We start from the raw sequence: 273,703 nt of genomic DNA, 5'->3' as shown, positions 1-273,703 counted from the left end.
TCTATCGAGTATAGGCTTTGCTTCTTACTTTTGAAACTTCTTTTAAAGCAAGAAATAAGAAAAGGAAATACAGTAAATGAAGGAAGTTCACGTTTAAAAGGATAACGGACACGGACATATTAAACTCTCAACTCTTAATTTCCACGTACCTCGCGTGCGTATTCAATAAATTAATAAATAAATAAATAAATAAATTGTTGATTTGAGGCGTGACGTTGTTAACTAACGTCCTGATATAAATGCTAGCTAAACGCATACGTATTATTTGGTACTTAGAATCAGGTAGAATGAGCAGGTGATATTATTTCTCAAGAAATTTTTCAAGGCTCTCTTTCAATCAACTACCATGGAGGACACTACTACGTTTGACCCCTCCAGCGCCAGGGCGTGGGTAACTGTACTATGTTATCTATTTTTCGAATTTTCCATTATTTTAACAATTATACTTTTAATAGTTGTCTTCCCGTTGTTTCTTTTAGTTTTCAAAATCAATAAGAAACGAGATGAATCGGTTAGTTTGGTGGCATAGTAAAAACGAATGTTAATTTTCAGACATCTGTCTTTCCTATAATTAGCCACTTTCACAAAACTATAATTTTATTTTACTTGTTTCTGCTTCCAACAATGCCCTGTTCCGTCTATTACATTGTTTCAGAAAGCAAAACTAATTTCAAGTATGTATGATCAGAAAAACGCTCTTAAGAAAATTTTGACAGAAAACATCCTCTTGGCCCTGCTGAAACTACACTACAAGTCTATATACTGAGTTTTGCTGTATTTGGCCTAGTGCTTTATACAAATGCCCATCACATCATGCTTTCGTTGTTGGCTATTCAACGATTCATACTATATTTTTATCCGGCGTCTGAGAAGATTCTCAACTGGAAACAATCTACAACAAGCACAGTCTGGGATTGCATTTTTCTATTTTGCTGTTTTATACCCATCGGATTCTGGATTATCTGTACCTTAATAATTCCTGCGAGTTCATTAGACTCAATAGGAGTAGTAGACCATTTAAAAATAAGAGAAACAAGTTATTCGTTTTATAATGTACTGAGAACAGAGCATACATATTTAGAAATTGTTATTTTTTCAGATCTTTTACATTGCGATCAACATAATACTCTTCGCCTCCGCTGCTTTGTATATTCCAATTTTTATAAGCATTCGAAAGTTGGGAGCCCTACCTTCAATAATAGAGTTTAAGCCACATAAATATGTGCTCTATCAGACAATGGCAGTTGTCTCGAGTAAAATTGTAAGGTTCCATGGTTATTCTCTTTGACGGTCACAGATTTTAGCTTCACGTTACCTGCTATATTGTATATTGTTATTGTTTCCAAAAGTATACGGAGATCGTAAGTTGTCTGATTACAACAATTATTGGCATATTCGATTTTCAAAATATTAAGATGCTCACCTTCTTCTGTGGATTTGATATTATATCAATACCATTGATAATTCAACTGTCTTATCTGTTTTGCAACAAACGGAATGTTTCCACTTTGAGAAGACAATTGACCCTCAAAAACTTGTGGTCCAGAATTATTAAATCGTCCATCAATCAGATTCATCCCGACGCATCTCAGACGACATGAAAATAATTGTTTCAATAATTTGATTCAAAATATATTCTGATAAATAAATGAAAAATCGACACGCTTTGAAGCAAGGCTGTCGCACGGCCGGCCGAGGTAGGGCCGCGGCCTCGGTCGGCCGCGAGAGGAAAAAAATGAAAAAGCCGCGGCCAGATTGGTAGGAAAAAATCAAAAACAAAAAACAAAAAAATTTTGCCACAAGTGGGGGTCGAACCCTGGTTGTCAGATTTGTACCAAAAAATCAAAAACAAAAAACAAAAAAATTTTGCCACAAGTGGGGGTCGAACCCTGGTTGTCAGATTTGTACCAAAAAATCAAAAACAAAAAACAAAAAAATTTTGCCACAAATGGGGGTCGAACCCTGGTTGTCAGATTTGTACCAAAAAATCAAAAACAAAAAACAAAAAAATTTTGCCACAAATGGGGGTCGAACCCTGGTTGTCAGATTTGTACCAAAAAATCAAAAACAAAAAACAAAAAAATTTTGCCACAAGTGGGGGTCGAACCCTGGTTGTCAGATTTGTACCAAAAAATCAAAAACAAAAAACAAAAAAATTTTGCCACGAGTGGGGGTCGAACCCTGGCTGTCAGATTGGTACCAAAAAGTCAAAAACAAAAAACAAAAAAATTTTGCCACGAGTGGGGGTCGAACCCTGGCTGTCAGATTTGTACCAAAAAGTCAAAAGCATATCAAGTCATGTTTTCAGTTGATATGCTAGAAAGCCGCGGCCGGCCGCGGCTTATTTTATTTTATTTTTTTCAACAGCCTTGCTTTGAAGGTGAACTCATTAATGCATTGATGAATAACAGTGACTTCAAATTAAAAAATATGAAATTTGGTTTTGAAATTGGGCTCTGAATTATTCCTTAATATTAAACCAACAAAAAAATTGCGTTCATAAATCTTTCAGAGTAAATGGTCCACCGGAACTGAGAAAAATTGTGGGAAAAAAGAGAAACGCTTTATCATTACGGGAGTAGAGTGATTGACTGATCATATTATCTGTTGAAACAATCAGTCCAAATCCTAAAACTTAATACTCACAAAGTTACAATCAGCCATTGAATAAAATTAGTGTTCTAGAACCACTAACTGAACGGGATCTTTGAAATGCCTTTTCTAGGTTTACAAGGATTTAAGATTTTTTCTAAGTAAACTGAAACTTTTTGAAGCACTAAGTCATTTTATTAGGCCAACTAAAAATAACTTTTCTTTCAAAACTTTTTAGCGCAGCAATGTTTCTACAATTATGTTTCGCCGTAATTCCCTTGGAGAATCATCGATTTTTTTTTCGTTTCTCAATTGTTGATTCGAGGCGTGACGTTGTTAACTAACGTCCTGATATAAATGTTAGCTAAACGCATACTTATTATTTGGTACTTCAAATCAGGTAGAGTGAGCAGGTGATATTACTTCTCAAGAAATTTTTCAAGGCTCTCTTTCATTCTACTAGGCATGGTGAACCCTATTACTATTGACCCCCATACCGTCAGGGGCGTTGTAACTGTAATATTTCTTCTTCTTTTCGTATTAGCAATTACTTTTACAATTATACTTTTAATAGTTGTATTTCCATTGTTTCTTTTAGTTTTCAAAATCAATAAGAAACGAGATGAATCGGTTAGTTTGGTGTACTACAGCAATTTTTGTGAGAACGAATATTCATTTTCAGACATCTGTCTTTCCTATAATTAGTCACTTTCACAAAACTATAATTATATTTTACTTGTTTCTGCTTCTATCAATCTGTTGTCTCGTCTATTACATTGTTTCGCCAATCAAATCAAGTTTCCTGTATGTATGATCAGAAAAAAACGCTCCTAAGAAAATGTTGACAGAAAACATTCGGTCGGCGCTAAAGCAACACTACAAGCTGATATACTGTTGATTGCTCTAATAGGTCTTGTGATTTATACAAATGTCCATTACATCATGCTCTCGTTGTTGGCTATTCAACGATTCATATTATATTTTTATCCGGTGTCTGCGAAGATTCTCAACTGGAAACAATCTACAACGAGCACAGTTTGGGATTGCATTTTTCTATTTTGCTGTTTTATACCCATCGGATTCTGCTTAATCTATACGATCTTAATAGGTCCAACAAGCGTTTCAAAAATAGCGGACACAAGTTATTCGTTTTATATTGTACTGAGAACGGAACATATGAACATATCCAGAAATATATTATTTTTTTCAGATCTTTTACATTGCGATCAACATAATACTCTTTGCCTCCGCCGTTTTGTATATTCCAATTTTTATAAGCATTCGAAAGTTGGGAGCCCTACCTTCAATAATAGCGTTTAAGCTACATAAATATGTGCTCTATCAGACAGTGGCAGTTGTTTCGAGTAAAATTGTAAGGTTCCCAAAATATTCCATATGACAGTCACAAATTTTAGCTGCACGTTATCTGCAGTATTGTATATGTATATTGTTTCCGATTACTTAATGAGAGCGTAAGTTGTCTGATTACAACAATCATTGGCATTGTCAACCTTCAAAAATTAAGAGAAGACTGAAGTCGTATTTTTTAATTTCTGACTCCGATTTCTCAGATGATTCTGAAACTTTTTTCTCATTGACACTTGTGCTAAAATTGATTAGAAATTTTGTCCGAGAGGACTACACGGCCGCGCTGAAAAACTCTTCCACTAAGACTCCTTTTGAGCCAGGAGAACGGGAATTGTCGCGTTTAGACCAATTTTTAGAGTGTTCTTCGATTATATAAGTTTCTTAAAATTGACTGAAGTCTCATAATCTGAAGTAATTAAAAATAAGTCTTCAGACCTCCTATATGCTGTTCCCATTCTTCTGTGGATTTGATATTATATCAATACCATTGATAGTTCAACTGTCTTATCTGTTTTGCAACAAACGGAATGTTTCAACTTTGAGAAGACAATTGACCCTCGAAAACTTGTGGTCCAGAATTTTCAAATCGTCCATCAATCAGATTCACCCGGAAGCATCAATGGGGAACATGAAAATAATTGTTTCAATAATTTTATTCAAAATATGATCTGATAAATAAATCGAAAATCGACCTGCTTTGAAGGTGTAATCAGTTTGATTTACTATTGTTTGAGCTTTAAAATTAAAACAAAAATTCATAAAATGTCCAATTCCAAAACATTCATTTTAAAAAGTTATTTGTGCTGGATTTGCAGACATATATGTGCCGTTACATTATACAAAACTGGATATTGTTGCATAACTAGTCTACAGAACACTCGGGAAAAGTGGGCGTTTATAGAACTCTTCTATGAGTAACACTTTTCAAATAAGTAACTTATGAGGAGGTTTTCTCTCACAAAAAGAAGTAGCAACTTCAGAGTTCCTCACTCGCTATAGTTGTTTTTACATAACACCTGTGACAGACTCGAAATAGCTTTGACTACCACTCAATGAATATTATTCAGAACAGCGTTCAAAAAACCAACTCTGAAGAGGTAAATCATATTTCCAAGTTTTACTTCTGACTAGTTAACAACGTCACGCCTCAAATCAACAAAAAAAATTGCGTATAAATCTTTCAAAGTAAACTGTCCACCGGAATTGATTAAGAGAAAATTGTATTGAAAAATAAGAAACGTTGTATCATTACGGGAGTAGAGTGGTTGACTGATCATATTATCTGTTGAAACAATTAATCCAAATCCTAAAACTTAATACTCACAATCAGTCACTGAATAAAATAAGGGTTTCTAGAACCACAAGGCTCTTCGAAATGACTTTTCTAGGTTTACAAGGATTTAAGATTTCTTCAATGTAAACTGAAACTTTTCGAAGCACTAAATCATGTTATAAGGCCAACCAAAAATACCTTTTCTTTCAAAAGTTTTTAGCGCAGCAATGTTTCTACAATTATGTTCCGTCGGAATTCCCTGGAAAATGATCGATTTTCTCTGCGTTTCTCTGCGTTTTTAATTTTTTTTTTTCATCAATGATTGGTTGGCAAGAGGGAATCAAGTTAAAAAGAGAATAGGAATCGACAAAATGGATTCGGAGGATTTCATTCAAGATTTAAAAGAAAGTGGGTTAAACCGTAAGTTGGCAGCTATCTTAGCAGAGGAAATAACAGAAAAATGGGAATCCGACAGAAGAACTGCTGGAAGAGCTGTTAGGAAAGAAAGGCAGGAGATCAAACGTCGTATTAGGTCACAGAAGAAAAAATGGGAGATGGTGCAAGAGGAATTTCAAATTGCTAGGAAACGTAAGATGATGAGTCAAAGAAAAGCCAGGAAGTTATGTAGAAGAAAGATGAAGAAAGCGAAAGATCGACATTGGCTAAAGTTCCGAGAATTGAAGTACAAGTTCGTGTTTCGCAGTCAGTTAATAACGCGGCAGCCAATCTTGTGGGTTTCACCTGGTATCTATCGAGTATGGTCTTTGCTTCTTATTTTTGAAACTTCTTTTAAAGCAAGAAATAAGAAAAGGAAATACAGTAAATGAAGGAAATTCACGTTTAAAAGGATAACGGACACGGACATATTAAACTCTCAACTCTTAATTTCCACGTACCTTGCGTGCGTATTCAAAATAAATAAATAAATAAATAAATAATTCTCATATTCTAACAAGTTATAAGCTATTTCCTCCAGTTTTTAAACCGCCAAAAACCTGATAAATAGATTTTGCACAAGCTTCAGCAACTTAAGGTGATCTGTACAACAGATATAAGTTTTGAACAGTAGAATTCTTGAATTTTCTATTTTGAACTAAAGTTATTGATTTGATGGAAATCTTTACTATTAACAAACGCAAACGGCTGTATGTTTGTGTGTCTGTCGCCGATCCTACCGCCCTTCCTACTGAACCGATTTTTTTCAAATTTGGACCAAAAGATCAGAAATTTTCTCTTAATGATGCCCGTCTATTTTTTTTAGTTAGAATAGGTCTCGACTAGGTCACTAGGAGAAAAAACTTGGTTTTCAAGCCTTTCAGTGGCTTTCGTTTCCGAAATAGGGAAATAGGTGTTCACGGGGGAGATAATTATAGAACTTTCTCATTCTTTAAATGAATTCATTTCTTCAAATTTTCAACACGGGTAGTGTAGAAAAGGAGGTTGAGCAGCCGTTAGGTTGCGTTAACCGACTGGTATATCTTATTGATGCTTTACTCCACTTAACTGAAGTAAAATGAACATCCGGACGATAAATGAGATATCCAAACTCCAATCAAATCATCAAATGCTCTCTTTTTTTATCGCTTTAAATAGTCAAAAAACATGTTTCACTTTTTTTTGAAATGCCTGAAATTAAAAGAACAGTTGATTCGCTGCCTTTTAAATTTATACTCGTTTGCAGCGTTTGAATTAAATGCTTTCTAAGGCCTCCAGAGGCATTATTTTGTGATTAAATTTTATGTACATGACATGAAAATAGAATCGTATATGATTTGAGGAGTTTCAGTGACAAGGCGATGTTTCTACTCACTGAAAGAAAGTTTTAGTTTTAATTTTAATTTTAACAATTTTGAATGATTAAGAAGAAGAAGACAAATCCCGTTTCCTAGAGGTTACAAAAGTTATGCTTGATATAAAAACCTTAATAACTATAAAACCAGTTTTACTAAAACCATTCAAAACCAATATATATAAGAAACTTGATCTCATGTTTAACTGCTATCATTTATGTTTACATGAACAGTCTGAAATAGTGAACGTTAATTTCCCATTTTTCAGTGCTTCCTGTTTTAATTTTTTTTGGAAGATGGGGGCACGAAATTTCAGATCAGTTGGTAAACTTTCAAGTCTTGAAACTATTGAAATTCACTTCAAAATGTAAGAAAAAAGAGTAAGTTCATCTTCGAAATGAAATCTTTCAATGAGAAAACCATATCTCCATTTCACAAAGTATACATTTCTATAACCACCCCAGTTGTGTCAGTTTCGAAACTGTCAAAAATTATCATGTTTCATAAATCTTTTGAATAGATAAATACAATTCATGTTTTGATGCATCGATCTTAATGCTGGGAAACTGAATTAGTACTTCTTTTTCACTATGAAAACGTGTGCTTTCTAGAAACCTGGAGAGATGTATGTGTTTTTTAAACAGTGAGTCAAATTAATAATTGCAGTATATAGGTAAATGACACTTACCTAATTATAAATGTAAAGCCGTCACAGAGTGATGCTTTCATTTATAGAGATCTAGAAACAAATAAGTTGATATCAATTTTTCATCACAATTCAATTCTCATGTTACAAGTTTTCACAAAATACATTATACGTGAAACGAAGAAGAAATTCATCAAACAAAAGAATTGAGTGATCACTTGTTTTGGAAACAGTGAAAAATGAAATGCTTATTAGTAGTGAATCTCGTTCTGCTCACAATAATGAACATATCAATAATACATTCGGAGGTAGCTTTAAGTATAATACACTACAGTTTCAAAAATACACTACTCCACAAAAGTATCGTTCCACCCCTCTTTTTTTCAAAAAACGGTGCTCACCTTAATTTTTATAAAAAGGTGTCCACATGAAAAATACTTCATATCAAAATAGAATTCGGATCCGGGTGTTTTTATTTCTACCCCTTGACCCAGATTTGAGAAAATCGAAAAATTCGATTTTGACGATTCCACAAAAGTATCGTTCCACTTGGAAGAACTCCTTTTTTGGGTCAACGTCTTACAAATTAATTTCGAAATGGTTGCAAAAACCGTTTTTTGTCAGTCTGACCTCGTTTCCCTGACATTTCCAAAAAAAATGTGGGTTGACTGTAAGTTGAGTGGCTCTTGGCACCCAATCAACCTTAACGGGTTCTGGTGCCAATTCCTGCCTAAAAAAGTCTTGTGGGTGAAATATTTTTCCGAGTAAATGTGTTCATCTGTTCCCAAGCACGTGATTCGGTCGAACAAGAGCAGGAGCGTTCTCATTGGCGCAGTTTTAGAATTCTTCACACCACAAACTGTCGTTTGGATCAGTGAAATTACCCATCTTCTAGCTCATATCTGGATGAAGAGAACGGAGCTGGAAAAGACCGTCAATTTATTGTTAAAAAAGGTTTTGACCGTGAAATTTCAAAAAAAAAAAATGACGCGCGTCAGCCACATAAACAATTGTGGATTCAGATTGTGGATTCTTTCAAAAGTGTTGAAACTTCAAAATCGTTTTCATATCGTTTTACATATTTTTTGTTTTTTTTGAGTGATTTTAAAGCTTTGTTTCCTATAAATTGAGATTTATATTCCAGAGATGACTCCTCGGAAGTCTTTGATGGAATTTGAAAAAGGCCAAATTAAACTTTTGATGAACCAAGGCGTTTCAATTCGTCAAATTGCTAAGGCTATCGGTAGAAGTCAAACAATCGTCACCTCCTTTGTGAAGGAAAACTTTTGAAGAACCAAGGTACTTCAATCATTATTGCTGCACGGAAAGAAGTCAACCAACAGTTATTGAATACCTCCACCTCTCAATGGGCTCCAGAATGTTCCAACTGATTCACCGCTCTGGTGGACCAACAGCACACGGACGGTTTCTCATTTTCTTTATCTCTGTTGTCTGATATTAATTTGTTTGAAAATGCTTATTTGGTGTCATAAACTTGTATTCTATGAAATAATCTCACCCAGAAGACTTTTTTAGGCAGGAATTGGCACCAGAAGCCGTTAAAGTTGATTGGGTGCCAAGAGCCACTCAACTTACAGTCAACCCACATTTTTTCTGGAAATGTCAGGGAAACGAGGTCAGACTGACAAAAAACGGTTTTTGCAACCATTTCGAAATTAATTTGTAAGACGTTGACCCAAAAAAGGAGTTCTTCCAAGTGGAACGATACTTTTGTGGAATCGTCAAAATCGAATTTTTCGATTTTCTCAAATCTGGGTCAAGGGGTAGAAATAAAAACACCCGGATCCGAATTCTATTTTGATATGAAGTATTTTTCATGTGGACACCTTTTTATAAAAATTAAGGTGAGCACCGTTTTTTGAAAAAAAGAGGGGTGGAACGATACTTTTGTGGAGTAGTGTATTTTTGAAACTGTTCTGATCTTCTAATTTTCAAATAACTATTTTGATATCAGTTCGTCAAGTCAATAAAATCATACTTGCAAAATTCCGGGCCGGGCCGGGCCGAGAAAGTGTCGGCCCGGCCCGGCCCGGTCGGCCCGGATTTGAATTTTTGAATTTTTTTCTCTAGAATTTTTTTTTCAATAATTTTTTTGTCTGAAAATTTTCCAAATTTTTTCTCAAGAATATCAAAAAATCAGTTTTAAGCGAGTTATGAGACCTCAAAATTCCGAAAATCGCTCCCCGTCGTCATTTTTTCAGTACATTTCAATAGAAATTCTCCTCGTCTGAACGTGAAATGCATTCATAAATGTTCATTTTTCGAATTTTTTCTTGAGAATTTTTGAAAATATTGCTTTCACGTGTACGACAAGGAGAATTTCTATTGAAGTGTAATGAAAAAGTGCACGACTAGCATAGATTTTTGGCATTTTGAGGTCTCATAAATCGCATTAGACGCATTTTCAGACATGACACCAAAAGAAATGTATCTTTTCCCTGGCTTTCTGAATCGATTCATATCAAAAATCCTAAGTTTAGGAGTAGTTGTGTCCCCCTTTAAAATTTTTTCCAAAAAAATCGGGAAAATTTCGAAAAAAAAATTGAATTTTTTTTAGTACTGAAAACCCGGGCCGAACCGGGCCGGGCCGGGCCGGAGAAATTCTGATTTCGGCCCGGCCCGGCCCGGCCCGTTGCAACTCTGAATAAAATTACACGAAAAAATGATACACTCGGTATTAGTCCGACTTCCAAACCGTGCAATTTTAAACAACGTGAAACAGGAAATTTATGTCGCTGTAGTACATTACACCATGCCAGATGCTAATTTCAGTTTCTTTTCATAAAAACATTGGGGTATAATCAGCATCGCCGGAATCGAGTAGTTTTCGAAAGCCTGTATTTGTAAACTCTTTGAAACATGAAATTGTTTGAGCTCTGAAAAAAATAAGTTATTTTTCCATAAAGCTCCAAATTCACTTGCAAAAAGGAAACACCATTAGACATACGGTGGGGAGTACAAAACCATTGCTCCGTTGTTTCGTACACTTGTAATTTTTCTCAAAACAATTACCAGTTTCCAAAAACCGTCCAGTAGTTCAAGGTTCAAAGTGCAAACAAATCAATAAATCATTCGCTGTTTCCGAACAGGGCCATCAAACCACCCGCTTCTATACAACATTACGGCCAATATAAATTGAAACCTATAAAATATTTGCACAGTTTCTTTCCGGTTTCATCTTTGTTTCTTCCGTTGGAACATTTTCCTGTTTTTCATTCGATATTCATTTACAAAACTCATTCAGTAGCTCATTTCAGAACCAAGTTTCATTTCAAACTACTGGGAGCCGCTTTCCTCTTGTCATCCTTATTCTGTCTAACTATGGCGGGAAACTTTGACGATTCCTCGTGTAAGTCTTCTGAAGAATATGGTGGCGGTAAGCACAAACATCGTCATCACAAGCACCGTCCAAAGCCTCCAAGGCCACCACCACGTCCACCGGCAAGACCAAAGTGTGAGCAAGGATGGTACACATCGTATCGGCCGCAGGGGATATGGTGTTTGAGGGTTAGTGAATGTAGCTGATGGAAATTCTGAATTTTATTTTCGTAGCGCAGGTTGAACAATCGCGTTTTCATGATACGAAATATGTACTAAGATGTCGTGAAAAAGTAAATATTTCAAATCAAGGATTCATTCCTTATTACTCAGTCATTACTTTTTCAAATGTATGTACTCTTGGAAACGGGAACAATGCACTGACAAGGGAAGTCTTTGGAGACGCAACTTTCTATAATTTTGGTTAAAGGAACTTTCGACTACGTGGAGTCCATTTCTGCTATCAAAACCGGCTGAATATCTTTGCGAACCGAGTTATGAGCCCGGTGGGAAAAGCTATTTGCCGATTCGGAATTACGTGTGAAAAAGTTCAACTCTATAAAACGTTTGAGATCTCATAACTCGGATCGCAGATGGACTCCTCGTGGTCGACAGTACCTATAACCAAATTTATAGATAGTTTCAAAGCCGCGTCTTTAAATACGTCCCTTGTGAGCATACTTGCAAAATATCGGCCCGGGCCGGGCCGACGGGCCGGGCCGGTAGAGAAAGTTGCCGGCCCGGCCCGGCCCGGTCGGCTCGGAGTCAAAAAATGAGCACAATTTTTTCACAAAATTTTTCGAAATTTTGTGAAATTTTTATCAAAAATAGTCAAAAATCCTATGTAAACTTGAAAACGTCTTTTTATTAAAAGATAACAAATAATAATAGTTAAAATAAACGATTTTCGAATAGATCCCTTGTTTGAATTTCTATTTTAACAATTCAGCGAAACAGTACAAGTTCATTTATATTATTTTCTGCACCTCGGTAACAGCGGAAAAGAGTTACGAAGAATAGAGACGGATTTTTGAAGTATCATAATTTTTCTTGTGTTGAAACAAGTATTATTACTCGAGTAATAATGCGGCCGCCAATCTTGTGTGTTTCACCTGGTATCTATCGTGTAAGGTCTTTGCTTCTTACTTTCGAAACTTCTTTTAAAGCAAGAAACAAGAAAAGGAAATACAGTAAATGAAGGAAATTCACGTTTAAAAGGATAACGGACACGGACATATTAAACTCTCAACTCTTAATTTCCACGTACCTTGCGTGCGTATTCAATAAATAAATAAATAAATAAATAAATTGTTGATTTGAGGTGTGACGTTGTTAACTAACGTCCTGATATAGATGCTAGCTAAACGCATGCGTATTATTTGGTACTTAGAATCAGCAGGTGATATTATTTCTCAAGAAATTTTTCAAGCTCTCATTCAATCAACTACCATGGAGGACACTGCTACGTTTGACCCCTCCAGCGCCAGAGCGTGGGTAACTGTACTATGTTATCTATTTTTCGAATTTTCCATTATTTTAACAATTATACTTTTAATAGTTGTCTTCCCGTTGTTTCTTTTAGTTTTCAAAATCAATAAGAAACGAGATGAATCGGTTAGTTTGGTGGCATAGTAAAAACGAATGTTAATTTTCAGACATCTGTCTTTCCTATAATTAGCCACTTTCACAAAACTATAATTTTATTTTACTTGTTTCTGCTTCCAACAATGCCCTGTTCCGTCTATTACATTGTTTCAGAAAGCAAAACTAATTTCAAGTATGTATGATCAGAAAAACGCTCTTAAGAAAATTTTGACAGAAAACATCCTCTTGGCCCTGCTGAAACTACACTACAAGTCTATATACTGAGTTTTGCTGTATTTGGCCTAGTGCTTTATACAAATGCCCATCACATCATGCTTTCGTTGTTGGCTATTCAACGATTCATACTATATTTTTATCCGGCGTCTGAGAAGATTCTCAACTGGAAACAATCTACAACAAGCACAGTCTGGGATTGCATTTTTCTATTTTGCTGTTTTATACCCATCGGATTCTGGATTATCTGTACCTTAATAATTCCTGCGAGTTCATTAGACTCAATAGGAGTAGTAGACCATTTAAAAATAAGAGAAACAAGTTATTCGTTTTATAATGTACTGAGAACAGAGCATACATATTTAGAAATTGTTATTTTTTCAGATCTTTTACATTGCGATCAACATAATACTCTTCGCCTCCGCTGCTTTGTATATTCCAATTTTTATAAGCATTCGAAAGTTGGGAGCCCTACCTTCAATAATAGAGTTTAAGCCACATAAATATGTGCTCTATCAGACAATGGCAGTTGTCTCGAGTAAAATTGTAAGGTTCCATGGTTATTCTCTTTGACGGTCACAGATTTTAGCTTCACGTTACCTGCTATATTGTATATTGTTATTGTTTCCAAAAGTATACGGAGATCGTAAGTTGTCTGATTACAACAATTATTGGCATATTCGATTTTCAAAATATTAAGATGCTCACCTTCTTCTGTGGATTTGATATTATATCAATACCATTGATAATTCAACTGTCTTATCTGTTTTGCAACAAACGGAATGTTTCCACTTTGAGAAGACAATTGACCCTCAAAAACTTGTGGTCCAGAATTATTAAATCGTCCATCAATCAGATTCATCCCGACGCATCTCAGACGACATGAAAATAATTGTTTCAATAATTTGATTCAAAATATATTCTGATAAATAAATGAAAAATCGACACGCTTTGAAGCAAGGCTGTCGCACGGCCGGCCGAGGTAGGGCCGCGGCCTCGGTCGGCCGCGAGAGGAAAAAAATGAAAAAGCCGCGGCCAGATTGGTAGGAAAAAATCAAAAACAAAAAACAAAAAAATTTTGCCACAAGTGGGGGGTCGAACCCTGGTTGTCAGATTTGTACCAAAAAATCAAAAACAAAAAACAAAAAAATTTTGCCACAAGTGGGGGTCGAACCCTGGTTGTCAGATTTGTACCAAAAAATCAAAAACAAAAAACAAAAAAATTTTGCCACAAGTGGGGGTCGAACCCTGGTTGTCAGATTTGTACCAAAAAATCAAAAACAAAAAACAAAAAAATTTTGCCACGAGTGGGGGTCGAACCCTGGCTGTCAGATTGGTACCAAAAAGTCAAAAACAAAAAACAAAAAAATTTTGCCACGAGTGGGGGTCGAACCCTGGCTGTCAGATTTGTACCAAAAAGTCAAAAGCATATCAAGTCATGTTTTCAGTTGATATGCTAGAAAGCCGCGGCCGGCCGCGGCTTATTTTATTTTATTTTTTTCAACAGCCTTGCTTTGAAGGTGAACTCATTAATGCATTGATGAATAACAGTGACTTCAAATTAAAAAATATGAAATTTGGTTTTGAAATTGGGCTCTGAATTATTCCTTAATATTAAACCAACAAAAAAATTGCGTTCATAAATCTTTCAGAGTAAATGGTCCACCGGAACTGAGAAAAATTGTGGGAAAAAAGAGAAACGCTTTATCATTACGGGAGTAGAGTGATTGACTGATCATATTATCTGTTGAAACAATCAGTCCAAATCCTAAAACTTAATACTCACAAAGTTACAATCAGCCATTGAATAAAATTAGTGTTCTAGAACCACTAACTGAACGGGATCTTTGAAATGCCTTTTCTAGGTTTACAAGGATTTAAGATTTTTTCTAAGTAAACTGAAACTTTTTGAAGCACTAAGTCATTTTATTAGGCCAACTAAAAATAACTTTTCTTTCAAAACTTTTTAGCGCAGCAATGTTTCTACAATTATGTTTCGCCGTAATTCCCTTGGAGAATCATCGATTTTTTTTTCGTTTCTCAATTGTTGATTCGAGGCGTGACGTTGTTAACTAACGTCCTGATATAAATGTTAGCTAAACGCATACTTATTATTTGGTACTTCAAATCAGGTAGAGTGAGCAGGTGATATTACTTCTCAAGAAATTTTTCAAGGCTCTCTTTCATTCTACTAGGCATGGTGAACCCTATTACTATTGACCCCCATACCGTCAGGGGCGTTGTAACTGTAATATTTCTTCTTCTTTTCGTATTAGCAATTACTTTTACAATTATACTTTTAATAGTTGTATTTCCATTGTTTCTTTTAGTTTTCAAAATCAATAAGAAACGAGATGAATCGGTTAGTTTGGTGTACTACAGCAATTTTTGTGAGAACGAATATTCATTTTCAGACATCTGTCTTTCCTATAATTAGTCACTTTCACAAAACTATAATTATATTTTACTTGTTTCTGCTTCTATCAATCTGTTGTCTCGTCTATTACATTGTTTCGCCAATCAAATCAAGTTTCCTGTATGTATGATCAGAAAAAAACGCTCCTAAGAAAATGTTGACAGAAAACATTCGGTCGGCGCTAAAGCAACACTACAAGCTGATATACTGTTGATTGCTCTAATAGGTCTTGTGATTTATACAAATGTCCATTACATCATGCTCTCGTTGTTGGCTATTCAACGATTCATATTATATTTTTATCCGGTGTCTGCGAAGATTCTCAACTGGAAACAATCTACAACGAGCACAGTTTGGGATTGCATTTTTCTATTTTGCTGTTTTATACCCATCGGATTCTGCTTAATCTATACGATCTTAATAGGTCCAACAAGCGTTTCAAAAATAGCGGACACAAGTTATTCGTTTTATATTGTACTGAGAACGGAACATATGAACATATCCAGAAATATATTATTTTTTTCAGATCTTTTACATTGCGATCAACATAATACTCTTTGCCTCCGCCGTTTTGTATATTCCAATTTTTATAAGCATTCGAAAGTTGGGAGCCCTACCTTCAATAATAGCGTTTAAGCTACATAAATATGTGCTCTATCAGACAGTGGCAGTTGTTTCGAGTAAAATTGTAAGGTTCCCAAAATATTCCATATGACAGTCACAAATTTTAGCTGCACGTTATCTGCAGTATTGTATATGTATATTGTTTCCGATTACTTAATGAGAGCGTAAGTTGTCTGATTACAACAATCATTGGCATTGTCAACCTTCAAAAATTAAGAGAAGACTGAAGTCGTATTTTTTAATTTCTGACTCCGATTTCTCAGATGATTCTGAAACTTTTTTCTCATTGACACTTGTGCTAAAATTGATTAGAAATTTTGTCCGAGAGGACTACACGGCCGCGCTGAAAAACTCTTCCACTAAGACTCCTTTTGAGCCAGGAGAACGGGAATTGTCGCGTTTAGACCAATTTTTAGAGTGTTCTTCGATTATATAAGTTTCTTAAAATTGACTGAAGTCTCATAATCTGAAGTAATTAAAAATAAGTCTTCAGACCTCCTATATGCTGTTCCCATTCTTCTGTGGATTTGATATTATATCAATACCATTGATAGTTCAACTGTCTTATCTGTTTTGCAACAAACGGAATGTTTCAACTTTGAGAAGACAATTGACCCTCGAAAACTTGTGGTCCAGAATTTTCAAATCGTCCATCAATCAGATTCACCCGGAAGCATCAATGGGGAACATGAAAATAATTGTTTCAATAATTTTATTCAAAATATGATCTGATAAATAAATCGAAAATCGACCTGCTTTGAAGGTGTAATCAGTTTGATTTACTATTGTTTGAGCTTTAAAATTAAAACAAAAATTCATAAAATGTCCAATTCCAAAACATTCATTTTAAAAAGTTATTTGTGCTGGATTTGCAGACATATATGTGCCGTTACATTATACAAAACTGGATATTGTTGCATAACTAGTCTACAGAACACTCGGGAAAAGTGGGCGTTTATAGAACTCTTCTATGAGTAACACTTTTCAAATAAGTAACTTATGAGGAGGTTTTCTCTCACAAAAAGAAGTAGCAACTTCAGAGTTCCTCACTCGCTATAGTTGTTTTTACATAACACCTGTGACAGACTCGAAATAGCTTTGACTACCACTCAATGAATATTATTCAGAACAGCGTTCAAAAAACCAACTCTGAAGAGGTAAATCATATTTCCAAGTTTTACTTCTGACTAGTTAACAACGTCACGCCTCAAATCAACAAAAAAAATTGCGTATAAATCTTTCAAAGTAAACTGTCCACCGGAATTGATTAAGAGAAAATTGTATTGAAAAATAAGAAACGTTGTATCATTACGGGAGTAGAGTGGTTGACTGATCATATTATCTGTTGAAACAATTAATCCAAATCCTAAAACTTAATACTCACAATCAGTCACTGAATAAAATAAGGGTTTCTAGAACCACAAGGCTCTTCGAAATGACTTTTCTAGGTTTACAAGGATTTAAGATTTCTTCAATGTAAACTGAAACTTTTCGAAGCACTAAATCATGTTATAAGGCCAACCAAAAATACCTTTTCTTTCAAAAGTTTTTAGCGCAGCAATGTTTCTACAATTATGTTCCGTCGGAATTCCCTGGAAAATGATCGATTTTCTCTGCGTTTCTCTGCGTTTTTAATTTTTTTTTTTCATCAATGATTGGTTGGCAAGAGGGAATCAAGTTAAAAAGAGAATAGGAATCGACAAAATGGATTCGGAGGATTTCATTCAAGATTTAAAAGAAAGTGGGTTAAACCGTAAGTTGGCAGCTATCTTAGCAGAGGAAATAACAGAAAAATGGGAATCCGACAGAAGAACTGCTGGAAGAGCTGTTAGGAAAGAAAGGCAGAAGATCAAACGTCGTATTAGGTCACAGAAGAAAAAATGGGAGATGGTGCAAGAGGAATTTCAAATTGCTAGGAAACGTAAGATGATGAGTCAAAGAAAAGCCAGGAAGTTATGTAGAAGAAAGATGAAGAAAGCGAAAGATCGACATTGGCTAAAGTTCCGAGAATTGAAGTACAAGTTCGTGTTTCGCAGTCAGTTAATAACGCGGCAGCCAATCTTGTGGGTTTCACCTGGTATCTATCGAGTATGGTCTTTGCTTCTTATTTTTGAAACTTCTTTTAAAGCAAGAAATAAGAAAAGGAAATACAGCAAATGAAGGAAATTCACGTTTAAAAGGATAACGGACACGGACATATTAAACTCTCAACTCTTAATTTCCACGTACCTTGCGTGCGTATTCAAAATAAATAAATAAATAAATAAATAATTCTCATATTCTAACAAGTTATAAGCTATTTCCTCCAGTTTTTAAACCGCCAAAAACCTGATAAATAGATTTTGCACAAGCTTCAGCAACTTAAGGTGATCTGTACAACAGATATAAGTTTTGAACAGTAGAATTCTTGAATTTTCTATTTTGAACTAAAGTTATTGATTTGATGGAAATCTTTACTATTAACAAACGCAAACGGCTGTATGTTTGTGTGTCTGTCGCCGATCCTACCGCCCTTCCTACTGAACCGATTTTTTTCAAATTTGGACCAAAAGATCAGAAATTTTCTCTTAATGATGCCCGTCTATTTTTTTTAGTTAGAATAGGTCTCGACTAGGTCACTAGGAGAAAAAACTTGGTTTTCAAGCCTTTCAGTGGCTTTCGTTTCCGAAATAGGGAAATAGGTGTTCACGGGGGAGATAATTATAGAACTTTCTCATTCTTTAAATGAATTCATTTCTTCAAATTTTCAACACGGGTAGTGTAGAAAAGGAGGTTGAGCAGCCGTTAGGTTGCGTTAACCGACTGGTATATCTTATTGATGCTTTACTCCACTTAACTGAAGTAAAATGAACATCCGGACGATAAATGAGATATCCAAACTCCAATCAAATCATCAAATGCTCTCTTTTTTTATCGCTTTAAATAGTCAAAAAACATGTTTCACTTTTTTTTGAAATGCCTGAAATTAAAAGAACAGTTGATTCGCTGCCTTTTAAATTTATACTCGTTTGCAGCGTTTGAATTAAATGCTTTCTAAGGCCTCCAGAGGCATTATTTTGTGATTAAATTTTATGTACATGACATGAAAATAGAATCGTATATGATTTGAGGAGTTTCAGTGACAAGGCGATGTTTCTACTCACTGAAAGAAAGTTTTAGTTTTAATTTTAATTTTAACAATTTTGAATGATTAAGAAGAAGAAGACAAATCCCGTTTCCTAGAGGTTACAAAAGTTATGCTTGATATAAAAACCTTAATAACTATAAAACCAGTTTTACTAAAACCATTCAAAACCAATATATATAAGAAACTTGATCTCATGTTTAACTGCTATCATTTATGTTTACATGAACAGTCTGAAATAGTGAACGTTAATTTCCCATTTTTCAGTGCTTCCTGTTTTAATTTTTTTTGGAAGATGGGGGCACGAAATTTCAGATCAGTTGGTAAACTTTCAAGTCTTGAAACTATTGAAATTCACTTCAAAATGTAAGAAAAAAGAGTAAGTTCATCTTCGAAATGAAATCTTTCAATCACAAAATAATGCCTCTGGAGGCCTTAGAAAGCATTTAATTCAAACGCTGCAAACGAGTATAAATTTAAAAGGCAGCGAATCAACTGTTCTTTTAATTTCAGGCATTTCAAAAAAAAGTGAAACATGTTTTTTGACTATTTAAAGCGATAAAAAAAGAGAGCATTTGATGATTTGATTGGAGTTTGGATATCTCATTTATCGTCCGGATGTTCATTTTACTTCAGTTAAGTGGAGTAAAGCATCAATAAGATATACCAGTCGGTTAACGCAACCTAACGGCTGCTCAACCTCCTTTTCTACACTACCCGTGTTGAAAATTTGAAGAAATGAATTCATTTAAAGAATGAGAAAGTTCTATAATTATCTCCCCCGTGAACACCTATTTCCCTATTTCGGAAACGAAAGCCACTGAAAGGCTTGAAAACCAAGTTTTTTCTCCTAGTGACCTAGTCGAGACCTATTCTAACTAAAAAAAATAGACGGGCATCATTAAGAGAAAATTTCTGATCTTTTGGTCCAAATTTGAAAAAAATCGGTTCAGTAGGAAGGGCGGTAGGATCGGCGACAGACACACAAACATACAGCCGTTTGCGTTTGTTAATAGTAAAGATTTCCATCAAATCAATAACTTTAGTTCAAAATAGAAAATTCAAGAATTCTACTGTTCAAAACTTATATCTGTTGTACAGATCACCTTAAGTTGCTGAAGCTTGTGCAAAATCTATTTATCAGGTTTTTGGCGGTTTAAAAACTGGAGGAAATAGCTTATAACTTGTTAGAATATGAGAATTATTTATTTATTTATTTATTTATTTTGAATACGCACGCAAGGTACGTGGAAATTAAGAGTTGAGAGTTTAATATGTCCGTGTCCGTTATCCTTTTAAACGTGAATTTCCTTCATTTGCTGTATTTCCTTTTCTTATTTCTTGCTTTAAAAGAAGTTTCAAAAATAAGAAGCAAAGACCATACTCGATAGATACCAGGTGAAACCCACAAGATTGGCTGCCGCGTTATTAACTGACTGCGAAACACGAACTTGTACTTCAATTCTCGGAACTTTAGCCAATGTCGATCTTTCGCTTTCTTCATCTTTCTTCTACATAACTTCCTGGCTTTTCTTTGACTCATCATCTTACGTTTCCTAGCAATTTGAAATTCCTCTTGCACCATCTCCCATTTTTTCTTCTGTGACCTAATACGACGTTTGATCTCCTGCCTTTCTTTCCTAACAGCTCTTCCAGCAGTTCTTCTGTCGGATTCCCATTTTTCTGTTATTTCCTCTGCTAAGATAGCTGCCAACTTACGGTTTAACCCACTTTCTTTTAAATCTTGAATGAAATCCTCCGAATCCATTTTGTCGATTCCTATTCTCTTTTTAACTTGATTCCCTCTTGCCAACCAATCATTGATGAAAAAAAAAAATTAAAAACGCAGAGAAACGCAGAGAAAATCGATCATTTTCCAGGGAATTCCGACGGAACATAATTGTAGAAACATTGCTGCGCTAAAAACTTTTGAAAGAAAAGGTATTTTTGGTTGGCCTTATAACATGATTTAGTGCTTCGAAAAGTTTCAGTTTACATTGAAGAAATCTTAAATCCTTGTAAACCTAGAAAAGTCATTTCGAAGAGCCTTGTGGTTCTAGAAACCCTTATTTTATTCAGTGACTGATTGTGAGTATTAAGTTTTAGGATTTGGATTAATTGTTTCAACAGATAATATGATCAGTCAACCACTCTACTCCCGTAATGATACAACGTTTCTTATTTTTCAATACAATTTTCTCTTAATCAATTCCGGTGGACAGTTTACTTTGAAAGATTTATACGCAATTTTTTTTGTTGATTTGAGGCGTGACGTTGTTAACTAGTCAGAAGTAAAACTTGGAAATATGATTTACCTCTTCAGAGTTGGTTTTTTGAACGCTGTTCTGAATAATATTCATTGAGTGGTAGTCAAAGCTATTTCGAGTCTGTCACAGGTGTTATGTAAAAACAACTATAGCGAGTGAGGAACTCTGAAGTTGCTACTTCTTTTTGTGAGAGAAAACCTCCTCATAAGTTACTTATTTGAAAAGTGTTACTCATAGAAGAGTTCTATAAACGCCCACTTTTCCCGAGTGTTCTGTAGACTAGTTATGCAACAATATCCAGTTTTGTATAATGTAACGGCACATATATGTCTGCAAATCCAGCACAAATAACTTTTTAAAATGAATGTTTTGGAATTGGACATTTTATGAATTTTTGTTTTAATTTTAAAGCTCAAACAATAGTAAATCAAACTGATTACACCTTCAAAGCAGGTCGATTTTCGATTTATTTATCAGATCATATTTTGAATAAAATTATTGAAACAATTATTTTCATGTTCCCCATTGATGCTTCCGGGTGAATCTGATTGATGGACGATTTGAAAATTCTGGACCACAAGTTTTCGAGGGTCAATTGTCTTCTCAAAGTTGAAACATTCCGTTTGTTGCAAAACAGATAAGACAGTTGAACTATCAATGGTATTGATATAATATCAAATCCACAGAAGAATGGGAACAGCATATAGGAGGTCTGAAGACTTATTTTTAATTACTTCAGATTATGAGACTTCAGTCAATTTTAAGAAACTTATATAATCGAAGAACACTCTAAAAATTGGTCTAAACGCGACAATTCCCGTTCTCCTGGCTCAAAAGGAGTCTTAGTGGAAGAGTTTTTCAGCGCGGCCGTGTAGTCCTCTCGGACAAAATTTCTAATCAATTTTAGCACAAGTGTCAATGAGAAAAAAGTTTCAGAATCATCTGAGAAATCGGAGTCAGAAATTAAAAAATACGACTTCAGTCTTCTCTTAATTTTTGAAGGTTGACAATGCCAATGATTGTTGTAATCAGACAACTTACGCTCTCATTAAGTAATCGGAAACAATATACATATACAATACTGCAGATAACGTGCAGCTAAAATTTGTGACTGTCATATGGAATATTTTGGGAACCTTACAATTTTACTCGAAACAACTGCCACTGTCTGATAGAGCACATATTTATGTAGCTTAAACGCTATTATTGAAGGTAGGGCTCCCAACTTTCGAATGCTTATAAAAATTGGAATATACAAAACGGCGGAGGCAAAGAGTATTATGTTGATCGCAATGTAAAAGATCTGAAAAAAATAATATATTTCTGGATATGTTCATATGTTCCGTTCTCAGTACAATATAAAACGAATAACTTGTGTCCGCTATTTTTGAAACGCTTGTTGGACCTATTAAGATCGTATAGATTAAGCAGAATCCGATGGGTATAAAACAGCAAAATAGAAAAATGCAATCCCAAACTGTGCTCGTTGTAGATTGTTTCCAGTTGAGAATCTTCGCAGACACCGGATAAAAATATAATATGAATCGTTGAATAGCCAACAACGAGAGCATGATGTAATGGACATTTGTATAAATCACAAGACCTATTAGAGCAATCAACAGTATATCAGCTTGTAGTGTTGCTTTAGCGCCGACCGAATGTTTTCTGTCAACATTTTCTTAGGAGCGTTTTTTTCTGATCATACATACAGGAAACTTGATTTGATTGGCGAAACAATGTAATAGACGAGACAACAGATTGATAGAAGCAGAAACAAGTAAAATATAATTATAGTTTTGTGAAAGTGACTAATTATAGGAAAGACAGATGTCTGAAAATGAATATTCGTTCTCACAAAAATTGCTGTAGTACACCAAACTAACCGATTCATCTCGTTTCTTATTGATTTTGAAAACTAAAAGAAACAATGGAAATACAACTATTAAAAGTATAATTGTAAAAGTAATTGCTAATACGAAAAGAAGAAGAAATATTACAGTTACAACGCCCCTGACGGTATGGGGGTCAATAGTAATAGGGTTCACCATGCCTAGTAGAATGAAAGAGAGCCTTGAAAAATTTCTTGAGAAGTAATATCACCTGCTCACTCTACCTGATTTGAAGTACCAAATAATAAGTATGCGTTTAGCTAACATTTATATCAGGACGTTAGTTAACAACGTCACGCCTCGAATCAACAATTGAGAAACGAAAAAAAAATCGATGATTCTCCAAGGGAATTACGGCGAAACATAATTGTAGAAACATTGCTGCGCTAAAAAGTTTTGAAAGAAAAGTTATTTTTAGTTGGCCTAATAAAATGACTTAGTGCTTCAAAAAGTTTCAGTTTACTTAGAAAAAATCTTAAATCCTTGTAAACCTAGAAAAGGCATTTCAAAGATCCCGTTCAGTTAGTGGTTCTAGAACACTAATTTTATTCAATGGCTGATTGTAACTTTGTGAGTATTAAGTTTTAGGATTTGGACTGATTGTTTCAACAGATAATATGATCAGTCAATCACTCTACTCCCGTAATGATAAAGCGTTTCTCTTTTTTCCCACAATTTTTCTCAGTTCCGGTGGACCATTTACTCTGAAAGATTTATGAACGCAATTTTTTTGTTGGTTTAATATTAAGGAATAATTCAGAGCCCAATTTCAAAACCAAATTTCATATTTTTTAATTTGAAGTCACTGTTATTCATCAATGCATTAATGAGTTCACCTTCAAAGCAAGGCTGTTGAAAAAAATAAAATAAAATAAGCCGCGGCCGGCCGCGGCTTTCTAGCATATCAACTGAAAACATGACTTGATATGCTTTTGACTTTTTGGTACAAATCTGACAGCCAGGGTTCGACCCCCACTCGTGGCAAAATTTTTTTGTTTTTTGTTTTTGACTTTTTGGTACCAATCTGACAGCCAGGGTTCGACCCCCACTCGTGGCAAAATTTTTTTGTTTTTTGTTTTTGATTTTTTGGTACAAATCTGACAACCAGGGTTCGACCCCCACTTGTGGCAAAATTTTTTTGTTTTTTGTTTTTGATTTTTTGGTACAAATCTGACAACCAGGGTTCGACCCCCATTTGTGGCAAAATTTTTTTGTTTTTTGTTTTTGATTTTTTGGTACAAATCTGACAACCAGGGTTCGACCCCCATTTGTGGCAAAATTTTTTTGTTTTTTGTTTTTGATTTTTTGGTACAAATCTGACAACCAGGGTTCGACCCCCACTTGTGGCAAAATTTTTTTGTTTTTTGTTTTTGATTTTTTGGTACAAATCTGACAACCAGGGTTCGACCCCCCACTTGTGGCAAAATTTTTTTGTTTTTTGTTTTTGATTTTTTCCTACCAATCTGGCCGCGGCTTTTTCATTTTTTTCCTCTCGCGGCCGACCGAGGCCGCGGCCCTACCTCGGCCGGCCGTGCGACAGCCTTGCTTCAAAGCGTGTCGATTTTTCATTTATTTATCAGAATATATTTTGAATCAAATTATTGAAACAATTATTTTCATGTCGTCTGAGATGCGTCGGGATGAATCTGATTGATGGACGATTTAATAATTCTGGACCACAAGTTTTTGAGGGTCAATTGTCTTCTCAAAGTGGAAACATTCCGTTTGTTGCAAAACAGATAAGACAGTTGAATTATCAATGGTATTGATATAATATCAAATCCACAGAAGAAGGTGAGCATCTTAATATTTTGAAAATCGAATATGCCAATAATTGTTGTAATCAGACAACTTACGATCTCCGTATACTTTTGGAAACAATAACAATATACAATATAGCAGGTAACGTGAAGCTAAAATCTGTGACCGTCAAAGAGAATAACCATGGAACCTTACAATTTTACTCGAGACAACTGCCATTGTCTGATAGAGCACATATTTATGTGGCTTAAACTCTATTATTGAAGGTAGGGCTCCCAACTTTCGAATGCTTATAAAAATTGGAATATACAAAGCAGCGGAGGCGAAGAGTATTATGTTGATCGCAATGTAAAAGATCTGAAAAAATAACAATTTCTAAATATGTATGCTCTGTTCTCAGTACATTATAAAACGAATAACTTGTTTCTCTTATTTTTAAATGGTCTACTACTCCTATTGAGTCTAATGAACTCGCAGGAATTATTAAGGTACAGATAATCCAGAATCCGATGGGTATAAAACAGCAAAATAGAAAAATGCAATCCCAGACTGTGCTTGTTGTAGATTGTTTCCAGTTGAGAATCTTCTCAGACGCCGGATAAAAATATAGTATGAATCGTTGAATAGCCAACAACGAAAGCATGATGTGATGGGCATTTGTATAAAGCACTAGGCCAAATACAGCAAAACTCAGTATATAGACTTGTAGTGTAGTTTCAGCAGGGCCAAGAGGATGTTTTCTGTCAAAATTTTCTTAAGAGCGTTTTTCTGATCATACATACTTGAAATTAGTTTTGCTTTCTGAAACAATGTAATAGACGGAACAGGGCATTGTTGGAAGCAGAAACAAGTAAAATAAAATTATAGTTTTGTGAAAGTGGCTAATTATAGGAAAGACAGATGTCTGAAAATTAACATTCGTTTTTACTATGCCACCAAACTAACCGATTCATCTCGTTTCTTATTGATTTTGAAAACTAAAAGAAACAACGGGAAGACAACTATTAAAAGTATAATTGTTAAAATAATGGAAAATTCGAAAAATAGATAACATAGTACAGTTACCCACGCCCTGGCGCTGGAGGGGTCAAACGTAGTAGTGTCCTCCATGGTAGTTGATTGAAAGAGAGCCTTGAAAAATTTCTTGAGAAATAATATCACCTGCTCATTCTACCTGATTCTAAGTACCAAATAATACGTATGCGTTTAGCTAGCATTTATATCAGGACGTTAGTTAACAACGTCACGCCTCAAATCAACAATTTATTTATTTATTTATTTATTAATTTATTAAATACGCACGCGAGGTACGTGGAAATTAAGAGTTGAGAGTTTAATATGTCCGTGTCCGTTATCCTTTTAAACGTGAACTTCCTTCATTTACTGTATTTCCTTTTCTTATTTCTTGCTTTAAAAGAAGTTTCAAAAGTAAGAAGCAAAGCCTATACTCGATAGATACCAGGTGAAACACATAAGATTGGCTGCCGCGTTATTATCTGACTGCGAAACACGAACTTGTACTTCAATTCTCGGAACTTTAGCCAATGTCGATCTTTCGCTTTCTTCATCTTTCTTCTACATAACTTCCTGGCTTTTCTTTGACTCATCATCTTACGTTTCCTAGCAATTTGAAATTCCTCTTGCACCATCTCCCATTTTTTCTTCTGTGACCTAATACGACGTTTGATCTTCTGCCTTTCTTTCCTAACAGCTCTTCCAGCAGTTCTTCTGTCGGATTCCCATTTTTCTGTTATTTCCTCTGCTAAGATAGCTGCCAACTTACGGTTTAACCCACTTTCTTTTAAATCTTGAATGAAATCCTCCGAATCCATTTTGTCGATTCCTATTCTTTTTTTAACTTGATTCCCTCTTGCCAACCAATCATTGATGAAAAAAAAAATTAAAAACGCAGAGAAACGCAGAGAAAATCGATCATTTTCCAGGGCAAGTGAATTTGGAGCTTTATGGAAAAATAACTTATTTTTTTCAGAGCTCAAACAATTTCATGTTTCAAAGAGTTTACAAATACAGGCTTTCGAAAACTACTCGATTCCGGCGATGCTGATTATACCCCAATGTTTTTATGAAAAGAAACTGAAATTAGCATCTGGCATGGTGTAATGTACTACAGCGACATAAATTTCCTGTTTCACGTTGTTTAAAATTGCACGGTTTGGAAGTCGGACTAATACCGAGTGTATCATTTTTTCGTGTAATTTTATTCAGAGTTGCAACGGGCCGGGCCGGGCCGGGCCGAAATCAGAATTTCTCCGGCCCGGCCCGGCCCGGTTCGGCCCGGGTTTTCAGTACTAAAAAAAATTCAATTTTTTTTTTCGAAATTTTCCCGATTTTTTTGGAAAAAATTTTAAAGGGGGACACAACTACTCCTAAACTTAGGATTTTTGATATGAATCGATTCAGAAAGCCAGGGAAAAGATACATTTCTTTTGGTGTCATGTCTGAAAATGCGTCTAATGCGATTTATGAGACCTCAAAATGCCAAAAATCTATGCTAGTCGTGCACTTTTTCATTACACTTCAATAGAAATTCTCCTTGTCGTACACGTGAAAGCAATATTTTCAAAAATTCTCAAGAAAAAATTCGAAAAATGAACATTTATGAATGCATTTCACGTTCAGACGAGGAGAATTTCTATTGAAATGTACTGAAAAAATGACGACGGGGAGCGATTTTCGGAATTTTGAGGTCTCATAACTCGCTTAAAACTGATTTTTTGATATTCTTGAGAAAAAATTTGGAAAATTTTCAGACAAAAAAATTATTGAAAAAAAAATTCTAGAGAAAAAAATTCAAAAATTCAAATCCGGGCCGACCGGGCCGGGCCGGGCCGACACTTTCTCGGCCCGGCCCGGCCCGGAATTTTGCAAGTATGATTTTATTGACTTGACGAACTGATATCAAAATAGTTATTTGAAAATTAGAAGATCAGAACAGTTTCAAAAATACACTACTCCACAAAAGTATCGTTCCACCCCTCTTTTTTTCAAAAAACGGTGCTCACCTTAATTTTTATAAAAAGGTGTCCACATGAAAAATACTTCATATCAAAATAGAATTCGGATCCGGGTGTTTTTATTTCTACCCCTTGACCCAGATTTGAGAAAATCGAAAAATTCGATTTTGACGATTCCACAAAAGTATCGTTCCACTTGGAAGAACTCCTTTTTTGGGTCAACGTCTTACAAATTAATTTCGAAATGGTTGCAAAAACCGTTTTTTGTCAGTCTGACCTCGTTTCCCTGACATTTCCAGAAAAAATGTGGGTTGACTGTAAGTTGAGTGGCTCTTGGCACCCAATCAACTTTAACGGCTTCTGGTGCCAATTCCTGCCTAAAAAAGTCTTCTGGGTGAGATTATTTCATAGAATACAAGTTTATGACACCAAATAAGCATTTTCAAACAAATTAATATCAGACAACAGAGATAAAGAAAATGAGAAACCGTCCGTGTGCTGTTGGTCCACCAGAGCGGTGAATCAGTTGGAACATTCTGGAGCCCATTGAGAGGTGGAGGTATTCAATAACTGTTGGTTGACTTCTTTCCGTGCAGCAATAATGATTGAAGTACCTTGGTTCTTCAAAAGTTTTCCTTCACAAAGGAGGTGACGATTGTTTGACTTCTACCGATAGCCTTAGCAATTTGACGAATTGAAACGCCTTGGTTCATCAAAAGTTTAATTTGGCCTTTTTCAAATTCCATCAAAGACTTCCGAGGAGTCATCTCTGGAATATAAATCTCAATTTATAGGAAACAAAGCTTTAAAATCACTCAAAAAAAACAAAAAATATGTAAAACGATATGAAAACGATTTTGAAGTTTCAACACTTTTGAAAGAATCCACAATCTGAATCCACAATTGTTTATGTGGCTGACGCGCGTCATTTTTTTTTTTTGAAATTTCACGGTCAAAACCTTTTTTAACAATAAATTGACGGTCTTTTCCAGCTCCGTTCTCTTCATCCAGATATGAGCTAGAAGATGGGTAATTTCACTGATCCAAACGACAGTTTGTGGTGTGAAGAATTCTAAAACTGCGCCAATGAGAACGCTCCTGCTCTTGTTCGACCGAATCACGTGCTTGGGAACAGATGAACACATTTACTCGGAAAAATATTTCACCCACAAGACTTTTTTAGGCAGGAATTGGCACCAGAACCCGTTAAGGTTGATTGGGTGCCAAGAGCCACTCAACTTACAGTCAACCCACATTTTTTTTGGAAATGTCAGGGAAACGAGGTCAGACTGACAAAAAACGGTTTTTGCAACCATTTCGAAATTAATTTGTAAGACGTTGACCCAAAAAAGGAGTTCTTCCAAGTGGAACGATACTTTTGTGGAATCGTCAAAATCGAATTTTTCGATTTTCTCAAATCTGGGTCAAGGGGTAGAAATAAAAACACCCGGATCCGAATTCTATTTTGATATGAAGTATTTTTCATGTGGACACCTTTTTATAAAAATTAAGGTGAGCACCGTTTTTTGAAAAAAAGAGGGGTGGAACGATACTTTTGTGGAGTAGTGTATTTTTGAAACTGTAGTGTATTATACTTAAAGCTACCTCCGAATGTATTATTGATATGTTCATTATTGTGAGCAGAACGAGATTCACTACTAATAAGCATTTCATTTTTCACTGTTTCCAAAACAAGTGATCACTCAATTCTTTTGTTTGATGAATTTCTTCTTCGTTTCACGTATAATGTATTTTGTGAAAACTTGTAACATGAGAATTGAATTGTGATGAAAAATTGATATCAACTTATTTGTTTCTAGATCTCTATAAATGAAAGCATCACTCTGTGACGGCTTTACATTTATAATTAGGTAAGTGTCATTTACCTATATACTGCAATTAAAACCATATCTCCATTTCACAAAGTATACATTTCTATAACCACCCCAGTTGTGTCAGTTTCGAAACTGTCAAAAATTATCATGTTTCATAAATCTTTTGAATAGATAAATACAATTCATGTTTTGATGCATCGATCTTAATGCTGGGAAACTGAATTAGTACTTCTTTTTCACTATGAAAACGTGTGCTTTCTAGAAACCTGGAGAGATGTATGTGTTTTTTAAACAGTGAGTCAAATTAATAATTGCAGTATATAGGTAAATGACACTTACCTAATTATAAATGTAAAGCCGTCACAGAGTGATGCTTTCATTTATAGAGATCTAGAAACAAATAAGTTGATATCAATTTTTCATCACAATTCAATTCTCATGTTACAAGTTTTCACAAAATACATTATACGTGAAACGAAGAAGAAATTCATCAAACAAAAGAATTGAGTGATCACTTGTTTTGGAAACAGTGAAAAATGAAATGCTTATTAGTAGTGAATCTCGTTCTGCTCACAATAATGAACATATCAATAATACATTCGGAGGTAGCTTTAAGTATAATACACTACAGTTTCAAAAATACACTACTCCACAAAAGTATCGTTCCACCCCTCTTTTTTTCAAAAAACGGTGCTCACCTTAATTTTTATAAAAAGGTGTCCACATGAAAAATACTTCATATCAAAATAGAATTCGGATCCGGGTGTTTTTATTTCTACCCCTTGACCCAGATTTGAGAAAATCGAAAAATTCGATTTTGACGATTCCACAAAAGTATCGTTCCACTTGGAAGAACTCCTTTTTTGGGTCAACGTCTTACAAATTAATTTCGAAATGGTTGCAAAAACCGTTTTTTGTCAGTCTGACCTCGTTTCCCTGACATTTCCAAAAAAAATGTGGGTTGACTGTAAGTTGAGTGGCTCTTGGCACCCAATCAACCTTAACGGGTTCTGGTGCCAATTCCTGCCTAAAAAAGTCTTGTGGGTGAAATATTTTTCCGAGTAAATGTGTTCATCTGTTCCCAAGCACGTGATTCGGTCGAACAAGAGCAGGAGCGTTCTCATTGGCGCAGTTTTAGAATTCTTCACACCACAAACTGTCGTTTGGATCAGTGAAATTACCCATCTTCTAGCTCATATCTGGATGAAGAGAACGGAGCTGGAAAAGACCGTCAATTTATTGTTAAAAAAGGTTTTGACCGTGAAATTTCAAAAAAAAAAAATGACGCGCGTCAGCCACATAAACAATTGTGGATTCAGATTGTGGATTCTTTCAAAAGTGTTGAAACTTCAAAATCGTTTTCATATCGTTTTACATATTTTTTGTTTTTTTTGAGTGATTTTAAAGCTTTGTTTCCTATAAATTGAGATTTATATTCCAGAGATGACTCCTCGGAAGTCTTTGATGGAATTTGAAAAAGGCCAAATTAAACTTTTGATGAACCAAGGCGTTTCAATTCGTCAAATTGCTAAGGCTATCGGTAGAAGTCAAACAATCGTCACCTCCTTTGTGAAGGAAAACTTTTGAAGAACCAAGGTACTTCAATCATTATTGCTGCACGGAAAGAAGTCAACCAACAGTTATTGAATACCTCCACCTCTCAATGGGCTCCAGAATGTTCCAACTGATTCACCGCTCTGGTGGACCAACAGCACACGGACGGTTTCTCATTTTCTTTATCTCTGTTGTCTGATATTAATTTGTTTGAAAATGCTTATTTGGTGTCATAAACTTGTATTCTATGAAATAATCTCACCCAGAAGACTTTTTTAGGCAGGAATTGGCACCAGAAGCCGTTAAAGTTGATTGGGTGCCAAGAGCCACTCAACTTACAGTCAACCCACATTTTTTCTGGAAATGTCAGGGAAACGAGGTCAGACTGACAAAAAACGGTTTTTGCAACCATTTCGAAATTAATTTGTAAGACGTTGACCCAAAAAAGGAGTTCTTCCAAGTGGAACGATACTTTTGTGGAATCGTCAAAATCGAATTTTTCGATTTTCTCAAATCTGGGTCAAGGGGTAGAAATAAAAACACCCGGATCCGAATTCTATTTTGATATGAAGTATTTTTCATGTGGACACCTTTTTATAAAAATTAAGGTGAGCACCGTTTTTTGAAAAAAAGAGGGGTGGAACGATACTTTTGTGGAGTAGTGTATTTTTGAAACTGTTCTGATCTTCTAATTTTCAAATAACTATTTTGATATCAGTTCGTCAAGTCAATAAAATCATACTTGCAAAATTCCGGGCCGGGCCGGGCCGAGAAAGTGTCGGCCCGGCCCGGCCCGGTCGGCCCGGATTTGAATTTTTGAATTTTTTTCTCTAGAATTTTTTTTTCAATAATTTTTTTGTCTGAAAATTTTCCAAATTTTTTCTCAAGAATATCAAAAAATCAGTTTTAAGCGAGTTATGAGACCTCAAAATTCCGAAAATCGCTCCCCGTCGTCATTTTTTCAGTACATTTCAATAGAAATTCTCCTCGTCTGAACGTGAAATGCATTCATAAATGTTCATTTTTCGAATTTTTTCTTGAGAATTTTTGAAAATATTGCTTTCACGTGTACGACAAGGAGAATTTCTATTGAAGTGTAATGAAAAAGTGCACGACTAGCATAGATTTTTGGCATTTTGAGGTCTCATAAATCGCATTAGACGCATTTTCAGACATGACACCAAAAGAAATGTATCTTTTCCCTGGCTTTCTGAATCGATTCATATCAAAAATCCTAAGTTTAGGAGTAGTTGTGTCCCCCTTTAAAATTTTTTCCAAAAAAATCGGGAAAATTTCGAAAAAAAAATTGAATTTTTTTTAGTACTGAAAACCCGGGCCGAACCGGGCCGGGCCGGGCCGGAGAAATTCTGATTTCGGCCCGGCCCGGCCCGGCCCGTTGCAACTCTGAATAAAATTACACGAAAAAATGATACACTCGGTATTAGTCCGACTTCCAAACCGTGCAATTTTAAACAACGTGAAACAGGAAATTTATGTCGCTGTAGTACATTACACCATGCCAGATGCTAATTTCAGTTTCTTTTCATAAAAACATTGGGGTATAATCAGCATCGCCGGAATCGAGTAGTTTTCGAAAGCCTGTATTTGTAAACTCTTTGAAACATGAAATTGTTTGAGCTCTGAAAAAAATAAGTTATTTTTCCATAAAGCTCCAAATTCACTTGCAAAAAGGAAACACCATTAGACATACGGTGGGGAGTACAAAACCATTGCTCCGTTGTTTCGTACACTTGTAATTTTTCTCAAAACAATTACCAGTTTCCAAAAACCGTCCAGTAGTTCAAGGTTCAAAGTGCAAACAAATCAATAAATCATTCGCTGTTTCCGAACAGGGCCATCAAACCACCCGCTTCTATACAACATTACGGCCAATATAAATTGAAACCTATAAAATATTTGCACAGTTTCTTTCCGGTTTCATCTTTGTTTCTTCCGTTGGAACATTTTCCTGTTTTTCATTCGATATTCATTTACAAAACTCATTCAGTAGCTCATTTCAGAACCAAGTTTCATTTCAAACTACTGGGAGCCGCTTTCCTCTTGTCATCCTTATTCTGTCTAACTATGGCGGGAAACTTTGACGATTCCTCGTGTAAGTCTTCTGAAGAATATGGTGGCGGTAAGCACAAACATCGTCATCACAAGCACCGTCCAAAGCCTCCAAGGCCACCACCACGTCCACCGGCAAGACCAAAGTGTGAGCAAGGATGGTACACATCGTATCGGCCGCAGGGGATATGGTGTTTGAGGGTTAGTGAATGTAGCTGATGGAAATTCTGAATTTTATTTTCGTAGCGCAGGTTGAACAATCGCGTTTTCATGATACGAAATATGTACTATCATGATACGAAATATGTACTAAGATGTCGTGAAAAAGTAAATATTTCAAATCAAGGATTCATTCCTTATTACTCAGTCATTACTTTTTCAAATGTATGTACTCTTGGAAACGGGAACAATGCACTGACAAGGGAAGTCTTTGGAGACGCAACTTTCTATAATTTTGGTTAAAGGAACTTTCGACTACGTGGAGTCCATTTCTGCTATCAAAACCGGCTGAATATCTTTGCGAACCGAGTTATGAGCCCGGTGGGAAAAGCTATTTGCCGATTCGGAATTACGTGTGAAAAAGTTCAACTCTATAAAACGTTTGAGATCTCATAACTCGGATCGCAGATGGACTCCTCGTGGTCGACAGTACCTATAACCAAATTTATAGATAGTTTCAAAGCCGCGTCTTTAAATACGTCCCTTGTGAGCATACTTGCAAAATATCGGCCCGGGCCGGGCCGACGGGCCGGGCCGGTAGAGAAAGTTGCCGGCCCGGCCCGGCCCGGTCGGCTCGGAGTCAAAAAATGAGCACAATTTTTTCACAAAATTTTTCGAAATTTTGTGAAATTTTTATCAAAAATAGTCAAAAATCCTATGTAAACTTGAAAACGTCTTTTTATTAAAAGATAACAAATAATAATAGTTAAAATAAACGATTTTCGAATAGATCCCTTGTTTGAATTTCTATTTTAACAATTCAGCGAAACAGTACAAGTTCATTTGTATTATTTTCTGCACCTCGGTAACCGCGGAAAAGAGTTACGAAGAATAGAGACGGATTTTTGAAGTATCATAATTTTTCTTGTGTTGAAACAAGTATTATTACTCGAGTAATAATGCGGCCGCCAATCTTGTGTGTTTCACCTGGTATCTATCGTGTAAGGTCTTTGCTTCTTACTTTCGAAACTTCTTTTAAAGCAAGAAACAAGAAAAGGAAATACAGTAAATGAAGGAAATTCACGTTTAAAAGGATAACGGACACGGACATATTAAACTCTCAACTCTTAATTTCCACGTACCTCGCGTGCGTATTCAATAAATAAATAAATAAATAAATAAATTGTTGATTTGAGGCGTGACGTTGTTAACTAACGTCCTGATATAGATGCTAGCTAAACGCATACGTATTATTTGGTACTTAGAATCAGCAGGTGATATTATTTCTCAAGAAATTTTTCAAGGCTCTCATTCAATCAACTACCATGGAGGACACTGCTACGTTTGACCCCTCCAGCGCCAGGGCGTGGGTAACTGTACTATGTTATCTATTTTTCGAATTTTCCATTATTTTAACAATTATACTTTTAATAGTTGTCTTCCCGTTGTTTCTTTTAGTTTTCAAAATCAATAAGAAACGAGATGAATCGGTTAGTTTGGTGGCATAGAAAAAACGAATGTTAATTTTCAGACATCTGTCTTTCCTATAATTAGCCACTTTCACAAAACTATAATTTTATTTTACTTGTTTCTGCTTCCAACAATGCCATGTGCCGTCTGTTACATTGTTTCAGAAAGCAAAACTAATCTCAAGTATGTATGATCAGAAAAAAAACGCTCCTAAGAAAATTTTGACAGAAAACATCCGGTCGGCTCTAAAGCAACACTACAAGCCGATGTACTGATGATTGCTCTAATAGGTCTTGTGATTTATACAAATGTCCATTACATCATGCTCTCGTTGTTGGCTATTCAACGATTCTTATTATATTTTTATCCGGCGTCTGCGGAGATTCTCAACTGGAAACAATCTACAACAAGCACCGTTTGGGATTGCATTTTTCTATTTTGCTGTTTTTTACCCATCGGATTCTGGTTAATTTGTGTGATCGTAATTTTTCCTGCGAGTTCATTTGAAATAAGAGAAAGAAGTTATTCGTTTTATATTGTACTGAGAACGGAACATATGAACATATCCAGAAATTTTCCATTTTTTCAGATCTTTTACATTGCGATCAACATAATACTCTTCGCCTCCGCTGCTTTGTATATTCCAATTTTCATAAGCATTCGAAAGTTGGGAGCCCTACCTTCAATAATAGAGTTTAAGCCACATAAATATGTGCTCTATCAGACAATGGCAGTTGTTTCGAGTAAAATTGTAAGGTTCCATGGTTATTCTCTTTGACGGTCACAGATTTTAGCTGCACGTTACCTGCTATATTGTATATTGTTATTGTTTCCAAAAGTATACGGAGATCGTAAGTTGTCTGATTACAACAATCATTGGCATATTCGAATTTCAAAATATTAATGCTCACCTTCTTCTGTTTATTTGATATTATATCAATACCATTGATAGTTCAACTGTCTTATCTGTTTTGCAACAAACGGAATGTTTCAACTTTGAGAAGACAATTGACGCTCAAAAACTTGTGGTCCAGAATTATTAAATCCTCCATCAATCAGATTCATCCCGATGCATCTCAGACGATATGAAAATAATTGTTTCAATAATTTGATTCAAAATATAATCTGATGAATAAATGAAAAATCGACACGCTTTGAAGCAAGGCTGTCCCACGGCCGGCCGAGGTAGGGCCTCGGCCTCGGTCGGTCGCGAGAGGAAAAAAATGAAAAAGCCGCAGCCGGCCGTTTTTTTTTCAATGTTGCAAAACTTTGTCGTTTTTGAAAAAAATTGTGTTGGTTTTTTGTTTTCTGGTACCAATCTGACAACCAGGGTTCGATCCCCACTCGTGCCAAAACTATTTTTGTTTTTTGTTTTTGACTTTTTGGTACCAATCTAACAATCAGGGTTCGACCCCACTGGTGTCAAAGCAGTTTTTCATTTTTTTTTGTTTTTGGTACCAATCTGAAGACCAAAGTTGCCTTTTCGGAGAAGGACTGTTCTGAAAAAAGACACTTGTAACCTAGAACAGGTTTAAAAATGTTTTCTTGGTTCTGAAATGGCTTCAGATTGGTACCAAAAAGCAAAAAATAAAATGAAAAAAGGTTTGACACCGGAGGGGTCGAACCCTGGTGATCAGATTGGTAGGAAAAAATCAAAAACAAAAAACAAAAAAATTTTGGCACGAGTGGGGGTCGAACCCTGATTGTCAGATTGGTACCAAAAAGTCAAAAACAAAAAACAAAAAAGTTTTGCCGCGAGTGGGGGTCGAACCCCGGTTGTTAGATTGGTACCAAAAAGTCAAAAGCATATCAAGTCATGTTTTCAGTTGATATGCTAGAAAGCCGCAGCCGGCCGCGGCTTTTTTTATTTTATTTTTTATTTTTTTCAACAGCCTTGCTTTGAAGGTGAACTCATTAATGCATTGATGAATAACAGTGACTTCAAATTAAAAAATATGAAATTTGGTTTTGAAATTGGGCTCTGAATTATTCCTTAATATTAAACCAACAAAAAAATTGCGTTCATAAATCTTTCAGAGTAAATGGTCCACCGGAACTGAGAAAAATTGTGGGAAAAAAGAGAAACGCTTTATCATTACGGGAGTAGAGTGATTGACTGATCATATTATCTGTTAAAACAATTAATCCAAATCCTAAAACTTATTACTTACAAAGTTACAATCAGCCATTGAATAAAATTAGTGTTCTAGAACCACTAACTGAACGGGATCTTTGAAATGCCTTTTCTAGGTTTTCAAGGATTTAAGATTTTTTCTAAGTAAACTGAAACTTTTTGAAGTACTAAGTCATTTTATTAGGCCAACTAAAAATAACTTTTCTTTCAAAACTTTTTAGCGCAGCAATGTTTCTACAATTATGTTTCGCCGTAATTCCGGCTCTGTTCCAAAATCGGAGGCCCATAAAATAATCGGAGGCCCGTAGCAGAATCGGAGGCCCATGGCAGAATCGGAGGCCCATGGTAGATAGAGAATGTCATCGTTTATAAATGATGAAAAACTCCCTTATAAGCAGCTGAAGTAGTGCAGAAGTCTGAAAACCATGTTGTAATTACATGATGCGCAAAGCTGATTTTTTTTTCCATTCATTGCTAATTAAAACAGATCTTTTTTAACACATTTATTTAATCAATAACGTATATACAATTATTTACATGAAAAGAAATAATACATATTATACAAGTAAAAATACAATTATATACATGAAGTTATTCAGGTGTTTTAAAAAAAGAGTACTCGGTTACATCTACAAACCCTATTACACGAAATTGAGTACCTAATTTGAAGTCCATGCGATGAGAATAAAATTTGTTCCAGTAATCGTTTAAAACTATCTGAAATTATAAGGATAATATCAGATTATAAAATAAAACCAACCTCATAACCGTTCTCCCGAATGTGAATATTAAATCTAAACAAAGATAATTTACTAATAACCAACTTTCTTCTTTCTTCTATATCGAACAACCCGTTTTGGACTACTTTTGCTACTACTTGGATCTCGGAGCCTATCTCTAATTCTACCTCCTTAATAAATGTGCTGCTAGTTTTTTCGTTATCCTGGGGCAAAACCACTACCTAAAAAAACAAACTACGAGAGTTAAACCTACTAAAACTCCTAGTTATACAACTAAAAAACCACAAAGTAAACTCACTACTACTACTTAGAATTCCATAATTCATAGCCCCACTAACCCGCCCACAAGATCAAGACATGTTACAACAGGTCGCCCCACAACGACAAAGAAAACGAAAACATCCTCTTCGGGTTTCAAATCCCTTACAACTCCGAAGCCTCCAAAACTTCCAAAGATGCCCAAGGCACCCAAAGTCCAAACTGGCAAAGGCGGATAGTTGCTTCCCATTTTTTCCTTTAACAATTATTCACATAAATATTCGGGTAAATAAATGTGTTAAAAAAGATCTGTTATAATTAGCAATGAATGGAAAAAATCAACTTTGCGCATCATGTAGTTGGTAGCATGGTTTTCAGACTTCTGCACTACTTCAGCTGCTTATAAGGGAGTTTTTCATCATTTATAAACGATGACATTCTCTATCTACCATGGGCCTCCGATTCTGCCATGGGCCTCCGATTTTTTTATGGGCCTCCGATTTTGGAACAGAGCCGTAATTCCCTTGGAGAATTATCGATTTTTTTTCGTTTCTCAATTGTTGATTCGAGGCGTGACGTTGTTAACTAACGTCCTGATATAAATGTTTGCTAAACGCATACGTATTATTTGGTACTTAGAATCAGGTAGAGTGAGCAGGTGATATTATTTCTCAAGAAATTTTTCAAGGCTCTCTTTCATTCTACTAGGCATGGTGAACCCTATTACTATTGACCCCCATACCGTCAGGGGCGTTGTAACTGTAATATTTCTTCTTCTTTTCGTATTAGCAATTACTTTTACAATTATACTTTTAATAGTTGTATTTCCATTGTTTCTTTTAGTTTTCAAAATCAATAAGAAACGAGATGAATCGGTTAGTTTGGTGTACTACAGCAATTTTTGTGAGAACGAATATTCATTTTCAGACATCTGTCTTTCCTATAATTAGTCACTTTCACAAAACTATAATTATATTTTACTTGTTTCTGCTTCTAACAATCTGTTGTCTCGTCTATTACATTGTTTCGCCAATCAAATCAAGTTTCCTGTATGTATGATCAGAAAAAAAACGCTCCTAAGAAAATGTTGACAGAAAACATTCGGTCGGCGCTAAAGCAACACTACAAGCCGATGTACTGTTGATTGCTCTAATAGGTCTTGTGATTTATACAAATGTCCATTACATCATGCTCTCGTTGTTGGCTATTCAACGATTCTTATTATATTTTTATCCGGCGTCTGCGAAGATTCTCAACTGGAAACAATCTACAACAAGCACAGTTTGGGATTGCATTTTTCTATTTTGCTGTTTTATACCAGTCGGATTTTTCTTAATCTATATGATCTTAATGCGAATGAACCCTGCGAGTTCATTTGAAACATTAGCAATTGCCGAAATAAGAGAAACAAGTTATTCGTTTTATATTGTACTGAAAACGGGACATATGAACATATCCAGAAATATATTATTTTTTTCAGATCTTTTACATTGCGATCAACGAAACTCTTCGCCTCCGCTGCTTTGTATATTCCAATTTTTATAAGCATTCGACAGTTGGGAGCCCTACCTTCAATAATAGAGTTTAAGCCACATAAATATGTGCTCTATCAGACAATGGCAGTTGTTTCGAGTAAAATTGTAAGGTTCCATGGTTATTCTCTTTGACGGTAACAGATTTTAGCTACATGTTACCTGCTATATTATATTTTTTTGTATGCGCATTGATGATGTGGAGGTAAGTTGTCTGATTACAACAATCATTGGCATCTTCGAATTTCAAAATATTAAGCTGTTCATATTCTTCTGTGGATTTGATATTATATCAATACCATTGATAGTTCAACTGTCTTATCTATTTTGCAACAAACGGAATGTTTCAACTTTGAGAAGACAATTGACCCTCAAAAACTTGTGGTCCCGAATTTTCAAATCGTCCATCAATCAGATTCACCCAGAAGCATCCAGGACAATTTGAAAATAATTGTTTCAATAATTTTATTAAAAATATGTTCTGATAAATAAATCGAAAATCGTCACGCTTTGAAGGAGTAAGTATCACATTTTCGAGTTTACATCTGACGCTGTTTTTTTCTAATTCGGAAAATCATGAAAAATATTCCGTATTGAAATCATGTTGAAAGTTTTTGTAATTTTATCAGTAATAGTTTTTTAGTAGTTCGGCAAGAAATTTAAAATTTGAGAATTATAAGTTTCTTCGGGAAAACATTTACATCCGATCTTTAATAAAATAGTTAACTGAAACTGTAGATGTAAGTTTCAAAAAGACTGTTTCAACACTATAAACTTTGGAGTTGATGTCAGATTCAACCAATCCATTCAGTAAATTACTTCGCTACTATCAGTTTCACATTTTTTGTGAAACAAATCCAAATATACTTTGAGTGTTTGTCTGAGCGATGCTTGTGGAAAAGAAACATTTGTCCTAACACATCTGGGTTAAAAAAGATTTTCTTTTCAATAATAACCTAATTCTTTAATGTTATTTAACAAAAACTAACATTTACAGAAATGCTCTGAAACTGTAGATCACAGAACTTACTTCGCAGTTGTAATAACACTGTAGTGCTAATAGGAACTACGCAAAACATCGAAATCAACCTCTGTTTCAGAAAAGTGAGCTCAGATTTGTTTATACGGTTTCGTGGAAGATTTTAATAAATGTTTTTTGACTGAAGAATTTATTTAAGGAGATAAAATAGGTGGGAAACGTTGTGACACTGAAGTAGTTGTGTTGGTCACCGATGAAACTATATTTCTGAATTTTTCAATGTTTCACTGTTAACAGTTAAATATTTGTATATTGGAATAAAACGTTTCGGCCGTTCTTTTTGTACTGTTAACAATTTCTTCCACTTTTGGTACTCTTCCAATACTGGTAATATCCGAAAAGAGACTGTTTCAATAATTCGACTTCACTTTACATTTTTTTCGTTCTTATCAATGCGAAATCGGAATTGAGCGAATTTGAGGACGATGTCAGACCTAATCATTTTAAATGAGTCCGAGCTGGAAAATGAGAATATACATTTGTGAGTGAGAAGCCTCCGACATTGACTAACCGAGTAACTTTCCATGTGTTTCAAGGCCTGAAAAGAACTGAAAATGATTGTTTCAGAATTCACAGTTCCAGTGATTCTTAAAAGTTTTATTAATTAAAGCCTTGTGTTCTTGTCATGGCAGTCGCCTCCAATAATAGTCTCATTAATAACAGAATCCTTACTCAATTCTTTAGATTTCAGCAGATCAATTAACCCTGTACAACATTTTGGTTGTAATCGAAAGATGTACGATTTCCTTATATTATTACTCACTGTTTCATTATATTTATTTTTGGAGTGTATCACATTGCAAATTGTTCGTCCCTTCATTTTTTATTTTAGGAAAAATTTCCTGTTTTTTTTGTTTGAAAATTATGAAACTCAACTTTGAGATCACTGAGCAAAACCACGGTCCGTTTAGCACTTTTAGAAGTCTGAAACGAAGGTGGTACAATACAAATTTGAATTTGTCGCGATCATTTCATCGGTATCAGAATGCGGCTCTATCACTGATTTTGAATGAAAATAGTATAAATACCCCCGATTTCTAACATAAGTTTCACATTTTTTGTCATGAATTGTTTCACTGACTCCATGGTGTATTAGTGCTGAGTTCCTATTGGCAATAAGTAATGGATTCGGTTTCAACACCAACAGAATTCCGTGACTTTAGAAAATAGTTTGATCATTACCTCGTATTTGCTTCAATACACCAGATGAGAATACGTACAGTTTTATTTTGGATGAGCAGATGTGCACCGTCATACATTGAATCCCGTCCCTCTCTAATTGTTAGACCAACAAAAATGATTTACAACTTTTGCACAGCTGTCTATTATTTCTCAATTTGCCCCACTCCGACCCCTTAATATTGGTAACAGACTTTCCTAATATCCATGAGAACGCCAACACAGACTGCACAAGCCTCGCCCACTTTTCCTAGAGCAAGATGGGCGTGGTTTAGTATTGGGAGACATCTTTCCTCCCATTTCTCATTCATTCCAAGATTTGCCTCCCGGACATGGCAGTCGACAATCGGCTATTTGATTTTTATTGAATCACTTTGTTACTTTTATTCCTTTTGCTGGTATTTACCGTTTTGGAGCTCATGAAAATTCTCCACCACCAAAAAAAGATCATGTCGAGAACAATGGCCCCACAAAAGTGAGTTCATATTATTTATCCGGATTCAGGGGTATAAATGGAGGCCAAAACCGAAATAAGACATCGTTTCCTAGATTCAGCCACTCTTCCTTTTTTTTTTTGGTTTAGCTCTTTTAGTTTAGTTATTTTTAGCTCTTTTAGTTTAGTTCTTTTTTTAGTTTTTGGATTTTTTAATTTAGATTCTTATAGACCCATTCATTTAGTTCTTTTATAGTAACTTTTTTTCCAGCAATGGATCTTAACAATGTTCTAAATTTTGTTGTGGAGGATTGGAGGCGTGGGGAACTAGGCGCCATAAATGACACCCTCCGGGGACTAGGGCCTCGGACCTTTGAGGTCCCGGCGCGGGGTGGTGAGACCACCATCCGAGGGGTCCTGCAAGTGGCAAGCCACAAGTGAGTTTACTTATGTTTTATCCATATCTATAGTTTTATCGTTCAGCGCATTCATGACCATGGGCCCAATGTGTCACCGCATAACTGTGGCGACGCATTTCCTCCGGGTGCATGGCATCTGGATCCTCCGCGGCGACGGAGGATCCGGGGTCCATGTACCCGGTGGAAGTGGCTATGGTAGCCCCATAAGCCACCACACCACACTCCACCACACCAACACGACTCCACTTGATCTACCACCCTCCACTTGATCTACCACCCGCCAGCCACAAAGTAAGTTGTTAGATAGATAGAGAAAATAATATTTTACAAATATACATATTTTCAGCAGCCTTACCTCCTCCAATGATTCAACAATACCCTCCGTGGTTCCTTCAGGCGCATACATCTTTCTTTTGTTGTAATTGTTTCTTAATAGTTATTTAATTGTTATTTTCATAATTGTTTTTATAATAAAATTATTGTGGTGGCAAGAAAATTGTGTTTCTTTCTTTCAGGTGTAAAGAAATTTGGTGGGAAATTTGAAAAAGAAATTTGAAAAAGCTCAGCGGGAAAGTTTGGAAGGACGCCGGAAAGTTTATAGATGGAAGGGGATATCGGAGTGTCGTTGCCTCATTTTCAAAAATTCAAATCGCTTTTACAACTTTCTTCATCATATTGTAGGACGCAGAGCAGAGTTGTACGGAATGCGATTTTTCAGTTTCTGGAATCCGGAATCCGGAACCGGAATGAGATTTTAGATTTTCCTGAATACGGAATCCGAAACCGGAATGACGAAAAAACCCGGAATTCCGGAATTTCGGAATCCGAAATGATTCGATAAATTTGCAAGGCCAAGTAATTTTTTCGAGTGGTTTTAATGATATATAAAGTTTATTTTTAAAATTTAATTTTTAAAATTTAAACTTCAGGATTCCGGAAAAAAATTCAAAAAACCGGAATCCGGAATCGGAATGAAAATTTTCAATATCCGGAATCCGGAATCGGAATGAAAATTTTCAATTTCCGGAATCCGGAATTGGAATGAAAATTTTCAATTTCCGGAATCCGGAATTTCCGGACAACAATGATGCAGTGCAAAAAATAAACACAAGAAAACATGAAATCTTTATTTTCTGACATACTGAATATGTTTATCAGTCATTAAAATAATATGTCTTTTGTATGGCTCTTTTTTTAGTTGATTCTCGAAGGGCAAAGTTGTAAAAGCAATTTGAATTTTTGAAAACGAGGCAACGACACTCCGATATCCCCTTCCATCCATAAACCTTCCGGCGTCCTTCCAAACTTTCCCGCTGAGAGGAATTTTGAAAAAAATAGAAAAGAATTTGAATTTGAAATTTGCCGGGAAATTTGAAAAAATAGAAAAGAATTTGAATTTTAAATTTTTGTACAAAAATAAGACTTTTTGACTGCGGCGTAAAAAGACTTCTTTTTCTGGAAAGTGGTCCCGTTTTTTCCGCTGGGGGATTCCCGTTTTTTTTCTGCGGTGGGTGGCGAGATAGTGTGTAAAAAGAGGAGGGTGTGCCCGTTTTTTGTTGTTAGGGCCCCCCCCCCCCCTCCCGTATTCTTATCCCCAAACTACTACTTTTTCCTTCTGCAAAATTACAGTCGTGAAGCATGCTTACCTGAAAAACCACTTGTTTCATCCAAAAGAGATTTTAAGAGAAAACTGTTTGTTGAAGTGCTGCAAATCCAGTCATCAATTTGTCCCTCTTGTTTTATAGAAACTTGTAGTCCGTCAACAAAAAAATTGAATAATTGAATAATTGCATTGTATGTATTACCGTGAAATAGATGTTATGAAGCAGTAAATATAGAATTTCCAATTAAAAATTGTAGTAGTTTCAAAAAATGATTCAATTGGTTAAGCAGTCTGTGAATCAAATTCTATTGGAACACTGGATTTCACCACATGTTTCAATAGTTTTCAACTTGATAATCACCAGTTCTGCCTTAATATCATTATTATCAGAAGGGTTTGATTTCAAACAATGACTGTAACGTAGAAACGGATCAGCGCAAAAGACACGATTGATATGTTTAATGTTACATTGATGTTTCTCCCGGGAAATTGAAACGAATATCAATCAGGGAATGGATCAACACAAGATACTTATTACCAAACTTGTCACGGTCCGAAATAGGAATTTTTCGCGGCTGTTCCCTGAACATCCGCATTTGCCGAGTAGACCAGATACGGGACGTGGAGAGAAATTAAGTCGTAGATATCCTAAACGAGAAGAGTCAACGGGAAAAAAATGGCCAAGTAAACTTACGCCAGTGGACCTGTAATCATAGTCAAAGATACAAATTCCATGGGTTACTGTAGCCAATTCATACACTTAAAATTAATACACAAGTCATAAAATTCTTTTCTTATGGTGATTTGTATTTTGAGATAGAAGCATTTTAAAAGGAAATTCATAGGTAAGAAAACGCGCTAAAACTGAAATTTTACAAAGTTTTACGGTTTCAAATATGGGTTTGTTTATTCGTTTTAGTTTTTGCAAAGACTCTAAAATAACTATTATCGGAATAAAAAAGTTCCGACATTTTTTACCGACGCGCAAGGTTCGCGCCACTGATCTCCGGGAACGCCCAATCATCATAAACATTTCTTCTGCAAGATCAGGGCACAGTTTAATTGATTTCGCGGGTTAAGTTTTGTTTAAAAATACCACTTTCTAAATAAAATTTGACCTATTTCCTTTAAAATTTCATTTCCACCATGAAGTTTGAAGAAAAAATATCAGATTTTAAAGGAAATAGGTCAAATTTTATTTAGAAAGTGGTATTTTTAAACAAAACTTAACCCGCGAAATCAATTAAACTGTGCCCTGATCTTGCAGAAGAAATGTTTATGATGATTGGGCGTTCCCGGAGATCAGTGGCGCGAACCTTGCGCGTCGGTAAAAAATGTCGGAACTTTTTTATTCCGATAATAAATGTTGTTCAACAAAAACTAACTTTTACAGGAATGCACTGAAACTATAAATAACAGTTTCGGTTTCAACACTATGACTTGCGTGTGAACGAGAACCAATCCTTTCGGTGAATGTTTACTGTTTCAGTGGTTTGAAATAATGTTTTTCTAGAATTGAACTTATTCCGCAGAGGGTTAACTTGTGAAAAGCCGAAAAAATTGTGTTTTATTAGCAGATTTCTTACAATTGCGCTCTTCCGAAATCCTCTTGAGAAAGACGTATTTTTCTCTGCGTCTCTAAAGTTTTCCACCTTATTTCCCTGAGTTTCAGTAGAGCGCTGTTGTAATAAAACTGTGGTGCTAATAAAAGCCTTGTAAAAACATCGAAACTCATGCGACCATTTCCACAAAAATAGTTAAAAAGTATACTTTCTGTTTCGGTGTTTGTGTATAGAAGTGTGAAACGAATGACTACAGTCTCGAACCCATACTTACCTCAAAAATAAACCTCCGTTTCAGAAAGCAGAGATTTGAATTTGACTTTCTTATTTATAGTTTAGTATAGCCAAACTTGGATGTTGTCATGTTTTTTCCAGTTTGTTAATCTGCTCCAGGCACATACATACCGTAAAAACTGTAATATAGGCGCATGCGGCTCTATTTTTCAACCTCCTTCTGAAAGTGCGCCTCTATTACAGGGGCGCCTCTATTTTTCAACCTGCTCGTCTGGCTATTTTTTAAACTTTTAAGTCATCAAATTTTCAACAAAACTAACATTTTCTCTGACAAAACTACACGAAACCCCCAAAATTTGCAGTATTTTGAACGAAAATGTGGTTTTATTCTGTTTTTTCAGGAACTTTGAAAAAGAATGGTTGAAAACCAGTAGAAATATTTCAAACGTATTGGGCTCCGCGACATTTCGTTACCAGTCATTTCGGCACCAGCCATTTCGGCACCAGTCATTTCGGCACCAGCCATTTCGGCACCAGTCATTTCGGCACCAGCCATTTCGGCACCAGTCATTTCGGCATCGTTGAAAAACGAGTAAAATTTTTCTCAAAAAGGAGGTGGTTTTAGGGTTTCAAAGGTCCGGGGTTCGACACCGGGTGTTTGGAAAAGTGTTTTATTTTTATTTTTGGCTTTTTGATACCAATCTAACAACCAGGGTTCGACCCCCACGGGTGGCAATTATTTTTTGAAAAACAGAAGAGGAAACAAACCCAACTGATGTTTCCAGCTGGTTTGCGAAGGGGAAACAGAATCCCTTTTTTGAATCACAGAAATTATTATACCTCTATTATATATTATTATTGTAACAGCATTTTTTTCCGATAAGGAACCAGGGCCGATCTGAAAGAAAGCATACTTGCAAATTCACGGCCCGGCCCGGCAAGGCCCGAAGGCCCGGGACGGTAGAGAATTTTCAAGGCCCGGGCCTTACCTATTTTTTACCAAATTTTTTGAAATTTTTTGAAATTTTTTGAAATTTTACATTAAAAATTTCAATTTTTTGATACATAACTAGCTTTTGATTGAATTCTGAAGTATAGAAAAACAAAAAACAAATTTTTTCAGCCGCTCCTTCGGGCCGGGACGGGCCGTGGAAATTCTCGTCACGGCCCGGCCCGTTGCAAGTATGAAAGAAAGGAATTTCATCAAATAAACTTTTACTAAAATGGAATCTTTTTCTTTCTTAAGGTTACATCGATGATTTTCAACCGGATGAAATTTTTTCAAAATGACACAATTTCACAATTTCGATAAGGTCTGAAAAAAACAGAAAACATTTGTTTCAGAACTCACCGTTTCAGTGATTTTTCAAATTTGTTTTATTTGAACACAGTTTTATTTTGTACACGACTAAAACGGCTCCATTCAATTCTTCCATCATTAATGACCGAAACCCTGCTCAATTCTTTCGGTTTCAACTTAGAAATTAATACCTGTCCAACATTTTGGTTCTGATCGCGAAAATACAATTTCTTTATTTCTAAACTATCTCACTGGTTTATTATATCCATTTCCATACCATTTTCTGATATATATTAGTTCACTACCCAATAGTTATGTTTTCTTTGCTCTGTTCTGTTTCTATGTTACTCTCATTGTGTGTAATCAAATATACTTCGATGAAAGTTCTGGAAAAATATCATGAAAATTTCATGAAAACCTCATGAAACTCATGTTTTTCCAGTTTAAAAATTACTGTTTAAAGTATGTATTCTTTTATAAATTCAATGTAAAAATTCCAATTATATATTATCTCGGCACAGTTCTTACAACTACGCTCCACCGAGTCTTTCAATTTCGCACACAATTTTCTTCGGTTTCGATAGAGCGCGGTTGTAAGAAGCGTGCCGTGCTAATAGAAATTTTTAATTAACTCAACACTAATTACTTTGCACTAATCATTTTGTCATCATATACTTACTGCATCAAAGCATCAATTTCAATGTAGTACATACAAGGCGATTATTTAATTTATTGTGTGTTACTATGACTTCATATACATAAAACATGAAAATAATTGATATCATGATTTGTAACAAGAATTAGGGCACATGAGAGAATTGAAGGCATTCAAACAAAATTACAACTGACTTCTCGTTAAATCTCTTTTCGGTGAAACAGGTGGATTTTTATGAAAGAATGTTTCTGGACTGCACTTTTGCAAACCCAGGTACAGAAATGGGAACGGTTCTTAAAGGAGGACTGAAGTCATATTTTTTTATTTCAGATTCTGATACTTCAGAAAATTCTGAGCAACTTTTATCATTGGAGCATGTGCTAAAAATCGCTCTTCCCGGCTCAAATTGAGCTTTCGTGGAAGAGTTTTCACACGCGAATTTTTGCCCCCGTGTAGTCCTCCTCTCGGACAAAGTTATTTCTTTTATTTCTCGATTTCTCGTTTTCTTGCTTTTTTCAACACATTTTCGTGTTTTTTCTTCTTTTTTTACGATATAAATTGAAAAAAACACAAAAATTTGTTGAAAAAAGCAAGAAAACGAAAAATCGAGAAATTAAAAGAAATAATTTTGTCCGAGAGGAGGACTACACGGGGGCAAAAATTCGCGTGTGAAAACTCTTCCACGAAAGCTCATTTTGAGCCGGGAAAACGCGAATTTAGGGCGTTTAGAGCGATTTTTAGCACATGCTCCAATGATGAAAGTTGCTCAGAATTTTCTGAAGTATCAGAATCTGAAATAAAAAAATATGACTTCAGTCCTCCTTTAATAGTAAACGGATACTCAATCATATTCAGTCTGAAATATATAGCTTCAAAAAGGCATGAACCAAATTAACATAAGATCAAAGCAAATCTAGTTTTTTGACTCACGGACAAAAGAATAAACTGCGACAGCAATTTTTTTCAGATTCACAATAGTCATTTTATGAATGGAAGATAAATTGAAAGGATTCGATCGAGAACTTCTGACTGAAACTCTAATGAAAATCAAAATTATTGACACTGTTAGATTAATTCTATTGGCTTGCAGAAATTAACCATAAAAGTGTTTGAAAAGCTTTCAACATTGTGATAAACAAATAATTTTTCAAACACCTTTGCAGTTTTTGAATATTAGTGAATTTTTATTAGTGAAATGAATACCTAGTGTTCAGCGCTTTTGACGACGTAGTTATCTAATTTTAATTACAACAACGATTCAACAGCGCTACTTTAAGTTATAATAAGTCATTCAACGACAATGATTGCCTTTAAAGAGTCGCACTCATCATTAAACATTCTAGGCCTAGCTAGTCAGATTTGAAATGAAAAGAGCAGAGGGATAGTTGGAAACCATTGTGTATTGCAGTTGATTGTTTTAGACAGTGAATAACTAGAAAGAAACAGAAAATTGTTATTTTGCTTTAAAACTACTGGAACATGATATCTAGTTGTAAAGATAGTTATTAGCTCGGCACAGTTTTTTCTCTCTCTCAAATTCCGCACACAATTTTCTTCGGTTTCGGTAGAGCGTGGTTGTAAGACGCGTGTCGTGCTAATATGCAACTGACTATGAGAACGATTTTCACTAACAGTAAGCCAACTCAAATTTTGATCGAGTTACTGTTTCGAAATTGTTGTTAAAGCTGATGAGTCAAACACTGTGGTGAAATTGTTCTGGTACAAAATTATTGTTCAATAAAACTAGTCTGAAACTGGTTTTTTTCGTAGAGCGGTTTTTATAGAGATTTCAAGTTTCAGACAATTTAAAAAATAAACTAGCTACAGTAAATTCAAACACTCCACAAAAGTGTTCAATAAATTTTAGTCAGTCTATAGTCTATGTTACAGATTTACCAATTTCCGATCAATTTGTAAGAAATTATTAGTTGGATCAGGCAATGGCTTAGTTCTTACAACTGTGCTCCACCGAAATGCCCTTGAAAATGTCTCTTTTTCTCTGAGTCTCTCAATTTCGCACACAATTTTCTTGGATTTCGGTAGAGCGCGGTTGTAAGAAACGTGCCGCACTATGATAATTGGTTATCCAATAAAACTACAAAATTCTTCAGTTAATTTCAAGCACATTTACTAAAATTATTTAAAAAAAAAACTAAATTTTCACGCCTGAAATTTCTCACAACGACACTCCGAAATTCCGCCGGCGCGCGTTTTTTTTTCGGCGCCAAATTCCAAATTTCAAAAAATGTTTTTCATCGTTTTCCATTCATTTTTCGTCATTTTTTCGCCCAAATTTCTCAACTTCTCCCAATTTTTCCCAATTTTCAGTTAATCAAACATGGCGTGGTCCAACCAGGGAATGCAATCACTAATCCCTGTCATCAATCGTGTTCAGGACGCATTCTCACAGCTCGGCACCGACTTCTCCTTCGACCTCCCACAAATTGCTGTTGTCGGAGGACAATCCGCCGGAAAATCATCGGTTTTGGAGAATTTCGTGGGGAAGTGAGTGAGAAATTACAGATTTCTTTGGAAAAATTCGAAAAAAAACAAAAATTTCGTCATTTTTATCAATTTTTGTAGCGTTTTTGCAGGTTTTCAATAGAATTTATTGTCGGAAATTCTTGAAAATCTGAAAAAAAGACGGCTAAAATCTCTAATTTCGAACTAAATTTCAGAAAAAATCGATTTTTCAATTTTTCGGCCGAATTTCAGTTTTCACATTTTTAGCTAATTTTCCTTCGATTTTTCGGATTTTTGATACGATTTTTATTGATTTTTTGATTTTTTGTTGAAAATCTTGATTTTCCATCAGTTTCCCTCCAAAAAACACGATTTTTGAGCGGTTTTATCCAAATTTTTTGATTTTCACTGAATTTTTGACGAGTTTCAACAATTTTCGGCAGTTTCTCCATCAATTTCACATATTTTTCAACTTCTCAGCATCAAAATCGCTGAATTTTCACGTTTTTCGCATTATTGTCGACTAGTTTTCCTCTTATTTCGACATTTTTCGCCAATTTTCACTCAATTCTTCAAAAAATTGCCGATTTTCAGCATTTCAGACAGAAAATGTTAGTATTTCGGCTCTAGCGACTTCATATCCACGTCATTTTATCAAATTCCAGACATTTCCATATTTCAAATATTAAAAATAATTTTTCCGCATATTTTGACAATTTTCTGCATCAATTTTTCCGTAAAAGCGAAGATTTTTCGAATTTTTAGCACTTTTCTAATAGTTTTCATCAATTTTTCTGATTTTTCGAGTGAATTAGATTAATTTCCGTGGAAAAACTACCCTTAAAACGCAAATGAATGCTCGAAAAACTTTATTCTTCAGTATTTTCCTTCTTAAAATACGATTTTGCGCAGTTTCTTCATCAATTCGACATAATTTTCAGCTTTTCGACATCTAAATCGCTGAAAACCTCCTTATTTTAACAGTTTTCGCAAAATTTCTTTCAAATTCTCCAAAAATTTCAGATTTTCAGCATTTCAGACAGATAATTCAAGCTTTTAGCTCTGCCGACTTCAAATTCTCGTCATTCTTTAAAAAATTCCGGACATTTCAATATTTTCTGCATATTTTGACAATTTTCAGCATCATTTTTCCATAAAAGCGAAGAATTTTGCAGTTTTAGCATTTTTTTTTTGAAATTTTCGCACGGTTTTTTCAGTAGTTCTCTGGTTTTTTGCGTCTTTTAGGCGAAAAAATCGAATTTTTGATAATTTTTAGTCATTTTTCTTAGTTTACCGTGAGTGTAATAGTTTTTTGTCACGATTCAATGGTTTTCAGACAATTCTAACCGAAATTCACTTTTTGAATTTCATTTTAAAGAATTTTCACTGGAAAACGCAGATTTTTTGCGATTTCATACACGAATTCACTGGAAATTACAGTTTTCGCTTCCACTCGTTTAAATTCATTTTTCATGATTACGATCGACCTTTTGCTGAATTTTTCTAGTGATTTCAGTTTTTCAGTGATTTTCGACTGAAAATTATAAAAATTTGGCAAAATCGCTTAAAAATAGTGTTTTTAAAGGAAAACAAATGAAAAATCAAAGTTTTCAACAAAAAAATCGATGAAATTCACATGAAAATCTGAAAAATTGATAGAAAATTACTAGGTAAAATCGATTGGCAAAGCTCGGTTAGAAAAAAAACGAAAAATCAATTTTTTAAATGAAAATTTTGTTCAAAATTAGAGATTGGGTCTGGTGCAACCAGACTATTTGGGGTCAGTAGGAAATCTGGGTCGAAACTTCTTTTTAGTTGGTTTTATGAGATTTTCAAGGATTCCGACAACAAATTCAATTCTTCTAGTAATTCCAGTTTTTCAGTGATTTTTTTCCCCCAACTTTGTGCATTTTATTCTGAGAAATAAAACAAAATTCCTCAAAAATCAGCGAAATCACCCATTTTTGAACACAATTAATTCTTTCAGAGACTTCCTTCCACGTGGCTGTGGCATCGTGACACGTCGTCCACTGATTCTTCAATTGATTCAAGATCCCAATGAATACGCCGAGTTTCTCCATAAAAAGGCTCATCGATACGTGGATTTCGACGAGGTTCGCAAAGAAATCGAAGAGGAAACCGATAGAGTCACCGGCCAGAATAAGGGAATCAGCGCCATTCCTATCAATTTGAGAGTTTACTCTCCGAATGGTACGGGCTGCTGGAAAAGGGGCGGAGTCTGAAATATCGATTTTTCAGTGCTCAATCTCACGTTGATTGATCTGCCCGGTCTGACAAAAGTGGCGGTGGGCGATCAGCCGGCGGATATCGAACATCAGATCCGTGAGATGATTCTGTCGTTCATCGGACAAGAAACGTGTCTTATTCTAGCCGTCACGCCGGCAAACAGTGATTTAGCCACGTCTGACGCGTTGAAAATGGCGAAAGAAGTGGATCCACAGGGTCTCCGAACGATTGGAGTGCTCACAAAACTAGATTTAATGGATGAGGGAACTGACGCCCGAGAGATTCTTGACAATAAGCTCCTCCCACTTCGACGGGGTTATGTTGGAGTGGTGAATCGAGGGCAGAAGGATATAGTGGGGAGGAAGGATATTCGAGCGGCGTTGGAAGCGGAACGCAAATTCTTTATCTCCCATCCGTCGTATCGCGCGATGGCTGATAGAATGGGAACGGCGTATCTACAGTATACGTTGAATCAGCAACTGACGAATCATATTAGGGATACACTGCCAACGTTGAGGGATAGTTTACAGAAGAGATTGTTGATGTTGGAGAGGGATGTGGCTGAGTATAAGGATTATCAGCCGAATGATCCGGGAAGGAAGACCAAAGCGTTGATGCAGTGAGTTGTGGCGGCCCTCCACTGGAGAGACATGTGGACAGACAGACAGGGTTACAGACAATAGATATAGTGCTGTGCAAAAAAATGTTTCTGCTTTTTCGGTCCAAACTTTTCGAAACATTTTTCGGATCGTTTTCGAAAAAATTGATCAAAAAATTTTAGAAATTTCTCCTGTTCTTACAACTGCGCCCCACCGAAATACCCTTGAAAAATGTCTCTTTTTCTCTGAGTCTCTCAATTTCGCACACAATTTTCTTCGGTTTCGATAGAGCGCGGTTGTAAGAAGCGTGTTGTACAAAAATAGGGATTTTCTTATTTTTTCCGGATTTTTTTCTATTTTTGTACTCAAAAACAGGTTTCTGGGGGTCTGTCCTTGAAATACTTACAGTTTTCATAAAAATTCAAGATTTTTGCTTCCGAGAAACGCTTTTTTTTCAGACAGTTTTCTTAGCATTTTTTTTTCAGGTTTTTTTCGGTCAAAAATTTTCTAAAAAATAAAAAATTTCCATACTCGTCAAGGTCCGGATAATTGCAGCCAAGATTCAAAGTTGAATTGTTTTTCGGATTTTTGGATTTTTTTGCGAAATTGTCAAATTCTCGATTATGATTGAGAATTAGAAAAAAATCATCAAAAACGATCACATTTTAGATGAGAGATTGAAAAGTGGTTCTGAATTTTTGACCGAGAAAACCGAAAAAATCTGAAAAAAAAAGCTTTTCAGAAGCAAAAATCTTGAATTTTTATGAAAACTGTAAGTATTTTAATGAAAGATTCCGGAAACCTGTTTTTGAATACAGCTAGTATATAAAATCAGAAAAAATCAAGAAAAACCGGAAAATCACTATTTTTGTTATTTAATTTTGAAGATTTCAGCAGAAATTACCTAAATTTACGAACGGTTTTTTCGAAAACTATCCGAAAATTTTTCTGAAGCCCACCGAAAAACCGAAATAAATTTTGCACAGCCCTGATCCGAACTGACAGACAGACTGACTGACGAACCGGGACATCCTCCAATATCATTTCCCTATAATCTCCTCTTTTTCCAGAATGGTGACCCAATTCAGTGCGGATGTCGAGCGATCGATCCAAGGATCGTCAGCTAAGCTTGTGTCAACGAACGAGTTATCCGGCGGTGCGCGTATCAATCGCCTCTTCCACGAACGTTTTCCATTCGAAATCGTCAAAATGGAGATTGACGAGACAGAGATGCGAAAAGAGATTCAATTCGCAATCCGCAATATTCACGGTATCCGTGTCGGCCTATTCACTCCCGACATGGCATTCGAGGCGATCGCCAAAAAACAAATCCGCCGTCTGATAGAGCCATCGATGAAATGTGTGGATTTAGTGGTGAATGAGTTGGCGAGAGTGATCAGACAATGTGCTGATACGGTGGCACGATATCCCCGATTGAGGGAAGAGTTGGAACGGCACGTCGTCACTTTTATGAGGGAGAAAGAGCAGAAGGCGAAACAGGAGATTTCACTTCTTGTAGATTATCAGTTGGCTTATATGAATACGAATCATGAGGATTTTATTGGTTTCAGCAAGTTAGTTATAGCCCTTGAGTCCAGGACAACCTATGCAGACGCGCTCTATTGACAAGCGTGGTCATTTTTTTGCGTCACGGTGAACTTTCGAACTTCTGTGCGTACCGTTGTGAACATTAGAATTTATTTAACGTTGAAAAATGAATTCTAATGTTCACCACGGTATGCACAGAAGTTCGAAAGTTCACCGTGACGCAAAAATGTGCCATGCTTGTCAATAGAGCGCGTCTGCATAGGTTGTCCTGGACTCTGCGTGATAGCCAGACTTCTCAATCAGACCGAAACGGGCCGTAACTCGCTTAAAACAAAAAATTATGACCTGAACAATATACCAAAATGAAGATATCAGTGAGTTCTATATATGTGACTCACTACGGGCCGGATTGTTGTTAATGTGCCGCGGGCCGGGAAAAATTGTAAGTCAAAAACGCAAAAAATGGCCAAAAACCGGAAAAATTGCCAAAAAACGAAAATGGCCAAAAATGCGAAAATGGCCAAAAATATAGAAATGGCAAAAAAAACGTGAAAATTGTCAAAAGAGTAAAAATGGCCAAAAATGCGAAAATGGTCAAAAACGCGAAATTATCAAAAAAGCGGAAATGGCCAAAAATCCAAAAATGGCCAAAAAAGGAAAAAGTGCCAAAAACACGAAAATGACCAAAAACGCGAAAATGACCAAAAACGTGAAAAGTGCCAAAATTCCAAAAATGGCCAAAAACGCAAAAATCACTAAAAACAAAATGGCTAGAAACACGAAAATAGCATAGATCTTGCTGAGATCTACATTTTGGTATATTTTTCAGCTCATAATATTGAGTTTTAGGCGAGTTACGGTCCGGTCCGATCCGATTATGCACGATTTCGCTATAAAACCCCTCTAATTTTCAGCGCTGAAGCCAAGGCGACTCAAGGCCAATCCCTCGCGAAAGCATCCATCGGAAACCACGTCATCCGAAAAGGATGGCTCATGTTCAATAACTCGTCGCTTGTTCGTGGTCCCAAGGATCTTTGGTTCGTCCTCTCGTCCGACAGCTTGTGTTGGTATAAGGATGAATCGGTAGGAGGAATCTGAAAATGGGCGGAGCCTCCTATTCCTTAAATTTTTATAGGAAAAGGAGAAGAAATTCATGCTAACATTGGATGGAATTAGGCTGCGAGATTTGGAGAGTACATTTATGACGCGAGCATTCAGATTCGGGTTGTACCATCAGGATGGAAGGTAAGAGTCATAGGATCTGTTAGGCCACGCCCACCTATTCTCATTTTCTAGAAACATGTACAAAGACTACAAACAACTGGATCTCGGGTGCTCGTGTCTTGAAGAAGTTGACGCGTGGAAATCGTCATTCCTACGCGCTGGAGTCCACCCGGAGAAGCAGATGAGGTCGACGTCACCGGAGGAAGATCCACAGGAATCTGCATCGATGGATCCACAATTGGAGAGACAAGTGGAGACGATTCGGAATCTCGTTGACTCGTACATGCGAATTGTGACGAAGACGATTAAGGATATGGTGCCGAAGGTGGTGATGCATTTGGTTGTGAATCAAGTCGGTGAATTCATGAAGAACGAACTGATATCAGAGATCTATCGAGGCGGTGATACGGACGCTCTCATGGAGGAAGCCAAACTGGAAGCACTGAAACGAGAGGAGATGCTTAGACTGTATGCCGCGTGTAAAGAAGCTCTCCGTATCATTTCTGAAGTGAATATGGGAACGATTGGCGTCGAAAGAGCGCCAGCCATTCAAGCAGCTCCGCAAGCTCCAAGACCTGCACCGGCACCACCAGGAGGTCGAGGAGGAATCCTTCCGCCCCAGATTCCGAAGAGAGCCGTCACCCCTTCCAGCACGCCACCTGATATCCCCGCCCGACCACAAATCCCCAAACGACCGCCACACTAATTTGAGATCCTTTCATGTACCATATGTGTCATTATTATTTATGTATTGTGTGGTTTTGATCCATTTTTTGATTTCTATTATTTATGTATTTATTTGTTGATCTATTTATGAGTGAATGTTTTAATTTGCAGTTTCACATTATCCATTTCAGGTGTACATAGGCTTGTAGTATGATATTGAGAATCGAGGGAAACAAAATTTTTCTGAAAGTTGAAGCAATAATTATCAAGCCGCCCGAAAGTAAAAAAAAAGAGCAAATCTTCACTGACTTCACTATGGTGTTGGCCCCAAATGAGATCGTTGGCGCAATATACGTGGCGTCGATTTACGGGCGGGTGGGATTTTAATTTTAATGGAAGCCTATCAACTTAGTTCAAAGAGACAGAATCAGCAATCTTTCTAAAAAAAATTTAAAACCAAAATGTAAAATACCGTAAATACTGTATTATTACGGCACCTGTAATAGAACGGCACCTGTATTATAACGGCACCCTATCTATACTCAGAACTCAATAATATGACTATACCAGTGTTTTTTTACTGGTTCTGATTAGAAGCAGCGTGATAAGTAACTTCTGGGTCAGCAAATAAAGCGTCCAAAAAGTTTTTTCGTTCAATTATTAATGAGTTTCTGAAACCACAACATTTCTCTAGGATGCAGTTGAAAAATATAACGGCATGCCGTTATAATACAGTATTTACGGTAGGTTTATTTTTATTTCAAGATTAAATTTTAAATCTACTGTTTTCGGGATGTTTGAAATGGGAAGGATTTGAAATTTGGCATTCTCATACGGGAAGGATTTGAAATTTGGCATTCTCATACGCTGTGAAAAACGGAAAAGTTAAAAATTTTCTAGATTTCGTTGCACCGCGGAATTAATTGAAGAGGTCACAACATAACATAAAAACATACAGAAACAGTAAATACTTGATAATATACATTCAGGAAAGGGACAGTTACGGTACTACTGAAAAATGCAAAGTGTACTTTGGCTATTTCCTTCTCATTACAAAAAACGAAATGTAAGATCACAGAGAAACATCGAAAACATGTTTTTTTGAGTCGTCATTACCCATTTCTGAATAACTACAGTAAGAAGATTCACATCCAATAAAATCACCATTGAATTGAATATTTTTAGCAAAATTTTATGAATGAGGAGAAACATAATTTTATTTTTGTGTCACGAAAAAAAGTCTGAACGAATGGAAATGAAACTAAAATTTTTGGAAACTGTACGCAACATGCTGTAGTTGTTTGATGAGAGAAAAGCAGAAACGGCAAAGATAATTTTTTACTGCTTCAATGTTTGCTTAAGGTTATTGACTGAAACTGTGTGTATTGGAATTGGTCTTATTAAACTGAAAGAAACCTTCATCAAAAACCAATGACATTTTTCACTCCTACTTACACCAATAAGATTCATGTTAATAATCTCATGAGAACTTTTCATTAAAATGTCTGTCTGTTTTGTTTTATGATTACCCTATACATTTTCTTAAAATTTGCACTCACTTCGTTTAACAAGTTAAAAAAACGCATGTTGATATAATATTCTTTAGTCACAGTTTTTTTCATTTAGTTTTTCTGATATAATAAACGTTTAGGTGTGAGGTCCATAAAAGTTGAACTGGAAACAGAAAAAATAGTTTGGTCTATGTTTTTGGTCCAACTATAATTGCTTTAGAATATGGGAGGGCAGAAGATTTCTCATGTCTCGAAACATTCCTGCAAGAAAACCCAGAAGCTTTCATAAATTGGAAGTAAGGGAGGGTGCTGAAATTTCAAATCCAAATTTAAGTAGCTATTGGTTTTGATAATGATGGAGAACGAATTGATAATGAAAAAAATCTCTCGAAGAAATGGTTTCGAATGCGTATACTTGTCGTGACATCGTTTAGTTCGTTTATCAACAACTAAAAAACGGAACATTTTTCATTGACTCACAGCGATTTCAATTAGTCTTGTTGAACCTCAACTCTGCTGTTATTTGCTTTAATTAACGTTTTTCATTTTAAAAAAAGTGTGAAAACTATAATTTAATTTCTGTTTCAGCATGTCCACAAAAAACGTTTGCTGTTAATCCATACTGTTCTATAAGATTGTTAGATTTCTCTCCTCACACACAAGTTTCTAGTTGGAAGAACGCAATTATAACTTCCAAGCTTTTGGTTTTTAGGTGAATTAAGTTTGTTGAACACATTGAATGATGCACTGCATTGCCTATTTTTGCTATGTTATCGAAACAGAGGGTATTTTTGAGCGAGGAGATTGTTTTGAAAGGAAATCGAAAGTTAAGATTTTTAGAATGATTCAGAATTAGAATGATTTCAAAGTTCCAAAATATGTACATCAATCCAAAAACTCGATTCGAGTGTCAGCACAAATTGATTTGGAAAAAAAATGAACAACGGAATTAATTGATAAGAAAAACAGTGAAAACTAATATCCGTTTCAATGTTGCTTCAATGCCGCTGACTGTTTTTAACTTTTTTTGATACTAAGACTCTGGATAGTTTCCACTGTTTTCACCAATAAGAAAGACTGTAAAAATTTGAATCAATTTTCAAGACGTTATTTTATCCAATAACAGAGGGACCAAAGCAAAACAAGAGCTTGTCAAATGATTAACCTTTTGAAAGTTCCGTTACCCAAAGCAAGAAAATAAAAACAGAAAAACTTTACTGATTCATGTTTCTTTTAACAAGGTTTATAGAAATTACATTTTAGTTTGAGTCGAATTTTATGACCTCTTATTTTTATCATAAGAACAATTTCATGAGAATCTAAGATTTCATTTCTGCTTCAATAGGCGCAACAATAGAAAATATGCATTTGATATACAGCTCATCGGTTGACAAGTATGATAAATAGTAATGGTAAAAATTTTGAACATGAAAAAAAGAAATTAAAAAGATTTTACTGTTCCTGAAAATTGATTTATAGTCATTTTTGTAGTTTTTTCATTACAACACCGTTTGCTTCGCCAGGGGTGCGCGAAAAACATGATTTGTAGTTCTTTTCAGACCCCATTGTTACTCACGTTATTCCTTTGTCCATTCCATTTGTTGAACCATTGTTGTGTTGCAGCCGTCTACTGTTCTGGGGACGTTGTGGTTCTCGACTGAAAAAGAAAATATTCGGTTTGTGAACTTTATAAGCTCGCATGAAGAGGTGACATGACAGAGAAATCAAAAGGTACATAGGGAACACATGTAGATCGAATGGAATAAAAACTGAGAGCCCAAAAAGCGAGGACTGCTCAGTGCGGGAGTAAAAGGGATAACTGACTGTATTCCGTCAGACTGACCTCATAAGGACTAGGGGGCGTGTCTTATTGTCAACTTCTATTAGATTTCTCAGGATGATAAGCGACAGATGGGTCTGTCTGCAGTAGAGAATAACAATAAGAACACTGGCTGGCATTCTCACATTTGTAATTATTGATCTCGGCGTTCGCACCTTGTCGGCATAATGAGAATTCTTTATGGTCGATCGGTATATAGATGTTATTGACTTTCAATAAGATAAGCTGGAGAAAATCAAAAACCGCAGCTCACAAGGGGTGTGAACTTGCATCATGATGGCATATTAATTTTGAATGTGAAGAAATTGGCCTGTTTTCATATTGTTACTCTCTGCCGCAAACACTCACACCTGTCACTTACCTTCCTGGGAAATCAAATAGATGAAAAGTCGATTGAGAAAACAACAAAACTCATACAGACAGGTGTGAACGAGGGATTAATTATTAACAAGACGACCCCTATTTTTATTGTTCTTCACTTATTTCCATGTGAAATCTAATAGATGATGGCAAACAAGCCCCGCCCCCCAATATTAATGAGGTCTAGCTGAAGGAATATAGTCAGTTATCTCTTTCACTCCGGCACAGAGCAGTCCTCTCTTTTTGGGCACCCCTGTTTCTTATTGCATTCGATCGATTTCTGTTTACTGTATCCCTTCTACTTTCTCTCTCAAATTACCTCTTCATGCGAGTTTATAAAGTTAACAAACCGAATATTTTCTTTTTTAGTCGAGAAGCACCACAACGTCCCCAGAACAGTAGACGGCTGCAACACAACAATGGTTCAACAAATGGAATGGACAAAGGAATAACGTGAGTAACGATGGGTCCTTTTCCTCCCGATCTAGAATTTATAAGAAATTTCAAAAAAAGGTTAAAAAACATAACTATTTCTTTTCAATTGACTTCCCCCACCATTCTTTCTTGTGTCGGGTCCCGTAAGACTCGGTCAGTTACGCTGCGAGCAGTCTTACCTATGGGCTGTGGGTTTACTCACAGAGACGCGAGATTGAATCCTCCCGATCTAGAATTTATAAGAAATTTCGAAAAAAGGTTTAAAAAAACATAATTACTTCTTTTCAATTGACTTCCCCCACCATTCTTTCTTGTGTCGGGTCCCGTAAGACTCGGTCAGTTACGCTGCGAGCAGTCTTACATATGGGCTGTGGGTTTACTCACAGAGACGCGGGATTGAATCCTCCCGATCTAGAATTTATAAGAAATTTCAAAAAAAGGTTAAAAAACATAACTATTTCTTTTCAATTGACTTCCCCCACCATTCTTTCTTGTGTCGGGTCCCGTAAGACTCGGTCAGTTACGCTGCGAGCAGTCTTACCTATGGGCTGTGGGTTTACTCACAGAGACGCGAGATTGAATCCTCCCGATCTAGAATATTTTAGAAATTTCAAAAAAGGTTTGAAAAAAACATAATTATTTATTTTCAATTGACTTCCCCCACCATTCTTTCTTGTGTCGGGTCCCGTAAGACTCGGTCAGTTACGCTGCGAGCAGTCTTACATATGGGCTGTGGGTTTACTCACAGAGACGCGAGATTGAATCCTCCCGATCTAGAATTTATAAGAAATTTCGAAAAAAGGTTTAAAAAAACATAATTACTTCTTTTCAATTGACTTCCCCCACCATTCTTTCTTGTGTCGGGTCCCGTAAGACTCGGTCAGTTACGCTGCGAGCAGTCTTACATATGGGCTGTGGGTTTACTCACAGAGACGCGGGATTGAATCCTCCCGATCTAGAATTTATAAGAAATTTCAAAAAAAGGTTAAAAAACATAACTATTTCTTTTCAATTGACTTCCCCCACCATTCTTTCTTGTGTCGGGTCCCGTAAGACTCGGTCAGTTACGCTGCGAGCAGTCTTACCTATGGGCTGTGGGTTTACTCACAGAGACGCGGGATTGAATCCTCCCGATCTAGAATATATCAAAAATTTCAAAAAAAGGTTAAAAAACATAACTATTTCTTTTTTATTGTCTTTCCCTCATGCACGACATTTCGGACTGGCAATATTTAGTTTTAGTTTTTGTGTTTGAGAGGAAACTAAACAACGAGTACTTCTACGCAAAGATGCATGGAAAACTAGTTTCAAAATACACGGCAACTGTTTCCAAGTTGTAAATTTAACATTTACAAACGGTACAAAGTCGATAATTTCATTATTCTGAAGACCAATACGGCTCAAAATGGGAACACTTTTTTGTCTACATCTGTGAGATGTCGGCTTCAGCATCCTTACCGCACTCTAGGCATGTACAAATTGCAGACATTGGCCACAAGTTATATATGCATAAACCCTCTAATTTTTGTATAACTTTTAATCAGAAAAAAATTTATCAATGAAACCAACTATTTGGACATTTTAAACAACATTTTTTGCATTTTTTCAAAATTTCAGGATGAAACTCGATTGAATTCTGAACTTTTAGTCGAAAATTAGACTTTTTTTCAAAAAAAAGTAGAACTTTGGTTGAAATCGAGTCGATCTGGATCGATAATATTTCTGAGTTCGGTCCGGCCGGTGACAAGTCTGAAAAAAACCGTCATATTGTTTTTTATAAGAAACACAGGAAGGACTTATTGTGACTAAATATTTCATCTACTTCAAGTTGACATTTCGAAACAGTTATTCATCAGACAAACTTCAATTTCTGTATAATCTTGTCATTTGACGGGCCGAGCCGAGGGAAATTGAAATTTTCTTTAATGATCACAAGCATAATTGTCAAGCAAATCATTGAAAACTTTAACCAGCGCGGAACTTATAGTAAAAACAATGGGGGGTAATTTTTATTATCAATTATTCGGTAAAACATTCAAATAAATTTATAAAATACCGGAAGGAGAATACAACAAAATAGAAGATCAATTATTATACTGAGCCTGGGTGGAATATAAAGCATTATCATATCTCAAGCCCAAGATCTCTTTTGAACCACCATTTTTCGTCGACAGAATGCACACGTCGGGTTAGCCATGACCCATTTGATACCACACTGAAAAAATTAAGTCACTGTTTCTTTATTATTACAAACCGATTTGAAATGTTGATTGGATCGATTTATTAAGTGCTTATCCACCCTTCACTAACCTCCTCATGAACCTCCTTCTTGCATCCCTTGCATCTTAGAATCCGATGTCCTTCTCTCTTTCTCTCAAAACAAATGAAACAGTGAGTGTCTTCTGATATCTCCAACGGTTTTTTCTTTATTTCAAGTCGATATTTCTCCAGAAATCCCTGGGATAAGGTGGGGAGTTCCCAGAGTAGAATGAGATCCGAGCAGTCATGGGTTCTCTGGAAATGGGGAATATTTTTGATATAGGTTTGTAGGTTGAAAAGCGTTTATTACCTCAATTTTCTGAATATTCAACTGCAGAGCTTCCATCAGAATCCGAGTAGACACTTCCAGTTGGTTGAGCTCATACATTGCAAGATCCTCTGTTTCAGCACAATCAGAATTGGAGATCAGTCTGAAATAAATTTAGTGGGTTATCTTTCCATTTCAGCTCTACCTCTCAACCATACTCCTCGCTTCTTCCAACCGTCTCTCCTTGCTAACGTCATCCTTGATTTGCTTAAATTCCAGAAGCTTCTGTCTCCAGTCAGTGTCTACTGTAACCGGGGGAGCACCAAGTCGGTGTTGCTCATTTTCCTGCTTCAGAATGGAGACTTGTTGTTCGAGGCGGTGATTTATCGATTTGAGACTGGAAATAGATTCTTAGGTCAGTCAAAAATGTGCTTGTCAAGGCCCGGATACTTGGCGCCAAAATTCAAAATTTGAATTATTTCACGATAAAATCAAAATTTCGACTATCATTCAGAATTAGAAGAAATTTTGAAAAATCATCAGAAATGTTCCAATTTTCGATGAAACATTGAAAAGTTGTCAATTTTTTCAGATTTTCAGTTAGTGAGTTCCGCCCCTTTTAGGAATCTCGCGCAGCATAAAAAATGGGCGGAACTTTGTTTTGCTTCAGGTGTTTCAATTTTTCGGTTGAAAATATTCAAAATTTAGCCATTTATTCGAAAATTTCAATTTTTGACTCAATTTTTGGCCTTCGGGTCTTTCTGGGCCTTGTTGGGCCGGGCCGGCTTTGACAAGTACAGTCAAAATCCCTAATGACTCACTCATTTTTCTCAGCCCTCAACACTTTTTCGATCTCAGTCTTCTTGAAGATTCTGGCACGGAGCTTCTCGATTTCTTCGTCTTTTTTGGAGTAGGCGGAGAGTTTTCTGGAAAAAGTATAACGTTGAAACAGATCACCCTGAATACTTACTGTCTCATTTGTTCCATTTCCTTCAATTTCTTCTCCAACTCATCAGTCCTCTTCGCCTTTTTTTCATACTTCTCCGCTTTATTCTGCGCCAGTTTCGCCTCTAGTTTAGCTTCATTGCATCTCTCACTTGAACGGAAACACTTTTTGCATGCATTGGATTCCTTGGAAGGTGTTGACGAGGTAGATGTGATCTTCTCTGTGTCAGAAGTTTTGTCGCTATTCACCATATCCTCCAGTCTTCCCATAGTGATAACTCCGTCCTTCCCGTTTGCAAAAACAAGTGCTTGACACTCTTGTAGCAGTTGTCTTCTGATGACATCAAATTCCTCATTGAGTATCTTATCGAGTCTCGGTTGTCCAGAATTTCTCCACATCTCATCGAAAGAAATCTCACAAATTCTCTCGAAAACACTCACTCTGACAGCACGAATTCCTCCTTCCCTTCCCTTTGAAAGTCGGGAAACCATTCCGATGCAAGTTTTGATGTAAACACCTAACATTTCCTCCGCCAGCTGTGATTTCCGGTTCTGGAACTCTTCAACGGTAGGGAATGGGCGGTCGGTGACTCTTTTGATATAAACCATAGTGTCTTCACCAGTCCCCAATGGCATTATACCGTGTCCACCACGAATATTCCATTGGGAAACAATGAAATGCTTTGTCTCCTCATCGCCTTCAATAGTAGAAACACCTATAGCAATGTTGTCACGTTGCTCCTGATTCAACTCAAACGGAGCCCAGTCTTTCAGATTCATGAGATTTGGTGTCGGGCTGTCCATTGGCTTCTTTTCAGCACGGGGGCCAGGAAGGTTCTCCTTCTTCTCATCAGATTCCAAGCACCTAGCTATCGCCGCTTTGACCTTCATGGCGTTCTCGTTGGTTTTCACTGAAACGGCGCATCCTTTTCCCTTCTTTGATTTCTTCTGCTGAACAGCGAGTTTCCGAAGTTCCGTAGCTTCACGCATTTTTCCGTATCCTGAACGTTTCGTAATCTACTTGTTTCCTGTTTAATATCACTCACGATAATCAGTCTCAGAAGGAGTTGAGTACCCCATCTGGTCGATGGGAGCAGTTGTCATTGTTGAACGAAGTTGTATCTAGAAATGAAAACTATACATGAAACAATCTAGAGATCAACAAAACCAACTATTAAAATAAAAAATATAAATACAGGAACAGTATAAAAATTTTAATAAATTGAAGAGTGACCGTGCACTATTGATCTGAGCCACTGGCTGGGGGGGGGGGTCTAACTGTAGAAATGAGGAGGAAAGGAAGGGTAGGTCAAACCAGAAGAAAGTAGATCTACTCTTTTTTTTCATTGCAAAAATTTGTTATCACAGATTGCATCCATCGAAACGTTAAAAAACAGAAAATTGTTATCGAGACCATGAAATCTTATTTTCTGTTACAAGCAGTTAACAAACATTTTCAATTGTTCACATAGTTTCAGTAAGCCATAGAAAATTAGTCTTCAGACATCTTCTTTGTTTCTATTTCCCCTAAATTAACTTACCGAATCTGTTTCAGAACACACATTTGTGCAGTACGTGGTGATGTGAAACGATTACTAAGTTGTTCCAAGTTTTGAAAAATACAATACACTTGCTCTTTGTATAATAACAGTCAAAACAAATTCATCAAAACTATTTATTCTACTCGATTGAGTGATTACATCAAGGGTCTGAAACAATAAAACTTATGTTTCAGATGATGTGGCCACCCCTTCTGTCTCCAGAAGGCCGCCGGTAATGTGCCGAGTAGGGTGGGAACATGAGCCCAATTTATACTTCCGATAGGTGGTTCAGTGGTTTTAAGGAAGCGCCCGATGTGCTGACAACTCAAGTATTTACAAGAACCATTTATTATAGGGAAAAAGCATGTCCCGCGAGGAACTGCGTTAAAAACCTATTCGGTTCTGCCTTTTACAATACAATAGGAATTAAGGGGAAAAGGGGTTATCGAGGGATCATAGTAGTGGCTCTGCAAGCGCCCGATACACGTATCGGGGGCTCTCGAGGGACTACAGGTCGCTCTCTAACAACTTCTCTTACAAAACACAATAACAACAACTCTTAAAGAGAGAACAAAGGAACACTGAATTAATTAATGGCTTTAGGCCAAGTGAGGGGAGTCGGTCGAGTACGGTCACAGTCGTTGAGTAGGTGTGCGCGTGGCGAGACCTGTGGACGTCGAAACAGCGTGCGCCTTTGACTGGAGAGACGCAGACACGACAGAAAGGCGGCAACTTGAATTGTATGGATTTACTTCCGCCTGAAATGGGGTTGAAGGGACAGGGAAGAAGGGAGTTAATTAACAGAAAGTAAAATACGTAATAAGTATAAACTAAATTAGAATAATTTAGTGATACAAATTACATTTTAGTTTGGAGTGGGACAGGAACCTGATTCGGGGACCAGGAGACTGTCAACAGATGAGCGATTTTGGGTACCAACTGAACCTAGTGATATTTCCAGGATGAGCAGATGTGGCTTAAATTTAAAAAAGACTCACACAAATTTCCAAGAAATGTTAACTTGATAATACATATTCCATGTTTCAGATTTACCAATCTCCGATCAATTTTTAAAGAATTATTTGATGGATCAAAGCAATATTCAATCGGTTAACCAGGTCGGTCGCGGAAACGCGCTCTGACGCAGAACGATTGGCACGGTGCCAAAAAGACTTGGCTGAGTACCATTCAATTTTTACGTTTTTTTGTCGCATCTTTCAATATATACAGCGACGCGCACGCAACGCGACTCGGAAAAAAATCAAAATATTTTCGTTACGGACCTTACGCCTCGCATTTGTTGATATCTATTTATGAGTGAATGTTTTAATTTGCAGTTTCAGGTTATTCCTTTCAGGTGTACATAGGCTTGTAGTATGATTGAGAATCGAGGGAAACAAAATTTTTCTGAAAGTTGAAGCAATAATTATCAAGCCGCTCAAAAATAAAAAAATGAGCAAATCTTCACTGACACCCTATGGTGTTGGTCCCTAATTCTCGGGATGTTTGAAATTTGGCATTCTCATACGCATCATGGGCTGTGAAAAACGGAAAAGTTAAAATTTTTCTAGATTTCATTGCACCGCGGAATTAATTGAAGAGACCACAACATAACATAAAAACATACAGAAACAGTAAATACTTGATAGCACAAATTCAGGAAAAGGACGAATACGGTACTACTGAAAAATGCAAAGTGTACTTCTGCTATTTCATTCTCATTATAATACAAAAAACTGTAAAAACTAAATGTAAGATCACAGAGAAACAGCGAAAACATATTTTTTGAGTCGTCATTATTCATTTCTGAATAACTACAGTAAGAAGATTTCCTTGCGACCACCGGAGTGTCGTTGTCATACTTGCGACAGGCTGGGCCGATTTGAAAATTATGAGTTTCGCATCCAATAAAGTAGTAGATATGTACGAAGACCATAATAGCACTGAATTGAAAATTTTAAGAGAAATTTTATGAACGAGAAGAAACAGATTTGTTGTTGTTTTTTGTGTCTTGGAAAAAAGTCAAACGAATGGGAACTTGTGGAAACTGTAAGCAACATAATATAATAGAGTAGAAACCACTTCGACAATTATTTAATGTTCCCATGTTCGGTGAAGGTGATTGTCTGAAACTGTGTGCATTGCAATCGGCCTTAACGGGGTATTGTGGTTATTACCCCATACCATTAGAATCAGCGCCTAAAAAATCTATGCAGACAAGCTTCAGAACAAAATGCCATGAGAGTCACCAAAAAATCAATCGGAAAAGCAAAAAGCTCAATCAAACGAGTCGTGACAAAATTTAGTTCATTTAGCAACAACTCGAAACAGAAAATTTATTCGGATTTAATTTTAAAGTTGCTATTTAACTTTGCTTGATTCATGAAAAGAAAAGTTTGAAAACTATGTTCTTATTTCTGTTTCAGCATGTCTACAATATTTGCACCTCTTGTAACAAATAATTCTTCGTTGAAATTGATCTCAAATCTCGCCTCTCTCAAAATACTGCACCAACAAAACCTCGTGGCGATTGTTTGGTTTTTGATTCTCTTCACATTAACCTGAACACAATTTGTATTTTGTGAAACGTCGAAAAGTAAAAAAGCCAAATATTTAATCTACAAAAAATCAGTTTTATCTATAAATAAAATGTATTCGCAGATCTCCATTATCAGTAGATGAATGATCATAAATCAATATTTGAAACCTGATAGTATTCATTGGAAATTTTGAGAATGTACATAATGTTTCAAACTCATTTCAATAAGAGAACATACACTCTTGTAATTAGTGTGAATAGAGGAGATTCATTTTTTGGATATCTATTCCACTGGAACATTTTTTTTCTTGTTTCAGAGACTAGTCAATAGATGTGATTTTTTACAAGTCGTGCACTAATGAACTGTTTGCTATTCGTCCCTATTGCTTTATAAAATTGTTTGATTAATATTGATCTCTTCACACACAAGTTTCTAGCTCGAACAGCGCAATTATAACTTCCAAGCTTTTGGTTTTTAGGTGAATTAAGTTAGATTACCACATTGAATGATGCACTGCATTGCCTATTTTTGCTATGTTATCGAAACAGAGGGTATTTTTTGAACGGGGGTTGATTTGGAAAAAATGAACACCAGAAAAAAGCAGAATGAAAAGAAATAATAGTGAAAACTAGTATATGTTTCAATGTTGCTTCAATGTCGCTGACTGTTTTTAACTTTTTTTGATACTAAGACTCTGCATAGTTTCCACTGTTTTCAACAATAAGAAAGACTGTAAAAATTTGAATCAATTTTCAAGACGTCATTTTATCCAATAACAGAGGGACCAAAGCAAAACAAGAGTTTGTCAAATTAAAAACATAAAAATTTTACTGATCCATGTTTCTTTTAACAAGGTTTATAGAAATTACATTTTAGTTTGAGTCGAATTTTATGACCTCTTATTTTTATCATAAGAACGATTTCATGAGAAGCTAAGGTTTCATTTGTGCTTCAATCAGCGCAACAATAGAAAATATTCATTTGATATCCAGCTCATGAAACTCAATTTGAAGCGAGTTACGGCCCGGTTGACAAGTATGATAAATAGTAATGGAAAAATGAAACTAGCATGTACATTACGAGAACAAAAATCTCTAAATTTTAAGTTAGCGTCTTGCGAATAGTCACGAAAATGTTTCCCAAACTAATGTTCACTTTTCGATGCAGAAAATATTCTCCAGTGAACTTTCAGATTGATATTTATTATTCACGATGTCGAGCCGGCCGGTGTTAAAAATGCATCTAATTTACTGGGAATTTCGCGAAACGGACTCGTAGTTAAAAAAGATCAAATGCCATGTTTTTTGAGCTTTACAGGAGGTCAGGTACAGATCTTAAGCGAGACTAATGTGGGGAATGATGAGGTGAATCGATATCAGATTATTTTTTCAATTACATCCCTACAATTTGAAGATGAAAAAAAAAGAAATTGAAAAGTTTTTACGGTTCTTGAAAATTGATTTATGGTCATTTTTGTAGTTTTTCAATACTCCGTTCGCTTTGCCAGGGACCCCAGGTGTGCTTTCGAAACTTTTTTTTCGAAATATTTAAATTTCGAAATATAAGAAAGCCGGAATTTGGAAATTTTTAATTTGTCACTCACAAATCATAGTTTTCAAAATTTTCTTGGGGGCACCCAGAAAAATCAAGAAATCGCTTTTTCTAAATAATTCTGGGAAATTTGGGGAGTTTCATCAAAGATAACACATTTTTTCCGAATATCTGTTTATTCTGTGCTCCACTCAATTCCTATTCATAATGAGGCAAACATTATAATCACTCAACTCCATTGGTACGTGAACTTTATTAGAAAATCAGAAACACAGAATCGGCAACATCGCCAACTCAGTGAAAATCAAATTAACTGAAGGAAAAAATAAATAAAATTACGTGAACTACACAGGGAGAAAAGGATTCCCAGAATCGGCAAGCTTGCCGATACTGTTATTTAAAAGAGATATTCCAAAACATTTAGAAACGTGAACTCGGTGTCAGTAGAGAGAGTACTTCGTGGATAGAATAATCGGTCTTCGAAATCGTGAAAACTGTCAATAGGATAACGTAGATGCCGAATATACATATGAAATTGGTGTCCTTCAAGTCTAAGTTGTCTGAAATAATGAGGATTTATAGAAAACTCTGGTTTCTATTACTAACCTTTGTAAAGTGTTATTCCAATTGTATCAAAATGATTCCAGTGATAAACCAACACTTATATTTATTGATTAAAAACAGATAAGAAAACTGATAGATTGGGTCCTGCAATATGAACTTTTATTATGTATATATCTTACCTGTCCGCGAGAAGAACGCTTTTTGAAAAGTTTTCCATTGAGATAAACCAAAAATAAAGAACATTGCTCTAGAACTGTGTTTTTAAAAATCTAGGGCACGCTGATATTTTTCCTGCGATCTTCATTCCCTGATGCTCACTTGAATGCGAAGAAAATTCATTTCTCATTCAGCGGTAGCAATGTTTTCATTTTTGGTTTATCTCAATGGAAAACTATTCAAAAAGCGTTCTTCTCGCGGACAGGTAAGATATATACATAATACAAGTTCATATTGCAGGACCCAATCTATCATTTGTTTGTCTGTTTTTAAATGAATAAATAGAAGTGTTGTTTTATCGCTGACATCATTTTGATACAATTGGAATAACACTTTACAAAGGTTAGTAATAGAAACCAAAGTTTTCTATAAATCCTCATTATTTCAGACAGCTTAGACTTGAATGGCACCCATTTCATATGTATATTCGGCATCTACTATAACTTATCGACAGTTTTCACGATTTCGAAGACCGATTCTATCCACGAAGTCCTCACTCTACTGACACCGAGTTCACGTTTTTAAATGTTTTGGAATATCTTTTTTTTAAATAACAGTATCGGCAAGCTTGCCGATTCTGGGAATCCTTTTCCTCCCTGTGTAGTTCACGTGTTTTTATTTATTTTTTCCTTCAGTTAATTTGTTTTTCACAGAGTTGGCGATATTGCCTATTCTGTGTTTCTGATATTTGAATAAAGTTCACGTATTTATTTTATCAATGGTGTCAAGTTTCAGAAAACGTAAGCTTTATATTAGGTAAAACTGGAAACAACGCACAGTTGTTATTTTACTGGAACTCCCCTACAGAATTATCTACATTTGGTCTGATTGCAACTTTTTCTGTCTAAAAACGTTGAATTTTCAGGTATAATGCAATTTTTTGCAAAAAAGAAGTTTTCCTGTGAGCAGTCACAGGAATTTTTAAGTTTTTCGTATTTTGTTAATCAAAATCAAAAATTTCCAAATTCTGGCTTTCTTATATCTTTCGAAATTAATTTCGAAATGACTTTGAAGGCACACACTGGCCAGGAGTGAGCGGAAAACACGATTTGCAGTTCTTTTCAGACCTGCAAAGCTGAAAAACACGACATTTGAGCTTCCAGCTACAAGACCAATCCGCGAAAATCCCAACAAATTAGATGCGTCTTGAACACCCCCTGGCAAGTGTTCGTGAACAGATAATAGGTCTCTCATGACTGAGATTGATTTCTTGTATGAAAGCTCAACTTTCGGTCGAGTCCCACTTTTTTTCATTTTAAAATGAATAAGAAACTAAAATTCAACATTGTTTTATGTATGCAATTTCAGTAAATAAAATAATAAATTATTATCAAATAAGTCTCTGTCTTAAAGATGTTTATGAAAAAGCTTCGTGACCACATATCGCTCCCCAAATTGGAAAAGGAAAGTCGGATTCGCATCTGAAAAAAAATCGGTTTCACTGTAAAAGTTTATACATATATGAAATCGAAATACTATTGCATTGTTGGTATCTCATTGTAAGTACACACTCACTCCACAAAATCCACTTTCCCATCGTTCCGAACATTTCCTAGCATCACCATACACTGTTTTCCAATTGTCGCTCCAGCAGATGCATCTGTCATAAAATGATAGGCATCCAGGTTCTGAACACTTTTATCCACAGTTTTGAATCCCTGTGAAAGTTTTGGGATAAAGGATATCCTTCAACAAATTTAGCCTTACATCTATACTCATACATTTCTCAGTTGTAGGCGTTTCCTGGCATTCCGTGGTTCTTTGAGCATCTGCAAACACGTTGAAGCTGGTCACATTTAGCCGTTCTCTAAGAGCATTAAGTTGATCTGAATCGACATTTTTAAAAGAAATGAAAGCTATTCACTCTTACAAACTAGCCCTTCCACCTCATCAGCACTGGCCACACCACTCAATTCAGTACCGTACTGCTGACAAACATTTGAGGTTCGAGAGTACGAAGTATTGGCGTAGCTTGTGTAGCCCACCGCAATACACCAATCGATGTTTGGTCTTCTATAGAAGGCATATCCACTTGTACATCTTTTCATAGCTGTAGAAACACCACTTTTCCGTACAAACCGACTTTTTAAGCTTACAGAAAACTGAAAACTCCCATCCAGTTCCAGTGTAGGATATGGTGTAGTTTTGAATCTTGCCATCATCAGTTGTTGTGGAAGCGTCGCCCTGTAAAAAGTTTCTGGCTGTGAATGTCTACTAACTAGGGAAGGCCTTCAGGTGACCGTGGAGTTATTGGACGTGACCTATATCATTGGACATCTCAGAATTCCAAATATATATTCAGTTTTTGTTCTCAAGGTCTGATACTCGAGAAAGATCAGGTCCACACCACCCTCACCACGATTTGGAATCAGCATTTTTTCAGCTTTCCACTGATATAGGTCACGCTCTACACGGTGGCCTTCCCTAGTAAGTCTGAAAATTATGATGTTTCATCATATTCGGATATATAGGAACTTCTAGTCTTTATGTTCAGCTTGGCTTTAAATGGATCTCTACTTACAATGCCAAACCTTATAGAAATATGTAGTCAGTTAGATAAACAACACATGGGGAGTTTGTCCATTTCTCCCAATATCCGCAAATTTTGAGAAAAAAGAAAGAGGAACGAATTTGCACTCATTGCGCAGCGACCGCCGTCTTCACAGTTAGTTGAATTTATTCTTATTTTCCGTTTGTATAGAGTCCGTGGCGGAAGCTACGGACGAAATACAGACACAGGATGTACTTAAGGGGGAGCCTCGGCGGAGTAGAAACGGAAACTATTTGCAGTTTTATAAAATTCAGAAAAATATTATTGAATTCAATCAAGCATTCAGAAAGGTTTTCGACTTCCCTTTACCATTCAACTCACCTCCGCCATAACGCCATCAAACGTTGGTGGGTTCTCTCCTGCTGGGCACTTGTCTACCAAGTTTTCACCCACCTGTAACAATAATGTTTCTGGATATTATTTCCGTAATATTCTTCAACTTCACTTTAAACGCCACCTTCATCTTATCCTCTTTCCTGGTTTGTTGGACACTCGACATACTTTCATTGAATGCACAAGTGTAACATGTCTCAGTATTATCGAGGAAAGTCATCTAAAATGAGGACAGAAAATCAATTCAGCAGCCTGTACCGAAAAAATACCACACAACTCTCTGTTTTGAAACAGATTTCCATACACAAGTTCCAAATCAAGTCAGCATGTGGCACACATCTGGAGAGACTTTCTGGCTGCCCCCAAACCACTACCATCTTTTGAGTAATTGCATCACTATTCGATGTCATACCAATAAGAAGGAGGAAAAATAGAAACGGCGACATTGGAAACGAAAAGTTCGAAAAATAAAAACTTGTGGCTCCGAAGTGGGTGGCGGAAGTGTTGGAATACATTTCAAAACTCTGATTGACAGACGGTTACTAGGGAAGAATGTCTGAGAGAAAAGAATCAGAAAACAAGTGGGAACAAAACTCAAAGTGACAACGAATTTTGGCGTTGTTTTATTCAAAGTTTTCGGTTTTTTAGGTGAATTTTACACGGAAGACGAAAGCCGGAAGTCGAAAGTGAGAAAAAAAAACCCGGAAGTTGGAAGACGGAAGTTGAAGGAAGAAAGCCCGCACAGCTCTGGAGTAGAATAATACATAAACAAAAAGTCAAAAAGAAACTGTTTCAGAGAATACATTTTATTTGATGTAGCCTCAATGAACTATTTAACCAAGTTAAGTTGGAAAAAATAATCATATTGATGACCTAATACTTGAACAGTCCTGATTTCCTCCATTAAACACCATTTGAAGGTTGAAAACCATTTCGTTCCATATTAAAATTCAATATTATTTGACAGTTATTAAAATTAACAGTTTCAATAAGTACATATATTTACGTACATTTCAATTTTTTGATTCGTAAGGATATCTCCAAAATCGAATTGCGTTCAGAACATCGATAGTTGCAGACACGTTCTGATTTAATTTATTTGGAAATTTGGAAGCAATTTTGAAATCAGGAAGAAAAATCAGGAAGGACGTTGCCTATCCCCCGAAGAACAACAATTTTTCATTGATTTAAAAAATGTGTCAACATATTAGCAGCTCACCTCTCTTACAATTACGCCCCACCACAAATGAGAGAGTATTGGCGAGGGACAAGTTTTTTTTTCTGGCGCGAAACAGATTTTTACTGTTCTTGATCTATTCTCGCGTTTTTTCTTAGAATTTTTCGTGAATTGTTGAAATAAGACTATTTTCAGACGTCCTCCGAGCACTTTACATACATGTCGGATACGCAAATCTAGCAGAACCATGAAAAAATGGGAATCCTAGATTTGGTTGTGTGTATTGTATAGTGATCGCGGTGTATAGCAAAAAAGAAACCAAACGCAATTTTTCTTGACTTCATGAAACAGCGTTGTTGTTGTAAAAAAAATCTCGAAATTCGAAATTTTTACCAAAAAAAACAAAACCAATCGTTTCTTCCATTATTATTCAGTTTCAGATTGCTATTATTATTAGGTTGGCAAGAAAGTTTTTGTGCATGACTCAAATTATTTTTACTCAAACAGGAAGCATACCAAATACCAAACATAGTAACCATCTTAGTCCACAACTGTTTCCAATTTACTGGGTATGTTCCCGATACCGTCCTGGCAGAGCTCCGGTTGTTTCGAGGCAAAATACACTTCCACCCATTTTTCGACTTGACTTCAAGTATCGAAGTCCTGTTCAGCGGCCGAGCGCTGAATTACCCCGAGCTTATAGTAATTCGTTAGAAGAAGGTCCGAGCTCTAATTTGCATGATTAAAAACTATCTTCCAATATAAGGTGAGAAAATATTTTGTCGGGTATGCAACTAGCGGATATGCAACATTATGGAGGTGGCAGACTTTTTGACCGTGTGGAGCTGAAGACTCACGTATAGTTTTGATTTTTTGCACACAAAAAGAACAGAAGTAGAAGATTATTGTTTCACATTTTCCAATCATATACGGTGTGTTGGGTCCTCCACATTAGGGTCATTATTTTTTTTGGGTATGATTCCCTTTTGATGATGTCTACCAGCGCTTGATCAACGCCTAGTCGGTGGGTTTCCCTGGGGTAGTTTGTGTGCAATACCCACTCTCTATCAGTGATACCCAAATGGTTAGATCGATTGAAGTTTGAAACAGGAGAGAGAATTCGAAGCCGCAGGTCTACCCTTCACTGAACGCGGATCTTGGCCAAAATATGACTATTCAATGTCTCTTTTTTTATTCTTGCCGACACATTTAAAAAATTTTCCAATTGTGTTATAAGTAGTAGTGATTATCATTGATAATTCACAGGAAGATTGAGATATAAACTCTCCTTCTACAGCTCACAGCATGTGCAAATCTTATTCATATGCACTTTTAGTACGTGGTACTTCGACCACAGAAAAATCGCATTTCTCAAAGTTGGAAACTTAATTACTAATAGTGTGCCAAAAGAAAAATTCATCCTTGTAAACTTTTCCTGTTGGTTGCACAAATTTAGAAATTTAGGTATTATGTGGAAAGCGGAAATAAAAATATTGCTTTAAGAGTTGTCGGTCAAGAATAAAGATAGGCATGGCTCTTGCAGATGAGAAGCGTCAGGAGGAATTCCTGACTGCTATCAGAATCACAGAGAGTTTATCTAACAAATGGTATGCGTAGTTGGTTTTGATTCTTGTAATTTTTCTGACAGCATTCAAAACAAAACATGCACAAAAACTTTCTTGCCAACCTAATAGTTTTTGAATGCCTATCGACTTTGATCACTCTATAAAACACAACACAACATAAAACTCACGTGTCCTATCATCTGAGTTCCCCCGATCGATCGACGACCACTTTGTGTAATGTTGTTGTTATTTCTATATCTTTTTAACACTTTTCATTTCTTGCCTCTCTTGCTATTGGGATATTTTTATTTGACACTTACATATTTTTCTGTTTCATTCTGATAATATTTAACGAGAGTTTTGAAAGTTGTGTTGACTTTCTGATATCGATTCAAATATGAAATTCTGCTGCTTCATCACTTCTATAATATTCTTAGCGATTGCAGGTAAGATTCATTCGGCATTGTTATCGAAATAAAAAAGTTCCGACATTTTTTATTTCGATAATAGATAGGAAAGATTTATAAAATCGTCATAAAGCAAATGCGCTCCACCGATAAAAAACCTTGTATCTCAAAATGCAGTTTTTCTTACTGTTCCGCTATCAACATTTAATGAATTTTTAATTTCTTATCACATTCAATCCACATTTTAGCATTCGAGTCGCTACGCAAAAAAAAGATTTGAAAATTTTGAACCCTTTCTTGTAAAATTTTGGGTCGACCTGTTCAATTTTTTTTTTCAAAATTTATTCTCTGAAAATGTTCCATATTTTCTTTTTAGCATCTTCCTCAAAAACCTTGGAAACCTACAAAAATCGTTCTTAGGGTTTTTTCTAAAAAAAAATTTGAAAAAAATTTCTGAAAAAATTCATTACTGAAGTCCAGGGACGGGCGCGAGAAATTCTAAATCAGGCGCAGCCCGTCGCAAGTCTGTTTTTAAGGTCAATGTTTATTTTTCAGGATTTTCCTTCTCCTTGTCGACCGAAGATCAACAAAACCTTATCAACCATCTAAATGATTTCCGTTCCAAGTTTGCTGCATCTGCTCAGATCTCTAACATGTACCAATTAGTATGTCTCTCTTTATTCCTCACATTCAGTTAATTTCTTTTCAGGAATACAACAAAATCCGTGAGAACGAAGCCAAGAACTACTCGAAATCCTGCCCCTTCCCTGACGACCTGAAAGACCAACCCCACTATGCAGTACTCGATAAAAAATATGTGAAGAACTTCCTGAAATATTCTCAAAATCATGGAAAGGAAATCAATGGAACCGACAAGTTTTTCGGTGCGGAGGACTATTTTTCATACGTTCTCCGACCACTTTACATGGAAGTCGGATGTGCAGAACTACCCAAGCCATGCAAACTAGAAGCGAAGGCAGGTGGAATTCAGAATATCACAGTGAAGACACTTTGTATATTTGGGCCATAGTGAGTTAGAGAAGAAGTTATCCAAAAAACAAAAAAAATTAGTGATTTTCAGTATGGAGCCTGCAGATTTGGATAGACTCTACGGGAAGCCTGGATCTGGTTGTGTGTATGGAAAGGCGGAGAATGGGTTGTGTAAGAAGGCGATTGTTTTGGAGGCTACGGAAGAATAAATTATCTTGAAAGCAATGGACTTAATAAAGAATGTGATTACGGTCACACATTTCATAAAAGTGGGGAACAGAAAAAAGTTCTGTATCAATCAGTTAATAAATTCATTCGGTTAAGTTTAGTACTAGTTCTCGATGTTTGAACTGATCTCAATAGACTACTATTTTATATTCTCGAGCACCTGAAGCATATTCAAAATTTTAATAACACTTTTCGAATTAATATCTACTAGAACAGCGACAAGGAACTCAATTGATCGAACCTTGGAGCACAATCGCCAAAGATCGAAAAAAATGGATAGCTGTGATCCGCGCCCACACCAACTGAGCGAAGAACGGATCGACTAAGTAACTAAGTAAGTAAGAAAGCAATGTACTTAATAAAGGATGTCATTAAGGTCGCACATTTCATAGAAGTGGGGAAACAGAGAAAAGTTATGTATCAATCAGTTAATAAATTCATTCGGTTAAGTTTAGTACTAGTCCTTGATGTGTTTGCTATTTTATATTTTCGAACACCTCAAGCGTACTCAAAATTCTAATAACACGTTTCGAATTAATATCTAATAGAACATAAACAGTCGAAGCAATTATTGGAAGTAGCTCTCAATGTTTAATTAGCTGGAAACAATTAGAATTATGGTAAGGTAAATTACTGATAAGTGTAAATCATGTTTCATTTCGAGGACTTTAAGAACATTTAATCGTCCGACTAATCGTGCTACTAGTGACGCTTGTTTTCAATGCCAAAAAAAACAGCTATACACTAAAATCTAGATCTCTCAATTATCATGATTACTCCCATGAGTTCTATTTTTAGGAAGTCTGACTGAATCAGTCCAACGGATTCTTCTGAAACCGTTTTCAAAATTTGAAACTTCAAATATGTAGATTTGATTTTATCAGTGCGAAAAATTAATGCAACTTTCAACGGTTTCAAGAAACAGTGATAATGAATGAAATAAATTTGGCAGGATTAAATGTTTGATACACTTAAAAACATCCAAAAATACAGTTATACAGCCACAAATGCAATAGCTATCACGAAACATGACAGAATGTAATTACTGTATCACAATCTTTACAACGCATTTCTTTTTTTGTTATTGGATAATTGGCCGACTCCACGTGTAGTCATAAAAAACAAAAAATATGCGAAGCGCTAACTTTTATGTACATTACAAAAATGTTCACAGTCTGCACATGTAGCGCAGATGAAAAAACAGCATATTCGGATAGACTCCACTGGAAGCCTGGATCTGGTTCTGTGTATGGAAAGGCTGAAAATGGGTTGTGTGAGAAAGCTTGGCGGCTACGGAGAAATAATCATAATAAGAGCTTCGGTGAACAAATTTAAAAAAAAACGAATAATGCACGTCAGCTGTACGAAATAAAGAACATACTGAACAAATAGGGAAAAAAGACGGAACAAGAAATACTACCCATTTACCATATTCAATCCAAACAGATTCCCTTTCAAGATACAATGAAACAGTATTGATCAATACAACAAAATTACGTTTAGATAGTTTCCGTTAAGGAAGAACAAGAGAAACATCGAATCCAGTACTCAAGAATTTATAACTGCATTTTTGATGTTTTTTAAGTTTTTTCAAAACCCAAGAGACAAAATGAATTCTGAAAAAAATGAAGTAGGAATTTTTGAGCGCCATGCCAATGTCAGTTCAATCAAAATAGGTATTTTTGCTTTTACATATGTCATTAATGGGTTATATTAATGTGCAACATATCACAAATTGGGAACAGAACACTTTTTCATGTCCCACCACCAGTAAAACATGATTTTCTGTTTCAAGAGAGGGCATCAAGTGGTGAAAATTGCTGATGTCTTGGTCCCAGTTCGAAAAAATCGGTTCAGTAGAAAGGGCGGTAGGATCGGCGACCGGCAGGCAAACATACAGCCGTTTGCATTTGTTAATAGTAAAGATTTCTGATATATTCTATAATAGATCGGGAGAATTCAATCCCGCGTCTCTGTGAGTAAACCCACAGCCCATAGGAAAGACTGCTCGCAGCGTAACTGACCGAGTCTTACGGGACCCGACACAAGAAAGAATGGTGGGGGAAGTCAATTGAAAAGAAATAGTTATGTTTTTTAACCCTTTTTTTGAAATTTCTCATAAATTCTAGATCGGGAGGATTCAATCCCGCGTCTCTGTGAGTAAACCCACAGCCCATAGGTAAGACTGCTCGCAGCGTAACTGACCGAGTCTTACGGGACCCGACACAAAAAAGAATGGTGGGGGAAGTCAATTGAAAAGAAATAGTTATGTTTTTTAACCCTTTTTTTGAAATTTCTTATGAATTCTAGATCGGGAGGATTCAATCCCGCGTCTCTGTGAGTAAACCCACAGCCCATAGGTAAGACTGCTCGCAGCGTAACTGACCGAGTCTTACGGGACCCGACACAAGAAAGAATGGTGGGGGAAGTCAATTGAAAAGAAATAATTATGTTTTTTAACCTTTTTTTGAAATTTTTGATTTAATCTAGATCGGGAGGATTCAATCCCGCGTCTCTGTGAGTAAACCCACAGCCCATAGGTAAGACTGCTCGCAGCGTAACTGACCGAGTCTTACGGGACCCGACACAAAAAAGAATGGTGGGGGAAGTCAATTGAAAAGAAATAATTATGTTTTTTAATCATTTTTTTGAAATTTCTCATAAATTCTAGATCGGGAGGATTCAATCCCGCGTCTCTGTGAGTAAACCCACAGCCCATAGGTAAGACTGCTCGCAGCGTAACTGACCGAGTCTTACGGGACCCGACACAAGAAAGAATGGTGGGGGAAGTCAATTGAAAAGAAATAATTATGTTTTTTAACCTTTTTTTGAAATTTTTGATTTAATCTAGATCGGGAGGATTCAATCCCGCGTCTCTGTGAGTAAACCCACAGCCCATAGGTAAGACTGCTCGCAGCGTAACTGACCGAGTCTTACGGGACCCGACACAAAAAAGAATGGTGGGGGAAGTCAATTGAAAAGAAATAATTATGTTTTTTAATCATTTTTTTGAAATTTCTCATAAATTCTAGATCGGGAGGATTCAATCCCGCGTCTCTGTGAGTAAACCCACAGCCCATAGGTAAGACTGCTCGCAGCGTAACTGACCGAGTCTTACGGGACCCGACACAAGAAAGAATGGTGGGGGAAGTCAATTGAAAAGAAATAGTTATGTTTTTTAACCCTTTTTTTGAAATTTCTCATAAATTCTAGATCGGGAGGATTCAATCCCGCGTCTCTGTGAGTAAACCCACAGCCCATAGGTAAGACTGCTCGCAGCGTAACTGACCGAGTCTTACGGGACCCGACACAAGAAAGAATGGTGGGGGAAGTCAATTGAAAAGAGATAATTATGTTTTTTAATCATTTTTTTGAAATTTCTCATAAATTCTAGATCGGGAGGATTCAATCCCGCGTCTCTGTGAGTAAACCCACAGCCCATAGGTAAGACTGCTCGCAGCGTAACTGACCGAGTCTTACGGGACCCGACACAAGAAAGAATGGTGGGGGAAGTCAATTGAAAAGAAATAGTTATGTTTTTTAATCATTTTTTTGAAATTTCTCATAAATTCTAGATCGGGAGGATTCAATCCCGCGTCTCTGTGAGTAAACCCACAGCCCATAGGTAAGACTGCTCGCAGCGTAACTGACCGAGTCTTACGGGACCCGACACAAGAAAGAATGGTGGGGGAAGTCAATTGAAAAGAGATAATTATGTTTTTTAATCATTTTTTTGAAATTTCTCATAAATTCTAGATCGGGAGGATTCAATCCCGCGTCTCTGTGAGTAAACCCACAGCCCATAGGTAAGACTGCTCGCAGCGTAACTGACCGAGTCTTACGGGACCCGACACAAGAAAGAATGGTGGGGGAAGTCAATTGAAAAGAAATAGTTATGTTTTTTAACCCTTTTTTTGAAATTTCTCATAAATTCTAGATCGGGAGGATTCAATCCCGCGTCTCTGTGAGTAAACCCACAGCCCATAGGTAAGACTGCTCGCAGCGTAACTGACCGAGTCTTACGGGACCCGACACAAGAAGGAATGGTGGGGAAGTCAATTGAAAAGAAATAATTATGTTTTTTAATCATTTTTTTGAAATTTCTCATAAATTCTAGATCGGGAGGATTCAATCCCGCGTCTCTGTGAGTAAACCCACAGCCCATAGGTAAGACTGCTCGCAGCGTAACTGACCGAGTCTTACGGGACCCGACACAAGAAAGAATGGTGGGGGAAGTCAATTGAAAAGAAATAATTATGTTTTTTAATCATTTTTTTGAAATTTCTCATAAATTCTAGATCGGGAGGATTCAATCCCGCGTCTCTGTGAGTAAACCCACAGCCCATAGGTAAGACTGCTCGCAGCGTAACTGACCGAGTCTTACGGGACCCGACACAAGAAGGAATGGTGGGGAAGTCAATTGAAAAGAAATAATTATGTTTTTTAACCTTTTTTTGAAATTTCTAATAAATTCTAGATCGGGAGGAAGGACCCATCGTTACTCACGTTATTCCTTTGCCTATTCCTTTTGTTGAACCATTGTTGTTCTGCAGTCGTGTACTGTTGTGGATCGTTGTGGGCTCCGGGACACTGTTCTGGGGGCGTCGCTGTGCTTTTCGACTGGAAAGAAAAATATAAGTTTGTGAATTGAATAAGCTCGCATGAAGGGGTAACTTGAGTGAAAAAGTAAAAAGGGATATAGGGAACACAGGTAGATCAAATGCAATGAGAAAAAGAGAACCCAAAAAGAGAGGACTGCTCAGTGCGGGAGTGAAAGGGACAACTGACTGTATTCCATCAGTCTGACCTCATAAGGACTAGGGGGCGTGTCTCATTCGCCATCACCTATTAGATTTCCCATGGAGATAAGTTAAGAACAAGGAGGCCTCGTTCACACCTGTCTGCATGAGTTTTTTTTTTGCTCGATCGATATGTCATCTATTAGATTTTCCAGGGAGATAAGTGACAGGTGTGAGTGTTTATGACTGTGAATAACAAAATGAACACGGCGGGACTACTTCTTCAAATTCATAGTTATGATCCAAGTTCACACCCTCCATTCAAACATCTACCAACTATTCTTATTTCGTTTCTATTTATCGAGTAATTTGTTTGGCTTTTCACCCATATCTAGATTTTTCAAACACTCGCACCTGTCACTTATCGTTCTGTTAAATCTAATAGGTGATGGCGAATAAGACACGCCCCTAGTCCTTATGAGGTCCGACTGATGGAATACTGTCAGTTGTCCCTTTCACTTCCATACCGAGCAGTTCTCTCTTTTTGGGCTCTCTATTTTACATTGCATTTGATCTACCTGTGTTCCCTATATCCCTTTTTACTATTTTCTCTCCAGTTACCTCTTCATGCAAGCTTTTTTCTATGGTTTTCCAGTTTAGAAAGTTAGAATTTCGATGTTAAAAATTCAAATACCTTTCGTTAAACGATATTGTCTTTAAATTCGCTTAACTTTTTAGACTTTCCTCCGCATGTCACTGTGTTGCCGCGTTGATCTACGAATACGCGCGCATTTCTCTATTTTTGTCAATTTCACTTTTGAAATGGAGAAATTCGGTACTTTTTGGCGCTGGCGGATACACGTTAAGTGCTCCGTTATTCTCGTTAGTAGGTTTTTACCTCTCGCTTTGGTTTTAGACCATTTTTTAGCTTTGTTGTATTTTTAGGGAACTGATTAAAATTGTCCACCAAATTTTTTGATCTACTCTCCAAAGTGAGATTCAGTTTTGATCCTCGCCTACCGGGCGAATTTTCACTTTCTTTATTGGTAGTTTCTCGGCATTCGGTTTGAAGTGAGCTGCGGTTTTTTGTTTTCTCAAGCTTATCTCACTAGAAATCAATGAGGTGCGAACGCGGAGATCAATAATTACAAATGTGAGAATTACCGGCCAGTGTTCTTATTGTTATTCTCTACTGCAGACAGACCCATCTGTCACTTATCTTTCTGGGAAATCTAACAAACGATGGCAAATAGGGCACGCCCCCTAGTCCTTTTGAGGTCAGACTGGTGGAATACAGTCAGTTGTCCCTTTCACTCCTGCACTGAGCAGTCCTCTCTTTTTGGGCTCTCAGTTTTTCATGTACCATTTGATTTCTCTGTCATGTCACTTCTTCATGCGAGCTTATCAAATTCACAAACCGAATATTTTCTTTTTCAGTCGAGAAGCACCACAACGTCCCAAGAACAGTAGACGGCTGCAACACAGCAATGGTTCAACAAATGGAATGGACAAAGGAATAACGTGAGTAGCAATGGGTCCTTCCTCCCGATCTAGAATTCATAAGAAATTTCAAAAAAAGGGTTAAAAAACATACCTATTTCTTTTCAATTGACTTCCCCACCATTCCTTCTTGTGTCGGGTCCCGTAAGACTCGGTCAGTTACGCTGCGAGCAGTCTTACCTATGGGCTGTGGGTTTACTCACAGAGACGCGGGATTGAATCCTCCCGATCTAGAATTTATAAAAAATTTCAAAAAAAAAAGTTAAAAAACATAATTATTTCTTTTCAATTGACTTCCCCCACCATTCTTTCTTGTGTCGGGTCCCGTAAGACTCGGTCAGTTACGCTGCGAGCAGTCTTACCTATGGGCTGTGGGTTTACTCACAGAGACGCGGGATTGAATCCTCCCGATCTAGAATTTATGAGAAATTTCAAAAAAAGGGTTAAAAAACATAACTATTTCTTTTCAATTGACTTCCCCACCATTCCTTCTTGTGTCGGGTCCCGTAAGACTCGGTCAGTTACGCTGCGAGCAGTCTTACCTATGGGCTGTGGGTTTACTCACAGAGACGCGGGATTGAATCCTCCCGATCTAGAATTCATAAGAAATTTCAAAAAAAGGGTTAAAAAACATAACTATTTCTTTTCAATTGACTTCCCCACCATTCCTTCTTGTGTCGGGTCCCGTAAGACTCGGTCAGTTACGCTGCGAGCAGTCTTACCTATGGGCTGTGGGTTTACTCACAGAGACGCGGGATTGAATCCTCCCGATCTAGAATTCATAAGAAATTTCAAAAAAAGGGTTAAAAAACATACCTATTTCTTTTCAATTGACTTCCCCACCATTCCTTCTTGTGTCGGGTCCCGTAAGACTCGGTCAGTTACGCTGCGAGCAGTCTTACCTATGGGCTGTGGGTTTACTCACAGAGACGCGGGATTGAATCCTCCCGATCTAGAATTCATAAGAAATTTCAAAAAAAGGGTTAAAAAACATAACTATTTCTTTTCAATTGACTTCCCCCACCATTCTTTTTTGTGTCGGGTCCCGTAAGACTCGGTCAGTTACGCTGCGAGCAGTCTTACCTATGGGCTGTGGGTTTACTCACAGAGACGCGGGATTGAATCCTCCCGATCTAGAATTCATAAGAAATTTCAAAAAAAGGGTTAAAAAACATAACTATTTCTTTTCAATTGACTTCCCCACCATTCCTTCTTGTGTCGGGTCCCGTAAGACTCGGTCAGTTACGCTGCGAGCAGTCTTACCTATGGGCTGTGGGTTTACTCACAGAGACGCGGGATTGAATCCTCCCGATCTAGAATTCATAAGAAATTTCAAAAAAAGGGTTAAAAAACATACCTATTTCTTTTCAATTGACTTCCCCACCATTCCTTCTTGTGTCGGGTCCCGTAAGACTCGGTCAGTTACGCTGCGAGCAGTCTTACCTATGGGCTGTGGGTTTACTCACAGAGACGCGGGATTGAATCCTCCCGATCTAGAATTCATAAGAAATTTCAAAAAAAGGGTTAAAAAACATAACTATTTCTTTTCAATTGACTTCCCCCACCATTCTTTTTTGTGTCGGGTCCCGTAAGACTCGGTCAGTTACGCTGCGAGCAGTCTTACCTATGGGCTGTGGGTTTACTCACAGAGACGCGGGATTGAATCCTCCCGATCTAGAATTCATAAGAAATTTCAAAAAAAGGGTTAAAAAACATAACTATTTCTTTTCAATTGACTTCCCCCACCATTCTTTTTTGTGTCGGGTCCCGTAAGACTCGGTCAGTTACGCTGCGAGCAGTCTTACCTATGGGCTGTGGGTTTACTCACAGAGACGCGGGATTGAATCCTCCCGATCTAGAATTCATAAGAAATTTCAAAAAAAGGGTTAAAAAACATAACTATTTCTTTTCAATTGACTTCCCCCACCATTCTTTTTTGTGTCGGGTCCCGTAAGACTCGGTCAGTTACGCTGCGAGCAGTCTTACCTATGGGCTGTGGGTTTACTCACAGAGACGCGGGATTGAATCCTCCCGATCTAGAATTCATAAGAAATTTCAAAAAAAGGGTTAAAAAACATACCTATTTCTTTTCAATTGACTTCCCCACCATTCCTTCTTGTGTCGGGTCCCGTAAGACTCGGTCAGTTACGCTGCGAGCAGTCTTACCTATGGGCTGTGGGTTTACTCACAGAGACGCGGGATTGAATCCTCCCGATCTAGAATTCATAAGAAATTTCAAAAAAAGGGTTAAAAAACATAACTATTTCTTTTCAATTGACTTCCCCCACCATTCTTTTTTGTGTCGGGTCCCGTAAGACTCGGTCAGTTACGCTGCGAGCAGTCTTACCTATGGGCTGTGGGTTTACTCACAGAGACGCGGGATTGAATCCTCCCGATCTAGAATTCATAAGAAATTTCAAAAAAAGGGTTAAAAAACATAACTATTTCTTTTCAATTGACTTCCCCCACCATACTTTCTTGTGTCGGGTCCCGTAAGACTCGGTCAGTTACGCTGCGAGCAGTCTTACCTATGGGCTGTGGGTTTACTCACAGAGACGCGGGATTGAATCCTCCCGATCTAGAATTCATAAGAAATTTCAAAAAAAGGGTTAAAAAACATAACTATTTCTTTTCAATTGACTTCCCCCACCATACTTTCTTGTGTCGGGTCCCGTAAGACTCGGTCAGTTACGCTGCGAGCAGTCTTACCTATGGGCTGTGGGTTTACTCACAGAGACGCGGGATTGAATCCTCCCGATCTAGAATTCATAAGAAATTTCAAAAAAAGGGTTAAAAAACATAACTATTTCTTTTCAATTGACTTCCCCCACCATTCTTTTTTGTGTCGGGTCCCGTAAGACTCGGTCAGTTACGCTGCGAGCAGTCTTACCTATGGGCTGTGGGTTTACTCACAGAGACGCGGGATTGAATCCTCCCGATCTAGAATTCATAAGAAATTTCAAAAAAAGGGTTAAAAAACATAACTATTTCTTTTCAATTGACTTCCCCCACCATTCTTTTTTGTGTCGGGTCCCGTAAGACTCGGTCAGTTACGCTGCGAGCAGTCTTACCTATGGGCTGTGGGTTTACTCACAGAGACGCGGGATTGAATCCTCCCGATCTAGAATTCATAAGAAATTTCAAAAAAAGGGTTAAAAAACATAACTATTTCTTTTCAATTGACTTCCCCCACCATTCTTTCTTGTGTCGGGTCCCGTAAGACTCGGTCAGTTACGCTGCGAGCAGTCTTACCTATGGGCTGTGGGTTTACTCACAGAGACGCGGGATTGAATCCTCCCGATCTAGAATTCATAAGAAATTTCAAAAAAAGGGTTAAAAAACATAATTATTTCTTTTCAATTGACTTCCCCCACCATTCTTTCTTGTGTCGGGTCCCGTAAGACTCGGTCAGTTACGCTGCGAGCAGTCTTACCTATGGGCTGTGGGTTTACTCACAGAGACGCGGGATTGAATCCTCCCGATCTAGAATTTATGAGAAATTTCAAAAAAAGGGTTAAAAAACATAACTATTTCTTTTCAATTGACTTCCCCCACCATTCTTTCTTGTGTCGGGTCCCGTAAGACTCGGTCAGTTACGCTGCGAGCAGTCTTACCTATGGGCTGTGGGTTTACTCACAGAGACGCGGGATTGAATCCTCCCGATCTAGAATTTATGAGAAATTTCAAAAAAATGATTAAAAAACATAATTATTTCTTTTCAATTGACTTCCCCCACCATTCTTTCTTGTGTCGGGTCCCGTAAGACTCGGTCAGTTACGCTGCGAGCAGTCTTACCTATGGGCTGTGGGTTTACTCACAGAGACGCGGGATTGAATCCTCCCGATCTAGAATTCATAAGAAATTTCAAAAAAAGGGTTAAAAAACATAACTATTTCTTTTCAATTGACTTCCCCCACCATTCTTTTTTGTGTCGGGTCCCGTAAGACTCGGTCAGTTACGCTGCGAGCAGTCTTACCTATGGGCTGTGGGTTTACTCACAGAGACGCGGGATTGAATCCTCCCGATCTAGAATTCATAAGAAATTTCAAAAAAAGGGTTAAAAAACATAACTATTTCTTTTCAATTGACTTCCCCACCATTCCTTCTTGTGTCGGGTCCCGTAAGACTCGGTCAGTTACGCTGCGAGCAGTCTTACCTATGGGCTGTGGGTTTACTCACAGAGACGCGGGATTGAATCCTCCCGATCTAGAATTCATAAGAAATTTCAAAAAAAAAGGGTTAAAAAACATAACTATTTCTTTTCAATTGACTTCCCCTCATGCACGACATTTCGGACTGGCAATATTTTGTTTTCAGTTTTTGTGTTTTGAGAGGAAACTAATTCAAAATACAGTTCTACTGTTTCCAAATTGTAAATTTAACATTTACAAACGATAAAAAGTCGATAATTTCATTATTCTGAAGACCAAAACCGCTCAAAACGGGAACACTTTTTTGTCAACCGCCGATCTTACAGTGCTCACCTCTGAACCAATTTTCTTCAAAGTGAGACCAAAAAATCAGACATTTTCCCCTCATGATGCCAGTTTAATTTTTTCCAAATTTTCAACATTTCTGGATCAACAGAACTGATTGCCAAACCAAAATAGAACTTTTGGGAAAATTCTGTTATACCCCCCCCCCCCCCACCCTGTTATGCCACCCCCCATGTTGGAAAACCCCCCCCCCCACTTCGTGCAAAAATGGGGGGGGGGTCCAAACGGTGAGGGGCTTAAACAGAACCGTTCGGTGGGGGGTCTAATTTTTGTATAATAGCCAGTTTTAATCAGAAAAAGTTTATCAATGAAACCAACTATTTGGAGATTTTAAACAACTTGAATTTTTTCAAAATTTCTGAATGAAACTCGATTGAATTCTGAACTTTTACTCAAAAATTATACTTGTCGAACTTTGGTTGAAAACGGGTAGATATGGATCAAGAATATTTCTGAGTTCGGCGCGGCCCGTGACAAGACTGAATAAAACTGGCATATTGTTTTTTATAAGAAACACAGGAAGGACTTATTGTGACTAAATATTTTATCTACTTCTAGTTGGCTTTTTGAAACAGTTGTTCATCAGACAAACTTCAATTTCTGTATAATCCTGTCATACTTTTCATTTGACGGGCCGAGTGGAAAACTTGTTTGATTTAAAGACCCCAAAACTAATTTTCAATTTCTTTTTATCACTAAATTTACTGTAGAGATACTTCAATTCGTCAATTTACTGGAATTATAGCTCAAAATGGACCAAAAACTCCTTTTTCAAAAATTTTCAAAAAAAACCCGTGATTAATAAATCGTTCACCAGTGTTGTAACTAATTAGGCAAATGCTTTCATTAATTTTTTGAAACAGTGAGAAAATATCAGTTTCAATGGTGTCATACAGTTTTAAGCGATCTTTTGTAAATTGATGTTTGCAAATCATTGCGCGGAACTTATAGTAAAAACAAATGGGGGTAGTTTTTATTATTAATTATTCGGTAAAACATTTAATAAATTTATAAAAGTCTAGAAGAAACACGACATGATCAAAGATAAATTATTATACTGAGTCTGGGTGGAATATAAAGCATTATTCTATTTCAAGCCCAATTTCTCTTCAGAACAACCATTTTTCGTCGACAGAATGCACACGTCGGGTTAGCCATGAGCCATTTGATACCACACTGAAAACAATTAGTCACTGTTTCTTTTTTATTATAAAGCGGTTAGAAATATTGGCTGCCCAGTAATAGCTTCTTAACTAACCTCCTCATGAACCTCCTTCTTGCATCCCTTGCATCTCAGAATCCGATGTCCTTCTCTCTTTCTCTCAAAACAAATGAAACAGTGGGTATCTTCTGATAACTCCAACGGTTTTTTCTCCATCTCAAGTCGATATTTCTCCTGAAATCCCTGGGATAAGGTGGGGAGTTCCCAGAGTGGGAGGAGATCCGAGCAGTCATGGGTTCTCTGAAAATGGGGGGACATTTTTGGTATAGTTTTGTTGGTTGAAGAACACAGGTTACCTCAATTTTTTGAATATTCAATTCCAGAGCTTCCATCAGAATTCGAGTAGATCCCTCCAGTTGGTTGAGCTCATACATTGCGAGACTCTCGGTTTCAGCACAATCAGAAGTGGAGATCAGTCTGAAATAATTTTAGTTCGCCATCTGTATTCATTTTATTTCTACCTCTCAACCATACTCCTTGCTTCTTCCAACCGTCTATCCTTGCTGAAGTCATCCTTGATTTGCTGAAATTCCAGAAGCTTCTGTCTCCAGTCAGTGCCTACTGGTGGAGCACTAAGACAGTATTGCTCATTTTCCTGTTTCAGAGTGGAGATTTGTTGTTCGAGACATTGCCTTATTGATGAGAACCTGGAAATGGTAACTCTTCAAAAATGTTCACATTTTGTATGAAAAATTGAGAAAATGTCTAAAAAAAACCTTTAAAAAAATAATATGTTCTTTTTTAATCTTTTTTAATGAGCAAATGCTCGCCCCGCCCCCTTGCGGCGGCCACGCCCATTTCTTGCACAGAATTGCAGAAAAACCATAATGACTCACTCATTTTTCTCAACTCTCAACACTTTTTCGGTCTCAGTCTTCTAGAAGATTCTGGCACGGAGCTTCTCGATTTCTTCGTCTTTTTTAGAGTAGGCGGAAAGTTTTCTGAAAAAAGTTACACATTGAAACAGATCACCCTGAATACTTGCTGTCTCATTTGTTTCATCTCCTTCTCCATCTCCTTCACTTTTCTTTCCAATTCATCAGTCCTCTTCGCCTTTTTCTCATACTTCTCCGCTTTATTCTTCGCCAGTTTCACCTCTAGTTTAGCTTCATTGCATCTCTCACTTGAACGGAAACACTTTTTGCATGCATTGGATTCCTTGGAAAGTGTTGAAGAGGTAGATGTGATCTTCTCTGTCTCAGAAGTTTTGTGGCTATTCACCATTTCCTCCAGTCTCCCCATAGTGATAACTCCATCCTTCCCGCTTGCTAAAACAAGTGCTTGACACTCTTGAAGCAGTTGTCTTCTGATGACATCGAATTCCTCATTGAGTATCTTATCGAGTCTCGGCTCTCCAGAATTCCTCCACAACTCATCGAAAGAATTCTCACAAATTCTCTCGAAGACACTCACTCTGATAGCACGAATTCCTTTTTCCTCTCCTCTTGAAAGACGGGAAACCATTCCGATGCAAGTTCTGATGTAGACATCCAACATTTCCTCCGCCAGCTGTGATTTCCGGTTCTGGATCTCTTCAACGGTAGGGAATGGGCGGTCGCTATTTTACTCTCTTTTGCTACTCTTTTGATATAAACCATAGTGTCTTCTCCAGTCCCCGATGGCATTATACCGTGTCCACCACGAATATTCCATTGGGAAACAATGAAATGCTTTGTCTCCTCATCTTCTTCAATAGTAGAGACACCTATAGCAATGTTGTCACGTTGCTCCTGATTCAACTTAAACGGACTCCAGTCTTTCAGATTCATGAGATTTGGTGTCGGGCTGTTTATTGGCTTCTTTTCAGCACGGGGGCCAGGAAGGTTCTCCTTCTTCTCATCAGATTCCAGGCACCTAGCTATCGCCGCTTTGACCTTCATGGCGTTCTCGTTGGTTTTCCCTGAAACGGCGCATCCTTTTCCCTTCTTTTCCAATTTCTTCTGCTTAACAGCGAGTTTCCGAAGTTCCGTAGCTTCACGCATTTCTGCGTATCCTGAAAGTTTCGTAATCTACTTGTTTTCTGTTTAAGATCACTCACGATAATCAGTCTCAGAAGGAGTCGAGTACCCCATCTGGTCGATGGGAGCAGTTGTCATTGTTGAACGAAGTTCTATCTATAATAGAAATGAAAAATATACCGAAAACTTCAGTCTACAGATCAACAAAACCAACAAATAAAATAAGAAATGAATATACAGGAACAGTATCTTTACTAATAATATTCAACAGAGTATGTCTGTCGATTTATTTGTTGCAAGCCATAACTCCGTCCGTAGTGGACCGATTTCTATGAAACCTTGATAGGTTGGTTGGAAATTTCCCTTAGATGATGCCCGAACTTTTCTTTTTTCTAAAACATAAAATTTGACGTCATCTGGAGACGATGTCGATTTCAACAGTAGAAAGCGTTGAGAAAGGTTTGTCCCGACAGGGTGGTTGAAAGCTCAAAACTACTGACTCGGTTGTTTCTTGACTGCATTCTCGAGAGCGCCCCGGCCGCGCGTGTTTGGTGTAGCGGTCTACGCAGATGACTCTCACGCGTGGGGCGGTGAGTTCGTTACCGCCAGGTCGGAATTGTTTTTTTTGGCTTTTTGTTTTGATAGGAAAATAGACAGCCAATATATTAAAGTTGTAAATAGCTTCGTTATAGCCAAGATTTTGTAGAACAAAAGGGTGGAGTAGCTATCTTTCTGTTGACACTGTACACACCGCTCAAACTCTGTCACAATGGATGATTGAGTTCCAACTTTGACGGTGTTTAAAAAATTACAATCCTACAAACACCGAGTCAGAAACTTGATAGTAGTTAACAATAAGACTTTCGTCATCATGCAGCATTGCCACCGATCGATTAAAAATTCGAAAAGTGTTTTTTTAAAAGAACTTTAAGAATTTTTTGTGAACTACTGTCAGGTACGAATGAGAAGGATTGAAATCTAGACTGAAAAAGGGGCTTCTTTAACTTTTCAACTTAGAAATATGTAAAATAGTTTTAGTTTCGAAGTATTTCAGAGAAGAGAGGCGGCATCGCCGCCGAACAGTGAAAAATTTAGAAAGCAGAACTTTTTGGATCAAACCAAACTAAAAAGAAGATTTCCGTGTATATGAAAAAAATCTTGAACGAATTTGGGGGAAGGAGGCGGCAACGCCGCCGATAAGTCAAAAACTTCAAAAGAATACTTTAAACGCTGTTTTTGAAGATGTGAATAGGAAATTCTCTTTTGGTGAAGGGTTTCTCAGACAGGCAAAAACACATTTTCTGTATTTAGTACAATTAATTCAAAGACCCAGATGTCTCAACCATTAAATAAGCGACTAGGAGTATAGAAAATGAACTAACACTTTTCAAGAATTGATGGTGAATTCTAGAATAAGGATTTGTCTGAATATGGCCTTAGTTTGCCTTCAGAGGAGGGAGGCGGCATCGCCGCCGATCAGTCAAAAGTAAAAAACTTAACATTTAGAGGATCACCTGCCTTTTGATGAGAGGGAAAATAGAGTTACCAAGTTCCTGCTTTTCTGAAGTAATTTGTCGAAATCTTATCAGAAAAGTAAGGGTGTTTTAATTGTTCTCTCTAGAACGGGTTGCTCAGCTAATAAAGACTACTAACAACTGAAGCTAAGTTATAGGACCAGAAGAAAAAGAGAATTCTGAGAACCCGACTGTTTGAACCATGTGAGAAGCGCCGCAGGCGCGTTAACACTTAGAAGGGTGGTGTTGAGAAGGAGGTTCAGTCGCCGTTAGGCGACGTGAACCGACTGGTAAAACTATAATAAATAAAGAGTGAACGTACAGTATTGATCTGGGCCACTGACTGGGTCTAACTGTAGAAATGAGGAGGAAAGGAAGGGTAGATCAAACCAGAAAAAATAGGTCTACTCTTTTTTTCATAGCAAAAACTTGTACACATATTTCTCAAATATTAAAGCGTGAGAAAAAACAGAAAAATGATATTGGGACCATGAAACATTATTTTCTGTTACAAGCAGTTAACAAACATTTCCAATTGTTCACATAGTTTCAGTACACACCACCATGGAAAATTAGTCGTCAGGCAACATTCGGTAATCTTTTTTTTCTATTTCTCCAAAAGTAACTTACCCAATCTGTTTCAGAGGATACACATTTGTGCAGTAGGTGGTGATGTGAAACGATAACTATGTAATTTGTTCCTGGTTCTGAAAAAAATGGAATACACTAGCTTTTTGTATAATAACAGTAAAGAAATTTATAACAAACTAATTATTCTACTCGATTGAATAATTACATCAAAGTTCTGAAACAGTAAAACTTATATGTTTCAGATGAGCGGTTTTGGGTACCAACTGAACCTAGTGAAATTTACAGTTTCAACTCTGATTGTATCATTCGTCCATCATTAGTCCTTGTCGTATTGTTAGCAGGTAATTTTTTAGTTGTTGAATCTAATCTATCCCTTTACCATTTCTTTCCTATGCCAACAAGTATTTCTCACCTAAAAATATCGTACCACGGAAGATTGAAAAAAGATCACAATTCATAATTCACAAAGTTGAGAATTTTACAGTTTCACTCTAACAATTTTTTACAGTCACTTGTAATTGGAGTCGCTTCCTGAATATATAGTTGAGAAATCGTTATCATGAAGCTTTATGATTAAAAATCTTCCAAACAAATGCAGTTTTATAAATGTTTGATACAGAGATTATTTGCATTATCGATGCTAACGTTATCGTATTAAACACCCTAAACATACATCTCTATTTTGTAAGAAACTTGATCACGTTTTCAGGTAAAAGCATATTAGGAAAATATTCCACGATTTTCTATTACATATTGCTACTGGTACCGTTTAAAGCGTTTTTATCTCTTAATAAATTGAAACAGCGGCATTTATAATTTTTCAACAACAATCTCTCACAATCAGTTTTCAATGTTCTGTTTCACAATTATCAAAAAAAAAATCCCGAATTTCTCACTTTAGTTGGTCTTTTGTTCCCCCGCTATCCAGTTCCACTGCACCTGAAACGCACCGGTATCCTAATCTCGATCTCCATCTTGTCGCCGAAAAAGTCCATTCAGGAGGGAACATGAAGAATTTCAATGCATTGGATTTCTGATTCAGCTGACACATGTTATTTTGTTTTTAGGTTGTGAATACTTTCATTGAAAATAAAAAGTTATATTGATACCAGAGCTGTGCGAAAGTAAAATTTTCGAAAAAGGAAGACGGAAGGAGGAAGGTTCCGAACTCGGAAGTAGGAAGTTAAATTTGAAAATAACAAATTGGAAGCAATTTTTTCTAGTCATCTCTGAAAACGAATTTTGGCGTTGTTTTGCATACAAAATTTCATTAAAAACCGCCAAAATTCCGCAAATCCCGTCGAAAATTTCGAAAATTTCGTAAATTTTTTACACAGAAGTCGGAAGCAGAAGTCGGAAGTAAATTTTCTAAAAAGGAAGTCGGAAGAAGGAAGAAGGAAGTCGAAGGAAGGAATTCCGCACAGCTCTGATTGATACGTTATGTTTATGAGAGAAGCTTGGACCGGTAGTTTTACCTTTCAGGCCATTTCAAACTTTTTGAAATTAACTTTTATACAACCGTGTTTGTCAAATTCCAGTGTGAAATAACAACAGTTGGTGAGTGTTAAATAGGGTGCGCGTGGTCTAGATCTTTGCCCCGTGACATATACGAAACCTCTATAAAAACATTGAGAGAGAGGTTGAGAGTTAGATGAAAGATTTTAAACATTTTTCGACTGTGTCCTAATAAACTGAATCGAAACTGGATAAGATACTTCAATTTTGTGTTCCCATAATCTAAATTAGACAGAACTTTATGAAAAGTTCAAATTTTTAATAGTTTTTTTAAAATCGAAAGTGACAGCTCTAATATTTTTTATGAACTTGAACTACATACTTTTCAAATCTTCAAAATTCAATCTACAAACTTGCAATCAATGTTTCCTTGAGTTTGTGAAGTGTTACGGTGATTGTAAAACAGAAATAATATTCGGCAAAAATTTTGGTTTAAAATGAGTCGATCTGGATTGAATATTTCTGAGTTCGGTCCGGCCGGTGACAAGTCTGAATGAAACCGTTATATATTTTTTATGAGTTTTTTAACAAAAAAAAAATGATGGACCCATTGTGATTAAATATTTGATTTAATTCAAGTTGGCATTCTGAACAGTAGTTTTTAAAACAAAATTCAATTTAAATCTTCATACTTGTCAATGACACTAACGTTCCTAGTCAGCTGCACTAACGTTCCTAGTCAGTGTAAATAAATGACGAAATCAGTTTAAACTGATAGTCATTTATACTATTCACGTCAACTAGTCGAAAGGAAATGATTATCGATATAGTCATAATCATTTTAGAAATGACGAAAACGATAGTCGATTCAGCTGTTTCGTCAAAACTTTTTAAAAATAGTCGAAACAGTATGAACGTAAATAGCCGGAACGTGAGTATTCAGAGAAGAAAAAAGAAAGAATGTTAGAAAATTTTTAAAATGAAGACTCATTTTCTCAGTCATTTACGTCGTTTTGATAGTGGTTTTTTTCATTTCCGATAGTCAAATTACACTGTGTTTTTTAAATTATGATATTTTGATTATCATTTTACGTCATTAATCGCATGACGAAAAATGACTAACTAATGATTAGGAACTCTACTTATCATTTGACTGATGGGATTCTTTTTTTGAATTTTAAAACCCTAAAAATAATTTTGTCTTTTTATTTTTTCAAAATTCTCATAATCACGTCTTCTGAGCCAGAAACGATGATAAAGCATATGGAAATCGGCAGCGGAAATAGGAAAAACGTCGCTTTATCTAACCTTGCCCCGACGGCCTTTCCTTTTGGCCGCAAAATTACGTTTAGTTCGTCGCCGCGTTCGATCTGGCAAGTTACACAGGTAAACCGCCATGGATCCATGATGGGTCCATATACGTCTATATCGAATACGGATCCGCATAGGATCCATAATGCGTTCACATTTAAAACGCGGATCGCGCGCGGATGGAATATGGATAGGGAGGCTGTCGGTCGTCCTCGAATTTTCGTGAATCGCGGGTGCATCCATATAGGATCCATATAGATCCACGCTTTACAGCTCAACATACCCCAAAAGTTCCTTTTTCAATTGTTGAAAACCGCGTGTTTCTCGAAACTTCACGGGCCGAGCGGGTGAAAATTAGGAAATAGGCAAATGAACATTCTAACAATGTTGCAACTTTTTTGAGATACACTTACCGACTTTTTGAAACAGTGTATCATATAATTTTGCTCGGTATTTTGTAAGTTGATGATTAAAAAAAACTTTAACAAGGGCAGAACCTAGTAAAAACAATGGGGGTAATTTTTATTATCTATTATTCGGTAAAACATTCAGATAAAATTATAAAAGACCAGAAGGAGAATACAACAAAATAGAAGATCAATTATTATACTGGGTCTGGGTGGAATATAAAGCATTATCATATCTCAAGCTGAAATTCTCTTCAGAACAACCATTTTTCGTCGACAGAATGCACACGTCGGGTTAGCCATGAGCCATTTGATACCACACTGAAAAAATTAAGTCACTGTTTTTTGATCATTATAAAGCGCTTTAAAATGTTGGCTGCATCGATCAGTATAGTGCACACTTTTCACATTAACCAACCTCCTCATGAACCTCTTTCTCATCCCCCGCATCTCAGAATCCGATGTCTTTCTCTCTTTCTCTCGAAACAAATGAAACAGTGAGTGTCTTCTGATATCTCCAACGGCTTCTTTTCCATCTCAAGTCGATATTTCTCCAGAAATTGCTGGGATAAGGTGGGGAGTTCCCAGAGTGGGAGGAGATCCGAGCAGTCATGGGTTCTCTGAAAATGGGGGGACATTTTTGGTATAGTTTTGTTGGTTGAAGAACACTTGTTACCTCAATTTTCTGAATATTCAATTCCAGAGCTTCCATCAGAATACGAGTAGACACTTCCAGTTGGGTGAGCTCATACCTTGCGAGATCCTCCGTTTCAGCACAATCAGAATTGGAGATCAATCTGAAATAACTTTAGTTTGTTATCTTCGTTTTCATCTTTCCATTTCAGCTCTACCTCTCAACCATATTCCTCGCTTCTTCCAACCGTCTATCCTTGCTGAAGTCATCCTTGATTTGCTGAAATTCCAGAAGCTTCTGTCTCCAGTCAGTGACTACTGGGGCCGGGGGAGCACCAAGTCGGTGTTGCTCATTTTTCTGTTTCAGAATGGAGACTTGTTGTTCGAGACATAGATTTATCGATTCGAGTCTGGCAAATTATACTTATAGGTAGGTCAGTCAAAAATGTACTTGCCAAGGCCCGGATACTTGGCGCCAAAATTCGAAATTGAAAACAACTTTTTTTCGCCAAAAAGTCAAACATTTTCGACTATGATTCAGAATTAGAAGAAATTTTGAAAAATCATCAGAAATGTTCCCATTTTCGATGAAACATTGAATTTTTGTCAATTTTTTTTTCTTCAGATTTTCAGGTAGTGAGCTCCGCCCCTATTAGGAATCTCGCGCAGCATAAAAATGGTCGAAACTTTGTTTTGCTTCAGGTTTTTCAATTTTTCGGTTGAAAATATTCAAAATTTAGCCATTTCTTTAATAATTTCAATTTTGATTCAATTTTTGCCCTTCAGTTCTTTCCGGGCCTTGTCGGGTCGGGCTGGCCTTAACAAGTACAGTCAAAAGCCCTAATGACTCACTCATTTTTCTCAACTCTCAACACTTTTTCGGTCTCAGTCTTCTAGAAGATTCTGGCACGGAGCTTCTCGATTTCTTCGTCTTTTTTAGAGTAGGCGGAAAGTTTTCTGAAAAAAGTTACACATTGAAACAGATCACCCTGAATACTTGCTGTCTCATTTGTTTCATCTCCTTCTCCATCTCCTTCACTTTTCTTTCCAATTCATCAGTCCTCTTCGCCTTTTTCTCATACTTCTCCGCTTTATTCTTCGCCAGTTTCACCTCTAGTTTAGCTTCATTGCATCTCTCACTTGAACGGAAACACTTTTTGCATGCATTGGATTCCTTGGAAAGTGTTGAAGAGGTAGATGTGATCTTCTCTGTCTCAGAAGTTTTGTGGCTATTCACCATTTCCTCCAGTCTCCCCATAGTGATAACTCTATCCTTCCCGCTTGCAAAAACAAGTGCTTGACACTCTTGAAGCAGTTGTCTCCGGATGACATCAAATTCCTCATTGAGTATCTTATCGAGTCTCGGTTGTCCAGAATTTCTCCACATCTCATCGAAAGAATTCTCACAAATTCTCTCGAAGACACTCACTCTGACAGCACGAATTCCTCCTTCTCCTCTTGAAAGAGGCGAAACCATTCCGATGCAAGTTCTGATGTAAACATCCAACATTTCCTCCGCCAGCTGTGATTTCCTGTTCTGGAACTCTTCAACGGTAGGGAATGGGCGGTCGGTGACTTTTTTGATATAAACCATAGTGTCTTCTCCAGTCCCCGATGGCATTATACCGTGTCCACCACGAATATTCCATTGGGAAACAATGAAATGCTTTGTCTCCTCATCTTCTTCAATAGTAGAGACACCTATAGCAATGTTATCACATTGCTCCTGATTCAACTCGAAGGGAGTCGAGTCTTTCAGATTCATGAGATTTGGTGTCGGGCTGTCCATTGGCTTCTTTTCAGCACGGGGGCCAGGAAGGTTCTCCTTCTTCTCATCAGATTCCAAGCACCTAGCTATCGCCGCTTTGACCTTCATGGCGTTCTCGTTGGTTTTCACTGAAACGGCGCATCCTTTTCCCTTCTTTTCCAATTTCTTCTGCTGAACAGCGAGTTTCCGAAGTTCCGTAGCTTCACGCATTTTCGCGTATCCTGAAAGTTTCGTGTTCTAGTTGTTTCCTGTTTAATATCACTCACGATAATCAGTCTCCGAAGGAGTCGAGTACCCCATCTGGTCGATTGAAGCAGTTGTCATTGTTGAATGATGCTGCTAAAAATTGTCACTACATTTCAACAAAACCAACAAATAAAAAAACAAAATTAAAATAACAGAAACAGTATAAAAATTATAATACATTGAAGAGTGAACGTGCAATATTGATCTAGGCCACCGGCCGGGGGGGGGGGGTTCAACGGTAGAAATGAGGAGGAAAGGAAGGGTAGGTCAAACCATACGAAAGTAGGTCTACTCTTTTTTTTTCATTACAAAAACTAGTGCACATACTTCTCAAATATCAAAGCGTGAGAAAAAACAGAAAAATGATATTGGGACCATGAAACCGTATGTATTTTCTGTTACAAGCAGCTAACAAACATTTTCAGTTGTTCACATAGTTTTAGTATATATAGTCGAGTCACAATGGTCCTCAGGCAAATCGGCTACCGTTTGTTCTATTTCTCCAAAGGCAACTTACCAAATCTGTTTGAGAACATATACATTCGTGTAGAAATGTGAAACGATAACTATGTACGTTGTTCCTAGTATCGAAAAATGCAATACACTTGCTTTTTGTATAATAACAGTCAAAACAAATTCATAACAGACTATTTATTCTACTCGATTGAATAATAACACCACTATTTTGTAACAGTAAAAGTAATATGTTTCAGATAAGCGATTTCTGTATCAGCTGAACCAAGTGAAATTTCCATTTTCAACTATCCTTAAAGTTTTTCCTTACTGTTACCGAGAAGTCTTATCTAATAACATGAGGTTGCAAATCTAGCGAACGAAAAATTGATATTACCCAGAAATAATTAACAAACACTTTATTAAACATCCAATACAGTAAATAATTATCACATATTAAAATTGTTCAAGTACATAAACTCAGGTAATTTTTTAGTTGTTGAGTATAATCTATCACTTTTCCATTTCTTTCCTAACAAGTATACCCATCTAAAAATATCGTACCACGAAAGATTGAGAAAAGATCACAAGCACCTTTTCAACACTTATCTGTTTTATACAACTCTTGTTTGCGGGGATTGGAAAAAACAGAAAAAATTTCTGGCTCTGCTCATATAGAGTTTTCGTATCCGTAAAAATGTTTTCAAAATCAACATCTCCTTCTGCGACTGAAGGAAAACATCTTCAAGATTTCAGAGAGCCAGTAGTAGAATTTCGATTTCCAAATTGTTGTGCCAATTCTGTATTATAAAAATTTTCAAGAACAGTTACAAAGAAGTTAGAAACAACTACAAGCAAGAAACGTCTACCGTATTATTATAAGAAACTTCAGAATTAAAAAAAATCTTGGTATCATGTTTTAATAATTCACAAAGTTGAGAATTTTACTGTTTCACTCTAACCATTTTTTACAGTCACTTGTAATTGGAGTCACTTCCTGAATATATAATTGAGAAATCGATATCATGATGCTTTATGATTAAAAATCTTCCAAACAAATGCAGTTTCATAAATGTTTGATACAGAGATTAATTGCACTATCAATGCTTACGTTATCGTATTAAACACCCTAAACATACATTTCTATTATGTAAGAAACTTGAACGCGTTTTCAGGTAAAAGCATATTAGAAGAATATTCCGCCATTTTCCATGATTACATGTTGCTACTGGTACCGTTTAAAGCGTTTTTATCTCTTAATAAATTGAAACAGCGGCATTTATAATTTTTCAACAACAATCTCTCAGTTTTCAATGTTCTGTTTCACAATTATCAAAAAAAAATCCCGAATTTCTCACTTTAGTTGGTCTTTTGTTCCCCCGCTATCCGGTTCCACTGCACCTGAAACACACCGGTATCCTAATTTCGATATCCATCTTGTCGCCGAAAAGTTCATTCAGGAGGGAACATGAAGAATTTCAATGCATTGGATTTCTGATTCAGCTTACACATGTTATTTTGTTTTTAGGTTGTGAATACTTTCATTAAAAATAAAAAGTTATATTGATACCAGAGCTGTGCGAAAGTAAAATTTTCGAAAAAGGAAGACGGAAGAAGGAAGGTTCCGAACTCGGAAGTAGGAAGTTAAATTTGAGAATAACAAATTGGAAGCAATTTTTTTCTAGTCATCTCTGAAAACGAATTTTGGCGTTGTTTTGCATACAAACTTCCATTAAAAACCACAAAAATTCCGCAAATCCCGTCGAAAATTTCGAAAATTTCGTAAATTTTTTACACAGAAGTCGGAAGCAGAAGTCGGAAGTAAATTTTCTAAAAAGGAAGTCGGAAGAAGGAAGAAGGAAGTCGAAGGAAGGAATTCCGCACAGCTCTGATTGATACGTTATGTTTATGAGAGAAGCTTGGACCGGTAGTTTTACCTTACAGGCCATTTCAAACTTTTTGAAATTAAGACGCACTCTCTGAGTCAATCGAGCATCGATCAACTGACCGTAGGCACACGAAAAAAGTAGACCATCTCCGATTTGCCTATAATTTTGATCCAAGATAGTATCAAGTGTTCTCAGCAAATAGGGGTACTTTTTGGCCAGGTCCGTCACTGAGTACCTAGAAAAATCAAAAAATCGATATTTTTCGAAAATTTTTCCTGAAGAAGTTAGGAATGAAATCTCAACGGGAAATTATTGTAGACACTATTTTAAGCATTTTTTGTGTTCAGAAGAAAATTCCAGCTCAACACCTTCATTGTGAAAATTTTCAAAATGTGTGAATTTTTCGGGTTTTTTTCATGAAATCGTTTTTATCTCGTCAGTGACACGAGAAGACGGGCTTTTTTATTTTAAATTCGGAATCTACATAAAATTTGGTATTGGAAACATGCTGTCCCTACTCCTATCTCTAGACCCAAAGAAAGATTTTTTGGGAAGAATGAGAAAAACTGCGATTTCAATTTTCAAGTCCTTCCAGTAAATTATTTTAGATGTTTCAGAATAATGGTTTTTTGAAGTTTTTCATTCAATCATGTCATTTTTATTCAGTTCCGGTACATTTTTCGATCATACCACAAAAAAATTTTCAAAAAAATTGAATTTTTTGATTTCTGAAAATTTTCTCCCGAATTGAACCATTCCGACTGAAATGTTAAGGATAGCATTATGAAATCAGGAGAATATAACTGGAATATTCTTAAGGTTTATGAAAAACTTGATTCCCACTGTCGGGTCACCTGCTACTTACGCGTTCATGGTGAAATTCAGCGAAATTTTCAACTACGGAAGTTGGTGCAACGGTACTTCATACTTGCAACGTTATTTGACAGGGAATTGCGATGAAGATGACAGAAGTAGTGAGAAAACTGCAAAAATTGATAGATTCAGCAAGATTCACGAAAAAAAAACTTGAAAAGTTTTTTCCTGATATCCATAAAAAGGTCAGACCATTGAACATTTATGAGTCCTAATTTTTTAAAGCTTTTTTTCGTGAATCTTGCTGAATCTATCAATTTTTGCAGTTTTCTCACTATTTCTGTCATCTTCATCGCAATTCCCTGTCAAATAACGTTGCAAGTATGAAGTACCGTTGCACCAACTTCCCAAGTTGAAAATTTCGCTGAATTTCACCATGAACGCGTAAGTAGCAGGTGACCCGACAGTGGGAATCAAGTTTTTCATAAACCTTAAGAATATTCCAGTTATATTCTCCTGATTTTATAATGCTATCCTTAACATTTCAGTCGGAATGATTCAATTCGGAAGAAAATTTTCAGAAATCAAAAAATTCAATTTTTTTGAAAATTTTTTTGTGGTATGATCGAAAAATGTACCGGAACTGAATAAAAATGACATGATTGAATGAAAAACTTCAAAAAACCATTATTCTGAAACATCTAAAATAATTTACTGGAAGGACTTGAAAATTGAAATCGCAGTTTTTCTCATTCTTCCCAAAAAATCTTTCTTTGGGTCTAGAGATAGGAGTAGGGACAGCATGTTTCCAATACCAAATTTTATGTAGATTCCGAATTCAAAATAAAAAAGCCCGTCTTCTCGTGTCACTGACGAGATAAAAACGATTTCATGAAAAAAACCCGAAAATTTCATGAATTTTCAAAATTTTCACTATGAAGGTGTTGAGCTGGAATTTCTTCTGAACACAAAAAATGCTTAAAATAGTGTCTACAATAATTTCCCGTTAAGATTTCATTCCTAACTTCTTCAGGAAAAATTTTCGAAAAATATCGATTTTTTGATTTTTCTAGGTACTCAGTGACGGACCTGGCCAAAAAGTACCCCTATTTGCTGAGAACACTTGGTACTATCTTTGATCAAAATTATAGGCAAATCGGAGATGGTCTACTTTTTTCGTGTGCCTACGGGTGATCGAACGAGTCAGAGAGTGCGTCTTAACTTTTATACAACCGTGTTTGTCAAATTCCAGTGTGAAATAACAACAGTTTGTGAGTGTTAAATGGGGAACGCGTGGTCTAGATCTTTGCCCCGTGACAAAACGAAACCTCTATAAAAACGTGCCGGTTGAGAGTTAGATGAAAGTTTTTAAACATTTTTCGACTGTGTCCAAATAAACTGAATCGAAATCGGATTAGATACTTCAATTTTGTGTTCACATAATCCAAATTAGACAGAACTTTATGAAAAGTTCAAATTTTTAGTAATTTTTTTAAAATCGAAAATTACAGCTCTAATATTTTTTATGAACTTGAACTACATACTTTTCAAATGTTCGAAATTGAATCTACAAACTTGCAATCAATGTTTTTTTAAAGTTTGTGGAGTGTTACGGTGATTGTAAAACAGAAATAATATTCGGCAAAAAGTTTTGGTTTAAAATGAGTCGATCTGGATCGAATATTTCTGACTTCGGTCCGGCCGGTGACAAGTCTGAATAAAACCGTTGTATTGTTTAAACGAATTGACAGGATGGAACAATTGCGAAGAAATACTTCATCTACTTCTAGTTGGCATTCTGAAACAGATATTTTATGAAATGAAATTCAATTCCTGCTTAATCTTGTCATGTTCAACAGTAATTATTTGACATTCCGAGGGAACATTGTTTTGAATTTTAAGACCCCAAAAAATAATTTTCAAGTTCTTTTTATCACTAAATTTACTGATGAGCTACTTTAATTCGTCATTTTACTCCAAGCAAAACTCAAAATGCCCCAAAAATTCCTTTTTCAAAAATGATTGTTGAAAACCGCGTGTTTCTCGAAACTTCACGGACCGAGCCGGTGAAAATTAGGAAATAAGCTCGGCAAATGAACGCTCTAACAATGTTGCAACTTTTTCGAGATACACTTACCGACTTTTTGAAACAGTGAGAACAAATCAGTTTCAGTTGTATCATATAATTTTGCTCGGTATATTGTAAGTTTATGATTTAACAAACTTTAACAAGGGCAGAACCTAGTGAAAACAATGGGGGGTAGTTTTTATTATCTATTATTCGGTAAAACATTCAGATAAAATTATAAAAGACCAGAAGGAGAATACAACAAAATAGAAGATCAATTATTATACTGAGTCTGGGTGGAAAATAAAGCATTTTCATATCTCAAGCTGAAATTCTCTTCAGAACAACCATTTTTCGTCGACAGAATGCGCACGTCGGGTTAGCCATGAGCCATTTGATACCACACTGAAAAAATTAAGTCACTGTTTTTTGATCATTATAAAGCGCTTTAAAATGTTGGCTGCATCGATCAGTATAGTGCAAACGGTTCACATTAACTAACCTCCTCATGAACCTCCTTCTTGCATCCCTTGCATCTCAGAATCCGATGACCTTCTCTTTTTCTCTCGAAACAAATGAAACAGTGAGTGTCTTCTGATATCTCCAACGGCTTTTTCTCCATTTCAAGTCGATATTTCTCCAGAAATCCCTGGGATAAGGTGGGGAAATCCCAGAGTGGGAGGAGATCCGAGCAGTCATGGGTTCTCTGAAAATGGGAAACATTTTTGGTGAGGTTGAAGAACCCCTGTTACCTCAATTTTCTGAATATTCAACTGCAGAGCTTCCATTAGAATCCGAGTAGACACTTCCAGTTGGTTGAGCTCATACTTAGCAAGATCCTCTGTTTCAGCACAATCAGAAGTGGAGATCAATCTAAAATAATTTTAGTCAATCCTCATTCAATTCCATTGTATTTCTACCTCTCAACCATACTCCTCGCTTGTTCCAATCGTCTATCCTTGCTGAAGTCATCCTTAATCTTTTGAAATTCCAGAAGCTTCTGTCTCCAGTCAGTGTCTACTGGGGCCGGGGGAGCACTAAGACGCTGTTGCTCATTTTCCTGTTTCAGAGTGGAGACTTGTTGTTCGAGGCGGTGGTTTATCGATTCGAGACTGAAAATTGACTTTTGTATCAGTCAGAAACGTACTTGTGAAAACGTGATTCTGAATTAGATAAAATTCTGAAAAATCATCAAAAATGTTCACATTTTCGATGAAATATTGAAAAATGCTTTTTAAAAAATTTTCATAAAATTTGGTTCATTTTTTGAAGCCGGGATTTAACCATAATGACTCACTCATTTTTCTCAGCTCTCAACACTTTTTCGATCTCAGTTTTCTTGAAGATTCTGGCACGGAGCGTCTCGATTTCTTCGTCTTTTTTGGAGTAGGTGAAGAGTTGTCTAAAAAAAGAGCATGGTGAAACAGATCACCCTGGTTACTTACTGTTTTATTTGTTCCATCTCCTTCTCCATTTCCTTCACTTTTCTTTCCAATTCATCAGTCCTCTTCGCCTTTTTTTCATACTTCTCCGCCTTATTTTGCGCCAGTTTTGCCTCTAGTTTAGCTTCATTGCATCTCTCACTTGAACGGAAACACTTTTTGCATGCATTGGATTCCTTGGAAGATGTTGACGAGGTAGACGTGATCTTCTCTGTGTCATAAGCTTTTTGCCTATTCACCATTTCCTCCAGTCTCCCCATAGTGATAACTCCATCCTTCCCGCTTGCAAAAACAAGTGCTTGACACTCTTGAAGCAGTTGTCTTCTGATGACATCGAATTCCTCATTGAGTATCTTATCGAGTCTCGGTTGTCCAGAATTTCTCCACATCTCATCGAAAGACATCTCACAAATTCTCTCAAAGACACTCACTCTGTCTGCAGGTATTCTTCCCTGAACACGTGAGACCATCCCGATGCAAGTTCTGATGTAAACATCCAACATTTCTTCCGCCAGCTGTGATTTCCGGTTCTGGAACTCTTCAACGGTAGGGAATGGGGATTCGCTGACTCTTTTGATATAAACCATAGTGTCTTCTCCAGTCCCCGATGGCATTATACCGTGTCCACCACGAATATTCCATTGGGAAACAATGAAATGTTTTGTCTCCTCATCTTCTTCAATAGTAGAAACACCTATAGCAATGTTGTCACGTTGCTCCTGATTCAACTCAAACGGAGTCCAGTCTTTCAGATTCATGACATTTGGTGTCGGGCTGTTCATTGGCTTCTTTTCAGCACGGGGGCCTGGTAGGTTCTCCTTCTTCTCATCAGATTCCAAGCACCTAGCTATCGCCGCTTTGACCTTCATGGCGTTCTCGTTGGTTTTCACTGAAACGGCGCATCCTTTGCTCTTCTTTGCTTTCTTTTGCTGAACAGCAAATTTCCGGCGTTCCGTAGCTTCACGCATTTTTGCGTATCCTGAAAGTTTCGTAATCTACTTGTTTCCTGTTTAATATCACTCACTATAATCAGTCTGAGAAGGAGCCGAGTACCCCATCTGGTCGATGGGAGCAGTTGTCATTGTTGAACGAAGTTGTATCTAGAAATGAAAACTAAACATGAAACAGTCTACAGATCAACAAAACCAACTAATAAAATAAGAAATAAAATTGCAGGAACAGTATAAAAATTCTACTAAATTAAAGAGTGTACGTACAGTATTGATCTGGCCCACCGGCTGGGTCTAACTGTAGAAATGAGGAGGAAATGGGGACCTTCTCCAAGAAAGAAGAGAGAGGGAGGAGGACACACAAGAAGGAAGGGTAGGTCAAACCAGAAGAAAGTAGGTCTACTCTTTTTTGATTGCAAAAATTTGTACACACATTTTTCTCAAATATCAAAGCATGACAAAAAAAAATACAGAAAAATGTTATAGGGACGATGAAATCTTATTTTCTGTTACAAGCAAGTAACAAAATGTTTTGATTGCTCACATAGTTTTAGTCTACAGAATCGATTCGATGGGATAAAAATGTTAAAAACAGAGAAAAGTTGTAGGGACCATGAAACCTTAATTTCTGTTACAAGCAGTTAACAAACATTTCCAATTGTTCACAAAATTTTAGTCTATAGAAGCGGTTTCCACTGATCTTCAGGCAACATTCTTTCATATTTCTTCTATTTCTCCAAAAGTAACATACCGAATCTGTTTCAGAGCATGCACATATGTGCAGGTGGTGATGTGAAGCGATCACAAAGTTGTTGCTAGCTTTGAAAAATACAATACACTTGCTTTTTGTAAAACTTCCAACCAGGGGTGTGCGGAACGGAATTCGTAATTCCGAGAAATTCCAAAAATCGGCTCATTTTCGGAACGGAATTCCGATCGGGATATTCCGAAAAAAATTTTCGGAATGGAATTCCGAAAAAAAAATTTCGGAATGAAATTCCGATCGGAACATTCCGAAAATACATTTTCGGAATGGAATTCCGATCGGAACGTTCCGAAAAAAATTCGGAATGGAAGAGAATTATTGACTGTATTAAGGCGCATGCGCACTTTTCATGGCGGGTCTCGAACAGATTTTTTTCCGCAGTTTTCAGGCGCTTTTTTTTTTAAATTTCGTCTTTTCGCAGTGTTTTTTTTAAACAAAAAAACGGTTTTCAGCATTCGATATGGGTAAATGGGACAGTCTGTTGAAAGAAAATTCCGAAAGTCCGAAAATCGGAATATTCCGACATTCCGAAAGTCCGAAAATCCGAAATTCGGAATAGTCCGAGATTCCGAAAGTCCGAAAATTTGAAAATCGGACAATTCCGAGATTCCGAAATTCCGAAATTTTGAAATTCGGACATTTTTAGTGTCCGAAATTCCGAAATTTTCCTGTCCGCACACCCCTGCTTCCAACGGACCGGGCTGGGCCGAATTCAGCATTTCTCCCGGTCGGCATGGAAGTACAGTACTGTGAAATTTTTATATTTTGTCGAAAAATTTCAGATTTTTTTGAAAACAAAAATCTTTTAAACGATTTTTTGTAACTTTAAAAGTTTTTGAGAAATCTACTTGTGGAAAAGTAGGGTAAACTTTTGAAAAATAAAATTTTGCAAAAGAAACTGTAGCAAACATTCAAGCCAACCGGGCCGGGGCGGGCCCCAACTTTTCCGACGTTGGGAATTTCGCAAATCTCCTTTTTGTTGACCAACATCGCAGTGAACTATTTATTCTAATCGGTTGAAAAATTACACCAATGTTTTGAAACACTGAAAAAATTGTTCAAAATATACGAAAATCAAAATTAACTTTATTGAAGATAAGTCGCAAAAATAAAATAAACAAACGCAGGGAATGATACCACTAAGCGCGATTCTATCGGATGTGGTAGCTCACTTTCTTAGTGGTAAAGTGCAAGAATTCGGATTTCATTTTTGATCACAGAAATTCAGAAACTAACTTCAACCTGTCTACAGTACGATTTTTTCTTGTGTGTCTATTTCTCTACTGCAAATCGTGCCGTGCCTATGACAAAAACCCCGCCGAGCCGAGTAGGCCACTAGTGACAAATGACAGTTGTTCTTCTATGACTCTGCTCGGATTCATTTCCCAGTCGATGTACTATCCGTCTTTTCTCCTGAATTCGATGTGATGGTTCAGTGGTTTATTAAAACAGATTTATTGAGTACTTGATATCAGAATACAATTCAGAATCTAACCGATTCCTTAAAACAGGGGTATTAAAATAAGATATGAAATAAAACCTCGAAAACTTCATCAGTAGCAGGATTGTAACCATCTCCCGAATAGTTGCGTCCATTTATTTTCATCTGTCGTTCACCACCTCTCAAAGCATACAACAATTTTAGCGAAAGATTCTTCTATTCGAGCCATTGGAGATACTTCAGTGCAAACATTGAATTGTTGCCTCCACCATATCCATTTTCTGGTACATGTCCCACATCACCATCTTTGATGTATTCATGTTTCATAACCAACATAACGTAGGAGGCCAGTGTATAAGCATTGATTATTTGGCTCCAACCATTGAATGTTGCCTCACACATCTGAAATAATGTTGTGGTTTTTTATTTCAAAAAGAAGCATTTTTAATTACCTTGATGAATAAAATCAGCGTTTGTGTGAGGATTCGGACGTCTGGTTCGCAATATTTCAGCAATTCATCTTGAAGTTTGAATCCATCATGGTAGCTTTTCTCGTACCATTCTTCGAATTCATTGAACTTTGCGGGGCTTATAAATCACATATGCACCATTCGCCTTTGGATTGTATATAAAAACTTGGCAAACCACGTTAAAGGGGTGTTCGTCTCTTCGACTTCGAATATTTTATTAAAATCCAAAGGTTCTTCACCATCATCAACATCATCCACATTATTATCAGCATCTGTTAATATCTCATTCCCTCTTCTGGGTAGTCTAGTCATCTGTGTACTTTTCCTCCATTTTGCACGATTTACACCCACTTGCACCATAGCATTCAGTACAGAACGCTTTTACACAAATCAGATTGGGCTCATATTTCGGTCTTTTTTCCACGTGTCCTGTAATAAAAATTCATTTTTATTTGAGTTATCTCTTATAAGTTACCATTGTATTATCCTGTTTCAACTGTGACGGTTTCCATGCCATATGCAATGCACTTTGTGTGTTTCAGTGCCTCTCGTTCCCAAGTTTCTTCAGTAGGGATTTTGTAACCGCAGTCGTGACCGTCTGGCACTTTTTGACGGCAAGTAGAACAGAATAATATCCCACCGCAGTTATGTGCTCTACCACTGTACATGTCCGTCCGATGAATTAGAAAACACATTTTCCAACTAAAAGGAAACAATTTACATTCAGTCTCAAAATGTTCTCAAAAACCCTCTTTTTTGTTTTACTCACCTTAACAATCCGTTCTCCTGGTCGAATAAAGCAGAAAATAAAATAAAATAGATTAGACTTTAATAAAAATCAAAAAAAGTATACGCCTATTCAGTAAGACATAGAAGTTGGTTGTGAATATCCCCTGGAGGAGGAGAGACTCGACTATTGAGCGGCCGGGGACTAACCTCTCCAGATGTCTCCAATTCTCACACAGTGTTTGAGCACTGTAATCTTTCGGCCAACTGTCCTGGTCCACTCGGCTCGGCGGGGTACTTGTCAAACAATCATTCAAGGAAGATGCGGAAGAGGATCAAGGAAATATTGCAACAGAACAACTGTCATTCGTCTTATCCGACTCAGCGGGATATTTGTGTTGTGGCGCAATTTGCTGTAGAGATTAAGAAGAGAAGCCGGAATAGACAAGAGAAAAAATTGGCGACGTTGAGAACGATGAGAGAAGACGTTGCGTAGATTTACAAAACAGTGAAGGGAAACATCTTCAATCTTTCAGAGAGTCAGAAATAGAATTTCGATTTCCAAATTTTATGTCAATTCTGTGTTATTGAAATAAGTCAAGATCTGCTAGTATTTACTGGCTCCAAGGTCTACCGTATCTTTTATAAGAAATTTCAGGGCTTTTTGAAAAAAATTTTTTGCAGGAAACGATAGTTTATGAGCAATGCCAAAGCATGCAAGTCAGTTCTGAAAATCTCGTTGTGGGTAGAATTTTTCAAAACTGTGTTAGCTAATTTATGCTTTTTACCATTTGTAGAGTTTTGAGCAGAAAGGTGAAAGACCGATATAAAACCCCTTGATAGTACCGTTGTGGTTTACTGTTAGCAGTTTCTAAACAGTTACACACCGAAAACCTTTTTGCTGGCCCTAATGAGGAACCAGGTCGAAAAAATTTTTCAAACGTTCATGAATCAGTAACGATAATATCGGTTATTTTAAATTTTGATAGTGCTTCAAACTTGAGTTAAGACATGGGAATTACTAACGTGAAATCAAGCATTCCACGATTTTAACTTATTCTGAAGGTTTTTCCCTGATGTAGAATCGAACTACTTCCGGTTGCATATCAGTAATCCACTGATTCTAGAATAATAGGTACCTTCTGCTGTTTCAATGTTCTCAGATATAGTGAGTAAATTGTTTCTCTCCGGTTTGCTTGTCTCTATGACATTTAACCGATGCTTTGCGTTTTCGAATTTCGCAGGCCTACTTTCCCGGTTTCGATTGGAAACACGTTTTTTGCAAGAAACAATTAACTGAAAATTTATGAACAATGCCAACCACTCACCAGTTATAAGTAGGATGTTTCAAAACTGTGTTAGCTATTTTATGCTGTTAACCTTCTTTTTTTAGTGTTTTGAACAGAAAAAAAAACACATGAAAATCCAAACTTAACTCACTGACTCAATTATTTCAGTCCTGTCGTTATTTCTTGCTACTACTTTCTTAGTTAACAATTTTCCTGTGAATTGTGAGCTTGTTCCCCTCAAATGACGTTAACATATTCTGATGTACATAACAAAATTGTGTATAGAGAGAAAAACAAATTCCCTGTCGCTCAAAAATTGGAAATTCGCCAATTCGAGAAAAAGTAGTTACACGCATTTAGTTGTTTCAATATTTTCAGATATAGTGAGTAAACTGTTTCTATCGGGGGGATTGAATTTACATTGTAATAAAAGAAAGTGGCTTAAAAAGTTCTGTCGCAGTTTTTTCTCTAAAATACATGACTTTCCTATATAACAATCAATTTTTTGTTTTACTGGTACTGAGAAGTCTTATGTAATAACAAGAGACTGCAAATCTTACTGGATTATCGATGTCAAAGAGATATAATGAACAAACATTTTATTAAACGTCCAATACAATAAATTATTAAAATGTATCACATATTAAAGGCAGATAAACTCAAGGAAATATTGCAGTCAACATAGATGGAAAAGATTCCGATGGCATGACTTCTAATAGTCTGATAGTTGGCTCAATGGTTTCGATATCAATTGGAAAATTAAAAAAATCGAATACATAGAAAACATGGGGAATCGGTTTCTTGGGTGGTCCAGAGCTGTCTGGTCGTTGTGTGTAGTTTCATTGTGGATTCTCATCTTCTGAAAAAATTCTCATGATTGGAATCTTCCACTCCCACTCACATCCTCAAAAGGGACCTTCAGTCTCTTATGTTTCTCCTTATACGGTTTCTTCTCCTTCTTACTCATTTTCATTTCGCTGGAATCCGGATGCTTCCACTAGAATTCAGTCATCTTTTCCTGACGCTGCAAGTAGTGGAATGTGTACGGCGGTTCTTCCAGTCCCAGCGATTCCAGTAACTCTTTCCTCCATCTTCTTCTCTCTCTTTCCGCCAATCCATCCCAAATTGATCTTCACTCTCTTTTACTTCGCATCTCCGAATTCTTATCTTCCGACCGTTGCCCTTTCCAATAGTTGTAGGCGGAAAGTTCTGTAGACTTCAGAAGTTTCTTGGTTCTCTTTGCATCGCTTGGTTGAAACGGGGAGTCATCTAATGCTAGACGGATCCGCTTCATTTTGACAATTATCTAGAAAAAAGGGGACTAATATTTGTATTTAAAAAAATCAACATGACTAGTCAGAAAAAATTACAATGAATAAGAGTTCCAACTCACCTGACTTTGAATAAAAGGCTAAACATTTTTGATCTACTCAGATTGACGTACAATTTGAACAAACAAGTATATGTAATTTACCAATAGAAAAGGAAAACGAATAATTCAATAAGAAGTATTTTTTCTGTGTCACGAAGCCTATATATTTGTCTTATTTTTTTTACCTGGATTATGTCAAGGCTACAAGAAACAAAAAAATATCAAAACTCCACTGTGAATTTCTTCTTCATCATTTAAAATCGATAAAGTTTTTGAAAAATATTTTGATCCATCAATCGTTTCACATAAAGCATTCGACAAATATTATTTTTGAATCGAATGAAAAATGTTCCAACCAAATTCAGTTTCACATATGCTTGATACAGTGATACATTAAAATTCGGATGCTTTTTCGTCCACTGAAATTTGTAAATTAAATAACAAAAATACTGATTTTTCCTGAAATTTTTTCTAATTTTGTACTCAAAAACATTTTTCCGGAGTCTTTCCTCAAAATACTTGTGGTTTTCATAAAAAATCAAAATTTTCGCCTCCAAAAAATCAATTTTTCAGTCAGTTTTTTTTTGAATTCTTCGGTTATTTCAGTGACAAAGGTTTTTTTCAGGCTCATCCTTTATTGCGCAAGAATTACTTAATGCAGGAAGCTTTCTCAGGATTTATGACAAGAGATTATGACGCACTCTCTGACTCGTTCGATCACCCATGTTCACCCGAAAAAAGTTGACCATCTCCGATTTGTCAATCCTCTTGATCAGAGATAGTATCAAGTGTTTTCAGCAGAACGGAGTACTTTTTGGCCAGGTCCGTCACCTGGGTACCTAGAAAAATCAAAAAATCGATATTTTTCGAAAATTTTTCCTGAAGTAGTTAGCTATGAAATCTCAACGGGAAATTAATGTAGACATTATTTTAAGCATTTTTTGTGTTCAGAACAAAATTCCAGCTCAACACCTTCGTAGTGAAAATTTTAAAAATTCATGAAATTTTCAGGTTTTTTTCATGAAATCGTTTTTATCTCGACAGTGACACGAGAAGACAGCGTTTTTTATTTGATATTCGAAATTTACATAAAATTTGGTATCGGAAACAAGTTGTCCCTACTCGTAACTCCGGGACCAAAAAACGGTTTTTGAGGGAAGAATGAGAAAAACTTGGATTTTAATTTTCGAGGTCCTCCGGTAAATCATTTTTGATGTTCCAAAACCAAGGTTTTTTGAATTTTTTATTCAGTCATGTCATTTTATTTTATTCCCAACACGATTTTCGATCATACCACAAAAATTTTTTCGAAAAAATTGAATTTTTTGAATTTTTAAAATTTTTTCCTGAAATGAATCATTTGAACTGAAATATGAAGGATAACAATATAAAATTAGGAGGATATGATTGAAACATAATTTAGGTTTATGAAAAAACTAATTCCCATCATCGGGTCATCTGCAACGTACGATTTCATGATGAAATTTAGAGAAATGTTCAACTAGATTAGTTGATGCATAGGAACTTTGTACTTGCAACGTTATTTGGCAAAGGACTGTGTTGAAAACTACAGAAAACATAACAAAACTGCAAAAATAGATTAATGTAGCGAGACTTTAAAAAAAAACATTGAAAAAAAGAGACTCATACATGTTCAATGGTCTGACCTTTTTTGGAAGTCAGAAAAGGTTTTTTTTCAATTTTTTTTCGAAAGTCTTGCTATATTAATCTATTTTTGCAGTTTTGTTATGTTTTCTGACATTTTCAACACAGTCCTTTGCCAAATAACGTTGCAAGTACAAAGTTCCTATGCATCAACTACCGTAGTTGAACATTTCTCTAAATTTCATCATGAAATCGTACGTTGCAGATGACCCGATGATGGGAATTAGTTTTTTCATGAACCTAAATTATGTTTCAATCATATCCTCCTAATTTTATATTGTTATCCTTCATATTTCAGTTCAAATGATTCATTTCAGGAAAAAATTTTAAAAATTCAAAAAATTCAATTTTTTCGAAAAAATTTTTGTGGTATGATCGAAAATCGTGTTGGGAATGAAATAAAATGACATGACTGAATAAAAAATTCAAAAAACCTTGGTTTTGGAACATCAAAAATGATTTACCGGAGGACCTCGAAAATTAAAATCCAAGTTTTTCTCATTCTTCCCTCAAAAACCGTTTTTTGGTCCCGGAGTTACGAGTAGGGACAACTTGTTTCCGATACCAAATTTTATGTAAATTTCGAATATCAAATAAAAAACGCTGTCTTCTCGTGTCACTGTCGAGATAAAAACGATTTCATGAAAAAAACCCAAAAATTTCATGAATTTTTAAAATTTTCACTACGAAGGTGTTGAGCTGGAATTTTGTTCTGAACACAAAAAATGCTTAAAATAATGTCTACATTAATTTCCCGTTGAGATTTCATAGCTAACTACTTCAGGAAAAATTTTCGAAAAATATCGATTTTTTGATTTTTCTAGGTACCCAGGTGACGGACCTGGCCAAAAAGTACTCCGTTCTGCTGAAAACACTTGATACTATCTCTGATCAAGAGGATTGACAAATCGGAGATGGTCAACTTTTTTCGGGTGAACATGGTCTGTTGATCGATGCTCGATCGACTCGGAGAGTGTGTCTTATATCATTTTAGAGGATTTCGAGCCAGAAAGTAAATGAGTGTATGAAAAAAAGTTTTAAGAAGCGTTGTCTGTAAGATGAGGATTCCTCTTGGCACAGTTGCAAAAATTTGTTTCAATTCGAACTCTTTTTACAGCATATGTACCTCTATGGTAGTGATTTACAGAAAGTATTTCACCAGTCCCCTATGACGTCATCATAGAAAAATATGCCCAATAATCGACTTTTCGCCCAAAAATTCATAAAAATTTCACTTTTCCAGAGAAATTATTGACTTTCTAGCAATAGAATAAGGGGTCTTCTGAGAAAAATGGTTGTTCTGAAACCGATTTTTTCATATTTTTCTTCCATCATTTTCTCTCAGTCCGCACCCCTATCTATACAGCCAAATCTTTTTTTCCAACACTCAGATTTACAGGACAAATACAATTCGTCAAGTGGTATTGGGTATTCGGGGGTAAATAGTATTTTTAGTTCATTCCAAAGTGAAGTAGGTTGAATTGAACTGGATTGATGGGAGAAACGAACAGGAGTAAAAGAACGCTTTGGGAGGAGTGATAAGTAGGTAAATTATAGAAATGACGGTCTCAAGGTGGAAGGGTTCGTCACGATCTTTATGAGAGTATTAAAAAAATTAATTTAGTCTCCTAATGTAAGATCAAGAAATGTGCATTGAAGGGAATGTGCTGCAACAGGAAAATTCCAGGTTCACATTGTTGAAAAGTTACAGTAGTCCTCCCACTCTATTCCAACTTAACAGATTCAACTTTTAGTACAATGAACTAACTTTTTAAAAATTTTGGAATCACAAAACTGTTGTAATTGAAGTCACTAATCGAATTTGTCCATTGAAAATCTTCCAAACAAATGCTCTTTCACAAATGTTTGATACCTAGATTATTTGCATTCCCGATGCTGAAATCATTCAATTAAACCTTTTATACACCCCCATTACGTACGTAAGAAACATGCCCACGTTTTCAAGTGAAAGCATTTTAGGAAAATTTCGCGATTTCTTATCTTTACTATTAACAAACACCAGATTCTGTATGTTTGTCTGTGGTTCGCCGATCCTACCGCCCTCCCTACTAAACCGATTTTCTTCAAATTTGGACCAAAAGATCAGAAATTTTCACCACTCGATGCCCGTATTTTTCTTTTTTCAAAATTCTCAAAATGACGCCTTCTGAGCCAAAAACACTGATAAAGCATAGGGGAATGAAAATGGAAAAAGTGGCGTGAAACTGTCGGCCTAAGCGTCGTCATTTCTTTCCTTTCTTCGGCCTGCATTTTCCGTGGCAGCATGGTTAGGGTTGACGTGTCGGCGCGTCCGATCTGGCAAGTTATGCGGCGTTGACTACAGTTAGTCTTTAGTTCGATCCCTGGAGCGAAAGAAATTTTTTAAATTTTTTGTTGACATTTACATTCGGAAAAAAGAGGTTTCCGAACATGTCGTCTGTTTCCACTGAAAAAAATACGGGCCGCGTTCTAAAAAGAGATGACGTGAAAGATGTTTTGGTACCATAGGATTCAGAAAAATAGAGGATTCCAACCGTGTCGTTTTTTTCCAGGCTGATCAAAATCATACAAATACGGGCAGTTTTCTGGAGACAGCTAAAACGGGGTTTGTGGATATGTGTCTACATTTTTTAAAGTATTAATAGCCAATCTAACTAGCATTTACCGTCTTCTTCTTACCACGGTTTTAGCTCCGCCTACTTTTTTGTCTAAAATACAGTGGATGCGGAAGTTGCGTGAAGTCCAGACATGGGGCCACGTAAATCCCATTCTTTTCAACTGCTGATAACTATCATTTTCCTATTCCCTTCATGGCGTCACTGCCTCTACTGTCCCTGCCGACAATTTAGTGGATGATTATGGTGCTGTTTCTCCTGTTTCCGGTAAAGGTGTGCTCCATCGCTCAGGATCAGATGGGAGATTGAAGCTCGGAGGAGTTGATGGGATACAGGACATTCAACGCATGACACAGGAGTCGGTAGAGGAAAACAACAAGAAAAAGACGTCGGGCTGAATTTTTGCAAATCGACTAATCTTTTGGTCCTCTCAAGGCCGTCTGAAGAAGCGAAAATATTCCATGGCTGGGAAGTGAGATATAAAATCGCCCAACTGGCTTTTTGACAGCCTTGGCTCGAATTCAGATATGAGCGTAGAGCTTGGCGAAATGGGCGGGATTGAGGACGAGATGATGACACATGGGCCAGTGTGGAAACGGGATAAGAAAAACGCACAACCTCGCTTTAGAGAGAAAGAAAGATCAACTTTTACTGACTTCAGAAAAATAAAGCTGCTGAAAATCATGGCAACTGATAGCAGTCCAAAGATCTCTACAGTCTGACACTGAGAAGTCGAACAGCAACAGAACCAACACCAAAAAATTGGAAACAGCAGTGAAAAAAGTCGGAAGATGATCTAGGAGGGCTTCAGTAGCTTCCCGGACAGCTGCCAGACGATCAAAAAAGTCCGATGATGTGCAGGCGAGAAGAAAAGAGGTCTTCTCGGAGTAGCTACTACTGATGTACAACCATATCTTCACTACACCAGCAGGACGGATCAAATTTGTTCATATTGCGAGGGGCAATACTTCAAAGCTAAGTTCGACTTTCAAATGGGGAAGGTCGGTGCGTTCAGGAACCCGATTTGTCAAGTTCGGCAACGTTGACTGTAGTCAGTTGGTTAAAACCCATGTGAAAAAGGGGACGTGAAATATTTTTTCTTATATTCTGATATAGAAAAAAGATGATTCAAAACGTGTCCTCCGTTTCCGGATTGATCCAAAAAGGCGATATGGAAGATTTTTGTCATCGTCAGAATCAGAAAAAATAGAGGATTCCGAACATGTCGTCCGTTTTTGGATTAATTACGATTTACTGTAACACCTAAAAGGGTGGTGTTAAGAAGGAGGTTTAGTCGCCGTTAGGCGACGTGAACCGACTGGTGATTAAATATTTGTATACTCCATACTGATACACTGTTAAAAGCTTTTTTATTTTTTAATAGATTGAAACAGCGGCATTTATAATTTTCCGACATTAATCTCTCAGTTTTCAATGTTCTGTTTCACAATTTTCAAAAAAAGAAATCCTGAATTTATTGGTGCACTGTTAAAAGCGTTTTTATTTGGTAATAAATTGAAACAGCGATATCAATAATTTTTCAACATTAACCTCCCTCAGTTTTCAATGTTCTGTTTCACAATTTTCAAAAAAAGAAATCCCGAATTTCTCACTTTAGTCTGCCACCAGTCTCCCTTCCTTCTGTTCCCCCGCTATCCGGTTCCACTGCACCTAAAACACACCGTTATCCCAATCACGATCTCCATCTTGTCGCCGAAAAAGTCCAGGAAGAATTTTAATGCATTGGATTTCTGATTCAGCCTATTCATGTTATTTTGTTTTTAGGTGGTGAATATTTTTATTGAAAACAAAAAAAATGTGCTGATACATTATGTTTATGAGAAAAGCTTGGACTGGCAGTTTTACTAATAATATTGATTTTTTTTGAAATTAACTTGTATGCAACGGTCAAATTCCAATCGCATGTCAAATTCCAATCGCATCTATAATTTTCTCTATCATTTACTAACCAGTTGTCACAAATCGTTATACCATGTACATTTAAACCATACTTGTCAAGACCCGGATAATTGACGCCAAAACTCCATATTCAATTTCTGTCGAATTAAAAACAAATTTCGCGAAAAAGTCAAATTTTCGACGATTATTCAGAATTAGAAGAAATTCTAAGAAATCATCAAAAATGTTCACATTTTCGATGAAAAATTGAAAAAATGCAAAAAAAAGAAATTGAAAAACATGGTATTTTTTCTGGATGCCGGGCCTTCGGGTCTTATAAAACTCTTTCACATCAGGATTTCAACTTTTCATTGCATATTTTTGGGTATAGCGATGGCATAAAAATTGGGATTATAGTACAATTAGTAAATTGAAGAGTCCATTTCGATTAAAACTTATCTGAAACAATGAAAGTTTTTTATTTTTACTTCCCCACATTTCTTTTTTCGCCAAAAAGCTGAAGAATGCATTCAGCTATTTTTTGTTGTCCCGTGTGTAGAAATCCAAGAAAATGCAGAATCTGTTTCAAATGCGTTTCATAGGTGGAACAGGACTGTCGATGCATTTTTGTTCGGAAAAATAGTCTCTATAGATAAAATACCCAAAAAATACTTGTAATGAAAACTGTTTTAACTTCTACATATCAATGTTTTTTTATTTCAATTTAACAGTGTTATAGAATCGTTCCAGATGTACCCCACCAAAATGATATGCAGTCAGACCACTCTCGTCGTCTTTATGCTTGTTGTCATATTGACTATCAATATTTTCAGTTATTTCACAATTTTCAAGATAGGTGAGTTAACAACATTACATCAAGTCTTGTCAATTACATGGCTTAGCAATCTGTAGGTGTATTGGTAGATTTTAGATCGAAAATTCCAAGCAACCGAGCAAATCGATATCAACAACCCAAAAGCTCTGGATGATCTCCGTGCCAAGTATGCTCTCAACTCTGAAAAATACAGTCAAGATCTGTATCGAGCATCAAGAGGAGACGATCACAATGAATTCTACGAGAAAGTGAAGTTGGAAGCATTCTGTCCGTTGAAAGAAAGACTTGGAGAGATTGATGACGGAGGAAAATATGTTTGTAATCCGAGAATGGTTAGAAAGGATGATTGCACGTAAGTTTTGAAGAATTTCGTCGGTGTAGGACTTAGTAAAGTAATTAAAATAACATTCTTATAATCTAAATATGTGAAACAGTGCGGTCCGGTTGATTTGGATATTAAGATAATCGTCACGACCAGGGTGCTCCACCGATACTTCAAAACCGATTAAAATCGGTTATTGGTAATAAAATAGGTTAAAATATTCGTCGGTTTTTAGAAAAATATCTTAAATTTTAAAAAAAATCCCAATTTCTTGATGCATTACTAGCCTTCAATTGAATATAAAATTACAGTCGAAAATCCGTCTTGGAAACTTGACAATGTTCTAAAACTGTAGATATTTTAATTGAGTCTACAAATCTAGTTGATCAAGGAGTGTCACTCAATTTCACTTATTTTGAATGTTTCAAAAAGTTAATAATTTTCAGACTTATCAAAATTTAAAATTGCTTCGTCACGACCAGGGAGCTCCACCGATACTTCAAAACCGATTTAAATCGGTTATTGGTAAGAAAATCGGTTAAAATATTCGTCGGTTTTTAGAAAAATAAATATATTTTTCTCCGGGGAAAATCGGAAAAAGTCGATTTTCTTCGATTGTGTTTTGAAAAAAACCGCTCGGTTTCGACTTTCACCGATTGAAAAACCGGTTAAAAACCGATTATTCTTCGATTTTTACCGATTTTTGCCGATTTTCATCTGTTTTTTTTCTGAAAGTTCAAGGTCTACAGTAGTTTTTCACGTTTCTATCATATTTTGCACTGTTCTCAATTTAGATTTTACGTTAAAATTGATAATTTCTCATCTTTGTTCAAATTTTCTATAAAAATAGAAAAAACGTATGAAGTTATTGAAACGTGACAAACCGCCGTAGAATTTGAACTTTCAGAAAAAAAACCGATGAAAATCGGCAAAAATCGGTAAAATCGAAGAATAATCGGTTTTTTAACCGGTTTTTGTTTTTGGAAAACCGGTTGAAAAAACCGGCTTTTCTTCGATTTTACGGCCGGTGGAGCACCCTCGTCGCGACGCTGTATTAAAATCAACCTGAATAACTATAGAATAACAATGTTCTGAAACATGTTATAATTCAAAAGTTATGTTTCAACGAATTCATTTTTGGCTGATAAAGATGGTTGCGTGTTATTATTATCTTGTACGCCTGTGAAAAAGTTTATTACCTGGCTGAAGAAAGAAACTATAAAAATTTCAAACTTTTTGACAATTATTGTTTCTACTGGAATTCTTCTCTCACGAAATTTAAAAAAATATTGCCGCTGATATAAACCAAATCAACCAGAAAAATTATAATTTAGTATAATAATGTTCTGAAACAAGAAATTATTCATAAATAATGTTTCAACGAAATCATTTTTGTCTGATAAAAGTGGGAGTTTATTGTTTTTAATCCATCGATTGGTAAATAACAACTAGAAAACTCTGGTGATGTTCAGTACCTGGATGGAAGGAAAATCATGAAAGTTTCCAATATTTTGACAATTAACGGTTCTGCTGTTTTTCTTCTATGTATCATGAAAACTTGTGAAGTTTGGGGTTTGTTCCAGTTTGAGTGTTGTTTTGAAAGTCAATTTTAGCTAGTTGCATAATTCCTGTTCGATGAAATAAAAATATGAATTACGGTAGAAAGAAATTGTTATGGGCTTGAATGAAAAATGATGAATCGGAATCATTAGCAAAAATTAGTTTTTATGTTTTTTTTCTGAAAATTATGTAACAGTGGGAAAAATAATTCCTCGATTAGTATTTTTCTAGCTTGTTTTACCAAATAATCAGCCTTCAACTCAATAAAAAAAATTTTGAGTAGGATAGTACTCTGGTGGTCGTGAACGGCTTCCCACAAAATGACAAATGAGTATAAAAACCCTTGACACTCAGCCAAGTCTTTTTCTGGCACCGTGTCCACCGTTGCGCAGCGGAGCGCGTTTTCTCATCCTCGCCATGCTGTGCAAGATTCATGCAACACTCAATAATTTCAGAATCATCTCTCTCGGTCTCAACAACCAGATTTATTTCGATCAGCACATTCAAAATGTGACAGGAGGACATTGTAGAATTCTTGGAGCTGATAAGGTACTGTTTCGCGTAAATGATTAATTTTGGAAACGTTATTGCAATTAATTTTACGATCGAATTAATTGTTTCCAGGACCCCCAAAACATGGAAACCCAAGCGAAATATGGAGGAATGAATGGGAAGTTATTTTCTGGAATGATTCCAACAGACATCTCAATATCGAGTATAATGCAAACAGCTGGAAGAAAAGAAGTGGAGATATTGAAGATGGATATTGAGGGAGGGGAGATGGATGCGTTGGAACCATTCCTAGAGGAATATAAAGTTTGCCAGGTAACAAAATTTCTTCTGAAATTCGCAAAATGAAGTAGAAATTTTCAGATACTGATAGAAGTTCACAAATCCCCGGCCGAGCACTTCAAAATGCTGCAAATCATGGCAAAGTGAGCTATTTCTTTTGAATTTTTCTCTCTACAGTAACCTTTTCCAGACACAACTTCCAAATCTACAATGTGGAAACCACTCCCTATTGTGTTATGTGTTGTGAATACAGTCTGATTCACGAGAGTTGTATGGAACAGTTTGCAGTTGTTCCGTTGGCTCCGATTGTTTTGAGAAATGAATTATAGAACTTTTCGATTGTGGTTTTTAGTTAATAAGAAAATTCTTTAAAATAAAATGAATTGATGCTGAAACTGACTCCTTTTCAAATTCGGTCAGAGATTTTCCATAAAAATTTCTCGATGCAGTTTCACTTTCACTTGAAGATATTATATTTTATTTTTAGATAGTAATGAATTGACAATCATTGAAATTCTGAGATCGGTGTTATTTCTGAGACTTGGTTACTATCGGTGTCCTAATCCCAAACATTGTTCATTTTCCTCTTTTCTACTGTCTTTACCATTTTAAATATTTTTTCCCAATTCTCATGTATGCATAGGTGATTAATATCTATCCCGAAGATGGTCTCAGAAACAAAACGTTGATATGAGTAATTGTGCCTAACTTTTATTCAAGGTAATTTATTGGTGAAACTGACACATAAAAATATTTTACTGTTTCATAACCTCGATTTGGAACGTTTCACAATGCGTTTATCAATTTCACCTGTTTCGTATTTTTTGAATTTTTTAATGATTAGTTATCTATTTCTATCGGTTAGGACAGAAACAGACTTCGAGAACTAAGAACACAACTAAAACTTACAAGTCAAAGAGCGTTTATTCGTTGCCAAAAGCAAACTTAGAACTTTATCACAGAGTTCGATCTTATATAGGCTTGAGTTTCATAATGTGAAGTAGGGTTTCCGGTTGCCACGCGAATATACATTTCCTTTTGTTTCTTCTCTTCCAGTGGGTTTCGAGAATGTAGAACTTCGGCGAAGCCACTTCCCCCTCCTCTCGGCGATCGGGCATCCTTTTCCGAGGTCTTTCTTCAATCCAGATTGTGGTCTTCTGTCTGCGTTCTTCTCCCACTGACATCTGACTGAATGGCTCGGCAACGCATTGTGCAAGTACTTCTGTAGACCATCCAGCGACTTCCGGTGCCATTTCTCCAAGATCAACGGTGTCTTGTGATTTCCGACGGGCATCAACGGATCCACAACTTCCACGTTCGCTGATGTCTTCAGCCATTCTTTCCACTGTTTGGCCACATTGTCGACGTCCCCGAATTCACATTGTAGACTACTCGGCATCATCCAGACTTTCTCCACTTCCTTCGCAACTGATTTTACGAACTCAACTCTCTTGCTGTTCTCATCCTCCTTATCAGTGTACTCAACAAGTACCACTGCCTCCTTCACTTCTCCCCAATCGAACTTCTGAGTCCACCCCGTTATCGTCTTATTACGATACTCGAGAACACCTGGCCCCCTCGCCTCCAATCTAGGTCCGATGACCGCAACACTCGCCCGAATCTTCACCTTCTTTCTTTCCTTCTCCTCCCCTTCCGCCTTGAACACCTCTCCCACGTCACCCGTGCTTGCACTTCTCCCCCTCTCTCCACGCACGGCAACGCTCTTGCACTGTATCTCTGATACCTCCGTCGGAACCTTCCGAAGTTTCTCTCCTGGTCTCTCCATTTTCTTCTCACCTCCAATGAACTGTCCTTCTGCCGAGTTCTCTTCGGCATTCACCAAACCATATGGATCTTTCCATTTCAGCTCAACGCCAATGCTCTCAAAAGCATTAGTTCCTATCAGTATCTTCTCCACCCAATTCTCAACCAACTGGAAAACTACTCTCACTTTCCGCCCTCTGACCACCATGGGAATTTTGATCTGCCCCCTGACTCTCATCTTAGAGTTTGACGCATTCAAAACTGTGAATGTCGGCTTTCCGAACACTTCAACTTCCTTTTCCCAGTCACGACACCCCGCCTTCAACCTCTCATAAGCACTAGTCGATATCACCGATACGACTGCCCCACTATCAATGACAACCCGTCTCCGTTGTCCCAACATCTCCACCATTTCCACGGTTTCCACCCCAGCATTCTTGACAGTCCCCTCCTGGATCTGCACTTTATCGACTCTTTTCGATACACATTGCCAGGAACCATGTCCAATTCCTCCACAAGTGAAGCATTTCATTTTCGCTCCACTATCTCTTCTCTCCCCTACAGTTTTCCGGTCACCATCGTTACTACCTTCAGGCGACCGACGACCATCACTGTTTCCCTGGTCTCTCGATCTCCCCATTCTCTCTTTCTGCTTCCGCAGTTTCTCATTCTCCCTCTGGAGTACAATATCCTTCAACTGGTCATACTGCGCCGCCAGTGGCAACTCCAACCGTTTAGCTACCAGCACCGACTGCAGCATGTCGTCATCCTCCGTAGCTATCATCAACTTTGTCGTTCTCATCTGCGACAACGTCGCTTTCTCGACCTCGGGATACGCTTTCTTCGACCACTTCTCTACCTCCACCAGGTACTCCCACAACTTCTGTCCCGGAGCCCTCTGAAGGCGATCGAATTCATGCAAGGCCTCAGCCTTCGCATCCCCCTGTCTCTTCCGGAGTTTTCTCTCAAACTCCACAAACAACTCAGCAATCGGCCTCTCCTGCCTATCTCCCAGTGCCTTGAACAACGACTTCGCTGCCCCCTTCAAGTATCTCTCCTCCAATATGGCTACTAGCTCATCATCCTCATCCGTAACCTGCTGGTACTTCAGCAAGAACGCTCTCTTGAACTCCTTGAAGTCCCCAGTACCGTCAAACGTTTTTGGCTCTGGCAACGCCGACGCCTTCATTATTCTCCCCATAGATGCCACCATTCCCATCATAACCTCGTTCCCCGCGCTATACCTGGAACTTCTGCCACTCTTCCAATCTTCACCCCAACTTCTTTCACTATCCGAGAATTCTCCACGCCTGCCATGCATCGAGAATTCGTCATCCGAATCCCTTGAGGACCACTTTCTGACCACCTCCAACCTCGAGGGCACCGGAACTTCCTTAGTATCACGGGCCTGTCCAGCCTTCTTAGGCTCACTTTCCTGCTTTCTGAGCAGTCCTCTCAACTCGCTACTTGCCTCACGCTCCTCCTTTAGCGTCTTTTTGTACTTCGAGACAGCCTCCTCAGCCAATCTCTTCTCCTCTTTCAGCTTGTTCAATTCTCTGAACAACGTCTCTCTCTCCTCATTCCAAGCATCTTGTAACAATGCCAACTCATCTTGGGCCTTTTTGGCATTCTCCCCGATGCCACCTGGCACCATTTCTACACCTTTCTCACAGAGTTCACGCAACTCTTCTACCGTTTCCACCTGATTTTCTCTCATCAACCCGATGATCTCCAACGTCCACCTCTCTCCGCCAAGCTCATCGAATCGCTCGCGCAACTCTTTACCGTACTTCTTAACCGGCGCAATCAATCCTTCCAACTGTCTCGCGGTACCTTGGCAAGTCATCTTGACCGCCTCAAAAATATCACTTTCCATTTGCCCCGACGCCTCCACAAAATCGGTGAACCCTTTCACCAACTTGCGTCTCTCCCGCAGGCTCACCTCACTCATACGCGAAGACGCAGAGTTCCCGACCGTAACTCCCTCCGAGTTGTTTTGAGTGCTGTCTGTCCTCAGCATCTCCATACTCCCGTTAGCAGTCATTCCCGACGTCTGCAACGACACCTCCGTAACTCCAAACTTTTTATAGTCTCTTCGATCTTCGACCTCCGAGAATGAAAGATACGTCCGCTGAGTTTTAGTCAACGGGCGGGTTTTTCTCCAAACGGACCTTCGATCCGATTGAAAAATAGTTCTAATAGCGAAGGAGCTCGGATCAGGTCTTATCACCTTTCACCAGCGTCTGACTTCTACTACTACAACTAATTTGGTTCGGCCCCCAAGTTATCTATTTCTATCGGTTAGGACAGAAACAGACTTCGAGAACTAAGAACACAACTAAAACTTACAAGTCAAAGAGCGTTTATTCGTTGCCAAAAGCAAACTTAGAACTTTATCACAGAGTTCGATCTTATATAGGCTTGAGTTTCATAATGTGAAGTAGGGTTTCCGGTTGCCACGCGAATATACATTTCCTTTTGTTTCTTCTCTTCCAGTGGGTTTCGAGAATGTAGAACTTCGGCGAAGCCACTGATTAGTGTTTCCAATATTCTTTATTACTGTTATCATCTTTCATAGCAAGTTTTTGACTGACTGGGGAGAAAATCTATTAAATGTGGATAAAAATGCGCTCAACACCGGTCGGAATTCTCCCATTTTCTTGTTTCAGATAGGAATTAACCTACCGGTCTATTTTTTTGCAGTACACGCGTAAATAGTGTTACTTAGACTTCCAGGTCCGTCGGGCCTCTTAAAAACGTTACTCTTAATTTTGCTCTGCTCTCTGGTGCAGTATAAGTATTTCACTACATATCTTGTCACTAACTGATACTGAAACACCAATTAGCATACGTCTATTATTCTCCCTTTGAATTATTCATCTGTTTGTTGCTTTCCGATTTACATAAAAGCCATCGAACAACTAATCATTCATTCCACTTTTTACTTCAAAAATGACTCAAAACTATAGATTTCTTGTTGTTATATTATTATGCTCTATTTTTATCTACCTAATGTTCAATCGCTTCGGAAAGAAGAAAGCAGGTGAGTGTCTTGGGGAAATTCATCGGCTACTGTTCGTGAATTAATGTTTCGGTAAAAAATGTACTGTATCAACACAATTAGAAACAGAAAGATAAATTAGTAAAGTCGTAATATTTACCAGAGTTTTCTGCCTTGTACTATTTCATAATTATCTTAAGAATTACTGAATAATTCCACTGTAATATTGCGTCTCTTGAGTTACTTACATAAATGAAAAATTGTTGATGAGTTTGGGATTGAGTTACAGCCTTTTTTTTAAATTCATAATGATTTGTTTGACATAACAAGTCTGATTTCACTATGTAACGCGTTCTCTGTAAGACTCGAGCAACGCGTGCCCTAGGCTTAGATTTTTATATGATCATGTACTATGAGTGTTGTGAAACACATATGCACAATATTGGGTCGCAGCTCCGGGTTACTGTAGTACGGTAGGTGCTCAAAGGTCAAAAAATGAACTTTTTGAAAATTGATCGGGGAGAGCTGAAATTTTTAGCATATATTGAATAGGAATAGAGTATTCATTTTACAAAGTTTCAGAATTTTCGAAACTTTTTCAACCGAGTTATGGTCAAAAAACACAATTTTTTGACCAATTTTTGAGAAATACCAAAATTAGGGTACTTAATCGAAATTTCCCCATTCCAAAATTATTATTTTCATATTTGCTATTATTTTCCCTTTTGATCAAAAAACAATTCATTCAAAAAAACCTCGACCAAAGGGTTGAAATCCAATCGAGAAAAAACAAAAAAAAAATTTTTTTTAGATTTAAAAAATTTTGTTTTAGAAATGCGTAGTCCTTGTGATTTGCAACATTTTTTGTATTAACACTTATGTTTTTACTCTTCACTATCACATAGAAATCTTGAATATAGTGTAAATCTTCAATTGAGCGGCGTGTGATTTCCAGCTGTCGCGTAAGAGCGGCACACACAAAATAAATGTTTTTGTTTGAGTAATTTTATGATTGGGCTTTGTTTGACAATAAACTGCTTGCTGTAGAAGAAAATTCGGTACGTTTTTCATTCACACAGTTGTGCATAAATTCAATTAATGTCTCACATGAGAATCTCTTGCATTGGGAACCGCAGATCTTGATTTTTTTTTTGTTGTAAAATACATTACTTGCTCTTACTAAGAAACTCCTAAAGTAGTAGCGGCGTTCTCCCAAGTTTTGCTAAAAAAATCGATTTTTTGTTTTTTTGGAAAATTTTTTAGTCGACTCACTTTGGCTCTTCATAACTTCTCACATTTTCAATATTTTCAAAAGATTTTTTTTGCAGATGATTGGTAAAGACATGTTCTTTATTTTTGCTTATTAAATTATAAAGCTAATACCTTGTCGGAATGAGATAATTTAGGAAATACTTTTATTTTGAAAAAAACCTTCTCAAGAGACAGAATCCATTTGATCACTTGTCGGATGATGCAAGTTGGCACACTCAAATGTAGATCATACCAAAAAATGAGATTTACTTTGAATTTTAGACTCCTTTACAGGATATTTATGTATTACTCCCCCCCCAAAAACTACAACTAATTTTTTCTGAGTTTTTCATTTTTAGGTCACGTGATGGGAAAAGAAAAATGAACACAGTGGCCTGATTTCCATTTCAATTTTAAACACTTTTTATGTTGACATCTTAAAAAAAATGACCCAAATCTAACGATTCTTCTGTTGAGTAGAGCACATGTATGGTAGTAATACATAAATAGCCTGTAAAGGAGTCTAAAATTCAAAATAAATCTCATTTTTTGGTATGATCTACATTTGAGTGTGCCAACTTGCATCATCCGACAAGTGATCAAATGGATTCTGTCTCTTGAGAAGGTTTTTTTCAAAATAAAAGTATTTCCTAAATTATCTCATTCCGACAAGGTATTAGCTTTATAATTTAATAAGCAAAAATAAAGAACATGTCTTTACCAATCATCTGCAAAAAAAATCTTTTGAAAATATTGAAAATGTGAGAAGTTATGAAGAGCCAAAGTGAGTCGACTAAAAAATTTTCCAAAAAAACAAAAAATCGATTTTTTTAGCAAAACTTGGGAGAACGCCGCTACTACTTTAGGAGTTTCTTAGTAAGAGCAAGTAATGTATTTTACAACAAAAAAAAAATCAAGATCTGCGGTTCCCAATGCAAGAGATTCTCATGTGAGACATTAATTGAATTTATGCACAACTGTGTGAATGAAAAACGTACCGAATTTTCTTCTACAGCAAGCAGTTTATTGTCAAACAAAGCCCAATCATAAAATTACTCAAACAAAAACATTTATTTTGTGTGTGCCGCTCTTACGCGACAGCTGGAAATCACACGCCGCTCAATTGAAGATTTACACTATATTCAAGATTTCTATGTGATGGTGAAGAGTAAAAACATAAGTGTTAATACAAAAAATGTTGCAAATCACAAGGACTACGCATTTCTAAAACAAAATTTTTTAAATCTAAAAAAAAATTTTTTTTTGTTTTTTCTCGATTGGATTTCAACCCTTTGGTCGAGGTTTTTTTGAATGAATTGTTTTTTGATCAAAAGGGAAAATAATAGCAAATATGAAAATAATAATTTTGGAATGGGGAAATTTCGATTAAGTACCCTAATTTTGGTATTTCTCAAAAAATTGTTCAAAAAAGTGTGTTTTTTGACCATAACTCGGTTGAAAAAGTTTCGAAAATTCTGAAACTTTGTAAAATGAATACTCTATTCTTATTCAATATATGCTAAAAATTTCAGCTCTCCCCGATCAATTTTCAAAAAGTTCATTTTTTGACCTTTGAGCACCTACCGTACTACAGTAACCCGGAGCTGCGACCCAATATTGTGCATATGTGTTGCACATGTCCTCATAAACGTTCTTTGAAAGTTTCAAAGATGTAGCTAACTTACACGCCCTAGGCCCGAACCTACAGTGACCATACTCGAGTCTTACAGAGAATAGGTTATGTCATGTCCAAAATTCAAAAATCTACAGTTTCTGGTTCGAAAAATAAGATCACGATTCCTACATAATCTCAATCAATTGAGATTCTCAGACTATCATGATTTTCAAAATAAATATTTTTTACCAGTCAGGGAAGAAATTCGGATACCAAACGGGTAGAATCTACTTTTGAATTACTTTGAACAAACTTCTTTAAAATTCTGTTGCAATAAGCTATTATAATTTGATGGATTATTTGTTATCTTCAATCCCGGATTGAGTGTGATTTGTCTGTAGTGTTGGAAATCTGATGATTTCAGTGGGGCACTATATGCTTTGGATTTTTTTCGATGTAAAATGTCTAAATGAAAAAAGTCGAGTTTCAAAATGTGATCCTAACGGAAATCTGGAAAAATGCTGGCGTTTCTATTTATATTAACGTCCATCAGAAAAACTTAGTTTTTATAACAAAGGTAAAACTGAAAAAAAACATTTCTGTTTCTCGAAAAATGTATAAGTTGCATCGTTTTCAGTGTAATGATGACAAGATCTTTTTTCAATCTCTAAATTCTTCTATTGTTTGATAACGGAAGCATTTAAGCTGCAGCAGCAAACGTTTCAAAAATTATGTACTCCAAGTTGGTTTAAGACATAAAATCTTGGTTTCATCGTAATACCCAAACCTTTGTACGAATTGTCAAAAATCAGTTCAAAATTTTGGATCTCAGGCAAATCTGTCGAAAAAAGACAGATTTTTTCGATTTTTTCGACATTTACCTCGAATAGTGAAAATTTTCAAATTGAGGGGTTCTTATATCATTTTTGCATGTGTTCTACCAATTAAATGAAAAAATAATTTATAAGTCTGAGATTCACTTACCACCTTCTAAAACTTTATGATGATTTGTTTGACATAACAAGTCTTTTTTCACTATGTCTTGTCCAAGATTCAAAATCTACAGTTTCTGGTTTGAAAAATAAGATCATGATTCCTGGTCAACCTCAGTTGCATTTAATTTCATGCTTTTGAAAATATATTTTAAAAACCAGGCAGAAAATAAATTCGGATACCAAACGGGTAGAATTTACTTTTGAATTACTTTGAACAAACTTCTTTAAAATTCTGTTGCAATAAGCTATTATAATTTGATGGATTATTTGTTATCTTCAATGCCAGGTTGAGTGGGATTTTTCTGTGGTGTTGGAAATCTGATGATTTCTATTTTTGGAATTAATTTTCCGAGATAAAGTGTCCTCTAAATGAAAAAAACTCCTGTTCAACAATGCGATCTTAACGGAAATCTGTCAAAATGCTGCGTATACCCAACGTCCATAAGAAAAACTTAGTTCTTTATAACAAAGGTGAAACTGGAAAAATTTAATTTTGGAAAAAAACATTTCCGCTTCTCGAAAAATGTATGTGTTGCAACGTTTTCAGTTTAATGATACGTCGATTTTTTTCTTCAATTGAAAATAATTTTTTTAAGCGCTATATTCCTTTTCATCTACGATTACCAACCAACATTATATCAACCACTGTGTTCATACCTTTGAATAATTCATAAAATCGTGGCTCCTCTCATATACCATTCGAACACACTACAAATTTATTATGTACGATAAAACATGATTCATACAAAGCAGAGAAATTATAGATTTCTAGTAGCTGTATTCATATTTTCTATCATATTCTTTCATGACTTGGTCTACCCCTCTGGGTTAGTTGAAAGTGGTGAGTGGATGAGTTTATCGAACATTCTGCTATAGTCGATTTCATGTTGCTAAAATTTACGTTGAAGTATGGGACCGACAGGTTGTCTTATTTTCTTTTAGTCTTGAAACAATTTTATTTTTTTTATTTTTTGAATTTTTCGTTCATAAAATTTGACTATGGACCAAAAAAAATTTATTTTTTGATATCCCTGACAACGAACTTTTGTGTACTCGTAACCCCTATTCTCCGTTTTGCAATTATTGTATAAACAACACGAGACCACTGTTTTTACTTGGTGAAGATATGAACAAAATTTTTCTTTTCAATTTCAGAATGTTCCAAATATCACGGAGCTTCAAAACTTTTCATAATCTTGTTGTAGCGAAAAATAAGTGAAATAAAATCTCGAATATAAATACTGATTTACTGATGATTTCAGTGGGACACAAATAAAAGTCAAGTTAAAAATGCCACTTTTTTCGTACATCTTAACGTCCATCAAAAAAACGTTGTTTTTTTACAAAGGTGAAACTGAAAAATAACTGATTTGGAGAAAATATTTCTGCTTCTCGAAAGTTGTATACGTTGTAACTTTTTCCGTGAAATGATTCTATCACAGTGTTCAATAGAAAACTATTTTTTTTCGCTATATTCCTTCACATCCACGATTACCGAACAATAATGAATCAACCACTCTGTCCTTACTTTTGAGTAATTCATGAAATAGTGCCTACCAGTCGGTTCACGTCGCCTAACGGCGACTGAACCTCCTTCTCAACACCACCCTTCTAGGTGTTACAGCGCCTGCGGCGCTTCTTGCATGGTTCAAACAATCGGGGTATCAGGATTCTCTTTTTCTTCTGGTCCTATAACTTTTCTTCGTTTGTTAGTAGTCTTTATTAGCTGAGCAACCCGTACTTGGTAACTCTATTTTCCCCTTAACAAAAGGCAGGTGATCCTCTAAATATTAAGTTTTTCACTTTTGACTGATCGGCGGCGATGCCGCCTCCCTCCTCTGAAGGCAAACTAAGGCCATATTTAGACAAATCCCTATTCTAGAATTCACCATCAATTCTTGAAAAGTGTTAGTTCATTCTCTATACTCCTAGTCGCTTATTTAATGGTTGAGACATCCGGGTCCTAGAATTAATTGTACTAAATACAGGAAATGTGTTTTTTGCCTGTCTGAGAAACCCTTCACCAAAAGAGAATTTCCTATTCACATCTTCAAAAGTTGCGTTTAAAGTATTCTTTTGAAGTATTTGACTTATCGGCGGCGGTGCCGCCTCCCTCCCCCAAATTCTTTCAAGATTTTTCATATACACGGAAATCTTCTTTTAGTTTAATTTGATCCAAAACGTTCTGCTTCCTAAATTTTGAACTGTTCGGCGGCGATGCCGCCTCTCTTCTCTGGAATACTTCGAAACAAAAACTATTTTACATATTTCTAAGTTTAAAAGTTAAAGAAGCTCCTTATTCAGTCTATTTTGATTTCAATCCTTCTCATTCGTACATGACAGTACTTCACAAAAAAATTATTTAAATTCTTAAAAAAACACTTTTTGAGTTTTTAAACGATCGGTGGCAATGCTGCATGACTTCCCCATGAAGATTCGGACGAAAGGTTTATTGTTAACTACTATCAAGTTTCTGGCTCGGTGTTTGTAGGATTGTAATTTTTTAAACACCGGCAAAGTTGGAACTCAATCATCCATTATGACCGAGTTTGAGCGGTGTGTACAGTGTCAACAGAAAGATAACTACTCCACCCTTTTGTTCTACAAAATCTCGACTATAACAAAATATTTACAACTTTCATTTACTGGCTATGTTCTTATAAAAACAAAAATCCAAAAACATTTCCAACCTGGCGGTAACGAACTCACCACCCCACGCGTGAGAGTCATCTGCGTAGACCGCTACACCAAATCCGCGCGGCCGAGGCGCTTTCGAGAATGCAGTCAAGAAACAACCGAGCCAATAGTATGACATGGATTTTTTTAAACTTTCTACCACCCTGTCGGGACACACGTTTCTTAACGCTTTTTACTGTTGAAATCGGTATCGTCTCCAGATGACGTCAAACTTGATATTTTAGAAAAAAGAAAAGTTCGGGCATCATCTAAGCGCAATTTCCTATCTATTGTAAGGTATCGACTGGATTCAACGGACTGATAATTCTAACTTTCGTTGTCTGCGTCTCCACGCGCACTTCTATCTCTCACCCTTTGTTATTGTCCCACCATTTGACCTCTCCCGTTTGCCCTACGCCCGCGGGCGCCATTGTCTCCCACCACCAGACCAGTATATAAGGCCGAGCGCAAGCTCATTCGAGGCCGGTCTCCGTACCCCTAACTTGTTGCCTTTTCTCTTGTTACTTACCTTTGTTATTCCCTTATCCCCCAGCGCCACTTTATCTGTAACACTTAGCTTTTAGTCAATAAATCCTTATTAGCGCATAACCGTTTATCGTTTATCATAAACACACATAATCGGTACTGGTAGCAGCGAGTCGCGTCTTAATTTTAAGACGTTTAAACACCCACCCACCCACCCCGCCTTTTATTGATTTTTAGTGCGCTTAGGACTGTTACTCCTTTAACTAGTCAACGGGAGTGCACGCCCGTAGTTTTAGGTTAGTAACTGTAGGTTAACATAGGTAGTTTCTAGGTAAAATTTAGCATTTTTTAGGGTTTCACGTAGGTTAATGGGAAGCGCGACTTTTTGACCGTCTTCACCGGTCGTTTTTGTTAGCTTACGTCAACGCGCTTCTAGGAAAGCCGTTCGTCGCACCCCTCTCTTTCCCTCTTAACAAAACTGCGCGCGCAGCAGTTTTTCGGTCCGTTTTAACTCGTTACCGTTTCTCCGTCGGCAAATCACCCCGACAGAGCCCCCTCTTCCCTTTTTGGGACTCCTTCTAGTTCGCGACGGATTGGAACAACACATCTCGACCCGTCATCGATTTTCGGACAGCAGCACATGGAAAATCGCGACAATCACACTCAACTCGACTACAGGACAGTTTTCCCGTCGAAAGTCGGTAAGTTTAGCGTATTCCTGGTCACAGCGAGTCGTGTGGGGTTAGAAACGGGGTTGACCACCGTGTCAACCCTCTAACTGTCACCTTCTCTCTCAGGAATCGCTTCTGTCCATAAGACATGTAGTTCTCTACACAACATTTAAACATTACTTCTGTTGTCGTGAGACAGCAGAGTGAGCTACCCTTGATAAATTTTTATCAGATTTTGGTCGGCGAATGGCTATGAAGGACGATTTGCGGTGAAGGCAAAGGCCTCAGGATTGAGCGCCATTTCAGGTCAACCCCCAGGGAAAATACGGAACATCCAGAAATGTTTTCGTTGGTTAATTCCCAGTGAAGAATAAGGAGCACCCAGTGATGGCTCGATGGTTATTTCCCAGTGAAAATACGGAACACCCAGAGACAGTTCGAATGTGCCCCTACACGAGCAAGGAACAAGGCATGGAAGTTCGAGAAGACTTCGGAGCTCCATCGGCGAGCGAGAGAACGAAAGGAGACAGGTAGACGGAAGATAAGCTGTCAAAACAACCCTTCGGACAGGGAAGAAGCGCCACAAGCACGTGGCAAAGGATTATCGACATCCGAAATAGTCGAGGAATAAAAAAAAAAAAGAAGCAAGTCGTCAAGCCATCGACGTCAAACAACGAAGATTAGCCGAGAAGAAGGAGTTCCTCGCTGAAAAACGGACGAAGAAACACAAATCGTCATCATTTGTACGGTCCGGAAGCACCAATGGTCAGAGATTGACGTCGGATTTCCATCAAAATCCATCGGAAGTGGAAAAACGCCTGAAAAATCTGAAATTCCACTCGTTCTCCAAGTTTTTCGACGCGAAGAAATTACATTCTTCGTAAATCAATGAAGTACAGTAAGAACTTCTCGGAGGAAGGCGCATGGTAAGGCGCAGCCGACAGGTCTCGGCACGACAAACCGCAGACGCGACCGCGTCGCCTACCGTAAGCTGGAGCGAGCGACAACAACAACAACAAGTCGTCATTTTGGGTTTTCGAAAGTCGCCGGAGTAATTTTTCTCTCCGTTTTCGCTGTTTTCGTCGAAATTTTCGCGTTTCTTTTGCTTAAAAATAATTTTAGCAAGCTTTTCAGCTGATTTCGTGATAAACCGCCGCTCAAATTCACAACATTTTTGAGAAAGACAAAATTTCGTCTTGGCCTAAAATTTTTTTTCGCTGTTTTTACGTATGTTTTCGTCTTTCGCGGACTATTTCCGACCTCTCTCATGGTCAATCGTCTAGGTTACGCTCGTATTTGCAGACTGGAACGTCAAAGCAACAACCGTCAAGGAGGAGAAGGCTACGCCGAAGCGACACAGGTCAGTCACGGGGTTGGTGGAGGGGCTGACCACTGTGTCAGCCCACCAACTGCCGTGTCTGATCTCGCTGAGGTCACTTCTCCGGTCATAAGCATAAAACCGAGCGGTGCCTCGTGTGAAAGCCTGAGCCCGTCTCGAAATACATCTGAAACAGCTGGCATCTCGGGCTTCGGCTTGAATACAGCTTACATTGCTAATCGGTTGAAAGAAATCGGAGAAATCCGTGATCTGGAAAACTTTTCAGGTGACGAAGATACATCGGCCAATCAACGGAAGTACACCGAAGAACAAGACGAAGCAAGAGACGAAGAAAACTTCGATGATGGTTTCATTCCTCAAGTAATGGCGCTGTCGTACGGAACAGCCTTTCCAGTGGAAACTTACCGTGGAACAACCCGAGAAGACTTCAATGGATTCGTTCGGGCATTCAACGATCGAATGTTAGCAATGGATGCGGATGCTTCGGATGAAGACAAAAAGCGAGTGTTCCTCACAGCGCTTAAAGATCAAGCAAGGGACAGAGCAGAGAGTATTCTGACGGATAACCCGAATGCAACATTCAAGGACATCGTCCAAGGAATGAAGGCGATTTTCGTGGGCACAAGTCACATGCAAAGAAGCAAGACACTTTTGCGTTCATGCAAGCAAGTCACCGGAGAGTCTGCCGACTCCTTCTTCCACAGGATCAGCAAGCTGGCTAAGCAGTCGTACCCAGGTAACTCCGGGTTTCAGAAGGAAGTCACACTGGAACAGTTCCTGAATGGCTTGAACCAGACAATTAGGACTCAGGTCATGCTCCGTACACCAGCTACTCCCGAAGAGGCACTCAGTTTCGCTCAAACTGTTGAAGGATGCTTAACACCGGCAGATCAACCCGCATCATGTGCTCAACTCCCTGAATTGATATCCTCGCTGACGAACATGGTCGTCGACCTTCAGAACCAGAACAGCCGACGTGACGTCTCTCGAAACAACAGAGAACGAAACTACAACGAAAGTGGGAACGAGTGGTCCGAAAGAAAGTGTTACTATTGCCAAAAGACCGGACACTACCTTCGAGGTTGCCGTCAGAGGAGGGGAGATCGCGAGAACGGAATCATTAACCAACGATCCAACAGGACTTGGAACCCGCGAGATAGTCACCCGGTAGATGTCAACGCAGTTTGTCGACACGACGAAGTGGAGGCTCTTCGCAATGCAATCAAGGCAAGAGATGACCAGCTCGAGGAGTTCAAGAGGCGGCACGACAGGATGTTCCATGATGGTTCCTACTCGTCTGAAAGCAACGCGAGCGTTTCCATGATACACTGGCCTACGCAAGTAGCGGAGCAGAGCCCACAAGTGCATCAGGCTGTCTTCAATCAGCATCGTATCGGATCGGAGCAGACCACAGCTCAGGTACCAATCAAAGCCAACGGCTTCAGGTGTAGCGCGTTGTTCGATACGGGATCCAACATCACCATTGCTGGCGACAACACACGCAAGATTCTGGAAATCGAGCAGCTGATAAAGACTCCCATCGACCACGCCTGTGGCATAGGAGGAAACCAGGTAAAAATGGCCGGCTCCGCCGACATTCTCTTCCAGATTGGCTCCGTGAGCATCAGTCAGCGTACCTACTTCACTGTCGGTAGTTGCACCCCTGGAAACCCACGCAGTTACGATGTCATCTTTGGCAACGACTTGCTGTCAAGGTTGCCGATGTTCGTCTTCGACTATGTCAACGCATCACTCCATATTGGGAAGGACATCCTGCCACTCGGTACCAACCCACCCGCAACTCCGAGCCCATCGCAGTTCGACATCAAGGTCGCGGAAGAAACGGTAAATCCCTCCAAGATTGGAGCGGATTGTGAAGGGTGCTATCCCAGGGGAATTCAGTCGCACCTCGGAGCTCACTATTCTGACAGCACCACCGAGTCTGCCAAGTGAGTGTCTGTTCGCGGCTCCACCGGTAATGTCATCTAACAACGTCGCGTTGATGATCACGAACGCTTCTGAAAATCCACCAGCTCAAGGAGTCGTACAATAAACTCCGGAGGGACAACTATTGCTCCACAAGCAGGGACTAGACACATCAAACACGACCACCAAGCACCATGGCCCAGTGGACAGAATTTGGCCGAAAGAATAAGTTTTCCTAGGTCTAAGTTTATCTTGGTTTAGTAGACCAGGGACGGTCTCGTTTAAAAAAGGGAGCCGGGAAATGTCATCCTGGATGAATTTCTTGGTGTAGACCTAGGAAAAGCGGTTCCCAAACCAATTTTCACACCCTTTTTGAACCCCAAATTTCCATGACTTTTGTTCGGCTTCCAGAGAAATTCGTTCACTGCAGCCACCGGTTCTACACTGGACATTCTAGTCACGTGAGCTCTGGCCACATCGGCAACACACTTCGTGTCAATCAGGCAACACCGTGGTCCAAACCAAGCAGTCGAAGGATGATCGATGGATCAAGTCATCAGTCCGTTCTTTGGACGATCGAGGACGATCTCAAATAAAAGATGGGAGGTGTAAGGTATCGACTGGATTCAACGGACTGATAATTCTAACTTTCGTTGTCTGCGTCTCCACGCGCACTTCTATCTCTCACCCTTTGTTATTGTCCCACCATTTGACCTCTCCCGTTTGCCCTACGCCCGCGGGCGCCATTGTCTCCCACCACCAGACCAGTATATAAGGCCGAGCGCAAGCTCATTCGAGGCCGGTCTCCGTACCCCTAACTTGTTGCCTTTTCTCTTGTTACTTACCTTTGTTATTCCCTTATCCCCCAGCGCCACTTTATCTGTAACACTTAGCTTTTAGTCAATAAATCCTTATTAGCGCATAACCGTTTATCGTTTATCATAAACACACATAATCGGTACTCTATCTATCCAGGTTTCATTAAAATCGGTCCAGTACGGAGGGAGTTATGATCGGCGACAAATAAACGGACAGACGGATCTGTTGAATATTATTAGTAAAGATTTGATATATTCTGGCACACTACAAATGTTTTTTGTACTATCGTGAACGGCGACGTGAACCGACAAACATGGTTCGGAAAGATAAGAGTAATTATAGATTTCTAGTAGCAGTATTCCTATTTTGTATCATATTGATTCATGACTTGGTCTATCCTTTTGTGTTAGTTGAAAAGGGTGAGTTCTCCATCATCGACCATTCTACAGTAGTTGATTTCAGTTTCAAGACAAAATAAAATAATAAAAACTATTGAGTACTGATTTGTTTCGAAAAAACATACCGGACATCATAAATTTCTGTTACGTTCGTCAAAATGTTAAACTTAATTTTTCAAAAAAATAGATCCAAATTAAAAGAAAATAATTCAAACTGTCGGTACCAAATTCTTGAGAGTTTATTTTTGGGTCAGATCGCATAACCATTTTTTCTAGTCGAAACAAATACTTTTATTTTTTTGTAATTTCGAACAACAAACTTCACAAAGCTTCAGAACGTTTAGTATTTGATAATATTTTTGTACATAGCATAAATGACATTTACGCAGATGTAATGCATCTGAGTAAAATGGAAGCTTAATAAGATTATCTTGAAACATACACTGTTAATAAAATCGATATAGCTTAAATCGAACTGTCTTTGGTCGCTGGAGATCCCGGCAGTGCAAATTCTTACTGTAGCTTAAAACCGCATAGCAAAAAAGTTTTCATACAGTATGCAAAAATTACTCAATCAGCCGGTTTCTTCCGAATTGAAAGTTCAAAAATGAAAGTTCAAAAGTTCTACTAAACTTTCCCCTAAAAAGTTTTTTTTTCAGTAAATACATTTTCCAAACATTTTTTCGTTATGCGCAAAGTACACTTCTGAGTACCGTGGAGATAGTAAAAGTTTGCAACATGAAACTGCGAACTTTTCTAAAATACAGTGTTCCAGTTTTCTGGTTTCAGTATACAGTAGCGAGCATAGGTGAGGGCAGATTCATACTTTCATGTGTATCTCTGCTGAATCGTGTCCGTTTTGAATAAACTTTTTTTTGAAAGATTGCTGAAATATCCAGTAACAAGAAAATAAGTTTTTTGTAAAAGTTTCAGTTCTGATTTTTTTCAATAATTGATTTTTCCTGATCGTGATTTGAAAATTCGAAAAAAAACTTTTTATTTTTCTTTTGGAGTTATTTAGTTTTTAATGTCAAAATGATGGAACATGTTCAAATAAACAAAAAATTATGTTGAATTGATTTCTAAAACCGTAAGCATCGTGCCAGAGCTCCAGAAGTCAAAAGTGGCGTCCTCGGGAAAACCATCATAACTCATCAAAAAATGCTCTAAATTAGCCAAAACATGTACCAAAAGACGTGTTTTGAGTTCTTCTACAGACCAACATCAAAAAATCAAGATTTTAGAAAAAATAATTTTTCTAATATTTTTCACCCAAAATTTTTTCATTCCAATTTTTTCCTGGATTTCCGATATTTTCTGGCAATAAAGCGAACAAAAAACTCAAAAATGTATTTCATTCTGCGTGATAAAGCACCTTGCATGCAGTATTTGAAACGTATGTTCGTTTTATTGCCAGAAAATATCGGAAATCCAGGAAAAAATTGGAATGAAAAATTTTTGGGTGAAAAAAATTAGAAAAATTATTTTTCTGAAATCTTGATTTTTTGATGTTGGTCTGTAGAAGAACTCAAAACACGTCTTTTGGTACATGTTTTGGCTAATTTGGAGCATTTTTTGATGAGTTATGATGATTTTCCCGAGGACGCCACTTTTGACTTCTGGAGCTCTGGCACGATGCTTACGGTTTTAGAAATCAATTCAACATAATTTTTTGTTTATCTGAGCATTTTCCATCATTTTGACATTAAAAACTAAATAACTCCAAGAGAAAAATAAAAAGTTTTTTTTTTCGAATTTTCAAATCACGATCAGGAAAAATCAATTATTGAAAAAAATCAGAACTGAAACTTTTACAAAAAACTTATTTTCTTGTTACTGGATATTTCAGCAATCTTTCAAAAAAAAGTTTATTCAAAACGGACACGATTCAGCAGAGATACACATGAAAGTATGAATCTGCCCTCACCTATGCTCGCTACTGTACATATTTTCAAATAGAAAATAGGGTTTCAGGTAGTTCCTAAAACGATATAACCATTACCTAGTGGTTGATCCTCGTACCTAGTGATCATTTACATCACAACGTTTTACACTAAGAGTGATCACCAAAATGTTTTTTCAGCTTCCCAAACCTCTACTTTCGATAATCAACAACTGAATTCAATCACCACAATCGAAGAGGAACCTGAATCACCACAATCCTCTCCACAGACTCAATTCTACTCTCTGGAACAGAAAAATCTACGGAAAGCAGCTCTTCAAAGAGTAGAAGAAGATCGCAGAGGACTGTTGGAAGCTGCAAATGGAACAAGTCATAAAGCATTTTATAAAGCAGTGAAACCAGAAGTATTCTGTGAGAAAAATGAGAGAATTGGGTATAAAGGAGACGGGGGAAAACAAGTTTGTAATCCAGCAGCCGTGAGAAAAGAGGATTGCACGTAAGTTGTGAATTGGAAAGAGATTCTGATTCTTGGAAAAAATTCAGACTCCTTTCCCTTGGTCTTCATAACCAAATCGACTATGACCAGGCAATTTTCAATGCAACCGGACGGCACTGCAAGCTGCTTGGAGCTGATATGGTATGACCACATAATAAAAGTGAAATTCACAATAAAAGTGTTTCCAGAATTCTCAAAACGCCAAAACACAAAAATCCTATGAAGAGATGGGCGGAGAGATATTTGTTGGGAAGATTCCCGCTAATCTGACCATCCCAGAAATGTTGGAAAAAACTGGAAGAAGTGAAGTGGAATTGTTAAAGATTGATATCGAGGGAGGAGAAGTGGATGGACTGGAACCTTTGATTAGGGATTATTATGTTTGTCAGGTACGAATAACGGAGCTTTTACTATGGGTCTCTTTTAAGGGTTCTAGTTGAAAACATGCTGAAACACTACATTTTTTTAACTTCAACTTCCAGATTTTCATCGAACTCCATGGAAAGAACCCAATTGATCACTTGAATATGCTCCGAATGATGTCTAGGTAAGTCTCCCTCCCCACCTGGTAGACCTACATCTTTTTTCTTCTCCAGATACGGATTCCGTCTATTCAACATCGAACCGAATCCCTACTGCCGGATATGTTGTGAATACAGTCTGATCAATGAGTTGTGTATGACTCTGTTTGGAGCAGTCCCGTTGGGTATCACTATTCCACATTAGAGAGGGATTATTGTGGATTTGTTTTGAAGCTGGTTATATAATTTTACTTTCTCCTTAATAATTTCGTGTGAACTCGGTTTGAGAACAGAAAAAAAAAAATTATGTTCCAATTAGTCCTTATTAAATGAAACATTTTTGCTTGGTAATGAAGCTGTCTTGAATCGAGGTGTTTTCTTTGATTGAGCTATGTATATAGTAAAGTTTCATTATAGTGTTCCCACATGACACAGATCATTGTCTCATCAAAAGTTGAACTAAAAATCAGTAAATGTATTTTCAGTTTCAGTTCAAGTTTATCCGGGCCACACGAGATTCTGTAGTTGATACTGCAGGCGGATAGTTGTGATTAAATGGAAATTTAGATAACAACGTTTAAAAAAATATATATTTTGCCAGAACATGGAAATTTTTAAAGATCTCAATAGAGTGCAAAGTGGTAATAGTCTTAAGTTAGGAAAATAATTACATGTTCTTTTTGAAACAGTCACTTTTTGAAAATGCAATATGTTTTCACTATGGACAATGTTTTATAGCGAGGGTAAGTTAATCAATTTCTGCGAAATTATATTTATCCGCTTTCCCGATTGCGTATGATACTGATAATGTCTCATCAAAACGTTGAACCTGAACCCAGAAAATGTATTTTAAGTTACAGTTCACGTTTATCCAGGTTGACTTTCCAGGTGGACAGTTTTGATTGAATGGAGATTTTGATAACAACGTTATTTATTCATTTTCATTAGAAATACAACGGAACAGTTATTAGCTTAAAAAAGTTTTACATGTTCTTTCTGAAACAGTCACTTTTTGACAATGCGAAATGCTCTCACTATGGAAAATGTTTCATAGCAAGGGTAAGTAAATCGACATCAGGAAAATGATACTTACCCACTCTCCGGATTATGTGAAAAAATTCTAACGAAAATAACTACAAAAACTCAAAATAATCTCAAAATATTCAAAAATCGAAGTAATAATGTGAATTACTTTTTTATTGGATTGAAATGTCAGTGAGCTTTTTACTTCTTCAATTGTCGAATTCACCATAAGGCAAAACTAATTACTCTTTTGTAAGTTTATTATCGGAATAAAAAAGTTCCGACATTTTTTACCGACGCGCAAAAGTCGGGGCGTTCCCGGAGATCAGTGGCGGGACTTTTGCGCGACGGTAAAAAATGTCTGAACTTTTTTATTCCGATAATACTGTGGATGGAATTAGGAAAAAATCTAATATTTCGACGTTTCAAGAAGATGATAAGTGGATTTCTAAAAACAGAAAATATCACTTTTCCAATAAAATTAGCAAGGTTATCCGCCTTAAAGTCTGATTAAAGTCTGATTATCTGAAACATCTGAAATCTTCCCGTCTATCTTTCGAAGAAAAACGATTCCCGTTAAGCCGGCATTACGTATTAACATTTAGAATAATGCAAATTGTTGTTTTCTCTGAATTCTATAATTCACATCAAATCTGGAATTTTGCAGTGAATAATCAGGACGTTGGATTTACTATCAGGTAATTAGTTGTAGTTACGTTATTGACATTCTGTAACAGTAGTTTTTATTTCAAAATATCTCTAACTGGGAGAATCAACAGTGCTATTTTCATTGCGTTCTCCGTTCTATTCTCAATAGGAAAAAAAGTTGAAAAGAAACATTGCTGACTGTTTCAAATACCTTCGAGAAGCATCTGGGTAAAACTTTTAACTGATCGAAGAGCAGATGTCGCTTGTTTATCAAGTGGTGAGTCAAAAAAAAAAATTCCACATTGTTCCACCTTGTCATAGTGATTCAGGTTTAATCGCCTCTCTTATAATGATTCCAATGGTGACTCTAATGACAAGAATTTGATGAAACTGCGCTGAAACTGAAGTTTTTTATTATGAACTAGTACTTAAAAGGAATTTACAATACAAGTGTCCTACTTTATTCACATCAAATACAAAATCACTAAAATCAGTCCAGCAAATGAGAAATTATGATTTTTCGAACTCGACGATTGAGATTTTGCTTCCAACTCTTTCATCTTGCACATTCCGTTTTCTACTGTTCCATGGGGGCAGTAAGGTCCACTAGAATTGAACTTTCATTAGTTATTTAAAAAATAAGACCTTACTCACATACTCAACAAGCACACTCCTTTAGTATCCACAACTCTCATCTTTGTAAAATACTCTGTTGAATACATTATAGTTTGAGAGCATTCTTTCGTATAGTGATAACATCCAATATGAGTAAAATTCGGACTCAGCACTTTATCAAAACCAAATTTCTTTTTGATTTCATCTGATTTCGTTTGATTGAACACCTCGAAGAACTCGTCGATCACACTTTGGTCAGATGGGAAGTAGGTGGATTGATTCTTGAGATCATCTGATTTGTCGCAAGTGGAATATCTGGATGCTTCCAGTTGAAGATTCCGGTCATATTTCTGAAAAAGAGAAGCTAAAAATATCGAAGTTTTATTGAAAAAAAAATCCTGAATTGATATCCCGCTGAAACATTACCTACCAATTTACTCATCCCCTTGACACCCGTCAAATCAGCAAATGTTTTCCGGAAATTATTCACTGAATCCAAATCATCGGTTTCTGGTAATGAACAATTAAGACCTACTAAAAATTCTGACTGTTTTGGAGTGTTTGCCGCATGGAACACTTACCGAACAGAATCAGAAATACACCAATGCACAGATGGATTTTCATTGTAGAGATGAGGGAGAGGGAACTGATTTAAAATGAAACTATAGAATGTTTGGGAGATCTTATCGCGATTTTGGTAGAAAAAAACAAAGTTTACGCGTTTTTTGAATTTTCACGACAGGTTGTATACATTTTTTGGGTTCATAATAGCTCCATTAAAACTGAAGTAGTGGAAAGTCAATATCATTTTCTAACTCTACATACGCTACTTTGCATGCGGAAGAAACGGTTAAAATTTGTTTATAAAACATTTCTTTCTGAATACTGTTCAATAGTTATCACACTTTTCCAATCTCTGAAAAATAATGATACCCGTCCGATCAACTGCCGTTTATGAGTTTGTTTACAAAATGAAATTGCCTAACTCAACAATAAAAAAAATGTTTCAGGACAATCTAATCCGTTAGCTAGGGTTCATTCAGAAGTCGATGCATGATAGATAAAAGATTGAAATTAATGTTATACGGCATTTTTTATCTGAAATTTGATACGCAGTGGTGATTTTATAAAGTTGAGTCCAGCAATGTGCACATTATGATATCATCAAGATCCGCTTGTTCAAACTCCATCCTTGCAACCGGATCCTTGGGTAAGTATTGTTCCAGTCCGTCGGCGTATCGAGCAGCTGGCACTTGGAAAATTTGGAATGCTCCAGAGAGATGATGGTCCTTTTGAGACGAGGACAAATTCTGATGAAATGGCGGAGTTGTCACATCCAGCAAAACCGATCTGGATTCTGAGTCAAGCGTTTCATTGTGAGATGAAGTAGTCATCGATGTAGAGTCTACTGTCTTTTGTTTTGACGTCGAAAAACTGTCCATTGAAGAAGATGAACTGTCGGAACTGATCGACTAATTATCAGAGAGTGGACGTTTCAGATTTTTTTGTTAATAGCCTTGAATCTTATTACATCTTCGTTCTGAAAATTTGCACAATGTAATTGAAAACAGGATTAAACAGAAACAAACCATTATTTTACCGACAGTTATAAATTGGGTTTCTTCAAAAACGAATTGCTTGAGCAGTTGCTTCTTCTCGTTTTCTATTTTGTAGATTGTCAGAATCGGAACATATTTGCAACGGGTGTTGACTAGCATCTGAAAAAAGAAAGTTATCGAAGCTTATTAAATAAAACTCACCATTTCTTCCTTGCCGAACACATATTTAGCAGACTGATTGTATCTCCCGTTTGTATGAATTTTTATTTTCTCGAATTTGATTCCCCAATTCATCCAATATTCGCCTCTCTTTGAAGTCTCAAAAATTTCATTACTCTCCAAAGGAAAGTGTTCCACAGACTGTCCAGTTTCTCTCCATTTATTTGGAATCTTATTCTTTTTAAACTCCAAAACTTTTGTATTGACTCGACGGAGTTTTATACCCATAGTGTATACACCTTCTGGATCAAACCCGCTGACATTGAAGTTTAGTAGCGGAAATATTAATCTGTACATTTTTGAATTATTCAAGGACAATCATCAAAACTTACCTCCCAACGGGTTTTACTGGGATCTCATTACCCAGTGAGTGAATTTTCTTCCAAAGTTCAGATTCACGCAGACTGACAGTAATCTCGCAAAGTGGCGGATACATTTCTGAAAAAAAGTGTTTTTAAGTAATGAAGAAAGACAAGGGTTACGATAGACTTCGAAAATGAGACCACCGACGAGTTCGACAAAAAAATAGAATGACCAGCGGACCTCAATTTCAAATTGCCCAGAACTGAGGGCGGAGCTAATAAGACGCGCCCGTATCTACACACGAGGGGGCATTTTTAAGGGGCATTTTTAGGGGGCATAGCGGTGGACTGGATGACTCCCACCTCGAATACAAAACACATTTGCACTCGGTGGGAATCGATCCAAGAACCTTTCGATTCAAATCCATCCACGTTAACCACTTCTCCAAGCGGCCACATTTAGAAAGAAAATTTTTGCTCAAAATAACTTCACGTCAATTTCGTTTTTAACACTCACACTTGAATAGCGCATTTTTGTGCATTTCACGCGATGAAAACGAGGGTTGCTCTTGTTTTGCTTTTTCTATTGTCGAATTAAGAAATAGATACTTGCCTGTTGCGAACTCGGAATATCAAGTTAATCACTACTTCCAGGACGCTGAGCATAGGGGCGGGGCGAGAGCAAGCTCCAGGGTGTCCTGTTTTAAGGTAATCACTACTTCCAGGACGCTGAGCATAGGGGCGGGGCGAGAGCAAGCTCCAGGGTGTCCTGTTTTAAGGTAATAACTACTTCCAGGACGCTGAGCATAGGGGCGGGGCGAGAGCAAGCTCCAGGGTGTCCTGTTTTAAAGACCTACTAACAAAGAAAGCATGTATCGTTTAATACATTTCTTGCGATTTAATTCTATTCACGAATGAAATGTTGCCTTTTTTATTTCATGAAGCTTGATAAAGTTGCAATCGTGAATAGAACAATTTTCTTCGTGAGTGGGCTCATTACGAACATTCGAGACTTCTAGAAATTAAACAAGTTTATTCATGATACATTTATGCGGATATGATGAACCGTATCAATTTTGGATGCTTATAAAATTGATGAGGGCTACAACATACAGTGTCGAGCAGTAGAGAGTAACTTTTTATTCTCCTCTTCAAACAAGTTAATCAATTTATTCGTCTTCTAAAGAGCTACTAAAAGAGCTATCGATTCGGTTGTTCCCCTTTCGAAAAAGTAATAAAGAAATAAAGAAATGAAAAAATGTCAAATTTGTTCATAATTCAACAAAAGAAAAATGACATTAGCCAAAAAGACGTGAGGTTCTCCGCGTGAATAATAATATCCACGGAAAATCAGCCTAAAAATTCAATGCCCCCTTGTGTGTATATACTAGTATATCTAATAAGGCCAACTTGAAACCGCAATATGAAAATCGATAAACGACGAAAACTCTGAATATGGAGTTCGATTGGAATTCCAAGTAGATCCTAGAGGGGAAAACAGGAAAAATAGATGAAAACCAATTTATTTCAGTTCATAATCAAGTTTCACTAATTAGACGCTTTGCACAATCCACCTTCAGTATGCTCTCCACGGCAGTTGGATCCCGGTTCTCCATAACTGATGTCATCTCGAGTGTACTTCATGCTGAAACAACTGATAGGTACAGCGACAATAATTGATTTAAATATACATTGGTCCAAAAAGACAGAATCCTGATGCTGTGATACTTTTGAGTTTCGTGAATATTACAGGGGGAGACATTGGTATATCGTTGATAATACCGATACACGGACTTGAATATCGAACACATCCAACTTTACTCGCTGGAGCATGAAGGACACCCCAAAAGTAATCTTCATATCCAAAATAACGTTTTAGCTGCGTCGTGTTATCTCTGTGCTGGATAGTGTAAGAAACAAAGTCACTCTCAAACTGTTTATCCCGAAGACGGTATGTCAGCTGTGATTGAAGCCAACGGCGTGCAGGTTTGTCAAGGGAACAAGACGAGTATTTACTGACTTCTCTCTCCAGGTCCAAGTCATAGGACTGAAAAAAACTGATGTGGCGAGGCCCAAAACTAATAATTAGTGGAGAGTTTAGCTGCGAGCCATTTCGGCTCTATAGGCAAAGAATGGTCCCAACCGCAAAGAACGGTCCCAACCGCTAAGAATGGTCCCAACCGCAAAGAATGGTCCCAAAATTTTGGGTGACACGAGTTTCAGAATTGAATGGTCCCTACCGCAAAGAATGGTCCCTCGAAATTGATACGAAAAACTTTTCACCATTCTCTTAGGCTTAGGTTTCTTAAAAATTGGTGAAAAAATTGACAAATACGATTAATAACCGATTTTGTCAATTTTTTCACCAATTTTTAAGAAACCTAAGCCTAAGAGAATGGTGAAAAGTTTTTCGTATCAATTTCAAGGGACCATTATTTGCGGTAGGGACCATTCAATTCTGAAACTCGTGTCACCCAAAATTTTGGGACCATTCTTTGCGGTAGGGACCATGTAATTTATTTATTTATTTATTTATTTAAAATACGTACGTGAGAGTACGTGGCAAGGTCAATAGGTGGGGGGGGGGGGAACTTGAAATAAATAGAGGGAGAATAGTGAACACGTGGACAATTCCTTGGGACCATTCTTTTATTTTTTGGGACCGTTCTTTGCGGTTGGGACCATTCTTTGCCTATAGAGCCGCCATTTCTCGCGGGACAACACTCTAATTCCTACTCACCAACTCATTCATATTGCTGACTTGTGCTGCTTCGGCATACTTTGAACGGAACTCGTTGAGCTCTCCGAGCACTTGTTGGCGGAGATCTTTACTGCGTTTTACGACTCGGGACGATAAGACGCTTTGGGCTGGTATGAGGATGATTGACGTGGTACCAAAGGATCGGAACTTACCACAAAGACCCAAAACGAAGAAAGCTAGCAGGACTTTCATGTTGACAGTTCGAACTGATTGATTTCCTAAAATTCCTCGTCTTATATGGGAAAATTTTAAGATCTTATCAGTTGAAAACGTGCTCCAGTAATTATTTCATCCTTTGATAAAATCTTGATCTTATCTACTCTACGATGTTATCAATAGTGTTTTGTTTTTTATTCGACCTTTTGATAACATCTAGAAACTGATAAGATCTCAAAATTTTCCCATATAAGGCGGGCGAATTCGCTGAATCAATCAGTTTGATTAAACAATCAACATGCATGTCTCCCTTGCTCTCTCGACCATCGTCCTCCTCTTCTGTGGTTAGTTCCGACAGCTTGGCACCGTGCAAGTCCATGTCCTTTCAGCCCAAAGCGCCTTCTCGTCTCGAGTCGTGAAACGCAGTGAAGATCTCCGCCAACAAGTGCTCGGAGAGCTCAACGAGTTCCGTTCAAAGTATGCCGAAGCAGCACAAGTCAGCAACATGAATGAGTTGGTGAGGAGTGATAAGCTTTGGACCTCTAAAATCCGATTCATTTTAGACGTACGACATGGAACTGGAGAAAGTAGCTAGTCAATACAATTCTTGCCACGACGAGAACATTCTCAACCGGCTTGAGAATGAACCCCATTATGCCCTTCGCAAGAAACAATTGGAAGATGACTTTGTTGAATACGCTGCAATCCATAGAAATGAAACTGAAAAACTCAAAGGTTACTTTAGAAACGAAGATTTGTTTTCTACGGTTCTTCAACCAAATGTCAAAAAAGTTGGATGCTACCATTTCACCAGTCTTTGCGTTCACAATATTTGGCCCCCCGCTGCTATCTTCACCAATGTCAAACGATCGACTGTTAGAGGATGGTGTATTTTCGGACCAAAGTAAGACACTCTCAGATTTCAGAATATTAAAAATGTGATTTCAGACACCGTTTCACCCCGGACGACACTTTCTATGGGAAACCTGGATCTCACTGTTCTGGAAAGCTTACTCGCAATGGATTATGCAAAGCGACTAATTAGTGAACCTTGATTATTTGTGAATGAATTGAAATGACTTGATTTTCATAAAGCATATATTTTCAGAAGAAAAAGTAGTTTTAAGTGTAATGGTTTTTTTTAATTGATAAAATATCTCTACGAGAACTGAAACATCAACATTCGCTTCACTGTTATAAAATGTTTCTTGAGACGTGTTGTTTAGAAGCCAACCTGACAATCCCAGAAATGTTGGAAAAGACTGAAAGAAGTGAAGTGGAGTTGTTAAAGATTGATATCGAGGGAGGAGAGGTGGATTTTATTTTCTCATTGATAATTCAGAATGAATTCGGTTTGAGAACTGCATTCTTATTAATTTATGTTACAATCAGTCCTTATTAAATAACAAAAAATCTGTTCGATAGTAAGTTTCTGTTAATACAAAGATTTTTTCTTTGATTGAGTTATACAGTTATCTTAATATTAAGTAGTTGATACTCTAGTCGGATAGTTGTGATTAAATGGAAATTTAGATAACAACGTTTTTTAAAATCTTTTACCAGAAAATGGAAATTTTTCAAGATCACGAAAGAATGCAAGGTGCTAATAGTCTTAAGTTAGGAAAATTGTTACATGTTCTTTTCGAAACAGTCACTTTTTGAAAATGCAATATGTTTTTACTATGGACAATGTTTCATATCAAGGGTAAGTTAATCAACTTCAGCGAAATTATACTTAGCCGCTTTCTGGATTATCTGAAACATTTTCAGTGCTTAAAGGAGGTGAGAACGCAAAAAAAAATTGTGATCGATATTGTGATTGAGAAGCACCCACATTTATCACAGCCCCGAGTGGGCGGCAGCGTTCTCGGCCGTGTAGCTCAGCCGGTTGCGGTTTTGTACCCCTATCCAATTATTTGATGTTTCAAAAAGATGATAAGTGGATTTCTGAAAACAGGAAATATTACTTTTTCCATAAAGTTAACTAAGTTACCCGGCAATTAATGTCTGAGTATCTGAAACATCTGATTTTTCATAAAACGTTTGAGATAGCATTGGAAATTAATTGAATCATCTCGTTTTCTGAATGAAACCACTGTTTCAAAATTAGGTCAAACTCACTTTTATTGAAAATATTCGATTCAGTACTCCTTTTGTGTATTTTCCGAAGAAAAACTATTAAGATGGAAATATATTCAGAATAGTGCAAATTGTTGGATTCGCAGAACTTGTTATTTCACATCAAATCCGTGATTTTGAGGTGGATAAAAATAGTAAATTCATGTGAACGAATCATAATCATGTTAAATAGAAAGCAGAGAAATTATAGATTTCTAGTAGCTGTTCTTTCATGATTTGGTCTATCCATCTGGATTAGTTGAAAATGGTGAGATCTCATTCATCGACCATTCTACCGTAGTTGATTTCAGTTTCAAGATAAAAATAAAACAAGAAAAACTTTTGAGTATTGATTTGTCTACAAAACCACACCGGACATCATAAATTTCTGTTACGTTCGTCAAAATGTTTAACTTAATTTTTCAAAAAAAAAATTCCAAACTAAAAGAAAATAATTTAAACTGTCGGTACCATATTCTTAAGAGTTTATTTTTTGGGTCAGATTGCATAACCATTTTTTCCAGTCTAAACAAATACTTTTAATTTTTTGTAATTTTTGGCAACGAACTTCACAAAGCTTCAGAACTTTTAGTATTTGATAATATTTTTGTACATAGCATAGATCACTATTTCGGCAGTGGTAATGTATCTGAGAAAATCTTAATAAGATTATCTTGAAACATATACTATTACTAAAATCTTATATCAAACTGTCTATGGTCGCTGGAGATCGCGGCCCTCTCCTCCTTCAATGTACCAAAGGAACCACTGACGCTCTAGCAGTGCTAATTCCTACTGTAGCTTAAAACCGCATAGCAAAAACGTTTTCATTGCAAAAATTACTCAATCAACCGGTTTCTTCCGAATTCAATAAAATTTCAAAAGTTCTACTGAACTTTCCCTTAAACAGTTAGTTTTTTTCAGCAAAAACATTTTCCAAACATTTTTTCGTTATGCGCAAAGTACACTTCTGAGTACCGTGAAGTAAAAGTTTGCAACATGAAACTGTGAACTTTTCTAAAATACAGTGTTCCAGTTTTCTGGCTTCAGTATACATATTTTCAAATAGAAAATACGGTTTCAGGTAGTTCCTAAAACAATATTACCATTTATGTATCTAATAATGTAGTTGATCCTTTACATCAAAACGTTTTAAACTAACTAGGGAAGGTCATGGACTAGATCTGGAGATATCGGTCGTGACCTATATCATTAGAAAGCTGAGAAAAAACTGATTCCGAATATAAATTCAGTTTTTGCTTTCGAGGTCTGGTATTCGAGAACAACAAGGTCAAAGTTCGGAAAAAGTAACAAATATTGCAGAAAAATAGAAAAAACGGTTTCAAGTAGTTCGTAAAACGATATAACCATCTATGTACCTAATAGACGATTTTATGTACCCTTACAACAAAACGTTTAAAACCTTGCAAACTTACGGCCCGGGCCGGTAGAGAATTTTCAAGGCCCGGCTTTGAAAAAAGGTACCTATTTTTTACCAAATTTTTTGAAATTTTTTAAAATTTTACATTAAAAATTTCAATTTTTGATGCATAACTATCTTTTGATTGAATTCTGAACTATAGTCAAAAATTCGACATTTTTGCGAAAAAATTCAAAAAAATTCAAAATTTCGTTCAAAATTTCAGTTCATATTTTTCAGCCGGGCCTTCGGGCCGGGCCGGGTCTTGGAAATTCTGGTCACGGCCCGGCACGGCCCGGCCCGTTGCAAGTATGTTTGAAACTAAGATTGATCACCAAATTTTCATTTTTCAGCTTCCCAAACCCCTATCTCCAATAATCCGCTACTTGATTCAATCACCCCAAACTCCGATATAACGCATGAGAAACTTGTTTTACCACAATCCTCTCTACAGTCTCAATTCTACTCTCTGGAACAGAAAAATCTACGGAAAGCAGCTCTTCAAAGAGTAGAAGAAGATCGGAGAGTACTGTTGGAAGCTGCAAATGGATCAGATCATAAGGCATTCTACAAAGCAGTGAAACCAGAAGTATTCTGTGAGAAAAATGAGAGAATTGGGTACAAAGGAGACGGAGGAAAGCAAGTTTGTAATGCTGGAGCCGTGAAGAAGGAGGATTGCACGTGAGTTGTGAATTGGATAATTGGATAATTGGATAATTACTGAAAATTTCAGACTCCTTTCCCTTGGTCTTCATAACCAAATCGACTATGACCAGGCAATCTTCAACGCAACTGGACGGCACTGCAAGATTTTGGGTGCTGATATGGTATGACCTCATAATAAAAGTGAAATCCACAATAAAAGTGTTCCCAGAATTCTCAAAACGCCAAAACGCAAAAATCCTATGAAGAGATGGGCGGAGAGATATTTGTTGGAAAGATTCCAGCTAACCTAACCATCCCAGAAATGCTGGAAAAGACTGGAAGAAGTGAAGTGGAATTGTTAAAGATTGATATCGAGGGAGGAGAAGTGGATGGACTGGAACCTTTGATTAGGGATTATTATGTTTGTCAGGTACGAATAACGCATCATCTTTTACTATGGGTCGCTTTTATAATTTCTAGATGTAAACATGCTGAAACATTACACTTTTTAATTAAATCTTCAATTTACAGATCTTCATTGAACTCCATGGACAGAAACCAATCGATCACTTAAATATGCTCCGAATGATGTCTAGGTAGGTCTCCACCCGGTACACGTTCATCTTTTTTCTCTTCCAGATACGGATTCCGTCTATTCAACATCAAACCGAATCCGTACTGCCGGATATGTTGTGAATACAGTCTGATCAATGAGTTGTGTATTAGACAGTTTGGAGCAGTCCCGTTGGGTATCACTATTCCACATTAGAGAGGAATTTTTGGGGATTAGTTTTGAAGCTGGTTATATAATTTTATTTTCTCATTGATAATTTCATATGGATTCGGTTTGAGAACTTCATTTTTATAAATGTATGTTACAATTAGTCATTATTAAATGAAATAATTTTTCTTGATAATGAAGCTATATTGAACCGAAATGTTTTCTTTGATTGAGCTATGTATATAGTAAAGCTCCATTATAGTGTATACATATGACAGAGACAATGTCTCATCAAAAGTTGATCTAAAAATCAGTAAATGTACTTTCAGTTTTAGATCCCGTTTATCCAGGCTATACATTGATATTCTGTAGTTGTTCTTTACAGTTTTTTAATTGGATTCAATGAAGATTTGGATAGCATTGTTCTTTATTTATTTATCGAAACAGGGAAATTTTAAACGATTCTGGGAGAGTGTAATCCTCAGAAGTCGATTGGAACAGTCACGAGTTCATCGTAAGGCAACACTAATTGCTCTTTTGTAAGTTTACTGTAGAAGGAATCAGGAACAAAACTAATATTTCGACGTTTCAGAAAGATGATAAATGAATTTCAAAAACTGAAAATATCACTTTCCCAATAAAATTAGCGAGGTTATCCGCCAATTAAAGTCTGATTATCTGAAACATCTGATTTGTCATTAAACGCTTGTGATACCATTGGAAATGATTTGATTCGTCTCATTTTTTGAGTGAAACCCCTGTTTCAGAATGAAATAAACTTTTCTTTAATTGAAAATATTTCATTCAGTCCTCCTTCTTAGTAATACATGTAAATATTTTAAATACAACAGATTGTTGGATTTGCAAAATTCGATATATCACATCAAAATAGTAATTTCATGTGAACAAACGACAATTTTTGTAAATTCCCGAGAGTGCAAGGCATTTACTATCAGCTTATTAGTCGTAGTTACGTTATTGATACTCTGTAACAGCAGTTCTTATTTCAAGCTGTCACTAACTGAAAGAGTCCACACAAGAGTGTTATTTTCATGGAGTGTGTCAAATACCTTCGAGAAGCATCTGGGTAAAACTTCGAACTGGTGGAAGCGTGTGATAGTTTGTTGTTTATCAAGTTGTAAGCTAAAAAAACACTTTTCAAATTGCTCCCCTCGTTATATTATGAATTCATTTATTTTTTCTGTGCATGAGAAGTCCGCGCCGCACTCAGGCGGCGGCCACGCCCATTTCTTGCGACAGTGTTCTAAAATTGAACGCAGCGTTGAAATCGGGGTGGGCGTGGTCGCCGAGTGAGTGCGACGCGGACTTCTCATGCACAGAAAAAATGAATTCATAATAGTGATTCAGGTTTACTCGGTTGGCATGTACGCAATGCCTAATGGTGAGTCCAATGATGAGAATTTGATGAAACTGCGCTGAAACTGAAATTTACTGATATGGACTAGTACTAAAACGGAATTTACAAAGTGTCCTACTTTATTCAAATCAAATACAAAGTCACTGAAATTATTCCATAAAATGAGAAACTATGCTTTTTCGAACCCGACGATTGAGATTTTGTTTTCAACTCTTTCATCATCCCGTTTTCTACTGTTCCGTGGGGGCAGTAAGGTCCGCTGGAATTTAACCGTTCATTGGTAACATAAATGACGTTACTCACATACTCAACAAACACACTCCTTTGGTATCTACAACTCTCATCTTTGTAAAATACTCTGTAGAATACATGACAGTTTCAGAACATTGTTTCTTATAGTGATGACATCCAATATGAGTAAAACTCGGGTTAAGAACTTTATCAAATCCGAATTTCTTTTTGATTTCATTTGATTTTGTTTGATTGAACACCTCGAAGAATTCGTCGATCACACTTTGGTCAGATGGGAAGTAGGTGGATTGATTCTTGAGGTCATCTGATTTCTCACAAGTGGAATATCTGGATGCTTCTAGTTGGAGATTCCGGTCGTATTTCTGAAAAAAAGCGGAGCTGAACTAGAAGTACTCATAATAGTTAAATTTAAAAAAAAATCTGAATTAAGAGCACACTGAAACATTACCTACCAATTTACTCATCCCCTTGACACCCGTCATGTGAGCAAATGTTTTCCGGAAATTATTCACTGAATCCAATATCTTTTCAGTTTCTGATGATGAAGAATTAAGACCTACTATAATAACTGATGGTTCTGGAGACTTTATCGTATTGAACACTTACCGAACAGAATCAAAGATACACCAATGCACAGATAGATTTTCATTGTAGAGATGGGGAGAGGGAACTGATTTAAAATGAAACTATAGAATGTTTGGGAGATTTTATCAAGAATTTGGTGAAGAAAAAAAATTAAAGTTTACGCGTTTTGAATTTTCACGACAGGTTGTATACATTTTTTGAGTTCATAATAGCTTCATTAAAAACTGAAAATTTGGAAAGTCACCATCATTCTCTAACTCCTCCTCGTTACCCAGTTCCACTGCACCTGAAACACACAGTTATCCCGATCTCAATCTCTCTGTATGGAACGATTTGCAGTTGTTCCGTTAGCTCTGGTTGTTTTGAGAAATGAATTATAGAATTTTGTATATTTTGAAGATTTTATTAACAAGAACGTTTCAAAAATAAAAAATTATTGCGCTGAAACTAGCTCTAAGTAATAATACATATATTTTCAAAGCTATTCTTATAGTGAGTTTGGCTTTAGTTTTTACTGTTTTGTACCTGTTAGATATTCATTGACAAGATTTCTATTCGATAGGATGATTTTCCAGTTACGTTTTCTGGTTGACACGTTCACTGAGCTTAAAATTGAGAACTTCTAGAGCTACTTCAGCTTCAGAGATGTTTAATACAAGGATACCTACTTGCATTTTGAGTGTGTAACAAATTGTCATGTGTTACCTTGTCATCGATATTAGGTCATTTTTTCAGTTACTTGACTGAATTTTGAAGCTGAAAAATGAAAAAAAGAAATTAAAAAGCTGTGACTGTTCCTGAAAAAGGATTTTCTTATTTTTTTATTTTTTCCGTTACATGACTTCTAGAAAGTAGTCCTGAGCACAGTCTACACAATCTCCTGTGCAAGCCATTCCTAGTAAATTCAAGGTCATTGGGAAGCCAGACCAAAAACATACTTCTATGTGTTAAAAAACTCGGAAACTAAAACTATTATATACAAGTCAGTTTCAAGTAAATTGAAACAATTTCCCGAAAGTATTGGTATCATGTTTTAATAGTTCACAAATTCTCACAAGAATTTTACTGTTTCACTCTAACCGTTTTTATTTTCTATTTTCAATGATTCCCATTAACCTTTCAGTTTCCAATTTTCTATTTCCCAATTTGTCTGAACTGCGGGCTGACTATGAATATTGCAATTCTGGCTAAAACGTTATACGTAATATTGCTCAGTTTCGGTACCTGGTGCAGTATAATTATTTCATTACTCTCTTGCCACTAACTGAAGGATCCATTAATACATCTATTATTCTCCCTTTGAAATTATTATTCTCCCGTTGAAAAGCAATTATTTATTATTTTTCTCCCGTTGAAAAAAAAAATCGAACAACAACTCATTCATTCCACTTTTTACTTCAAAAATGACTCAATACTATACGTTTCTTGTTATTTTATTATTATGCTCTATTTTCATCTACCTAATGTTCAATCTCTTTGGAAAGAAGAAAGAAATTGAGTTTCGGGGGTATATGACAATTAAATGTTATCAATTATTGAGTTTTGGTAGAATTAAACTGTATCACCACTATTAGAAACAGAAAGAAAAATTAGTAAAAAAGTAGTAACATCTTTTTTTGCTGTAAAAGTGTGAACTGGATTGGACTTTTACCTTTTACTGTTTCATGATTGTTTTGATTACTGAATAATTTCACTGTAATCTTGATACAGCTTTAGATAATTACATAAGTGTTTGAAAAAGTTGAAGAAAATTAGTTGTTTTTTGAAGCCGCGCTGGGCCTTGACAAGTATGTAAAACTCTGTTATTATACAATACGCTATTGCAATTTGTTGAATTTTTTGTTATTTTCAATAGTAGAAGAAAGACAAACGCCGATGATTTCAGTTGGATACTATAAGCATTGGAATTACTTTTCCGAGATAAAGTGCCAAATAAAATAAAAGTCCAGGTTAAAATGTGATCATACTGGAAATCTTGCTGAATAATCTTGCTGCTGACTGATATTAAACCATCAGAAAGACTTAGTTTTTTTCCTAACAAAGATGAAACTGAAAAAAACTGATTTTAGAGAAAACATTTCTGTTTCAAATAATGTATGTGTTAAAACGTTTTCACTGTAACCCAATTGTATCTGTATTCCCCGGTGTTCAATAGAAAATTATTTGTTATATCGCTATATTTCTTCACATCATACTTGCAACGGGTCGGGCCGGGCCGTGACGAGAATTTCCACGGTCCGGCTATACTTTTCGAACACACTACAAATATTTTTTACTATAAAACATGGTTCATAAAAAGCAGAGTAATTATGGATTTCTAGTAACTGTATTCATATTTTGTATCATATTAATTCATGACTTGGTCTATCCCTCTGGGTTAGCGGAAAAGTGTGAGTTCTCATTCAACGAGAATTCTGCCATAGTCGATTTCAGTTTCAAGACAAAAATAAAATAATAAAACGTTTTGAGTATTGATTCGTGAGGAGAAACGAAAAAGGACATCATCGCTTTAACTTACGCTTGTCAAATTCCTAACTTAAAATTCAAAAAATAAATAAATATTTCTAAACTAAAAGAAAATAAGGCATACTGTCGGCTCCCTAATTCTCAATCCTAAGCCCATTCACCTTTTTTGCAAATTAAAAAAAATTCAATTTTTGAACGGAAACCTGGTGAATATTTTCAACCGGCTCTGCCCGGCCCCACCCGTCGCAAGTATGCTATCAAACATAGATAAGAGAATCGACTTAGAGTGGTCGCTTATATAGAAGGTCTTATCAGTTAGTATGGCAGGATGGTATACATGGAAAATGTTAGAAGGTGTGTTTACGTCACTAGAACGCAAACAACGTTACAGGGTGTGTTAAAACGTTACTCGTAGTTTTGTTCTGTTTCAGTACCTGGTGCAGTATAACTATTTCATTACTATCTTGTCACTAACTGATACTGAGAGACTAATTACCATACATCTATTGTTCTCTCTTTGAATTATTCATCTGTTCGTTGTTTTCCGATTTATATAAAACCATTCGTACAATTAATCATTCATTCTACTTTTTATTTCAAAAATGAATCAAAACTATAGATTTCTTGCTGTTCTATTGTCATGCTTTGTTATTTTATACTTTATGTTCAATCACCTTGGAAAGAAGAAAGAAAGTGAGTCGTTTTATTAAATTAGTTTTATTTATAAGTTTTGGTAAATATAAACTGTATCAACATTAGAGAGAAAAGTTAGTAAAATAATAGTCATTTCGTTTGCTTACTTAAAATGTGTGAACTGGATTGGACTTTTGCCATATACTGTTTCATAATTATCTTAAAACTAACTGGATAATTTCACTGTATTAGTGAGGTCAAAAGGTTGAATGAAAACAATTGTTGATAATTTAGAGATTCAGTTACATATATCTAAAAAATTACAATGATTTTTTTAACGGAATTCTGGTTATACTATTTCTTGTCCAAAATTTAAAGATCTACTGTTTCTGACGTGAAGAATGAGAAAACGATTCCTACCCAATTCCAGTCAACTGAAAATGGTCATAGCATCATGATTTTCAAAAAATATAAAACAAACTATAATATTTAGCCAGAAATGAAATTCTGAGATAGAATGTATCTTTTAAAAATGTTCACATTTTCAATGAAAAATTGAAAAAATGTCTCTAAAAATTGGTTCTTTTTTTGAAGCCGGGCCCGGCGCGGGCCGGCACGGGCCTTCAGGTCTTCTCGCGGCTAAAATGTGATAAATTCAGTTGGACACTATGAGCTTTGAAATTAGTTATTCGAGATACAGTGTCTTCTAAACGAAAAAGAGTCCAGTTAAAAAATATGCTCTAAACGGAAATCTTGCTAAATGCTGACTGGATTCTACAAAGGTATACTTTTTTTTTGAGTTTTAATGTTTATTAACGTCCACCAGAAAGATTTTTTTTACAACAAAGATGAAACTGGAAAAGGCTGATTTTAGAGAAAACATTTCTGCTTCTAGAAAACTGTTTGTGTTGGAACGTTTTCAGTGTAATGATACAGTTGATCTATTATGTTTTCAATAGGAATTCATTATTTTAAATCGCTATTTTCTTTCTCATCCACGATTACCAAACAATAATGAATCAACCACTCAAGTGTGACTTTTCTGTTGTTTTGAAAAATCTAATGATTATGAATTCAGTCGGACACTATAAGCTTTGGGATCAGTTTTCCAAGACAAAGTGCACTGTAAATGTTAAAAAAAAAGCAATTTCAAAATGTGATATCTCTTACCGGAAATCTCTTGTTAGTTTTTCTAAATTCATCAACATCCATCAGACTTCGTTTTTTTTATGGCAAAGGTGACACTGGAAAAAAAAACTAATATTAGAGAAAACTTTTTTGCTTCACGAAAAATGTATGTGTTGCAACGTTGTCAGCTCCCCTCTATTCAATTTTAATAAATAAATAAAATAAAATAAATAGAAAATAGTTTTATTTTAGCTCGACACAGTTCTTACAACTTCGCTCCACCGATATGCCCTAGAAAAATACCTCTGTTTTTTTGAGCCTCTCTATCTTCAGAACTTTTAGTATTTGAGGATCTTGCTGTAGCAGAAATTACTATTTCAGTGAAATCTCAAAAAGGTTATTTTGAAACTTATCCTGGTTTCAAAATAAAAAAAAACATCTCAAATCGAAAACTTCTGGTCACCGAAGATCTCGGCACACTACACTTTCAAGGAATTACTGACTCGTTAGCTAAGCAAATTCTTACTATAGTTTAAAGGCGCATAGAATACAAAATCACTCAATCAGTCGGTTTCTTTCGAATTCCCCTAAACTCATTTTTAACAACCAAAAAGTTGGCATTTTCCGGTGAAAACATTTTAAAAAAAATTTTCGCGGTATGCGCAAAGCCCACTTCTGAGTGCCGTGAGATAGAAAAAGTGTGGAACATGAAACAGTGAACTTCTCTCAAATCTAATGCAATTTCCTTGTTTCAGTATACATATTTCCAAAATAGAAGTCACGGTTTCAGAAGGTTCTTAAAAAGACGTTATCAATTACCTAACAATCTTTTTTTTTTTCAGTTTCCGAAACCTCAATCTTCAATGATCCACAATTTAATTCAATGGCCACAATACGAAATGAATTCGAATCGCCACAATCCTTTCTACAGACTCAATTCTACTCACTTGAGCAGAAAAATCTACGGAAAGAAGCTCTTAAACGAGTAGAAGAAGATAGGAAAGGACTGTTGAAAGCTGCAAATGGAACAGATCATAAAGCATTCTACAAAGCAGTAAAACCAGAAGTATTCTGTGAGAAAAATGAGAGAATTGGGTACAAAGGAGACGGAGGAAAACAAGTTTGTAATGCTGGAGCCGTCAAGAAGGAGGATTGCACGTAAGTTGTGAATTGGAAAAAAATTCTGATTACTGAAAATTTCAGACTCCTCTCCCTCGGTCTTCATAACCAAATCGACTATGACCTGGCAATTTTCAAGGCAACCGGACGACACTGCAAGCTGTTGGGGGCTGATATGGTATGAGTTCAGCTCTTAATTTTACAAAGAAAGTGTTTCCAGAACTCTCAAAACGCCAAAACGCAAAAATCCTATGAAGAGATGGGAGGAGAGATATTTGTTGGGAAGATTCCAGCTAACCTGACCATCCCAGAAATGCTGGAAAAGACTGGAAGAAGTGAAGTGGAATTGTTAAAGATTGATATCGAGGGAGGAGAAGTGGATGGACTGGAACCTTTGATTAGGGATTATTATGTTTGTCAGGTACTATTTTCCCGAAATTAATATTATTTTCGGACCGGCCTGGCCCGCTTTGAACTGTCTCGTTTTCGACTTAAAATTTGAAATTCAATCAGAGGGTGATTATGCTTTTTAGCACTTCAAAATGAGTGTTTAAGCACTTTTACTCTACAACTTCAAAAAATTTGAAACATTTTTGTTAAAAAGTGAATCCTCATTTTTAGAAGGCCGGTTTTTTATCTCTGATTTTTGACAAAATGTTTCCCAAACTTTTCGAATAACCCGTTCAAAAGATATTAGTGTTTTCTCCTAGAAAATTTTCTTTGAATTTTTTTATTTTTACTCAAAAACAGGTTTCTGGGGGTCTGTCTTTAAAATAAATACTCCCAGTTTTGATACAAATTCAAAATTTTACCTCCGAAAAACTCATTTTTCCAGGCAGTTTTCTTGAAATATTTTTCGAATTTTTCGGTACGAAATTTTCGAAGAATTTTGGAAAAGTTGTTTCTTGTAACCACCATCAGCTCTCGTTTAAGGTTTCTTGATGAAAACATCCTGAAACATTACAATTTTGAAAACTTCAATTTACAGATTTTCATCGAACTCCATGGAAAGAAACCAATCGAACACTTGACAATGCTCCGAATGATGTCTAGGTGAGTCTCCCTCCCCACCTGGTAGTCCTCCATCTTTTTTCTCCTCCAGATACGGATTCCGTCTATTCAACATCGAACCGAATCCCTACTGTAAAAAATGTTGTGAATACAGTCTGATCAATGAGTTGTGTATGGTACAGTTTGGAGCAGTTCCATTGGGTATCACTATTCCACACTAGAGATGGATTATGGTGGATTGTTTTTAAAGCTGGTTATTTAATTTTTAACGTTGTTATTTTCTCATTATTAATTTCCTATGGATTCGGTTTGAGTTTTTCTTATAAATTTATGTTACAATTAGTTCTTATCAAATAAAACAATTTGGCTTGATAATCCACACCGAACAAGAATTTGTGAACATTGTTTTTTATTTTGGGGATGACTGGTTTTCGAGTTTCAGCATTAACCTGATTTTTTTATCTGATTCCCGCAAAACTCAGGGTTTCTTGAAAATGTGGAAATTTAGCAAATACATGTGGAAATTTAGCGATTATCTCCATTTTTCCTATAAATTCTGATATGCTAAGAAAATCTGTGATAATTTCACATCTTTAGGGAGATAACCGCTACTTCTCCTTCAAAAGTTGAAATTTTCAAATTGGGCCTGTCTTATATATTGAACTGAAATGTTTTCTTTGATTGAGCTATGTTTATAGTAAAGCTCCGTTATAGTGTTTACATTTGGCACAATCAACGTCTCATCAAAACGTTGCACCTGAACCCTGTAAAATTCAGTATAAGTTCACGTTTATCCAGGCACACATCGATATATTTGATCTTCCCGATTGGAATTTGACTAATCAATGAAGATTTGGATAGCAACGTTCTTTATTTATTTATCGAAACCCTGTAAAATTCAGTATAAGTTCACGTTCATCCAGGCACACATCGATATATTTGATCTTCCCGATTGGAATTTGACTAATCAATGAAGATTTGGATAGCAACGTTCTTTATTTATTTATCGAAACAGGGAAATTTTATACGATTCTGGTAGAGTGCAATTATAAGAGGATGGTGCAAATAGTCAAGAGTTAGGAAATGTCACTTTTAGACAAAGCGAAATGATTCCACTGTGAAAACTGTTTCATAGAAAGGTTAAGTCATTCAAAAATATTTCAAAATATTCAAAAACCGATGTAATGATGTGAAAATAAATATAAATACTTTTTGGTTCGAATGGAGTTAATCTATTGGAATGTCAGTGAATATTTTACTCTTTCAATTATCCAATAGTTCAATTCAAGACACATAATATCCAATAATTCGATGTTTCAGAAAGATGATAAATGAATTTCTAAAAACAAAAAAAATCACTTATTCCTACCGATTAACAAGGTTATCCGCCAATTAAAGTATCTGAAACATCTGATTTGTCATAAAACTTTTGTTATACCATTTCAAATGATTTGACTCAGTGAAACCCCTGTTTCAGAAAAAGTGAAATTTTCATTAATTGAAAATATGTATTTTATTCAATCCTCTTCCCGTCTATCTTTCGAAGAAAAACCATTCCCGTTCAGCCGGCATTACATATTAACATTTAGAATAATGCAAATTGTTGTTTTCTCTGAAATCAATAATTCACATAAAATCTGGAATATTACGGTGAAAAATATGAGTTGCATGTGAACAAACCACAATTTTTGTAAATTTCCCAGGACGTTGGATTTACTATCAGGTAATTAGTTGTAGTTACGTTATTGATATTCTAAAACATCAGCTCTTATTTCAAACCACTTCTAACTGGCAGAATTCATACAACAGAGATATTTTCATTGAATTCTACGTTCTATTCTCAAAACACATCTATTCACTATAGGAAAAAAGTTTAAAAGAGAAATTGCCGACTGTTTCAAATTCAACTGAGAAGCATTTGGGTAACACTTTGAACTGTTTATTTCGTCTTAATTCCAATTGTGACTCCAATAATGAAAATTCGATGTAGACGCGCTGAAACTGAAGTTTTTTTTTTTAAATTTGATTTATTTTATTCAAACCAAACACGAGAACACTAAAACTATTACAGAAAATGAGAAAGTATGCTTTTTCGAACTCGACGATTGAGATTTTGTTGCCAACTCCTTCATCTTGCACATCCCGTTTTCTACTGATCCATGAGGGCAGTAAGGTCCACTGGAATTTAATTTTTCATTAAAAATATAAAAAATAATTGCTTACTCACATGCTCAACAAACATACTCCCTTGGTATCCACAACTCTCATCTTTGTAAAATACTCCGTAGAATACATGACAGTTTCAGAGCATTGTTTCTTATAGTGATAACATCCAATATGAGTAAAACCTGGGTTAAGCACATTATCAAAACCAAATTTCTTTTTGATTTCATCTGATTTCGTTTGATTGAACACCTCGAAGAACTCGTCGATCACACTTTGGTCAGATGGGAAGTAGGTGGATTGATTCTTGAGATCATCTGGTTTGTCGCAAGTGGAATATCTGGATGCTTTTAGTTGAAGATTCCGGTCGTATTTCTAAAAAAGTGAAGCTAAACTTGAAAAAATTAGTTTCATTGAAAAAAATCCTGAATTAAGAGCCCGCTGAAACATTACCTACCAATTTACTCATCCCCTTGACACCCGTCAAATCAGCAAATGTTTTCCGGAAATTATTCACTGAATCCAATATCTCTTCAGTTTCTGATGATAATGAAGAATTAAGACCTACTAAAAGTGCTGATTATTTTGGAGTACTTTCGCATCGAACACTTACCGAACAGAATCAGAAATACACCAATGCACAGATGGATTTTCATTGTATAGAAGGAAGAAACTGATTTAAAATATAAACAAATGATGTTTGGAAGATCTTATCAAGATTTCGGTATTATAAATTCACAACACTACGCCGCATGGCTTTAAAGGCGCATCCCATTTATTAGAAATTTCGCGGAATGGTCTCGTAGTTGAAAAAGATCAAATACCCTATTTTCGAGCTTTGCAGGTCTAAAAATAAATGCAAATAATGTTTTTCGCTTCGAGACCATTTTGAACAAATTAGAGGCGCCAAAAGCCATGCGGCGCAGTGTCGTGAATTTATAATAAAGAAAAAAAGAAGTTCACGCGTTGAAAATTTTCTCGACATCTTGCCGGGGGTGACAAAGGCCCATCGAATTTGGTCGGATTGGCCTCGTAGTTGAAAGCATGAAAAACCGTAATAAAAAAATTGAAAACCGTAGAAAAATACGATTTTTTACCCATTTCCACTACGAGACCCATCCGAATAAATTCCATGCGCCTTATCACCCTCTGACAAGAGTTCGTGATTCGATAATATAAATGTTTGATTTTGAAATAATATAAACTACGTTTATTCCGTTTCGTTTAAAATGGGATTGTCGAAATATTTCATAAGCGCCTGACTCAACAATGAAAAAAAATGTTTCAGGTCAATCTAATCCGTCCGGTAGTGATCTTACAGAAGTTTTATATGTACATGATGAATTACACTGATTGAAGGGCATGTGTTGATCAAAAAATTGTGTATTTAGTTCAGTGTTGACATGACATTGTATTGGAAACGACGTTCATATTATTTCCATCCTGGCACAGTTTTTGATGTGAAGTTCCTGTATGAATGTTTTCGAGCAAGAGGCCGATCAAGATATCATCGAGATCAGATCGTTCAAACTCCATCCTTGAAACAGGATCCTTTAGCAAGTATTGTTCCAGTCCGTCAGTATATCGGGTAGTTGGCACTTGGGAAGTTTGGGTTGCTCCAGAAAGGTGATGGTCCCTTTTAGAGGTAGAACAATCTTGACGGAATGCCGCAGTTGACATATCCAGCAAAACCTCTATGGATTTCGAGCTGATCTTCATCAAAGTTTCATTGTAACATGAAGTAGTCATCGATGTAGAATCTACAGTCTTGGCGACATTTTGTTTTGACGTCGAAAAACTGTCTATTGAAAAAAAAGTACTGTCAGAACTGATTGACTCATTATCAGAGAGTGGACGTTTCAGATTGTTTTTGTCAATAGTTTCGAATCTTCTTACTTCTTCGTTCTGAAAATGTGCACAATGTAGCTGAAAACAGGATTAAACAGAAAGAAACCATTATTTTACCGGCAGTTATAAACTGGGTTTCTTCGAAGACGAATTGCTTGAGCTGCTGCTTCTTCTCGTTTTCTATTTTGTAGATTGTCAGAATTGGAACATATTTGCAGCGGGTGTTGACTAACATCTGAAAAACGATAGTTCTCGAAGCTTCTGAAATTAGAGTCACCATTTCTTTTTTGCCGAACACATAAAGAGCAGACTGATTGTCTCTCCCGTTTGTAAAAATCCTTATTTTCTCGAAGTTGATTCCCAAATTCATCCAATATTCACCTCTTTTTGGCGTCTCAAAAATCTCATTAGAGAATTGTGGGTGGTATCTGATAGATTTTTTGTACTTTTGATCTCTAGGGGGCGGAATGTCTGCGTCTCTCGCACTCACACACTCTCTCGCTCTGTTTGCTCCCCGCGCGAGACGACCACTCTCTGCGTCTCCTCGTTTTCCATACTCTCTCGCTTTTCACGGGAGCGGGATGTTTTCGTCACGCTTGTTAATTGATACCCTTTGAAGTTTGCCGCCTGAGCGCATCCTTACAGTACCCGCGCATCCTTAAATTTTTTTTTTCTGAAAATTATCGAAATGGTATTTTTCTAGACCGGATTTTTGCGTAGGTTTCGAATTTTTGGGTCTCGAAGCGATATTTCATAATTTGTTACCATTATTTTGCATTTTTGCATATTTTGAGCAATTTTTGCATTTTTTAGTGGTTTTGAGTTATTTTTGAATAATTGTGAGCTTCAGAATTTCGGGGGTATATAAGACAAAAGCTTCAGAATTTCGGGGGTATATAAGACAAAAGCTTCAGAATTTCGGGGGTCTGTGAAGATGGCGCATGCTTCAGAATTTTCAGAGTTTGGCTTCAGAATTTTGACTGTACACAACAAAAAATAAAAAAGAGAACCTTCACTAAGAAGGTTCGATCCCGGATCTGATTTTTGGGCGACAAATCTGTTAACCAAAAAGCGAAAGAGGCTTACGGAAGATGTAGTGTGTATGTGGTTTAAATGGAGAACACATTTCTATTTTACCACCAATTTATTGTTGGAAAATAGAAAAATGAAACAAAGTGAAGAAAGAGGCAAGATGAAAAATTGGAAAGATGAAACAAATAAAAACGTGAAGAATCGGAAACAAATAGAAAAATACTTACAAAAATAATTAGAGGTCATATGCCTTCTTGATCGACGGGAGTTCGTGTTCAAAGAATTTGACGGCACGTTGACGATTGATGTGGGAGCGGCAGATGGTACAGAGTCCGAGTGGAAGTTGAATTTTCCCCTCTCCAAGGTTTGTGACGGTGCGGGTAGAGTTGAACTTCTTGCATTCCAGACACATGTGGATGATGAGGGGGCCATTCTCCAAGAAAATGTGCTCCGGCTTCAAGGTCGATACTTGCTCCGTTGGAATCACTGCCTTCTTGGCTTTTTCTTTCAACCATTCCTTAAATTTAATATTTAAATCAAAATTGTTTCAAATATTAAATTTACCAAGCGTTTTTCTCCAGCGGAAACTTCTTCTTTCTCTTCACGACGACGCTTCATAGGGGTCTTCAAGAATGGATTCTTCTTCGCCAAATCGTTGACGATTTCGTTCAAAGTCATTGAATCGTCATTTACAGAGCTTTTCTTCTCAGATTCGGTAGCTTTGGACATGTCCCAACGGGTGATGGCCATTTCTATAACGGAAACAGGCTTTTTAAAGAGAGAAAAAGGAAAACACGCATACTCAAAGAGACGAATGAAGACGGAATGAAAGTTTCAATTTTCTTTATATAGGGAAACTGGACCTGGCAATTTTTACAGAAAAATGCAGGAAATGAGGAAAAAGTTGAAAAATGGGTGAAATGAGGGGAAAGTTGAAAAATGCAGGAAATGAGGAAAAATGAGGGAAGTGGTTTGTAAGTTGAAGAAAGGGGGACATGGAGGCGATATGGACGCGATGACTCATCCGAGGAGGAGACGAAATTGAGCAAAATGGTGCAAAACTGATTGGAAATGGGGTGAGTCATCATCGGGAGGGGCAAAAAGTGTAAAGTGGGCGGGGCTTCCTTCTGGGAGCCGAGCCTCCATTATCATTATTGATTTTGGATGGTGATGACCGGTGCGGATCCTTTCGCGAAATGGAAGGTGTACGTATCCGGTTTTTTCTCAGTTTTCACTGGATTTACAAAGAATGGCTGTTCTTGTATCTGAAAGTGGTTTTTTTATTTTTGAATAGTTTTCCTTTCTCCTTACCGTCGTATTATCGAAATAGTCAGTTTGGGTCGGAATGACGTAAGCCGTTCCAGACTGGTTGATTTCTTTCTTTGGAATAATTTGTGGATGAATTGACATTTTCAGAGTAGAAAGCTGAAAAATGAGCGGAATCGAAGAGGTCACCGGACAGGAGGTTGAAAACGTGAGTGAATGAGGGTGTTTCAATTTTTATAGTCTTTTTATAGGTCCAAGTGGGCGGGGCTTTGCTGAAAGTGAGAAGGGTATTCGTTGCTAAGTCTGGTGGACGTTTTAAGGATAGTGTGGAAACTGTTAGTCTAGATGTGGACATTCCCACGGTCTTCACTGCTTCCCCCAATGGTCCGGACCTTTTCTCGGAGGCCGTCGTGAAGTTGATCGACTCTCACATCCCCGCCGGTATGACCCCAGCTAATTTGAAAGTCGGGGTCAAGTTCGAATCAGACGAACTCGTGGAGAGTGTGGGTCTCTCATTCAAGAAGTTGGCAAATGTTTTGCCACGGGACATTGCCGACTGTATGGAGGACATGGCTCAGTCAAACAAAAACTTGCTCGAGCTTGAGGAACCGAGAATAACGATCCACATCACCTACCTCAACACACCTTCTGGCAGTGGAGAAGAAGCCTCCAACAAAGGAGGTGAAGTCGCCACGCCAGCGAAAAAGAGTGGAGGAAAAAGGAAAAGTTTTGGTATTGAAGATATTCTGGGCCTCCCTTCAACGAAAAAGCAAAGGGACGAAGAAGAAGAAGGAAGTGAGAGTGATGAAGACGATTTGGGAGATCTGGACAATGTCGAGATTCTTGAAGAGGTTTTGCCAAAACGACATCATCTCATGCCTAACAAAGGTTGGTCGAAATTGAAATTTTCTAAAATTTGTTTTTTTTTTTCAGTTTCCCGTAATTGCCTCGTCCATGCCATAGTACAATCTCTTCGTCACCGAGAATGGAAGCAAGACAAGGACAACAAGAAAAAACACAACCGATATCGAAGAAGTTTGTTGAAGAATGAAGTTCGTGAAGGCTACCTTGATGTTTTCCAAGAGGTCAATGAGTTGAAAAAGGTTGGTTTAAAATAAAGAATTTGCTCTAAAAAATACATTTTGTTTGTTCTCAGAAAGCGGGAATCACCAAAATGTACGACTTCGATAGTGTTGATTGTTCTGTGTTCCAAGAAAAATGTTTTGCGGGTCAGCTTCAACTGATTGTCTTTGTCAAAAACTCCACTCTTCCTTATTATTCTGGTCCCTATGTTGGAAAAGGAAAGCAGATTGTGTTATATCTAGCTGATGGGCATTATTGTGGATTGAGGAGTGTATCCACTCTACTCAAAACTTCGTACTACTGTTTTTTGTGTTTATCAAGAAGTAGGACTGCTGACTCCCACTATGCTTGCCGCCTCCTTCACCGACTTTGCGGGAAACCCAACTGTCCTCCAAAAACTGACGACGATGTTGCAAAAAGATGCCCAGCCTGTTGCGTGACTTTTGAGACAGAGACATGCTACAAGAATCATCTGCAGAAAGGTTAGTTTCTGGGTATTGGGATGTGATTAAACTCTTCATATTCAGGTCCGAATGGTGGAAAAAGTCGTTGTGACTTTACAAAATTTTGTCACAAATGTTCAAAGTCTTATTATACCAACAAGACGACTGGAAAACACGAATGCGGAGAGTCTTATTGCCACAGATGTCAAGAGAAGAAGCAAGCCGGCCATACTTGCACAATGATGCCTTCCATCAAAAACGAAAAGAAGTTGACTCGGAAGCGTGGATTTTTTGATGTTGAGGTACTTTTTTCAATAATAATTTAAAAAATTATAGTTGTATTTTTAGACCCGTGTTTGTGAGACCACAAAAAGGCAGATTCCAACTCTCTTCACTTGTGTCAAATGTTGTCCCAAATGCTCGAGTGACATTCCGAAGACTACTGAGGAGGGTGAAGACTCAAAATGCTCGAACTGTTCTCCGGACGGTCGTCTGAAAGTCATCGATGAGATTAAGGACGAAGGCATCGACGTCGGGGCGCAATTCACCGAATGGATGTTTGGAGACCAACATCGAGGCTTCACATTTGTGGCGCACAATGCTTCTGGGTAATTTTAGTCTTGAAATTAATGTTATTCTGAATTTTTTAGCTTCGATGGTCAGTTCATCTTGGAGGCTCTGATTGCGAGCAACAAAGCCGCCCCTACTGTTTGTCTGGATGGGACCAAATTGGTCTACCTGGAATACAATGGAGTGCGACTCGTTGACTCGTTGAAATACCTCACCATGAGTCTATCGATGGTGGGGAAGACCTTCAAGGTGGATTCGTTGAAGGGGGACTTTCCAGTCCATTTCATTCGGAAGGAGAATTTCCAATACAATGGACCAATTCCGGAGAATAAGTATTATGCTCTGGAAAACAAGACCGCAGAGCACAGGAAACAATTGGAAAGTTTCCTCGAGAAGGAAAGGGCCGATGGAAAAGTGTTCAACTTTTATGACGAGTTGCTGAGATACTGCTATAATGATGTCTACATTTTAGCAGTCTCAATGACCCAGTTCGAGACGGCATTTGAAAAAATGACGAATGTGTGTCTCTTCGAGGTAACTTTTTCGTCTATTTCTCTATAGTGGGGGTACGTTCTTTCACTCTCACACTCTGAATCTCTTCAGGAGACCACGACTGCCGCATCAGCTGCTGCCCTCGTCTTCCGCCGAAACCATCTGGACCCGAAAATGCCAATTGTGTTGGATGCCAAACCTTCCGTCTCCATGAACAATTCCATCCTGAGTCAAAAATTCTTGGCGTGGATTTGTGAATCCGAGAAAGTACAAGTGAATATGTCCACAACATATGGTGAAGAAAAAATTGGAAATCATCGAGTGGATGGCTATATTCCGCCATGTGAGAAGTACCCTGACGGACAAATAATTGAATTTTTTGTGAGTTTTTCTTTACATTTCAGTTGAGTATTTTTAAATTCAGGGGTGCTACTATCATGGCCATACTTGTACATATTCGGAAGAGTCGGTTATTGGCGAGAAGAGTGCCCGGGACATTTGGAATGCGGATGAGGAGAGAATCAAAGCTCTGAAAGAATCCGGAAAATGTCCTGTCCGTGTCGTATATGAATGTGATGTGAAGGCTGAACTTCGGTCCAATCGTGAAATGGCTGACTTCTTTGACAGCTACGAAGCCGTCGATGTGCTTCAGTGTCAACGTGCCCTTGTTGGAGGCCGTACAGAAGTCTTCCGCGTGTATGTGGACTGCAAGGACGGTACGGGGTACTATGTAGACGTGGTCAGTCTGTACCCCACCGTCATGAAGCACGAAGCTTTTCCGATTGGAGCGCCGGAAAATGTTCAAAGAAGCACGTTCGCCCTCCCGATCGTTTCTCCTGATGGAATTCCCTTTGAAGGTTTCATGAGCTGCAAGCTGCAGGCTCCGAGGGATTTGAGGCTTCCAGTCATCGCTGGAAAAGTCTCTGGAAGACTAATGTTTTTCCTTTGCAAATGTGAGTTTTTCTTTCCATTTTCACAAATTTTCACTTAATTTTAGTGTGCGCAAAGGAAGGAAATCAGGAGAAATGCACACATTCCGACGAAGAACGGTCCTTCACCGGAACCTTCACCACCGTGGAGCTGAAAAAGGCATTGACCCTCGGATACAAGATCGTCGAGGTGTACCACGGAATCAAGTATGAGAAGTGGGTCAAGAATGATGCCAGTGGAAAAGGTGGCCTTTTCACTTCTTATATTGATACGATGATGAAGGCGAAGATTGTAAGTTTTTTCGAGGAAATAATTTTTCGTACTTTTGAAAATTTTTCAGTATAGCAGTGGATGGCCCTCCGATGTGGTCACCGATGCAGAAAAATTGGAATTCTGCCGGGGCTACATGGAGAAGGAAAACATTGAACTGATCGAAAGTCTCTTTGAAGGGAATGCCGGCATGAGAGCAGTCGCCAAACTGTTACTCAATGCATTGGTAAGTATTTCAATATTGAAACTTTATAAAAAATGTGTTTTCAGTGGGGAAAATTCGCACAGCGAGCCGACCGAGTCAATACAGAGATCATCCTGGATCCAGGAAAATTTTGGCAGATTGTCCACAACACTGCCCTGGATCTTCTGGATGTGAGGCCGGTAAACGATGTGCTGATTGTTCAATACCGGCAAAGAGAAGAAACTCTCTCAAGTTTGAAAACCAGTGCTGTTCATCTGGCAGCATATGTCACCGCATATGCAAGACTCCGTCTCTATAGTCTGATGGAATCCGTTGGCCCAGACAACATTGTCTATACAGGTAAAAATTTTCAAGTATTAACACAAATTTTATAATTTTATTTTCAGACACGGACTCGATCATCTTCAAACTCCCGCATGGTGCACAGAATCCCTTGGAAGATAAGATGGGATCTTATCTTGGTCAACTGACGAACGAACTCAAAGGGACCATGAAAGAATTCGTCAGTCTTGGGCCCAAAACGTATTCTTACAAGGAACAATTGGCAAATGGCGAGGAGAAGGTGGCAATCAAGGCAAAGGGCATAACCATCAATTCGGAAGTCGCCAAAAAGCTAAACTTTGAAAAAATGAAGGGAATGGTTGATGAGGTGCTGGGAAAGGAGGATTCGAGGACGTCTCTCCTTCTTCCACAACACACAATGGTCCGAGACAAAAACCACAGTGTGTATAGTCGGAACACCCTCAAGCAGTTCCGTTATACTTTTAATAAACGCCGATTATTACCCGATGGTTCAACCCTTCCCTTTGGATACTTTGAATAATAAATTATTATAAACTTGTCTTTTTGGTGGGGAATGGGTACTATGCGGGGAAAACATAAGGGAGGAAGAAGGGAGGGGGAGTGGGGGAAAAAGGAGACCTGCGGGAAAAAGGGGGAAGAGAGAGGTCATTTCCCGCACTTGGTTTTTGTGGTCAACTATCTCTCACAACATAATCACCTTTTCAGAACCTGACCAATGAGCCGCTCCGGTGAGGAGTGGTGAAGGGAAGGTTAGGCAATTTGCTAGCACTTCTACTCCAGCTCGCTTGTTATCTAGAGGAAGTTGGTTTCAAAAATATATGTTTTATTTCAAACAATTTAAGTACAACAATATTCAAAGGTGTCGATCAATAATGTTAACTTGAACTGCTTCTTTTTGACTGAACCATGCGAGATATTTCTGACTGACAACCGAGCTGGTTTTTGAAACAGATGGTTTTACATCCAAGACAATTGGTTTTTCTGAATGCAAGTGGTTTCTTCGAAAACATCAATGTAGCCTTCCCGGACTTCATTCTTCAACAAACTTCTTCTATATCGGTTGTACTTTTTCTTGTTGTCCTTGTCTTGTTTCAATTCTTTTTTCGTTTTGATTGTTCCGAATCGTCTTCCGTTTCATTCTCACTAGAAGTTGGGATGAGCATATTCAGTTGTCCTGCAATATGTAAATTAATAAGTAACTTTCCTCGTCTTGTATATGTAAACTCACTTTTCAGTTGAATTTTCAGTTCTTCGTCATCTCCTTCATAACTTGGGTGACTTTCTCGAACGAGTCGGCGAAGCGTTTCATTCTTATCTTGAAATAATTTCTCGTTGATTTCGATAAATATGTGTTCAGGTTTTATGAACAAAACAGGAAAATCTCTGGAAAATTACATTTTGCCTCCGTTAGAAGAATTATCACTCACCCTTTGACTGAGTCAATTTCAAATGCTTTCCCATAGCTGCAAGACTCATCGTTAAAAACTTCATAGAATCCAGCAGTCGTACGCCATTATGTTCCATGAATATTAGTTTTGTGCCATCCAGTATAAGGTGAGGCGCTGTTTCAACACTCAGAAAAAAATCAGAAAATAGAGATAGGACATCACTGGTGTCCAAAAATGATTAAGAATGAGGGAAACTCTGCAATGTGGCGCTATTTATACCACCCAAACGTCTGTTTGTCAAGGACAAATGGGATGAGTCATCACAGAGCACACCAAAAGTTCCGGTAGGAGTTGGCATCGTGCCAACTTTTAGAGGTTATTTCAACATTCACATTGCATGGAAATTCCCAAGACTTTGGAATGGAATCTCTCACAACACAAACTCCTTTTCAGAACCTGACCAATGAGCCGCTCCGGTGAGGAGTGGTGAAGGGAAGGTTGAGCCTTTGGCTTTCGCTTCATCTCCAGGTCACTTGTTGTGACCCTCCGACTTGCTTTTCTTGGTGGTTATGTTGTTATATGGGAAAGAGGGGAGGACAAACAAAACATTTCTCTCTCTCGTGTCGCCGATGACATCATGTTGGAATCTTGCCAACTAGAGAAAAGTTGTCCGTAACTTCGAAAATGTTACGGAAAGTATAATCTCTTGACAAAAAGTATAATTTCTTGACGAAAAATATAATTTCTTGACAAAAATGACAATTTCGATAAAAAATACAAAGATGGGCCATTTTCTTGTTATATTCGAAACTTGGAAATGGTGATAAAGACGCAAAAATAATTCATTCAACATGGTTAAACTGTCTTGGCAGAGTACTATTCTGATTGTCGGTCCCAGTGGCCAAGGAAAAAGCACTTTGGCTCGTCAAATTGTGGAGAAGCGGAACACTATTTTTGATGTGGACAGCAAAATTTGCTTTTGGTATTACGATACTTTTGAAAGCGTACCCGACTCGATGAAGAATCGACCTGATATCATGTTACGGGAAGGATTGCCGAACTTGGAAGAATTGAAGAAATACAAAAAAGATCAAGTATTGGTGGTTATAGACGATTTAATGACCAAAATAGATCAAAACTCTGGAATGGAACGACTTGTTTCGGTTTTGGCCCACCACTACGATATGACTGTTATTTTCTTACTTCACACTATTTTTTACTCAAAAGTTATCAGAAACCTTCGTCTTCAGGCAAGTTATATCATTTTGTTCAAAAACAACGCGGACAAGTCAAGTGTGCGGTGTTTAGGATCTCAACTTATGCCTGGTGCTTGTAACACTTTCTTGGCCATTTATAACGACGCTACAAGTCAACCTTACACGTATTTACTTATCGATCTTCACAAAAATTGTCCAGACGAGATTCGATATCGTGACAATATTCTTCCTGGCAGAATAACACATGTCTTCATCCCAAAATAACTGTTCCCAATGGGATTTGGACACTTTTCACAAAATTCTCGCTTTGTCTTCAAATTTGTCAGAAAGTGATAGAATCTCGGAATTGAAAGATATTCCGGATAATGTGCTGATTTGTCTTGTGGAACTCGTTTTCAACATAATAAACGGTACAATCAAGATTTCCCCTCGTTCAGTCCAAAAGTTGAAACCTTACTCTGAATCTTTGAGACATTTGTCCAATATCCGGGACATTGACGAAACTCGTGAATTTCTCATTCAATCTGGTGGTAGTCCCCTCACTATTCTATTACCCGTTTTGATTTCTGCTGCATCTAGTATTCTCGAACATGTCCTACGGTAAATATGTCTTGCTTTCGATCGAAGAACATGCAGATTTAATCGCAAATCGGAAAGAAGTTGATCCTATTGGCAATTTACTCAATACTCCCATGGAAAGTGATGTCAAACTTGCACACATTAAAAGTCATTTGACCAATATTGTGAACAAAAGGTTGAATAATAACGAAATTGAAGAAGATGATCGAAAAAAGACCAAACATACACCTATGTTACCTCAAAGTGAAGAAACCCCCTCTTTTCCGCAAAATTTGCCAAGTGTTGAGACAGCAGGTGTTGAAGAAGAAAAGGAGGAAGAAATGCTAAATGATGTATTTCTTCCAGCCACACCGATAACTCCAAAAATACCTATAACTATAAGAACGTCAACAGGTTCAAGAACACCAAGATCTCCAAAACCAATTAGTGGATCCGAGGCAAAAGCGGAATTACTAGAACATTTGGAAACAAATCCACAAATTTTTCGATTTCAGGACACTTCATCGGTTTTATATGTGAATGACACAAAAATTCCAACTTTCACTCTAAACCGTATTCTGAATGATTTTTCGAACATTACTCCTCTTCCCGGTGCTTGTCCCAACTTTCCTCTTTTAACTCAAGCCCTCAAACAATCAGGATTTCCTGAGAAATTCATTCTCAATCCGCGACGCAAGTACCCAACCCGTTCCAGTGTAAGAAGTTTTTCTGTTAAAGCATGGAGACACTAAATACAAAATTATTGGAGAAGTTATATAATGATCCGAAAAAAGGTTTCCGTGGTGTTTCAAATTTACTCGCAGCTGCCAGAAAAGTTGATCGTCGAATTACTCGAAAAGAAGTTGTTGCCTATCTTCATACAAACAATGCTTACACTCGACACTTTCCAAAAGCGAGACATATTCAACACAATCCTTGGGTGGCCACAGGACCTGACAGTCACCATATGGCCGATCTCGCAATGTTACCCACTCTCAAAAGATATAACAAGGGATTTTGTTACATACTGGTGGTTGTTGATGTTTTTAGTCGGTATGTATTTGCGCGACCTCTAAAGAACAAAGAATGTTCAACTGTCACTACGGCTTATGAAGACATTTTGCATTCCAGTTGGAGAATTCCCGCACGTTTATATACTGATAAAGGTAAGAGTATTTTGAAAACTATTGAAATTTGCTATTTTTATTTCAGGTACCGAATTTATGGGGAAAACATTTCAAAAATTTGTTCGATCACTAGGAATTTGCCACATGAACCCGAAAAATACAAATGTGAAGGCATGTTATGCTGAAAATGCAATTATGAGAATAAAGAACAAGTTGGAAAAGTGGTTTACGGCTACAGATAGCTTTGAGTGGACAAGAGTATTAAGTGATATTGTTGAAGGTTTGAACGATACGTATATGGACTCAATTGGAACAAGTCCCAATAAAGTCACAAGCAATAATTCACAAAAGATTTGGAATCGTCTATACGGTACTGTTCAATCTCGTTCTCCAAAGTATAAAGTTGGTGATCCCGTCAGAGTACTTTTGGAAAATTCTCCCTTTGCGAAAGGTACAAGGGCAAAATGGACTAGTGAAGTGTTCAAAGTTGTCAAAATTATCGAATACGACATTCCTGTTTACATTTTGGCAGATGTGGAGGAAAACGAAGTAGATGGTATATGGTATGAAGAAGAGATGGTTTTGTACAGAAAACCAGATGTTTAGTGATATTTTGAAAAATATTGAAGAATTTGGAATTTTTTCTGTTTTTTGCCTTTTTCTTTTCCCTACTCGTTCATTTTTCATTTATGGACGGGCCGAAGTGGTCTTGTGGAAACACTCATTGTTCCAAAGCATTGCTTGTATTTGTGTCACAAGTGTTAATAATTTACATTGTCACTCTTGTTGCTTTATATAAAATTTGTACTCTTGACTACCCCCAACACCAACAGTGGCTAATTATTCTTGGTTCTTGTATCGGATATTTGCTACCTAACCCAAAAATCAAAGAATGACTGACTTTTATATCACTTTGGTCAGTAATGCTCAAATCGAGTCTACAATTTCCAATTTCAAGACAAGTCTTCCATCTTCTATCAATTTCAACAAACCTTATGAAGTTGCTTTGACTTCCATAATTTATCCGACATCACATGATTTGATATCAAAAAACTTGGAATCAAATGGAAATTACGAAAATGAGTTCTTGGTTTGGTACGAAAAGAAGGTTGTCAAGTGCAAAGTTCCAAATTGTTCTTTTACATCACCTTACGAACTTATCGATATTTTGAATCAAACACTGAACAAATCTTTGAAAACTCTAACAAATGCCTCAAAATCTGATACCTTTCTATTTACCTATGATCAAACATTCAAGAGAGTGACGTGTGAAAAAACGGAAAAGGTCTCAAAAGTGGAGTTTTCGGATCGTCTCAGTTATTTCCTGGGAATTGATAAAATTTGTGACAAATTCCCTAAACATGGACAATATTCAATGTTTTCTGGTTCCGACTTGATGTATATCTATTCTGAAGGATTAGTGGAGCCCCAGACTGTTAGTCACATGAAAGTACCACTTTTGAAGATTATCAGCATAAGTTCGCAAAACGTGGGAAATGTTGAACAATCGTTCATAACCCCACTATATGTGCCTGTACGTTGCAAAGAGATGAACCAGATTGGCATTCAAATCAAAAACGATCGTAATCATTTCATTCCATTTAACTCTGGGAAGATTGTGATCGTTCTTCACTTTCGTCCTATCAGTTCATCTTTTGATGGTTGAAACAAACGTGAGACCGTATAATTTCTGCAATTCTCGAGTTTACAAATGCTTATTTACTTTGATCCTGACAATTCTGTTGATTGGGTCCATTTCTTTGAAAATGACCTCGATCAGACCGGTTCTGGTAGATTTCGTGCCGGAAGTCTTTACCAACGTGGAAACGGCCCTTTCTCTCAATTACTCGGAAAACTCTTCATTTCCGCTGTTCCCTTGCTAAAACGAATAGGAGTCTCCATGGGTCGTGAAGTTATGGATTCATCACTTCGTGTTGCAAACGACGTAGTGGCTGGTGATTCTTTCAAACAGTCTTTGTCTAAAAACGCTTCTGATTCTTATAATTCTCTTGTCAATCGTGCAATCAACAAGTTGGAACAGTCTGGTGGACGTATAAAGAGAAAAAATATTCGTCATACCCGCAAAAGTATCAAAAAGACGCGAAAAGTGAAAAAGGGAGGAAGAAAGCGAAAATCTTCGAAAGTGGCAAGAAAACGAACAAACACCAAAAAACGATCTCTGCCAAAATCATCTTCGAGGAAAACTGATATTTTTGGAAAATGGCCAAATTGATGAGTAACAAAAGCGCACCGAGTGCTCCTTCAAATCTTTGTATTTTTGATACCCCACCTAGTCAGGTCGCATTCAACAAAGGACAATGGATGACTTATACCCCGACAAATCCAGTTGATTCCGGAACTTCCTATACTTTTAATGTTCATGACAGTGCTCACTTCTTCCAACTCAACAAGACTTATGTGAGTTTCAAACTTTCTCTGAAAAATGTTGAAGCCACTACAAATGGTGCGGACGCAAACGTTATTTCCCACACAAATTTTATTGGTGCAACCTTCTTCAACCAAGTGAAACTGTTTTTCAACAATGTGATAGTATATGATTCAAATAACTATGACTATAAGAGTTATATACATACACTATTCGGAGAAAATGGGGACACAAAAGGAGGATTGTTGACCGCTGCTGGCTGGTGTGATCCTGACGGATCTCAAGATGGGCGAATTCTCACTTCTACAAAAGAACTGGATGTGTGCGCTCCTGTACTTTTGGAAGTATTCCAAACAGAAAAACTATTGGTTCCTCATGTGAATATTACATTGACATTCTATCGGAACTCTGACGAATTTTGTCTTGAAGCTGCAAAGGCCACTAAAGCCCAATTGGAAATTTCTGACTTGAAACTTCACATGCGGGCTATCGATGTAGTTTCATCAGCTGCCATAGCTTTGGAAAATCGTCTTAGAACAACACCCGCCTTGTACCCTTTCACTATTTCCAAAGTCAAAATTATTTCAATTCCTGAAGGGCGTCTAGATTTGCCATTCAACACCATTTATCACGATATAATTCCAAGACGCGTTATCATTGGCTTGCTCAACCCGGAAAATTCTGTCACAAAAGATTCTCTCAATTTTGACCACTACCATGTTTCGGAAATTCAACTTGACGCGGGAGGTGTTATGTACCCTCCTCAACCTATCAACTGTGACTTTTCGAACAAAAACTATGCCGAAGCGTTCACCCGAATGTACGAAGAACTTGGTTGTGTTTCAAACAAGTCGTGTCCCAAGATTTCCTACAAAATGTTCCGAACAGGCTATACTTTCTTTGTTTTTAACATTTCTCCAATTGATACTTCAAATGCTTGGGAACTTCAAAAAAGTGGAAGTACACAGCTGAAAATGCGTTTTTCGCAAAAAACACCCAAAGGTGGCCTAAATGCGATAGTTTTGTCACAATTTGATGCATCTTATGAAGTCGATGGGTTCAGAAATGTGGTCGTGACTGGTCCTCGTTAAGTTCATTTCGTTTGTTGTGACACGGTGGGTGGTCGTATCATGCTTCCGGGAACAAATCGTCCAATTGTTATTCCCACCGACTATGTGCCACCAGCTGTTGGGGTAAGTGCAATTTTAAGTATAAGCATATTGAATACGCTTTGCCTCCAGGTCACTTGTTGTGACCCTTTGGCATGCTTTCAATAAGGGGGTGATGTTGTTATGTTGTTTTTGGGCGGAAAATATACAACTTTTGCAAATTTTCAGTGTGTCGATGTGAACTTGGCAAATCATCTAATGGAAAAGTTTGGACGTCTTGCATTTTCTACTCCCAATCAAACACGTACCATGAATTATCACCTCCTCGACTTGAATATTCTTAAAATGTGGAATGGTTGTAATGGCCTGTCTGTCGATCTTACGTCGGAACTTAGTCTGTAAGTTGAAAATTGCACAATATTCTATAAAAGTAGTATTTTCAGAGACGCTACCCCAAGAAATCATTATTTTGTGAATATGATCATTCCTAAACCACCGGCTAAAAGACGATTTGTGTGTGTTCAACGCTATTTTGAAGAAAAATACGAAATATCTCTAAATCAACCCAATTCTCCACTTTTGCGTGATTCAGTAGGTCGTTTGTATCCGGTTGAAGCAATTTGGATCCGTATCTGTCTTTTCTAACTTTTTCTTTCAATAAACTGTTGTCACAAAATGTCTCTTTCCACTATCCAACTAGAGAAATTTCTAAGCACATGCCGACAAACTAGAGAAAGTTTTGGTGGTGTTTTTCCGAGTGACCACCATCCCATCATTTCAAGGAGACCTTGTTCGTTTATTTGGAATACAGCACCAAGTACCGAAGAAGGTGAACATTGGGTTGCTTTGTAGATTGACGATCGTAATTATGGATATTTCTTCGATAGTAGTGGTTGTGACCCTCAAACCGAGTTTTTGGACTTTTTTACGAAAAATTGTGTCAAATGGACGAAAGTGATTCAGTTCCCAATTCAAGGCCTTCTCTCCAATGTGTGCGGCTATCATTGTATTTATTTTCTACTTAGAAAAACAAGAAAACATGGCAACAAGGGAATCAGAAGTCCATTTTCCAGAAATTTGGCCAAAAATGATGAATTTGTGGTAAAGTGGGTCAAAAACCACCTAAAATCCTGTGAAAGCAAAATATTCAAGCCCTTCCATTCTCAAAAATTTTCTCCGCTGTCATTTTAACATGTTTGACCAGCCAGAAGAAGTGCCCCTTCCACCCGGCTCCCTGGAACCCCAAATTCCAGAACCGGATATTCCCAATCAACAGGCTCCTCAACCTACGGTTATGAACCAAACTCCTATCTACACCCCTCTTCCTCAATATGTCTCTCATCCAAACATGCTACCGCTATTGGAAGATGCCTTCAAAACAATGACTCTTATTGGAACTGTCAAGATTTACAAAGATGCTCATTCCAAATATCATGTTGCGTCCGGATAATGCTTAATTTCTCAAAAATATGTCAAACTTGCTAATTTTCTACAGTATTCTTCACAATTGTACACTTTTGGTTTTTTCGACGAGAGATTCATGCCTGTATCACAGCCCTCACACATTTATATCTTTGATTTGAATTTCCTTTTTCCAAATAAAATGGTTGTTGAATAGAACTCTTGTTAGCATATTCTTTGCGCGACACATATGTGACGTCATCCGAAAAGAAAACAAAAATGCATTAGCGCAATCAAAACAAAAATGAATTGAGTCTACCAGCTGTTCACGTGACAAGATGATAATGTTCACGTGTCAAACTTCCGGAATTTACTTTTCTAATTACTGAAATAATTAATGAAATACTAATTAGCGATAAAGAACTAATTAGTTAAAACAATAATTAATTGATAATTAATTCAAAAATAAACAAAAAACAAACAAGTCGTTGGAATTACAGTCTCCGGCTATTTGCAAAAGTTAGGCCATCAGAATTCGGCCACCTCTTCCAACTTTATCTATCGTAAGATCAGACTTTAAATTATAAAGTACTTGAATATTCAAATTTTAAGCAAAAATGAACAAAAATGGTCAAAAATGGCAAATTTGTATAAAATACATACAAAACAGCTGTTTCGACCAAAATAATCAATTACGCGCGTAGTTGTGATGGCCCATATTTTCTTCTTGGGTGGTCTTCCCCAGATATCAGAGTACAAAGCGTCGAGTATCCCCCTGACTACAAACTACAAAGAATCGATCAGATACCACCCACAATTCTCTCTCATTACTCTCCAAAGGAAAGTGTTCCACAGACTGTCCAGTTTCTCTCCATTTATTTGGAATTTTATTCTTTTTAAACTCGAAAGCTTTTGTATTGACTCGACGGAGTTTTATACCCATAGTGTATACGCCTTCTGGATCAAGTCCACTGACATTGTAGTTTAATAGCGGAAATATTAATCTGTAAATTTTTGAATTATTCAAGGACAATCATCAAAACTTGCCTCCCAATGGGTTTTACTGGGATCTCATTACCCAGTGAGTGAATTTGCCTCCAAATTTCTGGATCACACAGACTGACAGTAATCTTGGAAGGTGGTGGATACATTTCTGAAAACAAGTGTTTTTTTAAAGTAATGGGAAGAGACAAGGGTTACGATTGATTTGGAAAATTGGACTATCAATGAACACGACAAAATAATAGAATGACGGAGTATCTAGAAGACTGACATCTCCAGATTGCAATATGCTATGGGCGGAGTTAATAAAGGCTACCTGAAAACTCAATATAGAATTCGATCAACTATGATGAGCAGATGTACAGTATACCTCGAAACTATATAATTGTGTTCACTGAAACACCAAGTAATACAACCGATGAGTATACAGTATCGCAGGTTATCAGAGTATACTGTATACAAAGATACATACATACATATATCTGGCAAGCTGGTCTGGTAGACGAGAACCTGAATACGAAGTTCAATTGGAATTCCAAGTTGTCTAAACAATCTTCTATAAGAACCAATTTATTTCAATTCATTCAAAAATAATAATAATTTTCCCTAGGCACATTGCACAATCCACCGCTAGTAGGCTTTCCAGAACAGCGAGATCCAGGTTTCCCATAGAGAGTGGCGTTCGGTGTGAAACGGTTTCTGAAATCACATTTCTAATATTCTGAAATCTGAGAGCGTCTTACTTTGGTCCGAAAATACACAATCCTCTAACAGTCGATCGCTTGACATCGGTGAAAACATCAGCGCGGGACCAGATCTTGTGAACGCAGAGACTGAAGAAATAGTGGCATCCAAGTTTTTCTACTTTTGGATGAAGAACCGCAGAAAACATATCTTCGTTTCCAAAGTATCCTTTGATTCCTTTAGTATCATTTCTATGAAGTGCAGCGTATTCAACAAAGTCATTTTCCAATTGTTCCTTGTAGAGGTAATAATGGGGTTCACGTTCAAGCCGTTTCCAAGTGTCCTGGTCGAGATGACAAGAATTGTATTTCCTAGCTTCTTTCTCCAGCTGGTAGTCGTAGATCTAAAATAAATCGGATTTTTGAAGTCCGATGCTCATCACTACTCACCAACTCATTCATATTGCTGACTTGAGCCGCTTTGGCATAGTATTCACGGAAATAGCCGACTTGGCTGATCATTTGATGGAGCTCACCGCTGTTTGTCAGACTTAGAATCGAGACAGGCTGGGAGGACAAGCTTTGAGCTGGAAGTGTAACATTTGGCACGGTGCCAAGCGGTCGGAACTTACCACAGAAGAGGAGGACGACGGTCGAGAGACCCAGGGAGACATGCATGTTGATTGTTTAATCAAACTGATCGATTCAGCGAATTCACTCGCCTTTTATGGGAAATTTTCGAGATCTTATCAGTTTTCAGATGTTATCTAAAGGTCGACTAAAAAACATAGCACTGTTGATAACATCGTGGAGCTGATAAGATCGAGATTTTATCAAAAGATAAAATAAAAACTGGAGCAAGTTTTCAACTGATAAGATCTCAAAAATTTCTCATATAAGGAGAGAAATTTTGGAAAATCAATCAGTTCGAACTGTCAATATGAGAGTCCTCCTAGCTTTCCTCATTTGGGGTCTTTGTGGTAAGATTCCGACCACTTGACACAGTGGCAAACCATTCTACTTCCAGCCCAAAGCGCCAGCTTGCCTCGATACCACTTGAAACCTATCTACCACGAATGGCTCAGAGAGCTCAACGAGTTCCGTGCAAAGTATGCCGAAGCAGCACAAGTCAGCAATATGAATCATTTGGTTAGTAGTGATAAGCTTTGAATTTAAGAACCTAATTAATTTTAGACGTACGACAAGGAGCTGGCGAAAGTAGCTAGATTTCTGAAGCAAAACGATTCATGTTTTGACGAGAGCACTCTCGAACGGCTTGATCGTGAAGCCCATTATGCCTGTTACAAAAACCCATTGGAAGAAGACTTTGTTGAATACACTGCACTTCATAGAAATGATACTGAAGGACTCAACAACTTTTTTGGAAACGAAGATTTGTTTCGTTCGGTTCTTCATCCAAAAGTTGAAAAAGTGGGATGCTCCTTTCTCCGCAGTTATTGCGTTCTCAAAATCTCGTCCCGTGCTGCTATTTTCACCAACGTCAAACGTTCGACTGTTAGAGTATTGTGTATTTTCAGACCAAAGTAAGACACTCTCACTATCAGATTTCAGATTAAAAAAAAAGTGATTCCAGAGACCATTTCACCCCGGACGACCCTTTCTATGGAAAACCTGGATCTCACTGTTCTGGAGAGGTTACTAACCGTGGATTGTGTAAAGTAACTAACAAGACAAAAAGCAATGAAACTATGACCCTAGCTATGAATAGCACTAAAACTTGATTATTTGTGAAAGAATTGAAATGAATTGGTTTTTATAGAAATTGTTCTCTACATTTTTTGGTCAATTTTTCAGAAGAGGTTTTGACAGATATGTATACATGCTCCACTACTCAGTATTCCGGTAAAAACGATGGTATACTCGAATGGTATACACCTACTCATCCTGTTAGTCTATACTCGTTCTGCTTTCATGACAAACTTTCAAATCGTTGGCTTGAATCACAACGGGCAACTTTTTTTATGGAGAACCGGGATCCAATTGCCACGGAGAGCAAACGGTCCGTGGATTGTCCGATGCGACAAATTATTGAAATTGAATTGTTTGAGAATAGATTGGAGTGAATTACTTTGTTTTTTCGTTTTCAACCCCATTTTTCTGAACTTGTAATGCTATCTTTGGGGCGCACTTGTCAACTGCATCTTGCACCAACACATTTAATAAACGCTTCAACTCTCTCACAAAGTCACTTCAAACATTGCTTACTGTTTTTCACGCGCTGTATTCGATTTAACTTTTGTCAACGCGAGTTCTCGAAATATTATCTCAGTTTCATATACTGGTTTTCCAGATTCAGTTGAAATTAAGTTTTAATTTATCCGGAGTAACAGTAGTTCAAAAGTTTCTGTTTTTACTTGTGTGGAGTTAAAACTGTAAATTAATAAACAAAAAAATTGAAAATCTTCAGGAAGTATGCGTTCTATTGAAGTACGCGTCACGTTATTTTTTTCCAGAAAAAAAATTTCGAGTTTTCGTAGACTGGACTATGAAACACAAATCTAATGCCATAAAAACTGTATTAGAGCAACATGTCGCTCTATTTTTCACCCGCCTCTCAGAAAATTTTTGTAGTTTCAGAATTTCATTAAAGTTAAACGGGAAAAAAAACTTTTTTGAAAGTTCTATTTGTTGATCTAGAGGTTTTTTCTATTCACGCTGCTTCTAATCAGAATCAAGAGAATACACTGGGATAATCATATTCATGAATTCTGAATATAGATGGATGTCGTTCTATTAAAGGTGTCGCTCTAATACAGTTTTTACGGTAATTCAAAATCAGTAAATTCACAGAGTCATCAACAACTGTTCCTGTTTCAGTAACTGCTTTTTCATGCAACACAAAGATTTTGTGAGACTCATAAATCTGATAAATTTCCTAAAATTCCAAAAAAAACTTGTGATCTTATCAGTTGAAAACATGCTCCAGTTTTTATTGCATCTTTTGATAACATCTCGATCTTATCAGTTCCACGATGTTATCAACAATGTTAAATTTTTTATTTGACCTTTGATAACATCTGAAAACTGATAAGATCTCAAAATTTTCCCATAAAAGGCGAGTGAATTCGCTGAATCGATCAGTTTGATTAAACAATCAACATGCATGTCTCCCTGGGTCTCTCGACCGTCGTCCTCCTCTTCTGTGGTTAGTTCCGACAGCTTGGCACCGTGCAAGTCCATGTCCTTTCAGCCCAAAGCGCCTTCTCGTCTCGAGTCGTGAAACGCAGTGAAGATCTCCGCCAACAAGTGCTCGGAGAGCTCAACGAGTTCCGTGCAAAGTATGCCGAAGCAGCACAAGTCAGCAACATGAATGAGTTGGTGAGGAGTGATAAGCTTTGGACTTCTAAAATCCGATTTATTTTAGACTTACGACATGGAGCTGGAGAAAGAAGCTAGTCAGTACAATTCTTGTCACGACGAGGAGTCTATCAATCGGCTTGAGAATGAACCCAATTATGCTCTTCGCAAGAAACAAATTGAAAATGACTTCATTGAATACACTGCACTTCATAGAAATGATACTAAAGGACTCAAAAGATACTTTGGAAACGGAGACATGTTTTTTGCGGTTCTTCAACCAAATGCCAACAAAGTTGGATGCTACCATTTCACTAGTCTTTGCGTTCACAAAGTTTGGTCCCCCGCTGCTATCTTCACCGATGTCAAACGATCGACTGTTAGAGGATGGTGTATTTTCGGACCGAAGTAAGACGCTCATAGATTTAAGATTTAAAAAAAAGTAATTTCAGAGACAGTTTCAAACCGGACGTCACTTTCTATGGAAAACCTGGAACTCGCTGTTCTGGAAAGCATACTCGCAATGGATTGTGTAAAGCGACTAATCAGTGATCCTTGATTATTTGTGAATGATTTGAAATGAATTGGTTTTTATAGAAACTTGTTTTTTTCCATTTCTTTATAGCAATTTTTTCACTGATACATATTTATTTCAAAGAAGAGGGTAGTTTCAACTGGAATGGCTTCTTCATTTAGTAAAACATATTTTTAAAGCAAAACATAAACATTAGTTCCACTATTCAAAATAGTTTCTTGAGATGTGTTGTTTAGACAAGCTGATATCCACAAACCACGCCAGATCCGTCCACGCATGAAGTACAACGAACGTCGTTGAGGATGTGGCCATATGTATAAATAGAATATGTTCTACATACAATCAGGCAGTCTTCCATTACAGTTGATGGACTGAAATATGTCTTTGTGATTTGCTGGACCATTTGTGCACGACTAAAAGTGAAAGCGACAACAACTTACGATCCTGTTCCTGAGAGAAAACCAAACTTTCTATAAAGTGATTGATCCAGATCAGTGTATCCGTCAGTAAATTCAAAATGCTAAAAACAATACTAGACAGTTTTACTGATTTTATTAGGGTGTTTTGTGGCCACCCCTTCTAAGGATAGAAGGCCGCCGGTTATTAGCCGTCGAGGGTGTCACACGTCTCGGTGGTTTCCTGCTAATTCAGGTGGTTCAGTGGAAGGCAGGACCCGATGTACTGTTACGCGGTTTATTCAACAACCAGTTTATTAAGGGAAAAGCATGACACGAGGTGTCGGCATTAAAACCTTTAACTGATCGAGCTCTTACATCAAAGCACAGAGATAATGGGGGAACGAGGTAACTGATTAGAAAGCTACTGCGGTGGAATTCTCTGTAGAGAATTCTCGCGGTTTCTTACTAAGAGCTCTCAGCGAGTTCATACCAGCGCTTCCTAGAAGGATTCGCGGTAAAAACCCACTTCTCTCGTGGTAAAAACAACAACTCTAAAAAAGGCAGAAACTCTCTTCAAAAGGGAAATTAATTATAGGCCAGCGTGGGTGTCGGTCAGCTACTGTAACAGTCGTTTCCTGTGTGTCGTGGTGGGAGTTCCTCGTGGTGGAAATGGCGTGCGCCTTTGAACTGTAGTGGAGACGCAGACATCGTTGTTGGCGGCGATTTGAATTGTAAAAGGAATTACTTCCTATTACAATGAAAGAGAAAACAGGGAAAAAAGAAGATAATTAACAGAAAGTAAAATACATAAATGTAATTGAATAAATTATAGTAATTTATACAATCAATTAATGCATTTTAGTTTGGAGTGTGACAGAGGCCTGATCGGGGACCTGGCAACTGTCAACACTCCGGGGGGTCTGAGGCTCGGCGGCTTGAGTTATGAGAACATAACGTGCAAGCTTGGCTTTCGGTTTACGAGGTTGATAAGGCCGGACACGGTGAGTGGGCAAGCGGATGTTTGCCCAGTCGTCAATGGTACGAGGTCTCCTCAACTTGACGTTTTGAGAGTACTCGGAACCTGATGACTTCTGGTCATCCTTGGACTTGTATGCGCCTGGACGACTAGCTCCAAGGGTCGGATTGAACTGTTTAGTATCTTTCGGGGTTGTGTCAGATCGACCAGCAACCACGTCCGAAACTGTGTCGTATGATTCGATCGTTGGATCGAAACAATATGACTTTAGTCCAACTCTACTCCTGTGTGAGCTCGACTGACGGATTCCCAGATTCGGAGCGGACTTATCAGATTCTTTCGTGGGTGCGTCTGAACGACCAGCATCCAGATTCGGGACAACGCGGTTGAAACCTTTTCCAGGTGTGTCTGATCGACAAACATCTGGAACCGGAGTCAAACGCTCTATTCCTCCTCTGGCTGCGCCTGATCGACCAGCAACCACGTCCGAAACTGTGTCGTATGATTCGATCGTTGGATCGAAACAATATGACTTTAGTCCAACTCTTCTTCCGGGTGGATCCGAAGAGGCAGCATACTCATCCGAGGTCTGTACTGAATTGTCCGTGGTATTGAACTTCCTGTCCTTGGGTGCGCCAGATCGACAAGCATCCATGCTCGTGAGCTTACGCAGAACTCCTTCTTCAGATGTGCCTGAACGACAAGCATCTGGAGCCGGAGACGCGGTAAGATCTCTAACAAGGGATGCACCTGAACGACCAGCATCCAAGTACGGGTACTTCAAAACGTGTGCCCTTCCATTATCTAACTTCTCTCTGACGCGGTGAACTTTCTGGATTATTTCTTTTCGATCACTGATTCCTGTCTGAAACTGGTTCTCAGAAAGTAGAGAGCGAATTCCGTCAAAGTACTGTGAACGAAAGCCGCGATAATCCTTTGACAGCTCGACTTGTTCAAGAACAAGATAGTTATCACGGGGATAGACGGCGAGTGAGTCAAAGAATTCAAAGCTTCTTTCGTGAGACATTACTTCCGGATGGGTGCAAATTTCAAATTCTTTCAATATGCACTCAAACACTCTGTTACCAACCGAGACCCGTTGAAATTCCGTGGTGACGCAGGGTTCTTCCATTAGGCTACAATTCATCATATCCTTCTTCTGAGTTATCCGTGGTTCCATATATCTGATTGTTGAACTGCCGTCACTAGCATCCAGTAGAAAGATATCTCCTGTACACTTCAACATCCGCGGTTTTTCTCCTTTAGTTTGACGATTCACAGTTCCATGTCGAGGATTTCCGAGACCAATGGTGTTGCAATTTCCTTGTTGACTGACGAAATTTCTGCCACGAATTCCGTGATGATTTTTTGATATCAAGCTGAGGTCAAGGTTGGCGATTTGTCGTGATCTTCTGACAGCAATTGAGCCATCGTTGTTATCGGTGGATCCGGATTGAACTTGGGGACTGGAAGGTGCGCGGTCGATGTTGCCAGGATTGGGATCAACCAAAGAGATGGAATTCGCGGGATGGAAACGTGAAGTTGCGGTAGGTACAATCAGAGGATTGAACTGGATAACTCGAGGAGCCGGAAAGATGATGGAGCCAAATGGAGTGAATTCCACGTATCTTCCTGATGGAAGCAGTGCTCTAATCGAATTTCCCAAGATGCGAGACAGCATATCGTTCCCGATGATCATTTCTAAGGCGCGGCCGTTGGAGGCGCGGTTTTTAGTAATGACTCTAGGATCGATATGCCGTTCCCGCAGGAAGTCACTATCTGTAGCTCCAAATTGAGGACAGAAAAACTTTGTGTCGGGAAAACGAGAGCGTCCTGATACGAAAAATTCAACAGGATTGCCAGTTGTTGCGAAAGATAATCGATACATACTCATTCTCTCCGTGGTGGTCGTGCTTACACCCTTAATTACCGCTGTTCTATAGCCAATCGGAGATAGACCAAGACGTTTCGCGCAGTTTTGAGACAAAAATGAGCACGAAGCGCCGGTATCCACCAGGGCGAGAACCACTTTTCCCTTCGCAGTACGAAGAGCCAAGAACGGTAAATGAGATAAATCTCCCTCTTCTTTGACTCCGGATGCTTCATAGCATTCGTTGACAAGAGTTTGAGGAAGTAGCTTTGACCGAGCACGGTGAGAAAGAGGATCGTCTAATACCTTGAAAGGTCCCGAGGGACCAACGTTTGGACATTTATTGCGAGCCCCCGGAGGGGCCACGAAAAAACGTGGTTGGATTAGGATTTAAGTCAACTTTTTTCATACATTTACTAACCCGATTCGAAACATTTTTCACACTTCCGAACGGGATCAGAGATGTTTCCGGCTTCAAATGAGCCTCCGAAACACGATTCTGATTCTTGGAACGCGGATATTCTGATTCTAGGCGTGCTTTCGAGGAATGAGCAAGTTGACGACCCAATCTATTCGACGGTGTGGGCGGCGCGGTAACGATTCGTCCGTGGTTTGAAAACTCTTGGCGCTTCGTTTCCGCTCCAGCTACCGAAGAAACAAGAGGCTTTTGGTTTTTAGCGCCACTCGAATTTTTCTTTCCTTTACCTGTAGTCTTCCGGTTGGAATGTTCAGGCATTTCAGTCGCATCAGTATTGAAACCGGCGCCACGGGAAAAACTCTTCGAGTTTCGCTTTTTACCAGATTTACGCGGTGGAGGAATAGTCGAACCTTCGATCATAATCATAACTGATTCTTCATGAATTTTCGAGCTATCCTCTTGTACCCACGGACAGAACCTTTCATAGAACCTGTTTTCTTTGAGAAACTCAGAAAACGTTCCGATGACTTGTTCTGTTGTTGGTGTTTGTCCATTTGCGTTCACTGGTCGTAGACGTTTGAAGGCTTCCCGCGGTAGCTTTCTGGCGAGTTCACGGACAAACGATGCCGAAGAAACATCTTCTTTGAGCTCTTCCAACTGCAGTATCAGCGATTTGCAATCCTGCAGTTCCAGAGTCGCACGTTTGTAGTCCGTCTCGTGGAAAGTCAAGTTTTCAAAGCGAGCGCGGATTTCATTTACTACCGAATAGTTGTCCTCCTCAAACTCGTCTCGGAGAGCTTTAAAGGTAGCTTCCAAGGCGGCTCGTGGGTCAATCAGATCGACAATAAACCGCTTCGCTCTGCCAACAAGTTTGGTTTCCACGAGTGAGAGCTTCAAGAGATCGTCCAGCCGGGGATTTGTCATGACCAGTCTATCGAAGCAACGAGCAAATTTTCCGTACTTGATCGGATCAGCATTGAACTGGGGAAGCACTGTCACCAAATCGTGGTACGATAGGTAACGGTAATCCTTCTCCGAATCAACTACGGATTGGGTTTGCTCAGTTGACTCGCTGCTTGGATTTCCAGAACATTTGATTTTATCACCGATAGTGGCGCCTGGCTTCAATGAAACCTTCGCCACATTCTTTGATATCTCAAGATAGTTCAATGGACATTCCTGAGTCTTGTGGGATTCGGACGTACATAAAAAGCAGAGGTCGTTTTTCGCACAATACCTGGAACGCAAGGGACTTTCGCAAGCATAGTCATCATGTCCTCCGGAACAGATCGGGCAAGAAATCCGCGCTTCCGAGGGAATCGCATGATTTCTTACAGCTGATGCTGGTACGTTGGAGAGAACTGCACCACTGAGCCGGTCGCCAAATGTCTGATGAACAATTGGCGCGGCATCAGGACGCGGTTCAAATATCTGTGGGAAAGACAAAGCACGTCCACTTCCGTTTGTTATAGCGGACGGACCCGCATTGAAAGATTGAGCTTCTGCATCACGAAAAACATCCTTTGCCGAATTGACCGACATGGAACGACGTGGTGACTTTGAGTTGTTTTCATCTCCGCGGTAGCTCATTTCCGTGGAGACAGACGAATGCCGCGAACGGCTGGTGACAGAAGACATTGTTAGCAAGATCGATATCTGAAAAAATGTCTTGATTAAAGGTGACTAAACCTGGGGACCCGGGGGAAATTTAAGCGTAGCTATGAGGTTTGAGCCGAAGCCCTTTGAAACTAAAACTTCTCCCGGAACGAGATTGGTCTTGAATTCCTTCCACGACTTGTACAAAATCGCGGTCGAAACACAAGCGCAAAGACTGATTGATCTTGATTCCACTTGTACTCCACGGTATGATTCCTCCAGCTTGATGACGGCGTTGTTTATCGAGAAAACGCTTCCGAAGTCGTCGCAAAAGTTACCACACACTTCCTTCTCGGTTCTTGATCAGGGAAACGATGGGAGTAGAGCCAGGGATAACGAACCAGAAAATGTCTGAAAAATGTCCTAATTCTCCGAAATTTCGGACACCAGAGCCTCGTAACTCTGAGCCACTCAGCTGTGAGAGCTGACGTGTTTTCGAAATATTCAGGTACCAACTGAACATCCCGAGGTTTTTTGTTCTCTCCATAAGTTTCCGTATCCACAACTACTATCTACAAGAAACCAGGATCGGTAATTCGAGACAGTATTTGATATACAGAAACATTCAACTTTCGCGGTCACCGTTGGACTGGTTACCATTTGGCTCCGCTTTTGTCAGAAAGCTGTACTTTGAGAAGTCGCACTCAACGAATACCCGTTGGACTGGTTACCATTTGGGCTCGTGGGAATAGAGCACTACGGATTGCTGTACTTTTCCTCCCGATCTGCTGATGATCGATTCATAGGAATTTTCAGCGCCCACCGGTCGGGCACTATAACTTGCATGGATTGATGAACATTACACGACTCCACACTAAGTGAAATCGAGCTCACTAATGCTCACAATCGATCGAGGTCGCAATAGATTTGAAAACGTTCCGTACCCTCTTTACGAAAAAGACTGCTAAGCTAAGCTGCTCAGCTGGTACACATTCTCACCTCAATCAGACGATTTCTTCAACACAAGAAAACGCCCTTTTCAGCTACACAAACACTCTTTCGCAACGAAATCGAAGTCGCTGCTCAGAATGTACTAGAGACGTGGTGTGAATCACAGGTCGAATACGAGGTATACGATGAAGTATGATTCAACACCAATACCTTCTCAAGAGCCTCGCGCTCATAGAAAAGATATTTCCTACACTTATTTTCTCGGAAAATCGTGGTACAATATCCCAGATTACGGAGCTAACAAGGTTCGGAAGTACTCGTTTATAACGAGATGAACACGTGGGAAATTCAGATAAGGTGACAAAGATGATAAGCAAGAGAGAAATGTTTAAGAGATACATGACTCGCGACGTTCCGATGCACTGCGAGGTATATCTCACCATACGGGACCATGAGCTACATTACCCTGTTAATCAGGTTCAGGATCTTTAGAGAGAACTCATTAGATCCGAAGCGTCTGACACAAAGAATTATGTAGTAACATCAGCACTAAATGTGCACATCAAGTCATTCTCCGACATTCCATTGCTCAACTCTTTGCCACGTTTCCGAAGCATCCTCGCGGGTCGATTGGAACTTCTATATACTCATAGTATGCGCTATTTTGTATTGTTTGCTTTTGTTTCACTGTTCTGGGTACTCGGAATAATTTTCTTTCCTCTCGATCGAGAAGGAATCGAATCAGAATCTCGGTCTCACACTCATCAGATAAATGCGAACATTTATCGAAAAAAGAGCGAGGGCACGAGAAAAAGACTCGACGAAACGCATCCCAATGAATCAAAAAGCTGGCAACACTGAAAAATAGCAGCACTACAATGAGAAAGAGAAGTCAAAATGCCAAGATTAGTGCGACCGAAATCGCTCTAACTTTAGACTTTCTAGAGACTTCAAGATCATGACGGATCTTGCGATGAACAATGAAGAAACAATTGCACCGCGTAGTTTATGCTCTTTCTCTAAACGGAGATGAAGTAAACGAGTCGGAATTCCAGTTTCGCGGTAAATTCACGATGACTAATGCCATCTTCACAATTTCTCTCGAAATTCTCGCCACTAATGTGTATAAAATACACAAAAGCCACGCGACGTGACGGAATAACAAGTAGAAATCGCGGTGAGAAAAACTGCGCTGATAGAAACGAATTTCTACGGAGTATCATCTCCCAAGAATTCACAAAATAAGGCGACCACGAGCTTCTGAAACGTCTCGTAAGCCGAGACTTCTCATAGACCCGCTATCTCCTCAACTCAAATGCTCTATTTCGTTATTAGATACTCAGAGTTCTACGTTTGTCTCAGATTATAAATTTCGTATGGAAAGTTTCGCGGTATCAAATGATAACACTGAAGTAATGTAAGACTTCGTCGGGTTTCGGCCATTCCAGTTACTGTATTGGCCCTTTGGAGCAACGGGATTCTAAAGAATGCCATTGCTCCGGGGGGCCAGAGGATGCGAGTGCATCCCCCACCCGAAAATCCTCCTTCACGAGTGAAGAAGAATCTTTCGAGCGAAGCTACTGAAATACCAAACCTCTCGGAACTCCAAACGTCTACTCCAATGCTAGAATCCTCCCTTCACGCAGTTACCTACGCTCCGGGGGGCCAGAGGATGCCTGAAAGGCGTCCTCCTCACACGATACTCTGAAACCTGTATTCAAAAAGAATAGATAAGAAGAAATACAAAAAATTACAATCTGAAACAACGTAGCCGACTACTCCGATTAATTCGGGAATTAATCGCCAAAGGTAAGACAGCAGTAGCCATACCTCCAGGGATATTACCGGAATGTCGGAATAACCGGATAGACTCTTCCAGCTCGCGGTATAACCGCTACTGAATATGTCCAGTCGCCTGAGCGCTAGAGAAGAAACTCTCCAGCTCTCGAACTAAGTCTTCTGCTCCGAAAGGCGCTACTCCATGTGGAATGCTCCCACTCGATGCTTCGTTTCTCACTTTCTCCGATAAATACGAGGTCATTTACGATCGCGGATTCAACTATTATATCGAAAAATCGATAAAATATTCGAGTACCGGAGAAACATCCGATTTCTCGAAACTTGGAGAAACTAGCACCAAATGTGCTCGCGGTCAACAACTCCTCGTTCCACCTCCCATCTCATTATGCAACGATCAAGGAGATTGAACGATTAGCTCAGAATCGCGGAGCATTTCGTAACAAAAGACAGTGTGAAATTACAACGTGTTTTTGCGAACGCGGTGAGTTTTTGAGTTCAAGAGCTCGAAATAATCTAACAATCCCAAAAACTTCGAATTTCCGCACAGAAACATGTGTTTTCCGACTGCTCGATCGCCGAAGAATTCTATTCGCAGTGTGACTGACAAAATTGCAGACTGCTTTCGAAATCAGGGCCTCAGCCGGAATTCAACTAGTTCCAAAGCAAAAAAAATTTACGAAGTCTTCATAATTGTCGATCGATAACGATCAGTATTCCTCAAAGACTCTAAAAGCGCGGTAAATTCTCAATTAGCAACATTAGGAGAAATACTCAGATGGATTTGTGAGTCCGCGAAAATTCAACACCCTCGTAATACGAAGGAGGGAAATTTCAGGGTTTCAGAACCTCCATCACTCATTTCTCCACACTACGCTCGCTGCTTGAGCGAAAAATCGATAATCGACTCTTACTAACCCTAGCATCGATCGCAAATGCTACCGGCAAGAACTTCCGCGGTAACCACTAGCGTAAAACACCAAGCCCTCAAGCATGCCTTGTAAAAATGGTAAAGTTGTGCTCTCAATCCTCCAAACGACTACCGATTGTTCTCAAGCAATTCTCAGCGAGAATCGCGAAAACCAAAAGGCGAGGAGACAGCAACAACTCCTAAAGTTTCTCACGAACGCTTGCTAGAACTGTTCTGAGCACATGGTCCCAGCTATGCAGCTTGGGACGGCTTACCCCTACCTGAACAGTCAGTCTCGCGAAGATAAGACATTCCCCGTTTCCTGGCTGACCGTTAGCGCCCGAAGGTGCGGGTGGTCACAAAGGGAAACTAAGGGACTATCTCAGAGCCTCGCGAGCCCCAGCTACTCCGAAGAGCAACTACTAGCTCGTACTCGTGAGAAACACCCACAATTACGCGAAATGCGAGGCTTCACACAAATTTTTAGGAATATCCCCGCGGTATCGCAACAAAAAGTTTCGAAACGACGTGGTTTTTCCACTAGAGACACTTCAGACTCGAAGCATTGCTCATTGGAAATAGTTCGCATCGATTTTTCCCGGTTCCGATCACATTGGGCATTTTCGAAAATTTTCGAAATATTTCGAAAATCCGAAAATGTCCAAAAAGGGACCAAAACAGGGAAAAATGCGAGAAGAACTCATTCAGAAGCAACGCTGAATCCGAAGAATTACACCCATAAGTCTTTGCACTTTTTCTATCAGTTTTTCATCAAATTTTTCTTAATGAGAAAGGAGTTCTAAAAAGTTATATATTGTCCATGAGTACTAATATCATGTTGCCAACATTGTGGTAGTTGGGCGATTCCGGCCGCGTAGAACTATGGCGGCTGTGAGCTGAAGAAGCGATCAATGTCTGATTTCACTTGCATTCGATCATCAAATTTTTGTCCAGCTAACGAGTTTTGTAATGATCTAAAATGATGATAATCAGTTAGAGGAAGGTCTGAAAAATACGGCGGGTGGAATAGAACTTCAACTCCCTGAGCCTTTAAGAAGGTGCGAGTCTTGGTAGCAGTGGGTGGGCGAGCGTTGTCATGCAACAAAACTAAATGATTGATTTCCGGCCGTGATCAGCGATGGAATTGGATTATTTTATGGAGTTGTTGACAGTATAAGTTGACTGTTATTGTAGCACGATCCGGAAAAAGTTTGTAGCAAATGACCCCGTTTCTGTCCCACCAAACTGATAGCATCACTTTTTTCTCGTGCAACTCTCTTTTCTGGTCCGTCAACGGGTCTTCATTATTCAAAACCCCCTGCTTTTTACTGTATGGTATACATAGAGACCCCGTTTCTCATTTCCCGTAACAATATCAAGAATCCAATCGAAACTACGCTTCCGACTGACCAAAGACAGCGACAGGTCACAACTGAGCTTCAACTGAGAATCGGCCAGTTCATGAGGAACAACTTGTTCGTATTCTGCTGTTCTTCCAGATTCTTTCTGATGTCTGAATATTGTTGCGGACGAAGCCCCAGTGTGTGAAGATACTTCACGTACACTTGATCTAGGCTCTTCCTCCAAGACATCTGTGCTATCATCGTCGATATCTAAACGAGGGCGACCAGAATGGGACTTATCATGAAGATTGTCATCTTCCTCTTTGAAGTTATTGAACTAAGTTGCTGATGTTCTATAAGATATTATGTCCTCACCTATGGTTTCGCGTATATTTCGATAAGTTTCCATTGCACTTCATCCGGGGAGACATCCAAGTAGAAAACACCCTTTTAGAGCATGGCGATCTTTGGCGAGTACTTCTGCCATAGTACGCTGTTCTGGGGACTTGCAAAACAGAAATGTTTCTTGAGGGTAACAGTAATAGTTAATAATAAAAAAAGTACCAAAAAATGTCATGGGGTCAGAGGGCAGTACATTGAACAAAAGTGCAAAGACTTATGAAACACCCTAATATAAACTTACTGTATCGTTTTTGCCCGTGTAGGCTGTCTGACGTTTGGCATCAATCCAAAATCCTTCATAATATTCATCCCATTTAGAACTTAGTCTGCCTGAAATATTTTGAGCAGGGGAACGTTCAAAAATTGATAACTAATCCTATCAATTGTTTGTTGAATATTACAAAAAAAGACAAACCTAGAATCCATTTGAGTTCTGCTTCTGTCTGCACACCAGTTAGTTTATAAGGTCCCATATCCTCACACACTGTTTGAGCTTCTTCTAAACTTGTAGCGCCAATTTCAAACGTTTGCATACAAACAGTCACATTATTCTTTCTTTCAAACATCTTCCAGTCTTCAACACACCTTTTGAATGTGTACTCGGTTCCATTTTTTATCCATGGTACTGTTTCAGCGCCGACCGTGACAGTCAGATCGATTGCTTCGTAAGCTGGACATTGGCTCAGTGAGAACTGCGTCTAGAACAGAAATTTCCTTCGGAATTCGGTACTGTTCAAAACTAACTTTGAAAGCAACAAACATTTTATCTTCCTTTGTTGTTTCAACTACAGTCAATTTTTTGGAAATATTGATGTTAAATGAGAGACATTGTTCATTTGAATTCATGAATACCAAAATGCAGTCACTCTTCTGGAAACATTCTTCAACACATTCCGCATTGGGTTTTGATATTCCTCCATTCAAATCGGCATCCAGAACTTTTCCGAAGATTTTCATCATTTTTTGTTGGCCTAAAATTGAGAGAAATAATTGAGTTTTCTTGTGGTCTCTTACCGTTCACAAGACAAATGAATAACAGTAATATTAGATAACTAAAAGACATTTTCAGTTGCGAATTTTATGAAAGAAATACGAAATAAAGTTAAAAAAGGAGGGAATTGTGAAAACAAGCATAAAACTTCAGTTTTGAAGGAGCTATAAATTTTCACGATGTCTTTATGTCTCAAGGAGAGAATATGTAGTATGGGCATAACCTGGCAACTGAGATGTAAGATGTCTCAAGTTGTCTGTATCAGAAATAGCTAGCGGGGTAGAATACCTGTGAAGGTATGTATCAAAAGTTCATCGGAAACACAATCATGAATTCTTGGTTGATTAATCAGAATTTAGAATTTTTTTTAGAAATGTCGGTTTTAGGTAACGCATGAATATTGGTTTTGAAGGATAATGATCATAGTTGTCAAGGCCCGGCCCGGGCCGGGCCGGGCCGGGCCTTGTCGGCGAAATCAGGGCCCGGCCCGGCCCGAAGGCCCGGGCAAATTGGCGCGAAAGTCAAATTTTCAAATTTTTTCAAATTTTTTGAATTTTTTTGAATTTTTTTGCGAAAAAGTCACATTTTCGACTATCAGTCAGAATTAGAAGAAATTCTGAAAAATAGTCAAAAATGGTCACATTTCCGATGAAAAATTGAAAAAAATTGGAAAAAAAAATTGGAAAAAAAAGGGTCGTTTTTTGAAGCCGGGCCTTCGGGCCGGGCCGGGCCTTGAAAATTTTCTACCGGCCCGGCCCGGCCCGGCCCGGCCCGGCCCGGCCCGGGCCTTCGGGCCTTGCCGGGCCTTGCCGGGCCGGCCCGGGCCTTGACAACTATGATAATGATAATAATGAAATCTGTTCTCAGTTTTTCACCTCTGGATTAAACTGCCAACTTTGCGACTCGATAATTCCGGGTCACATTGATCTTCCCCGCAAAATCCCCCAAAATTATGAGCCGAACACTCACACAATTCCTTTTTTATTCCATCAGAATCGGTGAAGGATTTTTCTACAGCAGCCGCGCCCTTCATTATTTGAAAGGCGCGCGCTTGTATCCCGTTCGTCACGAGATCAGGATACGCAGGCGGCGCGCAGCCTTTTTAGGCCAAAGCCAGCCGCCGCACGTCACTTCTCAGGGAATTTTAGGCGAGGTTTCGGCGCCTTGCCGGCATTTTGCCTCTATTTTCGGCGAATTGCCCTCACTTTGGGCAGGTTGCCCACTGGGCGAGGGTTGGGCAAGAGTTGGGCAAGGATGGGGTGGAAGAAGTGGGGGTGTGCGTGAGGATGGAGTAGGGCAAGTTGCCCATTTGTAGGGCAATTCGCCCACTTTATGAACATGCGCTCTACTGCACTCTGATAATCATCATTTTTTTTGCTGCGTCATTTATTATTTTAATTTATTCGTTTTAAATACACTATTCTATCAAATGCATGTTTTTAAAATCCCAGAAAAGATGCTATTCGAAAGTAAAGGAGATCTTCGTAAGTGAAAAAAACGTATTAATCCAGAAGAAAATAATTTGGGACTTCAGAACACTTGTTCGATGGAAATAAAAACCGTCTCTCTACGGAACTTCTCACCGCCAGCTATTGATCTGACTGTCAGCACTTCGACTTTCTGATGCTAGCCACATGGAGTTGACTCATTCAAGTAAGTTATCTTATAGTGGAAACGACAGCTCATGATTCGACGTCTCCCTTCGCTAAACCGTCTCTTAATACAAGTGTTATGATGAAAAGCAAAATCTTTTCGAAGATGAGGATCACTGCTGCTACTAACAAATTCTACTATTATAAATATCATTTCAGGTCCCTCGCCGAAGACTTCTCGTTATTATGAAACGTCGAAACACCTCCTGCCAACCGTTCTCTCCACTACTCAGATAGAATTTGTTCCCTTCTAACCCTTTCTTCGTTCACCAACTCTTCTCACATACATATTTTTGGTTTTGATTTTGTATTTTTGAAAAAATTAATAAATGCTGATTAAATCCATAAATTTTCTTCTGTTTTTCACTAAAATTAATATATTGAGACGAGGGGAGCAAGCGAAGCGCACGCTAGAAACAACATAAAATGGGCAATTCGCCCTCGATTTGGGCGGCCTTGCCGCCATCGTGGCGGCAAGCCTGCCCAATTGGTGGGCAAATCGCCCAAAACGGTGGGCGAATTGCCCAAAATTCCCTGAGTTCTCTCCACCGCACTTCTACCACTTTTTTGACACCACGTTGTGGTCCGTTGGTTACAAATTTTGTCCCCTATTTTACCTTATTTTTATACTCTTTATATGTTCTCCTTCCCCTCTACTTTCTCCCCATAAACGGCTCTACAACTCTACAAACCTCTACTGAAACTCTACTAAACAGGTTTTCACCTGAAGGAGAACCGAAAGGTTTCCTCGCACCCCACTAGGGAGCTAGGTTCTTCTCCTACACATTTTGCTCCACAGTTCCTGTCGATGGGTTTTTCCCTTTGTCTTGTCCCAAATCTTTCTCCTAATAAACGGGTCATTGAGAAACTGTGTACTGTTGTCTCATATGCATAGCTTATCCAAAGGTTCTGCGGAACCGGGGCTCATACGGCGCATACAGGAGGTCCACCTGGGTTATGACTGTGTCCTGGTCTTCGACTGGACCCACAGGCATTGTCAACAAAATCATAGTATTTTTTTATTTAAAAAAAACTTTTTACTGCTGAATTTGTATTTTCATTACATTTTTAGAAACATTGCAATTTTATCAAACGAAACGATTTATTCGAAAACTGAACTATAACACATTATAGAGGGAAACACTTGGAAAAAGGATAAGTAGCGTAATGAATTCAGAAAAAAGATTTAAAAAAATTTTGTTTCATAGAAGCCAATATCCACAAGAAATTCCTGATTCAGATATCGTCGACTCCACACCAGTTATTTTGTAAGGTATAGTCTTACCCTCACATATTGTTTGAGCTTCTTCATAACTTGTAGTTCGAATTTCAAACGCTTGCATACAAAGAGTCACATTATTTTCTCTTTTGGCAATTTTCCAATCTCCAACACATTTTTTGAATAAGTATTCATTTCCATTCTTGATCCAAGGTATAGATCCTCCACCGACCGTGACCGTAAGATCCATTGCTTCATATTCTGGACATTGGCTCAATAAAAACTGAGTCTGAAACAGAAAATCATTTGGAATCCTATTTTTTTTAGAAAACTAACCTTAAAGGCGACAAATAAATTATCCGTTTTTGCTGTCTCTACCACTGTCAATTTTTCAGTCGAATTGAAATAAAATGAGAGACATTGTTCTTCTGAATTCATAAAAACCAGAATACATTTACTCTGCTGATAACATTCTTCAACACACTCAGCATTGGGTTTCAGTGCCCCATCGTTCAAATCGGCATCCAAAACTTTTCCGAAGATTTTCATCATTTTTTGCTGACCTAAAATTGAGAGAATTACCTAAGTTTTGTTGTGGTCTTACCGTTCACAAAACATATGAAAAACAGTAATTTAAGAGAACCAAAATGCATTTTTAGTAGCGAATTTCACGAAACAAAGATAAATGAAGTTAAAAAAGGGAGAGTCGCGAAAACATGAAAGAGCTATAAATTTCACGATTCCTTTATGTTTCTAGGGCAGAATATGTAATTTGGGCATAACCTGGCAACTGAAATGTGAGATGTCTCTAGTTGTCTATTTTTAAGTAGCTAGTGGGGTACAAATCAAAGGTTTATACAATCATGAATTCTTGGTTGATTACTCTGAATTCAGAATTATTTTTAGAAATGTCGGTATTGAAAGTAAAAAACATCTGATATTGCTAAAATCCACAGTTGTCAAGGCTTGGGTCTCTTCAAAACCGGCTTTAATTTAGTAACTTTTTTTTTCAGAAAAATCATGAATGGTCGAATGATTGCTCAAATGATAGTTATTTCAGCTGGCGCTTTGGTTTGTACAGCTTCTTTAGTAATTTTACTAAATTGGTTCTATACATTTTTCAGAAACATTATAGTTTTATCAAACGAAACCATTTATCAAAAAGAGAAAATGATATCACGCATACTAGGGGAAAACTAAATACAATCCTTAACGAGATGGACTAGTAAACAAAGATGCAAATGTGAGAGAATTGAAAAAAGGAGAAGAAGTGTAATACATTCAGTAAAAAGATGAGAAACTTTTGTTTTATAGAAGTCGATATCCACAAACAACTCCTAATCCATTTATAGTCGACTCGCAACTGTCGTCGTTCATTCTCAAATGGCCGTCAAAGGTTTTGCAAACAATCATACAGTCTTCTGTCATAGCATTTGATCTGAAAAGTTGGTTTGAAAAATAGTTTCTAGTAACAGGTTCTTTATGCAATTTGCAAGAACTCACGCTTTCTTCCCTCCACAAAGACAATTTGTTGTATAGAACTCCTTATCCAAAACAGTATAACCGTCAAAAAAGTCGAATTCCTGAATACAATATAACGTATTTTTTCAGATCACAAAAATTACTGTGATTTCTTGGCCACTGTACGCTTCCTGTCGTTTTGCACCTATCCAGAAACCTTGAAAATTATCAGTCCACTTTGAGTTTTTTATGTCTGGAAAAAGATTTGCATATAAAAAAATTGAACTTATGTACCGTAAACCCAATTCAACTCCTCGACTGTCTGCAATCCAGTTAGTTTGTAAGGTCCCTTTCCTTCACACTCTTGTTTCGCAGCTTCGAAGCGTGTTACGTTGATTACAAACGTTTGCATACAAACCACCACATTATTCTTTCTTTCAAACATCTTCCAGTCTTCGAGACATCTTTTGAATGTGTATTCACTTCCATTTTTTATCCAAGGTACTGTTTCAGTGCCGACCGTGACAGTAAGATCCATTGCTTTATACGCTGGACATTGGCTCAGTGAGAACTGCGTCTAGATTAGAAATGCTTTGGAATTTGGCACTGTTCAAAACTAACTTTAAATGCAACAAACAGTTTATCTTCCTTTGTTGTTTCAACTACAGTCAATTTTTGGGAAATATTGATGCCAAATGAGAGACATTGTTCAGCGGAATTCATGAATACCAAAATGCAGTCGCTCTGCTGATAACATTCTTCAACACAAGCAGCATTGGGTTTTTGTATTCCGTTATTCAAATTGGCATCCAAAACTTTTCCGAAGATTTTCATCATTTTTTGCTGACCTAACGTTGAGAGAATTGAATAATTGAATTTTGTTATGGTCTTACCGTTAACAAGACATAGAAACAGTAATATTAGAAAACAAAAATGCATTTTTAATGGCGAATGTTATGAAAGAAATACAAAATGAAGTTAAAAAAGGAGGGAATTGCGAAAACAAGCATAAAACTTCGGTTTTGAAGGAGCTATAAATTTCACGATGTCTTTATGTCTCAAGGAGAGAATATGTAGTATGAGAATTACCTGGCAACTGAGATGTAAGATGTCTCAAGTTGTCTATTTCCGAAGTAGCTAGCGGGGTACAATACAAAGGTATCAAAAAATCATTAGATTTTTTCAGAAATGTCGGTTTCAGGTTTCACATAAATCTAAATAGTTTTTGAAGAATAGTATTAACAATGTTGACGTACATGCAACAAAAGTCCAAAGATAATTCATTTAAGCCAAGTAGAGAAAACCTGATATATTTTTTCCGAGTCGACGCGACATTACACTCATTGAGTACGGACTTTTCTCTTCTCATTTTTTCATCTTTTACGGAACAGAAAAATCGATTACTAAAAAATTATAATAGATGAACCTATGGCTTGGCACGATTCGAAACTGCCTTTGACAGCAGCGTGTTATTCAATTTTACTTAGCGCTCGAAATGAGGCGTCCCACTTTTTTTCTGATCATTTTGGAAATCAGTCAATTTTTGTCGGAGAGTATTCAAACTTTCACAAAATCTGAAGACATAGCTGGGGACGCGATTTCCAATGAACCGTTTTATGACTAACCGGGACGCTCGGGACGCGGAAGGTCCCGACAGTTCCATTCCTAGTTTACATTCATAGATTTTTCTCTGATTCAAGGCTTTGATTTCCTTTTCAATCGACTCTTGTTCAGATGTTATGTTTCTGAATTTTTCTATTTCAAATCCACAATGCCTTCCTTCTTCCTTTTCAAAGTGGTAGACAAACTTGAGACATCCTACATCTCGGTTGCCAGGGAATGCCTGCTCCTTGAGACATGGTGAAACAACGAGATTTATTGCGTCTTCAAAGTATTCTTATGTGAATTCTCGCGATCTTTTTTTCATTCACCTCTAGAAGTGTTTTCACATGTGATTATGAAGTTTGTCATATTAATTATTTTGGCTACAATTGGCTGTGTAAACGGTGAGATAAGTTCCATTCCCCCAATGATTAGTTTTATACATAGGCCGGCAGAAAATGATGAAGATATTTGGCCAAGTTTTGACGACGGATTTAAAGGAAGTATTGGATTCTGAGGGAAACGGAGTGCCTGTTTTTGAATGTATCGAGGAATGCTTCCAAATACCTTGGTGTTTTTTGGCTTATATGATAGGTGAAAGACAATGTTATTTTTTCAATTTCGGATTAATAGAAAACCTGACAGTGGTTGAGACGAAAACAGAAGAAGGATTGATTGTTGCTTTCAGGGTAAGCTCACTATAAATTTCATGCCATCATCAAATATATTTCAGACAGACTTGCTATTAGACCAGTGCCCAGCATACGATAATATTGATCTAGTGGTAACACATGGCCCGGATGACATACCATGGACCAAGACTGGAAATGAGTTTAAATTCAAAAAATGTGTTGGCTATTGGAGAATGTTTAAAAGAGAGAATGGTGTCGTTGTCTGCATTCAATTTTTCAAGGAGGACACAAACAGTTTGGAGGGCGCAATACAGAGATGTCATGAAAGAGGAGGGTACCAGTTGACAGGAGTGCAATCCAAAAAAGAACTGCAGTGGATTTTTGGTGAGTGTAGTTAAAATGCATACAGTAGCGGTCATAGGTGAGTATACATCCATACTTTCATATGTATCTGAGCTGAAACCTGTCCGTTTTGCACAAACTTATTTTCAAAGGTAGCTGAAGTATTCAATAAAACTGGCATAAGTTTTTCGTTTGAAGTGATCAGCTGATTTTTTGGATTATCAATTTTTCCTGATCTTGATTTGAAAATCCGGAAAAATACGTTTTATTTTTAAACTGGACCCCATTTTTTTGAGTTAGAACTGCTTAGCAACGTTCATAAAAATAAAAAAAACTCCAGAAGTTCATACTGGTGTGCTTAAAACGTTATAACTCAAAATGGTCCGAATAAGCCAAAAAATGCGTACATTACAATTATTAAAATTGAAAATCATGATTTTGATAAAACTTGATTTTTTCACTCAAACCAATTCGGTTTCCAACTTTTACTCAACTTTTCATGTCTTTTGATTATAAACCAACTACAATCGACTAAAAGAAAGTCGAAAGTTTGTTTTTCATGTAAAATTCAACTCATACTTGCTAGTTCTTAATGATTCATATTCAAAAAACATTAAACATTGAGCAAAAGTTGAAAACCAAAGTTTTTTGAGGGAAAAAATGTTTTGAGTGAAATTGTTTTTCTCAAAATCATGACTTTCAATTGTAATAATTGTAATGTACGCATTCATATTTTTTATGAACGCTGTTCAACATTTTTAACTCAAAAAATCATACGGATCAGTTTAAAAATGAAGTTTTTTTCGGATTTTCAAATCAAGATAAGAAAAAATCGATAATCGAAAAAATCAGCTGATCACTTTAAACAAAAACTTATGTCAGTTTTATTGGATATTTCAGGTATTTTTCAAAAAAAAAATTATGGAAAACTGACACGTTTCAACTGAGATACGTCGGTACAGATAAGTGGTAAAATTTCAGACGCAAGAATTTCATTTTATACTTGGGACAAAAATACTGGATTTTGGATAAATGCAAGAAGACAAAACACTGGGGTGAATGACACGGTAAAAATCTTGGTCTAATTGTGAGGTTTCAATTTTTTGTCTTAAGCATTTCAATATAACTGATGGATACACAATTTTGGATCAAGACTTTTACCGAGAATTCGCTGACCTCTCAGGAACAAATGCGTGAGTTGTTAAATTCATTTAAAAACATCATTGATTCCAAAAACCAACAAAAAATGTTTTCAGAGGTATACCAGAAGACTGTTTGATGGTGAGCAATGCTTCTCGTGGCTTCCAAATGATTGATGTTCCTTGCGATAACAATAGTTACGGAAAAGGTTATGTATGTGGATATCCACTTGATTGAAAGAAATCGACGAATTTGTTTTAAACTTTGAAATTGAATGAATCCGAGTCTAGTTTGCATACTTTGGTAATATTACCCATTCGCCGGTGGCTGACCACTCGCTCAAAGTTCGGGCCGGGGACGAGGTGTGGGTATCGTTGCGATTACCGTAGTACTAAAACGTTTTTGGGTAAAATACGGTAGGGAGCCGCCGTAAAACGAAATTCCTGAATGAGACCCACATCTCGTCCGGTGCCGAACTTTGAGGGTGTGGTTAGCCACCTCCGAATGGGTTATAATATGTTTCTCGTTCCTAAAACTCTTTAATATTATCTTGGCAACTATATGAAGTGTTTTTTCTGGAACAGAAAGTTGAACATTGAAAAAAGTTGATAAATTAAAGGTACTGTATTCTACATTTTATAGAAAACAAGCAGAAAGTTACTAGTCGGAAAAAATATTAGAAGATATTTCATCAGAAATAGAATTTGTCTAACAGTATACTATCAATGTGAAATGGTTTTACTTTCTTTCCTAATAACTACTTCTTTTTAGTATGTTCATTTGTTTCAAAGGAAATTTTACCGATTCCAATTGAAGGCTTATAGAACAGATATCAGCAACATAAACATTCCTATAAAATCTGGAATTTCACAGTGATCATCTATTATATCAACAGCTTATTATTAGACAAATCTGACATTTTGTATCCGTGTGACTGAGTTCAAAAATGGAAACGCGCCGGAGCTCCAGAGTAACGAATAAAATCAACTTTTAATCACAAATAAAACGAAAATAAAGCAAAACAAAAAATCTATTCATTTCTAATATCCAGCCGGCGAATTCCCTGACTCCCTTCTATAATCCGCAGCTACAGTATACTCATCACCATCTCTCGTAATTGGGTACACAATTGCCAACGACTCATCAGTCTTCTCCATTTTTTGATTATGCTCCTTTTCTAGTTGCTCCAGGATTTTCTGGAAAAATGTATAAAGAATTAGTGATTTGGATGCTGTTTCAGGAATAAGTTATTTAACTTTGTAGGTGAATGGGTAGTTGTTGTTTTAATTAGAAAAATATATAAATATACTAAACTAATTATTTTGTTCTCCCTCTCCCTTGCCCAACACCTACTTTTTTAATTATCATTTTTCCCGGTTTCCCTTACTCAGGTTTAGTCTTGTGAGGGGCTTTACCTGATCTCCTGTGACTCTTATTGCAGATTTTAATAGTTAAATAAATATCAAATATCAAATTGGTTAACATTAAAAAAAAAAGCTAACCTCAGAGAAGTCTTCTTCCACTTCTGTCTCGAATGGTGTCAGTTGATTATGAACTCTCGGCATTTCAACTGAAAAATAAAAATAGTTAATAAAATTATCTGTTTCAATTTTTCCATTCTAAGTTTTCCTTGAATTCTTCAGAATTCAGGACTTAAAGGCTGTTTCAAAATAACTAACCTATCTCCGCAGCACTCTGTCCCAACAGCAACCCTCTAACCAGAGTCTGTGCAACCGCCGAAATAATTTTCGACCCTCCAGTGCCTCCTGTCACCATTTTCACCTCTCCACTCTTCGGATCGAATACAATTGTGGGACTCATACTACTCATTGGTCGACGTCCCGGTTGGATGAAATTCGCTTCAGTTGGTTCGAATCCCCAATGATTTCTGAATCCGGGTGTTGAGAAGTCATCCATCTGGTTGTTGTAGATGAACCCGTATTTTGAGAGCATTTTTGAGCCGAAACTGGAATTATGTTATAAACGTTTGGGACCGCTTAAATTATTGTAATTTCCTTACGCTGTGTTAATAGAAGAAGTGAGTGAAACCGCATTTCCATCATCATCCACCACACTGATTTGAGAAGTTCCACTGTCCAGAACTGCCGGAGCTGGAAATTGTGAACGGTATATCGATAATTTTGTTAGAGCCACAAAAAGAAAAATAGCTCTGAGATAATTTTTGTGACCGTTTCAAAAAACTATTTAATTTTCGAAAATTCCTTGTCTGTGATTGTTTTTCTTTTTCTGTTATTCAATTTCTACATTGTATATAGTTGTCAAGGCCCGGAGAAGAAAAAAACCAAATTGTGATCATTTTTGATAATTAAAAAAAGATAATTCTTCTTGCAGAATTTTGTTTTTTTGGTAAGAACTAATAGCTTTGTTGCAAAAACCCTCAAAAAATTAGTAAAATCGAGTAGGCCAACAAATTTCACAAGCTGATATCCTCTAGACGGAAGGTGGAAAAAATCTTAATATGCCGGAAAGCGGAAGGCGGAATCCCGCTCAACCCTGTTCTGCGACGAACTCCTGGGCTTTAGCAACTATGAATTTCTAAACTGTTCACTGATTACAACTTAAAACACATTGCATATTACACATACCAGCAGCCAAGTAATACTCCAAATCCTGTGACTGAGCCATCACTCGTTTACTTAAAAACTTAATGAATTTCCTGAAAATATCTTTAATTCTTAGTATCGAATCATTCACAACTCACCGATCCGTCAAATTCTTTGCCAACTGCATTGAAACCTCCGAGAACAGATAATCCCCTAGATGTCCTCTCTGTCCGTATGCCAGCTTTTGAGCTTCAATCAAAGTATGGTAGAATTCGGCGTCATTGAACATCTTTTTGTCGCGGTATTGCACTGGAAAAGTTGTATGTATAATGCAGTTTATGAACGATTGGATTCCTAATGAAAGTACTGAAACAGTAACAAATCTGAAATTCAGAAAGTTTGAGCATTATGAATTATGTTTCAATAACTTTACAACATGGTTACACCTAGCAGTCAATGTTGGAGGAGGATGAAAAAAATGCTAAGCACGAGAAGACTTTAAAAAATGCAACTCACTCTCCACAATCCTCGGAATAGCTTGAGTAATAGTCCATGACGATGGAGGTGGCGGTCCACACATTCTGTATTTTCCAAGGTCAGCGTAGAGGGTTTCTCAAAAAACAGTTGTTGCAAAAAATGTAAAGTTGCTCCTTCTCCTGTTGCAATTGCGCTCTACCGTTCTCACCTGTAACATGTGTCTCATAGTTCCTCAAGTCATCAATTGTTATGATTCCTCCATTTGCAAGCATCTCCTTGATGATTCCTTCAGCAATTGAGCCTGGAATCAAAACCTTTGGAACTGTTTCACAGTTTTCAGAAATTGGGTTTTTTGATAATTATTCTTGTTACGGCCTCCCTACTAATTGGTCTATCGCATTTTCAAAAATTACTCACACTACGCCTTCCTCAAAGCACTTACCATTATAAAACAACTGCACTGGATCCTGTGAGTTCGCAATAACTCTCAATAACTTAGCCAATGGATAATTCGACACAATCTCCCCAACTTTATAGAATTCTCCAGTAAACTTCGATGTGTACAAACTCCTCAATCCCTCAATTTCCGGTCTTCCCTTATATTTCGAAATCCGATCGAAATAATTGACCATCGCTTTATGCATTGGGAATCCCTTGGCTAGTTGAGCAGCTGGCATGACTAGATCTGACCATGGGATCACTTTTGATCCGTACTGCTTATAGGCAGTCCATAATCCGTGAAGTTCTCCTGGGATGCCGATGGATTGGTATCCAAATTGAGCCGATTCTTTGTCATGTGTATACATTTTTTCAGTGGCAAGGGATGGAGCGGTTTCACGGGAGTTGAGGAAGACACACTTTTTTTCTTCTCTGGAATTAAACCAAATATATCTGCGGATTTATCTTAAAAAGAACGTCTGTCACAACTTATCAAATTCATGAAACTGTAAAAACCCACTTCAAGTAGATCACAATAAAATCTCCACCACCAATTCCTGTTGCATATGGAAGGACTACTCCGTTACAGAATGTCGCAGCAATTGCAGCGTCCACGGCGTTACCTCCTTGAATTATCACATTCCTATAATTATAATCCTATATGTCAAGTTTCTGAAAATCTCACCTCGCTATCTCCGCACAAAACCGTGAATCCGCCACTGCTGCTGCATTTTTGTACTTTGCAGATTTTGACTTCGGCTCAATGACAACATGCTCCGTGTGTCTGTTCCCAGTGAAATTGTAGACCGTAGCAATTATAGCCCAGAGAAGGAGAATGACGCCAAGGACGGAGAGAACGAGTATTCCGATGTGGTATTTTCTGGAACAATTTTATTATATAGTGATATCCGGAGGATCACTATTTATTCAAATGTAGTAGTAAAGAAATGGATGCATTGAAACAGTGAGCAAACAAATTTATTCTGTAAACTACAATGTAGTTTGGGCAATGGTTTGGTAAACCATATCAGAGTTGTACGGAATGCCATTTTTCAGTTTCCGGAATACGGAATCCGGAATCAGAATGCCGATAAAACCAGGAATTCCGGAATGATCCGATAAATTTGCAAGGCCAAGTCTTTTTTTCGAGTGTTTTTAATGATAAATAAAGTTTAAAACTACTTTTGAGGGCCAAAACCGGAAAAGAATTACTATATTTGTCTTTTAAACTCAACAAAATCATAAATTTCAACTTCTGGACTCCGGAAAAAGGAAACTCAAAAAACCGGAATGAAAAATTTCATTTTCCGGGATCCAGAACTGGAATCGGAATGCCGAAAAAACCCGGAATTCCGGAACCCGGAATTTCCGGAATTCGGATTCCGGACAACTCTGAACCATATGTATGCTTTCATGAAATGACGCTCTGTTTCATTTTTATTTTATAAAACCTTAAAACAAATTCAGTATTATAGCGTTCATCAATTTCCAACTCACTTCAACTTTTTCATGAGATATATTCCTATACTACAATGTAGTTTGGATAATCTATACTTTCATGAAAAGACACTCTGTTTCGTTTTTAACTTAAATACCTTTAAAGGAATTTAGTATAATGACATTCGTCAATTTCCAACTCACTTCAACTTTTTCATGAGAATCCTCTCTTGAGCCATATCGGCTCGAGAATCTATCACCACCACCATATTTTTATAATATTAGTAAAAAGAACTGACGGGTAGAGTACAATGACATGGAAAAGTTATTGCGCCAGAATATCAAATAGTTCATGTGACCCTCCTTCATTTCGCATGCAAATCCTGTGTTACTGTGTTAGTATCATCATCATCATGATTTTATTGAAACTTTTTCGGAATCAATTACGAGGTTTGGAACATATTTTAAATAGAATATCAAAGAATCATGAACATGGGGTGAAATAGCTGGGAATGAAAAATAAAGGCGAAAAACTCCCACTCATTTCCCCCGAACATGAAACAGTGAACTCTTAAAACGGATCAGTTATCCAACGTAATGAATACACAGCTAATCAAACAGAATGTGGCAAACTGTGGAAACAAACAGTACAAATAAAGACAAACCATTTATGATTATATTTTTCTTGTTGCTGTCTTTTTGTTTATTAATGAACCTTTTCTGTTTTGGTGTATTGTAATATTGGTTTGTAAGCTGGCTTGTAATAATTTGCAGTTAGAACAATTTCAGTCCTCCATAAAAACAACTTATGAAAACATAAAATTCAAAAAAAAAAGTGATCTGTCATCATGTTTTTAACAAATTCATAAAATATTAGCTATGATTATGTTTCTCCGAAATTTTCTACCGTTTTGTGAAACTTTCAAAAAAGATTCGAAACAAAAAAATTGCAATCGCTCTTGGCTGTTCACAAAGATGCATGCGCAATTAAGGCTTCCATTGGGTCCAATTTTTGACCGACCTGACCGACCCCCGACCGACCGATCGCCGACCTACGCAATTTTTTCTGTCTGCATGCGCCATAATCGACGACAAATTTTGAAAAGAAATCCGGCTGAAAATTGACATTTTTCCGGGCAAGGATGACAAAAAATGAAATAAATTAGGAATAATTTGGACAAAATTAGAACTTCCAACAATTTTTAATACCAATTTTCGATCATAGTGCAATTTTTAATGACCCCAGGTTTATTTTTTCGATTTTCAAAAATCACTTGAAATTCGTCAAATTTTTTAAAGTGAATCATGTTTTGACATAATTTTTAGCGCATTTTTCACAATTTGAATTTTGAAAAATTCTGAAATTTATGAAAAAAAAAACTAAATTTAAACTTCCGCCGATAAATACGCAAACACTTGCGGAACTCTGTCGGCTCAGTCGGTCGGCAGTCGGTCGGGTCGGTGGTCGGTCGGCGGTCGGACCGAACCCGACTGCACCGAATGGAAGCCTTATGCGCAATAGCGGTTCGAGAAAAAATATGGTAGGTTATCAAAAAGTCATGAAACACTAAATAATTTCGTGCTTTAGACTTCTTACGTTTGGACTTCCAACTTACGCTATGATTGGCTGAAGAAAAATGATAGGCAAAATTAATTTCTCTTCTTTTCCTTCTACTTCTGTTCTACCTATTCTATCAGAATAGGGCACCGGTAACCTATGCGAACACGCTCTAATGAGAAGTTGCAGAAACAAATATTGAACAACTATTTTTCCGTATCCTAAATATATGCTCTGGATTCAAACAACTGCTCCTTGATTACTCAGTTATTATTTTTTCTTCTACTTATTTCTATAACTAATTATTTTAGATTTAGGAATATTGGTAAGGATGTTCCAAAAATGAATAGCGATTAATTTGATTCTACCTCAGAGTATAAAAAATGGTTGAAACTGGAACAAATTTTGTTAGAAAACTGTTTCTGTTAATTTATATTTGAAAAAATTGGAAATAGTTTTTAATGGAGCAAACTTTCCAGAACTATACCTCACATCATCCACCAACCCGGATCCCTCCGACGTCGTTGATCTCTACCAACAGGAAGTGCAACATAGCCTCGAAAATTGCTGAACGCTGTTTGCAATTATTTCATTTCGTAGACTAGTCCATTTTGAGATTGTTTTTTGATGGTGGGATATTCAGTACATTGTTTCACTAGTAAAACAAAATTCCAGCAAAATCGATTGCTCCTGATGTAATATTGTTTAAAAAGAACATTTGCTGTTTAATGGAATGAACAATAAAGATATTTATAATCAAAATTGATTCGCATCTCAATTATCCTCCAAACCACCCAAAAACAGAATTAAAATCTTCAAGGCACAGATCGTTGACGAGAAAGAGACCACCGTTTTTCTAACGCTTTGTTAACATTTTTCATTAAAATGACAAACATGATGAATGTAAAAAAAACACATATTATTTATCTGACATCCTTTACAACACTTCTAACTTTTCCCAATATTCTCTGTTTTAATAAACTGATAGAAGTTCTTACATAACTTGGTCCGTTTAGTGGAGAACATATTCTTATTTATATTTCAGTAATCCAGTTTTACAATATCTGAACAAATCATTCTTTTAATAATACGTTAAACTTCATATAGAACATCTCAAGACGCAAAGTTTATGGACGACAACCTTTTCAATCTTAAACGCTCATTGTATCAAAGATTACTGTGGTTCTTTTATTCTTTCTCCGCTTACACTATCTTCAATGAACAAAGGTTAAGAATCTTTCCAATCAAAACTTTTTGACGTTTCAATGTTTCAATAACTAACTACCTTTTGTAGTTTTTTCAATCGCTCAAGTGAATTAGGAAAAACTCCTAGTTACATGTACCCCGATACTAATGTTTCGAGACTCGAATCCCTGCTCGCTGACTATTCTGTTACTGCTTGTAATTTTGGTTATTTCGATATGAACTATTTTAATTTTAACAAGATTGGTGAGTTTTTGTCTGAAAGCGATAAAAAGACTTGAAACTAAATGTTAATGTTGGATCTATATGTGAACCTGTTATGGAACATGAGAAAATATGCAGCGTTAAAACAATTTTCACAGTTTCAATCAGTTCACTTAAAAAGTATCAGTAATCAAATTTTTATTCGTAAATGGAAAATGCACTTTTAACGGCTGAAAATGAGAGGAAAATGCTTTCGATAAAAATCACTAACCACGGTTTCTACAAAAAAAGTCATAGTCACAAATAGAACGGATTGGAGAAAAGGGGGACGGAGGGAAATCTGAATAAGGTAAAAAAGAATTGCACGTGAGCAATCACGCCATGACGCAATGACGAATTAAAAAATTTAGTTTTTTATCACAAAAAACCAAAGTTCAGAAAACCAAAAATATTCATTCATTTCTAATATCCAGCCGGTGAATCCCCCGATTCTCTTCTATAATCCGCAGCAACAGTATACTCATCATCATCTTTCGTAATTGGGTACACAATTGCCAACGCCTCATCAGTCTTCTCCATTTTTTGATTATGCTCCTTTTCTAGTTGCTCCAGGATTTTCTGGAAACAAGTATTAGGTTGGTGCATAATTTTCTTTCTTTTTTGAAGGTGTGACTTTGGTTCTCGATCTCTAAGCGGTGATATTGTTTTTCATCCCAAACTTTTTTGCATTTTTATGACCACTTTAGTGGCTATCACGTAACTTTTCAAGTTGGTGCAAAGACAGTCCGCTCGTGAAAACGATGGCTTTTTCGGTCGCCGACCAAATGCCTATTTTGGAAAGTTTTTTGATTCTAGTCGCATTGATATCAAAATGCTAAAATGTTTACGAGAAATTAAATTCAGTTTATAGAACAAGACTTTATCTTGTTATCACATTTTAGTTTTTAGTCGGAATGTTAAAAACAAAAAAGTTACGATCACACGATTGAGAGCAACGAGAAATCAGGGTCCAGCTGGGTTCAATCAGATTACATAAATATTTGAAAGAACATTTATACAAAACTATTTGTATATGTTAGAGGGTAACATGAGCAACTTATGCCATATAAAACTTATGAAAAAGCCATTCAATTAAGTGATGAAACTTGGGTGATGTATTCGCTATGATATTTGCGATTTTGAGTAATTTTGAGCAGTAGACCTGGGTGGAGTCTAGGTCTCTTCTCAACGATCCCAAACAAGTCTGAATTATTTTGTTACAAATAATCAACAGTAGATACATTGTTCTGAAATTGTGCAAAAGATCTAGTGGATTGACTAAGAAACAGGAGCTGTAGGCTTCATCAAACTTAAAAATCACGTGATTGTGATGATATTGACTTCGCGCTTCCAGAGAAATGAGGGAAAGTGCTCAAACATTCCAAACAAAATTGATTCAGATACATCAATGTCTATTCTACTCCATACTAAACATTTCCACCAATTTCCTTAGCTAGCGTTAAAGAAAAATTGAAAATACTCGCACATCCCTAAATTGCTGATCCTCACTTTTCTTCCGGGATTGGCACTAAACTATCGTTGCTCAATTCAAATGTCTTTATTATTTTTTCAAACATAACGTTCCTTGCATGTTTCAAATTTGAATAAATCACCCTTTCTCATCAACATTTTCTAAGAAGAAAAACTGAGACGAAGAATGGTACTGAAAAAGGGTTCCTTATGTGTTTTGATGTGTCTGCGGCTGAGATTAGACAGATGACGGACGTCAAGTCACAGGTAAAATTACAATGACTTATAGGTACTAATCAACTATATTTCTTTTCATGTGGGGTATTAGCCTTCAAGAAATTTCATGACAAAAATTGTCCAAAAAAAGAAAGAAATTTATGCACCAACCTAATATTATACATCGAAATGGTGATTTGGATACTGTTTCAGGTGTAAGGTATTTGACCTTGTGGGCAGTAAATTCTTCAATATATTCTGAATTAATTGGTCTAAATTTAAAAAAAAATCAAACCTCAGAGAAGTCTTTTTCCGCTTCTGTCTCGAATGGTGTCAGTTGATTATGAACTCGCGGCATGTCAACTGAAAAATAAACATATGTAGTTAGTAAAATGTTCTGTTTCGTCTATAACATTTCAAATATTTCTTGGAATTTGTCAAAATTCGGCAATGATCATAATTCACGACACCCTGCACCTTGAACTTTCTCAAGGGATTACAGACGCTTAACAGTGCAAACTCTTACTGTAGCTTAGAGGCGCATAGCAAAAATTTTTCATACAGTTTTATAGCAAAATAATTTCAACAATTCCTCTAAATTCTTTTCAATCCCCAAAAATATGGTTTTTATGGTGAAAACTTTTTTATCGCGTTATGCGCACAGTAGGCCTTTGACGTTTTTCCCGTCGCGCTGGCTCATTAAAAGTAGATTTTGGAGTAATAGGTTGCTGTGCAACATAACTTACCAGATGATGAGCTCTCGGCATTTCCATTGAAAAATAAATCTAGTTACTGAAATTATCTGTTTCATCTTTCACATTTCAAGTTTTCCTTGAATTCTTAAGAATTCTGGATTCATAGCTATGTAGATCAAAAATAACTCACCTATCTCCGCAGCACTCTGTCCCAGCAGCAACCCTCTGACTAGAGTCTGGGCCACTGCCGAAATAATTTTCGAGCCTCCAGTGCCTCCTGTTACCATTTTCACCTCTCCACTCTTCGGATCGAATACAATTGTGGGACTCATACTACTCATTGGTCGACGTCCCGGTTGGATGAAATTCGCTTCGGTTGGTTCAAATCCCTAATTATTTCTGAATCCGGGTGTTGAGAAGTCATCCATCTGGTTGTTGTAGATAAACCCATATTTTGAGCCGAAACTGGAATGGCGTGATAAATTTCTTGTAGATCTCTTCAATTATTGCAATTTCCTTACGCTGTATTAATAGAAGAAGTGAGTGAAACCGCATTTCCATCATCATCCACCACACTGATTTGGGAAGTTCCACTGTCCAGAACTGCCGGTGCTGAAAATATTCAAATAATAAATAAACGATGTTTTAGAGCCATGAAAAGTTTCAAAACAGCTCTGAGATAATTTTTGTGACTGTTTCAAAAAACTATTGTTTTTTCAAAAGAGAACCCTGTCTGTGATCGGAGACGCCTAGATTTTTCATTCTCTTTTTCTACTTCTACACAGTTGTCAAGGCCTGGAAAAGAGAAAAAATCCATTTCAAATTTTTTTTGAGATTCTTTCAATTTTTATGAAAAGTGTGATACCTTTTGAAAGTTTTTTGGCATTTCGGGCCTTGAAATCTATGGATTACTAATATGTTCATTAATTACAACTTGAAGCAACTAAAAAGAATTCGGCGTCATTGAATATCTTTTTGTCGCGGTATTGCACTGGAAAAGTTGTCTTTATAATACAGTTTATTAACGATTGGATTCCTAATGAAGGTACTGAAACAGTAACAAATCTGAAATTCAGAAAGTTTGATCATTATGAATTCTGTTTCAATAACTTTACAACATGGTTTCACCTAGCGATCAATGTTGGAGGAAAATGTTTTGTAATAAAATTTTACGCTCAAATAAATGCAACTCACTCTCCACAATCCTCGGAATAGCTTGAGTAATTGTCCATGACGACGGAGGTGGCGGTCCACACATTCTGTATTTTCCAAGGTCAGCGTAGAGGGTTTCTCAAAAAAAAGTGTTTCACATCTGACATATCAGTTGTTGGAAAACGTGTAAAGTTGCTCCTGCTCCTGTTGCGATTGCGCTCTACCGTTCTCACCTGTAACATGTGTCTCATAGTTCCTCAAGTCATCAATCGTAATGATTCCTCCATTTGCAATCATCTCCTTGATGATTCCTTCAGCTATTGAGCCTGGAATGAAAATCGTATTTTCAAAAATTACTACCACTGTCACTCCCTCAAAGACCTTACCATTATAAAACAACTGCACCGGATCCTGTGAGTTCGCAATAACTCTTAGCAGCTTAGCCAATGGATAATTCGACACAATTTCCCCAACTTTATAGAATTCTCCAGTAAACTTCGATGTATACAAACTCCTCAATGCCTCTATTTCCGGTCTTCCCTTATATTTCGAAATCCGATCGAAATAATTGACCATCGCCTTATGCATTGGGAATCCCTTGGCTAGTTGAGCAGCTGGCATGACTAGATCTGACCATGGGATCACTTTCGAGCCATACTTCTTATAGGCAGTCCATAATCCATGAAGTTCTCCTGGGATACCGATGGATTGGTATCCGAATTGAGCGGATTCCTTGTCATGGGTGTACATGCTTTCAGTGGCTAGGGATGGAGCGGTTTCACGGGAGTTGAGGAAGTCACATTTCTTTTCTTCTCTAGAATATGCAAGGAACAATATTTTTAAAAATTCTGTCGGAATTTATCAATTATAAGAAACTGTAAAAAACCCACTTTAAGTAGATCACAATAAAATCTCCACCACCAATTCCTGTTGCGTATGGAAGGACTACTCCGTTACAGAATGTAGCAGCAATTGCAGCGTCCACAGCGTTTCCTCCTTGGATAATTACATTCCTGTAATTATAGTCCTTTATGTCAGGTTTCTAAAAATCTCACCTCGCTATCTCCGCACAAAACCGTGAATCCGCCACTGCTGCTGCATTTTTGTACTTTGCAGATTTCGACTTCGGCTCAAGGACCACATGCTCCGTGTATCTGTTTTCAGTGAAATTGTAGACCGTAGCAATTATAGCCCAGAGAAGGAGAATGACGCCAAGGACGGAGAGAACGAGTATTCCGATGTGGTATTTTCTGGAACAATTTTATTATATAGTGATATCCGGAGGATCACTATTTATTCAAATGTAGTAGTAAAGAAATGGATGCATTGAAAGATTGAGCAAACTGGGCAATGGTTTGGTAAACTATATGTATGTTTTCATGAAAAGACACTCTGTTTCGTTTTTATTTTATAAAACCTTAAAACAAATTCAGTATTATGACATTCATCAATTTCCAACTCACTTCAACTTTTTCATGAGAATCCTCTCTTGACCCATATCGGCTCGAGAATCTATCACCACCACCATATTTTTTATAATACTATTAAAAAGAACTGACTGGTAGAGTACAATGACATGGAAAAGTTATTGCGCCAGAATATCAAATAGTTCATGTGACCCTCCTTCATTTCGCATGCAAATCCAGAGTTAGCATCATCGAAATGATGATTTCACTGAAACATTTTTGGAATCAATTTCGAGGTTGGGAACATATTTTACATAGCATATCAAAAAATCATAAAGATGAGGTGAAAAAGTGGAAAATGAAAAATGAAAAAGTGAAAAACTCCCACTCATTTCTCTCGATAGTGAAACAGTGAACTCTTAAAACGGATCAGTTAGCCAACGTAATGAATACACAGCTAATCAAACAGAATGTGGCAAACTGTGGAAACAAATAATACAAATAGAAACAATCCATTCATTTTCTATTTCTCTTTTTTTGCTATCTTTGTGTTTATGAATTGAATTCTTTCAGTTTTGGTGTATTCTTGAATAGATATGACCAGTCGGTTTACGTCGCCTGACGGCGACTAAACCTCCTTCCCTACACCACCCTTCTCAGTTTTACAGCGCCTGCGGCGCTTCTTAGCCGAACAGTTCGTTCCGATAAAGCACATTTGTAAAATCTCTCCTTTTCAGACTCAAATTCTACAAACTTTCTCAATGGCTTTTACTATCCTGATAGAATATAGAACTTATAATGAGCTGTTTTTGAATTTACCAATTTGAACTTTCTTCCTATGTTTTACTCATTTCAAAACAATCTCACAGAAGAACGTGAACTTGATAACTCTTCTTTCTTTCCTTCCCAAAAGGCGAGTGATCATACCGAAATGAGTTTTTACTTTTTGAATGATCGGCGGCAACTTTTTGAATGATCGGCGGCTTCTCGGAATATGGCAGACTAACAAGGGAACCTTTTAAGTGGTCCTTAATGCCAGCAAAAACGACCTATACAGTTCGAAAGAGGATGGTTCAAAACCTATAAATCAATTTTCAAAAGTTGCTTCCGTGACCTGTAAGTGTCTGAAATTGCCATCTGAAAATGGTCCATTTTTCCATTGATTTGCTGCATTTCGCCCTCTCGCCTCCTCCAAATCCTATCACGTTTGTAATAAACTGCGGCGACACTTTCAAAACGTGATCGAATGGCGCAGGTGGTTATCGTCTAGGCGGAGGAAAATTTTGGGTTGGTTCGACCCCTTCGCCATTTTTCTCTTTTTTTTTGTTTGATTTCTTTTTTTCCAGTTTTTTTCAATGTTTTTTGGAAGCTATCATAAAAGTTTGGCGGCACCTCTATCTGTCAACCGACAAATCTCTGTTATAATCATTAATTGAAAGGGATTCATAAGGGAATCACGTTGATGGTGGTACAAAATAGACTTTTATGATAGCTTCCAAAAAACATTGAAAAAAACTGGAAAAAAAGAAATCAAACAAAAAAAAGAGAAAAATGGCGAAGGGGTCGAACCAACCCAAAAGTTTCCTCCGCCTAGACGATAACCACCTGCGCCATTCGATCACGTTTTGAAAGTGTCGCCGCAGTTTATTACAAACGTGATAGGATTTGGAGGAGGCGAGAGGGCGAAATGCAGCAAATCAATGGAAAAATGGACCATTTTCAGATGGCAATTTCAGACACTTACAGGTCACGGAAGCAACTTTTGAAAATTGATTTATAGGTTTTGAACCATCCTCTTTCGAACTGTATAGGTCGTTTTTGCTGGCATTAAGGACCACTTAAAAGGTTCCCTTGTAAGACGGTGTTTTAACAAATTATCATCCAAGAATTCATTATTTTTTTGTAGACAACCGAGCTACGACGGGTCTTTATTCACATATCAGCTTCTTGAGTAGTGGTCTTCCATTTATTCTAGGCCTCGCTATAAGAAAACATGGTCTCCCGGCTCCTTTAATTCCCATTATGTTGGTGAACGTCAGAGCTGTGCGGAATTCCTTCCTCCGACTTCCTTCTTTCTTCTTCCGAGCTTTTTTTCACTTCCTTCTTCTCTCTTCCGACTTCCTTTTTGAACATTTCACTTTCTTCCTCCTTCTTCCGACTTCCATTTTTAGAAAATTTACATCCGACTTCCCGCTTCAGTCTTCCGTTGAAAATTTTCTTGCCACTTCCGACTGTCTTCCTTCTTCCGTCTTTCTTTTTCAAAAATTTACTTCCCTCTTCCTTCTTCCTACTTCCTTTTTCGAAAATTTTACAGCTCTGATGAGCGGTATTCAAATCTCAAATCGAACTTTCGAATCCGAAAATACCGAATGCTATCGGTCTGGGTCGTTCATGATGAAATATGAATTGTAAGATGACGGTAGTCTTTTGACCCGTAGCCAACGGGAGTTTTCAGGCTCTTGACCAAATTTTCATTCAATTTTCTCTCAAATGCAAGATGCGAAGCAGACTTATTGACAAATTTTTTTATCATAGTCGCTGTCTTTCCCTCCATTTAAATTCAAAAGCTCCTCAATAAATTACTTTCCCATAGCAAAAAAAGCAACAAAAAAATGTCCAATTTGACGGGAACGAACTCGCCACCCCATGCGTATGAGTCATCTGTGTAGACCACTACACCACACACGCGCGGCCGCGGCCTGTCGAGAGTGCAGTCAAGAAACATCGAGTCAGTAGTGTTAGGTTGATATTTTGAGTTTTCTACCACCCTGTCGGGACACACCCTCATCGACGAAATTTAGCACTAAAAACCTTATCGTCTCCAGAAGACGTCAAACGTGATATTTTTGAAAAAAGAAAAGTTCGGGCATCAACTAAGACACATTTCCAATGCATCTATCCAGGTTTCAAAAAAATCGGCCCACTACCGAGGGAGTTATGGCTGGCGACAAACAAATACACAAACGGATCTGTTGAATATTATTAGTAAAGATCATTAATTAATTTGCAGTCAGAACACTTTTAACCATTCATAGTATAAAAACGCTTTTTTGAATACCATAGACTGAAAGAAACGGGTAATGTACCTTTCAGAATATTTCATCCGTTATGTGAAACTGTGATATAGTTTTAAATCATAACAATTACAATTGCTCAAACCTTTTATACAATATCTAATGCCGTTATCGCAACAGTTGGAGAAAAACAAAAGTAGTAATTGAAAAATCACGTTGAGGCCCAGGCTACCTATGCAAACACGCTCTAACGAGAAACTACGTGGAAATGAAAATATTTTTACGTATCCTAAAATTTTCTGTACGAAAATAGATTCTAATATTCACTGTCACGTATTGCGGACCATGTCTTTTTCAGAGCGTGTTTGCATAGGTAGCATGGGCCTAAACGTGAAAAATCATAAAATACTGAAAATTCCCTGTTTTGAACTTCTTAAATTTGAACTTCTCTATTGAAACTTATGTTCATAGCAAGATTTGCAACTACAGCAGTTGATTTTTCAAATTCTTCTATTCCACTGTTAAATCCCAATAAGACAGGCAACGAAGACCCTCTAGTGCGAACATGCTCTAATTAGCAATTACATCAAAAACCTAAAAGTTTTCACGTTTTTTAAAATTCTTCTTTCACCAGCCGGGTATCAGTACAAAAAGTTGAAAACCTGAATTAAAAAAAAATATTTTGAAAAAAGTCGAAAAAAAAATATTTTGAAAAAAGTCGAATAAAAAAGTCGAAAAATTTTTTACATTATTTTTGAATTTCAATAAAACCTCAAGCATACATAGGATGTTTGACTACTAAAATTGCACTAAATCTTTCAAAATAAAAACATTTTTTGAATCCGGGCCGACCGGATTTTGTAATTTTGTAGCCGTACTATGTTTTATGTTACTAACTTTTCTGTTTCGTGAGTGTCTTATCTGACATTAGGAAAGCAGAAAATATTATGTTTTTCTGTTGATTAAGCATTAGTACCGTTAAAAAAAAAGATTGTTTTCCTTTTTTTAGTGCAACATTTTGGATCCCTGCCACTTATTGTTTGTAGCTGAAGACATTATGTATTTACTACATGTATTTCCTATTTGCTCTCCATGCAGCATTGTGAACAAAAAAATTAATGAAAAAAAGATTTTTTTTCCAAAAATCGTTTTTTCTAAAAATCTCCATATCTTGAACTTTAGTTCCAGTCACCGTAAAAGCTCCTGGATTGGCCATTTTTTTCGCAGAATCTATCAAACCAGTCGGTTCACGTCGCCTAACGGCGACTGAACCTCCTTCTCAACACCACCCTTCTAGGTGTTACAGCGCCTGCGGCGCTTCTCACATGGTTCAAAAAATCGGGGTATCAGAATTCTCTTTTTCTTCTGGTCCTATAACTTTTCTTCGATTGTTGGTAGTTTTCATTAGCTGAGAAACCCGCTCCAGAAAGAACAATTTAAACACTCCTACTTTTCTGATAAGATTTCGAAAATTTACTTCTGAAAAACATGAACTTGGTAACTCTATTTTCCCTCTCATCAATAGGCAGGTGATCCTCTAAATATAAAGTTCAACTTTTGATTGATCGGCGGCGATGCCGCCACCTTCCTCTGAATATGGCAAATATGGCAAACTAAGGCCATATTTAAACAAATTCTGATTCTAGAATTTGCTTCTTTTTTGAAGGTAACCGAGCTACGACAATGTTCCTCATTCAGAAATCACGGGTCTCAGAATTAACTGTATTAAATACAGGGAATGTGTTCTTTGCCTAACTGAGAAACCTTTTACCAAATGAGAATTCCCTTTTCACATCTTCAAAAGATGCGTTTAAGTATTCTTTTGAAGTTTTTGACTTATCAGCGTCGTTGCCGCCTCCCTCCCCCAAATTCTTTAAAGATTTTGTTACATATACACGGAAATCTTCTTTTAGTTTAATTTGATCCAAAACGTTCTGCTTCCTAAATTTTGGACTGTTCGGCGGCGATGCCGTCTCTCTTCTCTGGAATACTTCGAAACTAAAACTATTTCACATATTTCTAAGTTCAAAAGTTAAAGAAGCCCCTTATTCAATCTATTTTGATTTCAATCCTTTTCATTCGTACCTGAGTGCTTCACAAAAATTCTCAAAGTTCTTAAAGAAAACAAAACTTCTTGATTTCCCTAAATATCTCACTCTTAACATGTCTACCTACTAAATTCCTGATCGTTCCGGGCCGGGCCGGGCCGGGCTGACAAAAAATTCTTCCGGCCCGGCCCGGCCCGGTCGGCCCGGATTCAAAAAATGTACACCATTTTTTCACAAATTTCTGCAAAATTTTCATTTAAAAAAAGTCAAAATTCTCAAAATTTCTCGTACGCTAATGTTTTTACCGATATTCTAAAACACAGTCGAAAAATCCACTTTTTTGCAAAAAAAAAATCAAAAAAAATTCAAGATTTTTTCAAAAAATTTCAAATTTCTACAGGAGCCGGGCCGAGGAAAACTTCTCAGTCGGGCCGGCCCGGCCCGGCCCGGCCCGGAATTTTCCAACCCTGTTTTGGTCCATCATCTCGAATAAAAACTAACTAACTAAAAAAACAAAGAAAAACATTTTGAGTTTTTAAACGATCGGCGACAATGCCGCACGACTTCCCCATGAAGATTCTGACTCGGTGTTTGTAGGATTGTGAATTTGTAAACACCGTCAAAGTTGGACCTCAATCATCCTTTCTGACAGAATTGTAGCGTTGTGTACAGAGTCAACAGAAGATGCTACTCCACCCTTTTGTTCTAAAATCTCGACCATAATTGCAACTTTCATATACTGACTGTCTATGCTCTTATCAAAACAAAAAACCAAAAAACTTTTCGCACCTGGCGGGAACGAACTCACTACCCCATGGGTGAGAGTCATCTGCGTAGACCGCTACACCAAATACGCGCGGCCGCGGCGCTCTCGAGAATGCAGTCAAGAAACACCGAGTCAGTAGTTTTGATCTTTCTACCACCCTGTCGGGACACATCTTTTCTGAACGCTTTCTACTGTTGAAATCGACATCGTCTCCAGAAGACGTCAAATTTTATATTTTTGAAAAAAGAAAAGTTCGGGCATCATCTAAGCGCAATTTCCTATCTATCTATCTAGGTTTCATAGAAATCGGTCCACTACAGACGGAGTTATGATCGGCGACAAATAAATACACAGACGGATCTGTTGAATATTATTAGTAAAGATGAGCCAATAAACTCGCAAGTTGTGGAGGAACAGTCGGAGTACATTCCATGTCATTTTTAAAAGTGACCGGTCATCAACAACGGTTTTAACAAATTTCCTGAAAAAATAATCTATGGATGTTTCTCTGAAATTTTCCACCGTTTTGTGAGACTGTCATAAAGATTCGAAAAATAAGAATCACAATCATCCTTTGTTTAATTATATTAAGCAAAAATTATAACTCACTCTAAACGCTACAGTTCCCGTTGACAAAAAAGGAACGTCAAAACGAGATCACGTTGATCAGCTATTTTTTCTTTATTGGTATGTATAAATTGAGAAAAATCACGAACATTTATTGGAAGTGCGATAAAATGAGGAATTTCAAAAAAATCGTGTCCGAGAGAACTACACAGCCGTGCTAAAAAAACTCTTCCACCAAAGCTCATTTTGGAGAACTCAAATTGTGACGTTTCACCGAATTGCGTCAATGATAAAAGTTTTTTGGAGTTGGATACTGAAGTATCGGAATCTACAAAAGGCAAATATGACTTCACTCCTCCTTTTAGAACATCAGTCCGAGAAAATAAGTAAAGTAATCGAAAAGTCATAAACAATCATAAAAAATTTCGTGTTTTAGGCGTCTTACGTTTGGACTTCTCTATGAAAACTTATGCTCGTAGTACGATTTGCACTACAGGAATTAGAATTTTAAAACCTTGCATTTCTATTCCAGTTTTATATCACAATTAGGTACAGTTAACCTATGATTTTCGATAAAAACTCAAGATTTTGCAAGTTTGATTGTTCATGATATTTTTTCTTTTAACTCGTAATTGTCAACATTTCTGTTTCGTAGAAAAGTCTTATCTGAAGTTATAAAAACAGAAAATATTAGATCGTTGTTTTGTTCAATGAGCATTAGTTCCGTATGAAAGGAGAAACTTATGTTTCGTTTTAGTGCAATATTCAAGAATGCGTCATGTGTCACTTAACGTTTCATAATGTCTACGTGCTAAGATAAAAGTTAAATTGTCCATTTCCATGTTGGCCACTTTGTTGTTTTGTTCACTTTTTGAAGATATTTAGTTTGACACAGTAACTATTAATATAACCAGTCGGTTTACGTCGCCTAACGGCGACTTAACCTCCTTCCCTACACCACCCGTCTGAGTCTTACAGCGCCTGCCGCGCTTCCTAAATGATTCAGATAGTCGGGGCATCAGAATTGTTTCCAACTTCTGGGTCGTTTATAACTTTTCATCACTTCTTGGTAGTTCTTGTTATCTCAGCAGTCTGTTCCGACAGGGAACAATTGAAAAATCTCTCCTTTTCAGACTACAATTTTACAAATTTTCTCAATGACGTTTTCCATCCTGATGGAAAGGAATTTCGAATGAGACGTTTCTTTCTTCTTATGTCTTCCTCACTCCAAATAATCTTACTGAAGAATTGAAACATAATAACTCGTCTTTTTCCCTTTTCGAAAAGCGATTGATAATTTTAGATTTCAATTTTTGACTTTTTGTACTGTTCGGCGGCGATGCCGCCTCCCTTCTCTAAGTATGGCAAAAAAAAACAATAAGTTTTAACACGACCTAATGGAAATTCCGTATCTTAGGATACGTATTAACAGAGAAAAAGTCTTTCTCAGCTCCTCTCTCATGGATACGGGGTTTTTTCACTTTACCTTTACTGGAACTTCCTTTACCCGAGCTATTTTAAAATGATCTTACAGAAAATTATAAATTTTTTCGTCTGTTTTCCCTTCTTGAAAGGTTTTATTTGAATTTTAACTGATCGGCGGCAATGCTGCCTCCCTCCAAAAAAAAAGCGAAACTTGCGGAGCAAAAATCACACTTCTCGGGAGTATCGGGGTGCAAATTTATAGATAACTCTAAACATATACGGAAAATCAACACTCTTGTTGGGAATTTGGATTTCCTATTTACATCTTTAAAACAATGCACGTCTTTTTAGTTTTGACTGATCGGCGGCGGAGGCGCCTCACACCCCCATGATGCTGTGGACAAAAGTCATTTTGTAAACTGCCATCAGTTACTGACTCTGTGTTTGTGGAATTCCGTCTTCTGCCTTCCACTTTTCGCCCAAAGTGTTATTCCGCTTTCCACCATTACACAAACCGCATTTCGCTCAACTCCACGTAACCCTTTTTTCCAACTAAATCTCGACAACCACAAAGTTATTTTAACTTTCGTATACTGGCTGTCCATGTTCTTATCAAAACAAAAAACCAAAAAAACATTTCTGACCTGGACGGAACGAACTCACGACCCCATGGGTGACAGCCATCTGCGTAGACCGCGAGGCCAAATACGCGCGGCCGGGCGCTCTCGAGAATGCTGTCAAGAAACACCGAGTCAGTAGTTTTGAACTTTCTACCACCCTGTCGGGACACACCTTTCTCAACGCTTTTTACTGTTGAAATCGGCATCGTCTCCAGAAGACGTCAATTTTGATATTTTTGAAAAAATAAAAGTTCGGGCATCATCTAAGTCAAATTTCCAATCTATCTGTGTAGGTCTCATTAAAATCGGTCCACTACGAACGGAGTTATGATCGGCGACAAATAAACAGACACACGGATCTGTTGAATATTATTAGTAAAGATTCTCATTTGCATACTTGTCAAATCACGGGCCGGGCCCGCTGAAAATTTCAGGGCCCGGGCCGGCCCGCAGGGCCCGCAGCAAAAAATTATTTTTGAAAAATAGAATTGAAAGTCTTGGAAATTAAATTTTTTCTTCGGTTTATACTAAATCGAGGTCGGGGGATTCGATAAGACTACTTTCAGAAGCCTCCAGCAAGTTCTTGATCCTGATTCTGATCATCGGCTGATTATCACAGAGACTTTGAGAGGCTCAAAGTTTATAGAGACAAAATAACTTATTCTGACAATTTTCGTTTTCACTTGTTGTCATTTTATAATTTCTAATCAATAATATGTTTGCCATGAAGTAGTAAACGAAAGAACAATGGGAAAACGACTAAAAAATTTTTTTTCAATATTTTGACGGGCCGAACGGGCCGGGCCGGAAGATTTTTTTAGCGGGCCCGGCCCGGCCCGTGACAAGTATGCTCATTTGAATTGGAAAAAAAAAATTAAATGCGATTTCTGAACAATGTAAACCAGACCTTTATATTAAGAGAAAGCTAATTAGAATATCAGAAACAGAGTTTTCACAAAAATTACAGTTTCATTCAGTTTTTTTAAATCTAGTCCCTCATTTTAATCTGATTTCATGTTTAAGGATCTAGGCCTGAACTGAACAGAATTTTACCTGTTGAAAACGAAACTGTGTAACAGTGAAAAATTTTCAAAATTTCCATGCGAAAAAATACAAAAATGAGTATTTCAAAAAGTTTTCACCGCAACACTACGTTCAAACTTTCAATTCTTATTTCTTTTTTATTTATCTCTGCAAATTCTAGCAACAGATCTTACAAAAGTATCTGACTCTTTGAAAACAGAAAAATGTTCTTCATTAATAAATGAAAATCAAAAACTACAAGCCAAGAACCATAATTAACTATTTAATTGAGGAATGGTAATCGCCAATGGAACCACTTTGAACTGTGCCATACACAACTCATTGATCATACTGTATTCACAACAGAGAGGACATAACAAGTTCTCATCCACATTGAATATTCGGAACCCATATCTGAAAAGGAAAAATCATTTTTAGCGTTGAAATTGAGAAATAAAAAGGTAAAGTGAAACACACTTTGCAATTATCTGGAGCATCCTCAAATGGTCAGATGGGAGACCGTGAATTTCGATGAAGATCTGCAAACTAATGGTTAGTTTTGAAGTCGTCATATTCTGGGTTTCTTAATATTTTAACACAAAAATATTATGATTTATAGATTACTCGAAACATAATAAATGAGCTTACCTGACATACAAAATAATCCTTAATCAATGGCTCCAATGCAGTAAACTCTCCTTTCTCTATATCAATCTTCAAGAATTCCACGTCTATCCTCCCAGTTTTCTCCAGCATTTGGGGGATGGTTAGGTCATTTGGAATCTTTGCAGCAAACAGTTCTCCATTCATTTTCTCGTAGGCATCCCGAGTTGGTTGCTCTTGTGGGTACTGAAATTGGGTTTCAATTCGACAAAAACAAAAAACTGAACTGGAAAATGGAAAAGACCAAAATGTTATAAGGAGTATACGAAACATTGAAAATATTCAAAGTGAAACTCACAATATCTGCTCCAATAATCTTGCATTGTCTACCCGTTGCTTCATAAATATGCTTGTCAGACCCAATTTGGTTGTTGAGACCCAAGGATACCAATCTGAAATTTGTTGTCAGAAATATACGCTGAAATGTAAAGTAATTACTAAAAAAAATAAAATCAGAAGTTACAAAGTTTGTAATTGTAAATCTGAAATTTATTGTCAGGAATTCACTCCAAATTGTAAACTTTACAATGAGATGTAAAGTAATCAATAAAAAATAAAATCAAAAGTTACAAATTCTGAAACTGGAACAGTAAACCTTGTGAGAACTCACGTGCAATCCTTCTTGACCTTCTTCGGATTACAAACATATTTCCCTCCGTCCCCCTTTTCTCCAATCCTCTCTTTCTGTGCACAATATGCTTCTTCTACAACTTTTCTGTAGAAATCTTGGTTATTGGTGAGTCTCGATGCATTGAATAGTAGTTTCCTATCATTTTCAGCAGTTAGTAATGCGTTTTTCCGTAGTTGCTTTACTGATTCTTGCTGATAGAGAGCTACGACGTCGGATGGATCCGAGTTGGGGTAGGAGGTGAGGTATTGTTCTGGAAATTGCTATTATATTAATTAACGGAAACAGCGTTTTAACAAAAAAAATTTCAACCCCCGCTTTTTAAAACTTTTTTTGTTTTTCCTATTCTTTCTTATTTTTTACTTTTTGAGCCGTTTTCCTATTACATCTATCCAAAACTGCGAACGGTTTCTGAATCACATGAAGTAATTTGAAAGTTAAGCGAATCAGAAGTACCGTCAACGATATTATCTACGACAAGACGGATATAAAATACTCACGGCGCACTCACCACTCGACCACGGATCGCTGGCCGAGATGGATGTTCAGGTGCCGTGATATTTGGGGCGAAACACAGCTAAATTTGGGTGAAAAATCGAGTAAATCACATGTATTAAGTTTGCATTTTCAGACAAGAATATCTGGATTCTGGAGGCCATTCAGCAATTTTTGAAAACTGATTTCCCATTAAAATTTGATTGTCTATCGATTGTGCTAGGTCTCGTTTCTGAACTCCACGGTCAGTTTAGACCATTCCCTAGTCAGCATGACATATTGATATTTCCGTTTTATGGATATCTTATCACAAATCACGAAACAGAATTCTATTATTGGGTTGTTGTTTATCAGTACCATCTAAAAGAAAACATGACTACTGTTTTCTATTTTAACAGTCAAAAAGTCATTTTGTCAAATTCAAGAATGCGTTCCTGTGTCAATTATTGTTTCATAATGTGTACTTTAGATCGATGTGAAGATGAACCCTAGAATTTTAAGAAAAATTTAAGTTTCATTCAATTTAAAAAATCTAGTTTCTCACCTTCATCTGATTCCATTTTCGGTCTCAACGTATATTTCCCAATTTTTACAGAAAACTTCCCAATGGTGTCCCGGGATTCAAACAACTGCTCCTTGACTATTCTGCTATTATTGTTTCTTTTAATTATTTCTATAACTAATTATTTTAGATTCAGGAATATTGGTAATGTTTATCGTACAAATTCGGAATAGCAATTAATTTGATTCTACCTCAGAATAAACCAAATAGTTGAAACTGGATCTAATTTCACTATTGGAAATTTTTTTGTTAAAACGCTGTTTCCGTTAATTAATTTGACAAAAATGACTTTTTGACTGTTAAAATAGAAAACAGTAGTCATGTTTTCTTTTAGATGGTACTGATAAACAACAACCCAATAATAGAATTCTGTTTCGTGATTTGTGATAAGATATCCATAAAACGGAAATATCAATATGTCATGCTGACTAGGGAATGGTCTAAACTGACCGTGGAGTTCAGAAACGAGACCTAGCACAATCGATAGACAATCAAATTTTAATGGGAAATCAGTTTTCAAAAATTGCTGAATGGCCTCCAGAATCCAGATATTCTTGTCTGAAAATGCAAACTTAATACATGTGATTTACTCGATTTTTCACCCAAATTTAGCTGTGTTTCGCCCCAAATATCACGGCACCTGAACATCCATCTCGGCCAGCGATCCGTGGTCGAGTGGTGAGTGCGCCGTGAGTATTTTATATCCGTCTTGTCGTAGATAATATCGTTGACGGTACTTCTGATTCGCTTAACTTTCAAATTACTTCATGTGATTCAGAACCGTTCGCAGTTTTGGATAGATGTAATAGGAAAACGGCTCAAAAAGTAAAAAATAAGAAAGAATAGGAAAAACAAAAAAAGTTTTAAAAAGCGGGGGTTGAAATTTTTTTTGTTAAAACGCTGTTTCCGTTAATTAATATAATAGCAATTTCCAGAACAATACCTCACCTCCTACCCCAACTCGGATCCATCCGACGTCGTAGCTCTCTATCAGCAAGAATCAGTAAAGCAACTACGGAAAAACGCATTACTAACTGCTGAAAATGATAGGAAACTACTATTCAATGCATCGAGACTCACCAATAACCAAGATTTCTACAGAAAAGTTGTAGAAGAAGCATATTGTGCACAGAAAGAGAGGATTGGAGAAAAGGGGGACGGAGGGAAATATGTTTGTAATCCGAAGAAGGTCAAGAAGGATTGCACGTGAGTTCTCACAAGGTTTACTGTTCCAGTTTCAGAATTTGTAACTTTTGATTTTATTTTTTATTGATTACTTTACATCTCATTGTAAAGTTTACAATTTGGAGTGACTAGCGTCCCGAGCCTAACGGCTCGCTCCGCCAGACTCGGCTGCGCCTCGAGCCCAGTGCTTAGCAAGTTTTACATTCAAAAGTTGGTTTTTAATAAGTGGCAAGTGAAAGCTGACTTTATTACCAAGAAACTAAAGCCTCTGATTTCGAAACAATGTATACCCGTTGGTTCCGCAATTTTTTTTGTGTTCGATCGAAAAACCCGGCATTTTTCTTCGTCTCAGTGTTGAAAACGCGATCATGGAGGGCGTCCGGTTTCGATATTTTTGATTGAACTTTTTGGTTCTATTCCAGTTTAGATGTCCTTCGAATATTCAGACGCCCCTTGAACACTTTCAGTGATTATTACTGTTGATGGGACGTTTAAATATTTTTTGGGACGTCTAAATATTCACAACTATATTTTGGAATTTCAAGGGACATCTAAACATTTGAAACGACGTTTCAAAAATACTTGAGTTGCTTGAAACGTTTAAGTGTTTCAAGGGACGTCAAGTGTTTTTTGGGACGTTCGAGTAAGGACATCTAAACTGGAATAGAGCCGACTTTTTGGTGTCAAAAACTCAAAACAATTGAGTAAACACTATTCCCATGAGAGGAAACCGAGTGAATCTCATTTTACCAAAAACAGCGAAATTCGGGTTACTGAAAGTTTTACCGACTAAAAGTGTTTTTAATTTTAAATGGTTCGATAAAGGTTTTTTGTACACATTTCTTTTTTTCGGATCCACAAATTTCGCAAAACTGAGTGAGTTACGTCGGCTAATGATTCGGCCAGAAAATCTCTTTGAATCCAATAGGTGTGACGTAAGCGACTTCGGTGGGCGGAGCTTTGCCGTGCGAGCTCAACTTTTTTTCTTGATTTTTAAAATTTTTCTTTCGATTATCTGCTTACGCTTTTGATTCGCTGACCATTCTGTATATATAAATTAAGAAATGAAAAAAATATTAAGAAATGAAATTTTTTAAATTAAGAAAAAAAAGAAAAACATTTTTAAACCTTCACGTCATTTTTACGTAATTTTTAAATTTGCTCATTTTTTGAGGTTATTTGAGTGTAACTCGAAGCCATCTGATTCAATTTAAAATCTGATTTTTTAGCCATCTTCCCCATGCCAAGTTACATAACTGTATCAAATTTTAACTCTCCCGATCCAGTACAACTCGATTTATGAAGAGAAAAGTGAAAAAATCGAGAAAAAAAGTTTAGCTCACACTTTTATGGCTGTAAATCTTATTTTTTTAGATATCCAAATAATTTTTACATGTCTCGATAGCCAGATTTTCAGAGACCTTAAGTCCAGAATATCCCACTGATATATTCAAAGCTGGTGCCGTAAGAAGTAGAAAACGGCAAAAATAGTGAATTTCTCAAGCCATTTATTTTAGAGGAAAAAGTTGCTCTCGGTTTTGCGCTCTTAACTCTGCTCCGAATATTCTGAACCTGCCCCCTTTGAGTCGCCACATCCGTATTAAGTTTTCAAAAACTAACGAAAAAGAACTTTTTGGAAAACTCTAAAACAAAAAGAGTTATTCAAAAAATGACTGCGGAACAAAATTTTTGACAGAATTATCGACACTTTTGGCGAAGCTCCGCCTACCGAAATCGGCATCCTCATACCAACGTGATTTAAAGAAAGGGGGCGAATTCCTGACAATAAATTTCAGATTTACAATTACAAACTTTGTAACTTCTGATTTTATTTTTTTTAGTAATTACTTTACATTTCAGCGTATATTTCTGACAACAAATTTCAGATTGGTATCCTTGGGTCTCAACAACCAAATTGGGTCTGACAAGCATATTTATGAAGCAACGGGTAGACAATGCAAGATTATTGGAGCAGATATTGTGAGTTTCACTTTGAATATTTTCAATGTTTCGTATACTCCTTATAACATTTTGGTCTTTTCAATTTTCCAGTTCAGTTTTTTGTTTTTGTCGAATTGAAACCCAATTTCAGTACCCACAAGAGCAACCAACTCGGGATGCCTACGAGAAAATGAATGGAGAACTGTTTGCTGCAAAGATTCCAAATGACCTAACCATCCCCCAAATGCTGGAGAAAACTGGGAGGATAGACGTGGAATTCTTGAAGATTGATATAGAGAAAGGAGAGTTTACTGCATTGGAGCCATTGATTAAGGATTATTTTGTATGTCAGGTAAGCTCATTTATTATGTTTCGAGTAATCTATAAATCATAATATTTTTGTGTTAAAATATTAAGAAACCCAGAATATGACGACTTCAAAACTAACCATTAGTTTGCAGATCTTCATCGAAATTCACGGTCTTCCATCTGACCATTTGAGGATGCTCCAGATAATTGCAAAGTGTGTTTCACTTTACCTTTTTATTTCTCAATTTCAACGCTAAAAATGATTTTTCCTTTTCAGATATGGGTTCCGAATATTCAATGTGGATGAGAACTTGTTATGTCCTCTCTGTTGTGAATACAGTGTGATCAATGAGTTGTGTATGGCACAGTTCGAAGTGGTTCCATTGGCTATTACCATTCCGCAATTTAATAGTTAATTATGATACTTGGCTTTTAGTTTTTGGCGTTCATTTATTAATGAAGATTGAGGGTGTTTCTCTTTTCCAACATCCAGATACTTCTGTTGGATCTGTTGCAAGAATTGAAATAGTAATTTAGGATGAAAAATCAGAATTGAAAATTTGAAGTAATGTCTTGATAAAATTTTTTTTTGAAATATTCATTTTTGTACTTTTTTACATGGAAATTTTGAAACTGGATATGGCGTGTTCCAAATATTCTACTATTCCACCTAACTGTTAAAAACTATTTCGATTGTTCTTTGCAATCGTGCACGCGTTCCTTCACATAACATTCACAGTTTTAACTATAACCTAAAAACAGTTTTTTATTTTTTTCCATGGTATTTTTTTTTCTTCAACATACATACCTAAAGTTAAAAAAACAGAGAAACACTCTAGAGGAAGAATACTAGCATCTACATGCTTCTTTGGTAACAATAATAATACAATACGGAAACGTCCATATCCATGTGGAACTGTTAGATTTTTTGTGAAGAGAGATGTTGATAGATTTTTGCTGCTACAGGTTTTCCTTATTTCGGTTTTTTGACTCGTAGTGTTAATAGAACCGAAACGAGCGTTACAGCTGCTCTGTATTTAAAGTAGATAAATTTTCGTTTTGTTTTTCATAAAACAACCTCACATCCATAAAAAGTTAGAATTTATCCAAACGGCTTTCCAAGTGCAACATAGACTCCAAAATTGCTGAAAGCTGTGTGACATTATTTCATTTCGTAGACTAGTCCATTTTTAGATTGTTTTTCTGATGGTGGGATATTCAGTCCATTGTTACACTAGTAAGACAAAATACCAGCAAAATCGATTGCTCCTGATGTAATATTGTTTAAAAACAACATTTGCTGTTTAATGGAATGGACAGTGAAAATATTTATAATCAAAATTGATTTGCATCTCATTTATCCTCCAACCCGCCTAAAAACCGAATTCAAATCTTCAAGGCACAGAACGTTGACGAGAAAGAAACCACCGTTCTTCTAACGTTTCGTTAACATTTTTCAATAAAATGACAAACATGATGAATGTAAAAACCATATATTATTTATCTGACATCCTTTACCGCACTTCAAGTTTTCCCAACATTTTCTGTTTTAATAAACTGATAGAAGTTCTTACATAACTCGGTCCGTTTAGTCGAATTGGAAATTTGCCTCTCCCAGTACAGGAGTAAGAGTTTCAAGAATCGTCAATGTAAGTATAAATTTTGAGCATCTTATCTAGAAATACAATTTTTTGAATAAAAGATAACCAATAAATTTCGGGGATGCAATAAGTATCATTCTTCTTGTTTTAAATGCTTTCTCTAAGAAAACCTGGGGATATCTTTTCGGTGCACAGTTCATTCTTTCTCCGCGTTCACTATCTCCTATGAATTAATCTTTCCATTCAAAACTTTTTGACGTTTCAATGTTTCCATAAGTTACTGTTCTTCATAGTTTTTTCAATTGATTTGGTTTTATACAAATACCCTGCTATACAAATGTCTCAATACTCTAATCCCTGCTCATTGTCTATTCTGTTACTGATAGCGATTCTGGTTGTTTCTATATGAACTATTTTACTTTGAGCAAGATTGGTGAGTTATTGTCAATTGCTATCATACTAAACATTAATGTTGGTGTCGTGACAATAATAGCCCCAGCTATATTGCCACAACTGGTACAATCTAACTCGTAGATTATTTCCGCGTAATTTATAAAATATACAACGGTGAACTTATTGTTACTCTCAAAGGTTAATTACCTAGCCTACTAACCACGTGAAACGAACTTAAGAATCTTATCAATATGACATTTGCCACGTTTCAATGTCAACATAAGCTATTGAAATGCTATCAATCAGTATCGGAAGTCAATCGTCTTCACACCGGCTGCTGGATCTCTTCTCAACTGCTCACATCGACAAGTCATATGCGATCACCAACGCCAAGGATACAACATCGTCGACAATGCTTGAAGAGATTCCTCCAACTATGGTGTTTCTCCTATTGAGATTGCTCTAATAAACCGTTTGTATAATTCTGTGTTGGTTAACTTTCTAAGTTCACACTCTCTCACTCATTGCGGTCGGTTCGGGGTTCACCTGCCCAATAACCGTCGCAACATGGTGCATCGACCGGGAATTATTCGAACTTTGGTGGTGTGAGAGAATGCAGAGCTCGAAAGTTATTCAACTAGGATTACGTTGATCGAACGTAAAATCGGTAGAGTGGATCCTGGCAGATGACTTCTGATCTCCTTACTCGAAGGAAAACTTTCTCTTATCGTAGGGAATTGAACTCTATCGTAGAGTTTCCAAACTCTTATTCGAGGAGTGCATCATCGTGAGCAAAGTCGTTGTTCACCAAGTGTCTGTATGGGTTCGGGTGGGATCCGAACGAGTGGCAACATACAGTTCACAGGTAGGACGTCATATCGTTGACGTTATTCCCAGCGAGACTAGAGAAGTTTCTAAATCGTGAAACAGACCTCATTCATGAACCACCACTAAAATCTATTGGTCATTCTCTCCAATCACAGTCTCGTTCCTACCAACTATGAATTATCGTATTCATCCAATCAATGATTGCATTGAATCTTATCGTAGAGGTTCTCTGCTTATCCGTAGACACATCCGAATTGAATTCAACGAAGGTTTATTCTGATAAAAGCACAATCGGTGCTAAGAGCACAATCGGTGCCTAATAGTCAATTAAGCACAATAGTGCTCATGGAAAGTCATATTTATGACAAATTAGAAAAAAGATGTCGTGATGAAAATGTCAGATCGGAAACAAATAGCGTGGTCCGGATTCTGGAGATCAAACGGAAATCTCATATCGATAGCCACAGAATCGCCACCACCGACATACCACATCTTGAGGATGGTCTATCTCCAGTCGTATCGTTGAAACCGCGAAAGGGCCCAAAGTAACGGGATCATCGAGAAGACGAGGTTACAGATCAGGAACTTTGCAACTGACAGGAAGACGACTGCGCAACTTCCGCAAATGTTCTCCAACGAGGACCTCAAACACATATGAATCCGTGAAACGCCACAGGAACCAACCAAAAAGACCGAACATTCCAAGAACTTGTAGGAATCGCCTACAAAACCATTTCTGAAAAAAGAGCTCTGGATCAAGCACTAAAGATGAAGAGAGGCAGGATTACAACCAACGAAGTGCATGATGACAGATATCCATCAACTTCACAATCTCGCAACTCCTCTCACCTTCCACCAGACTCGAATAAAGGCAAGATGACAGTCGGTCATAATAAAACACTCGTTTCGTCGAGTGACAGCAATTCTTCCTCTGATTAATCAGAGGTATTCTGCAACGAACTTCCGTTACGTTACCACTACGGAAGTTCTTTTCCCAGCCCCCCCAGTGTCGTGACAATAATAGCCCCAGCTATATTGCCACAACTGGTACAATCTAACTCGTAGATTACTTCCGCGTAATTTATAAAATATACAACGGTGAACTTATTGTTACTCTCAAAGGTTAATTACCTAGCCTACTAACCACGTGAAACGAACTTAAGAATCTTATCAATATGACATTTGCCACGTTTCAATGTCAACATAAGCTATTGAAATGCTATCAATCAGTATCGGAAGTCAATCGTCTTCACACCGGCTGCTGGATCTCTTCTCAACTGCTCACATCGACAAGTCATATGCGATCACCAACGCCAAGGATACAACATCGTCGACAATGCTTGAAGAGATTCCTCCAACTATGGTGTTTCTCCTATTGAGATTGCTCTAATAAACCGTTTGTATAATTCTGTGTTGGTTAACTTTCTAAGTTCACACTCTCTCACTCATTGCGGTCGGTTCGGGGTTCACCTGCCCAATAACCGTCGCAACAGTTGGATCTATATGTGAACCTGATGGTACATACATGAGAAAATATGCAGCGTTAAAACAATTTTCACAATTTTAATCAGTTATGAATGTTAGAAATCAGACAGTATTTATTCAATACGTTGTGAAAATTTTTCACAGAAAACCACGTTGTCTCATCAACCGATACAGATTTCTGAATAATTTCTGAAATCTTTTATGAATCAACTTTACCAGTCGGTTCACGTCGCCTAACGGCGACTAAACCTCCTTTTCTACACCACCCTTTTCGGTGTTACAGCGCCTGCGGCGCTTCCCAAACGGTTGAGACTATAGAGGTTTCAGAATTCTCTCCAACTTCTGCATCGTATTTTTTTTAAACTTGTTGGTAGTCTTTGTTAGCTGTAAGCATTCCGTTCTGGTAGAGCATAATTGTAAAATCTCTGCTCTTCTGATACGATTTCGATTCCTCAATCCTCTATTTTTTTGAAATCTGTTGCGAAGAAAAAATCTTTCACGTCCCCACATGGGTTCTAACCAACTAACTACAGTCAATGTTGCCTAACTTGCCAGAAAGGATTCCTGAACGCACCCGCCTTCATCATTTGAAAGTCGAACAAAGCTTTGAAATATAGTGTCTCGTTAAATGAACAAACTTTATCCATCCTTTTGATGTAATGAGGATCTGGTTATGCATCAGTAGCAGCTACTCAAAGAAGAGCTCACTGGCGTGTCGACTTTCGAATGATTTTGAAGATGGATTTCGGAAATTATTTCCGCTGTTTCAATCAGTTCTGTTAAAAATATCAGATGTTCATTCATAATATTAGTTTGGAGATACCCTTTTAACAGATGACAGAAAAATGCTGTTCAATGCATGGATAAAAGCCACTAACCAAGATTTCTACAAAACAGTCAAAGTGGAAGCACATTGTGCACAGAAAAAGAGGATAGGAGAGAAGGGGAAACATGTTTGTAATCCGATGAAGGACAACAGAACTGCAAGTGAGTTTTCTTTTTGTTTTACTGATTCGTGTTGAAGATATTATCCCGATCATGACTATTGATGTAATTAGACGAGTCCTCTCCGAAACTCAACAACCAAATTTGGTTTGACCAGTATATTTACCAAGCAACGTGGGCTACGGTTTCATGTAGAATTAGTAGTTTTTCGCATCCCTGAATCAAATACTGGAAAAAGAAGGCAAAAAGGAAGTAGAATTGCAAGAAATTGATATAGAGGGAGCAGAATTATTAGCATTAGAGCCATTGAAAAACATAATTTTCATTCATTTCTAATATCCAGCCGGCGAATTCCCTGACTCTCTTCTATAATCCGCAGCTACAGTATACTCATCACCATCTCTCGTAATTGGGTACACAATTGCCAACGTCTCATCAGTCTTCTCCATTTTTTGATTATGCTCCTTTTCTAGTTGCTCCAGGATTTTCTGGAAACAAGTATTATATACATCGAAATGGTGATTTGGATACTGTTTTAGGTGTAAGATATTTGACCTTGTGAGCGAGTTACTACTATTCTGAATTAAGTGTTCAAAATTTTAAAAAATCGAACCTCAGAGAAGTCTTCTTCCACTTCTGTCTCGAATGGTGTCAGTTGATTATGAACTCGTGGCATTTCAACTGAAAAATGAACATAGTTACTGAAATTATCTGTTTCAGATATAACATTTCAAATTTTCCTTTGAATTCTTTACAATCGTGCATTGATTTCGCCTGCAAATTACTCAATTGATTACTAGCAGTGAAAATTCTTACTGTAGCTTACTGAAGCTTGTTAGAGGCGCATAGCAAAAAGTTGTCATACAGTTTTATAGCAAAATAATTTCGACAATTCCCCTAAACTTTTTTCAATCTTCAAAAGGTTGGTTATTTCGGTGAAAACATTTTCAAAGCATTTTTATCGCTTTATGCGCACAGTAGACCTTTGACGTTTTTCCCGTCGCGCTGACGCATTAAAAGTAGATTTTGGGGAAATAGGTGTGCCGTGCAACATAATGAACCTGATAATGAACTAGCGGCATTTCAACTGGAAAATAAAGCTAATTACTGAAATTATTTGTTTCAACTTTCGCATTTTAAGTTTCCCTTTGAACTATTCACAGTTCGGCGTTTCAATTACCATTACCATAACTCACCTATCTCCGCAGCACTTTGTCCCAACAGCAACCCTCTAACCAGAGTCTGGGCCACCGCCGAAATAATTTTCGACCCTCCAGTGCCTCCTGTCACCATTTTCACCTCTCCACTCTTCGGATCGAATACAATTGTGGGACTCATACTACTCATTGGTCGCCGTCCCGGTTGGATGAAGTTCGCTTCGGTTGGCTCAAATCCCCAATGATTTCTGAATCCGGGTGTTGAGAAGTCATCCATCTGGTTGTTGTAGATGAACCCGTATTTTGAGAGCATTTTTGAGCCGAAACTGGAATTATGTGATAATGTGGAAGGAAACTATTGTAATTTCCGTACGCTGTGTTAATAGAAGAAGTGAGTGAAACCGCATTTCCATCGTCATCCACCACACTGATTTGGGAAGTTCCACTGTCCAGAACTGCCGGTGCTGAAAATATTCAAATAATAAATGAATCATGTTTTAGAGCCACGAAAAGTTTCAAAACAGCTGTGAGAAAATTTTTGTGACTGTTTCAAAAAACTAGTATATTTTCAAAAAAATTCTGCCTGTGATAGTGGAGGAGTAAGCTCAATTTTTATCTTCGAAGATATTTCATCTATTTGTGAGTCGTAGTTTTTTTTGAATTCTGAAGAGCAGAGTTGAGCGGAAGGCGAAGACGGGAAGCGGAATAAAATCAATTCCAAAAACCGGAAGGTGAAATAAAGTAGTTTTTAGAAGTCGATTTTGGCCTTATTTTGTTGTAAAAAGCCTCTAAAATGGTTATATTTGTGTAAAATTTGGTTTTTTTTTTGGTAAATACTGATTGTTTTGCTACAAAAAGCATAAAATAATCAGTAAAATCAAATAAGCGAACAAATTTCACAAGCTGATATCCTCTCGGCGGAAGGCGGAAGAAAAAAAATAGAATAGTACTTTGCGGTAAGAAAAACAATTCATTCCTTCATAAACACTTTTCGACCTGGGATAAAATTGTACCCTTCTTCCCTAAAACCGTAACCGAAGAAACTTTTGCGTTTCGACTCCGCCAACTACCCTTACAGACCATATTTCCAAAAATTTGAGCGCTGGACTCTTTGCGGGTCCTATAGCTCATCTTACGTATTTATTCACCCCTTCTTGTTGTATGTTCTTATAATTTTCGCCCGGTTTTTTTTTCTCTCACAAAAGATGAATAAACTTTTATTATTATTATTAAATCTTAAAATGGCGGAGAGCCGAATGCGGAATTCTAGACCTTTAACAACTATGAATTTCTAGAATGTTCATTAATTACAACTAAAAAAGCTATTAGACTTACCAGCAGCCAAATAATACTCCAAATCCTGCGACTTATCCATCACTCGTTTACTTAAAAACTTGATGAATTTTCTGAAAATCTCTTTAATTCTTAGTATCGAATCATTCACAACTCACCTATCCGTCAAATTCTTTGCCAACTGCATTGACACCTCCGAGAACAGGTAATCCCCTAGATGACCTCTCTGTCCGTATGCCAATTTTTGAGCTTCAATCAAAGTATGGTAGAATTCGGCGTCATTGAACATCTTTTTGTCGCGATATTGCACTGAAATTTTTTCATGATAATATAACCCAAGCAATGAAATTAAATAAAGATTGCATTTCTAATAAAGGCACTGGAACAGTACATAACAAATCTGAAATTATGAAAACTTAAATATTCGGATATACAGTACCGCTCAAAAGTATATTAACTTTTGGTTTTTTGATCATAACTTATCTCAAATAGGTCCGATTGAGCTGAAACTTTGGGAAAACATTTATTGTAGAGTTTTCGATATTTTTACACAAAATCTGGGTAAAAAATCATGTTCCAAAAGTTTTTTGCACAATTTTCGAAAATCTCGAAAATGCGAAAATGGCATATTTTCGTTTAAATGACCAGTGTATCAAAAACAGGTTGTAAAAACAGGGTTTATGATACTTTTCTGTTAGATACAGACTAGTTCTTCAATTTTAGAATACTGGTCCGCAAACCTAGGCCTGCTTTCTATGTACCCCATTCCGGCAAAGTTAGGTGGTTGAGACAATTGGAGTTGTGAGGTTCAAACTACTGCGAAATAGTTTTTTTTTGTACAAAACGGTATAGGTTTGCGCTAATTTATTTGAAAAACGATGAAAAACAATTTAATATTACCCCGATTCCGATTAAAGCCCTCAATCAGTTTTTGGAGGCGTTCAAATGTCAAATAGGGGGCCTCTGCAATACAAATCTTACACATTCCGGAGTGAAATTTCATATTTATCTGAAACCTTCAATACCAAAACTTTAAATACTTATTATTTGAGTATTTGTCAATATTCTGAACCATATTCTGAAGCACAAATTCGTAATTGGAAGCTGTCCGACTCTCTGCAATCTAGTACATAATTTTTCAAAAAACTCAATATTTTATAATTCTTTTTTTTCTCGAGAAATAGTGTCTAGCTGATTTTTTTTATAGTTTTTTACATGAAAAAAAGACTTTCATAGATTTCCAACAATCAAAAATGCATTCATTTACGTTGCCTTATATTTTCATACTGTAGGCAAAAACTTCAGTTATATCATGGATACCGCGTTGTAACGTTCTAGTGTATACATATGTTCCAACAAAATAAGCGGTTCAAAATATGGTTCAGAATATTGACAAATACTCAAATAATAAGTATTTAAAGTTTTGGTATTGAAGGTTTCAGATAAATATGAAATTTCACTCCGGAATTTGTCAGATTTGTATTGCAGAGGCCCCCTATTTGACATTTGAACGCCTCCAAAAACTGATTGAGAGCTTTAATCGGAATCGGGGTAATATTAAATTGTTTTTCATCGTTTTTCAAATAAATTAGCGCAAACCTATACCGTTTTGTACAAAAAAAAAACTATTTCGCAGTAGTTTGAACCTCACAACTCCAATTGTCTCAACCACCTAACTTTGCCGGAATGGTGTACATAGAAAGCAGGCCTAGGTTTGCGGACCAGTATTCTAAAATTGAAGAACTAGTCTGTGTCTAACAGAAAAGTATCATAAACCCTGTTTTTACAACCTGCTTTTGATACACTGGTCATTTAAACGAAAATATGCCATTTTCGCATTTTCGAGATTTTCGAAAATTGTGCAAAAAACTTTTGGAACATGATTTTTTACCCAGATTTTGTGTAAAAATATCGAAAACTCTACAATAAATGTTTTCCCAAAGTTTCAGCTCAATCGGACCTATTTGAGATAAGTTATGATCAAAAAACCAAAAGTTAATATACTTTTGAGCGGTACTGTATGTTTCAAAAGGACCACAACCAGGCTTCACCTAGGGATCAATGTTGGAGGAAAATGTTTAATCGTTTGGATAATGCAGTTACTTAAAAATTGCATATCTACATAATAGAGGTATTGGAACAGTAACAAATCTGAAATAATGAAAACTTCTGAACTCTGTATCATTAGGTCTACAACATGATTTAGCGTTCAATGTTGTTTTAAAAAACACCAAAAGAAAAAAACGCAACTTACTCTCCACAATCCTCGGAATAGCTTGAGTAATAGTCCATGACGACGGAGGTGGCGGTCCACACATTCTGTATTTTCCGAGGTCAGCGTAGAGGGTTTCTGACAAAAAAGAAGAAGTGTTTCACGTCTGACATATCAGTTTTTGGAAAAAATTTGAAGCCACTCCGTTTGGAATACGCTCTCTGTCGCTCTCACCTGTAACATGTGTCTCATAGTTCCTCAAATCATCAATTGTTATAATTCCTCCATTTGCAATCATCTCCTTGATGATTCCTTCAGCAATTGAGCCTGGAATCAAAATCTTTGGAACTGTTTCACGGTTTTCAGAAATTGGGTTTTCAAAAATTACTCGCACTATCCCATCCTCAAAGACCATACCATTATAAAATAACTGCACCGGATCCTGTGAGTTAGCACTAACTCTCAATAACTTTGCCAATGGATAATTCGACACAATCTCCCCGATTTTATAGAACTCTCCAGTAAACTTCGATGTGTACAAACTCCTCAATCCCTCAATTTCAGGTCTTCCCTTATATTTCGAAATCCGATCGAAATAATTGACCATAGCCTTATGCATTGGGAACCCTTTGGCTAGTTGAGCAGCTGGCATGACAAGATCTGACCATGGGATTACTTTCGAGCCATACTTCTTATAGGCAGTCCATAATCCGTGAAGTTCTCCTGGGATGCCAATGGATTGGTATCCGAATTGGGCGGATTCCTTGTCATGTGTGTACATTTTTTCAGTGGCAAGGGCGGGAGCGGCTTCACGGGAGTTGAGGAAGACGCATTTCTTTTCTTCTCTGGAATTGATAGAATATTAAAAATAATGTCTGTCGGAATTTATCAATTTCATGAAACTGTACTTCAAGTAGATCACAATAAAATCTCCACCACCAATTCCTGTTGCAAACGGAATGACTACTCCGTTACAGAATGTTGCAGCAATTGCAGCGTCCACGGCGTTACCCCCTTGGATTATTACATTTCTATAATTATAGTCCTGTCAGAAGTCTGCTTTCTAAAAATCTCACCTCGCAATCTCCGCACAAAACCGTGAACCCGCCACTGCTGCTGCATTTTTGTACTTTGCAGATTTCGACTTCGGCTCAATGACAACATGCTCCGTGTGTCTGTTTCCTGTGAAATTGTAGACAGTAGCAATTATAGCCCAGAGAAGGAGAATGACGCCAAGGACGGAGAGAACGAGTATTCCAATGTGGTATTTTCTGGAACAATTTTATTTTGGGATTTTTGAAGGTGAACTATTTATTCAAACGTAATAGTGTTGAAATGGATGCATTGAAACAGTGAGCAAACAAATTTATTCCTAGACTACAATGTAGTTTGGACAATGTATACTTTCATGAAAAGACATTCTGTTTCATTTTCAACTTATTTTATAATACCTTAAAACGAATTCAGTGTAATATGTATTAGCACTACACACTTCTTACAGCCGCGCTCTACCGAAAACGAAGAAAATTGTGTTCGAAAATGAGAGACTCTGAGAAAAAGATCCATTTTTCAAGGGAATTTCGGCGGAGCGCAGTTGTAAGAACTGTGCCGAGCTAAAAACAATTATCAAATTCCAACTCACTTCAACTTTTTCATGAGAATCCTCTCTTGAGCCATATCGGCTCGAGAATCTATCACCACCACCATATTTTTATAATATTAGTAAAAAGAACTGACGGGTAGAGTACAATGACATAGAAACGTTATTGCGCCAGAATATCAAATAGTTCATGTCACCCTCCTTCATTTCGCATGCAAATCCTGTGTTAGTATCATCATCATCATGATTTTACTGAAACATTTTTGGAATCACTTTCGGGTTTTGGATCATATTATACATAGAGTATCAAAAAGTCATGAACATGGGGTGAAAAACTCCCACTCATTTCTCTCGAATGTGAAATAGTGAACTCTTAAAACGGATCAGTTAGCCAACGTAATGAATACACAGCTAATCAAACAAAATGTGGCAAACTGTGGAAACAAACAGTACAAATGAAGACAAACCATTTATTTCTATTTCTCTCTTGTTGCTATCTTTTTGTTTATTAATTGAACCTTTTCTGTTTTGGTGCATTGTAATATTGGTTTGTAAGCTGGCTTGTAATAATTTACAGCTCGAACGATTTCAGTCCTCCATAAAACAACTTATGAAAACATAAAATTTTTTAAAAAAAAGTGATCTGTCATCATGTTTTTAACAAATTCATAAAATATTAGCTATGATTATGTTTCTCCGAAATTTTCTACCGTTTTGTGAAACTTTCAAAAAAGATTCGAAACAAAAAAATTGCAATCGCTCTTGGCTGTTCACAAAGATGCATGCGCAATTAAGGCTTCCATTGGGTCCAATTTTTGACCGACCTGACCGACCCCCGACCGACCGATCGCCGACCTACGCAATTTTTTCTGTCTGCATGCGCCATAATCGACGACAAATTTTGAAAAAAAATCCAGCTGAAAATTGACATTTTTCCGGGCAAGGATGACAAAAAATGAAATAAATTAGGAATAATTTGGACAAAATTAGAACTTCCAACAATTTTTAATACCAATTTTCGATCATAGTGCAATTTTTAATGACCCCAGGTTTATTTTTTCGATTTTCAAAAATCACTTGAAATTCGTCAAATTTTTTAAAGTGAATCATGTTTTGACATAATTTTTAGCGCATTTTTCACAATTTGAATTTTGAAAAATTCTGAAATTTATGAAAAAAAATAAACTAAATTTAAACTTCCGCCGATAAATACGCAAACGCTTCACGCGCAAATGCGGACCTCGGTCGGCTCAGTCGGTCGGCAGTCGGTCGGGTCGGTGGTCGGTCGGCGGTCGGACCGAACCCGACTGCACCGAATGGAAGCCTTATGCGCAATAGCGGTTCGAGAAAAAATATGGTAGGTTATCAAAAAGTCATGAAACACTAAATAATTTCGTGCTTTAGACTTCTTACGTTTGGACTTCCAACTTACGCTATGAAAGGAAACTGAGAGACAAAATTAATTTATCTTCTTTTCCTTCTACTTCTGTTCTACCTATTCTATCACAATAAGGCACCGGCAACCTATGCGAACACGCTCTAATGAGAAGTTGCAGAAACAAATATGGAAAAACTATTTTTCCGTATCCTAAATATATGAAGTTAAACCATTTTAATCAAATTGGATCAAGTTAATATAACAATTAATTTATTAAAAAACTGTAAATTAGAATATCAGAAACAGAAATTTAGGAAAAATTTATCTTTCTTCATTTATTTGTTTTTAAATCTAATTTCTCACGTTGATCTCTTTCCTTCGGATGGAGCCAACGCATATTTCTCAATTTTTACAGAAATCCTTCCAATGATGACTCGGGATTCAAACAACTGCTCCTTGATTACTCTGTTATTATTTTTTCTTCTACTTATTTCTATAACTACCGTAAATACTGTATTATAACGGCACCTGTAATAGAACGGCACCTGTATTATAACGGCACCCCATCTATACTCAGAATTCATGAATATGAATATCTCCGTGTTTTTTTCTTGTTTCTGATTAGAAGCAGCGTGATTGATAACGTCTTGATCAGCGAAAAGAATGTCCAAAAAAGATTTTTCGTTCAAATTTAATGAGTTTTTAAAACCTCAAAATTTCTCTGGGAGGCAGTTGAAAAATATAACGGCATGCCGTTATAATACAGTATTTACGGTAATTATTTTAGATTTAGGAATATTGGTAAGGATGTTCCAAAAATGAATAGCGATTAATTTGATTCTACCTCAGAGTATAAAAAATGGTTGAAACTGGAACAAATTTTGTTAGAAAACTATTTCTGTTAATTTATATTTAAAAAAATTGGAAATAGTTTTTAATGGAGCAAACTTTCCAGAACTATACCTCACATCATCCACCAATTCGGATTCCTCCGACGTCGTTGCTCATTACCAACAAGAATCAATAAAACAACTACGGAAAAACGCATTACTAACTGCTGAAAATGATAGGAAACTACTATTCAATGCATCGAGACTCACCAATAACCAAGATTTCTACAGAAAAGTTGTAGAAGAAGCGTATTGTGCACAGAAAGAGAGGGTTGGAGAGAAGGGGGACGGAGGGAAATATGTTTGTAATCCGAAGAAGGTGAAGAAGGATTGCACGTGAGTTCTCACAAGGTTTATTGTTCCAGTTACAAAATTTGTAACTTTTGATTTTATCTTTTAGTGATTACTTTGCAATTACGTATACATTCCTCACAATAAACTTCAGATTGATATCCTTGGGTCTCAACAATCAAATTGGGTTTGACAAGCATATTTACGAAGCAACGGGTCGACAATGCAAGATTCTCGGAGCAGATATTGTGAGTTTCTCTTCTAATATTTTCAATGTTTCTTATAGTCGTTATAACATTTTATCATCTCTGCTTTTCAGTCTCGCAGTTCCTCTCTGCCAAATCAAATAAATATTTCAGTACCAACAAGAGCAACCAACTCGGGATGCCTATGAGAAGATGAATGGAGAACTGTTTGCTGCAAAGATTCCAAATGACCTAACCATCCCACAAATGCTGGAAAAAACTGGGAGGATTGACGTGGAATTCTTGAAGATTGATATAGAAAAAGGAGAGTTTACTGCTTTGGAGCCATTAATTAAGGACTATTTTGTTTGTCAGGTGAGCTTGTTTATTCTGTTTCAAGTAAACCATTATTAAAACTGCTTTTGTATTGACGTATTATTAGATCATAACGTTTCTAAACTGAAAATGAGACTATTTGTATTTAAAAAATTAAAAATTAATTAAAATAAGTATTCTTTCAGATCTTCATCGAAATCCACGGACTCCCTTCTGACCATTTGAGGATGCTCCAGATTATTGCAAAGTGAGGTTTCACTTTTCCTTTTTATCTCTTAATTTCAACGTTAAAATGTTTTTTTTCCATTTCAGATATGGCTTCCGAATATTCAATGTGGATGAGAACTTGTTATGTCCCCTCTGTTGTGAGTACAGTATGATCAATGAGTTGTGTATGGCACAGTTCGAAGTGGTTCCATTGGCTATTACCATTCCTCAATTGAATAGTTAATTATGGCACTTGGCATGTAGTTTTTGGTTTTCAACTATGAATAAATATTTAAAATTGTCTGTTTTCCAACATCTAGATACTTTCGTTGGATTTGTTCCTTGGTTTAGTATGGGATTTCCATAAGGTATTACCATTCCTCAATTGACTATTAAATCATGGTACTAATAAACATATTTTTCGGTTTCAGTTCTGAATTAAAAAACAAGATTTTTTCTGTTTTCCGATACTTAGATATATTTGTGTAGTCTACTGATAACATTATCAACCCAAAATAAATTGTCTAAAAAAAAGAAGAATGATACAAAATATGCCATCTATTAGCTCATTTCGTTCGTTACCTTTCAGAATAGCGGGACTAAAACAAAATTAAAGTTGGGCCCTTTACAAACGTATGTAACTTTTCTGAAGCCGTTTATTTATAGTCTCTTTCAGAAACCTTTCCATCATTTCACCGCTTACATGAAATAGGCAAGAAGTTCCAGTTTTATCAAAACTTAGTTCTAATTAGCCTCGATGTCGTTGATCTAATTATTAGTCTCGTTTTCGTTGGCCTAATTACTTGTTTCATTTAGAACCAAAACGAGGAATAAATTGTTTCAATCTTCTTTTCCTGAATCGGGTTGTTGAAAAAACCCTTTATTTTTCCAATATTTTTTTGCAAATTTATGTATGTAGCTGTTGAAAAATCTCTGCCCATTTATTTGTGGCTCATAGTTCAATTTCTCATTTGTTTCTTTTTTTAAAGAAGATGGCAATATTTTTTAATCTCATTTTTTCTTTCTTTTTTGTTTTCTTTCTGTTGTTTGGAATTGTAAATACTTTAACAATTGTGATTAAAACTTTCTGTAGTAGTAAGAGCTATGAAACCGAAAGTTTAGATAAAAAAGGACAATGCGATTCCATGTTCACTCGTCAGAACTGAGAAAAAACTTTACAGTTTATTTATTTGAATTTTTAAAATAAATTCAGTTTAGCAATTGTGATTTAACAATATTTCCCTTTCTACAATATTTATTCTCGAATTTTTGGAGTCACACTATCGCAGTGATAAAGATGTCGCGAAACAATAATATGAGTTATATCGAGAACAGACATTACAATAAAAATATTCCTGTAGAATTCCTTTTCTTGATTTCCCAACATTTATGTATATGTACCAAAACGGTGGAGAATACAAACAAATAAAATGAAACGGCACTCCATAAAGTTTTAACAATGGAAAATGAGACAAATGATTTTTTATTGAAATATGCATGCTGCCTGATTCTTTTGTATAGAGAGGCTTTAATGGATTTCGGTTTTTTCCACGTTTTCGAAACCTTTTCCGTATATTTTTTCTCGTACAAATTTTATTGAAAAAAAGAAAAAACCCACTTTTACGGTGAATCAGAACACTGAATAGCAATCAAAATTGAAGTTTTTATTTTAAAAAAATGCCATGGTTGAAACAGAATTTAAGAAGGCTTTTTGGCTCTTCTTCTAATTTTGTTAGGTTTTCTTTCCTGTAGGAAGAAGTATAGAAAACAGAGTTTCCAAAATCCAAATATATATATATATATATATATATATATATATATTTAACTGAACTCTTAAAAGTATTTTGAGGTCTGTTCTGATCTTTTCATGTTGCACTGTATGCGTTCCTGAGTTCACTTCCAAATTCATGTTTTTATTCGGTCCAAATCTCGAAAAGAGTAAGCGAGGAAAGTTTGGGGCAATGAAATGGCCGAGAAAATTTGCGTGGTGGCCTAGAAATTCGAGTTCGGCAGTGTTGATTTTTCAAATTTGAAAGAAAAGTCTCAGGAAACTGAAAAATCCTACATATTCGAAGGGAAATATCTAGAATTTTCTACGCTCATTTCACTGACCAAGTTTTCGCCGCTCGCTCTGATGACTTGATCAATTGAACTAATGTACAAGTAGTCGATCAGATAGTGAAATGTGGAATGTCGTATAAATTAATAATACACATATCAACGAGTCACTATACATATACATATTCATTGTTTCTAACATTGATTCTCTAATGGAATTTACTGTTTAGCCATATTGTCAAAACAAATTCTTTGTAATAATTATTTGATTTTTGCACAGTTTTTTCAACACGAAATTTAAAAACATCAAAAAACAAAAAAGGGTCAAACTGACCCGAAGTACGTCCAGGCAGACCAACGTTTAGTGAATTTTCCACTTCAATCTTTATCTTCTCGACAAGCCAGATTTGATAAATTCTTCTTCGGTAAATTATCCTCAGTAAAATAGTTATGCACCTATTCACGAAGAAAAAGTGCGAATTAAAATGCCACATTTTGCATTTTAATGCTATTCACGGATGCACTTTAATGTGCATAAAAAACACATTAATTCGAATTAATCTGCATCAAAAAGCGAATTAAAATGCACATCGTGGCGAGATATCTTAATTAAAATGCATGCGCCTTTAAGAAAATCCGTAAATCCCCACAAATCTTAAAGGCGCATGCACATTAATTAAGATATCTCGCCACGATGTGCACTTTAATTCGCTTTTTAATGCAGATTAATTCGAATTAAAGTGTTTTTTATGCACATTAAAGTGCATTCGTGAATAGCATTAAGACGCACTCTCTGACTCGTTCGATCACCCATAGTCACACGAAAAAAGTTGACCATCTCCGATTTGCCCATCCTTTTGATCAGAGATAGTATCAAGTGTCCTCAGCAAATTGGGGTACTTTTTGGCCGGGTCCGTCACCTGGGTACTTAGGAAAATCAAAAAATCGATATTTTTCGAAAATTTTTCCTGAAGTAGTTAGGTATGAAATCTCAACGGGAAATTGTTGTTGACACTATTTTAAGCATTTTTTGTATTTAGAAGAAAATTCCAGCTCAACACCTTCATTGTGAAAATTATCAAAATATATGAAATGTGTGCTCGATTGTACTTTACACTCTCCCACTTTTCCTCTTTCTCTTTCCCGCTCCCCCAATCAGATGATTCATAAGATTGAGCCTTGAATCATTCTATCTTTTTTATTATTAATATTAAATTCCTCCACCCACACATCTATGTTTAAGCTCCGCCTCTGGTCAGTATAAAAGCCGAGGCGAGCGCCTATATTTTATCTTCAATAAATATTATTACCACAGCCAGTTTAATTTATGGTGCATCGTGGGTTTCGACTCGGTGCGGCCTAAGTCCCGCGTGGCAGGCACTGGCTGTGGGCTTAGCTGTACTAGTATTCCGAAGAAGACGTAGGATGGTTCAGTTAAGGAAGATCACGCGGGTTGTGGTTCCAGGAGGAACTAAACAACCAGAAGGAAGATGCACCTCCGATGCATCTTCAAACTTCACCTTTCGTCATTACGCTGCTTGGACACCCGCAGATCCTCGAGCATTTTTGACACCAGTCTCGCAATCGAAAACGGGACATTTGAAAGATTTTGTCGCTCCACGAATTGGACGACAATCAAGACCAACGAAGAAGACGGAATACACAGTTCGCTTCTTCCAGAAGAACATCATTCACTCATCAACAGGACAACGACGTCCATTGATGGAAACACCTGTTGCGGACACCAATATCGTCCCAACACTACCACCGCATTGCAAAGCAGAAAGTAGAACGCTTCGGACAACGCTCTGTAACCAACAAGGTCAGAGAAATCAAGGAGCCGCACCACTTCTGCTCGCCGGGAGCCTCTCTCTACACAGAGAGACTTCCAATTCAGGGATGCCGCCAGGACAAACGAAAACATGTGGACGTCAGTCAACCACGCCAACTTCGTCGAACGGACGGCTACAGTAACAACATAATTTAAATTTTGTTAACTGTAACTTTCTCTAATTTTTTCTTTCTGAAAGCCGGGAGTGTGCTCGATTGTACTTTACACTCTCCCACTTTTCCTCTTTCTCTTTCCCGCTCCCCCAATCAGATGATTCATAAGATTGAGCCTTGAATCATTCTATCTTTTTTATTATTAATATTAAATTCCTCCACCCACACATCTATGTTTAAGCTCCGCCTCTGGTCAGTATAAAAGCCGAGGCGAGCGCCTATATTTTATCTTCAATAAATATTATTACCACAGCCAGTTTAATTTAAAATGTTCGGGTTTTTTTCATGAAATCGTTTTTATCTCGGCAGTGATCCGATGCGATTTTAATTTTCGAGCCCTCCCGGTAAATCATTTTTAAGGTTCCGAAACAATGGTTTTTTGAAATTTTTTATTGAATCATATAATTTTACTTTGGTTCCAACACAGTTTTCAATGATACTACAAAAAAAAATATTTGAAAAAATTTGAAATTTTGATTTTTTGAAAATTTCCCTGAATTAAATCATTCGAACGGAAATATTAAGGATAGCATCATAAAATCGAGAAAGTATGATTGGATCATAATTTATGTTTATAAAACAACTGATTTCCATCATTGGGTCATCTGCAATTTACGTTTTCAAGGTGAAATTTACCGAAATGTTCAACTAGGAAAGTTGGTGCAATGTCACGTCATACTTGCATCTTTATTGGACAGAGGACTGTGTTGAAAATGACAGAAAAAAAAGAAAACTACAAAAATTAAGTAATGAAGCAAGATTTTCAAGAAAAAATAGAAAAAATAAGACTCATGCATGTTCAATGGTCTGACCTTTTTGTGGAAGTCAGAAAAGTTTTTTTGTCTTTTTTTCTTGAAAATCTTGCTTCATTACTTAATTTTTGTAGTTTTCTTACTTTTTCTGTCATTTTCAACACAGTCCTCTGTCCAATAAAGATGCAAGTATGACGTTCCATTGCACCAACTTTCCTAGTTGAACATTTCGGTAAATTTCACCTTGAAAGCGTAAATTGTAGATGACCCAATGATGGAAATTAGTTGTTTTATAAATTTAAATTATGTTCCAATTGTATTCTTCTAAATTTATAACGCTATCCTCAATATTTTAGCTTGAATGATTCAATTCAGGGAAATTTTCAAAAAATCAAAATTTCAAATTTTTTCAAATATTTTTTTTGTAGTATGATCGAAAACTGTGTTGGAACTGAAGTAAAATGACATGATTCAATAAAAAATTTCAAAAAACCATTGTTTCGGAACCTTAAAAATGATTTACCGGGAGGGCTCGAAAATTAAAATCGCATTTTTTCCCATACTTCCCATAAAAACCGTTCTTGGGTCCTAGAGTTACAAGTAGGGACAGCATGTTTCCGATACCAAATTTTATGTAGATTTTGAATTTTAAATAAAAACCCTTGTCTTGTCGGGTCACTGCCGAGATAAAAACGATTTCATGAAAAAAACCCGAAAATTTCATATATTTTGATAATTTTCACAATGAAGGTGTTGAGCTGGAATTTTCTTCTAAATACAAAAAATGCTTAAAATAGTGTCTACAACAATTTCCCGTTTAGATTTCATACCTAACTACTTCAGGAAAAAGTTTTCGAAAAATATCGATTTTTTGATTTTCCTAAGTACCCAGGTGACGGACCCGGCCAAAAAGTACCCCAATTTGCTGAGGACACTTGATACTATCTCTGATCAAAAGGATGGGCAAATCGGAGATGGTCAACTTTTTTCGTGTGACTATGGCCTGTTGATCGATGCTCGATTGACTCTGAGAGTGCGTCTTAAAATGCAAAATGTGGCATTTTAATTCGCACTTTTTCTTCGTGAATAGGTGCATTAGTCCTACAGCTCTATAGCACAATAAGCTTTCTCAAGTATTGCGGTACAACTGCCATGAAAAAGTAATCGCCCATCCTATAACATTAACAATTCATTTACCTTCCACGTGTTCACTATTTTCCCTCTATTTATTTCAAGTTCCCCCCCCCCCCCTCCATTGACCTTTCCACGTACTCTCACGTACGTATTTTAAATGAATAAATAATTTAATTAATTAACAATTCACATATCAACAGGTATATACATATACATATACATATTCATTGTTTCTAACATTGATTTCCTAATCGAATTTCCTGTTTTGTCGAATTGTCAAAAAAGAGTTCATTTATTAAAGTTGATAGAACCCTGATCGGCCCGATAGTTTTTTCCTGGAATATTCAATTTTTTTGACACTCCGAGAAAATATTTCAAAAAGACGAAGTTCGGAAAGATCAAAAAACAAAAATGGAAGATAATGGGACCTTCCGCTTTTCTAACGACTTTTCTCTTAGAAACCGCCAACAAATTCGTTTGAAAAAGTGTAGTTTGTGTTTTCTCGTCCCTCTTTTTTCTCTTTTTTCATGTTTCAAGTGGGATTTATCAGAGTTTATCCTTTTTCGTTTCATTTTTTTCATCGAGGACATTTTATTGAAATTTTTATCGAAGGTCTCTTTTCACAGCTGTAATTTCTCTTAGTAATCTCGTTTTGTCATTTTTCAGTCATTTTTTGATAAAAAGTAATCAGGCTTGTCACGGGCCGGGTCGAGCTGTTTTTTGGCATTTTGAACTATAAATCGAGTAAATTGATAAATTTAAGTAGTTCAACAGTGTATTCATAAAATGTGATTGAAATCAGTTTTCGGAGTGTTAAAATTAAAAAAACCTTCAAAAGTGTGAATAATGATTGTTTCATGACTACTTCATTAGAAGACAAATGCAGTGAAATTATTGCAATTCATAGGGCCCACAACGAAAAGTTTTGAATTTTTCCCCCGAGTCGCGTTGCATGCGCGCCCCGGTTTTTATTGAAAGAGACGACAATTAAACGTTGGATTTAAATTTGACGCTCAGTCAAGTCTTTTTTGGAATTATAACAACCCCTGTGCGACGGAGCGCGTTTACGCAACCTTCGCACCCCTGTGTGTAGGACATCTCAAGGCACCCAAGTTACATATCGTACCGTTTCCTTACCAAATTTTTAATGTTTCATTGTATCCATTTATTTCTACCCTTCGCGTACTCATTGCTTCGTTGAATATTTGATACATAATTCCTTGTTACAGTTTCCAGATACCCTCCTATAAAAATGTCTCGAGACTCGAATCCCTGCTCACTGTCTATTCTGTTACTGCTTGTAATTTTGGTTATTTCGATATCGAACTATTTCACTTTTAGCAAGATTGGTGAGTCGATCGAGAGAAAACTAAATTTTAATGTTGGATCTATATGTGAACGTGTTATGGAACATGAAAAAATATACAGCTTTAAAAACAATTTCCACTGTTTCAATAAGTTAAAAATCTCAGAAATCGTTTAATACATGGGGGAAGTTTATTCCAGAACAACACGTTTTTCTCAAGTACCATAAATATTCATATAGTCAACTTTTTTTCCAGAATACCACGTCATCTCATCAACCGATACAGATTCCTCCAATGTCATCAGTCTCTACCAATCAGAATCCATCAAAGAACTTCGAAAAAATGCACTTTTAACAGCTGAAAATGACAGGAAAATGCTATTCAATGCATCTATAAAAGCTACTAGCCAAGATTTCTACAAATCAGTCAAAGTAGAAGCACATTGTGCTCAGAAAGAGCGGATTGGAGAGAAGGGGGACGGAGGGAAATATGTTTGTAATCCGAAGAAGGTCAAGAAGGATTGCACGTGAGTTCTCTTTTTGTTTTACTGATTCACGTTGGAGATATTATTATGATGATGTATAATACTTGATTCTCATTAATGAAGCGGTTTGTAGATTGTGTGGCCCCCGTCATTATTTTTTGCGCCAGGCAGGGAAATGTATTTTTCATCCTTTTCAATACATTTAATATGCTTTATTTGAAAAATTTCAAATTTGTGCGTGGAAATTATTCATTTTCATAATAGAACCCCGAATGGAAATTTTTTAGATTGCTCTCTTTGGGTCTCAACAACCAAATCGGGTATGACCAGCATATTTACGAAGCAACAAGTCGACAGTGCACAATTCTCGGAGCAGATCTGGTGAGTGCAGTTTCAACTCGCTTTGATTATTGTGGTGGTCTTTTTTCGATATTTCGAATTCCAATGAGATATTTTCCAGGACCCACAAAACCAACAGACCAAAGATTCCTATGCAAAAATGAATGGGGAACTGTTTGCTGGCCGGATTCCAAACGAAATAACAATCCCTCAAATGCTAGAGAAAGCAGGAAGAAAAGAAGTGGAATTGCTGAAAATTGATATTGAAGGAGGGGAGGTTATTGCTCTGGAACCGCTCTTAAAGGACTACTTTGTGTGTCAGGTGAGAAATTTTTGTTATGTTTCAAGTAGACCATAATATGAGCCTAAAATAACAGAAGGTAATCTTCATTTCTTCAGATCTTCATCGAAATCCACGGAATGCCATCTGATCATTTGAGGATGCTCCAAATTATTGCAAAGTAAGGCTTCCCCTTCTTCTTCGAAAATCTAAATATTTCCAGATACGGCTTCCGGATATTCAATGTCGACGAGAACTTGCTGTGCCCGATGTGTTGTGAATATAGTATGATCAATGAGTTATGTATGGCACAGTTCGGAGTTGTTCCATTGGGCATTACTATTCCACAACAAATTGATGTTAGAAGAATGGATCATTTGGATGGAAATTAAATATATTCTTATTTTGGGGTTTTATTTTAGAATTTCGGGTGTTGAATTGAAATGGAGTAGATAAATCCTATTATCGGTTCACTTACGCGTGCCGGGGAGTGTTAAAGGCGCATTTAATTTTTTTGGAATTTCGCGTTATGGACTCGTAGTTGAAAGATCAAGTTGAGTATTTTTGAGCTTTGCACGTCTGAAAAGAACTACCAATCATGTTTTCCGCTTTGAGACCCTTTCGAACAAATTAGATGTACCTTTAACACCCTCCGGCAAGTGTTAGTGAACAGATAATAATAAATATATTTGTGACAAAAGTTGGTTACCAGTCAACAGCTTGGAAATTGCGATAACATTGAAACAATTGGAAGATAGATATGATCTTGATGCACATGTTTCACTGTTTCACAGCCATAATACAATTTATTACATTTTTTTAAGATCAATCAGCATCCAAGGATTATTGCTTAAAAAAACAAGTCCCCAATTTTGAGCAGTAACTTCTGAAAAGGTTGCTATTCCAGAACTGACTTTCTTCTCTGAAACTTTTAAAGCGAAAACAGTCATTGAGTCTATTGAACGATACCAAAACCATATTCGAGTATCTGCACATAACTTTTTCATCAAGAAATTAATATTTTACCAGAACTGTCCCTTGTTAAAACAGTTCATGTTATGATCGAATAGAAACGGTATAGCGTTTATGAAAAGAGTGATGCACATCGGTTCTCATATTCTACAATCTCAGAAATTATACTGATTTTATAAATATTAGCTAATTGTAAGAGAAAAAAGTAAACATTTGCTATTTCAGAACAATTTCAAGTCGAGCTATATCTTATTAGGTTGATGCATAAGTTTCTTTCTTTTTTGAAGGTGTGACTTTGGCCCCCGGTCTCTAAGCGATGAGGTTGTTTTTCAACCCAAACTTTTTTGCATTTTTATGACCTCTTTAGTGGCTAACATATAATGTTTCAAGTTGGTGCCTAGACAGCCCGCTCGTGAAAACGATGGCTTTTTTGATCGCCAACCAAATGCCTGTTTTGGAAAGTTTTTTGATTTTTGTCGCATTGGTATCGAAATGATAAAATCTTCATAAGAAATTGAGCGCAATTTATAGAACAAGATTTGATCTTGTTATCTCATTTTAGTTTTCAGTCGGAATGTTGAAAACAAAAAAGTTGTGATAAGACGATCGACAGCAACGAAAAACCATGGTTCAGCTGGGTTCAAACAGATTACAGAAATATTTGAGAGAACATTTGTACCAAACTATTTGTAAAAGTTAGAGGATAACATGAGTAAATTATGTCTTTAAAAAGTTTATGACAAGGCCATCAAATTAAGTGATAAAACATGGCTGATAAATTTCTTATGATTTTTGCGCTTTCGAGAAATTTTGTGTACTAGACCTGAGTGGAGGCTAGGTCTCTTCTGAACGCTCACAAATAAGTCTGAATTATTTTATTGTAAGTAATCAATAGTACACACATTGATCTAAAAATGTGCAAAATATCTAGTGGATTGCTTTAGAGGTAGGAGCAGTAGGCCTCATCAAACTCAAAAATCAAGTGATTTTGATGATGTTGACTTCGGGCTTCCTGCGAAAAATGACAAATGATGTGAATATTGGAAACAAAGTAAATTTAGAAACATCAATGTCTACTTTACCCAATAACTAACATTTCCGCCAATTTCCCTATCTACAGTTAAAGAAATATCGAAAATACGCGCACATCCCTAAATTGCTGATCTTCACCTTTCTTCAGAGGCGGGCACTGAACTAGCGTTGCTCAGTTTTAATGTCTTTATTTGCTTTTTATAAATAACTTTTCTTGCTTGTTTTAATTCTGAATAGCTCACCTATTCTTGTCAACATTTTCTAGGAAAAAAATGGAGACGAAAAATGGTACCAAAAAAGGGTTCCTCAAGTGTTTTGACGTGCCTCCGGCTGAGATTAGGCGGATGGTAGACGTCAAGTCACAGGTATAATCACAATGAGTTATAGGTACTAACCAGCAATGTTCCTTATTATGTGAGCTATTAGTCTTCAGGAAATTTCATACCAAAAATTACCCAAAAAAAGAAAGAAACTTATGCATCAACCTAATATGTTCGCAATAGCTTAAGTATGCTTCTCTTCAAAAACATTCAAAGTTTTCAGAAATTTTTCAAATCATGTTTCAAACACGTGACAAGTCTGGAGTATTCAACTTTTTTGTTGATACGACTGGTGAAATCAGCATAAATTGAACAAAGCTGGAGCAATGAACTCAATTTCACCTAATTTATCTGAAACTGCGCTTTTTCCTAATTAAAAAGAGTATTTCACATTTCAAATCAATTTCACCAATAGATTGCTTAGAAATGAATACACGTTTTCATGAATATCAAAAAAAGAAATTAGAGGTTTGAGAATTATATTTTATTGAATGATAATAATACTAACACTTATTTTATATTCGAGTGAAAATTCACCGTTTCAATGAAACAGTTTGAAGACGTTTTCAAAAATTTTTTCTCAATGGCTAAACCAGGGTTGGGAAATTCCGGGTCGGGCCGGGCCGACTAAAAAATTTTTCTCGGCCCGTTCAGCCCGCCGGCCCGCCGTCCCGGCCCGATCGGCCCGATCGGCCCGGCTACTGTAGAAATTTGAAATTTTTCGAATTTTCGACTATGTTTTGGAATATCGATAAAAACTGAAGTGCACGAGTATTTTGGAAAATTTTGATTCTTTTTCAATGAAAATTTCGAAAAAAAAAGTGAAAAATTGTGCACATTTTTTGAATCCGGGCCAGGCCGGCAAAAAATTTCTGTCAGCCCGGCCCTGGATTTCCCAACCCTGGGCTAAACTCTCGTTATGCGTGTAAAAAAGCTATTCATGTCCGGGAAAAAAAAACTTGTTTTCCGGAGGTAAATACCCTCATTAACTATGCAGTACTCACGTGTTTAATCAAGTTTTTCATGTCTTGAATATATCAATCATCAACGAAGAACTATCATCATCAGGCAATCATTCAGTATGTAGAATCTCTGAAACATAATGTTTTTTTTTTCCGGTTTCGTATACCTGACATATTTGAAGTACTAAATTTCAGTTAATTCTGCAAAGATGTTTTTTATTTGTTGAAAAAAGAGGTTCCCAAATCTTCATTTTTCAATTTTTCCAACAATTTTACATAGAACCTGGCTTCTCTCAACAAAGATATTTTGATACCGGGAACAGTTTCGGAAGAGAGCAAACAACATTTTTTTTCTGAAGACTGCACCATTTCATATAACCTACTTTCTCCCAAAAATAATGTTACCGGGAGAGAGCAAACAACCATGTGCTGTTTCAAAAGATTTTCAAGGCTATTACATATATTTTGTTCGCAATAGTTCGAAGTATGCATCTTTTCAAAAAAATTCAAAGTTTTCAAAAAAATTTCAAAACATGTTTCAAAGAAGTTACAAGTTTGGTGCAATCAAGTTTTTTTGATACGAAATTGAAAAAATGGACTCAGTTTTACCAAAATGTCTAAAATTCAGTTTTTTCTTAATTGAAATTTTTATTTCACTTTTTTAAAATAATTTATAATAAACACAGGTGGTCTAGATATGAATACGCGTTTTTATGAATAACCAAAAATGTTGTGGCGTGAACTAGCAATGGCCTAGCCTAGTGAACGTCTAACCCTGAGGTCACACGTGGCAAGAAGATCTGCCTATATAAGATGTAGAGAACTCTTAGTTGTTGATTCTCACCATGTAAATAAATGGTTTTATAAGTCCCTTCTCCCGCCACCAGAGGACATAACAAAAAATTCCTAAAATTCAGAATTGTTTTTTAACTGATACAGTACCATACAGTACCACTGATACAGTACTGAACAGTACCAAGTATCCAACTATAAAATTTCATATTCAAATTCAAGGTAAAAATGAATATGCAATTGAAAACAAGTTCGACGTTTTCAGTATACAATTACTGATGGGTTTTATTGCAAGAACAATGATTTTTTTAAAAGTTCATATTCTTCCGCTTGTTTCGTTATTTCCTCTGTCAAGCATACTTATCAACTGATAAACATCGCTGTTTTGATTAAAGCTGATAATAAATTCTAATAAAACTAAACAGTTTCCACGATAATGTTTTACACGTGTCGGACATAATGTACAGTAATATAATGTGAAGTTATACAGTTTCATTCTAGGAATAGCAATTGTCAATTGCAGTTGCTAAGAAACTGTTTTACAAAAATCAGATCGTTTCTGCATTCTTTGATTTTCAACGACATTGTACCTTCTTTTTGACAGCTGGTGGGACACCGTCCTCGTCGTTCACCGCGAGAATTCCGTTTCAAAACATATTATAGTTATAGACATTTTGAGTAGAGTTCATTGCTTCTCCTTTTTCATCTGAATTGCGCCGTTTAAATTAAAAAGAACCGATTTTTCTGCTGTTTTACTGACTTTTAAAATTATTTTCTTGCTGAACACTGTACTATGTGACCTGAATCATTACCATGAGTTCAATAAGCTGTTACTATTTTATTTAATTAATAGGACAGTTTCACTGGAAATTACTGGTTAAAAAAAATCCGGCAAAGTTATCAGTTCGCAGTTGCAAAACCTGTTTTATGTAGATTTGAAGAATCGGTGAAATTATTCAGTTTCGTTTTGATTCCACATAATAAATTTTTTAATATTTGAGTAATTTAAAGAGATAACTCATATGTACTTCAGTTTTACTTACTATTAATCTGACAGATTGCAATAAAGGGTAATTTAATTTTTTTTGGAACAACGCTATATACATAATAATTAAATTCAGGAGGCTTCAAAATGTTCAATGTTTCCGACTTCAAATGTTTTTGCTCAATGTCTAAACTGTTTTTATTGGAATTATTCATTTCTCGAATATGAATATTGAATTCAGTTTTATTTACACTAATTTCGCGGGTAAAAATCTGAAAATGCCACTCTTTAAATCAAATTTGATCTATTTACCGTCAAACTTCCACATTTGTAATGACATTTCAAGGAAAATAGATCAAATTTGATGAAAAAGGGGAAATTTCAATTTTTTTTATCCGCAAAATTAATGTAAATAGAACTGAAACCGTGCCCTGATCTTGCAGGATGATGAGTGGGCGTTCCCGGAGATCAATTTTTCGCGTCGGTAAAAATGTCGGAACTGTTTTACTCCAATAATAAAACGATCCTTTTGCAGTAATTATTAGTGGTCTTTCACCTTTTGTAAAAAAAGTTTTTTATAAATGAAGTTTTTTTATCCGCGAAATTAATGTTAACAATACATTCTCAATAATAAAAATTAACAATAAATTCTCAGAAACTATGCGTCTCAAGCACCCCAGCCTCCACGACGTCTTCTCAATTATTTTGAATGTCCTTCTTCTTTTTTTGTCCCATCATTTTTCAAATTTCCACTAAATTTTCTGAAGACTGCACCATTTCATAAAACCTACTTTCTCCCAAAAATAATGTTACCGGAAGAGAGCAAACAACCATGTATAATAGAACGTCTTGATAAAAAGTACAATAGAATATTGACAATTGGGGAATAGGAAAAGTTCAGTATTGTTATGATAAGTAGGCTGCTGGGTTCCTTTTGTGGGAGAGAAGAAAGTGAAGATTTTTCCATATCTCACTTTTTTGGTATCTTGATCTTGACTCTTTTTACTAAAATTTGCGTTTGATGGTACCATTATTGTAAGCAAAGCGCATTCGAAAATAACATTTATTTAGAGAAACCGAAAGCTCGAATAACGAAAAAAACATTTCTGAAGTGTCACTCTCTTCCCAATTTTTCCTTCTGCTAATGTGATCTCTATGGAAACATGTACAAGCCTATTTTTCAAGTGTGTAGTTGTTCTTTTAGGAATTTCTGAGAGTTCTTTTTTGTTTTTTTTCTGTTACGCTTAGTTCTTGTTTAGAGTATTTTGTGCTAGGAATAGTTTTGTAGCTATAATAATAGTATTACGATGTTTCAACCGTACTTACAAATCGGGACAAGTCGTGTAATTTGGATAAACTCAATGTTATGAGCTGCAAAATATACCAAAATGTAGACCTCGGCGAGTTCTATGTATTACCCATTTGCCGGTGGCTGACCACTCGTTAAAAGTTTGTCCCCGGGCCGAAAAAGTATAAAAATGCCATTCAACTCCATCTTACTGTACATAAACACATTGTTATCTGGCCTGTTGGTCACAGTCAAAGAACTCGTCGAGATCTACATTTTGGTATACTTTTCAGCGCATGAAACTCAATTTGAAGCGAATTACGAATTTTCAAGTGTCAAACAAATTTTCGAAAATTGTACTTCGACATATTGTATGGTTCAAATTTGGCCAGTGTGCTTTTTTGTATATTGTTTCCGCTTCACGTAAATTTGATTTGAGTATCTTGTGCTTGAAGCAGTACCATAGTTGTTTCATTGATTTCAATTATCTCTGTCTTATAGATTCCATCCAGCTTCAAATCGCCTCTCTCTTCAGAACCTCCTTCCAAAATGCCCAAAGAATGGAATGTGTGCTCATTGACTATTCTACTGCTGGTAACAATTCTAGTTACAACGATTTCGAGTTATTTCAAGATTAGTAATATTGGTGAGTTTATTTTTTCGGTTTCAACTAGTTTACTTAAGCTGATGCTGGAATTCTATGAGTTGATTCTTCCTTGCACCTCGATTTCCAGAAAACTACCTGACTACTCCTACTGCTACCGACACCTCAAATGTCATCGACCTGTACCAGTCGGAAACTGTCAAAGAACTACGGAAGAAGGCACTTATATCGGCTGAGAATGATAGAAAAGTACTATATAATGCATCTCTGAAAACCAATGGTCAGGATTTCTACAGAAAAGTGAAAATGGAAGCATATTGTGATCAGAAAGAGAGGATTGGAGAGAAGGGAGACGGAGGGAAATATGTTTGTAATCCGAAGAAGGTCAAGAAGGATTGCACGTGAGTTTTTTCTGGGTTTTTGACTGTTTCAAAGTTTAGGTAAGGTCTATAGGCTAAAAATTATTTATTGTACGGTGTTTGTCACTAAAATTCTAAATTTCAGACTGATGTCTTTGGGTCTCAATAATCAAATTGGTTACGATAAGCATATTTTTGAAGTCACCGGGGGACAATGTAGGATTCTTGGGGCAGATGTTGTAAGTTACAAAAAAAACGTTTCATGTGCTCTCCAAAATTATAGCTCCCAAACTTCCCTTACTGCAGAATCTGTATCATAATTGTACGGAATGCCATTTTCTGAAAAACCGGAATCCGGAATCCGGAACCGGAATCAAATTTTTCATTTTCCGGAATCCGGAATCCGGAACCCGGAACCGGAACCGGAATGTCAAAAAAACCCGGAATTCCGGAATCCGGAATTTCCGGAATCCGGATTCCGGACAACTATGATCTGTATGATTTCCAGGACCCCCAAAACCAAAAAACTCAAGATTCCTATGCAAAAATAAATGGTGAACTGTTTGCTGGAAAGATTCCAACTGACCTACCAATCCCCCGAATGCTTGAAAAATCTGGAAGAAAAGAAGTGGAATTGCTCAAAATTGACATCGAAAAAGGAGAGTTTACAGCTCTGGAGCCTTCGATTAGGGATTATTTTGTGTGTCAGGTAAGATTTTAAAGTGGAAAAATGAATTTTTTGAAGAAAACTTTAAGATTTTCATCAAAATCCACGGAACACTTAAAAATGCTGCAAACCATGGCAAAGTATGTTTCACAACTTTTATATGTTGTTTTGTTCTATTCCTCTGAGTTAGATCATCAGTCGCTTTTTCCCAAAAAAAATGTTTCTTAACAGTAATTTTTGAAAAAATGGAGTTTTTGAGGCATTTTGAGCTGTAATTCGAGTAAATTGACTAGGTAGTTCTTATCACTAAATTAATTTAATTTTTAATTTAGTGATAAAAATTACAAGAAAGTTTTTTTTGGGGTGTTAAGCTTCAAAAAATTTTCAACCTGGGCCAGCAAAATGTTTCCCTCGATCCGCCCTTCAAATGACCAGAATGGTATTTTCAGATACGGTTTCCGAATCTTCAATGTCGACGAGAACCCGTATTGCACCTTCTGTTGTGAATACAGTCTGATCAATGAGTTGTGTATGGCACAGTTCGAAGTTGTTCCATTGGCCATTACTATTCCTCAAACGACTGACTAATTCTAGATAAATTGTGTTGTACATAGTTCATGGTTTTATATTACAAGAAAGTTTTATTTGGCTTTTTAATTAGTTTGAATTTATGGGTAAGTAATAAATCCTCAGCCAATTTTTAAACGAAACAGTTACATGAAGCATGCAACAAGTGGAACATGGGATAGTCTGAAGTGAAAGAGATCTTTTGGAATGTATCATACATCCGTAGAAAGCTGAGATCACAAAATAAATGAATTTAAAAATTGCAAAGCCAATCGGAAACATTGCATTCATAGTGTATCGGTAAAAATTAAGATAATATTTTTCCAGTCAGAATTATTAAAGAATATTTTTCCAGTTTCATTACTGCATCGTTTCTAGTTTCCCTAGTCGGTTACCAGTGATTGGCTCGACTCTATATCGCCTTCTGGATACATCAGCGCTTGCGGCACTCCCAAAAAACTGGTTCAGAAGATCGCGGTTTTGGAACATATTACGGGACGAAGTCTTTGTTACCAAATTTTATAATGGCCTACTGAGTTCTAAACTGTTCATTTGCTGCGCATTTCTGACGTTAATTTTCACAGCGGAGTTCATCTTTTCCTCAAAAAAAACAAAAGGTCAATTCAGTTTTGATAAAGAATTCTCGAGTGATCGAAGGTGCCTTTCTATTTTTCACTCACATCCTTCGACTATCCTTTGCAAATTTTAATTAATTGTTTTGTGTGAATGCCGATCTCAATTTACGTATTTTTCTCTTCGGGGATGCACAAAATAAAAAAAGCAGAAAACAAATCCTGTTCATTGGGGGAAAAAAAAGTAATCTCCTCGATCCATCGGTTGGATTTTGTGGAACATTATTAGTTATCTTTTGGAAACAGAGTTTATTTTTCTCTAAATTTGGTATTTCCAAAAAATTGAACGAAACAAAATGAAGAAGTGGAATAAAAGTTACGGACAAGTTGAAACAGTGAAGATGAACAACTAGTTGGTGAGAGACTACAAACATTCATTTGAATAAAAAATCAGTTTCACTGTAAAAAATGAAGAAATCAATCAACGGATATAAAGAACGTGAAAGACTTCGAATCGACTTCAAAACCTTTTTGACACAGGAAAACAATAAATTCAAGGGCGATACGTTTCAATTTCATCTATCAAAAAGTATATTTTCGTACTTAAAGTTTCAGGAACATTTAATAGAAATGACGGATAACACATCTATCAATTATTCATTTATTTACCGACCTTGTCTTGGAAATCTCTTCGATAATGCACCAAAAAAAGGTAAAAGAGGTAGAAGCTTAAGTAGAGTGTCCAACGAGCTGATAGCGGCGAGGAGACCGTGCGGGACTAATCATTATAGAGGGATACTATTAACGTTGTTCCGAGCATGACTTTGATCTCTATTAACAGAAATCTTTACGTTTCGCAACCGTTTCAACGAAACCATATTGCCTGCAAAATTTGTTTCATGATATTATTTCCGACAGAAATGGATTTTAAACAATGTCTTTTTAAACATTTTAAACAAAAACTCTGTTTTGAGAAGTTGATTTTCTATTACTATTAGTTACAGTCCATTGTTCTAAAAACATTTTTCACTATTTTCTTTCATCAGGTTTTTTCACTTATTTGCTACTGTTTGAAATTTGCTTTCTGTTTCTTGAGTTTTGTTTGAAAACCTATTTTTCCATTAATTTCAATAATGCTCAGTATCATAAAAAACCGCACAACAACTAGTTTCTTCATTAATATTTCATTAAAATTTTCATAAAACAAAATCAACACTCTTTTAGAAATACTTCGAATTCATCATGGTAGATCAAGCGTCTATAATATTGTTGAGTTTATCGGTTTCAACTAGTTTACCTGAGCTGATGCTGGAGTTCTCTATGTTGCTTCTTTATTTACCCAATTTTCCAGAAAACTACCTCACTACTCCTACTGCTACCGATACCTCCGATGTCATTGACCTCTACCAGTCGGAAACTGTCAAAGAATTACGGAAGAAGGCACTCATATCGGCTGAAAATGATAGAAGAGTACTATTCAATGCATCTCTGAAAACCAATGGCCAGGATTTCTACAGAAAAGTGAAAATGGAAGCATATTGTGGTCAGAAAGAGCGGATTGGAGAGAAGGGGGACGGAGGGAAGTATGTTTGTAATCCGAAGAAGATCAAGAAGGATTGCACGTAAGTTTTTTCTGAATTTTTTCTGTTTCAAAATGTAGGTAAGGTCTATAGGCCAAAATTTATACATTGGACGACGCGCTTTCATTCCAGATTGATGTCTTTGGGTCTCAATAATCAAATTGGTTACGATAAGCATATTTTTGAAGTCACCGGGGGACAGTGCAGAATTCTTGGGGCTGATGTTGTAAGTTACAAAAATTGTTTATTCTTGCCCCACATCTCTTAAAGAATAAATTCCAGGATCCCCAAAACCAAAAAACTCAAGACTCCTACGCAAAAATAAATGGTGAACTGTTTGCGGGAAAGATTCCAACTGACCTACCAATCCCCCGAATGCTAGAAGAATCTGGAAGAAAAGAAGTGGAATTGCTGAAAATTGATATCGAAAAAGGAGAGTTTACTGCTCTGGAGCCTTTGATTAGGGATTATTTTGTGTGTCAGGTAAATTATTTTGTGTGTCAGGTAAATTTTAAAGTGTTACTAGTCGGTTAACAGTGGTTGACCCTATTGCACTTCTCGGTACATCAGCGCTTGCGGCACTCCCAAAAAACCGGTTCAGAAGATCCCGGTTTTAGAACTTATTACGGGAAGAAGTCTTTGTTACCCATTTTTATAATGGTCTATCGAAACCTCATTCTATACAGATATGTTTATTTTCTCACCATTTCTTATGTTGTTTTTTAAACTGTGAAGTTCGTTTTTTCAATAAGAAACGCTCAATTCAGTTTTGATAAAGAATTCTCGAGTGATCGAAGGTGTCTTTCTATTTTTCACTCACATCCTTCGACTATCCTTTGCAAATTTTAATTAATTGTTTTGTGTGAATGCCGATCTCAATTTACGTATTTTTCTCTTCGGGGATGCACAAAATAAAAAAAGCAGAAAACAAATCCTGTTCATTGGGGGAAAAAAAAGTAATCTCCTCGATCCATCGGTTGGATTTTGTGGAACATTATTAGTTATCTTTTGGAAACAGAGTTTATTTTTCTCTAAATTTGGTATTCCCAAAATATTGAACGAAACAAAATGAAGAAGTGGAATAAAAGTTACGGACAAGTTGAAACAGTGAAGATGAACAACTAGTTGGTGAGAGACTACAAACATTCATTTGAATAAAAAATCAGTTTCACTGTAAAAAATGAAGAAATCAATCAACGGATATAAAGAACGTGAAAGACTTCGAATCGACTTCAAAACCTTTTTGACACAGGAAAACAATAAATTCAAGGGCGATACGTTTCAATTTCATCTATCAAAAAGTATATTTTCGTACTTAAAGTTTCAGGAACATTTAATAGAAATGACGGATAACACATCTATCAATTATTCATTTATTTACCGACCTTGTCTTGGAAATCTCTTCGATAATGCACCAAAAAAAGGTAAAAGAGGTAGAAGCTTAAGTAGAGTGTCCAACGAGCTGATAGCGGCGAGGAGACCGTGCGGGACTAATCATTATAGAGGGATACTATTAACGTTGTTCCGAGCATGACTTTGATCTCTATTAACAGAAATCTTTACGTTTCGCAACCGTTTCAACGAAACCATATTGCCTGCAAAATTTGTTTCATGATATTATTTCCGACAGAAATGGATTTTAAACAATGTCTTTTTAAACATTTTAAACAAAAACTCTGTTTTGAGAAGTTGATTTTCTATTACTATTAGTTACAGTCCATTGTTCTAAAAACATTTTTCACTATTTTCTTTCATCAGGTTTTTTCACTTATTTGCTACTGTTTGAAATTTGCTTTCTGTTTCTTGAGTTTTGTTTGAAAACCTATTTTTCCATTAATTTCAATAATGCTCAGTATCATAAAAAACCGCACAACAACTAGTTTCTTCATTAATATTTCATTAAAATTTTCATAAAACAAAATCAACACTCTTTTAGAAATACTTCGAATTCATCATGGTAGATCAAGCGTCTATAATATTGTTGAGTTTATCGGTTTCAACTAGTTTACCTGAGCTGATGCTGGAGTTCTCTATGTTGCTTCTTTATTTACCCAATTTTCCAGAAAACTACCTCACTACTCCTACTGCTACCGATACCTCCGATGTCATTGACCTCTACCAGTCGGAAACTGTCAAAGAATTACGGAAGAAGGCACTCATATCGGCTGAAAATGATAGAAGAGTACTATTCAATGCATCTCTGAAAACCAATGGCCAGGATTTCTACAGAAAAGTGAAAATGGAAGCATATTGTGGTCAGAAAGAGCGGATTGGAGAGAAGGGGGACGGAGGGAAGTATGTTTGTAATCCGAAGAAGATCAAGAAGGATTGCACGTAAGTTTTTTCTGAATTTTTTCTGTTTCAAAATGTAGGTAAGGTCTATAGGCCAAAATTTATACATTGGACGACGCGCTTTCATTCCAGATTGATGTCTTTGGGTCTCAATAATCAAATTGGTTACGATAAGCATATTTTTGAAGTCACCGGGGGACAGTGCAGAATTCTTGGGGCTGATGTTGTAAGTTACAAAAATTGTTTATTCTTGCCCCACATCTCTTAAAGAATAAATTCCAGGATCCCCAAAACCAAAAAACTCAAGACTCCTACGCAAAAATAAATGGTGAACTGTTTGCGGGAAAGATTCCAACTGACCTACCAATCCCCCGAATGCTAGAAGAATCTGGAAGAAAAGAAGTGGAATTGCTGAAAATTGATATCGAAAAAGGAGAGTTTACTGCTCTGGAGCCTTTGATTAGGGATTATTTTGTGTGTCAGGTAAATTATTTTGTGTGTCAGG

General features: G+C 37.0%; 39 protein-coding genes across 39 annotated transcripts in view; 18 read left to right on the top strand and 21 right to left on the bottom strand.

Annotated features, from left to right (window-relative positions):
• Nucleotides 1–11,011: 11,011 nt before the first annotated feature.
• Nucleotides 11,012–13,399, top strand: GCK72_012545 (uncharacterized protein; the record flags this gene model as incomplete). Its single annotated transcript, XM_053729203.1, has 2 exons — nt 11,012–11,197; nt 13,211–13,399. 2 exons carry the CDS (start codon nt 11,012–11,014, stop codon nt 13,397–13,399), a joined length of 375 nt encoding a protein of 124 aa, XP_053583975.1.
• A 19,957-nt stretch (nt 13,400–33,356) lies between these two features.
• GCK72_012544 (uncharacterized protein) lies at nt 33,357–35,748 on the top strand (the record flags this gene model as incomplete). The annotated part of the gene is made up of 2 exons (XM_053729202.1): nt 33,357–33,542; nt 35,560–35,748. The coding sequence occupies 2 exons, from the start codon at nt 33,357–33,359 to the stop codon at nt 35,746–35,748; spliced, it is 375 nt and encodes a 124-aa protein (XP_053583974.1).
• Nucleotides 35,749–42,558: 6,810 nt separating this feature from the next.
• On the top strand, nt 42,559–42,973 carry GCK72_012543 (uncharacterized protein; the record flags this gene model as incomplete). Its single annotated transcript, XM_053729201.1, has 2 exons — nt 42,559–42,722; nt 42,769–42,973. The coding sequence occupies 2 exons, from the start codon at nt 42,559–42,561 to the stop codon at nt 42,971–42,973; spliced, it is 369 nt and encodes a 122-aa protein (XP_053583973.1).
• A 7,423-nt stretch (nt 42,974–50,396) lies between these two features.
• GCK72_012542 (uncharacterized protein) lies at nt 50,397–56,845 on the top strand (the record flags this gene model as incomplete). Its single annotated transcript, XM_053729200.1, has 7 exons — nt 50,397–50,563; nt 52,509–52,732; nt 52,781–53,387; nt 54,438–54,941; nt 55,830–55,998; nt 56,051–56,160; nt 56,212–56,845. The coding sequence occupies 7 exons, from the start codon at nt 50,397–50,399 to the stop codon at nt 56,843–56,845; spliced, it is 2,415 nt and encodes an 804-aa protein (XP_053583972.1).
• Nucleotides 56,846–63,082: 6,237 nt separating this feature from the next.
• On the bottom strand, nt 63,083–65,527 carry GCK72_012541 (uncharacterized protein; the record flags this gene model as incomplete). The annotated part of the gene is made up of 7 exons (XM_053729199.1): nt 63,083–63,166; nt 63,262–63,465; nt 63,521–63,641; nt 63,684–63,875; nt 64,300–64,404; nt 64,449–65,424; nt 65,470–65,527. 7 exons carry the CDS (start codon nt 65,525–65,527, stop codon nt 63,083–63,085), a joined length of 1,740 nt encoding a protein of 579 aa, XP_053583971.1.
• Nucleotides 65,528–72,192: 6,665 nt separating this feature from the next.
• GCK72_012540 (uncharacterized protein) lies at nt 72,193–74,165 on the bottom strand (the record flags this gene model as incomplete). The annotated part of the gene is made up of 8 exons (XM_053729198.1): nt 72,193–72,256; nt 72,351–72,493; nt 72,543–72,661; nt 72,706–72,885; nt 72,932–73,019; nt 73,708–73,779; nt 73,832–73,939; nt 73,989–74,165. The coding sequence occupies 8 exons, from the start codon at nt 74,163–74,165 to the stop codon at nt 72,193–72,195; spliced, it is 951 nt and encodes a 316-aa protein (XP_053583970.1).
• Nucleotides 74,166–76,858: 2,693 nt separating this feature from the next.
• On the top strand, nt 76,859–78,067 carry GCK72_012539 (uncharacterized protein; the record flags this gene model as incomplete). Its single annotated transcript, XM_003088551.2, has 4 exons — nt 76,859–76,907; nt 77,424–77,533; nt 77,578–77,897; nt 77,950–78,067. 4 exons carry the CDS (start codon nt 76,859–76,861, stop codon nt 78,065–78,067), a joined length of 597 nt encoding a protein of 198 aa, XP_003088599.2.
• An 11,846-nt stretch (nt 78,068–89,913) lies between these two features.
• GCK72_012538 (uncharacterized protein) lies at nt 89,914–92,139 on the bottom strand (the record flags this gene model as incomplete). Its single annotated transcript, XM_053729197.1, has 7 exons — nt 89,914–89,997; nt 90,080–90,283; nt 90,340–90,460; nt 90,505–90,690; nt 90,999–91,567; nt 91,639–92,036; nt 92,082–92,139. 7 exons carry the CDS (start codon nt 92,137–92,139, stop codon nt 89,914–89,916), a joined length of 1,620 nt encoding a protein of 539 aa, XP_053583969.1.
• Nucleotides 92,140–97,716: 5,577 nt separating this feature from the next.
• Nucleotides 97,717–100,004, bottom strand: GCK72_012537 (uncharacterized protein; the record flags this gene model as incomplete). The annotated part of the gene is made up of 5 exons (XM_053729196.1): nt 97,717–97,899; nt 97,956–98,076; nt 98,131–98,270; nt 98,901–99,901; nt 99,947–100,004. The coding sequence occupies 5 exons, from the start codon at nt 100,002–100,004 to the stop codon at nt 97,717–97,719; spliced, it is 1,503 nt and encodes a 500-aa protein (XP_053583968.1).
• A 5,466-nt stretch (nt 100,005–105,470) lies between these two features.
• On the bottom strand, nt 105,471–107,673 carry GCK72_012536 (uncharacterized protein; the record flags this gene model as incomplete). Its single annotated transcript, XM_053729195.1, has 7 exons — nt 105,471–105,554; nt 105,652–105,855; nt 105,902–106,022; nt 106,070–106,261; nt 106,447–106,551; nt 106,595–107,570; nt 107,616–107,673. 7 exons carry the CDS (start codon nt 107,671–107,673, stop codon nt 105,471–105,473), a joined length of 1,740 nt encoding a protein of 579 aa, XP_053583967.1.
• Nucleotides 107,674–120,534: 12,861 nt separating this feature from the next.
• On the top strand, nt 120,535–123,622 carry GCK72_012535 (uncharacterized protein; the record flags this gene model as incomplete). The annotated part of the gene is made up of 6 exons (XM_053729194.1): nt 120,535–120,640; nt 120,716–120,971; nt 122,957–123,050; nt 123,126–123,326; nt 123,375–123,436; nt 123,484–123,622. The coding sequence occupies 6 exons, from the start codon at nt 120,535–120,537 to the stop codon at nt 123,620–123,622; spliced, it is 858 nt and encodes a 285-aa protein (XP_053583966.1).
• A 21,667-nt stretch (nt 123,623–145,289) lies between these two features.
• On the bottom strand, nt 145,290–146,064 carry GCK72_012534 (uncharacterized protein; the record flags this gene model as incomplete). The annotated part of the gene is made up of 4 exons (XM_053729193.1): nt 145,290–145,431; nt 145,480–145,790; nt 145,871–145,974; nt 146,022–146,064. The coding sequence occupies 4 exons, from the start codon at nt 146,062–146,064 to the stop codon at nt 145,290–145,292; spliced, it is 600 nt and encodes a 199-aa protein (XP_053583965.1).
• Nucleotides 146,065–146,564: 500 nt separating this feature from the next.
• Nucleotides 146,565–147,654, bottom strand: GCK72_012533 (uncharacterized protein; the record flags this gene model as incomplete). Its single annotated transcript, XM_053729192.1, has 4 exons — nt 146,565–146,797; nt 147,041–147,158; nt 147,201–147,507; nt 147,551–147,654. The coding sequence occupies 4 exons, from the start codon at nt 147,652–147,654 to the stop codon at nt 146,565–146,567; spliced, it is 762 nt and encodes a 253-aa protein (XP_053583964.1).
• A 1,414-nt stretch (nt 147,655–149,068) lies between these two features.
• Nucleotides 149,069–150,473, bottom strand: GCK72_012532 (uncharacterized protein; the record flags this gene model as incomplete). The annotated part of the gene is made up of 3 exons (XM_053729191.1): nt 149,069–149,165; nt 149,212–149,567; nt 150,261–150,473. The coding sequence occupies 3 exons, from the start codon at nt 150,471–150,473 to the stop codon at nt 149,069–149,071; spliced, it is 666 nt and encodes a 221-aa protein (XP_053583963.1).
• Nucleotides 150,474–150,735: 262 nt separating this feature from the next.
• Nucleotides 150,736–151,482, top strand: GCK72_012531 (uncharacterized protein; the record flags this gene model as incomplete). Its single annotated transcript, XM_053729190.1, has 4 exons — nt 150,736–150,781; nt 150,827–150,954; nt 151,001–151,341; nt 151,386–151,482. 4 exons carry the CDS (start codon nt 150,736–150,738, stop codon nt 151,480–151,482), a joined length of 612 nt encoding a protein of 203 aa, XP_053583962.1.
• A 626-nt stretch (nt 151,483–152,108) lies between these two features.
• Nucleotides 152,109–155,389, top strand: GCK72_012530 (uncharacterized protein; the record flags this gene model as incomplete). The annotated part of the gene is made up of 6 exons (XM_053729189.1): nt 152,109–152,142; nt 154,329–154,656; nt 154,709–154,802; nt 154,850–155,050; nt 155,152–155,216; nt 155,260–155,389. The coding sequence occupies 6 exons, from the start codon at nt 152,109–152,111 to the stop codon at nt 155,387–155,389; spliced, it is 852 nt and encodes a 283-aa protein (XP_053583961.1).
• A 1,453-nt stretch (nt 155,390–156,842) lies between these two features.
• Nucleotides 156,843–157,620, bottom strand: GCK72_012529 (uncharacterized protein; the record flags this gene model as incomplete). The annotated part of the gene is made up of 4 exons (XM_053729188.1): nt 156,843–156,978; nt 157,023–157,333; nt 157,424–157,530; nt 157,578–157,620. The coding sequence occupies 4 exons, from the start codon at nt 157,618–157,620 to the stop codon at nt 156,843–156,845; spliced, it is 597 nt and encodes a 198-aa protein (XP_053583960.1).
• Nucleotides 157,621–160,624: 3,004 nt separating this feature from the next.
• GCK72_012528 (uncharacterized protein) lies at nt 160,625–164,134 on the top strand (the record flags this gene model as incomplete). The annotated part of the gene is made up of 6 exons (XM_003094674.2): nt 160,625–160,715; nt 162,626–162,941; nt 162,987–163,080; nt 163,123–163,323; nt 163,891–163,955; nt 164,005–164,134. 6 exons carry the CDS (start codon nt 160,625–160,627, stop codon nt 164,132–164,134), a joined length of 897 nt encoding a protein of 298 aa, XP_003094722.2.
• A 1,815-nt stretch (nt 164,135–165,949) lies between these two features.
• Nucleotides 165,950–166,732, bottom strand: GCK72_012527 (uncharacterized protein; the record flags this gene model as incomplete). The annotated part of the gene is made up of 4 exons (XM_053729187.1): nt 165,950–166,091; nt 166,141–166,451; nt 166,534–166,643; nt 166,690–166,732. The coding sequence occupies 4 exons, from the start codon at nt 166,730–166,732 to the stop codon at nt 165,950–165,952; spliced, it is 606 nt and encodes a 201-aa protein (XP_053583959.1).
• A 736-nt stretch (nt 166,733–167,468) lies between these two features.
• On the bottom strand, nt 167,469–168,159 carry GCK72_012526 (uncharacterized protein; the record flags this gene model as incomplete). Its single annotated transcript, XM_053729186.1, has 2 exons — nt 167,469–167,981; nt 168,031–168,159. 2 exons carry the CDS (start codon nt 168,157–168,159, stop codon nt 167,469–167,471), a joined length of 642 nt encoding a protein of 213 aa, XP_053583958.1.
• A 1,032-nt stretch (nt 168,160–169,191) lies between these two features.
• Nucleotides 169,192–169,706, bottom strand: GCK72_012525 (uncharacterized protein; the record flags this gene model as incomplete). The annotated part of the gene is made up of 2 exons (XM_003091147.2): nt 169,192–169,473; nt 169,521–169,706. 2 exons carry the CDS (start codon nt 169,704–169,706, stop codon nt 169,192–169,194), a joined length of 468 nt encoding a protein of 155 aa, XP_003091195.1.
• A 401-nt stretch (nt 169,707–170,107) lies between these two features.
• On the bottom strand, nt 170,108–170,366 carry GCK72_012524 (uncharacterized protein; the record flags this gene model as incomplete). The annotated part of the gene is made up of 2 exons (XM_053729185.1): nt 170,108–170,221; nt 170,268–170,366. 2 exons carry the CDS (start codon nt 170,364–170,366, stop codon nt 170,108–170,110), a joined length of 213 nt encoding a protein of 70 aa, XP_053583957.1.
• An 11,958-nt stretch (nt 170,367–182,324) lies between these two features.
• On the top strand, nt 182,325–182,948 carry GCK72_012523 (uncharacterized protein; the record flags this gene model as incomplete). The annotated part of the gene is made up of 3 exons (XM_053729184.1): nt 182,325–182,387; nt 182,532–182,701; nt 182,747–182,948. 3 exons carry the CDS (start codon nt 182,325–182,327, stop codon nt 182,946–182,948), a joined length of 435 nt encoding a protein of 144 aa, XP_053583956.1.
• A 547-nt stretch (nt 182,949–183,495) lies between these two features.
• On the top strand, nt 183,496–183,753 carry GCK72_012522 (uncharacterized protein; the record flags this gene model as incomplete). Its single annotated transcript, XM_003091146.2, has 1 exon — nt 183,496–183,753. The coding sequence occupies one exon, from the start codon at nt 183,496–183,498 to the stop codon at nt 183,751–183,753; it is 258 nt and encodes an 85-aa protein (XP_003091194.1).
• A 1,537-nt stretch (nt 183,754–185,290) lies between these two features.
• Nucleotides 185,291–186,067, bottom strand: GCK72_012521 (uncharacterized protein; the record flags this gene model as incomplete). Its single annotated transcript, XM_003089911.2, has 3 exons — nt 185,291–185,405; nt 185,450–185,793; nt 185,840–186,067. The coding sequence occupies 3 exons, from the start codon at nt 186,065–186,067 to the stop codon at nt 185,291–185,293; spliced, it is 687 nt and encodes a 228-aa protein (XP_003089959.2).
• A 262-nt stretch (nt 186,068–186,329) lies between these two features.
• Nucleotides 186,330–187,131, top strand: GCK72_012520 (uncharacterized protein; the record flags this gene model as incomplete). Its single annotated transcript, XM_003089912.2, has 4 exons — nt 186,330–186,369; nt 186,417–186,538; nt 186,584–186,933; nt 186,984–187,131. The coding sequence occupies 4 exons, from the start codon at nt 186,330–186,332 to the stop codon at nt 187,129–187,131; spliced, it is 660 nt and encodes a 219-aa protein (XP_003089960.2).
• Nucleotides 187,132–188,509: 1,378 nt separating this feature from the next.
• On the top strand, nt 188,510–189,259 carry GCK72_012519 (uncharacterized protein; the record flags this gene model as incomplete). The annotated part of the gene is made up of 4 exons (XM_003089913.2): nt 188,510–188,555; nt 188,601–188,728; nt 188,775–189,115; nt 189,160–189,259. The coding sequence occupies 4 exons, from the start codon at nt 188,510–188,512 to the stop codon at nt 189,257–189,259; spliced, it is 615 nt and encodes a 204-aa protein (XP_003089961.2).
• A 10,870-nt stretch (nt 189,260–200,129) lies between these two features.
• Nucleotides 200,130–204,317, bottom strand: GCK72_012518 (uncharacterized protein; the record flags this gene model as incomplete). The annotated part of the gene is made up of 5 exons (XM_053729183.1): nt 200,130–200,233; nt 200,319–200,601; nt 200,648–200,874; nt 203,832–204,054; nt 204,102–204,317. The coding sequence occupies 5 exons, from the start codon at nt 204,315–204,317 to the stop codon at nt 200,130–200,132; spliced, it is 1,053 nt and encodes a 350-aa protein (XP_053583955.1).
• A 756-nt stretch (nt 204,318–205,073) lies between these two features.
• Nucleotides 205,074–206,063, bottom strand: GCK72_012517 (uncharacterized protein; the record flags this gene model as incomplete). The annotated part of the gene is made up of 5 exons (XM_053729182.1): nt 205,074–205,203; nt 205,269–205,348; nt 205,391–205,443; nt 205,521–205,803; nt 205,848–206,063. The coding sequence occupies 5 exons, from the start codon at nt 206,061–206,063 to the stop codon at nt 205,074–205,076; spliced, it is 762 nt and encodes a 253-aa protein (XP_053583954.1).
• A 1,223-nt stretch (nt 206,064–207,286) lies between these two features.
• On the top strand, nt 207,287–209,179 carry GCK72_012516 (uncharacterized protein; the record flags this gene model as incomplete). Its single annotated transcript, XM_053729181.1, has 5 exons — nt 207,287–207,517; nt 207,562–207,844; nt 208,784–208,869; nt 208,916–208,995; nt 209,059–209,179. 5 exons carry the CDS (start codon nt 207,287–207,289, stop codon nt 209,177–209,179), a joined length of 801 nt encoding a protein of 266 aa, XP_053583953.1.
• Nucleotides 209,180–209,982: 803 nt separating this feature from the next.
• GCK72_012515 (uncharacterized protein) lies at nt 209,983–214,127 on the bottom strand (the record flags this gene model as incomplete). The annotated part of the gene is made up of 12 exons (XM_053729180.1): nt 209,983–210,138; nt 210,445–210,512; nt 210,622–210,908; nt 210,963–211,053; nt 211,549–211,619; nt 211,665–211,815; nt 212,023–212,118; nt 212,192–212,284; nt 212,426–212,853; nt 212,942–213,064; nt 213,107–213,301; nt 214,063–214,127. The coding sequence occupies 12 exons, from the start codon at nt 214,125–214,127 to the stop codon at nt 209,983–209,985; spliced, it is 1,824 nt and encodes a 607-aa protein (XP_053583952.1).
• A 3,158-nt stretch (nt 214,128–217,285) lies between these two features.
• On the bottom strand, nt 217,286–219,584 carry GCK72_012514 (uncharacterized protein; the record flags this gene model as incomplete). The annotated part of the gene is made up of 3 exons (XM_053729179.1): nt 217,286–217,441; nt 218,844–218,911; nt 219,434–219,584. The coding sequence occupies 3 exons, from the start codon at nt 219,582–219,584 to the stop codon at nt 217,286–217,288; spliced, it is 375 nt and encodes a 124-aa protein (XP_053583951.1).
• A 176-nt stretch (nt 219,585–219,760) lies between these two features.
• GCK72_012513 (uncharacterized protein) lies at nt 219,761–221,923 on the bottom strand (the record flags this gene model as incomplete). The annotated part of the gene is made up of 7 exons (XM_053729178.1): nt 219,761–219,855; nt 220,438–220,533; nt 220,629–220,721; nt 220,782–221,209; nt 221,286–221,408; nt 221,451–221,645; nt 221,859–221,923. The coding sequence occupies 7 exons, from the start codon at nt 221,921–221,923 to the stop codon at nt 219,761–219,763; spliced, it is 1,095 nt and encodes a 364-aa protein (XP_053583950.1).
• Nucleotides 221,924–231,539: 9,616 nt separating this feature from the next.
• GCK72_012512 (uncharacterized protein) lies at nt 231,540–233,610 on the bottom strand (the record flags this gene model as incomplete). The annotated part of the gene is made up of 6 exons (XM_053729177.1): nt 231,540–231,678; nt 231,742–231,803; nt 231,913–232,113; nt 232,226–232,319; nt 232,538–232,808; nt 233,595–233,610. 6 exons carry the CDS (start codon nt 233,608–233,610, stop codon nt 231,540–231,542), a joined length of 783 nt encoding a protein of 260 aa, XP_053583949.1.
• Nucleotides 231,768–237,463, top strand: GCK72_012511 (uncharacterized protein; the record flags this gene model as incomplete). Its single annotated transcript, XM_053729176.1, has 7 exons — nt 231,768–231,816; nt 233,187–233,294; nt 234,548–234,818; nt 236,684–236,777; nt 236,890–237,090; nt 237,200–237,261; nt 237,325–237,463. 7 exons carry the CDS (start codon nt 231,768–231,770, stop codon nt 237,461–237,463), a joined length of 924 nt encoding a protein of 307 aa, XP_053583948.1.
• A 3,622-nt stretch (nt 237,464–241,085) lies between these two features.
• GCK72_012509 (uncharacterized protein) lies at nt 241,086–252,092 on the top strand (the record flags this gene model as incomplete). Its single annotated transcript, XM_053729174.1, has 8 exons — nt 241,086–241,232; nt 242,167–242,341; nt 244,886–244,954; nt 250,895–251,165; nt 251,275–251,368; nt 251,480–251,680; nt 251,827–251,888; nt 251,954–252,092. The coding sequence occupies 8 exons, from the start codon at nt 241,086–241,088 to the stop codon at nt 252,090–252,092; spliced, it is 1,158 nt and encodes a 385-aa protein (XP_053583946.1).
• GCK72_012510 (uncharacterized protein) lies at nt 242,632–248,668 on the bottom strand (the record flags this gene model as incomplete). The annotated part of the gene is made up of 12 exons (XM_053729175.1): nt 242,632–242,787; nt 242,913–242,980; nt 243,496–243,782; nt 243,830–243,920; nt 244,792–244,862; nt 244,908–245,058; nt 247,004–247,099; nt 247,196–247,288; nt 247,379–247,806; nt 247,870–247,992; nt 248,038–248,232; nt 248,604–248,668. 12 exons carry the CDS (start codon nt 248,666–248,668, stop codon nt 242,632–242,634), a joined length of 1,824 nt encoding a protein of 607 aa, XP_053583947.1.
• Nucleotides 252,093–259,048: 6,956 nt separating the features above from the next.
• Nucleotides 259,049–260,598, top strand: GCK72_012508 (uncharacterized protein; the record flags this gene model as incomplete). The annotated part of the gene is made up of 6 exons (XM_053729173.1): nt 259,049–259,145; nt 259,359–259,629; nt 259,875–259,968; nt 260,048–260,248; nt 260,326–260,387; nt 260,430–260,598. The coding sequence occupies 6 exons, from the start codon at nt 259,049–259,051 to the stop codon at nt 260,596–260,598; spliced, it is 894 nt and encodes a 297-aa protein (XP_053583945.1).
• Nucleotides 260,599–267,106: 6,508 nt separating this feature from the next.
• Nucleotides 267,107–273,703, top strand: part of GCK72_012507 (uncharacterized protein) — a gene marked incomplete at both ends in the record, with an annotated part of 7,949 nt that continues 1,352 nt past the window's right edge. Inside the window, 10 exons of the mRNA XM_053729172.1 lie at nt 267,107–267,203; nt 267,292–267,562; nt 267,666–267,759; nt 268,029–268,229; nt 270,551–270,948; nt 271,039–271,132; nt 271,189–271,389; nt 272,843–273,240; nt 273,331–273,424; nt 273,481–273,681. Coding sequence (XP_053583944.1) covers nt 267,107–267,203; nt 267,292–267,562; nt 267,666–267,759; nt 268,029–268,229; nt 270,551–270,948; nt 271,039–271,132; nt 271,189–271,389; nt 272,843–273,240; nt 273,331–273,424; nt 273,481–273,681 — 2,049 coding nt within the window. The remainder of the gene's footprint in view (nt 267,204–267,291; nt 267,563–267,665; nt 267,760–268,028; nt 268,230–270,550; nt 270,949–271,038; nt 271,133–271,188; nt 271,390–272,842; nt 273,241–273,330; nt 273,425–273,480; nt 273,682–273,703) is intronic.

This window comes from Caenorhabditis remanei, chromosome IV (genome assembly GCF_010183535.1).
Source record: "Caenorhabditis remanei strain PX506 chromosome IV, whole genome shotgun sequence".
NCBI classification, from domain to species: Eukaryota; Metazoa; Nematoda; class Chromadorea; order Rhabditida; family Rhabditidae; genus Caenorhabditis; species Caenorhabditis remanei.
Note: the sequence above shows the minus strand (reverse complement) of the source record. Positions and strands in the feature narration are given on the sequence as shown.